General features: G+C 43.2%; 2 protein-coding genes across 3 annotated transcripts; one reads left to right on the top strand and one right to left on the bottom strand.

The window, feature by feature from the left end:
* Positions 1 to 347: 347 nt before the first annotated feature.
* ctif (CBP80/20-dependent translation initiation factor) lies at positions 348 to 133,614 on the bottom strand. Its single transcript, XM_029124925.2, is given in 14 exon segments — positions 348 to 2,854; positions 8,933 to 8,986; positions 26,592 to 26,747; positions 30,579 to 30,878; positions 35,822 to 36,494; positions 46,941 to 46,981; positions 46,984 to 47,022; positions 77,981 to 78,056; positions 84,690 to 84,794; positions 86,555 to 86,628; positions 87,514 to 87,642; positions 95,556 to 95,627; positions 97,455 to 97,692; positions 133,598 to 133,614. Coding segments are annotated over 14 exon segments (2,181 nt in total). The 5' UTR covers positions 133,603 to 133,614; the 3' UTR covers positions 348 to 2,635.
* A 55,271-nt stretch (positions 133,615 to 188,885) lies between these two features.
* On the top strand, positions 188,886 to 209,516 carry LOC105023525 (zinc finger and BTB domain-containing protein 7C). Of its 2 annotated transcripts, none has more exons than XM_010892790.5 (3): positions 188,886 to 189,190; positions 205,788 to 207,166; positions 207,915 to 209,516. In XM_010892790.5, the coding sequence occupies exons 2-3, from the start codon at positions 205,812 to 205,814 to the stop codon at positions 208,558 to 208,560; spliced, it is 2,001 nt and encodes a 666-aa protein (XP_010891092.2). In that variant the 5' UTR covers positions 188,886 to 189,190; positions 205,788 to 205,811; the 3' UTR covers positions 208,561 to 209,516. The 2 variants fall into 2 exon arrangements, with proteins under 2 accessions (XP_010891092.2, XP_010891094.2); XM_010892792.5 differs by lacking the exon at positions 188,886 to 189,190 and adding an exon at positions 199,724 to 200,513.
* The last annotated feature ends 34,277 nt before the right edge of the window (positions 209,517 to 243,793 follow it).

Raw genomic sequence — 243,793 nt, 5'->3', positions numbered from 1 at the left:
CTCCTATGTCAACAAGATGCAAATGGAGGCATGTTGCATTCAGTGGTCGTGTGAGTCATGTGAAAGGTCACAGGTCAGAGAGCGCTAGGAGGCCCAGAGTCACAGATGAGGACTGTCTGCCATTGGGTTTCAGAGAGTCGCTTTTTGGTGATGGAAATGGAATCGGCCAATAGCATAGCATCGTTTACAATCTAATATATAATAGCTGTACCCCGCTTACACCAGGCAAGTGATCAGCGGTGTCATAATAGTTTCAGTCAATGGACATTGAAACCCATTGATAAAATAAGAACTAAAATTAACATTTTAAATAAGCTATAAAAAAAAAACACGGATAAAAAAATGTAATCACCTCATAGGTAGGTGCACACTAAGATGGATGGGTTTGTATATGTTTTCCTTTATTTTTTAACACCCTTTTGTCAGGAGTGTGCCGATCGTAAAGATTTAGATTCTTGATGCAAGAAAAAAAAATGACAACACTTCCCAGAGACATTCAATTCAATGGGAAACCAGGAGCTAGCAAGCTAGTACTATAACTGCCCAGTACAGAGCTGTTCATTCAACATGAGCTCAAGCCATAATAGTAGTAAGAACACATGGAAAGGCCACCTCCTATCCATACAACCATAACTATATAATCCTATAAATCAATATGGGTACATCTCAATAATATCTTCTTTCTCTATAAGTGTGCCTTAGTTCCCACAGATCTAAAAGCATTGTATTAGTGTTGGCAAGGGAAAGATTTCTTGTCTTTTCAAATCACAGAAATGAAGTGCACACTTTATGAGAAAGGAAAGATAACTGATGTAACCCTCGTCTGTTTGCACCGTGCCCTCCTAGACATCGCTCTGTAAATACTTCTATATAATGTGTATTGGATTACATACATCCCATCAAATGATATAACTATGACAGAGTTGGTATACGTCAATATTGTGGTACACACAATTGCAGAAGCCAGAGAATAATGCAAATCACTAGCTAGTTACATTATACCATAAAAAGATTTGTTTTCATTATCTGGAAAATCAAACAGGTAATTGTTTCCTTGTCAAAAGCATCGTCATACATAGGTAAAGACTTGCAAAATTTCCAACACTGCAAAATAGCTGCTTGAACATGAGAATATCAGAAGTGGTTTTTAATCATGCTTGTTTTTTTTCTTTAGTGTTTTCTTTTCTTCTTCTACCATCTCTGAAAAAAGCTGCTTTTGGCAGGGGAAAAAATCTACTCAAATTCGGTCACTCAGTCTCAGCAAGAACTCTCTCTTGGCCTTCTTTTTCAAACAACATGGACGCAACTGTATAAATGTGATACTATAGTTTACAAGGCCACTAGTCCAACTGACTTATTCAAACTCTTCTAGTATTCCTCTGTCCCTTGCTAGTCAAACAACTGCTCAAACTACAGAGGATATTTTTTTATGCTAGTAGTTATCCATACCAACTTTTAAATCCTTTTGACTTTTAAAGCGAATAATCGCTTTAAAACAGTGCAAAACCAAACCTGTGCAATAGGTCTACCCTAACTGAGTCCATCTTCATACATACATTTTAAAATCAATTTATAGGAAATAATACAACAATAGTAACACTAATATAATAATATTAATAACAGGATAGCGTATGCGTGGATGGAGGAAATTAAACCCCTCCAAGAATGACAATGATGACAAAGAAGCTTTGACAAAGCAGCGACTTGACGCTTCCCTGTCTGCTGCTCCCCTCGAAAATGTCCCCCGATACCCCAAAACAGTCCAACTGGTCAATCAACTGTGTACCCACTGCCCCCCTCTGTTGGGGGGGCTGGCTCGGTTGGCCTGGATTAGAGGATGGCTTCGGGCTGGAGTGGGGATGGATGGAACTGGGTAAAGCATCTTCCAGCCAGACCTGCAGAAGTTCCAGAAACCATCTGCCACCCACCCACCGAGCAAGCGAACAAGCCAGAGCGCTTCAGCCAGCGGGGGGCCTCGTGTCCCTTTCGCACAAAGGGCCTCTGGCGGGGGAACAAAAGGCAGGCCCGGCCAGAGTCTAGCCCTGCAGTCTGTCCATTTGACCTGGCCCTGGGTAGGGGGACACCCCCAGACAACAGGCCTGCCTGCCTTCCTCCCCTCTCAACTCCCACAGTCAGACGCACAGACCCTGGGGGTGAAGGGGGTCTGATAGAGGAGAGCTGGATGGAGGAGAAAGAAACAGAGAGGGCGGGTGGTTGGCACACAAACATGAAAGAGTGAGAGCGAACCCCCCTCCGCAGCCCTGTTTCTGCTCTTTTAACCTCCCCGGAGACCCCCTGTTCCCAAAGGACAGGCTGCCGCTGTTCCGACCCTCGCCACTCACCTCCTTTGCCCCTTCTCTCTCAAAGACCAGGCACCCCACGCCTTGGTCGACAGGGTTCAGGCCGCATGGCCAACCCCGTCCTTGTGAGTGCACGTGTATGTGTTTAGTGTCTGTCTTGCTTTCACATGGTTTTCAGGTCTGCCTGTTTGTCCTTTGTCAGTCCCAGTCCCATGCCCCATAAACCCAAATCCATTCACCGGCCACTATGGGTGCCGACCGAGTCAGCTCCTCCCACGACTGGACCCGGCCCGGCCAGTGCCACCATCACCCCAGCTCACGGGGCTCCGGGGCGGCTAGGCAGTGGTGAGCTTCTGGATGGTTCTGTTGTAGTACTGCGTGGTCAGGTCCTCCAGTGGAGTCCACTGGTGGGCGTGGAGCTCGATGACCTCCATGAGCAGGGAGCGTGTCAACCGGGACTCGGCTGGGCACAGCATCTTGTCCCGGGCGGCGGCGAGGAGCTCCGTCATCATCTCCGGAAGCTGCTCCTCCAGGAGGCGACCGGTGGACTGAAGCTGGAGAAGTAGTGGAAACAAAAACAGACGTTACTTAGGGTTGGAGTCAGGGGTTATGTCTAGTCATCGGAACACTGAAAGCTGAAAGATGAGTTGTGGCTGACTGACTGAAAAGTGGGGGTGTCGGCCTGCCATAAGGCAGTGATGGGGGCTGCCTCGCAAACAGATGTCTGTCTCGCAATCCAATTATAGACCAATTATGGGAATCGCGATCTGTCTGATTTTCCCCATTTTCCATAAAAATTCAAGGTGAAATTACTGGTGGAATTCAAGCAATAATTGACCTGCTTTGCTATAACCCCCCCCCCCCCCCCTGTCTCCAGTGAAAGCTCCAGGCTGGGACTCTGGGAGCTTCAGAGTCGGTTCTCGGCCTCTGAACTACCTCGCAGTCACTCTATAATTCATGATGAGACCGAAGATTCCTTCAGACTGAGACATCCAGACAGAGAGAACGGCCTCATTACAGGAACACTACTACAATGGCTCGGCCTATGTGCACTGGAAACAGCTCTACCTCATGTACCACAAGTCATGATTCATAAATGGCTTAGAGAATGTAGAGAATGTTATAGTGTAGACAATGTTATAGTGGAGTACACAACAGTGCATTGTGGAAAAGAGAATAGTAGAGTATTAGTATTAGTGTAGAGAATTGTAGACGATAATAGTATAAAGAATAGTCGCATGTAAAATAGTATAGAAGAGTAGTGTATATCATTGGACTGTAGTGTTTAGTGTAGTAGTGATAGTAGTGTATAGGATAGAATAATAGCTTATAGGATAGTAGTATTTAGTGAAGGATAATAGTGTATAGGATAGTAGAGTTTAGGATAGAATAGTAGCATATAGTAAAGCATAGTAGTGTATAGGATTGAATAGTAGCGTATAGGATAGTAGTGTATAGGATTGAATAGTAGCGTATAGGATAGTAGTGTATAGGATTGAATAGTAGCGTATAGGATAGTAGTGTATAGGATAGTAGCGTATAGGATTGAATAGTAGCGTATAGGATAGTAGCGTATAGGATAGTAGTGTATAGGATAGAATAGTAGCGTATAGGATAGTTGTGTATAGGATTGAATAGTAGCGTATAGGATAGTTGTGTATAGGATTGAATAGTAGCGTAGGATAGTAGCGTATAGTAGAGGATTGTAGCGTTTAGTGTAGAATAGTAGCATAGAGTATAGTAGTGTATAGAATAGTAGAGTGTAGTACAGGATGGTAGTGTATATGATAGTAGCATATATACTCACCTAAAGGATTATTAGGAACACCATACTAATACTGTGTTTGACTCCCTTTCGCCTTCAGAACTGCCTTAATTCTATGTGGCATTTATTCAACAAGGTGCTGAAAGCATTCTTTAGAAATGTTGACCCATATTGATAGGATAGCATCTTGCAGTTGATGGAGATTTGTGGGATGCACATCCAGGGCACGAAGCTCCTGTTACATCCCAAAGATGCTCTATTGGTTTGAGATCTTGTGACTGTGGGGGCCATTTCAGTATAGTGAACTCATTGTCATGTTCAAGAAACCAATTTGAAATGATTCGAGCTTTGTGACATGGTGCATTATCCTGCTGGAAGTAGCCATCAGAGGATGGGTACATGATGGTCATAAAGGGATGGACATGGTCAGAAACAATGCTCAGGTAGGCCGTGGCATTTAACTGATGCCCACAGTGGTAACAAGGCATGATGGATCCATGTTCTCATTCTGTTTATGCCAAATTCTGACTCTACCATCTGAATGTCTCAACAGAAATCGAGACTCATCAGACCAGGCAACATTCTTCCAGTCTTCAATTGTCCAATTTTGGTGAGCTTGTGCAAATTGTAGCCTCTTTTTCCTATTTGTAGTGGAGATGAGTGGTACCCGGTGGGGTCTTCTGCTGTTGTAGCCCATCCACCTCAAGGTTGTGCGTGTTGTGGCTTCACAAATGCTTTGCTGCATACCTCGGTTGTAACGAGTGGTTATTTCAGTCAAAGTTGCTCTTCTATCAGCTTGAATCAGTCGGCCCATTCTCCTCTGACCTCTAGCATCAACAAGGCATTTTCGCCCACAGGACTGCCGCATACTGGATGTTTTTCCCTTTTCACACCATTCTTTGTAAACCCTAGAAATGGTTGTGCGTGAAAATCCCAGTAACTGAGCAGATTGTGAAATACTCAGACCGGCCCGTCTGGCACCAACAACCATGCCACACTCAAAATTGCTTAAATCACCTTTCTTTCCCATTCTGACATTCAGTTTGGAGTTCAGGAGATTGTCTTGACCAGGACCACACCCCTAAATGCATTGAAGCAACTGCCATGTGATTGGTTGATTAGATAATTGCATTAATGAGAAATTGAACAGGTGTTCCTAATAATCCTTTAGGTGAGTGTAGTGTAGGATAGTAGTGTATAGGATAGAATAGTACCAAATACAGCTCCGGAAGAAATTAAGCATTTTTCATTCCTTTCCAAAAAAGTCAAAAAGTAACAGAAGGGTTAAAATTAAGAGACCTGTTATGTTACCAACAAAAATATTGTAATCAGATTACAGATACTTTTGAAAAAATATGATAACTTTTGGATTATTTGAATTTAAAACGAATAGGTGTGCGAAATATGACACGTTGCATTTGAGTTTATTATTTAATGTTTTAAAAACATTGTTATTTGAACCAAAATAAGAATCTGCACCTCAGTTGTGTGTGATCATCATGCGCGCAAAGGTGGTTCACTTGCATAATCAAATTATTAACGGATTAAGGGCTAGTTTAATTTTCTTCGGTTTTGGTTGGTTGCATGGCTGGTAAAAGCAGAGTATATCTATGATAATATTAGCCAAGCCATATCAAATTCTATTTAGTTATCTACTCAACACATCTTTGTGTTAATTGGTTATCATTGGCAGCTGACATCATTTATTTTAAGCTAAGAGTGCAGGTTTATAATTACAGTTTATTTATTTATTTGCGTTTTGAAAATCCATCCTAATAATCGCAGGTTACGTTCACGCGGGTAAATCTTATTTCTATGCGGGTGGTCACGATCGCAAACGTGCATTCGAGTGCCTGGGCTTTCTGCAACATTTTGACAATGTTGTTGGTTGAGGAGCAAAAGTTTATGCGCGAAAAGCTATGGATATCTTAATTTTTATGTACAACAATGTCAATACTCTTTTAGAGTAATTTTTTTGAAGCAATTTAAAACACTAATAAAACACAAATGACAAAATAGGCTTACGCGTCATTCGATTTTGGGTTATGTTCAGATAAAAAGTCAGATTCTGGAAGATCAAGGGTTATTGGATTAATTGGAATGACTAAATATCTGACAGACCTTTAGCGTGTAATGTAGAGATGTAGCCCAATCATATTGAAGTAGAAGAATTATTATAATAATTCAATTTTTTCCCCCCAATGCCTCTTAATATGAAAGTGTGCGGGATTAACAGATCAAAAATCAGAGTTTTCCCCCCGGGGACGGATCGTGGAGCCGTAACTTAGCAACTGAAGTAGCCTAGAACATGTAACGCAGCCTTGTGAATAAATATGGCGAACACAAAGGAGAACGCAGAGCTTGAGGAACATCCCGAATTCTTCAGGTCTCCCGTTAGGGAGCTGCGCTAGGTAGCATTAGGTAGCATTTGTTCAGTAAAAAAAGTTTTGTCCCCTATAAACATGTTGTGGAAGCTAATGAGGTCCAAAAGGGGCTTGCACACCGGAACCGGCAACTGCTACCTCCTCCATCACCTCCATTAAGTTCAGTGAATCCTCTATGGCAACTTTGCCTCCTACCCTGGCGGCCGCGGCAGCAGCAAGCTGAAGCAGCAAGCTGAAGCAAGGTGGCTGCCACCCACGGGAACGCACACAATATTTGGTCCTGACGCCAAAGCTCAACCATGTTCAACTTTTGCCTCTTGTCGCTGGACGGTAGCCAATCAGAGATCATGCTTTTGTCACTATCGCAAAAATTGAGGATTTGCTGGTGTCAGAGTACACAGAGTTAAATTAAACAACGTCCAAGAATTATATAGTAACAAAACGAATTTGGCATAATTCCCTAAACGAAGGAAGGCACATAAAATGTTGGCTTGTCATTTGCCATATTTACTATGTCATATCAAGTGTGCTAGGCTACTTCGGTTGCTATCGTTACGGCTCCAAAGTCCGTTCCGGGGGAAACTCAGAAAGAGTTTAATATTTTAGTTCCACACATAAAAAAGTTATGTGCACGGTTAAACTAGACTATTGATTGGATCACAACACGTACCAAACCGATATTTCACATTCAGTTTAGTTTCATTTGTACATTTTACTAACTGAAATTATAATATTATCATACTTGGCGACAAGTCAGAGTAGATGTTGACCAAAACGTGAATGACATCACAGTGACTCGATCAACATTTCTGCCTCTTTGCATGCCGGCCTAATTGCCGCCAATGATTAATAAAAACGAGGTGTTTCGGCCGGCGGTTGCCGGTTCCGGTGTGTAAGCCCCTTAAGAGTTGTTTAGCAACACAGACAGTTCAGTGCCCATGAAATGTCAATATATATTTTTTGGGGCCTGATGCTACTTTCCAGACAATTCTGTTCCAGCAATCCCGTTCTACCCACTCGGCTTCTGCCAGACAGGTTTTTCTTCCTTGGTTTATTTTGTGAACACGCATTTTACCTAGATAATATACATCTCCGGAAAAAATTAAGAGACCACTTTCCAAAAAAGTTGAAAAGGAAGGTTTTGAGTGAGGAACAGAAGGGTTAAAATTAAGAGACCACTGCAAATTGAACACTTTTGTTCCTCACTCAAAACTTTCCTTTTCAACTTTTTTGGAAAGGAAAGAAAAAGGTGCAGTGGTCCATACATTTTTTCCGGAGCTGTATATTACATAAGTACGCCATAGGGAGCTAGTTCGCATACTGTAATAAACTATAATGGCAGCTAGATACCAGGATGACAAACTGCCAATTCCTCCCTTGTTTACTACAGCATACACTATGAAAACTGCAAAAAAACGAAAGAAGACTTAGACTAGCTCTCTATAGCTACCAACCAGGAACCCTAAGCTAACGTTATCAAGGCTAACAATAACATTGAACTCTGAGTTAGTGCTTTTTTTGGAATAGGTAATTCTATTTTTCATATTATTATGCAGAACTTCATTCTCTATCGGGCATTGGCGTGGAATCGCTTCCTGACTGGTGAGTAATTGCAAAATGCTGTAATAGTTTTTTTACTGAAAAAAATATTACTTAGTGCAGCTTTAACTACAGTGGCAATGGACAAAGTTTATAACTTTGTAATGAATAGAAATACATTTTATGTTTGGCATGTTTCCAATGTACTGAAATCATACCGAACCGTTATTTAAAATCTTCGGTATGTACCCCTTGATAGTAGCGTATAGAATAGTAACACAGAGATATAGGATAGTAGCACATAGTATAGGATAGTAGTGTATAGTTTAGAAAAGTAGTGTATAGTAGCATAGAGTATAGAATAGCACTGTATATGATAATAGTGTTTAGTGTAGGCTAGTAATGTATACGATAGAATAGTAGCATAGAGTATAGGATAGTAGTTAGGGCTGGGCGATATAGCAAAATTGTTTATCACGATAGTTTTTCTCATATTATTCGATATTGATAATTATCACGATATACACAGCAAATGTGAATTTTCAGTAGTGATCTAGAATAGCAGCGTATGGTATAGGATAGTAGTGTATAGAATAGCAGTGTATAGTAAAGGATAGTAGTGTATAGAATAGTAGTGTATAGGATAGTAGAATATAGTATAGCATAGTAGCAACTAGTATAGAATAGTTGCGTATAGTATGTGATTGTAGTGTATACTATAGGATAGTAAAGTAGAGAAGTGTAAAAAGTAGTGTATCATATAAAATAGTAGTGTAGAGAATAGGATAGAAAAGAAGAGTAGAGAATAGCAGGTAATAGAATAAACTATGTGGAAAATAGCTCATTAGATAATAGAGAATTGTAAAAGATAGTGGAGCAGAGAATAGCAGAGAAGAGTAAATAAAAGAATAGTATAGAAAAGTAGGCAGCCTAGTAGTACCTACCTCCATAGAACAACAAAGGACCGCATCCTCCTTCACGTCGGGAGACTCCAGCAGCTGCCACGGTGACAGACAGACAGGAAGACAAGAGAAATGAGAAGTTGAAAACGCGGTTCAGGATCTTCAACACATTTGTAAGACATTGTACACACTAGATTTGTAACATATATTAAAGAAAAATAAAACGTCCCATTTTCACCAGATGTGATACACCGACGATGCGGTATGAAAATTTGACGACATAGTACATGAAATTCATTGAAAAATGAATATCTGACACGATGATAACGAAAGCTTTCTAGTGCCACTTTAATTATTTTCTATAAAAGTATTTCTCAAAGTAATGCTGCCCCGCGCAGACACTCTTCCAGAGCAGGGATACCATGTGTTCCTTATGTGTTGCAGGCATCGAAGATTGTCTGTCTGTCTCTCTGAGGTTTACAGAGACGTGAGGGAAAAACAAACAGAGACATTGCAACTCTTGTTTTCTCAAAGAGAAAGAATGAGAAAGAAAAGAGAGAATGAGAACCCATCTTTGTTCAGCTCTGTGCATCCGCCCTGCTTGATCCAAACAGAACACAGCAGAACAGAACATGTCAGAGCGGAACGGCATTGTAAATCTGCTCCAAACACAGAGGGTCTATGGCTGAGCGAGTGAGGCTGTGTGATTGGGTTTAGGCGGGACTATCGGGCGCATAGCTACAAACAATTATATCCTATGGAGCAGAGACGGATCTTGGTTGGCCTTTTGTTCTGATATACACGCACTCTGATGCACTCACACACAAACACACAAGATTCCCCTAATCCAGGGAAATGATGATGCATAGTTGTGCTTCTAGTGAGTAAGAAGTGAGCTGAGTAAAGTAAGCAAATCCCAATTCTTAAAAACAGAGCCATTTCTCCCACAAACTGTCTGCATGCCCAATGGCACACTGTCCCCTTCTCTGAGCACTACTTCTGACTGGACCTAGACTGTTTAGAGGAATATAGGTGCCATTTTGGATGAGGACACTGAAGAGGCTAAGAGTGGAGCGGTTGGTACATTAAGCCGCTGAACCAATCCACGGCCAGCCCTCACAGAGACAATGACCTTTGACCTCCGGGGGATTTGTGTGGGCGGTAGCTGGGGAAATGGGGCTGTTGGGTCCCCGGATAATTGCTTTCCTAACTTAAACAGTGCCAGTTCAGACAAACAAAGACTCTCCAGGAAGGGAACATCTTTCATGTGCCGTCGTAGAGAAGATGAGGAAGAAGATGAGGAGTGTGGTGTGGCTGGTGGGGAAACCACAAAAGGAGCTGGACAAGGGGCTTTTTAAACAGTGATGAGAAAAAACTTAGCCGAGAAGCTATTTTGTGTACCAAAGAAACGTCCTTTTTGTAAACGCATCAAAATGTATACATGCTCCTGGACCAGGCATGTGCTGTTTAACTTTTTTTAATTATTATTTTGAGTTTTACACAATGCCTAGTGCTAAAAAGCTGGGCCGTGTGAAAGTAAAATTGTCTTGAGAGGCTAGCTTATTGCAAGTCATGAAAACTCAAGACATATTTATGATTTAAGCAAATAAAGAATTGCCCACAATGAAATACTTCAATATTCAGTAGAGCTTGTTTTTATTTTTATGATGCTGAAGATCCAGTCAGCTCATATTTGTAGACACTCAACCCAAATGTATAACATTTGAGAGGTCAGCTAGCTTGGTGTGAACTATGTTTATCAACAATCCCACTTTAAACCCTATTTGTGTAGGTAGGTAGCTTGCCGCTATCCTCGCAATGTCCCTAACGGTCAAGGCCGGGTCTAGGGATGTGAAAGCTGTGTCTCCTAGCTTGGCCCTGAGGGAGTTACCTGGCTGACTGCTAACAGATGGTCTGGGCCTCGGAGCCGCCACAGTATTGCACAGTACAGTGCAGCGACCGCTAACGCTAACCTTTCCTGAGCACGCCTCCTTCCCGAATCACCTGGTATGTCTCAAACAGCACCCTGTTCTCTATGTTGGCCCTGGTCAAAAGTAGTGCACTAGAAAGGAACAGGATGTGTTTAAGGACAGGGACACCGAGCAGCCGGTCTAACAGAAGCGACTGTTACGTCTCCTGACGGTGCAGTTGGGTCACAAAGAGGTGAAGGGATGCAGAAAAGAGACGAAGGGAAAATCACCAAGATGCGCTACTTTTCTCAAGTTGGCGGCGGGGGGGGGGGGGGGGGGGGGGGGGGGGGGGGGGGGGGGGGGGGGGGGGGGGGGGGGGGGGGGGGTTGTCGTTATGGGGCTAGTTATCTTGGATGCTTTCTGTCTTTGTCAGAACAGATGGAAAGTTACGTATCTGGGACAAATGGCTGGATGGAGAAACCGCCACAGGGGTAGACCGCCAGGGCAAGTTAGCCCTCTGGTGTAGGCAGTCTGTGCCGGTCTCAAAGTGCAGTGTTGCTGATCTGACACGAACAAAATAGGGTTTAGTCAGAACGAACACCGCCTGTCTGATAAACACTACAACACATTACAATGCAGTTCCTTAGGTTACTGTTGGCATTTGTTTAAACAGCTAAGATGTTTGTTGGTGTGTGTGTGTGTGGTCCTGACTGTAAATACAAATTTGGTCTTGATTGAAAAATCCACATTAAATAAACTGTGTGTGTGTCTGTGTAAGTCATTGCTTGTGTGTCTCTGTATTTGCTTGTATGTTGAGGGACTAAAAGCAGAGAGGGTGGGGGTATTCCCCTTTAAGACGAAGAACTGGCAAAATGACAGAAGGTGGTGGGCTAGGGTGAGGCACATCAAACGCTAGCCCCCGCTGTTCAGGCAACACACTGCGGCATCTTACCCGGCTCACGGGGGAGAGAGGCTGTTCTCATCTTTTATCTGTTGGCCGCACACATACCGATGGCACCAGGAACACAGAATGTCTGAATCCCACTGACAATCACCAATGCAAAACCGTTACTTTCTCTGGCCTCGTGGAACATAAACCCAAACTGGTCACAGTGTCTGATTAGCACAAGGGGGCCTGGACAATGCTGAACCAATCTGCACTGCGCTCCGCTGGATCCCTGGGCGCTATTGTTATGTCGTGACCCTGATGTGAGCTTCTGGCTGCGGCGACTTAAAACACTGCAAAACTTGGAGGCACCAAAATCTAAAATTTTATTGGGAAAACTTCAGGTCTGTACTCTGTCTGTCATCTTTCATTTGGTACCATCCTGCTCTGTCTGGGGGAAACTGGCAGACTAAAGCCAGTATTTGTGTTTAAGCGTATGTTTAAAACTGTGTGTATGTCCTGCATATGTGGGTCTGCTTGTGAGCCAACGGGGAGACAGGCAGCTCTTTGTGAGGAGGAGGGCCTTCCTGAGAGAAGGATGATCAAAGAGACCAAGGCAGGCCTGGACACTGTCTGGGTTCGGCAGAGAGTTAAAATGGCCGACAAGACATAATTACCCCACCCCTCTCTGTGAAACTAAATTTAGTTTGCATTCCAAATGGTAACCTGCACCCTTTGAAGTGTCTATGTTGAACCCTACGTAACACTGCCGCCAAGTTGCCTGATCCAAAGTATAGAACCTTGATTTTCAGCTCCTTTATAACCTGACGGAGTAGGAAAAAAGTTTTGTACTGTTAGAGACATGTTGCATATAGCCTATATGCTTTAGAATATATTTTATTCTGTGTATTTTTTGTAATTTAGGTAGTATTGTTGAAATTCAATATACCCTTGTCAATGCAACAAACCATAACAACGAATCTCACCCTGCAAGATGTCTGTGATTTTGTTGTAGGCACAGGAAACGTGCAACAATATAAATGTATCAGTCTTGAACCCTACACAGACCTGTGTGCCGTAGCCAATCAGTGCTACAGTAGAACACAAACTTCCCCTGAATGTTTTTTTTTTACTGCAAATATGTAAGTACTGCAGGAGTCATACTAGTCCTGATCACACATTTATTCAGGTAGGCTTTCTCCCTCAGTAGGGCACAGCAACCTAGTATGCAGGAACTAAAATTGGTATATAAATATTTTTACATTTGATGCATTTTATTAATATTACTGTTATTGCTTCCTATCTGGAAAGTACTTAAATGTTCCAATTTAGAAGCAGTGTTGTATTTAAAAGACTTGATTCCATACTGTAAATAAGTCAGTATTCAGAGGGTAGCCTACATTGTTTAATTGTCTCTATGGTAATTATAGTGCATCTTAGTGTTTCTTTTTTAGATTGTTGGGCCACTGTGTTGCAAAGTACAAAATGTTGAAAGATTAGGCTCTAATAAAAAACGTTAAACTTGCGTCAACAACTGTGATTAACCTGCCTGGACCCAAGTGTATTTGGCCCTAAGCACAGTGAGGAAGATGCAGTTGGAGAATTTCAGTAGTTAGTTGAATCTTGGGGTCAACAAATCTCTGTAACAACAATGAAATAACACCTCCATGTCGATAATCGTTTTGGATGTCTTGCAAGAAGAAAGCATCTACTCTCATCAAGACCTAAATTTCAGTTTGTCTTTGCCATTGGAACTACAGTATGATTAGAACCAGGTTCTACAGTCAGACGATAAAGAAATGTAACTTTTTTGGCCACAAGAGGTGGGTTTGGCAAAAAACAATGTTCCGTTCACACAAAAATGTCTATCTGGCCACAGAATCAAGCTTTTGCAATGGCCATCTCAGTCCCCAAACTAAAACCCCACAGGGGTGAGCTAAACAATCCTGTGGGGTGAACTCAACAACCTTTTCCATTTCATCCATAGCCTTTTTTTTGCCCATCTTTACTAACGGTACAAATATGACAAAGTACTGTCAAATCACTGACGGTTTATTCCACCGTCTGAGTTCCAGTCTAGAGTTAACAGTTGGACAGGAACATTTCTATCGTGCATTGAGTACCCCCCCCCCCCCCCCGGACCAATTAAAGTGACATGGAACAGGCAGGCTACGGCAGTCAGGACATCATAGCCTGGGGGCAAGCAGCTACAGTACTCAGCCCACTGATGAGGCTAGCTTTTCAGCTTCAAACGTAAAGTGAACATGAAACATAAATAGTAACAGCTGCTGTATTCTTTGGACATGTTCACTTTAGAAAGTATGTAAATTAAGTGTTTTTTTCAGACAGTTGTTTTCAGTTGTCGTTTATGGGATAAGAGTCGGCTAAAAATCTAAAAAGATGGATTTCTTTTAGATTCCAAATGAATCGAGTAACTGCATCACTGGTTTGGTTCTCCCAGTTGGGTCTATCTGTCAGCGGACATCAGCTGTGGGAACTGTACGTGTTCAACTCATTTGTATGCATGATGGCTGCCGGTAAGGTTTCCTTACAAGTCTTCCCATTCCTAGAATCTGCAGCCCTGGGACTGGGATAGTATTCCTAGGCTGTGCAGAAAGCAAGCGAGACTGGGGATATACGCGGAGACATTTCATAATCACATCCCCGGAGACCCTGGTAGACTGATGGTTGCCAAGATCTAACGTTACTTACGCCGCGGCTAACCTGCATATGTAGCATTACCCCCACCCCCAACCAACCCTTGCTCCCCGAAACCCTCAACCAACCGCCTTTCTTCGGAGAACTGCAAACTCCAAGACGTCCGCAAACATTCCTCTCCGGGAATCCCGTGTGAATTCCAACATCATCCATTAAGGTATTGTCACTCAGTGACCTGTGGCCTCTATTCCCATTGGAGGCTTTTCCTAGTTATACATAGCCATACCATAGATATATCTATTGAGTCATATACACACAGTAACCAAAGGGGCTTATCCTCGACAAAACTTGGAATTGTGGATGTTGAGGCACCTTCAGCCTTAAAAGTGAAAAAGTAGTTAAAGGAGTAGTTAAATATAGTCTGTATTCAATTTAGATTTATTCAAATTTTAGAATCCCATCAGATCAGGGTGTCGTCACCCTTACATTTAGGCCTTCAAATTACCACAATAACTATCAGCAGATCCCACAGTTCTACCATCTACCATCTCCTAACATTGTACTCTTATAAAAGGCACTAAGTACAATAACTGCTATGTTTACTCTATAAAACAGATTTCAGGCCCTCTTATTTGGTTAGCTGCTGTGTGTGCAGGTATTTGATCCAAGACAGAATCAAACCTAAGTTTTGAAAGGGACTGTCCTGTAGCTGATGTTTAGACTATGGTGTGGTTAGTCTACTGGAATGCATTTTTAATTAACAGGTGTGCCTGAGAGAATGCCTAGAGTGTGCAAAGCGGTCATCAAGGCAAAGGGTGGCTACTTTGAAGAAAATGTATGTTGATTTGTTTAACACTCTTTTGGTCACAAAATGATTCCATATTTTGTATTTCATAGTGTTTGCTGTCTTCAGTAGTATTATACAATGGAAAATAGTAAAAATAAAGAAATAAACTTGAATTAGGTCCAGCGTTCAAATCTTGTCACAGTCAAAGCAAATTATGCATTAGGATTTCTTCCGGATTGATAAAAACTTAGCTGGCTACAATTTTCAGTAGCAGCATTATAGTAAGGCTAAAATAAAACTGTTCACGGTTATGACTATTTCTGGTGGATTTTTGAAGTACGCATCCATGCATGATTTTGGGGTAATACAGGCTAGATAAAAAACCCTTGGGCTGTAAAAGAGTAGGGGTTTCCATGATTTTCTCGCCTTTTCACTTGACGAAATAGTCAGTTATCGTCACCTATATTGATAGTTATTGTATCAATGTCATTCAGGAATGAAAGAAAAACAAACCTTTTTGTCCCATGAAATAGCTTTGGCTGTATTAAGTTCATCTTCAGTCTCGCTAGCAATTGATCAAATCATATGACTATTCCAAGTAGTAAATTAGATAGTAGTAAGCCTATTACTGGCTAATAAGCTGTTAAAACAGCCAGTGGCAAAAGCCATACAGTTCATAGATGCTATTTGTGGTGGAGGTAAACTTGATAAGAAATGTTAGTCAGTTAAACACAATGCTTAATGGTGTCTAGCGAAATATTCAAACTTAGCGTGATGTTAATGCGTGACAAAATTATCAAATGTCGAGATGCTATACTGACACTGGGCAAACATATAGCACCGTGGTGTAGTAATTAAAGACACAGCCACGCATGTGGAAGAACCGGGTTTGAAACAATTATCACTTTTAATGGCGGGCTGGCTGAACTAGGTTTGCCTGGTTTGTCTCTTATGCTTTTAGTTTTTTGAGACAACAATAATATTCTGGATTCATTTGACTTCAAGTGCACTTCTGTTTGCTGTAAGAATGTCCAACTGACATATGAGTTCTTTTATCAAACAAGAAACCAGGCAAGCCTAGTTCAGCCGGCCTGCAACAAAAAGTTATATAACTCGTGGGCGACTCCAGATTCAAACTCGGGTCGCCCACGTGAAAGGCTGTGTCGTTAACCACTACAGCACGGAGCTGTACATTTGCCGTGTGTCAGTATAGCTTCTAATCTCTGAACAAATTATCTTTTGCCACTAGCCGTTTTAATAGTTGGCCATTCGTGAATTACATTGATACAGTTAAACTGACTAACGTTTCTTACTAAGTTTACCTCCACCACAAATAGCGTCTATGTATTGCGTTTGCCACTGGCCGTTTTAACAGTGTATTAGCCAGTAATAAGCTTTACCGGTATCTACTAACATACTGGAATAGTCATAAGAATTGAGCAATTGCTAGCGAGTCTGCCAAAGCTATTTCATTTCATGGTATAAGAACGTATTTCTTTATTTCATGGCGAAACAACATACTTTTTTCTTTCATTCGTGAATGATATTTATAAAATAACTATCAATAAAGGCGACGATAACACATTTTTCATCAAGTGAAAAGAGGAGAGAATCGTGGAATCCACCAGAAATAAAGAATAAATATTGTTGCTCTCAACAGATGCGAACTTAGGTCTTCCACGAGAGGCACGTCTTTAACCACTACGCCACAGCATAACACTTTTCAGCAGTTGCTAGACTCTATTGAGGATTGTGTGAAACTGACTAACGTTTCTTATTAAGTTTACCTCCACCATAGTGTCTATGAACTGTATTGCTTTGCCACTGGCCATTTTAACAGCTTATTAGCCAGTAATAAGCTTACTAGTATAGTGAGGGAAAGAAGTATTTGATCCCCTGCTGATTTTGTACATTTGCCCACTGACAAAGAAATGATCAGTCTATAATTTTTATGGTAAGTTTAAAGAGAGAATAACAACAACAAAAATCCAGAAAAACATGTTATAAATTGATTTGCATTTTAATGAGTCAATCTCCCTCGGTCTGGGGTTCCATGCAAGATCTCACCTTGTGGAGTTGCAATGATCATGAGAACGGTGAGGAATCAACCCAGAACTACACGGAAGGATCTTGTCAATGATCTCAAGGCAGCTGGGACCATAGTCACACATAGTGGTAACACACTACGTTCATGAAGGACTGAAATCTTGCAGCACCTGCAAGGTCCCCCTGCTCAAGAAAGCACATGTACAGGCCCGTCTGAAGTTTGCCAATGAACATCTGAATGATTCAGAGGAGAACTGGGTGAAAGTCTTGTGGTCAGATGAGACCAAAATCGAGCTCTTTGGCATCAACTCAACTCGCCGTGTTTGGAGGAGAAATGCTGCCTATGACCCCAAGAACACCATCCCCACCGTCAAACATGGAGGTGGAAATATGCTTTGGGAGTGTTTTTCTCTCAGGACAACTTCACCGCATCAAAGGGAAGATGGGCGGGGCCATGTACCGTCAAATCTTCGGTGAGAACCTCCTTCCCTCACCCAGGGCATTGAAAATGGGTCGTGGATGGGCATTCCAGCATGACAATGACCCAAAACACACGGAAACAAAGGAGTCGCTCAAGAAGAACCACATTAAGGTCCTAGAGTGGCCTAGCCAGTCTCCAAACCTTAATCTCATAGAAAATCTGTGGAGGGAGCTGAAGGTTCGAGTTGCCAAAAGTCAGCCTCGAAACCTTAATGACTTGGAGAGGATCTGCAAAGGGGAGTGGGACAAAATCCATCCTGAGATGTGTGCAAACCTGGTAACCAACTACAAGAAGCATCTGACCTCTGAAAAACAAGGGTTTTGCCACCAAGTACTAAGTAATGTTTTGCAGAGGGGTCAAATACTTAATTCACTCATTAAAATGCAAATCAATTTATATAATTTCTGACATGCATTTTTCTGGATTTTTTAGTTGTTATTCGGTCTCTCTCTGTTCAAATAAACTTACCATTAAAATTATAGACTGATCATTTCTTTGTCAGTGGGCAAACTAAATGTAAATTAGTACTCATTAGGTAAATGTTCCCTCACCTGAAAAATCTGCACTGCCACGGTGGTGTAGGTGTCCTGTCCTTTCTTCTGAGAAGGGCAACGCTTTAAAAGAGTAGTGCTGAGGCCATGCACAGGCGTTTTTAATGTCCCTCGTAACTGCTAAGTCTGTTGCATGGACATGAACGCTGTGGCACAACTGGGCATGCAGCGGTGCTATAACAGACAGCGTTGGGGTCTTTTCTCATGACATTACATGTGTTGCAACTTTTAGCGGCTTCAGGACTTTAGCCACATCTTTAACACAGGCTATGTCCGCTTCAGTTAAGGTCCATAACTCCTTGGCATTCTTCCGCACCTCATTGGAGTGTAATGGCTCCAACATATCACAGGCACTGTTCCATCTCGTAGCTACATCTGTCCTGAGCTTGTGCTCTGGGAGATGAAGTAGCTTCAGCTTTTCATTCAGGGCAAGGCTTGCAATTGTGCTTTTCCTAAAAAAGAGCCACAATGCTGCAAATTCTTCCCAGAAGACGGGAAACAGTGGGCGCCTTGAGTGCATGTTGAGTGGCCAAATTCAAACTGCGCAAAGCATTTCACATGCATTAACGTTGTCAGCTGTGCCGTGATTGTGATATTAGAGGCATTATCTGTCACCAATGCAAGATCCTTGTCAGCATGCCCCCATTCATCCACCATGTGCCGTAGCAAATTTGCAATATTTGACCTGGTTGGGCAGTAAAACATAGCTCTGGTCTACAGGACATGCGAGACCATTTCCCATTCTGGAGAAATATGGTGGCATGTGACTGTTACATATGACTGGGTTGCTCTTAACGTCCAGGCACATGTAATGGCAACTCTGTTTGCAGAATAGATCTTTTGCTTCGCATCTGCATACAACTTGCAGTTTCTGCAATGAACTGACAAGTAGGGATTGTATAGAGTGGCTCACACTCATTAAGCAATTTCCTGAAGCCTTCATTACCAACAACACTGTACAGGCACAAGTCTTTACATATAAAGCATAAAAGTGCTTTTGTGATCATCTGAGCCCGTTGGGATGTTGAGGGAATCTGAGTTGAAAGTCTGATTTGAAGGCCTCATTCAGGATTGGTTGAGAGGACACACGTTGGCCCTGTGTAGTACCTGTTGCTAGCGGCTCATCAGCATAGTGTCTTGTCATGTGAAGACGGAGGTTGGTTGCGTTGCTGCAGTAATTTACTTTGTTTTTTTTTGGACATGAGTCATATTGCATGACTCATGACCAACTCCATAATTCCTAGTATTTGCAAAAATCCAAAATGCTCCCATATCTTTGCCTTCAGTTTTGCCGGCAGTTAACAGAGTTTTCATCTATGCTTGAATGTTTGTTTTGAATTGACACGTGTTGTGTGTGTCACTGCCGTCACAGCATTTGGTGTCATATCGATACAGAAGCATCTGCACCAATGCGCGCATCAGCAAGGAGTACGTCATGATATATTGCCATATCGATTTTATTTTGCACAGCCCTAATTCATGACATGAATGCATACTTTACTTTGAAGTTCTCTATACAGCTCCAGCACAAAGCCACCCAAAGTTATTTATTGGAAAATAGCTCTGAACAGCATCACCCAAGTCAAGTACTGACTATGGATGCTTCTGAGGCTCAAAAAAGAAGAATTGGAGAAAAAAACATTAACGGCATTAAGCATTTTAAATTAACCAGATGGGTTAATGTGTCGGTCCTATTTAATATAACTCCACTGCCAATCAAAGTTGGGATTGTGAGTATATAATTACATTGTTTAAAAGTATTTAAAACAATACTCCATATACAGTAAACATGCTCCAGTTCAATGCAACTTAATAAAGAATAAGGCAGGCTGCAGCCATCCCCGCTTATTTTCCTCCCTCCTTCACAAGCACACGTGTACAAGCATACCACAGGCATACACAAACAGGGCTGTGCTTTCATCTCTGTGGTATGCGTGTTTATGTCCATTGATTGCCTTTAGCTAGCGGTGGCTAAAGCTATCAGCAGTTTGTAATGGCGGTTTAAGGAAAACTAAACAGTGGATTACAGTTTCTCTTCTCCCACAGACTATTTTCAGGGTAAATTAGTAAACATTTGTTTGGTTAAAAAAAAACAGTTAAATTCAAGAACTTTGCACCCAAAAATAAAATTAGAATCTTGTGTTTGGGTGTTGATGTAATTAAGGCATGGATTTATTGGTTTTCAAAAATATTTCTAATTGGGACTTTGTGGCATATTTGTGGCATGTATATTATTTATTCAATAAATTAATACATTTAATAAGGTACCGGCCCTCCGACCATCCACTATGACAAAGAAACAGCCTGAGGCTAAATCTGGTTGTCTTCTCCCTCGCTGTACAATCTGGCACCTAACAATACACCTGCCAAGCAGCTCCTGACAGAAATAGGTTGAACAAACCTGCTAAGCCCCAAACCGGTTTTACCAGTCTGCATGCAGGCCGTCAAACAGTGCGGAGAACAAGTATTTGATACACTGCCGATTTTGCAGGTTTTTCCTACTTACAAAGCATGTAGAAATCTGTAATCATAGGTACACTTCAACTGTGAGAGCTGGAATCTAAAACCAAAATCCAGAAAATCACATGGTATAATTTTTTAATAATTAATTTGCATTTTATTGCATGACATAAGTATCTGATCATCTACCAACCAGTAAGAATTCTCTCACAGACCTGTTAGCTTTTCTTTAAGAAGCCCTCCTGTTCTCCACTCATTACCTGTATTAACTGCACCTGTTTGAACTCGTTACCTGTATAAAAGACACCTGTCCAAGCACTAAATCAAACAGACTCCAACCTCTCCACAATGTCCAAGACCAGAGAGCTGTGTAAAGACATCAGGGATAAAATTGTAGACCTGCACAAGGCTGGACAATAGACAAGCAGCTTGGTGAGAAGGCAACAACTGTTGGGGCAATTATTAGAAAATGGAAGAAGGTCAAGATGATGGTCAATCTCCCTCGGTCTGGGGCTCCATGCAAGATCTCACATCGTGGGGCATCAGTGATCATGAGGAAGGTGAGGGATCAGCCCAGAACTACACGGCAGAACCTGGTCAATGACCTGAAGAGAGCTGGGACCACAGTCTCAAAGAAAACCATTAGTAACACAGTACGCCGTCATGGATTAAAATCCTGTCGCACACGCAAGGTCCCCTGCTCAAGCCAGCACATGTCCAGGCCCGTCTTAAGTTTGCTAATTACCATCTGGATGATCCAGAGGAGGAATGGGAGAAGGTCATGTGGTCTGATGAGACAAAAATAGAGCTTTTTGGTCTCAACTCCACTTGCCGTGTTTGGAGGAAGAAGAAGGATGAGTACAACCCCAAGAACACCATCCCAACCGTGAAGCATGGAGGTGGAAACATCATTCTTTGGGGATGCTTTTCCGCAAAGGGGACAGGACGACTGTACTGTATTGAGGGGAGGATGGATGGGGCCATGTATTGTATATCTTGGCCAACAACCTCCTTCCCTCAGTAAGAGCATTGAAGATGGGTCGTGGCTGGGTCTTCCAGCATGACAACGACCCGAAACACACAGCCCGGGCAACTAAGGAGTGGCTCTGTAAGAAGCATTTCAAGGTCCTGGAGTGGCCTAGCCAGTCTCCAGACCTGAACCCAATAGAACATCTTTGGAGCGGAAAGTCCGTATTGCCCAGCAACAGCCCCGAAACCTGAAGGATCTGGGGAAGGTCTGATTTTCTGAATTTTTGTTTTAGATTCTGTCACTCACAGTTGAAGAGTACCTATGAAAAAAATGATTACTTCTACATGCTTTGTAAGTGGGAAGACCTGCAGTGTATCAAATACTTGTTCTCCCCACTGTAGGCAGCACCATACCTGGCTGGGCCTTGGAAGGCGGGATCCAAGCGTGTTGAAAGCTGTGTCAATACTGCGTAGTATCGGACTGATGCGCGCTACCTGTGTCTAGGGCTGTGGTTCCTAAGCCGGAGACGAGGTGGGACTGGAGACGATATATATTCATAGATGGCTATACACAACACACATCACATGTACATCCTGCTCACTTCCCTGCAGTATTTGCTTAGGAATAATATCTGCAGTGATGCATGGGAATAGAAACTACAATAAATGTGAGCCTGCTGGCAGGTGGGGATCTGCAACACGTCTTTCAGTAACAGATAGTTTGCTGGTTCAAATCCAGAGCACACCAAGGTGAAATATCTGCCTCTGTTACCTTAGGCGTGAGACTTATAAGTAATTGCTCCAGTAACTCGCTTCAGTAGAGAGCGCAGGTAAATGACTAGTGTAAACAACTTAACATTTCATTTCCACTTTCCACTGAGCTAAAATCAGTCCCTCCAGGATGTTTTTGGTTGGGTGTTTAGATTAAACATGTTAAGTCAGTGGCATAGGGTGATCCAGCAGTCTAAGCTGCAAAACCGGGTACACTGTCTTAAAAGTCCCACCATGCAAACAAATCAATGGTTTAGAAAACAAACCCAAAAAAACATGGAAGCTTCTTGAAACTGACCGAGCAGTGCCTCCCTCTCCCCAAAGGATCTTATCCAGAAGGACTTAACATATGTATATATGCACTCACTGCTTTTATATTCTGGCCCGTACTGCACCTCATTTGGATGGGAATTGTGAATGATGTCTGAGACAGGGTTAAATAAACTTTAGACTGGGTGATATCACTTATGGAGCCAAGTGAGGCAATTTGGATAGGGTGATCCTGTGACTCAGGTTCCCCTTTAAAACAGGGCAGGGCTGGCAGGGTCTCCATCGTGTGACTGGGATACTGGGTATGCACTATACTCTGCATATCTCTGTTTGTCTCTCTTTCTGTCTGTGTGTCTGTCTGTGTCTGTATGTCTGTCTCTGTGTCTGAATATCTGTGTCTGAATATCTGTGTCTGACTGACTGTCTGTCTGTTTGTGTGTGTGTGTCTGTCTGTGTCTGTCTGACTGACACTGTGCGTCTGTCTGTATGTCTGTCTGCCTGTGTTTTTTCTGCCTGCCTGCCTGCCTGCCTGTGTGTGTGTGTGTCTGTCTGTCTGTCTGTCTGCCTTTTTTGTGTGTGTGTGTCTGTCTGTGTGTGTGTCTCTCTGCCTGTCTGTGTCTGTCTGCCTGCTTACCTGTGTGTGTAGGTCTGTCTGCCTGTGTGTGTCTGTGTCTGTCTGCCTGCCTGCGTGTATTTCTGTCTGTCTCTGTGTCTGCCTGCCTGCCTGCCTGTCTGCATGTCTGTCTGTCTGTCTGCCTGTGTGTGTGTGTATGTCTGCCTGCCTGCCTGCCTGCCTGTGTATGAGTGCCTGCCTGCCTGTGTATGAGTGCCTGCCTGCGTCGGTCTGTCTGTCTGCCTGTGTCTGTCTGTCTGTCTGTCTGCCTGTCTGTGTCTGCCTGCCTGCATGTGTCTGTGTCTGTCTGCCTGCATGTGTGTGTCTGTCTGCCTGCATGTGTGTGTGTGTGTCTGTTTGCCTGCCTGTTTTTTCTGCCTGTCTGTGTCTGTCTGCCTGCTTGCCTGTGTGTGTGTGTGCGCCTGCCTGCCTGTGTGTGTGTCTGTCTATCTCCCTGCCTGCCTGTGTGTTTGTCTGCCTGCTTACCTGTGTGTGGGTCTGTCTGTCTGTGTGTGTGTGTCTGCCTGTGTGTCCCCGTCTGTCTGCCTGTGTGTCCCCGTCTGTCTGCCTGTGTTTGTGTCTGTCTGTCTGCCTGTGTTTGTGTCTGTCTGCCTGTGTTTGTGTCTGTCTGCCTGTGTTTGTGTCTGCCCGTGTCTGTCTGCCTGCGTGTGTGTATGTCTGTCTGTCTGCCTGTGTGTGTGTCTGCCTGCCTGTGTGTATGTCTGTCTGTCTGCCTGTGTGTGTGTCTGCCTGCCTGTGTGTGTGTCTGTCTGTCTGCCTGTGTGTGTCATTGTGTATGTCTGCCTCTGTGTCTGTCTGCCTGCCTGCCTGTGTCTGTCTGCCTGCCTGCCTGCCTGCCTGTGTCTGTCTGTCTGCCTGCCTGCCTGCCTGTGTCTGTCTGTCTGCCTGCCTGCCTGCCTGTGTCTGTCTGTCTGCCTGTGTGTGTCATTGTGTATGTCTGCCTCTGTGTCTGTCTGCCTGCCTGCCTGTGTCTGTCTGCCTGCCTGCCTGTGTCTGTCTGTCTGTCTGCCTGCCTGTGTCTGTCTGTCTGCCTGCCTGCCTGCCTGTGTCTGTCTGCCTGCCTGCCTGCCTGTGTCTGTCTGTCTGCCTGCCTGCCTGCCTGCCTGCCTGCCTGTGTCTGTCTGTCTGCCTGCCTGCCTCTGTGTCTGTCTGCCTGCCTCTGTGTCTGTCTGCCTGCCTCTGTGTCTGTCTGCCTGCCTCTGTGTCTGTCTGCCTGCCTCTGTGTCTGTCTGCCTGCCTCTGTGTCTGTCTGCCTGCATGTCTGCTTCTGTGTGTGTCTGTAAAACACGTACACCGCTATATCTGTCTGTTTATCTAACTGTCTTTCCTCATCTGTATGTCTGTCACAAACACACACACACCACTGTCTCTGTCTGCTTCCTTCTCCCTCTCTCTCTTGCAGGCAGTGAGTGTCACTGATTTGAAGAGCCTGACAGGGTCTAGGAGGATGGCTGTGGCTAGCACTGCCTTTACCACAGAGCTTCCTGACTAACTGCAACCAGAGATGTTTAGCGTGCGTGTGTTGGTTTGTGTGCGTGCATGAGAAGGAGATGCAGGCACGGACTGCAAAGAAACACGCTATTTTTACCGCATCAACAGTTAAGGTGTACCGTAGGTAGAACAAGAGAATGACGATTCTACATCCAGTGGCGTCGGAGAGGGCGGGTGACTCCTTGGCCCTGACAAACAGACACGCTCACACACAATCCCTGTCCGGCTCTCAGGGCATCTCAACAGCTAAGACAAACAATGCTAGCACGCCACACACAAGAGAGCCCAGCCTTCGCTACAACAATGCACACTGATTGAATGTTTGTGCGTGTGCGCACGCGTGTGGCGGGGGGGGGGGGGATCAGTACGTGCCAGTTTCTTTGTGTGGCGGGCCACTTCAAAGCGGCCGTGTTAAAAGTGCCAGTGACATTCCTGGATATCATTCAGAATTCCAACTACCCCAGGCATGGATCACACACTGGAACACACAGGTCTCAGTGTAGGGTGTTGTGTGTGCGTGCGCGCACGTTTGTGTACACGGGTGGCTGGATATAGGATGTCAACATGAAAACCAGACATATAAACACATCTTGCATCGCCGGGATTCTGGGATGGGGGGGACGGAGAACAGACAACTGGACCGGCGGTTCCCTCTCTTCTCACGCTAGCTGCCCCCTCCACGCCCCCACAGTGGCATGTCACTTAACTCTCCTTGGCCATGAATATACCCAAATAGGAAGCCCTCATTGCTAGCCTTTGTGCCTGTATTTCACCAGTCCCCTGGTCATTTGGCATGACAACCACTATCAGCTGGCTGAAGAGCACCGACTGATGAGGAGCTCAGTGGACGACAAATAATGTTTTTTTTCTTGTATATGGACCTCATCCTGACCTCAACTAGCACACTCTCTGTCTGTATCCAGACCACTTCTGCTTTCGCTTTAGTGGTAAAACCCCTGATTTGGATCGCGCCTGTCTGCGGTCTCTAGTTACCATGGAGACAGCGCCGAGGTATTGTGACAGGCCACCTCTACTGATGGGAACTGGAACTCAGGGGCAGGTGTTACCAGAATCGTCTTCCCGTTTTGTTTTCTAATTACCAAGAGTGCTGTGGCACGAGATGGATGGCCGGAGATGGAAAACAGGCCGGATCTTACATTTCATTAATTGGTTGCAGCAGGAATGATCTTGCACATGGGAAGACGCAAGCCGGCAGTGTTAAAAGGCATTTTGAAATATCATTGTTAAACATTTTGGACCTCAAATGACCCTAACAAAAAAATGCATCAAACCCTACATACATTGTCATGAATTATAACGGACATACTAACACACATTGCCCAGTGCTGGAGGATGGGTTTGTAGTTGTGAGATACTGGGACAAATTAAGATATGGCATCTTTGGCACCAAGCCAAAGACACACATGATTAAGTCTGTTATTCCAGAGCACTGCAACGTGATATGATGGTGTTTGATATTAGAGCATTAGGTACAAACTGCAGAAGATATTTTCATCACACCCCACTTTGTCTAATACAAACCTGATCAACGGGGAACTTCCATATACGTGTATTCATTTGGTGAAATGGTCTCAACTGACTGGGATGAATAACATTCAAAAATGTTACATTTCTTTACAGTTGGGGTGTAAGTTAGACTAAGAAATATTTATTTAGTGTGTAATTCTGTAATGAGACATTTTTACATATAACTTTTTTTATGGAACCAGAATTTGGACCACCCGAATTGCATTTGAATATGAACTGATGTGAGCCTGTAGACTGACCTCCCTGAGGCAGGTGTATATCGGGCAGACGAGGACTCTGAACGGCTCCCCGGCACTGCTCCTCATGGTTCCAAACACCTCACACAGGAAGGTTATGAACCCCAACCAGCGCTCTACGTCTGACGCCTGAAGCTCCTCTCGGCGGGAGAAGTCCTTCTGCGGAGTGAGCGGAGAGAGAGGAGGTGACAGGTTAGCAGGTCACCAGTCCTTCCGAGGTGACGGGGTGAGTCGCTGTGCTCAGTGTGAGGTCGGGTTCACCTCAGAAAAACCATTACAGCGGGGAAGGAGAGAGGTTATTAAAGTGTTAACGTCACTGGTTTGAAATGGGACAGGTCAGTACTAATTCCGTGATACCCGTTCATGGCAAGAACAAACACACAAAGCGGATTGAACGCCTCAAGGAAAACAACCCAAATGCTGGAAACAAACAATCGTCATGTCACATGGATTTACTTTCCAGGCTCCAGACCACTGTATTTGACGTACAGAGAGGTTTTCAACAACAAAATGGCATTTTCATTTCTGCCACTGTGGAAAAAAAAAGTCTGGGACACTGGTACTGTCACAGCCCTAATATAAAACTGCAATACATTGATGGAAAGTCCCGTTCACCTAAAAGTCTATGTATAATGGACAGAAAACCAAGAAATACTGTAAAACAAATGAACTATATTTCAACCCATGCTGCAGCAGTACATGTGCACTGGGGGCAGCGGCTTGGACCACCCTTAGCCACTAGCATCAAGGGTTCTTACAGTAGCGTCTAAAGCAAAATAGAGATATACCCTGACTCTTGCTAACTGTATATGGTACAGAGAAGACAAAAATCTGTATTAAGATACATTTCCTTACAGCAGAGCTAACATTTTTAGCATTAATACGCAGCCCTACTATCATTTAAACCACAGTCCTGTTAAGTCAGATTTGCTAATGTTTTTTCATCCTAAACCTCTCAAGTATAAGCTCCGTATGGGCCACGTTTTTGTTTATGTTAAAAGTATTATCCCGACCATTATACAGAACAGACCATATATATAACGCTGTCCACACAAAGAGACGCACAAGTGTTAAAACGTGATGATCCAGAGTGCTGTTCAAACACCCCAGCCTGGCACTGCATCACCGTTACTAATACAGCTTAGGCTGACGGACAGAATCGTCTGGGTGGGAATTATTTAGCCATAGAAAGGACCGGAGGCTTCCAACCAATAGTTTTTTTGTGTTAAGGAGAGTGGACAAATACTCTCTTTTTTCAAGGCCTTTATTGACTGTTGGAATCATAGGGAGAACGGCAGAACATAAAACATCCATTCAGCTCTCCCTAGCAACACTGTAAGAGGATTTGGGCCAAAATAATAAATCAAACCGTATTTGTTGAGCACTCCTTAAACAACAGGCGTCCACTAACAGTGTCACACGCTTACTGACATACAGTGCTTATTTAAAAAAAAATGCTAATGTAAATAAACACAAAATAAGTATTTATTACTAAATATAAAATGTGTTAACGCAAGGAATATTTACGCTATGACACAACAAAGTAAAAGATCCCAACAGGTAGGGGTGTATCAGCGGACAGGTCATAAACATTAGCATCAGCAACACCTGATGATGACGTGTGTATGTATACCGGTATGAGCGTGCACGTGCCTAAGCCTACATTCAGGACAGTAAGGACTGTGCATAAAGAGAAAAGTGATAAAATGACAGAAGAACTTGAGTAAATGAATGAAAGCAGGGGATTCAAAACGGGGCGAGGGGCTAAGAGGTCGCCATCTTAGGGTTGTGTATATAAACGCTGAGCAGACCCAGTTGATCATTATTTAGGCTGCCGTGGCTAGAAGAAGGGATCTCAGTGACTTTCAAAGAGGCGCTATTGTTGGGGCACGTTTGGCAGTAGTTTCAGTGACTGAGACTGCTCAATGTGCCGGTGTCTCATGACACGCCAAGGCCGTCTCAGTCACCAGATCTCAACTCAAACAAACACTTACGGGAGATTCTGGAGCGGCGCCTGAGACAACTTTTTACGCCGCCATCAACAAAACACCAAATTATGGAATTCCCCGCGGTAGAACGGTGTCGCATTCCTCCGTCAGAGTTCCAGACACTTGTAAAATCTACGCCAAGGCGCCTTGAAGCTGTTCTGGCAGCACCTAGTGGCTCAATGCCCGTTCACAAAACTATGTTGGTGTTTCCTTTATTCTGACTGTTACCTGTATTGTTACATGTAGATTTGAGTAGATAAAGGTTCATCACTGGGCTCCTACACACAGTTTTATAGCACAGCAGAAGTACTTCAAATGTAGAAGGGCATCAGATGGCCCACAAAAGCATTTTCCAAACCACTTAAGTGGGAAATAGTTTATGAAAAGTCCATTTAATGTTCAAGTCTCAGTGGGCAAAACATTCACAGAACAATAGATATTGCTGTGGGTGTTGCATGTTAACTTCGGTTGACTTGGCTAATGGATAATGCTGCCTGAACATCATCAACTTGTTAATGAGAAAGGTAAGCGTGAAAACATGAGGAAAGTTGCTGGAAAAAACACATTTAATTGCATCTAATGTAAGAGAATTAAACAATCGGCACGAGCGCCATAAAAAGAACTGAGGTTAATAAAGGTTAATGCTTATTAACCGCCCACAGAGATGACAGGTATTCAGAAAAATAAAGTTTATTGAACATTAGATGAATTGCTCCTGCAGATCTGGAGAAAAGAACTGAACGCTGCTAGCTTTCACTGTGTTTGGTGAGCAGTGCCAGACAGAACAGGAAGTTCTCTGTACCGCAGGGGAGGAAAGGCGACAGGCCACAATGTGACACCGGGGTGAGGAAGGTGGGGACGGGGAACAACATCACACCAGGGAGAGAAACAAGCCTAGCGCTCACTTCCTAAAAGACAACCTGGGAGCTTAGCGGGTAGCCGTCAAAGCAAACTGAAACAAGGCTGCACACATATTGACGGTGGTCAGGAGGCTTTTGGGAGGGAGGACGAGAAGGGAACATTCAGATTAGTGCTGAACGGGGATGTCAAGTCACTGCCAAAGAAATGACTTACTCCCGCAAAAAAAGTGGATTAAGAGTTGGTTCTACACTGTTACAAAATAATCTGTAATACAGTAGTGCAATTTTGTTTTATGCCAATAAATGGTAGTCTAAACAAGAAAGTTGCATGTACCATTATGGATTATACCCTAACATACCGGTTTTGGCCAACAGTCAGACAATTTTCATTGAGGAGAAACCGTAATAAACGTTTACCCAAACAAAAAAGTTCCAACAAAAAGTTTTGTGTGTGGCTAAACTGAACCAGGACGGTGCATTGCTAACAAGGCAGTTCAATTAAAGAAGCGTCTAGCCAGCCAGCTACCTCATAATAACACAGCGCCGGCTATAATCGACTAATTATCCCCAGGTTGATGGGAGTCACATCTGTCGGTGACGAGCTCTTAAACGGGCCACCAGGCTGTTTCAAATGGTCCCAAACGGTACCCTGTTTCCCTATTTAGCTTGATGATTAGGCCCAGGGCCCATGGAGGGGGATACTGAACTGTCACCGAAATAAGTGCATGAAATAGGTTGCCGTTCTGGCCGCAAACAGAGCTTAATGCCGGATGCAGCAGGTGGGCTAGCATTCAGTCTGGCGCGTCAACTACCGAGAGCCTGCACAGCATAGTGTAACCATGGTAGACATGGGTGGGAAGACACGCTATCTGGCAGATGCATTCTGCCTCCCAGACTGTTCATTAGCACTGTGCACTGTGACATTTTCCCTCCATCGCGCTCGCAGCCCCCCGAGCCACTGACACCAATTAGGACCAACCGCGAGTAGACACCTCACTCCGCCTGTCTGACAGACATCACACATGCAGACAAAAAACACAGACACGTCGCTACACACAACCCCTTTCAGTTTCCGCTAACCTCAGCTTATATCTCCCCGGCTATCCGCAACCCACCCTTCTTCAAGCTCCCCTCAATCTTACCTGTAACATATTGAGTAGCAGTGAACGGAACTTGGTCCCTTCAACCATGAACAGGGCCATCTTGTCACAGAGTTTGGCGGCTGTGGCGGCAAAGCTCCGGTCGCTCAGGGCTTTACTGTAGATGGTGCCGACTAGCTCGGACAAGGTCTCCTCGGACTGCGCTGAGGTTTGGGCCTCTTCCATGAAGGAGCTGAGCTGGTCGTCCACACCAGCGCTGTTGTTCCGCATGCTATTCAGAATCTCCAGTAGGCGATCCATGCGGTTCCGCTGCGGGCCCGCCGGAGCCACGATTGCCTCCTCCTGGGAGACACCCAATGAGATATGAAGCGTGGTTAGAAGGAATGTCTTGCTTATGGTTGATGTCAGATGAAAAAAATGAAAAAAAAAGAGTTCATAAAAGTATTACTTTTGTATTATTCTGAATTTACTAAATATTTGTAGTGCCTAGAATCATGAAATGCGGGGAGTTGCTGCTATGAAAACATTTTAAGGAAAGTATTTTGTGGAAAAAATTTCAAGGTCTTCAACTGGACAACAATTTTGCTGGTAACACTTAGGTAGATAATCCACCTACAATTAGATAAATTATTTACAGACTATCAACAATGTCCAAGGACTTGAAACAAAGTACAGTGTGATTGATTTCTGGCTTGACTAAAAACTTGGGTCCTTCTGTCGATTTCAGCACCCTTTTTTCACCAAATGTGTTCTACTTAGACATCTTCGTTATTTTGCAGACGGTCCTATCCAAAGCGACTTGAAGCAGCAAGCTGCATATACTTTCTTACTGGTATCTTGTGGAAATCAAACTGACAACCTTGGCATTGCACGTGCTGTGCACTCACACCCAAGCCACAAGGGACCTTTTGATAAACAGATAAGATATAAAATAATCGATATTGATACTCATTTTAAGTCCACATGTCAAGTCCACCCCATAAAACAACACACCACAGCTGATCCCAGTGAGTAACACTGGGTTTAATTAAAGACCAAATTACGTAGATTGATCAAATTAAAAGCGCTGTTTTCAGTGTCCATTTCAAACCGTCCCCAGGTTGTACTGCTAATTTTGATTCCAATTCAAAAGTGACATTTTTCAGGCTACCTGTACAGCACTTTGTAAAAACTGCTGATGTAAAAATGGATTTAAAGAATGAAGTGATGGAACGATTGACACATCGTTGTAAACAACGATAAATCATTTTGTGAATTGGGTGTCTTTTGAGCAGTGCTGCCTACAGATCAGAATGCTTATAGCTATCAGTTACACTAGCTTTGTTTTTGGAGGCAGTGAGCTGTTTAAAGAACCTTCATGTCTAAGATACCTATTTTGAAACTAAACAAATGCACAATGTAAAAATGAATACTGCATCCAAAAGTACCCTCTACGCCCTATATAGTGAACTAATTTGTATTTTTTATTAACAATAATATACAGCACCATTTATCATTATACATTGTGCAATTAGTGTTCTATTTGCCCCTCCCACACCTGTTAAAATGTTTTCTGTGCATATTCTACACAAAAACCTATCGCTGATCCTCCTCTACTCATTACAACAAATGTCATTTAACTTCACAACATTAACTGTATAAAAGGGCATGTGGCTTTGACTGGGACAACAAAGAACCAGCAATTACAGCTTCCAACCATCGTAGACCTCCAGCGCAACCGGTGCTTGCGCAGGACGTGGGATCATCAGGGACCCTTCACACCCATCCCACCAACTGTTTGCCCTCCTGCCATCAGGCAGGTGGTACAGGTCTCTTAGTTCCCACACCAGCAGGCTCAGGAACAGTTTCTTTCCATCTACTGTAACCCTGCTGAACTCTGTGACCCAGAGAACTCTGTGAGAACTCTGTGATCCCTAACCATACCCGCCCGCCTCTCAGACACAAACACACACACACACACACAATTCCATCTTCACGCACTCACTACCATCCTCTCCCATCCACTCCCACACACACCCCAACACACGCACCCCCTCATACACACATGCACACCCCCCCCCCACACACTCCCTTTCCTGCACACACACCCTCTCCCACACACACGCGCACCCTCTTCAACACACACACATACACACGCTCTCCCTCTCCCACACACACACACACACTCACATACACTCTTACGCACTCATCCACCCATCCTTTCACCACGCACACACACACCCACACATACATACATACACACCATTTTAACTAACCTCAAACCTAACTCCTAATCCTTAATTATTTGTGATTCAAATCCATCTTAGAATCTAGAACATAGATTAGACAGCACTATCCTATATATTTGACTAAACACTTTTGTTAGCTACCTAGCTAGGAAAAATGTACCTCTCATTAACTAATTTAAAACCAGGGACATGGTTTATCTAGCCTTTTCAGACATAGTTGTATAAGCGGTGTGGAACCGTCAGGGCCCTCCACGCCTTAAGAGAAGGCATAAAGATCGATAAAAAAATATTGATTTCTTGTTAAATTATCATATTGTATTATTAAGTCAGTTTAATTGATTTAATCTTTTCAATAATTTTAATGGTCTTGTGATTCAATATCTTTAAGGGGCTGATCTGTCACCCAAAAATAAATTCACGCACTTCAGCCCCCGGACCTCACTACCAGAAACCAAGAGCTCCTCTGACAGGTCTACCTGCCTAGCAGTGATGCACTGGTTGGCTTATCATAATCCCTCAGTCCCCACGGTTACATCCACCGTGCAGGCAGGTTCAGGGTCACAGAATATTGCTTGGATGAAGTGTGGGTGGGTTGCTCAGATTTTTCTTACCATAATCTATGAGAACTAGTATGAACTAGATTGTGGTATGCTTTTCAAATACAGCTGCCAGCCCATGTCTCTCTGTCACTCAAACAGTATGAAGAGCTTGATTTAAACAACACTACGCTAACTGCTTCAAATTTTGACTTCATCCATTTGGTGGTTGCGGGTGGCTTTTTGGGAATCCCGGCCACTGCCTAGGGTGTTATTATGGTGTGATATTAACAACAGAACCACTAATAAATAAACCGGATATCACAGAATTTGAATGTCGTCACATAAATGGAGAAAGGCTGTGATTCTGTGATTTTTCTTTATTATTCAGTTCAATATAACGTTTTAGAGGATATTTTCCCGCAATAGCCATGTTTCGCCACTGTTTGTATAGGTAAGTACACACTACCGATATTTAATTGCCTACAAAACCCAGCTGCAGCCCAGGAGACCCGCCTCTCCCTAAAACCTCCCTAAAATGTCCGTTTCGAGGTAAAATTGCTAATTAACCCTTTTGCCCTGAGCTAGTTTGAAGTTTCAAAGTGTATTTGTGTGCAGCAAACTAATCTACACTCACCTAAAGGATTATTAGGAACACCTGTTCAATTTCTCATTAATGCAATTATCTAATCAACCAATCACATGGCAGTTGCTTCAATGCATTTAGGGGTGTGGTCCTGGTCAAGACAATCTCCTGAACTCCAAACTGAATGTCAGAATGGGAAAGAAAGGTGATTTAAGCAATTTTGAGCGTGGCATGGTTGTTGGTGCCAGACGGGCCTGTCGGAGTATTTCACAATCTGCTCAGTTACTGGGATTTTCACGCACAACCATTTCTAGAGTTTACAAAGAATGGTGTGAAAAGGGAAAAACATCCAGTATGCGGCAGACCTGTGGGCGAAAATGCCTTGTGTATGCTAGAGGTCAGAGGAGAATGGGCCGACTGATTCAAGCTGATAGAATAGCAACTTTGACTGAAATAACCACTCGTTACAACCGAGGTATGCAGCAAAGCATTTGTGAAGCCACAACACGCACAACCTTGAGGCGGATGGGCTACAACAGCAGAAGTCCCCACCGGGTTCCACTCATCTCCACTACAAATAGGAAAAAGAGGCTACAATTTGCACGAGCTCACCAAAATTGGACAGTCAGAATGTGGCGTAAACAGAATGAGAACATGGATCCATCATGCCTTGTTACCACTGTGCAGGCTGGTGTTGGTGGTGTAATGGTGTGGGGGATGTTTTCTTGGCACACTTTAGGCCCCTTAGTGCCAATTGGGCATTGTTTAAATGCCACGGCCTACCTGAGCATTGTTTCTAACCATGTCCATCCCTTTATGACCACCTTGTACCCATCCTCTGATGGCTACTTACAGCAGGATAATGCACCATGTCACAAAGCTCGAAACATTTCAAATTGGTTTCTTGAACATGACAATGAGTTCACTGTACTGAAATGGCCCCCACAGTCACCAGATCTCAACCCAATAGAATATCTTTGGGATGTGGTGGAACGGGAGCTTCGTGCCCTGGATGTGCATCCCACAAATCTCCATCAACTGCAAGATGCTATCCTATCAATATGGGCCAACATTTCTAAAGAATGCTTTCAGCACCTTGTTGAATCAATGCCACGTAGAATTAAGGCAGTTCTGAAGGCGAAAGGGAGTCAAACACAGTATTAGTATGGTGTTCCTAATAATCCTTTAGGTAAGTGTATGTGTGAGTTGCTTGAACACACTGGTCCACAACTTTATGGCGAGATAGCATGTGTTTTTGAAATAGTTCTGGCTAGCTTGAAGAAATACAGGGGAGTATCCCTTCAGCCACGTGAGTCCTACTCGCTATGTGTTAACGGTTGTGCAGCAGCGGCAGGTGAACGACACAGAGGAATATATCGGCATAATGCACTGATGTGTGGAGGGCCTCTGGGGTCATCGCGCGTTGCTGAATAACATTTGACGTGTTAAATAAGAAAAATCTGTAGCATTTAGTGGTTTGGAATTTCAGATAACTCATGAGATTTCAGTAGAACAGTGAGTGACTAAGGGTTAACCCTAACCCTATAAACAATATTCCAAAATGTCTGTTTCTTGCTTGGTCACGAGTAAACTAGCTGAAGTAGATTATGCACTCTGATATGAAACTGGCTATATTTGTAATTATTCCTGCTTAAATGTATGGACTCATAAGTGCGTACAGGTCAACTACAGAGGGAATGGGGGTCAAGTGGGGTGCGGGAGGAGGAGGATGAGCTGGCTTTGGCGTCGCTGAGGACAGTAAATATGAAAGGAGTGCACACCGCAATAAATATCAAAGGCTGCTGCTCCAGCGACCTGACAAAACTATTCTGTGTGTATAGGTCAGGGAGACTAAGCGTCATTAAGTTCCATGCATATGTTTGTGAAAACAATGCTAATTTGCGTAATGCGTTTGTGCGTGCGTGTGTAGTTTACCTTGTCTTTTAGCCTTCTCCTGAGCCTCTCTTTGGACGACTGCAGCAGGCTGACTTTAGGGCACCCCTCGTCCAGCTGGCCGTCTCTGTTCCTGTCACTCTCCGTCAGGCTCTGTCCCTGGCTTTGTCTCTGGACCTCAGCCTGGCCGGGAGGCCCCTCACTGGGGCCCCCGGGTCGCTCTCGCTCTGGCCTGTTGCTGGCCTCCTCCTTCACACTGTCAGTCTCTTTGGCTTGTCTGGCTGGTGGTGGGCCAACCCTTTCTCCTGTTGGGGGCACCCCCCTATCGCAGTCTCCTGTCGGCACCCCCCCCCTTTCCGTGTCCCGTGCCGTTCCGCCCTGCAGCCCCAGCCCTCCTACTATTTCTCCCGGCCCCCTCTGGCTGTGGTGCCAGCGGCGGTTCTGACTGTAGCCGTGGTGGGGAGGCCCCTGGCGTTGGCCCCCATGTCCCTGGTACTGCTGGACGTGGCTACCACCGCGGTGCTGGTGGCGGGGGTGTCTGGCGTTAGCTGCCGGCCCACCCTGTTGCTGCTCATTCTGTTGTTGTTGATTGGCAGGCTTTTGCTGTTGAGGTGGGGCTTGCTGTTGTTGCTGTTGCTGGTGCTGTGGCACCTGCGGCTGCTGAGGATTCGGAATCTTCCTCTCTCCTCCTGGCGGTCTCTGGTGCTGCTGCCTCCTGAAACGAGAATCGGGCGGTTCAGTTACCAAGAAAGCACGACTGGGCGATGCCACCGGGGCCACTCTGCCAGACCGTTGCGAACCGGACCAGTCGCCCAGGTTCACTGTTCCATGGCCGAATCCATGTCCAACTTTCTGGCATTTTCCACATTATAATCCGGCTACTTTAATGCAGTCCCACTCTCTGACTGGCTGCCTGTCGTGGACAGATCACAATCGGTACGACGAGCTAGATCAGCTAGCAGGCTTGGCCACGGTTTCCCACAAGGTCTGTGAGCTGTTATATTTAGTAAGAGCTACTCTGAGTGGTGTGGGCCTCCGGTTCTCAGGGAGCTCGCAGACTGACACAACAGGATTAAGCACATTTGCGCGGAGGAAAAAATAGCCTGTTATCTCCTTTAGCCCTGAACCAAAAGGAGCTCACAGGGACCGATCTGTGCATGATGAGGCACAACGTAACCAACACATTTAGTTATTAAGGCAACAACTACATTGAATGAAATGTATCCAATTACGAATTGAAAAGGGGATTTTGAACAGGCCCACATTCAACTCTGACCGAAACCATCCCAAACGCAGGAGCCTAAAGCTCGCAATTAATCAAACTGCCCTGAAACAACACTCTAAACCTTGAACAACAGCCCCATCACATCCTAAACAAGACTAACCAAGATATTTCAAGTGGAATTTTCCATTGCTTGTGTTCAAACTCAACACCGCACCCACTCTACCGTGAACTATGAAAAACATGACGTCGGCCAAAACCAATAAAATCCAATCCTGCCGCCCTTCATCAATTCTCTCTCTTTAAAGATTGGCCAGCCAGAGAAGCACAGGACCAGCAAAGACTTGACCACAGCCAGCCAAACAGACAAATCAGTAAGTCGACAGTCTGCATTTTGTTTCCAGTGGTGCCAAGATATTTAGCCAGCCAGCCAGTCAGCCAAACAAGCCTAGTGGCAGCCATGCTATACACACAGTAGCCTGTTTCCAGTAAGCTGGCAAGAGGCTATGGAGCACACAGCTTTCACTCTCAGGTACGTTATCTTAGCACAGTGCTTAGGAGAGGAGGGTCTCCTGTCTGGTTGTATTGGGCATATGTGTGTTGTTCTACATATCAATGAGACGGCCGATACGAAAGGGGATCACAGAGGCTTGCAGTCAGGTTGACCCATGTAACAGCATAGCTACCATAGCTACCTTCCGAAACCCATGTATTAAGGGGGCGGTCATGCTCGTGTAATGGGTGTTGCATAACCTTGATCATGAAATATATTTAAATTCCATTAAATGAATGAAACAATCAATCAATCAAATGTATTTATAAAGCCCTTTTTACATCAGCAGATGTCAGAAAGTGCTTTTACAAAACAACGTGTTGTTTGTTCACTTTAGGTAATGATCGGACAACTTTTAGTGTCTAGACATAATATTATCTAATTTAATAATGACTGGTAATGATAACAACTGAATTTCTACAAGTCCTTAGGATTGTGATATAGGGCAGAACATTTGGAGACGTGTATAGGACAGAACATTTTGTGGACGTGTTGGATATGAATCCCTAAGGCCATGACTCGCTGTCACAATGATCTGCGTTCGGACGGTGTGTGACGAGGTCCCTGGGAGGAGAAATGGAAGCAATCACGCAATGCCGTCAAAAAAGCGGAAATTGCAGCAGACATGCACACACAAACAGACCTCAGTTTACCCCTTGCTTTCACAATAATAATTACCATCATAACTGACTGCATTTCAAAACCTTCCGTAGAAGTGTACATAGGGAGTGGGGGGAAACTCACCTACCCCCTCCCTTAAACATGCTCCAAGACTCCCCCTTTCCGCTCAGAGCAAGAAAGACTTAACCTCTGCTCATAAAAAGTATGCCCCCACAGCAACAATCTCCACCTTTTCCCTGAAGTGGAAAATGTATACACTGCTCCCGGCTAGGCCAGCGAAGGACAGGGCTGGGAATCGGAATGACGGGCTCAAAATAAAGACGTTCTCGAGCTGAACCCCCCCCCAACTGTGGCATTCTATGACTTTATGAGTGTTAACCTGGGCCCTGACCCTAGGCCCTTCCCGGGACAGGAACATCTTTGGGGCAGATGCTTGGAGGCCCAGCTGAGCTCCTGCTAGGCCGCCTGCGTAGTGCTGGGACGAATCCAAATTGTGATAAATCGGCCGAATGTGATGACAGTATGACGATACGTTCATAACATTAATGTGCATGGCTGTACACCGTTACCCTTCAAACGGCTACTACTGGTTTCAATGTCCTTCCTCAAACTGGCAAACGTATTTCTATTCCTCAAGAACATAGCATGAAACTGGTCGTAAGGAACAACATCCACAAAGTACACAAATAAGTTGTCGTTGCCAGCTATTTTCCTGTTGGCGCATGAGTGTGCGTCTGGTCACTGACAAGGAGACAAAGTGCTTCAATGTGGAATACTCTAAGAACAGCAAAACGGCATCACAGATTTTATTTTAGCTGAACAATCACCCAACTTACAAGGCCACACATAAGCGTCTTTCCAAGAGGTGTTGAGTGTTTAAAAGCAATCTAGTCTCAGTACTTCTAACTCCAAAGTGAAGTGTTAAGTGTCAATACTTAGGAGTGGATATTTTTTTTTCAGATTTAAGTAATAATACTGAAAATAGCAGTCAAGGAGGCCTATGCAGGAAGTCACTCTATCCACAAACATTTGCCTAATTACAAAAGAAAATAAATACAATATAAGTATCAAATATTGAACTATCTAAGGATGAACAGAGACACAAAGAAGAACTGATGTGAGAGAGCAGTGTTGGATCAATTGACCATAGTGTGCATGAGCCAAAAGTTTGTTTGGGGTAAAAACAATAATTCAAAATGTGGAGAAAAGGATTAAATGTTATGTTGTCTTGAGAATTACAATGTAAAAAGTCAAGACAGAGACATTCCAACCCAGAGGGATGTTTATGTGATGTGCTGGCACCGTGTGAGTTTCATCTTCCCCACATTAGCCCCAGTCTGAACCCAGAACTATTCAAGTTTAATAATGCTTTTAAAATTCAGTACAGATCATCCAAGTCAGCAGTTCACAGACTGTCAGCGTAAAAAAAAAGTTTCTGAACTTTAAAAAACAACACAAATCGAAAAGTACATGGTGCCAAAGCAGGCAACATTTTCGATTTCCTAAAGCCACTCGAGTGTTCACACAGATTTATCACGAGACACCTTGAATATTTTATCTCAAGTGAAATAAAACAGCATCTCTATTTTAATGACTGCTTGAAAAGTCTAGCGGGACATCAAATAAAGTGTCCAAAAACGCTGTGTATAACAGTTTCTTGGATGGAAACGTGACAGAATTTACAAAGCACTGTAAATAAAAGTGAAGTTTAAACAAGTCGTAACAGGCCAGCAGAACACAGACACGGTGCTGTTGCCTGTGCTAGACGTATTTACACTTTGCTAGCAGGAAACGGTGGTTTTGTGTGTACATAGTTCTCTGTGGTCTGCCTGAGCCATAAGCATGCTGAGAGAAGTGTGAAGGTTGAAGGTGCAAGATAACAGTTGAGAAGAGAGTGCCTCTAAGTACTGTATCGAGTTTGAACTCTGTTGGGGGGGGGGGGGGCTAGAAAACACAGGAAATGGAAGTGTTAGAAGTGCAGTGTGAAACGGCGGGCACGGTGAGGTGTTGTTACCAGACGCATGTGGCCCCCACCTAACCCCCCAAGCTCCAGCTGGCGCTGTGTGTCTCTCTACCCATCCAGTCTATCGTTCCCTCCGGGTCCATCTCCCTTGGGGAGGTAGAAGGTCGGTTCAGTGTCTGCCACCCCTCCAACCACCCCCGCCCCCACAGCCGCAGTGTCCTCTCCGCGACTCCACACGGAGTGATTCTCGGTAGACTGGTTTAGCACCGCTTTTTCTTAACACGAGCTGACGGCATGTGTCTGGAGCATCGCTTTCCCTTCCTATTTCAACACACTTTACAATGGTAGGTTCCAGCCATTTAGCAGGCACTCATATCCAGGGTGAGTAATCTCAAGGCCTTTTCCTCAGTCCTTCCTCGACTGGGAGAGGACAGAAGGCTTCTCCTGCCCGCTACTTCACAATGCACCTGTACTTCCGAACGCTTCGTCACGCTCCCATTTCTGGGCTTCACTCGTCTCATTCTCTTCACGCCGTTCATTCTCCACCTTCTTTGTTGAAAGCCGGGCTGAAGGCACAAACTCGACGGGAGACCAGGGCTGTTCTGTGCTCGGCTACTGAATGAGGTAAAACCGTAGAGCCATGAATAATACGGTCAGGCAGCAATGATGTGGCCGGGCCAGTGATCGATGCACTCCCGGGATTCTGTCTTACTCACTGATGTGCACAGTCTAATTCATTATCTAATGCAGTTTCTTTTCTCTTAATGCCCGTGAGCCTACAGCAAATCATCACCACCTGCTGGATTGTGTTCCTTTCTAAACAACCAAAAAAAAGGAGTTAGTTGACCTCCAACAACCAAAAAAAAAGGAGTTAGTTGACCTCCACCATCCACCCCATCTCCTCCTCCCTTACTCCACCGCCTTCCCTCAGGTCCCTCCTCCGCACGTTAGGCGCTACTTTACCTGGCAATGACTTCTCGTTTCCCGTCGGACGGCAGCAGCACAGTTAGGCCTAGATGGTCCTGGACGATGTGGTGAATGCCTCTAAAAGCAGTATGAGAGTGTTGAAATGGTGGATGAGGGAGGATGAGGGAAAACAAGTGCTGACACAAAGCAAGAGGAGAGGGGGAAACTTTTAAGGGAGAGGGGAAAAAGAAAATAAACAGGCCAAAAACCACAAGTAGGACTGCAACAGACTACATGCAGCTACAAGAATTCTAGAACCATTTAAACTACTTGCAGCTCCAAGAATTCTAGAACCATTTCAACAACTTGCAGCCCCACGAATTCTAGAACCATTTCAACTACTTGCAGCTACAATAATTCTAGAACCATTTCAACTACTTGCAGCCCCAATAATTCTAGAACCATTTCAACTACTTGCAGCCCCAAGAATTCTAGAACCATTTCAACTACTTGCAGCCCCAAGAATTCTAGAACCATTTCAACTACTTGCAGCTACAAGAATTCTAGAACCATTTCAACTACTTGCAGCTACAAGAATTCTGAAACACAACATGGCAACTAAAGGTGTTATGAGCGATGACAGTCAGACAGACGCACACGAGGGACTGTGGCTCGTTGCCGGTAGCTGCTGTTGCCGTGGCAACCAACAATTGAATGGGGGTGTGTTAGACCTGTCACTTTTAAAAACACCTTCTGCTTCCCAACACGCCACTTTTGACCTAGATTTGGGTGTCACTCAGCATGCAGCATGTTCTGCTGACCCAGACCAGCCCATTGATCCAGCCAGGTGAGCAGCATAAAGGGAACCACTCGATATAACCACCTGCAGGTTCAGATATTTCATTATGTTCCAGACAGTTTCTTTATTGAGTGCTGGCGAAGATTCACTCGATTTCATTAGCAGCTGGGCCACATGAGTCTTACCCGTTACTGGTTCAACACAACCACCCAGGGTCTGTTAGGCTCCTGACCATATCAGAAGCATGTCAGACTGTCTGAGCATTTGTCTGCATGTGTGTGTGTTCGTTCTGTGTCTATGAAGAAAACATGCGATGGCATTCCTGCTGGTTGGTAGTTGTAAAAGGAGAGACAGATGACCCAAACGACATACAGACAGACCGACAAACAGTCGGAAAAGTGGCGGTTATCTCCACACGCCAACTGCTCAATAAACACATTCTGTCCCCACTCAACACCCTGAGAACCAAGGGAAAGCGGGGACGCCAAACAACCAATGCCCCCCCCCCCCCCCAACAGCTCAATCCATATAGAAAGGCTATCCCAGAAGCCAGCAGATGCTTATGCAGAAATGGAACACTGAAACGTTGAGGCCTTCAGGTGTGCAGACTGAAGCGCTCAGAAACAGTGGGAGTGAGAAAAAGAAAGAACATTCCTTTAAGCACATTCTGAGGTGAATTTCAACCCAGTTAACATGTCGAATACGTCCAAATCGTGAGTGTTTTTCCCTCCCTCCCAAATAGTGAAATCCTCTGTCCTCCCACTGCAATCAGCTGCAGCTTCCTTCCACAGGCATCAAGCCAACAAATAAAGCTTTTCACCAGCGTGTCTGTATGTCCCATTACCTGTGTTCGGTATTGTACCGTAATGTGTTCCAGTTACGTGCAAGTTGTTCCATTACGCTGGCAACCAGCAGAAAACTGCATGTAGGCCAGGTCTGTGTGTTTACGCCGCCCGGTGTTAGTTAGCAGTCAATGGTATTTCGGTGCTGTCTAGAAATCCCACCAGGTTGTGGTGTAAATAGGGAATGAGGTGCTGCTCTGTCTGCATGCGAGGGACTGGATGGATTGTGTGGGTGTTCCCTTCCTGTGTCACTAGCTAGCTTGTCCGTCTAGGTCTGTCTACTTGCCTGCCTGCCTGCCTGCCTGTCATTGGACGACAAACAATATGCCTGCGAGATGCCAGAGGCAGTCGAAGAGATTAACAGGCAGAAAGCGTAACAGGGAGAGGACCTTCGGAGGCTCTTCTCCACCTTACACAACTGTACGCAGCGAGACCTCCAGCTGTCAGACTACACCTGCAGGGAAACATACCTTGGTATCAACAACGTACACACCACCAATCACCTTCGACAATACCGGAACAAATCCAGGAAAATGTTATAATATAAAACTACTGAAAAAGAATCCCACCACTTTCAACTTAACACAAAATATATTTGAGGAACTGTAGGTAACCAAATATGAAATACAGGTGAATATTCATTATAACACGGGGGTTAGACAGTTCGGTATAATGCACATGACAATATTTCACCATGAAAATGATAATGTCCACTGCGTGCTTGTCAGTGTGTAGATATGAGAATGACAACGTGCACAGTGTTAATGATTAGCTACTACATTGAAAATCACACTGTGGGAATGAGTGATAATGTACATTATATATTTAGTGCGTGGTAATGCATAGCAATGATAATGTACACCACATGCATATTAATGTGTAGCAATGGGACTGATAATGTACACTTTACAGGGTAATGGGAAGCTACGAGAATGATAACATACCCTACATCCCATACATGGCAATGCAAGGGTATGACAATGATAATGTCCACCACAAACATGGTAATGTGTAGCTATGAGAATGATAATGCACATTCAGTGTGAGTAAGTAAGCGCGGTATACTGTGTGTGTGTATAGGGGTGTGTGTGTGTGTATGCGCACAACACTAGCTGTACAAAGGCCTCACGGGATTCTGCAGCAAGGTGTTCCTGCCAGGGGGGAAGGATTTGTCCTTTAGCCAGAAAACCTGGACAAACAAGACCGCAGTGTCCTCCCTGCCAGCAGCCTCCGCAGCGCACAGATAGACAGGTGCACACACAGACAGGCAGGCATACAGACAGGCACACAGGAAGACAGGCAATGGTGCAGAGAAAACATAGCAGAGCTTTCTGTCAGACCGTGAGCAGAATGCTGAGTACATGTCTATCAGAAACCTGGGGGGGGGAGAAGGGCGGTTGGCGAAAAGAAGCGAGAAAGCCAGAGACCAAAAGCGATAGAGTGAGATGCCTAGAGGATGATTAAAAGTCAGAGGGTCAGAGTGAGGGTGAAAGAAGGAAGAGCACCAGGGAAAATAAATAATAAGAGAAAAGAGAGACAAAGAAGTTCTCTCTATACAAAATATGTACAGAGAAAATATAGAGAGAAAAGGGAGAGAGAGCTTGGAGTAAAAACTGTCAGCCATTAAGTATAGAAGACATCTTGACCGGTTTTGTTGTGGAGGTCCAATACTCTGCCAGAAGCTGCTTCTGGGTTCCTGAGACGCAGTGACAAAATGGGCTACACCCACTTTTCTCTGACTCTGTCTTTTCCTGTCTTTCTCTCAACTCTCTGCGTGAAGGACTGGTCTAATTAAATGATTATCGTGGAGACAAGACAAGGCAAGGGGCTGGTTCACCTCAAAAGACAGCCCTCTGTGCTAAATCACTAGTACTTATAGCCCAGATTCCCACCGCCTTCTTTCTCTTCCTCACTATTTTACCGGTCTACCACCTCACTCTCATTCTCTCCCACTGTGGCTCTCAGTCTCCCCCTCTCCCTCTCCTCCTCTCTCCCTCAGTGCTAGGTGCTTTGATCCCAATCGCAGGGGTTCAGGAGGATTTGTCACAGTTGTGTTCCCTCCGTGATGTGCGGTGTGCCCCAACCACCTCCACCTATCCAGAGGTGAAAAGCAATACATGTAATTGGCATCTCCTGGCTATGTTAAGTTATGGAATGAACGTCAGAGCGTAGAATTTGACAGCAGAACAGGGTCTGATACACGTTTCATGTTCTGATCAGAGCAGGCCCGGTCTGGATCCATCAAACACGCCGTCACCGCATGCCACCGTTTAATGCTCACGCACAGCACACTGGGAACTCTAACCATGAGATGTGCATTGTGGGTGTGTTTGAGAGACTGTACCCCAGGACAATTTTCTTTATTTTTTAAAGGACATGAGCGAAACACGCCGTCTTTCAAATGATTTTGCTCTCTTGAGAGGATATGAGGTAAGAGAGGATTCCAGAAAAGAAGTGTTGGGGCAGTGTAGGACTGAGAGAATAAGGGAGGGAGAGAAAATGTGTAAGTGAGCACGAGAACGAGTGTGAAACATTGCAAGAGTGTGTGTAAAATTAATCCGCCAGCAAGAGTTCGCACGAGAGAGACAAAGCGAGTTTGTGAGAGGCAGAGTGAGACAGAGTGAGGCAGAGTGAGAGGCAGATTGAGGCAGAGCGAGCCTCTTCCCCTCGGCTATCGCCCCGACATTGGCGCATTCAAGCGCGTCTTCACCATCTGCACCATAGTCCCAAAGCGGAGGAGGAAAATGATGGCTGGTGTAAAGGCTGATTAAACCCTCCGATGGCAACGATGCATGAGCACAGGGGAAACCCATAAGGAACAATGTTATTATTTTTGTTTCACACGAAACATCTGATTGACAGGCGTAATTAAGACACACACACTTATGTCGGATATTAAAACGCAGTGAAAAAATGCAATCCTTACGAAAGTAAACGTTTCACCATTGCTGGGGTTTAAAACGTATAAAACCACAGCAGGGACGTGTTCATTGGAATTCCATGCTCGTTTTATTACTTTAAAGTGGAACATGAATTGCGTCATTCAAGCCACAAGCGCCTCCCGAATCTATGGGTTTATTGATCCCTGTCGCCGCTCTCTGGAAGTCACCATTAGAGGTTTGTCAGTAACGCTCGGCAACGGAGGACCGTTCATGCTAGCTGGTAGTGGCTGCTTTGGGATTCACAGTGAGAGTGTGTGTGTGTTCATGAGCGAGTGTTGAGTGAGCGTGCGAGTGTGTGGTCATGCTTGGTAGAGGCGACACCCGTTGGCTAAACCTCCAGTCCCGCCTGGCTCCGCGCAGCTCTGCGGTCACAGTCTCACAGTAATTGCAGACCTCTGCAGCAAGTCTCCAACTACGCACCAGTATTCACAGGATTGAGCAATCCAACTGCTGTACGTTTCATTAGTTACCCTCTAAAATTAAAAACTCTTTAGTGTGTGATCTTGGTTTATCACACTGCCTTGTTTCAAACATCTCAAGCTGCAGCACCTTGGTAACACCAAAGGCAGAGCACACTAGAAACAGATTCCCTTGCAGCCAGAGGCAATATCCGATTCTCTCGGAAAATATGAACAGCCCGATGCAAAGACAGACCTTCAGCGAGGCAGTCAAAGCATTTACCTGTGACATCTTCCAGCCCTGAATTCCAGTAATATTCTAAAATGGCCTCCGCCACTTCATTATCTAACCAAAGGTAATAATTTATCTGAAAGAATGTGAAGAAATGAAAGGATAAGAATTGAAGGAAAAAAGTGAACTTTTCACTTTCTTTCCTTCTTTCACCGTTGGACCCAAATATTTGTAGTTCCTTAGCAACCAGGGAGAGCTTTCCAGTGACGTCATGCGCGGGGAGACATTTTCACAGGATTAAACTGCCAATTAAACTCATTTAATTGAGCGAAGGAGCGCTGCAATGCCACGGCAAGAGAGAGAACTCAGACGGCCTCGTGTGCGATTGGAGATGACAGGGAATTAATCCAAACTGCTACCCTACTCCCTATACAGTGTGCCAATAGGGCTCTAGACCATACAGTGCACTAGAAATGATGTAAGGAGTCATTTAGGACGCCACCAGAATCCGACCCAAAGAAACACGACAGTTTTTTCCTTCTCTTTTCTGTCTGCGTCGAGTCTGGGGCTAGGAGCTTTAGCGCTTTGACTTGGCTGCAGAGAAGAGTTAAGGCTCCGGCCTGGCCTGGCATTCTGTTGGTGTTGTTGCAGCAACGTTCCAGTAGGAATGCGTGAGTGCTTACCGCCGGTCGTTCCTCTTGCGACGGAAGAGCTTTTTCGCCCATAGTGGGCGATCTCAGCTTCGTTAGGCAGGGGTGGGAAACCCTGCAGAGATGAGAGAGAGAGAGGGAGGGAGAAAGCCTTAGCAAATGCTTCCATCTAAAACTAGTTACAGAGCTCACACACATTTGATGGTCGTCGAATGCACAGAGATCTGTTTTTACCTGTATCTATGAATGAACCTTCACATAACAATGAGAAGGCCTCGCTAGGCACAGAGGAACACAATTTTCATCAAGGATTTTCCCAAAGCAGAAATATATTTATTTAACACATTACTTATAGCAAGGCCATCTTGCTCAGGGACAGAATGACAGGGTTCTTTACATAGTCGGCTCAGGGATAATAACCAACAACCTTCCGTTCACTGGCCCAACTTTACCCTGCCACCCCAAGTTCTCACCAGTATATGTTAAACTACAAGTGTGAGAATAAGAATGGCACAGGGATGCGTGTGGAAATGTGTAAAAGAATTGGGTGCGAGGCGTTAGGTAAACGGGTTGATCGGAACATTTGTGCACAGCTTGCCTTTGTAATATCTGAAGAAGAAAACGCAGAAAATATCTGTTTGGTGGGGATGGCATGTTTTGTTTAAGGTGTGTGTTTGGGACAAGTGTGTGTTTGGGAAAAGTGTGTGTGTGTTTTGTGCAACACACTCAGTGCCTGTGTTGTTGTGCTAGTGAGGCTCCAGACCCGCTATCTCACCCATTGGACAGGAAGTGGTGGAAATCCCCCCCGGTGCACACCCTCACTTCAGATGCCTGATCTTAAACACCCGATTGCCCTACGCCAATTGGCGTTTGAGTTTGTAATTAGAATAAAACTGGCATTTTGAAGCTACACCATCCTCCTTCAATGACTTCCCTAAGCAAGCATATATTACCATTATTCCTGTTGTCAGAATTCTAAACAGACGAACAGAAAAAACTATTTAGAAACTGTTTGTGTATTTTTTTTTGCCTGTTCTCAACTTATCTGCCAACAGCCCATACCACTTAGCCTTGGTACCCAAATGGTACCCAGGCACCCCTCACTGAATGCATGACGTCAATGGATGAATGCGCGATTCTCCCAGATGAAAGCGTAATTACACTGAACAAAATTATAAACACAACACTTTTGTTTTTGCCCCCATTTATCATGAGGTGAATTCAAAGATTTAAGACTTTCTCTATGTACACAAAAGGCCTATTTCTCTCAAATATTGTTCACAAATCTGTCTAAATCTGTGTTAGTGAGCACTTCTCCTTTGCCGAGATAATTCATCCACCTCACAGGTGTGGCATATCAAGATGCTGATTAGACAACATGATTATTGCACAGGTGTGCCTTAGACTGGCCACAACAAAAGGCCACTACAAATGTGCAGTTCCATCACACAGCACAATGCAACAGATGTCGCAAGTTTTGAGGGAGCGTGCAATTGGCATGCTGACTGCAGGAATGTCCACCAGAGCTGTTGCCCGTGAATTGAATCCAACTGGCCTCACAAGCGCAGACCATTTGTAACCACACCAGTCCAGGACCTCCACATCCAGCATCTTCACCTTCAAGATCATCTGAGACCAGACACCCGGACAGCTGCTGCTATAATCGGTTTTGCATATCCACAGAATTTCTGCACAAACTGTCAGAAACCGTCTCAGGGAAGCTCATCAGCATGCTCGTCATCCTCATCGGGGTCTCGATCTGACTGCAGTTAGTTTGTGTAACCGACTTGAGTGGGCAAAATGCTCACATTCAATGGCATCTGGCACTTTGGAGAGATGTTCACTTCACGGATGAATCCCGGTTTTCACTGTGCAGGGCAGACGGCAGACAGCGTGTATGGCATCGTTTGCTGATGTCAACGTTGTGGATGGAGTGGCCCATGGTGGCAGTGGGGTTATGGTATGGGCAGGTGTGTGTTATGGACAACGAACACAGGTGCATTTTATTGATGGCATTTTGAATGCATAGATATACCGTGACGAGATCCTGAGGCCCATTGTTGTGCCATTCATCCACGACCATCCCCTCATGTTGCAGCATGATAATGCATGGCCAGCATACTCACCGGACATGTCACCCATTGAGCATGTTTGAGATGCTCTGGATCAGCGTATACGACAGCGTGTTCCAGGTCCTGCCAATATCCAGCAACTTCGCACAGCCATTGAAGAGGAGTGGACCAACATTCCACAGGCCACAATCAACAACCTGATCAACTCTATTCAACTACCATTTGCACTGCGTGAGGCAAATGGTGGTCACACCAGATACTGACTGGTTTTCGGCCCCCCCCCGGCCCCCCCAATACAGCGAAACTGCATGTTTTAGTGTGGCCTTTTATTGTGGCCAGCCTAAGCCTAATAGGCCTTTTGTGTACATAGAGGAAGTCTTAGATCTTTGAGTTCAGCTCATGATAAATGGGGGCAAAAACAAAAGTGTTGCATTAATCATTTTATATTATTGTTATTATTATTATTATTGAAACATAATACAAATACAGATATGGGCTACTTATCACACAGGCAACCATTTTTCAATACGAGATTCAGCTTACTTTGTAGGCTAATTCATCAAATGTAAATCGAAAATGGTAAATGTACATTATTTTAGGAGGAAAAGAGAAACTAAATCGCGCACACATCCTATAGTCTCCCTTTGAATTTTCTATGCTTATTTTACTGAAGATTAATATTCTACAAATGTATTAGGCTAAATAATTATTCACAAAACGAAATTCCAACTATCTTTTTCTAATAACTCCTCTTGTTTTTTGATAATTTATTCATGTCACCTATAGAAAGATCTTATATGCCAGTAATCTAGGAGACTAGAGCCATGCATTGGCGTTGAAATCAACTGGATTGCCCCACTACAACCCCCGGGAGAGATGTGCAAATACGCGCTGTTCACAGCCTATTCATTTCGGACCTCTTCTTTTTTTGAAGTTGTTTTTTTTCATATGATGAGACCTTCAATACAAACACATTCTTGTACTTTTCCAATTCATTAACCATTCAAAACAAACAGTAACTCCATTTTTTTGACAATTCTATATAGTTTGATGATGACCTAGTAGATTAACTGGTGCTCTGGCTGGATGGTGATGCTGCGGAGGAGAACACAGACAGAGAGACTTGGCAATAAGACAATGTTAATGTTGATGTTTGTCAGCGCTAAGGACGTTAAAAGCTCTTGCTGAAAAAGCTGGGGTGTAATGGCACACATATTTGTGTCGGGACGGGAGACCTCGATTCAGCGGGCGCTGTGACAAAGACTGAATAAATCCAAACACATTTTCATAATAAAAATCAAAAAGGCATACAGTCTGTGACTTTTTACAAAGGAAAAAAGGATATTCCTTCAAAAAAACTAGAATCTACTTTGGCCCTTGCCAACAGAGTGAAGTTGTCAGCACAGGTTCTAAAAGCACATCATGCCACAAACTAAGTAAATCTCTCAAGACCTCAGGGCGAAAAGGTTGTTGATGTCTGGAAAGGGTTACAAAGCTATTTCAAAGGCTCTAGGGCCAAATGGAGACAGTTTGGGACAGAAGTGAGTCTTCCCACGAGAGCCTGTCCTGCCAAGCGGTCTTCAAGAGCAAAGGCGTAAAATCGCCAAAGACATCACAAAAAACCATAGAACAACAGCCAGGAACCTGCAGGCCTGACTAGCCACAGCTAAGGTCATGAAGCATCAGGGCCTGGAGGCCATGCCCTTATTGAAGGAACCAAGATTTCTGCTCTTTATTAGACAGTTCTACAGGAGAAGCACAGCTGGGTAATTCTGCAAGACTAGTAATAGTACACTTATTCGTAATACAATACAATACAAGGGGACTCTTTACTGTTCACAAGCGGACCCAAATTAATACAATAATAAAAAATACCAATAAATAACGAGACGATTTTGAATGCCTCTTAAATAAGTCTGATTGATCTAGGCAGAGTGGTTCTCAACTTTTTTGGGCCAGCGCCCCCCCTATCCATTATCCAGGTCCCTTACCGCCCACATCAAATAAGATGTAGGCTAATTGCCCTGATTATTCATGACTATTATTATTATGATTGTTATGATTATTATTGTTACTATTGTTATCATCAAAAAAGCACAACATTTAATGACAAACAACAGATGTATTAGTGTCCCAGGAAAACAAACAGCAGCCAATCAGAAACAGATTGCAATTTAACATTCAAATCTTAATTAAACAACAGCCAATCAGAAATGCCGAAGAATAATAATTCTTATGAATTGTTCCAATGGAAATCAAGTTGGCACTTATCAAGGGGTAAAAGAGAAAGGAACTTTCAAAGGAAATAAGTTAAAAACTTTTGAAAGGTAGTGAGAGCCCTGCGCCTGGTTGTATTGCAGTCGTCAACAAAGCCACTTGTGTTGAATAGTGTTTTAATGTGTGTCTGGATGCAGGACTCTAAGTTGCTTTCAGGGTAAGTTCAACAGTGGAATATCCCTCTAGTAAATGTGTAACCACTGCGATAACAAGGTGTTCACAGTGTATCCCTCAGAAAAACGCTTTTAAGAGAAATAAACCCTTCTACGGGTAATACCAAAAATGAGAGCATCCATTTTCCAGAGTATACACAGTAAATGCCATATGGGCACAATTTGGTAGATGATACTCTGACGTCCCGTTCCCATGAAGGCAGCACAGAGCTGCACCACAAGAAGCTGACAGAAACACTGAAGAGAAGAAGACCTACGATACACCTTCTCGTCCAGTTGCAGTGTTGTAAACCGGCAGGTTTTAATGTTGCAGACCACAGTATTTTTGCAAGTAGTTGAAACTTTAAACTCGTACTGTTGTGAATCTCGCCTTAAACCAAATTCCCCCTAAGGGCACCTCAACGCCCCCCTTTCCAAAATACTGCTTCCAGCGCCCTCCGTCGTCCTCTGAACGCCCCCTGGGGGGCGGTACCGCCCCATTGATAAACACTGATCTAGGGGAAAAAAGGCTATTATTGAGCATTATAAAAAAGCCTATTTTGTTAAAGAAGATTATTTGCAAATAACGCAATGATGCTTTCTGATTTGTTGTTGTTCTTGAGCGGAACTTGAGGAGGAACGGTTAGTTAGACAATTGTGAATGGTGGAAATGATAACCAATATTGTAGAATCCTCCAGCTATGTTAAAATCTTCAGTTTGGCAGCATACTGGCATTCCAGTATTCAAGTAGGTTGTACAGCAACGGACAGAGAGAATATCCCCACTGCTCTGGTGAAAGCATATGCAGCTCCTAACACCTCAAGCATGTTGATACATCTATACTAACATCACGCCAGTGTCAAAATCCACAGGGCAACACGGAAACAGAGCAAAACAACACAACACTGTGTTCCTAAAGCACTTCAAGCTGCGGTCTCATCCTGCTAAAGAAATTGCAAGGTTTCGGCACCTTCTGCAGTGTTTGAGCCACGTTACAAGTCCCCCTCTAAACCAATTTCAGCAAACAGGTATTAACCACACTGAGATTTTAAAACACTGTTCATGCCATGTTGACATATTGAACTTTATTTTAGATTGTGCTCTCATCAGGCATTATGTATTCTTCCTGCATTAGTGTTGCATCTTTTGCTAAAAAAACAACTGTTGCAAATGCATTTTTACCTTGACTCTCAAAGCGCAATATGTACAGTTGGATATCATTAAGGAAGAATTTTATTTGAAACACAAAAGCAAGTATACACCAGAACCGTTGAAGAACAGGAAATGTAAAGTTTTGGAATGGCATTTGTCAATGTCCAGAGATAAACCCTCCGGAGATGTTGTGGCAGGAACTGAAATGGGCATTTCATTAACATAACCCCACATGTCGTCGTTTTATCAATAACTATGGTAAGCATTTGGTTGCAAAAAGTGGATTGACCAGTTAGAGTATAAGCATGTGACCTTTTCCACAGTGGGTCACTGGGTGTGGCATAACTCAAATAACTGACATTTGTATCTGATTGTCTTACTGGTTCACTCAGAGTACCTTTTAAGGGGTATGAGCACCTTGTGGACAGTTGTTCAAACCACATTGTCCTGTGTAGCTCAGTAGATGGGGACTCTGAACCCACAGCACTTGGCCTATGGCTTCAGCTGGAAAATGAAGGCCCTGCATTTCTGCATGTTGCTCTGAATGTGTCTGACTTCAATGTAAATGAAACTGCTGAACTTAACAGTTGCCTCCATTACAACTAACAAACAGCAGCATCTCTATATAGGAAAGCCGAAGCAAATGCAGTGTTGCGTTTACTTGACAGCGATAGCCCATCATGTTACACTTGCGGTGGACACGAGAAGTAGCCTAGCGTGCTGGAGACACAAACCCTTCTAGTCACAAGTGTGCATCTTGCACTGAGGTAGACAGGGTCAGGGTGCATTTTGGGGAATTGTAAATTTACCATGAATAGACCCTCCAATTGCTAGTAATGACTAGTGGGAAACGTTTCTATCATCATGAGCTCCCACTTCACACGAATGACTACAGTTACTAAGGAAAGGACATCTATAGCAGTACTGCTGGCAGTTCAACGCAACAAAACATTTATAGAAAGCAATCTATTGTTGTTGTTATTTCCTTAAGCTCTTTAATTTGATTTACAAACACAACCGCCGTGGACCTACATTCAGTTTGTGGTTGAAAGAGCTTGTTGGCCATTAGCCAATCTGCAATTCACAATATGTTCAAAACACATGAATGCCACTAGGATTGACGACATCCCAACTGGTTACTTTCCACCTCTCACATGGTTATGAACACAGCTTTGGGGTAGAAACCTGAGGCCCAGTAAATGGTCTGTCACAACAAACAATGGCAGGAGCATTGTGAATGCTTGATTGTGAAAGACATGTAATTTTAAAGATGTACCTAAAAAGAACCCTAACTGCGACCCAAAATCTGCTGAACCGTAGGGTTCTATAAACTTTTTCACTCCCTAATGTATACACAACAGAACTATGCAGAAAATGTATTGTGCGAGGGGGCGTGGGATATGACTGAAACCATGCACGGCAGACCCAGTTGCTCTGTCATATTAACCATAAACCACAAACGCAAGAGGGACATTATTGCAATAGGAAACCGATTTTCCAATTGCACATTAGGAAGTGTTAATTCTTTCAGAAACGTGGCGTGCGGGCAGCATTCAGGGTTTGAACTGCTCGTTGTTTAAGTTAAAACAAAACTTAATTTGTTTTGATGCAAGAGTCTAACATTGCTATGACATTGTTTTGCAAAGACTGATAAGGATTTTTTCAGTAGTTACGTCTAACTCGGGAACCTTACTGCTGCTATCCCTGCATTTAAGTTGCAGGTGCCACCTTGCACCTTCAATTTGCCTTCATTGCCTTCATTTCTGGAAACTCTACCATGCAGCTCATTTTTGTTCAAATATCGTCGTATTGTGCTCCTTGAAACAACCACACCGTCTTTTTCCAGAGCAGCCTGTATTTCTCCTGAAGTTAACTGTGTTTTTTTGTATCCCGAACAATTCTGGCAGTTTTGGCTGAAATCTTTCTTGGTCTACCTGACCTTGGCTTGGTATCAAGAGATCCCTGAATCTTCCACTTCTTAATAAGTGATTGAACAGTGCTGACTGGCATTTGCCAGGCTTTGGATATTTTTTTATATCCTTTCCCATCTTTATAAAGTTCCATTACCTTGTTACGCATGTCTTTTGACAGTCATTTTCTGCTCCCCATGGCTCAGTACATAGCCTGCTCAGTGCATCGACGTGAGAGCTAACTCATTGACTATTTATAAACACACTAATTGCAGTTTAAAAAGCCACTGGTGTGGGAAAACCACGTTTAAGTGCCATTTTCACCGGTGTGTGTCACCTTGTGTGTCTGTAACAATGTCAAACATTAAGGGTATGTAAACTTTGGACAGGACCAGTTGGGTGATTTCTGTAGTCATGATTTAAAAAGGAGCCAAATAACTATGTGATAAAAAATGGCTTATCATGATCACTATCCTTAAATATGATCAGTCATATTTTCAGAATCAAAGCCAAAATGTCACAATTTCTGCCAGGGTATGAGCACAACTGTATAACATACACCGATCAGCCATAACATTACAACAACTGACAGGTGAATTTAATAACACTGATAATCTCTTTATCATGGCATCTGTCAGTGGGTGGGATATATTAGGCAGCAAGTGAACATTCTGTCCTCAAAGTTTTTCTGAGAAGTAGGAAAATGGGCAAGCGTAAGGATCAGAGCGACTTTAACAAGGGCCAAATTGTGATGGCTAGACGATTGGGTCAGAGCATCTTCAAAACTGAAGCCCTGTTGTGGTGTTCACAGTCTGCAGTGGTCAGTACCTATCAAAAGAGATCCAAGGAAGGAAAAGCGGTGAACCAGTGACAGGATCATGGGCGGTCAAGGCTCACTGATGCACGTGGGGAGTGAAGGCTAGCCCGTGTGGTCCAATCCAACAGACGAGCTACTGTAAAGTTAATGCTGGTACTGATAGAAATGTGTCAGAACACAGTGAATCACACTTTGCAGCGAACGGGCTGCGTAGCCGCAGACCAGTCAGGCTGGCCATGCTGACCCCTGTCCACTGCCAAAAGCGCCTACAATGGGCATGTGATAAATCACGTTTCCTTTACATCATATGGATGGCAGGGTGCGTGTGCATCCCTTATCTGGAGAACACATGGCACCAAGATGCACTCTGGGAAGGAGGCAACCCGGCAGAGGCAGTGTGATGCTTTGGGCCATGTTCTGCTGGGAAATCTTGGGTCCTCCCATTCATGTGGATGTTACTTTGACACGTACCACCTACCTAAGCATGGCTGCAGACCATGTGCACCCTTTCATGGCAATGGTATTCCCTGATGGTATTGGCCTTTTTCAACAGGATAATACACCCTGCCACAAAGCAAAAATGGTTCAGGAATGGTTTGAGGAACACAACAACGAACCAATCGAGCACCTGGGGATGTGCTGGACACAACAGGTCCGATCCATGGAGGCCCCACCTCACAACATACAAGACTTAGAGGATCTGCTGCTAACGTCTTGGTGCCATAAACCACAGCACACCTTCAGAGGTCTAGTGGAGTATAAGTTTTGTTCAACTTGTTCAATGACAATAAAGTTGATTCTAATCTAAAAGCAAAAGAAAGGGTGAGGGACATTCTGGGGTGAGGAAGACATGCATAGCTAAGTTATTACCCCCACGTCAGATTCACAGCCCTCGTTCTCCCATCACTCACCAGTAGTGTGACAACGCAGGCACGTAAAGAACACACAGAACTCCCAGAGCCTCAGCACTCCAGATCCGGGCCTTTTGTTCAGTCACAAACCTGGGTTCAAACACGATTTAAAAAAACAAAATATACACTCAACTAAAGGATTATTAGGAACACCTGTTCAATTTCTCATTAATGCAATTATCAAATCAACCAATCACATGGCAGTTGCTTCAATGCATTTAGGGGTGTGGTCCTTGTCAAGACAATCTCCTGAACTCCAAACTGAATGTCAAAATGGGAAAGAAAGGTGATTTAAGCAATTTTGAGCGTGGCATGGTTGTTGGTGCCAGACGGGCCTGTCTGAGTATTTCACAATCTGCTCAGTTACTGGGATTTTCACGCACAACCATTTCTAGGGTTTACAAAGAATGGTGTGAAAAGGGAAAAACATCCAGTATGCGGCAGTCCTGTGGGCGAAAATGCCTTGTTGATGCTAGAGGTCAAAGGAGAATGGGCCGACTGATTCAAGCTGATAGAAGAGCAACTTTGACTGAAATAACCACTTGTTACAACCGAGGTATGCAGCAAAGCATTTGTGAAGCCACAACACGCACAACCTTGAGGCGGATAGGCTACAACAGCAGAAGACCCCACCGGGTTCCACTCATCTCCACTACAAATAGGAAAAAGAGGCTACAATTTGCACAAGCTCATCAAAATTGGACAGTCAGAATGTGGCGTAAACAGAATGAGAACATGGATCCATCATGCCTTGTTACCACTGTGCAGGCTGCTGGTGGTGGTGTAATGGTGTGGGGGATGTTTTCTTGGCACACTTTAGGCCCCTTAGTGCCAATTGGGCATGGTTTAAATGCCACGGCCTACCTGAGCATTGTTTCTGACCATGTCCATCCCTTTATGACCACCACGTACCCATCCTCTGATGGCTACTTCCAGCAGGATAATGCACCATGTCACAAAGCTCGAATCATTTCAAATTGGTTTCTTAAACATGACAATGAGTTCACTGTACTGAAATGGCCCCCACAGTCACCAGATCTCAACCCAATAGAGCATCTTTGGGATGTGGTGGAACGGGAGCTTTGTGCCCTGGATGTGCATCCCACAAATCTCCATCAACTGCAAGATGCTATCCTATCAATATGGGCCAACATTTCTAAAGAATGCTTTCAGTACCTTGTTGAATCAATGCCACGTAGAATTAAGGCAGTTCTGAAGGCGAAAGGGAGTCAATCACAGTATTAGTATGGTGTTCCTAATAATCCTTTAGGTGAGTGTATATTTCTAGCATCTTCCATAGCTTCAACACAAGTGCCAGTGCACTTCTGAGACAATTCTGCTTGCTCTGTGACGTCAGGCTAGCTCAATCGTGTGTGTCAAACGTCTGTAGTGATCGCGATTTGTGCTTGAACCCCAGGTTTATTCAGCTCTGACCGCAGCTCATTCAGAAAGAAGTGAAATTTTCCAGAGCTCAGACCATGGGAGGGTGGGGTTCCCTTTTCCCAAGAAATCTCCTGCGAGGATGGCAATATGAAGCTGTCGGCACCACAGGGTTTGTACCTGGCCTAGCCAGGACACACCCACTGGGCCAAGCCATTTGCTTACACTGCAGCACCATGACAGCAACCCTTCAGGTGGGTCCAAACAGCCTGGGAGAGATTTTAACCATAAAAGTTTTTGTCGCGGTTCTAACTCCCACGCCCCCCGCTCTCAGTTTCTATTCTGGCGGGTGGTGGTCCTGGGTTCCAATTGGTGGAGGCTGACTGGATCCAGATGTGTGCCGAGGTGGGACTGTGCAGTATGGCATGACTAGTAATACGAACCTAACAGAGGAATAGGGGGCCCGGCCCGAAGAGCCCAGCTCTAGCCAAAGAGCTCTGCCCTGGGAAGTGACCAAGGAGGACGGAATGTAGGAGAAGGAGAAGTGAGAGCCACCGTTTCGGGACATGCAAAGTAAAGAGGCTGAGAGTCTTGCTAGCTCAAATGAAGGGGTCCAAAAACATAACATACCTCCTCCAGCCAGCCAACACAACACACCCATCCAGTTTATAACAATTAAAGAAAAACTGCAGATCCCTGATCCTGTGTCAGTTATTAAAGAGGTGTACATAAAAAGACATTCAGGTAGGAAAGCAGAGACGTCAGTGACAAACCTTTTATGGAAAATAAACAGTATTTACTTCCAATAATGTTAAAAAAACTATAAGCCTCCTTCATTTTAACTAGTAAAACAGAGAGATGAAGACAGAGAAACAGACCAATAAATAGGGAGATACAGAGAGAGAGGAAAAAAGGAGGGAAAGAAAGGGTGAGAGGGGAAGGGCAAGGAGAAGGTAAGAGAAAGTAGGAGGGACAACTAGACAGAGCAGCATGTCTAGCTACTGTAGTTTCCCCGGTAGGACATCATTAGCTGTAATCCTACTGTAGTTTCCTGTAGGATATCATTAGCTGTAATCCTGCTTCCAAATGGTTACCAGATGACTATCTCAACTCCAGTATACTTATGTAGTCATCAAAGCTGGGGGGAAAATGTAAATATTTAGAGAAACATTGGAGATTCGGTGCATGCATGGGAATCTGCTGTGACTCTTTCCATCATAACATCATTTTTTTAAAGTGCGGTAAACAAATAATGCCTTATTTAAATATGCTGAGACATGGACATCAGATGGTTTGTTTAGACGCCAAGTCCTGTCTTTATTCTAACAGACATGGGTGGGTTTTTGTTGGAATCATTACAGAGTGCCACCGGTAATTATTGGGACAGCAAGCATTTTTTCTTCTTTTGGCTCTGTACTCCAAAACTTTGTATTCCAAATCAAATATTATGAGATGTAATGGTTTTATTTCAGGGTATTTGTGAATTTAATAATGTCCAAATTAAGTACATGTATGTAACTGCTTGCTTATCATTTGCATGCATTTAATTACATGTAACACATTTCTCTGGAGGCCCAAGAGTTTTGCAATGTACTGTAATACAGAAACAAACAAAATATCATTATAAAAGATGGAAAGCACTGATGAGTTCAGGAATCACAAACAGCTTCTACAGTGGATGACCAAGGAACGCTCATCATAATGAAAAAAAAATGTATGTTTCTGCAAGATCGGGTATAAGTTTAGAGAAGGTAGATGTGGATATGTCAACCACTACCATGTGTAGAAAATTTTAACTAGTAAGCCTCAAGAACAAGATGGCCAGGTTGGCCACCCAAAAGTCTAAAAAGAACCTGCACAATTCTGGACAGATTAGTGATGGCCTGAGGAAAGTCTGGACAGAAATAGAATCTGTCCAAAATCAACAGCATACCACCACATCTATGAAAGACGGCTGAGGGGGTATTTAGGCATGTACGGCTGCCAACGGAGCCCAGAAAGGGTCTATGTTCACATTAAAACACATCATTATAATACAGTAACAAAAAATAATTTTGTCTAACAGGTAACCGTTAATCTTGAAGAAATGTAATTTGACATTTGAGAAATTTGAAGTGCTGGGCAAGTTAGACATAAAACACTTTGGAACACCCAAAAAGCTGTCTGCATCAGATAACCCGTACTTAAAGGTTACTTCCTAGAGGGACCGAAGGAAATTCAATGCTTTCTCAGCTTGAGTTTTTTAGCAAAAAAGTTAACTCTTCGATTTTTTTACAAGAAAAGTCCACCTTTAAATCATAGGCAAAAACTTAACCATGGGGCAGAAGCCTGTGGATGGAACACAGAAGTGAATACAAAAAATAAACATTTCTCAGTGGGCCTCTAGGGGAATAAAAAAGGTACATTTGGCACTTTATAAAAAACGAGTTGTCTCCCACCATTGTATAAGTTCACGTATAAGTTCACGGCCTGTTATGTTCAATGCTAACTGCTAGGTGAGTGCATATACTTTGAAGTATACCTTCTGTGTTAGCAGGGCAGGAGCACAATATTAAATAAAACTAGCTACCCACAAATACTTTTTTCCCCTTCTTGCTCCCCTTGCAACGCTTTACTCTGTTAATGTTATCAGCTGAACATTAGAGCAGTGCATTCACATCAGGCTACATTTGTACTAAAAAGATCTCAGCAAACCTGGCTGCTGTATGTGCATGTGTGAGTTCGTTCATTGCCATCTCCTGAAGCACAATAAGGTGACATGACATAAATGAAACAAGTATATACAGTTGTGCTCATAGGTTTGCATACCCTGGAAGAAATTGTGAAATTTTGGCATTGATTTTGAAAATATGACTGATCATGCAAAAAAATCTATTATTTAAGGATAGGCACAGGGAATCTTGTGAAAATTGACGGCCAGATGAATGCAGCATGTTAACAGAAAATACTTGCAATTAGCATTTTTCTGCACGAAAGCTGGAGATCTCAAACGTGCAGTTCATGCAAGACAACCAAAGACTTTGCATGACCTGGAGGCATTTTGCCAAGACGAATGGGCCGTTATACCACCTGCAAGAATTCGGGGCCTCATAGCCAACTATTACAAAAGACTGCACTCTGTCATTGACTAAAGGGGGTAATACACAGTATTAAGAACTAAGGGTATGCAGACTTTTGAACAGGGGTCAGTTCATTTTATTCTTTGTGGCCATGTTTTGTTTTACGATGGTGCCATTCTGTTGACCTACAGTTGAATGTGAATCCCATAAGAAAGAAAAGGCGTGTTTTGCCTGCTCACTCATGTTTTCTTTACAAATGGTACATATATTACCAATTCTCCAAGAGTACCCAAACACCAAGAGCACAACTGTAGCCTAAATAGCTTCATGTAAAGATTGAGGATCACATTGTGAAAAGGAACAGACAATGGCATAATTAGTAAAGTCATGGTATTTAGAATGCATGTTAGTGGACTTTCAGAAACATCCTGGTCAGAGTTCAGCATCCTCAAATGACGGTCCATGGAGGAAGGGCTGCCTGTCTGTATCATATTCATCATGAAAAAGTCAGTGACTTTCCATTTAACTTTTCACTTATTTCACCGTCAGCCATTATGACCTTTGAAATGAAAGGTGCGAGTGTCAGTGAAACTGTGCAGACAAAAGTGCTCACTTCAGCATATCAAGCTGTGCATTTGAGCTGGTGTTCAAAGCATTCAGATTCATTTGCAGCCCAAGATGATCAAGATTGACCCAGGACAATATTGGAATGTCCTTCCTCTCAAAGAATTTACTGAACGCCAAGCATCATGTCTGCAGAAAACCAGGCACTGCTCATCACCTGGCCAATACCACCCCTAGAGTGAAGCTTAGTGGTGGCAGCATAAAACCAGCTCCAGAGCCCTCAGGAGCTCAGACTGGGGCGAAGATTCACCTTCTAACAGAACAACAACTGTAACCACAGAACCAAGACAATGCAGGAGTGGCTTCGTAACACATCTGTGAATGTCCTCGAGTAACTCAGCCAGAGCCTGGACATGAACTCGATCAAACATCTCTAGAGACACCTGAAAATGAGACACTCCACAAATACAGATACCCATACCCAAGAAGACTTTGTGGAAGCACCTTTGGCAGGCAGTAATCGCTGCCAAAGGTGCTTCCACAAAGGACTGAGTAATGGGGGCTGAATATTCATGTAAATATATACAAATATTTGTAATTAATTTGCCAGTATTCATAGAAATTTGTTTTTATTTGGTCATTATGGACTCTGAAAAAAAAAGTGAAGGAATCTGAAAACTTTCTGAATGCACTGTATTTATTGTGTGTAATATGTGAAAAAAAACATATCAAGCCAAACACCTGTCAAGCCAATTGTTCCAATTCTTTGGTGTCCTTTAAAATGATGTAATTTTGACTCACTCCCTCACTCAGCGGTCTGGCAAACAGAATTAAAACCTTTAAAAAATGTCATCTCATAGTATGGATTTGAAATCCAAATTTTTGGAGTACAGGGCCAAAAGTTTAAAAAAAGCCAACTTGACCCCATAATTACATAGGGCACTATTTATATATGTAAACATTGCCAAAGTATGGTTTCCCTCCAGCCTCATTCCAAACAAACGTAATAGGAAAACAGAAACATATCAACTCACATAAATAAAAATAAAAACATTATTTAGGCTAATTAAAGTATCAGCTTCCAAAGAACATCCCTGACTGTTATAAGAGCAGAGGACCAAAAGCAGATTCAGGTCATAATTTTACACACAAAAAGATTAATGTAAATAGTTTATGGTAGAGTATGTACAAAAGGCAGTGCTTGGCCTAGCCTAATGTGGTCTCTTGAGCTAGATCGCGAGATCATATCAGACCTTAGACTAAGCAGCACAAAGAGAGCAGGAGAGTTAGAGTGAATCCTTGGATGTAAAGACCTGGCTGTGGGCTGTGTGTGTGTGTTTATGTGAATGCAGCAAGGTACTGTCACAAGGTAGCTCACGTGCAGCGCCACATTCCAGGGTCTTGGGCTCAGAGGTCAGCCTTGGACAGTACAACCCTGACAGCCTCTCAATTATCCGTGACCAATTCTGTGGTGAAGGAGAGCAGGCATAACGAGTTGTAACCTCCCAGATAGGGTTCTTAGAACTGTTGTGAATACAGTCATAAGAGATAAAACACAAGAGAAAAAAAAATTATTGACGTACACACATACACGACAAAATCCCGAATTCCTAGGAGGATCAATTATAGCCTATCTGCCTTCAGAAACTCCAGCCAGGAAAAGCAACTCCCGACATTCCTGTTGTGAACTCAAATTCAACTCTGGACTGCAAAGCCAGCTCCACTGCTCCCTTTCCAACACATTGTTCCCTTTTAATCAGGGACAACAGGCGTGTGCGATTAATTATTGGGGAGAACATTGAGGCAGTCGGCCTCGGGACCTCACAGGGTAAGAGTTAAACAACCCCAACCACCTCACACCCCCTGAAGCTGAGGGAGGGGTTTCGCGTCTTCCGCGTGGCCAGCCCACACGTCCTCTTCCTGTCACGTCTCTGCACATGACTGCGATGCGCAGCGGCGAGGTCACAATGGTGATGCTGGTGCTGGGGGGAGGTTGTCTGTCCGAGGTCACTTCCTGTAACCCCCGACTTTGTAATGATTCCACTAGATTAAGCTCCATTCACAAAGCACACTTCATTGTCCGCTCTGCATATTTATGCTTGTCTGGCGTGCTTCCAAAAGCAATAAATTAGGTGTAGAGAAAAAAATAAAAAATTGCAATAGACGCCATTACGACATATTATTTTAACTGAAATTCCCTTATTTTCAGCTGCCATCAGTCAGATTGCAGTCCAAAACAGTTGATATCCTCTACACAGGAAGGAAAATAGTTAGAAAAATTTATATACACACACACACACACACACACACACACAGCTCAGCTGTAACTTGGCTAAAATATCACAGGTGGACGGCCTTTTCGGACGCATGGAATTGGAGTCTAGAGAATGAATGAGAATGATAAAGAGGAAAGACAGAGAGTGAGGGAAACGAGACATACAGAAAGAGATAGAAAATAAAAAATTCAAATACAGTCCCATGTGGGTCAATGGGAAGATTATGGGTTGCGGGTTCATATCCCACAGGGGAGGCTGAATGAAAATGTATGCACTCACTACTGTAAGTCTCTCTGGATAAGACTATAAGAATCACATACATAGGTGGAGAGAGACATTTTACTTCACAATGGGGGTTTATGAGTGAAGCACACTTCTAAGTCCCCCAGACAAATGGATGGACAGACGGACAATTGGGGGATTGAAGGGAGGCAGCCAGGCCCCTTATGAGAAGATGAAGCCGTTAGCAGGCCTGAGGCGATCAAAGGGGAGAAGGTAAAGCACTCCAGTCCACTGACAGAAAAGAGCAAAGTCAGTCGGTCATTGAGTCAGTCAGTCAGCATTTGTAGGAGAGGACAGGTGTAAACAGGTTTTTCTCAGTAATGCTACAGAGTCCGGGAGAGCGCATATGGCTTGTTTACGGAGATGTATCAACAAGGACTCGGGACTACATTATTTTGTTGTGTACACTTGCAGATCTGGATAGCTCATGACGCAACCTTCCGCGGTACCACACGTTTTATAAAGCCCCCCCGGAGCTTTCCAAGTGTGAAGACAATTCTTTCAGAACTGTATCAAGTTTCTGTGAAAAAACCTGTGTGGTACGTCTCGAACATGCCGGTGTAAATTCAAACACTATGGAAATGATTATGGAAACCAAGATAAGTCTCTAGCGTTTTATTTTCACCCTCGTAATGTAAACCAGCCCATGGACAGAGAGAATTTGGGGAGGGTTGATTCCCAGCCACAGCCACTGGAAAGCGAGATGCTACTGGGAGGAAGGAAAGGAAACAAAGCCAGAGCCGTCAGATAACAGTCCGCTGGAAATTATTTTCAAATTCCCTGGCTGTGTTGTACCATTGAATGTTTGTGCGTGTGGCTCAGCAGCCAGCCAAGACGGCTAGGTTTGCTCTGCCAAGCAGCAAAAGCTATATTCCATTTGCACCTGCCACTTCTACCTCAGGGTAGGCGGCGGCCATTTTGCAATCTCTCTCTGCAGACTTTACTCTTTGGGGGACCTTTAATCACTTAACAGGGGACTGAGGGGAGTATGTGAGTGGTAAAACCTTTTATTGCAATTACTGCCCTGTCCATTATGTTTGCACTGAATTACTGTTGACAAAAAATGAAGTCATATCATCAATCAATAAACAATTGACATAGGGTAATGATGTGAAAATGTGCAAAGGGCTTGTCAAATCAAAAAGTGAATGTGAAATATAAATGAGCAAGCTCCCCAACAATTTTAATGTAGGATTTTTAAGGCTCTGGGTTACGAAGGCATTCAGCCAAATCAAACTTTTGACCTAGCCTCTTGTCAAAAGTAGTGCATTATACACAGAATAAGGGCACCATATGGCAAGCAGCTTCCCAGTATGGTAATCTTACTCTCAATCATATCCAACTGCCTACAACCCCTTCCTGGTCCTGCCTCAACACATGTCATGGGTACACTAAGGTCACGTTGTTGCTTGGCAACCGAAGCGCAGACGCCAAATAATTTGCCGCACTGCTCACTGCTGCAAGTTCTTCCTCCCAGAGGGCATCACTTGTTAACAAATGCATCCTTTTACATATTGACTTTTGATCCCTTGCAAGGCCCGTCTCAAGCCTTAGTAAGACCCAAGTCTTGAGATGCCTCAACATCTATTTACAGCGGTGAAAGTTTGGGAAGCTTTAAACATTTTCTGAATTTCTACATGGATTTGAGTTCGAATATGATTGGAACCTGTGTAGCTCAGCTCAAGTGGTAGAGCATGACACTTGCAGAGCCAGGGTTTTGGGTTTGATCCTACACTCAACATTTCAGCAGCGCTTCAGTTTCACTTTACCATAAATTGTTAACGTTACACAATCCCCTACCTTTTATCACAGAACATAATTGTTTCTTGTCGAGTTTACTTCATTTTAGATAGAGGTCACTATTTCACAAATTCTGAGAGTCCCAAACTGTAAATGTGACACACACAAGCGCATCCGCGAAGGAGAGAACATCCAACATCTTGATAGCCGTCATTAGCAAACCAACAACCATCTATTCAAATTCTATGTTCATCCATTCCAACTTAAAATAAATGTGTGCAAACATGCTTTTGCTGTTGATTTTGTGCAAACTGTTATGGAAGTTGTCGTGGTGTAGCTACATAATGTAGCGTCAGCGGGGTAGGAGGAGTGTGTGTCAGTATCTTTACTGACAGCAAAGTAGGAGGAGTGTGTGTCAGTATCTTTACTGACAGCAAAGTAGGAGGAGTGTGTGTCAGTATCTTTACTGACAGCAAAGTAGGAGGAGTGTGTGTCAGTATCTTTACTGACAGCAAAGTAGGAGGAGTGTGTGTCAGTATCTTTACTGACAGCAAAGTAGGAGGAGTGTGTGTCAGTATCTTTACTGACAGCAAAGTAGGAGGAGTGTGTGTCAGTATCTTTACTGACAGCAAAGTAGGTGGTGTGTGTGTCAGTATCTTTACTGACAGCAAAGTAGGAGGTGTGTGTGTCAGTATCTTTACTGACAGCAAAGTAGGAGGTGTGTGTGTCAGTATCTTTACTGACAGCAAAGTAGGAGGAGTGTGTGTCAGTATCTTTACTGACAGCAAAGAAGGAGGAGTGTGTGTCAGTATATTTACTGACAGCAAAGTAGGAGGTGTGTGTGTCAGTATCTTTACTGACAGCAAAGTAGGAGGAGTGTGTGTCAGTATCTTTACTGACAGCAAAGTAGGAGGTGTGTGTGTCAGTATCTTTACTGACAGCAAAGTAGGAGGAGTGTGTGTCAGTATCTTTACTGACAGCAAAGTAGGAGGTGTGTGTGTCAGTATCTTTACTGACAGCAAAGTAGGAGGTGTGTGTGTCAGTATCTTTACTGACAGCAAAGTAGGAGGTGTGTGTGTGTCAGTATCTTTACTGACAGCAAAGTAGGAGGTGTGTGTGTCAGTATCTTTACTGACAGCAAAGTAGGAGGTGTGTGTGTCCGTATCTTTACTGACAGCAAAATAAAAGGTGTGTGTGAATCTGAATCTTTGATTTTGTCATGTCATTAGTTACATGACAAAATTAGAATTCAACAGGATAACGAGCATTCCTCGGCGGTGGAAGTTCTTTGCCCAGCTTGTTGGAAACGTTGGACAATAACAATCCAAAGCATTATAAAGCGCCATAAACAAAGTATGATCATCATTAGTCCTTTAGTACAATAAGAAGAATGGAAAACAAGAAAAGCAGTTTTCCATTCTTCAGCTGAATTCTAAATGTTGTGTTTGTATGTCTTGTTTTTGCCGAAACCGAAATAAATAAAATGCATCACCAAAGCCCTCTGTCTGTGTATCTCAATGAAGACCCAGAAAAGCTTGTAAGCGACTACATGGTAAGTGGATGTTTGCAGATTCACTGACTGCACATATAAATTCTACTTAATATCAACACTATTTCAACAGTCACAGTACTGTATAACACTGTTGTGATGCATGTCAGAATTTTGATGGATTGATGTTTTTACAGGACAGGGACGATGTTGGCACCAAGCTGGCAGTTGAAAAGACGGTCATTGGGATATTCTTCATCATCAAAGAATAAAGATTTGGATGCCAGTGACCATCCCAAGGATGTGTGGATCACAATCTGTCTACCGCAGCGTTTCCCAATCCTTGTCTTCGGGACCCAAAGGGTGCACGTTTTTGTTTTTGCCCAAGCACTCACACAAAACGAATGAGTAATTTTGCATCTAATATATGAGTTGGTATTTAACATGATATGGTCATCAAAATTATGTGGATTTGAAAATACATTTTTAAATAAATTAAAAACAATCTCCCTAATTCAATAGTGACTGTGGAACAAATGCATTCAATGATATGGCTAAATGAACAGCACAAGTGTTTCAACATTATGTGCTGAATCAAGCTCACTTTATCAGGCAGGGTGGGGGAGGGCTATTTTCCATAGTGTCTTACTAAACCCCTGTCAGGACAACAACAGCTACTTATGGAAGGCAAAATAATGGAATGTAAAAAATGATTTATTTTGTTAATTGACAATCAAAATAATGTCGGTCTGACGATAACCTTTTTATAGAACCCTGTAAGCAAGGAACTAGTTGACCAACAAATATTGGGGATCGTAACTAGCCTGATGTTTTTATTCTAATATTTGTATTTATTCTATTGAATTTTTACATTTTTCTTTTTCTTTGTAAAGCACACCGAATTGCTTCGATTTATGAATGGTGCTATATGAATAAACTTACTTGCTTCAGAACTGTGTAATGTTTTGAATTTTTCACAAAAACGAAGTGAGAGTGCTCCAGAATTATAGGCAAATCATTAGTTAAATAATTATAAAATTATTATGGGCAAAGCATGTTAAAATCTCCCCTTTCAAAAACATTGTTCAACAACAATGTCTATCAAGCAGTGATTGATGCACTGTTTGCTGATACAGAACTATCAGTAAGATAACTGCCACCCGTGCCCACTCAGCGATAGCAAGGGGAGTTTTTGGCACTGTCATTGTCTGAGCAAGCCAAGGGAATGAATGGACAGCAGTCTAAAACGACATAGCCTTTGTGATTGTGCACAGGTAACATCTAGATTCTGGTGAGTCATGATGCTATCAACGGTGCTTCAGAATGTTCCTGGTACTGATAAAGTTAAATATAAATAAATAAAAAGGTGAAGTGAAACGTGATCAAATGAGACCAATTACGAAAAATGATCACTTGATAACTGACAAGGTGTCAATCCGACAAGGCGTCAATCTGACAAGGTGTCAATCGTAATGGCTAGAAAAGTTCATATTTCTCTGCAAGGTCACATAATGTATAATAATTGATTCAGGCTTGTGAGGTGCAGGTATTCACACTGCAGTATCAACAGGACATTTTAGCTTGTCTTGTCCATTTCAAACCCACTCAATGAGAAATGCACGTGGAACTAACTTGACACACCCCGACTGCGAACGGCCAGTGTTAGCCAACTGGGGCTAGCCAACTGGCATTGTCCACCTAGGCAGCCACAGAGCTTCACAGGGTTCTGTAACTCGGAATACAGACGTCCTTCCAAGTTTCCGCTCTGACTTCACAGCTCACATTATTTAATTAAGAGAAGTATTCTGGAGAGGAGAAGGCGGGCAGGCGAAGGGAGGTGGATGAGGAAGAGGAGAAGAATCGTGGCTCCAACCAAAACAGGAAACGCTGTGGAATGTCTTTTCACCACGGGCCAGGCGGGGCTCCGAACCCGGCTCTCTCTCTCTGTCTCGGTCCAAACCATGGATCAGCGGGGGGCGTGGACACACGCACGTGCACACACGCAAATAAAGCCATGTGTGCACAGACCCATACACACACGGATGGAAATTCAGAAACGTGCGCAGATGCAAACCCACAAAGTCTTACTGTGTGTGTGCGTGTGTGTGGAGGGGGGGCGGGGGGTGGATTACAATGCCTCAGATATATAAAAGCCTACTGCAGCCAAAACAAAGACTCCAAACCAGTATGACAGTCTTGCAAAACCGCCATCAACTAGCAGCACCAGCCAAGTTCTAGTTTAACCTAGGATCCCAGGCATGAACACAACGGACGAACTAGATATCGGTGAGAAAATGGGACAGAACTGGTGGTAACAGACACATGACAACACACCGGTTTTAAAGTCATTCTATTCCAGAAGGGTGGATTCAAAAGCCCTGCAATGCAGCCGACCAATCAGCTTCCTTCAATCAGCCCCAGTCCACCCAATCGGGGGGTGAGCCTACAGGTCAGATGAGTCAGATTAAGAGATTATATAAACATCTCAAATTCACTGCCTGTTCTTTCCATTTCAGTACATAACATTCAGACCGGCTGACTCTTTTGCAAAAAGAACTCAGAAAATACAAACTTACTAAGTAAGACAATGTGGGACTACTAACTGAAAGAATGCTAAAAAAATCTGTTGCTAATGTAAATCGCTCTGGTTAAGAACATATGCTAAATGACTGAAACAAAATATATTTTACTATTTTTTTTTTTTGAAAGACTGTGCTTGATTAGATTCCCAATGGTTTCTTACGTCACAGAAACAAGAAAACATTTTGAAAAGTGTATCAGGCTCCAGTCTAGTTCAATGTCTTATTATTCACAGCTAAGCCAGACGGGGACTGTGTGTTCTCTTTGTGTGTTCCGGCCAGTGGTTGCTGGTTGCATAAGAAGCCACTGGGTCGTTTATTTTCTTTATAAACCCTTTTGACTGCACTGCTGTTACTTAAACAAAACCTTCCGTATAAGGAACAGGGGGTCAGAAAGTTACTTTTTTTGAACTGAAGAAAATAGGTCCCCAAATTGCATGCACAACTTGTCCTAAGATTTCCTTGACTTAACTGGAAAAGATCAACATGCTCACATACTGTTACTTTAAGATCATTTACCCAAAAGCCTATCAAATCTGATTATTTTTCCTCATCTCGTAGCTTTAACCCTATTTCACAACATAATGTGTGATCCTTTATTTAGTTATCAATAAAAGGTACTAAAATGTGAACCAAAATCAACTTCCACAAGGTACCACAAAGATGTTTGGAGGCCCATACATTTTCACTTGGGAATATGGGGATCAACTAATTTTGACCTGGCAACATCCACCATCCATTGGAACCCAACTGAAACCAAATATTTAGATAATAACATTCCAACTCAAATTGATAATCATCAGCGGGTGGACGATTGGCCATCTTACTAGTAGTAATTGGACGTTTCAATTGAATGTAAATGTTAATTATATACCAGCTAAATTGAAGGGGTCCAAAGGGTGTTAATATAATTAAACATTTTTTATTTCAATCAGCCTGTATTCAGGGGTATGCTGTGTATCAGAACACAACAGAAAAACTGTATCAGAAAACAACAGAAAATGTCAAATAGCGTCCAAGCTACAATGCTGTACTTGTAAAATATAATTTGTTGAGAAAATTCTCTCTTTTCACTGGATTCATCATTTCAGTGATGAAGACATGGTTTACAAAATGTGCCAACATCCATCTCAAATATTCTGGTCCAAAAACGTATTTTCCGAACACTTCCACCACTAGAATGGGTTGCAGTCAGAAGTTGATTGAAATCATATGGAGCGACATTATTATGTGTGGAGCTGTCTGTCCCCACAGCCAGGACTCAGACAGCGACAACAGAGAGTCAGAGAGACCCCTGGAGTTGTGAGTTCAGCGGCGCTCTCCTAGTTCACAGTTCAGTCAATCCATCAGGATCAGTCTGACATTACAATGAGAGGCTGAGTGATTACTCCCCCCACCACCCTGATTCAGGCAGAAGCACATTTTACAACAAATATACATACACTAATATTTCCAACTATTGAAACTTGAATTGCATTGAGAGATGTTTGAAGATTTTGTTGAACAGGTTTTGACCATAATCTTGCTTTTTGTGCTACTAAAAAAGGCATTGAAGATGATGTGGTATGATGGTGATATGTGATGTCATCTTCCCCACTCCCTTGGCCAAGGAACAATGGAGGATAAGGGAGAACAAGAGAGGAAAGGCCCACCCTCCTACTTGAGCCGGGTCATGACATACCTGGACCACCTATTTATTAAGATGTGCCTTCTGTTAAGTAAATCTAAATGAGCTGAAAACTGACAAGAGGGCCACTCGAACAATCGACTGCGCGGCTTTGCCGGATATCTTATCGATCCGCCTAGGAGGCCTAACTGGCGACGGTCTGGACGGCTTACACAACCTGACACGGAGTCTGGCAGTCTGGTTGGAGCGTGGTATACAACAGGCCGGGCTCATGCCCATCTGGCGTTTACCGTCCCCATCCGCCCGTCTACAAAGACATGCTCTTATTCCATTTCCCCATTTTCATTCATCCTTTTTCTTTTCTCTCTCAAACTTCCTGCATTCCATCACTTCTATTAAACCATCTCTCGTTGGTCCTTTTTCCTCCATTTTGGTTCCTCTCTTTCCGTCCTCTCCTCCGTTGTTGTATGTCTCCCTCTTCCATGGCTTCCAGCTCAGTCAGGCCATTGTGGTTTCCAGGCTCATAAATACAGCGGAAGGAGGGCAAGCCAAACCTGCCAATTGGGGAGGCTGTGGTGGGCTGTCCAGGGTGGGAAGTGAATCAAATCGCACCATATTGCCTCCATATTGCATTACAAAGAAGGCAACTGTAAAAGGGAACAGGGTACTATTTGGGGCACAACTCCAGGCCTGGCAAACCAGCCCCTTGGGGGATGTGCCCGCGACAGCCGCCACGACTGACTGTGATGATGCAATCCTCCTCCGTCTGGTCAACCAATGGGATGCTCAGACCACCAGAGGCGAATGATATTGAAGTGGAACGTGTTGACAGTCAAGATCCCGGGAACGGTCATGAAAAAAAAGCAGATTTTCGGGATGTGCTGTTTAAAGTGAAATCAATCGGATGTGCATTTGTTTTAAAGTATAGAGACGGGACATGAAAGAATGAACCCGTTCACACGCAAAAATGTCAGGGAGCACAGTGTTTGAGGGCCAAACACTGTGTGTGTGTGTGTGTGTGTGTGTGTGTGAGTGTGTGTGTGCAATGTGTCTCCGCCAGAACCAGTTCCCTGATCCCTACGAGGCCTCTCTGTTGTCGGTCATCGGGAGCCCAGCTCCCAGTGTCGGCTCTCCTCTCTCTGACCGAATGACAATGGCAGGAAAAGGGTGTAGGGGGGGGGGGGGGGGCTGCCTGCAGCGTTGACCTCCTCATTGTTTCGCTGTGGACGTGGAGGAGGTAGAAGGACAAGGATGGAGCAGGGCCAACGCCAGTCAGCGGTGTCAAGACAGGCCAGTGAGCCGGTGTCACCACTGCTGGCCGAGGTCCCATCAGAGGCTCCTGCTCTGGTGCACGTAGACCAGGCCAGTGTGAGGAGAGCTTCCCGGGTCCGGCGCTCTGGACGCTTTGTTGTTCGGGGCAGGAAGGAACCGGACTGGACTGAGCGGACGTGCCCTCGGTGACACGGTGTCCCTGGCTCGGCCGATGGAGGTCTGCCCAAGATGGTGGTCTGCCCAAGTCTTCAGATCTGCCAGAAGTCCTGTCACGGCCAGAGATGCTTAATGTGGTAAGGGCAGGGTGATCCTGGGCCTGATTTGTGCCGTCAATGTCATCTGCAGTGGTCGATGCGTGAATGAAACACAAAATCTGTGGTGTCCAATTTGTGATTATGGCCTTTTCCCCAAAGGGGATGAAGAAGGAATAAGATCGGGACATGTGTCTCCTCTAACACCCTGTCAAGTCACTTCGTATCCCACATCCACTCAGAGAGAGCAATCCCAGTTAACAACCAAAACGTGGCTTGCAGGCACCTGACCAGCCACAGGTACTTGCTAAAGCTACATGACAGTGCAAACCGGTTTGACTATCCCTCCCTCAGGATGGTCCTGAGCGATGCACAGCCCTCTGAGGGACTCCCAGGCACCAGAATACGAACCTAGGAGGTGAAGACCCAGGCTGCGCTGCGATGCAGTGACTTTAGACCAACATCACTCAGCAGCCTCAGTAACATTCTGGGACCAGACTTGATCCCTCCGAGGAAAACAACAAGCAACCGGACACACTGGCAAACAGCCTTAACGAGAAAAGGCCCGGTTAATCTATGTCAATCCCACTGATGTTGACCATTGTTAGTTTAGTCTCAGCTAATGTCCCAACATGTTTGTGTTGACGATAAAGGCCATGAGAGTTTATGAATGACAACAAACAGCATTACGGATATGAGCACAAACAGGATGTGAAAACATGACTTCCACTCCTGCAGACAAGAAGCAGACAAGACGGCTCTATGGTCAATATAAAAAAAATTAAAAAGTTTCCTTTCTCTGTCCTCGGAAATGAGGAGGACGTGATCAAAAGCAAGCAATAGCAGGGGTTATCCAAATCAAATGGTGCCTTGAGGTCTTTCAGCAAACCCACTTCAACCAATTAACAAAAACAAATGTCAGTTGTTAGGGTATCAAATAGATGCAGACCGAAAAACAAACAGAAATAACACAGACAGATCCATTCCATTAATTCATAAAAATTATAATCGAAGTTGCAATATTGACACATGCAATATTCAAACCGCTAACTTCCACGACTTTCGGTTTTGAAAAAAGGTGAACGAGACACACATCACGAGAGCCGACGGGCACGAGTCTTCCGTCCATAATAACGTTTTTGTGGGTGCAGTATTTTTAAGATACTATCGAGAATAATTTTGTTCAAATACTTTTTCAATGTTATTTTGAGTTCACACAGCAAATGCTAGAGTAGACATCTGCTTTAAGCTAGCTAGTGGCAGCAATACATTGTCCCACACACACACAACAGCACAGTTATTAAGAATTCACCTTCATCTTTGATGCATACAAACATTAATAAAGGAGAAAATATCCCTGAAGGGTTATTAAATGTCATTACATTTTATCAATGTTTTGCCCCTTCAAAATGCTTCAAAAATGCATAACTTCTCAATTCAATAGTATTTCCAAATCCCGCAACCCTAGGTCAAACACATCACATCCAGTTGTGTGGATAGGTTGTACCGTTGGCATGTAATCTCAGGAACGCCCAAGAACAGACAAACGGTATGTTACAATAACCCCCATTACCACAGAAACGCAAAAGCAGTTGTATGTCACAACAGCACGTCACTTTCGCTGTGAATCACAGGAGCACCCTGACCTGCGCCTCTCAGTTTTCTGAGGAGAAATGGGTCGAGAAAGTCAACGACGAGAGACAGGGAAGGGGTTTTGACTCATCTTTAATGAAGCGTGTCACACTTTGGGCCACAGCGCCAGACACAAGGATTCACCCTCAAGGAATCTGACCCGTCTACACTGTCATCCTGACATAGGCTGGGTGGGGAACGTGTGTGTGTGTGTGTTAGAATGGTCAGTGACATTCCAGAGAAGTTAGAAGGGGTCTTACAGCATGAGTCTTCCCTCTGTCTCACCCTCCCTTTAACTCCCTCACTTCATCCTATCTCCCCCATCCTCCCTGTCTATGTCCAGGTACTTTCCACATTGGGAATTTGAGCTGCTATTCTGGGTCTGGGAAGTGACTGAGGAAGTGGCGGAGGGGAGGGGACAGCGATAGAGGGGGTTGTGGGTTACGTAGTATCTCGCCCTGGGAGTTGAAGGGTGACTGGGGAAGTGTCGGGTCATTGCAGACAACAGTAACACATGAGGTCTGTCTGAACACGCTGTCTCTGTTCCTTATTGTGCACCACTCAAGGCCTGCATCATCAGCCATTATGTCTGAGCTTGGCTCCTATTGGCTAAGGCACACTGTAGCAAAATCTTTACGACGGATAGCAAAAAAACTGGAGAACATAAGGTCATGATTATGAAAAACAAACAATAATACTATTATAAAATATTGTCATTTTCATGCTATATGGAGAGACCATGCAGAAAGATTGATGGCAATTTTTTTGCAGAAAGAAAAAGGGTCTGAATTTGAACCCAGGGGTACATATGCACCCGAGGCAGCCAAGCTTAGACTGCGGGACAGCCCTAGGCCACCACGCAGTTGTTTCATGGCATGTCAGCCATACCTATAGGCACTAAAGCTACATTTTGTGCTTCTGACTGACAGGATGCAAACAACACCAAGCACACTTCGTAGAGTAAGGCACTATGCAGAGTGGGGGTGTGTCCTGAATGACACCCTTCGCCCTATGACAAGCACTACTTTTGACCAGGGTCTGAGGATGTACCGTCGAAATGAGGAGACTATGTATGGAATTTAGGATTAGGTTCCCCACACAGAAAGCATTTTTTTTCACTCCCATCTCCCCGTTTCCAAAACAGAACAACCTGGCGGGTGTCGAGATTAAACTTTTCTCATACAAAACCCACGAGTGCGAGCATCAAATATGGTTAGCCCAGTGACCTAGCTCAAATAGAGACAGTGTCTCTCTCTCTCTCACACACACACTCTCTCTCTCTCTCTCTCTCTCACACTCTCTCTCTCACACACCCCCCCCCGCCCCCCCTCCCATGACCCCCCCCGGTCAGAAAGGCTTGGGGGCCTGATGCAGAGTGGCTGACCTCTATATTTAGCCAGGTTATCGGTGCGGTAAACCCCGGCCGCTGAATGACCAAGCTGCCCTGGTCATGGGAGCCGGCTCCAGGACAATAGAGACCTCTGTGTGGCTGAGCCACTGGGGCCGAGACAGGGCCGACGGGCACCAGACCCACTGAATGACACTATTGACAAACACTAGGAGGGGAAACAGGTCTGGCCTTTCCCAGGTCTCATGAGAGATATCATCACAGCAGAGGAAGCACGATCCTAAACACTTGTTCTTGAGAAGGGTACTTTGGTCTATTTTCAACTTTTTTTTCCTAAATTTTTTCAGCAAAGATGAGTTTCCCTTTTGGGGTCGTCATTGCAGTTCCTTCCTTGCGTCGTAGCTGGGGGCGCCTGTCTGTTTCTATTCACTTTTAAACAATGGCCTGGAGACTGGCTTGGCCCAGCGTGGGGTCATTCCTGGCAGGCTGGCAGGGAGGTGATCTGGCTTTGGGAGCGGCCCGACGGTTGGAGGCTGGCAGTCCGACTAGGCACGATACCAAATAGGTGATGGCAATAGATTGTCCTGCCACGTCCTCCTGAACCTCCTGTACCAACTTCCGGAACATCAGCCAGCCGGAGCAGTTGAGCCTGGACTGGTACCCCGGGGCATAGTGGCATTTCCCAAAAATAGACTGAAGAATAAAAATGCAGGACCTAACATGTTAAGTTTGATATCAAAATGGGGTCATAGCTAGGCTTCTAAAGTGCAATCAATATGCAACCAAATATTTTGCTGGGCAACTTACTAGTCCAACCACAGAGGATAAACTTCAATACAGAAGACACAAATTTATGTTTGACGATTTCTTTAATCATTAGACTTCTTGTCCATATTGAGCCAACTTAATCAATATGCAAATATTTGGAAACTCAGAAACAAATGAGAAATTAGCAGAAGTGCATCATTTTTTGGTAGGAGCGTTAATTAAAATAGTTTGTGAACCTCTGTGCTATAGCCGGGTAAGGCCCACCTAACAAACTATTCTGTTTCTGACAAAAATAGTTATGGAAGAATATATTTAATTGAATTTCAGCAAATTGCAATGTTCTACAGACAAAACAATGCATCTTGGCTGCAGGGCAGATGACGAGACACAGATTTTCATAGCGCAGTTGAGAGGCATAGATGTTCTATTCAGACTTTTCAAGCTTGCTAAAAGAGATTCAGTAACAGTAAAGTCTCCTACCTTGAAATACCACAGGGAGGCACTGTTCGTATTTGAACTTGGCCAAAGGTGAAGGGACAACTATGACCACTGGATGTCAGTGTCAACCCACCTAAGGAAACTCTGTACTGCACTTTCACTGACAAACTGTTGCTACATCCTTTAGCCACCGGGTGGTGCTAACACATGGTGGCTAAGTGATGAGTTGTGACAAGTAAGCCGCCAAAATAAATACATACATTTCAAAGTGGGAAGAGTAACTTCTTGCCTGGGTGGCCCTGTCCAGGGCTATCTTCGGAGAGGGCCACAGTATCTCTGGACACCTCTCAGACCCTAGTTTTCACTAATGCACATGTTAACTGGGGACAGTTATTTCCCAGTTGTTACATTGTATTAGTTTATGTGACGGGAACAAGGGATAGTCTGCATGGTATGCTTAGGCATCCTTGTAAATCCTAGGACTGCTAAGTTTCCTGGTGTTCTGTTTAACTTTAAGAGGACATGAGCACTTGGAACACACCTCAGGACTACCTGGCCCAAATGACTTGTAGCTGTCCCTGTCCAAAGTCCGCCAGGTTGTGTTGTAGATCAAGTTGCAGCCTGACGATTCCTGCTGCCACTGCCCACAGCCCACCTGATTGACCCTGTCCTTGTCCACATGGTTATGAAGCTGACTTGGATTCTGTTTAGACTGGACACAGCCCACATGCATTTATCTGCTTGCCATCTGACCATGCACAAATATTGACGTGGTCCTAAAGGTTATGTACTCATTATCTTCACCTGGCCAGCCAGAAGAGGACTGGCCACCCATCAGACTCTGGTTCCTCTCTAGGATTCTTTAGTTTTGACCCAACAAAGGAAATTAACTCCTCCTCTCTGGGGTGTCAGGCTGGGTATCTGTAAAAGCACTTTGCGACAACTGCTGATCTAAAAAGGGCTTTGTAAAATAACTGATTGAATTTGATTGATTGCAGTCTTGCCACAAATGAGAGAGACAAACAACAAAGACTGAAAACGTATAGAAAATTAGGAAAAACAAATGGGTTACTCACAGTAAGGCCTGGCAGGAACCTCTCCATGTCGTTCAAGTCAATCCCATCGTCATCCTCAAATTTTCCTTTCATCATCCTGAGGGACAAAAACAGGCAGATGGATGAATAGGACGGAAAGACAGGGCTTTGATTAGGCCTTGGGGTTATAATTAAGCAATAAGGACAGAGGGGGTGTGGATATGACCGACACGCCACGCCTAAGGGCTGTCCTAACGATTGACGAAAGACGGACTGTCTGGCCCATAGCCGCAGTATATTGGCCAAACATTGCAAACCCACAACGTGCCTTTTTGCTATTATAAACCAGTCACCAACATCGAACAGCAGAGAGATTCAAGAAAAATGGTAAACCCATGGCATACGGTCTGATATGAAGTTTTTCAGCCAAACAGCATTCAGGATTTAAACAGTGTGTTCATAAAGTATTCGAACCCAGTACTAAGGCTGAGAGGCCTGGGCTGAGGGAGGAGGAGCCAGGCAGACACCTACAGTTCTAAGTAGTATTGGAACGGGCCAGCGTCATCATTTTCATGGTTTTCCCATGGCAGAGGATCAATGGGTGGGATGTATGGGCCTTCAGATCTGCAAAGTGGAAATATTGCATGGTTAGGGAAAAGGGGATGAGAACGGGAGGGATTTTGGGGGTGACCTCTGACCTCTGATCAAGGTGGAGCATTCGGAGACTTCAAGACCCCTGGGACTAGAAAGTTCAATCTAAGCGATGCCCAGTTCAGAGATAGCGAGCATGAAGGTTTTCACACCTTCCAACTCAAAACCATTTTGCGGCGCATTGTTCTTTCATACACCAATTAAGGACCTAGTTGTAACTTTACATGAAGTGCAAAACATCAAAAGGGGGTGCAGTTCAGGATAAAGCCTAATGGCTAGGGCTAGGCCTTCACAATCCTGACAGAAGGTATCTGCCAGTCAACATAAGTGCTGGATTTTGGGTTTACAGTAGAATCAACCAATCACATTAGACTTGCAATGGGTGGGATTGATTTGGAGGGGGCAGGTGACAATTAGGCTTCCTAGAAGGCTCACTGACACGTCACTAACAGAGCAAATAGCTACCAGCTTCCTTTTATGCACTAGTTTTTTGAGCTGACTGACATGTAAGCTAATTTAACATCTGCCTTTTAAATATATACTTTCAACAAAATGTTTGAAATGATGGTCATCTGGTAAGTGCCAAAGTTTTGTTCTTTTGTAGCTTGCTTGTTTGTTGTTAACGTTCTATGAAGATCCTTTGTGACCATGAAATTCAGACAGTGTTGAATTAAAACTTGATAAAAGATGCTTGCGATGGGATGTAATAGTTGACATTTAAATTTGAAAACACGTTTTGTGTTGTCATGATTGAGATTCACTTAATAACATCAAGTGAATAGGATGGACATTTTATTTTGCTGTTCAGCCTGGTAGATCTGCATTATGTAATTTCTCCAGCCTTGAAGTCCATGACATTGTATCCATTACTGTATGTTTTGGTTTTGTTAGCACTTTGTGGATGTTGATGCTGTTAAATTCTGAGCTGGTAAGCTCCTGTTCTTTGTCTGCCCAAAGCACTGGCCAAAGTATGTGAGTGAAGTTAAACCACTCATCACTCACCGAGGGCTCCTCTCCAGGCGCAACATTCATTGCCCAACCTGCTAAAAATCTTTTCATTGCTCAATCCATAGTCATGCCATAGATTTATTTTTAACAAAATTTCACAATTACCAAATCCACCTCTCAATTAGGATTTAGGCTACTATTTGCTTTTGAAATTGATTTTGTGAGAAGAAGCGCTCAACATTTCAACAGCAAGTTATAGGCTATGATGAAATATAGAACAACTAAAAAGCAAATAGTTTAAACTGCACGGACCTTTCACCAGGCCCCTCTCCAGCTCAGGCCTGTTCATTAATATAGGATATCATCAAAAATCATTGATTGTCTTGCATTAGAAACACTATGTCATGCACATAAAGTAAATGAGCAATTGTGATTCAATTGTTATTATTCAGTTTTATATATAGTTTTAGAGGAAATGTAACCCCACAGTTAGCCTAGGTCCACAGTTCACAAAGGATGATATGTGTTGAGCAGTATGGTTCAATCTTCAGAAAATTCAAATGGAAAGGAGGAGACCATTTATAATGAAATGCCTTTCTTTCTAACCACATTGTCATATATACTGTAAATAGCCTATATTAATGATCAATACACGTTTGTTAAAGCAATAGTCCACTAAAATGACACACTATCATATGCATAGCTAGTAACATAGACAACATAGATAAACCTATACTCTGGATGATTTAGAAATGTTTTATGCAGTCTTCCTATTTCTTAAATAAATTTAAAAATCAATACTTAAATTAAATTTAGTACTCAAGTACTTGTGTGTGTATTCATTTTTGCCCAACATATCTTTATTTTAAATAGCCTATATGTATTTTTTTAATGAAATATGTACAATTACGAATCCAATCTAAAATGTTTACATATATTGACATAACATGAAATTAAAAAAAGTATTTACTTTTTATAACACCTGTTTTTTGTTTACTATCGTCAATCAAAACAATAGTAGTGAGGCCCAGTCAGTCAGAACGACGCAATATATACAGCCTACTGTTAGCACGTGGATGAAAGTTAACTAATTCAAGGGAAGATTGAATATATTTACTGAATTCATGTTACCTAAGCAAAAAATATTTGGCCACAAAACGCTACGGAAAGTTAGGCTGTGGAGGTTGAGAGTGCAGAAAACGCAAGTAACATATTTGGTTAACTTATTTAACCAGCTTTGTTCCTCCATCCAATAGGCTCTGTGCACAAGCGTATGGACGAACTTCCGCTTTAGCCACTCATCATTACTAAAGGCGATCACCGGCGTCGCCCAAAATGTCAGTTTTTAGTAGATGTCTCCAAGACCTGCCTAAAATAAGCATTAGTGATGTCCATCGAATTGTTGATGCCTGGTCCCCTGCTCCAACAACCAATCGGAACAAGGGATTCAAACTCTACGTATCGAGTTATCTGCACAACTATGCAGTTTACTATGGTGTGCCGGCCGGCTATCGGCTAAGCTAGTTAGCGACGTGTTCCTTTTTAGTGTAGTATTAGGCAGGACAATAGAACGCATACAAATTCATCCTAGCCTCAAAAACGGCAAAAGAACGCTGGCTGAGCTGGAACGCTAGCGCGTCCCCATAGCAAGTGAATTGAAACGAAACGTCATTCAGTCTCTTCTAACCTGAATGAAGCTTAAAATTCCATAGGCTAAAAAAAGCACCAAAACAGGTCTTTCACAACGTCACTGAAAAATAACAACTGGCATAGAAAGTAAACATCTGGTCCTATATGGTATTACTTGCGCTTAAACCTGCGTTTGAAGTCATTGAATGGCGCAAGCCATATTTTATTAAAAATAGGACATTCTCCTTATTAAAATGATGCCCCACTTGTACCTTGAAACTTAAATGACGTCACGTACATTATATTTCTTTTTTTTCGTACAACAGCATCACTCATCTTGTTGTGAGTTTAGGTGTTTACTAATGCGGATGAGTATTAGTAAACTGGAAACTGCAGTACCGACTTCTAGACAAAAGCGGAAGTTCGTCACTACGCTGGTGCAGAGTCTATAAACGCAATGTAACGTGGTGATAAATATTTTCTTCTAGTTCTGTGGCCGATTTTGCATGTCTAACACACTGCTTCCACCATATGCGCGCTCGCTCTTTTGTCACACAAACGGCCATTAATCCAATGTTCATAGGAACTACACCAACTCCTTTGCGCGTTTTGCAGTAGCGCTCATGTTGTAGAGGTAGTTTTAAATAACCGGTATTTCGCTTAACCGAATACTATTCGAATAATAACACTTACTATTAGGATAGTAAAATCTTGTCCAATGCACATCCCTAATTGTAACCCCTGCATTCTGTGACTGGATTAGAGACAGAAGCACCAACTTCAAAGAGGTCTGCATGATTAGAATCATGCAGACCACAAGGGAAGGACCACCTAAACGCAAATGTATATTAACAGCTCATGTTTTAACAACACGATTGATTAACAACACATTCTAGTCCAAGGGTTTTCAAGTGTGAGGAATGTCTTCCTAGGTGGGCGCCAGACGGCCTGGGGGGAGGCATAAAACAGAAGTCCAAGTCAAGTTGTTCTCAAATAATGAATACATATGTGGTTGATACAGTGGGGAGAACAAGTATTTGATACACTGACGATTTTGCAGGTTTTCCCACTTACAAAGCATGTAGAAGTCTGTAATTTTTATCATAGGTACTCTTCAACTGTGAGTGACGGAATCTAAAACAAAAATCCAGAAAATCACATTGTATGGTTTTTAAGTAATTTATTTGCATTTTATTGCATGATATAAGTATTTGATACATCAGAAAAGCAGAACTTAATATTTGGTACAGAAACCTTTGTTTGCAATTACAGAGATCATACGTTTCCTGTAGTTCTTGACCAGGTTTGCAAACACTGCAGTAGGGATTTTGGTCCACTCCTCCATACAGACCTTCTCCAGATCCTTTAGGTTTCGGGGCTGTCGCTGGGCAATACGAACTTTCAGCTCCCTTCAAAGATTTTCTATTGGGTTCAGATCCGGAGACTGGCTAGGCCACACCAGGACCTTGAGATGCTTCTTATGGAGCCACTCCTTAGCTGTGTGTTTCGTGTCGTTGTCATGCTGGAAGACCCAGCCACAACCCATCTTCAATGCTCTTACTGAGGGAAGGAGGTTGTTGGCCAAGATCTCGCGATATATGGCCCCATCCATCCTCCCCTCAAAACGGTGCAGTCGTCCTGCCCCCTTTACAGAAAAGCATCCCCAAAGAATGATGTTTCCACCTCCATGCTTCACGATTGGGATGGTGTTCTTGGGGTCATACTCATCCTTCTTCTTCCTCCTAACACTGCGAGTGGAGTTTAAACCAAAAAGCTCTATTTTTGTCTCGTCAGACCACATGACCTTCTCCCATTCCTCCTCTGGATCATCCAGATTGTCATTGGCAAACTTCAGACGGGCCTGGACATGCAGGATTTTAATCCATGACGACATAGTGTGTTACTAATGGTTTTCTTTGAGACTGTGGTCCCACCTTCCTCATGATCATTGATGCTCCACAAGGTGAGATCTTGCATGGAGCCCCAGACCGAGGGAGATTGACCGTCATCTTGAACTTCTTCCATTTTCTAATAATTGCGCCAACAGTTGCCTTCTCACCAAGCTGCTTGCCTATTGTCCTGTAGCCCATCCCAGCCGTGTGCTGGTCTACAATTTTATCACTGATGTCCTTACACAGCTCTCTGGTCTTGGCCATTGTGGAGAGATTGGAGTCTGTTTGATTGAGTCTGTGGACAGGTGTCTTTGGTACATGTAACAGTTACATGTAACAGGTTCAAACAGGTGCAGTTAATACAGGTAATAAGTGGAGAACAGGAGGGCTTCTTAAAGAAAAACTAACAGGTCTGTGAGAGCCATACTTCTTACTGGTTGGTAGGTGATCAAATATTTATGTCATGCAATAAAATGCAAATTCATTATTTAAAAATCATATAATGTGATTTTCTGGATCTCTCGCAGTTGAAGTGCACCTGTGATACCTATGATAAAAATTACAGACCTCTACATGCTTTGTAAGTAGGAAAACCTGCAGTGTATCAATTACTTGTTCTCCCCACTGTAAATGTTACATACATTTCTTTCCTGTTTTGACACAGTCAGCAGTCTGACTTTGCAACAGGTTTGTAATGTTACTTCACAGTTTTTGATAGCTAGACAGAGTGGGGCTCTCTAGTTTATTTTTTATAAACTTTTAACTGTAACCAAGCATGTTATTATGTATAGCTTTAATATAGGCATCTGTAGCAATCATATGATAAAGAATCATTGGGGGTCAGGCGGTCAGGCATTGGTAAACAGTGAATATAATTATACAGTGCTGGTGATGACTTAGGTTATAAATACAGACTACAATACTTAAATATTTACAAAGTGAATGTACATGTCATACTCGCTATATATTAAACATTAAGTGAGGTGGGGAAAAAACTAATCTGTAAAATCTTGCCCAATAGTGGAGAGAATCATGTCTTCTTGGCTAGACCCTGTTTGCCAAAAAACAGTTAATTATATTGCTGTTCGCTGGCCTACTACACAAACTGATAATTTGGCAATCAAGGATCAATACTCTGGATTTATTTTGTAATTCTGTTAATTTTATTACATCATACATTTAGTTGGGAATCCCGAAATTGACAGCACCATGGTAATTATCAAACAGCTGATCGTCGTTATGCCTTTCAATGTGGTTGTCCACCAGCAATGTTTAAAAAGATGTTTGAATGAGTGCCACTAGAATTCTTTTTAGACAATCTGTCTCCAGTCTTTTCATTGTCCAATGTTCATTTTATTGACCTCAGTTTGTCAGCCTCAGGGCATCCAGTCATTTGTGTTTTTGAACGTAAAAGTACAAAATGTTCAGTCTTGGAAAATAACTTAATTGGAGGGGGTGTGGTTGTCTTGATGTTCTCTGAAGGGAGGCCTGCAGTCTCAGACTTTGAAAACCCATGTGCTAGTCCAACTGTTAACGATTTGTATGTCAAGTCTTCCTTCCTCAGCCATGCCTGCTGAGTTAAATACCTATGAATATAGATTTGTTTTTATAAAGATTCAACAGGCACTCACCCCTCTCTGTCGATGTGAGGGAGGTGCTTTGGTGTTCCACGGAAGGGTTTCCTATGGAACTGGCTGAAGTCCAGCTTCTCAGGCTGGAGGTCCCATGTTGCCCCCCTACAAAGGTGACATGACAGTATCAACCACCCCTCAGCTGCACACAAGGTCCCACCAAAATGCAGCTTCTGCTTTTCCATATTGGGCACCCAGGGAAGGACATGACAGGAAATGGAGTGTTATTAGCAAGAAAGACAACCAGTATGCTCCAAACAGGACCTGTCCAGATTCCATTTTCATTAATCAAAAACCCCTCACAGGCAATCTCTCATCTCTACTCTAATCCATTTAATTACTCTAAACACCCCTGATGCCTAGCTTCCCCCTGATGATCTGCATACACAGCCTGGTTACTTTAGTAACACTTCCTGATGAGATCTAGGCAGCTTAGCTACTTTAGGGACACCCCCTGATGAGGTCTATGCTGCCTAGATACTTTAGGAACAGCCACCAATGAGATCTAGGCAACCTAGCTACTTAAGAAACAGCCTCCGATGAGGATTAGGCAGCCTTGCTACTTTAGGAACAGCCCCTGATGAGGTCTACAGAGCCTAGTAGGATTATGAAGAGCTCCTGATCATAATTAAAGTGGTTATATTTTTACTATTTCACACATCTACAAATTGTATTAGCCCAGTTTAAGCAGCATTGCTACTTTAGGAACAGCACTCAATGTCTGTAGCCACCACTGATGTGAATGGGCTTTCCTGTTCACATTCTATGGCATTTTACAACTCTGGCAGACATTAGTTAACATATGTTTCCCATTGTGGCCATTCAATTATTTAATTCAGAGAAAGGAAGGAGTGTCTGTTTTAATCCAGCCATCATATTAATCCATCATTAATCTGATACTGAATATAAAGCATGTTTGTAAGCAGATCCAGGCCATGGTCGCAGAGGATTTGGGGAGGGGGTTCTGAGTAATCTGATTACAGAATTGTCATAGTAATAGTGGGGTGGGTGTAAGTAAGTGTGTGTGTGTCTGTGTGTGGGTTATTGTGAAAGCGGACGTCCTTCTTTCCATCCATGCCAACGCGGCTTAACAACTTCTCTGAGGAAAAGGTTACCGTAGAGTCGGGCAGCTGTTGTCATGGCACCCAGCCTCCGAGAACCACGGTGACACCCACACGCTATGTCATAGACACATTAATAAAATCTCTTGTTTTTTGTATTAAAACACACCTACCTAGCTATCAGGTTACACAACCGTTAAGCCTTTGTGTTTTGCAGTGCTCGTTCTTATTTTTGGGATCTCATTCCAGGATTTGGGGGCATTTGTTAATCTTAGAAGCAGGAATTTGTGTTTACAGAAGAATTCATGTCAGGTATCCAAAATGTTTCCTTATTCCCCACAAATTTTAGTGTCCTACTTGAAGAGGGGCAACCTTGGTCCGCTCAAGAGCTGTGTACTAATTTGGTAAATAATAACATTCAGTTTGGATGCACACTCAGAAAAGTCTTTGTGTGTGTAGTTCAAATAAATGTGCCGTTATAAAGGCAAAACCATTCTTAAACTTCAGGGAGGAAAACCTGACCAGTTCTGTATTTTGTTACAACCGTCTGGTCCCTGTTTGTCATCTTAAATCCAGTCTGATGACAACAAAGTAACAGTAAAGTGTAAAATACAGCAATACCAATCAACCTCTTCATGGACACATTTTACTAACCTGGCAGGGACCTTTCACCAATACAGAAAGAGACATATTTCTGGCTTTGTGGTTAGGTTTAGGATAAAAGTTACAATGGGGGTTAGGTTCAGGAGAATGTATAACGGTTTGGGGGATGAGTAATGATTAAACAGTACATACATGACATACCCACGAGAGTCCATGGTGTTGGCAGCCCAGATGTCAGTACCCAGGATGTCAAATGAACCCTCTCGATTCCCATTCTGAAACACAAAATGTTACACATCACATTTAACAGGTCATCATTGAAGATAATGGAGTTCTAGTGTTTAGGGAAATAATTATTATACATAACATTCCTTTTGGATGAAAGTCCATACATTTCCAGAGGAGACAAGGAACATAAATGAATTTCTTTTAGATACATTTTCAGACTTTAAAAAATAAAAATTAATGGAAACGTGGGGAAACAAATGAGAGCTTTTGCATTTGCAGAATTTGAACCAATGATGCAGCAGAAAAGGTGTTCCCGGAAGAACAGGTCAATTTTTCTAAATGTAATTCATCTGGATAATATCAGACACTACAAAGTACAGAGAACAAATAAATAAAAATGGATTGATCGTTGAACAAGGATAATTCAATGTAATTTAATAATTTCCGATTGCCAAGAGCCAGATAAATAACATATGAGTAACTTGGCCCAGAGAATTGTTTTCAACTTCTTCAAATTGGGTTAGGAGATATATCTCAGACCCTGTCAATGAAGGCAAAGGCCATGCCGTCTGTTCCCCAACCCCCTGTGAACCGGTGTACTTCACCCATTCAAAACAAATGCATTAACTCCACTTTACACAACAAGAAACAAAGCAAGACATCGCCACTGAATACTTCATGCTATGCATATTACAGTAAAGCTTAAAAAGGTTGGAGGAGTGTTTTTGACAACCCTATTATGACCCCTGGTTGTGCATCACGTTATGGTGGAATTCCGGAGCCAAGGCTGATGTGGCTTCCCAATTGGCTGCCGAAGCCAAGTGCAGCATCCCTATTGGTCTCTTGAGGACTCTGATAACACTTGTGGGCGTTGGGGCCTGGAGGCAGGAGGCATGGAATGATGTAAAAGCTGGGGAACGGACGGGAGTTACCTGCGCCTTGGTTGGCCCTCTGAACGGAGTGTTTCTCCCTCTGCTGGCAGACCTGGAGCCCGAACCGGGCCTTGAGCCAGAGCTGGGCCTGGACCCGGTGCTCCCGTTGCTGCTGTGGTCCCAGTCATCCTGGGATGAGAAGGGAGAGAATGACATCAATACTATGCAAAAGCGTCCAATGTGGAAAAATAAAGAGCACGTGATTTGCAGACTCTACTATCTGGGAGACATAGGAGGGAGGAGAGTGGAGGCTACAATGCCCCGGTCCCACAGTTAGAGGTGGTATGTGGTAATGAATGGAGGGTAACAGTCCGTGTCAGCTGCCATTTAATGGTCTTTTCACCATCCATGGAAGAGGTGTATGTGTTGGGTATGCATGGAGAGGTAAATTGGTGGGAATAGTGTAAATGCTGACACACATCAGTTACCAAACTTGCCAAAACAAGCTGCAAACTACATAAACATCGTTACCCCTTATGTAAAACATATTTGAAACAACTAATTCAACAGGAGTAGGCCTCATTTCGTCTAGTCTTGCAAGATAAAATGATTAAGGTAGCTTATGGCATTTTATTCTTTACTTTAAATTAAAATAAATCATTATACATTATATAAGGCATTATATAAGTCAGTTGCAGGAAACGCAAGATTTGCCAAGAGTTATAATTAATAACAATGTAATTGTTTCAACTTGTGTTAGTTTGATAGGCAAAAATTATAAATATTTCAGTTAGGACAGCATTTAAAGCGCTCTATTCATTATACAGAATCAGACATATCGTGCTGCTCTCTGTCTTTTACAATGTGAATTATTCTCTTGCATTAGGTTAATAGTCTGACTACAAAATACTCTGTTTTTGAACATGAAGGGTAAGTCAATTACCTGCCTGTGGCATACAGGAAAATAAGGATTTAGACCAGTCGTCCTGCGTTTCGCTCACTGCTCAGCAAACTTGTGTGCTGGCAGATCTGTACCCAGGCGGCACAAGTTTAAAAATGGTAAACTGTAATTTTTGACAGTGTGATAACATTGTTATCAACAATGGCTATCTAACATTGTCCATAGACAATTAAGTCATCCCGGCCCTATTTGACCGTAGGTTGTAGCCCCTTGGCAACCTTTCATCTGAATAGTCAGTTTGACTGTGTGACAGCTAGTCTGGCTGAATAAAGGATAAAGGAAGGTTCTAAAATTTTTATTGGCATGGGATAATTTTTTTTACAATGGCAAATCAAGAGAAAAATAAGACATTACAAAGAGTAAAATTGTAACGGATAAAAGTATTATTATATTATTAGCTATGTAGTGTTGCAATAATTTCTCAAAAAGTTAAGAATGTCAAAGTGGAAATAAAGAGCTAAACATTAGTAATGTTATTTGCCCTCCACTGGTTGATCTATTTTCATGGCAAAGTCTCACAAATCTACGTGCTGTAATTGCCGTGTGTGGTATTCTGCCTAACATACGAGTGTTCGTTCAATTTATGTTTTTTTTTAGCTTTGTGGGTCTGTATTATTTGAGAGAAGTATATCTTTCTAATATAGTTATGCGTTTGGCAGGTTAGAAAGGGATGTTTTGTTTCCACCTAATTTTACTTCAGTGAACAGGTTCAGGAACCTCCCAGTTGCACATTGTGTTCAAAACATTTTCTGCCTAATGAACACAACTGTGAATTCACTAAATAGACACCCCATTGTTTGGTTTTAAAATGTAATGTTAAAAAGACGTCAAAATCAGTGCACATTATAGGAAGTATTGTGCTATTTCAGGCACTAACAGGCTCAAAATCAAAGCATCCACAAAAGGACCTGACCAACATCAGAATTGCTGTGTAGCAGGGGTGAGATACACAAGCAATATTAATTTGTGGCTGTGCAGACTGAGGAGAAACTGAAAACTCACTCGACTATTTTTCAAGAGGGAGGTAAAGACATTCAGTTGCATTGCTATTCTGAAACTGTTGCCCTCAGTCCCTCCCTCAGAAACCGACATAGACCACACAACCTCGCCAAAAGCGCTAACCATTAACCTTTTGAATGAAACACTTACCTGACTAGGACAGGCCTAGTTGACCACAATACAGGCCTGAAGCCATGCATGTGCAAACAGGGCCTTGCAAACAGCTTTGGCTGAGTAGATCAAATGAAAGTGACGCAGAGAGAACAGCGCCAGGTCATGGAGGACGCGAGGGCAGACAGAGTCATCGGTTTGAGTGGTGAGATTTGGGATATCAGTTCAAAGAAAGAGCCTCTAAATCTCTGAAGGAATTCTCCACATTGATGCCTTCCATGACCTGAAGTAAACCCCATTCATTCTGAACCCAAAATAAATCACTCTCTTTCTACTTAGCCATGTAGGTGCCAATGTATCTTTAACATCACAAATAAGCTTTTGAAGGAGCTGATTCGGTTACGTTTCAAACGAACAGTGGGTTTATGCCACTGATCAGTAGTACAATGTGTGAACCCTACACCACAAAGTCAAGGGTGACATCCTGTAGTTGGAGTGACTAACATGGCAGCACTCAATCTTTGACTACCAGAAGGTTTATTTGGTTTCAACAACTACATTTTTTTTTTTACATTACATTATCTAGAGGATTAGAAGGGAAGTTGTTAGACAGAATAACATTTGACCAATTTACCCACTAGAGACTTAGAACATGAACCTAATAAAGGTTCAATGACAGAAGCCAAATGAGAACCTTACATTACAAACACATTTAAACTTTATTCCAATGTAGAGAACGATAGCATTAGTATCAAAGGTAACTCAAAAAGTTTAGTTAGCAGGCCTGAATAAAGTCAGCAGGGCTGTGTACAACACTGGAGGAGGAACTTAAAAGGCCTTTGTTATTAGAACACTGAGCTGGTGTCAAATCTCCTGCCCTAGCTTGTGAAAACACTGGGCTTAACCTGGGCAAGCAGCAGGCTTTGGCCCTATCCACACACACAAAAACAAACACTAACAAAAGCACATGATATTGGTTGAAACGAGACAAGACAGAACTACTCCCTGTGCTAGTTGACAGGGGCAAACCCAGACTGACATCATCAGGCCAACAGGTGCAGAGAGAGCCACAAAGCTGCCTGTGGCGTAAAATGCAGGGAACCCCTGTCCACTGAACTACAACAACCCTGGAGGCAAAGACATTATTTAGCAACATCACAACCGAATAAGTCCATGCACTGGTGATGGCTGGGATTGATACAGGTGTATATTGAGATTCTTTTTGATGGGATTTGATATTGCTGACACAATCACAATAGTAAAGTAGTACAGTTGCTGTTTTGTCATCGGTTTTCTTAGTTAATATCTTGTTGTGTTTCTTGGTTAACTTTCATTGGTTGATTTTTGTATTGTAATATTTCTTAATTACATTTTAATTGTTAAAACAAAACCAAAAACATAAATACTGTACATATCTGGTTAAAATTCCTGCACTGCTTATCAGTTTGTGGGTTCCATAAAATATTTTTTTTATAAAGAATTGGGAGAATCAGATTCGTAAGTATCATATTAATAAATTGAGGGACCTGGCAATTCCTAGATTGTCTCAGGGAAAAAGTGACATGAAATATTATACCAGAACAAGAAATTCTGTACCATAATAATCCAGGGCAACTGCTAGCTACAGTATTCAAAACAGTTGGCACCATAAAAGCCAAGCAAATAAAAGGAGGATTAGTGAGAGGTGTCTTCTTTATTACCAACCACTTTCAATAGGGTTATTAGCCAAAGTGCCCACACCCTGGGAATTCAGCAGCAGGACCAACTGAGAAATGCCATCCTTTTAATACAGTTTAGACAGTTGTGTCAAGAATTTGAATTGGCCACACCCCACAGGATAAAAAGTTGAATTTCTTAAAAGAAATGAAAAGTATCAAAAGCAGTCGAGGCTACAAGTGCTGTTGAGCAGTGACAATTATGGATTTATGAAATGGTGTGGGTGTATGGGGGCAGTAATTATTACAAAGAGGCCAACATCTGCAAGAAGGTTTTCTGTGCCAGATTTATCGGGGAAACATACAGGTTTTTCTTACAAGTTATGACTGAAGTAAATGAACAAATATGACCAACCATATGCAACCATTTGACTTGGATTTTAAATCACCACCCAGATCCACCAGTGGTGGTGGTGAGTGACCAGTAAGAAATAATGTTTTTGTATAGTATAATGCATTAAATTGAAATTCATTTTTGTAATTTTAAACACACTAAATAAACCTTGCCAGTAGCCAGCTAGAACATTAACATTTAAAAAAAAGTATTTACTTGCCATAAAAGTGTATATATTGTTTATCAATCTTAGTAGTTTGGACCCCTGTGGTTTATATATGTACAGAACCACAATGGATTTGAAATGAAACAGAACTTTTCTGGCATCCCTGTGGAGGTTGGGGGCATTGAACCTGAGTGGTCGATGTTCAAATCCTCCATTGCCGAAGCTGCGGCGTGGAGCTGTGGTCTAAAAGTCTTAGGTGCATCAAGTGGCAGTAACCCTCGAACACCCTGATGGACACCGGTGGTCAGGGAAGCCGTCCGACTGAAGGAGGCTTTCCGGGATGTTATCCCGAAGGACTCCGGAGACGGTTGCAGTGTACCGACAGACCCGAAGGGCTGTGACCTCTGCTGTGAAAGAGGAGTTTGGGGAAGCCATGGAGAAGGACTTTCGGTCGGCACCAAGATGCTTCTGGAAACCGTCCACCACCTCAGGAGGGGAAAACGGGGAACTATCCAAGCTGTGTACAGTAAGGATGGGACACTGTTGACCTCAACTGAGGAGGTAATTGGGCGTTGGAAGGAACACTTTGAGGAACTCCGAAATCCCGGTAACACGCGCTCTATAGTGGAGGCAGAGCTGGAGGCTGATGGGCAAGCATCGTCAATCTCCATGGCAGAAGTCACTGAGGTACTCAAACAACTCCGGGGATTGACGAGATCCGTCCAGAAATGACACGCCTCTTCAACATTGCGTGGGAGTTGGGGAAAGTGCCAAAGGAGAGGCGGACCGGGGTGGTGGTTCCCCTGTTCAAAAAGTGGGACCAGAGGGTGTGTGCCAATTACAGCCTTCCTGGGAAAGTCTACTCAAAGGTACTGGAAAGGAGGGTTCGGCAGATAGCCGAACCTCAGATTGAACAGGAACAATGCAGATTCTGCTCAACCGACCAGCTCTTTACTCTTGCAAGGATCCTGGAGGGGGCCTGGGAATATGCCCATCCAGTCTACATGTGTTTTGTGGATCTGGAGAAGGCGTATTACCGGGTCCCCCAGGAGATACTGTGGGAGGTGCTGTGGGAGTATGGGATGAGGAGGTCCCTTCTGAGGGCTATCCAATCCCTGTACATCCAAAGTCAGAGCTGTGTTCGGGTTCTCGGTAGTAAGTCGGACTCGTTCCAGGTGGGGGTTGGCCTCCGCCAGGGCTGCGCTTTGTCACCAATCCTGTTTGTAACTTTTATGGACAGGATATCAAGGCGTAGTCGGGGTGGGGAGGGGTTGCAGTTCGGTGGTCTGGGGATCTCATCGCTGCTTTTTGAGGATGATGTGGTCCTGATGGCATCATCGGTCTGTGACCTTCAGCACTCACTGGACCGGTTCGCAGCCGAGTACAAAGCGGTTGTGATGAGGATTAGCACCTCTAAATCTGAGGACATGGTTCTCAGCAGGAAACCGATGGAGTGACTCCTCCAGGTAGGGAATGAGGCGTTACCCAAGTAAAGGAGTTCAAGTATCTCAGGGTCTTGTTCAGGAGTGAGGGGAAAATGGAGCGGGAGATTGGCCGGAGAATCCGAACAGCAGGGGCGGAATTGCATTCACTTTACCTCACCTATTGTCATGAAGGCTGGGTCGGCTGAAATGGGTTTTCTCAGAAGGGTGGCTGGCTTCTCCCTTAGAGATAGGGTGAGATGCTCAGTCATCCGTGAGGAACTCAGAGTAGAGCCGCTGCTCCTTTACATTGAAAGGAGCGAGTTGAGGTGGTTCGGGCATCTGGTAAGGATGCCCACAGGACTTCTCCCTAGGGAGGTGTTCCAGGCACGTCCAACTGGGAGGAGACCTCGGGGTAGGCCCAGGACTAGGTGGAGAGATTATATTTCGACACTGGCCTGGAAATGCCCCAGTCAGAGCTGGCAAATGTGGCTCGGAAAGGGAAGTTTGGGGTCCCCTGCTGGAGCTGCTGTCCCCGCGACCCGATACCGGATAAGCGGTTGAAGATGAGATGATGAGATGAGACAACTGAGATGCAAATGAAGTACAGACTTTCAGCTTCAATTCAAGGGGTTCAACAAAAAAAATCATATGAAACGTTTAGGAATGTCCATACACAGTCCCCTTATTTCAGGGACTCAAATGTTATTGGACAAATTAACACAATCATAAATAACATAGAGGCAATGACTGCTTGAAGTCTGGAATACATGGACATCACCAAATGCTGGGTTTACTCCTTTGTGATGTTTTGCCAGGCCTTTAGGGCAGCAGTCTTAAGCTGTTTGTGGGTCTTTCTGCCCTAAGTTTCGTCTTCAGCAATAGAAATGCATGCTCGATCGGGTTAGATCAGGTGATTGACTCGGCCATTGCAGAATAGTCCACTTATTCGCCTTAAAAAACTCTTGGGTTGCATTCACAGTATGTTTTGGGTGATTGTCGATCTGTAAAGTGAAGCGCTATCCAATCAACTTCTGTATCCCTATACACTTTAGAATTCATCCGGCTGCTTCTGTCTTCAGTCACATTATCAAAAAACACTAGTGACCCAGTGCCATTGGAATCCATGCATGCCCATGCCATCACACTGCCTGCATTGTGTTTTACAGATGATGTGGTATGCTTCAGATCACAAGCCGTTCCAAGCCTTCTCCATACCTTTTTCTTCCCATCATTCTGTATCAGGTTGATCTTAGTTCCATCTGTCCAAAGAATGCTGTTCCAGAACTAGGCTGGCTATTTTAGATGTTTTTTTATGTCAAAGTCTAATCTGGCCTTTCTATCCTTGAGGCTTATGAATGGTTTGTACCTCTTTATTTGCTCTCGTATTCATGGTAGACTTGGATAATAATATGCCTACCTCTTGGAGTGTTCTTCACTTGGCTGGATGTTGTGAAGGGGTTTTTCTTTACCATGGAAAGGATCCTACAATCATTCACCACTGTTATATCCCGTGGACGTCCAGGCCTTTTTGTGTTGCAGAGTCCACCAGTGCTTTCTTTTTTTCTCAGAATGTAACAAACTGTTGATTTGGCCACACCTAATGTTCCTGCTATCTCTCTGATGGATTTTTTTTAAGGATAGCCTGTTGCACTTGCATTGAGAGCCCCTTTGACCGCAAGTTGTAGGTTCACAGCAACAGTTTCCAAATGCGAATGCCACACATGGAATCAACTCCAGAATTTTCACCGGCTAAAATGATGAAGAAATAACGAAGGAATAGCTCACACATGTCCATGAAACTGATTTGAGTCAATTGTCCAATTAATTCTGGTCCCTTAAAAAAGAGGGGGCTACATATTAAGGAGCTGTATGTAATTCATACACCCTTCCTCTATTGATGTGAAAACCATCAAATTAAAGCGGAGAGACTACACTAAGTCCAAATTCATTATTTTACTGTACACAGCCATGTCAGTGTTCAATTATTTCCAGACTTAACTGTATGTCTTACTACAGCCCTGTGACACTGACCTTGATTGTAAATGGGAGCTTGTTTCATCAATGGTCGTATTTGGGGCACAAGCTGTGTGTTTCTGTCAACCAGGCTGTCCACCAGACCAGTCACACACACGCACAGACGTTTCACAAGTGAGGACTGGCAAAATTATTTAACCTGACTTTAACCTTAACCATAACCTCAATAACCTAATCTTCATGCCTAACCGAAACCTAACCCCTAACTCCTAAACTACACCAATAATGCCTAAACTTTATATTTTATTTCGAACCCTAACCATACACCCAAGTCAGAAAAGAGAGGACCGGCCAAATGTGATATTCCTTATTTTACTATAGTAGCGAGGACAGTCAAAAAGGGGGCTCACAAACGTACCGGTTTTGTGGAGCCCCTCCCCTGCGAAGATGTCCAACTCCCGTCTTTCTTCTCACTGCAGTCCTCAGTCCACTAGGCAAAGAGCACAAGAGAGAGAAAAATTGAAAATAAAGAGAACACAAGCCTGTCCTGTTGTAATACAGCGGGGGGAACAAGTATTTCATAAACTGCTGATTTTGCAGGTTTTCCCACTTACAAAGCATGTAGAAGTCTGTAATTGTTATCAAAGGTACTCTTCAACTCTGAGTGACGGAATCTAAAACAAAAATCCAGAAAATCACATTGTATGATTTTTAAGTAATTAATTTGCATTTTAATGCATGACATAAGAATTCCGGCTCTTATAGACGTGTTTGTTTTTCTTTAAGAAGCCCTTCTGTTCTCCACTCATTACCTGTATTAACTGCGCCTGTTTGAACTCGTTACCTGTATAAAAGACACCTGTCCACAGACTCAATCAAACAGACTCCAACCTCTCCACAATAGCCAAGACCAGAGAGCTGTGTAAGGACATCAGGAATAAAATTGTAGACCTGCACACGGCTGGGATGGGCTACAGGACAATAGACAAGCAGCTTGGTGAGAAGGCAACAACTGTTGGAGGTTCAAGATGACGGTCAATCTCCCTCGGTTTGGGGCTACATGCAAGATCTCACCTCGTGGGGCATCAGTGATCAATGGCCTGAATAGAGCTGGGACCAAAGTCTCAAAGAAAACCATTAGTAACACACTACGCCGTCATGGATTAAAATCCTGAAGCGCACGCAAGGTCCCCTGCTCAAGCCAGCGCATGTCCAGGCACGTCTGAAGTTTGCCAATGACCATCTGAGAGCTTTTTGGTCTAAACTCCACTCGCCGTGTTTGGAGGAAGAAGAAGGATGAGTACAACCCCAAGAACACCATCCCAACCGTGAAGCATGGAGATGGAAACATCATTCTTTGGGGATGCTTTTCTGCAAAGGGGACCGGACGACTGCATCGTATGGGAGGATGGATGGGGCCATGTATCGCGAGATCTTGGCCAACAACATTCCCTCAGTAAGAGCATTGAAGATGGGTCGTGGCTGGGTCTTCCAGCATGACAAAGACCCGCAACACACAGCCAGGGCAACTAAGGAGTGGCTCCAAAAGAAGCATCTCAAGGTCCTGGAGTGGCCTAGCCAGTCTCCAGAACTGAACCCAATAGAAAATCTCTCACAGTTGAAGTGTACCTATGATCAAAATTACAGACCTCTACATGCTTTGTAAGTAGGAAAACCAGCAAAATCAGCAGTGTATCAAATACTTGTTCTCCCCACAGTATATTACAATACTCTGCTCCCTATGGTGTCCAGTTGTTCAATGTTATCAACTAATTTTAGCAGGGCTATTTGTTTAATGCTCACGCCCAACTGGAATTGCATCCCATGGGGTGAACTATCCCAGTTTTCTGTGTGCGTGAGAGACGATGGGTTTCGATTCCACGGGAAGTTCTAGAGAGGTTTTAAAGGCTAAATTATCAGAACCACTGGAATCTTTGGTGCTTTCACATTTGCTTGAGACATTTTGGTCCTTGTTTCTCAGCCATGACCATTGATGTTATTCTTGTAGCCATTTTGGCCCTTGTTTCTCAGCCATGACCATTGTCATTATTCCCGTAGCCATTTTGGCCCGTTTCTCAACCATGACAATTGTCATTATTGCCATAGCCATTTTGGCCCTTGTTTCTCAGCCATGACAATTGTCATTATTCCTCATGACAGTTGTTGGATAGAACTGAACAAATAAAGCACCTTACATTAGAGACCTCGGACCCTGGGTACTATCATAACCATTGTGGTACTGGCGTCTCAGCCCTGGTTTTTAACTTCACCACTATAATAGACATTTTGTCCCCATTTAGCATTAACCTCAGCTAACCTGCGTGACGTGGGACTGGGGCTTGTTGTCCCCATCCAGATCCGTCTCGTTCTTGTCTCCCAGGAGACCTTGCACCTGATACTCCAGCACGTAGCTGTCGATGAAGCGCTCCAGCTCCTCAATCTCCTGTGAGCGCGTACTGCCAGCCTCAGATGACGCGGAAGCCACAGATGAGTTCTCCATGGGAACCTGGTGCCAGCCGGCAGGCGGGGGAGGGAGGGAAGGAGGGAGGGGGGACCTGAAGAGAGGGGTGAAAGAAATGGCTGGTTAGGGAAGAGGTATATTTTTTAAAACTGCTGTTGCATCAATAATCTTTTCACAAGTTACTCATATAGTTGTATCAATTAAAAAAAAAACATCCATTAAGGACATGTCAAATAGGCAGTCGCTATCCCTTCTGACATCCAGGTAGCAACACATTTCAGCGTGGATGGTGTTGAGATAAATGTAGTTTAAATAATGCTGATTTAATAACCATGTATTCTTATGTTTGTGTTTTATTAAATTGTATGCTGCAGCCAGGTTAGGGAAATATGATTGAATACAATAACCATAAAGTTTAGAACTCCTTAAATTACACTCAGCCACACTCACTCAGACTTTACACCTGGCTCTGATAGAGAGACAGGATTAAAACCCCTCAATTAACATACAAATGAAACTGCCCCCTATACAGCACAAAGAGACCTTCTGTCTCCAGCCCCCTGATGTTATAGTCTAGGTTAGGACAATAGAATGTAAATTACTGTAACCTGGTTAAGATTTCACACCTGTATGCAAAGAACCTGTTGATCTATGACCGAGAGTTAGAGCATGTCCGTCTTCATTGGATTGGATTCGTCCAACATGTCACCATGTCAACAAAGAACCAATAAGGATGGCGGGAGTATTAAAACCAATGTTCGATCTTTGTTCGGCGCGAATATTTTGTGGAAGCTCGAGGGTTGAGCAAATATTTGACCGCTGCAGTGTATTCCATGTATTTTGACTTATCAATTCTTATTAATAAATCTTTGTGCTAAATTTCCATTTGGACCGGAGCCTCGTCCTTCTTCAGAAACTCTGATACACGTAAAATTCTCAACAATGGCCGACCTCTCTGCATCGACCAACCCCCTCAAGCTCGAACTAAAACAGAGCTGCTCTTTCTTACATTTCTGTCTCAGCTGTTTGTTCCGCTACCTCTAGTCTTGGCCATCCTCCTCATTAGGGCAGCTCCGGCTCAGCCCAGTAAAACATTTACTCTACCCTGAACCCCAATGGTAAAACCAGCTTCCACTTCAACTAAGGACAGCAGAAGCACTGTCCATTTTCATTGCCTTGCATGAACTATGCTTGTCAGTTTTATTTTTTGGGTTAATCTCCCTTCCAGCACTGACTTTATAGATAGCTACTTTATTTGGTAAGGTGTCCTTACTACTACTACTACTACTACTACTACTACTAGTATGAAGATACTAACTGTAAGCTGATCTGGATGAGAGCGTCTGTTAAATTACTAAAACAGAAAGGAACATGAAGTCAAAGCCAAATAGTAGTAAATGCATTACTCCACCAGCCAAGGAACTACACTGTTTAAATCCCAGACAGTCAGTTGTGGCCACCGGACCAACTACTAAACCCAGGCCCGGCAGGAAGAAAGTGTTGTTTTAACCTCTTAACCAGTCTTTACTGTCCATTATGAAACAGGACACCTCGGCTCTGCCTCTTCCCTAAGCCGATGCCGGCTCTGCTCCTTCACTTTCTCTTCCCCGACACCACCTCACCTTCCCTGTGTTTGATCTGACAGTGACTTACCTGATTTGGTCACATGGGACCCGTTGAACACGGGGGAGCCCTGCTGCTAAGCTCATTTACATTACTGCCTTGACGAGTGCTGGCCACGCAAAGAGGATTTGCTATGGGAGTTTGGAGAGTGGAAAGCCTTTGTTGACGCATGCCTGAGGCCTTTGTTTCCTTTGTTTTGGTTGTAGTGTAGCTAGTCAATATACACTGCCGTTATATGCTTCACTGATATGCTATTGAAGACACTGGCAGAAAGGACAGTTTTGCCCAAAGTCGTTTAATCTGTGTTGAGAAGAGAAATAGCAATATAAGATGCAACTTCTTACAGATTATTCACTGTAATAATATTTAGTATGAGATGACAATGCCGATCATCCTTGGATTGCACAAACATTTTATGCAGGCCAGACAATGTCTACTACAAATCACAAGGAAAAACATCCGGACAGGTGGTCTATTTTTTAGGTTTGGATTGTTTCTCGTGTTCTTACCATAGAGAGGTACCTTTAAGTACTAAGCCGCTAAAGCTATTAACTTTTCACCAGCAGCATAGCACCCTGCATCCCACTGCTGGCTCCCCTCTGAAGCTAAGCAGTGTCGGTGCTGGTAGACTGGATGAAGGACTGGATGCTGCTGGAGGTGTTGGAGGGAAGGGGCAATGACATTTGCTCACGGTGGGGTGCCGTGTTTCAGATAGTATGTTAAACGGGTTTTACTGACTGCGTGGTCACCAAAAGCTTTTTAATCTGGCCCTCAAAACAACACAACTATTTCATCATCCCTAGTTTAATTGGCTCATTTGTCCCCTCTCCTCCCCTATAACCATTCCCCATATCATTGTTGTAAATTGTGTTCTTGGTCAACCTACCTTGCAAAATACAAAAATACCCTATTACAACACCAGTAGCCTACAACGCCAGGAGTGGGAAATATTGATAGGCATGGGACAGCCATCTGTATACAGTTAGGGGCAGGAAACGTCTGTGTGAACCAGAGGCTATAGTCAGCCCAGAAGCCAAGGCTAATTGCTCACAGACAATGCACATTGCATTGCATCAAAGACTCCTACCGCCCCAAAAAAGAAGGTGGAAATGTTGCAGTCACATAAAATCCTGCCCTGTCTATGTTTGGTAGACAATAAGATTGCTAACAGGCCAAATCAATCATGGCCACCATCTGATATTGCATTACTTAAGACATTATTATACTGTAAATTAAAAGCTGACATTACTATTGTTTTAGGTTGGAGAAGTAGGTAGACAGAATAGCTTTCTGTTCCACCACCAGGAGTTAGCATTTATTCAGTCTTTTTAGAAAACTGTTAGGCTTTATTATGGTGTGTTTCTTGACAAAGGTACTACACATTTACATACATACATATACATCTTCTTCCGCTTCATCCGGGGCCGGGTCGCGGGGGCAGCAGTCTAAGCAGGGATGCCCAGACTTCCCTCTCCCCAGACACTTCCTCCAGCTCTTCCGGGGGGACACCGAGGCGTTCCCAGGCCAGCCGGGAGACATAGTCCCTCCAGCGTGTCCTAGGTCTTCCCCGGGGTCTCCTCCCGGTGGGACGGGACCGGAACACCTTCCCAGGAAGGCGTTCCGGAGGCATCCGAAACAGATGCCCAAGCCACCTCAGCTGACCCCTCTCGATGTGGAGGAGCAGCGGCTCTACTCTGAGCTCCTCCCGGGTGACCGAGCTTCTCACCCTATCTCTAAGGGAACGCCCAGCCACCCTGCGGAGAAAGCTCATTTCGGCCGCCTGTATCCGGGATCTTGTCCTTTCGGTCATGACCCAAAGCTCATGACCATAGGTGAGAGTAGGAACGTAGATTGACCGGTAAATCGAGAGCTTCGCCTTGCGGCTCAGCTCTTTCTTCACCACGACAGACCGATACATCGACCGCATTACTGCAGAAGCTGCACCGATCCGTCTGTCAATCTCCCGTTCCATCCTTCCCTCACTCGTGAACAAGACCCCTAGATACTTAAACTCCTCCACTTGAGGCAGGCACTCTCCACCAACCTGAAGTGAGCAGGCCACCCTTTTCCGACTGAGGACCATGGCCTCGGATTTGGAGGTACTGATTCTCATCCCCACCGCTTCACACTCGGCTGCAAACCGTCCCAGCGCATGCTGAAGGTCCTGGTTTGAAGAAGCCAACACGACAACATCATCCGCAAAGAGCAGAGACGAAATCGTGTGGTCCCCGAACCTGACACCCTCCGGCCCCTGGCTGCGCCTAAAAATTCTGTCCATAAAAATTATGAACAGAACCGGTGACAAAGGGCAGCCCTGCCGGAGTCCAACATGCACTGGGAACAAGTCTGACTTACTGCCGGCAATGCGGACCAAGCTCCTGCTTCGGTCGTACAGGGACCTGACAGCCCTTAGCAAAGGACCCAGGACCCCATATTCCCGAAGCACTCTCCACAGGATGCCGCGAGGGACACAGTCGAATGCCTTCTCCAAATCCACAAAACACATGTGGATTGGTTGGGCAAACTCCCATTAACCCTCCAACACCCCGTAGAGGGTATAGAGCTGGTCCAGTGTTCCACGGCCCGGACGAAAACCAGACTGTTCCTCCTGAATCCGAGGTTCTACTATCGGCCGTATTCTCCTCTCCAGAACCCTGGCATAGACTTTCCCGGGGAGGCTGAGAAGTGTGATCCCCCTGTAGTTGGAACACACCCTCCGGTCCCCCTTCTTAAAAAGAGGGACCGCCACCCCGGTCTGCCATCCCAAAGGCACTGTCCCCGACCGCCACGCGATGTTGCACAGGCGTGTCAACCAAGACAGCCCCACAACATCCAGAGACTTGAGGTACTCAGGGCGGATCTCATCCACCCCCGGTGCCTTGCCACCGAGGAGTTTCTTGACCACCTCAGTGACTTCAGCCCGGGTGATGGACGAGTCCACCTCTGAGCCCTCATCCTCTGCTTCCTCAATGGAAGATGTGACGGCGGGATTGAGGAGATCCTCGAAGTACTCCTTCCACCGCCCGACGACATCCCCAGTTGAGGTCAACAGCTGCCCACCTCTACTGTAAACAGCGTTGGTGGGGCACTGTTTCCCTCTCCTGAGGCGCCGTACGGTTTGCCAGAATCTCTTCGAGGCCAGCCAATAGTCCTTCTCCATGGCCTCACCGAACTCCTCCCAGGCCCGAATTTTTGCCTCCACAACCACCCGGGCTGCAGTCCGCTTGGCCAGTCGGTACCCGTCAGCTGCCTCAGGAGTCCCACAAGCCAACCAGGCCTGATAGGACTCCTTCTTCAGCTTGACGGCATCCCTTACTTCCGGTGTCCACCACCGGGTTCGGGGATTGCCGCCTCGACAGGCACCGGAGACCTTACGTCCACAGCTCCGAACGGCCGCTTCGACAATGGTGGTGGAGAACATGGTCCACTCGGACTCAATATCTCCAGCCACCCTCGGGATGCAGTCGAAGCTCTGTCGGAGGTGGGAGTTAAAGATCTCTCTGACAGGAGACTCGGCCAGACGTTCCCAGCAGACCCTTACAGTACGCTTGGGCCTGCCGAATCTGTCCAGCTTCCTCCCCCGCCATCGGATCCAACTCACCACCAGGTGGTGATCAGTTGACAGCTCCGCCCCTCTCTTCACCCGAGTGTCCAAGACATACGGCCGCAGGTCAGATGAAACGACAACAAAGTCGATCATCGACCTGCGGCCTAGGGTGTCCTGGTGCCATGTGCACTGATGGACACCCTTATGCTTGAACACTACTCCTCCATGAACTGCCACCTTAACGTGGTGGAGGGGTTTGAGTACCCGAGTGACCCTAGGAGCTATGTTGTCTGGGGCTATATGCCCCTGGTAGGGTCTCCCAAGGCAAACAGGTCCTAGGCGACGGGTCAGACTAAGAGCGGTTCAAAACACCCCTTAATGATGAAAAATTATTTGAGTTCCGTGACGTCGCCCGGTATGGCGCAGCCGGGGCCCCACCCTGGAGCCAGGCCCGGGGTTGGGGCTTGCACGCGAGCGCCTGGTGGCCGGGCCTTTCCCCATGGGGCCCGGCCGGGCATAGCCCGAAGGAGCGACGTGGGGCCGCCTTCCCGTGGGCTCACCACCCACAGGAGGGACCATAAGGGGTCGGTGCGTAGAGGATCGGGCGGCAGTCGAAGGCAGGGGCCTAGGCAACCCGATCCCTTGACACGGAAACTAGCTCTAGGGACGTGGAACGTCACCTCGCTGGCGGGGAAGGAGCCTGAGATAGTGCGTGAGGTCGAGAGTTTCCGACTGGAGGTAGTCGGAATCACCTCAACGCACGGCTTGGGCTCTGGAACCACACTCCTTGAGAGAGGATGGACTCTTCACCACTCTGGAGTTGCCCATGGTGAGAGGCGGCGGGCTGGTGTGGGTTTGCTTATAGCTCCCCAGCTCTGCCGCCATGTGTTGGAGTTTACCCCGGTGAACGAGAGGGTCGTTTCCCTGTGCCTTCGGGTCGGGGATAGGGCTCTCACTGTTGTTTGTGCCTATGGGCCGAACGGCAGTGCAGAGTACCCGACCTTCTTGGAGTCTCTGGGAGGGGTGCTGGAAAGTGCTCCAACTGGGGACTCTATCGTTCTACTGGGGGACTTCAACGCCCACGTGGGCAACGACAGTGACACCTGGAGGGGTGTGATTGGGAGGAACGGCCCCCCTGATCTGAACCCGAGTGGTGTTCAGTTATTGGACTACACATTTACAATTAAGTAATTAGGCAGGCCAGTCTAACAAATGTGAGTGCATCCATTTTTATACTCTTTCACACAGACAATTCCCAAGGGAACCGAACCGACAACCCCGCCGTTGTGACCACTGTGCTTTAACAACTGAATAACACAGGCACTCAGTTGGTTAAATCATTCACTGTCTTAGTGAAGCAGAAGAACTGTTCTGACAAATCATAAGAAAGCATTTATAACCAGCACATGTAACAAGAACATTAGACAGTTACAGCTTCCATATTGATCTCTCTGATGCATTTTCTCATTGAATCAATGTGGTTGCTGCTTTACCACAGCTAAAAACCACAATCAACCTGTTAATGATACCAATATTCACTCGGATGACTTTCAGCCGGGAACATCAAGGTTCAATTTTAATTAAAAACAAATTGAATAAACACATGGCGCTGAGTCAGATATTTTGGCAGTTAACGATGCTGTATGGGACAGACAGAAAATCTATTATCTCACTAAATCCTTCATTTTGGGTAGGATGTTGTTCATATGTGCATAATCTATGAGTAGAATCACCACTTCAATTACCCATTAACACATTGACACATATCTGACACAGTTCACAATTTTCAGGGACCCGTCTCAGCGTGTTCAAAGCCTGGGAAGATATTCACGACTTCAGAACTGGTTATTTCACCCTCTTGATTGGTTAGCAATACAGCATCAGCTATAGAGAGGAGGGGAATCGATCCAGGCAATTTCGTCACTTTTTCGGATTCAATGGCGGTCAATGAACTAAAGCAGACGTGACTCAGCTGCTATCACACTGGGGTCTGCAGGCGAGTCACCCTGTTAAGCAGACCGAAATGCATACCTACCCATGGGTTAGCGGCCTTAGTAAAGCACAGTACTTGGATATGAAATCCACCATCTTTGCAGCAGGCTCCTGACAGTGCTTTACCAATCTAGATGCCAGGCTAAGAGCTAAGAAAGCTAGCTACAGCTAGCTTTGAAAGTTCTCACTCGAAAGACCTGCAAGCAAGGATCAGTGTACTGACGGCGCCTAAGCCTGGGGATACATGTCAGGTCAATATCAACAGCAACGGCAGTGTATAATACAGCATTAACCACACATTGTGGCACGCTCCGTCTCAAACAGATGCGTGCAGCGGTTCTGTGGCCCCACCGAAAACAGCAGGCGGCATCTGTACGCCTAATAGGATGTGGATGGGTCTGCATATTAACGTGCTGTCTCAGCACAGATGAGACAGATGAGAGCAGCAGAGCAATGATTCCTGGTCTCAGCCAGGCAGCATGGGTAGAAAGAAACTGGTTGGAAGCTACGGGACGTCATAGTACAGAGAGGAAAGATAGCTACACACCAACCACGACTGACGGCGAGAAATACAGAAAACGCAGACATAAAACTGGCATGTTGCGTTTGCAAATCTGAGTTAATCATTTTTAAAGGTTAATTAATCATTACAAGTCCTTTTTGCGATTATGTAAGCACAGCTGAAAACTTGCACTGATTAAACAAGCAATAAAACCTAATCCAGGTCAGAAGAATGAGCAGATGGACAAATGGGGGGGGGGGGGACAAGACCTCATGTCCTCCTAAGTTTAAATGGGGCAAGAGACAAGGAAAATTTTGAGAGCACATTCCTTGGGTTTACAAGGATTTACAGTGAAGGAGAACTGACCCTTATCCCCCGGCGCAATAATACAGCAACGTAAAACTTTGGGGCCCCGCACAAGGCCCAACAGGCAGGAAGTCAATCCACCCACATTGCCAAGCATCAACCAAAGGGACACCAACCAACCGCAACCACCCTGAAATGAGGGCCAAGTATTGCCAGCAGAGTTCACCCTAATTGCACAATGGTCGCCATGGAGAGACACCAAGCCAGTGACTCTGCCCCCAATGGCACTGGAGGGAGGGCACCCCAGTGGCGATGAGAGCCCACCTGGCAAGACAGCAAGGGTGTATAAGAATAGAAAGAAGAGGGGGAGGCCCCGGGGCACAAGAGAGCAGGACAATAATCAATGTCTAGTTTATAAAACAGACGCCACACAGGTCCTCTATTGGTATCTTCATTAATTACCACCCGCAGAATATGAGTCTCAATGTCAACAGTGAAGAGACTCCAGGATGCTGGCCTTCTAGGCAGAGTTGCAAAGAAAAAGCAATATCTCAGACTGGCCAATAAAAAGAAAATATAAAATGGGTAAAGAACACAGACACAGGACAGAGGAAGATTTGATTTTGAGGTGCTCGGTTCACAAAGAAGAACATTTTTGAGACGCAGACAAAATTAAAAGATGCTGGAAGAGTGCTTGACACCATCTGTTAAGCATGATGGAGGAAATGTGATGGTCTGGGGGCGCTTTGGCTAGAGTAAAGTGGGAGATTTGTACAGGGTAAAAGGGATCTTGAAGAAGGAAGGCTATCACCCCACTTTGCAACGCCACGCTATACCCTGTGGACAGCGGTTGATTGAAGCCAATTTCCACTTACAACAGGACCACGACCCAAAGCACAGCTCCAAACTATACAATAACTATTTAGGGAAGAAGCAGTCAGCTGGTCTTCTGTCTAAAATGTTGTGGGCAGCACACTCACTGGATCTCAACCTTATTGAGCTGTTTTGGGATCAGCGTGACCATATGGTACATAAGAACTGCCCATCAAGCGTAATTTAGAATCATAATTTAGGCACAAAGAAATGGTGGAATCTTGCTTTAACAACACAAGTATGTCATTGTGAACCTATAGTTGTTTGAGTGCAACTACTGTTTTCAACATACACTTGCACACACTAATATACAAAAGTTAATGTGGCTCTTAAGAAGCCTGGGTCTCTTTGACCCCCTCTCCCTCCCTCACCCCCTTATTTCTTGTCTCCGCTGTGAAAATGTGCTCCTCTGCTCTATCCTCCGTGTGGTGTCTGGAGCATTGGCCACGCGGTCCCCTTCTCCCTCCCTCCTCCCTATGCACAGACCAGCTGTTTCAACAAAGGGCTGCCAGCTACGCCCCAGCCAGAGGAGCTTCGCTCGTTCCTCTACAAATCTACACGCGTGTCGTTACGACACAAGAACAACAGCAGCGGAGACAGCCATTCACCAGACAGTCAAAATTCAGCATGGTAACGATGCACCTCTGTGTCTGGAACATAGGCCCCTCAATCGCATGCAGCAGTTATAGACTACGTCTAACAGACAGATACGATCAGAGCAGGAAGATGACAACCGGGCAACAGTGAAAGTGTCTGACAGGATAGAAACAATATCTTGCGCACTCCTTTGTAGGGATCTCATTCACCTTTGTCTCTGAAGGAGAAATTGGATGGCTGGCTACGCTATGCTTTAAAGGTCACCGAATAGTATGTATTTGGGACAATCAGGTCCTTCCAGACAAACAAATAGAGGCCTTGTTCATCTGTGTTTAATTTCATTCTCTGACCCATTCTGTGGACTAGCTACCAGAGGGCCATTCAGGGGAGTAAGAAAGCCTAATGGTCAAGAGTGTTGGGCCAGTAATGAAAAGGTTGGTTCACATCCTCAAGCTAAAAAAGCAAGAAAACAAGGGCTGTACCTTTGAGCAAGGTACTTAACCCTAATTGCTTTGGTAAATGTCATTCAACTCCATTCCTGGGAGCCAAAAAATCTCTTGGTCGAAAGTTGGATAGGACTACCAATCATTTGACAGTCATTCCAATAATTTTATTATCTGAGTTAGGCTAGGTGGTTAACATCACCAAGTAGGCTAATGAACAAGATACTACAGCCACCAGATAATCATTATATCACAGGCAGTTGGGTAAACTCTAAGCATTCCTCAAATACTGCTTCCTGGAGGGAAAATTCAATTATGTGGTTCTGTGATAACATTTGGGTGGTTAGCATTGATACATAATCACCTTTAGCCACTGTGTTATGCTGAAAATTATGAACATGATCATAAACAAAAAAGATACCGGTCGCTCTGAGCTCACCTAAGAATCTGCTGTGTTTATCAGTTCCCAATTGCTTCAAGTATACCAAAGGACATCTGAATCCCCTGCGATCTGAGTCTGTTGACAGTGCGAGAAACACTTGTCTTCCAAGGCCTATTTTAAATGCTTGCTACAGATCTCTTTTCTCATGCTTTATTTTACAGTAAAGTTTTGTCAAAAGAGTAGTTGGCCGGATTCAAACCCACGCACATCAGAGACAGCGACTTAGACCAGTGGAAAAGACAGTCTAGATGTCAGCTATTGGACTCTCTCTTAACTGAGACCATAAGTAGGCCTGTAACAAAACATGATTGTCTAACCGAAATGTTTTGACGTGATTGTAGTTTCTTTGTTGAAACGTTTTCAACACTTTAGAACCCATAGCATTCGTCAATGGCCTTCCTTTAGAATGCTGTTTCTCTAACAATAACAATTGTGTAAATATCACTAAGTGTTACTGTATTCCTGTGGATGTTGTCATCAAAAGTTATGCAGTCATTTGATGTTTTTTTATCATTTTATGATTTATTTACTCAATATGCTAGCGCCCAAGTGGCCACGATATTTTACGTCAGAAGAGGCTGTTTCTGTGTAGCTTGGTGATAAGAAGTTTGAAATATTCTTGATCTTAGAAAGCAATAATGATGTCGTGGTGAGTAACAAATATCAATCAATCAAATGTTTTTATAAAGCCCTTTTTACATCAACTGTTGTCACAAAGTGCTTTTACAAAACACCCGGCCTTAAACCCCAAGGAGCAAACAATAGTAGTGTTGAATTTCAGTGGCTAGGAAAAACTCCCTAAGAATGCCAAAATTTAGGAAGAAACCTAGAGACGAACAAGGTTCAGAGGGGTGACCAGTCCTCTTCTGGCTGTGCCGGGTGAACATATTAAGAGTACAAATTGTAATAATTAATAAACGCATGTTGGCTGAGTCCAGAGTCTATTTAAACCTAGGGGTGGAGGTCAGCAAAGTGGAAGCTGAAATCATCAGGTATTGTCTTGATCTAGAACACAACCAGGAAGACTTTGGACAGGGACAGCAAGCAAGTCTTTTAAGCCAGGAACTTTGTTGGCCAAGACCTCAAGTCCTCCTAAGTTTAAAACAGGGCAGGAGACAAGGAACATTTTGAAAAAGCATTCCTTAGACCTACAAGGAGAACTGAACCTACTCCCCCAGCACAATAAGATAGCAGCGTAAGACCTTGGGGCTGAGACTGGGGTCCAGTGACACTGTGGCCCTATCCAGGAGGAGGCCCCGGACAGGCAGGAAATCAATCCACCCACATTGCCAAGCGTCAACCAAAGGGACACCCACCAACCGCAACCTCCCTGAATGAGGGCAGAGCATTGCCAGCAGAGTACAGCCCAATTGCATAAGTGCGCAACAGAGAGACAACAACAAGAAAGTGACATTGGAGGGAGGGCATCTCATTAGCGATGAGAGCCCACCTGGCAAGACAGCAAGGGTGGACCTTATCAAGCCTTTCCGGTCACTTTCTCGCCCCTGGGCCGGACTACATGTAATCATAGACCATGCTGTAGAGATGAGTCATTAGTTGACACTTGAGAGTCTGCATTTCTAACCTTAATTGGCAAATCATTCCACTGTAGTGGAGCTCTATGAGAGAAGGCCTTCGGCTGTTTGTTTAGAAATTCTAGGTAGAATTTAAAGGCCTGCCTCTTGTGATCTAAGTTTACGTGTAGGCAGGGCTTGACTTTGGCACCTGCCCCCTGCCAAATGTGGATAGAATTTGGCTGTGGCGTGTAATGCAGTCACACTTACTAGCCACTTTTGCGGGTAGCATTCTATATATCTATACACAGGGTTTTTCCTGCATTCAAAGCTCATAGGCAACAGCCTTCCCAAAATCTTGCACTGCCTCTGTGTGTTGGCATGGTAAAACATGATTTTGCGCTCATATATAAAACAAAAACGAAACACTGCAGCTAAAATGAGTGTTGCCAGGTGGAGTGTGTTTCCTAAACAATTGGGCTATTTTTAATGGGCTTGGGTGAGTCGATTTGTTATCTGGAGAAAGTGAATACAGTTTATGGTCAATGAAATCTGGCAACCTTGCATACAGGACCACACGGGTCCAGACATTGCGGAGATGAGTAGTGTCGGAAAAACAAGTGGATTCTAGTTCTTTCACACCCAAGCATGTCAAAATATTCCAATAAAACGTAATAACATCAAACTACATCAAATCCACAAATAGCGAGACAAACAAAGTTGACAGGTGAAAAAAGACCATCAGATTAGGGTATGTACTATTACCAAAAGCCTTAGGCTGTATAAGAGTAAAAAAAACAATAGAGCAAAAAAAACATAACTTATTTAAGTTACTAACAATATAAATATATGAACGTGAAGAAGCTGGATCAGCGACAGCAGCAGAGCCTAGCACAGATAAAGGAAGTCGAGGAAGATTAACGATTTGGCGTCAAGGCAAAGATGGGGGGAAAATAACATGACAAAGCTGTTTAGTTTTTTATGCAAGTCTATATTAACAAGAACATAACATAACAAAAATGGACAACAATAATATTGACTGTGATTAATTATAAAGCTGATGGGTGATTTCATATTTCTTTTTAAATGACATGTTAATAGTTCTAGTTTATGTTAAGAATATATATATTGCTTGCATATTTTGGTTGATATTAGGGAGCACATGGTAGCGTGCATTAGCTGCACAAGTGGACACGGACAACAGGGCAGATTTAACACTATAAAAGTAATGTGTAGCCACATTATGTAAAGTATTTCACAGAGGGGTATCCGGTAGAGTGGGGTACCACCTTTGCCTAATAGTGACAGAACCAGTGAACTAAGATGTAGCACACCATAATCAAATTTTATCAAATAAAACATAATTCCCCAACAACAAAACGGTGGCTAGTGAAAATGTTGAGTGGCTAGTAACTTAGGAAAACCCCTAGCCACAGTGGCTGGTGAGCAAAAAAGTTAATGTCAAGCTATGCGTGTAGGTATGTATGACTGTATCATTTCAATATAGGTTATTGTTAACCTATATTGATATATAGGTTAACAATAAAACCTTAAAATCAGCCCTAACCCTAAAAGGCAGCCAGTGTAAAGAGGCTAGTACTTGAGTAATCTGTTCACATTTTTTAGTTCTAGTTAGGATTCTAGCAGCCATGTGCAGCACTAATTGAAGTTAATTTATTGATTAATCAGGGTAGCCGGAAAGAAGAGCATTGCAGTAATCTAATCTAGAAGTAACAAAAGTATAGATTTGTTTTTATGCATCAGTGGTCAGGGTCAAAGGTAACGCAAAGGTTTCTTACAGTTTTTTGGGATATGGCCATGAAGCCGTCGAGGTTCACAGTGAGATCTGCCAACAAAGCTTTTTGTTTCTTGGGTCCTAAAACTAGCATTTCTGTTTTTCTTGATTTTAAAAGCAAGAAGTTTTCTGTCATCCACTTCCTAATATCTGAAACGCATGCTTCCAAAGTAGCTTATTTTGGGGCTTCTCCATGCTTCATTGAAATATATAACTGTGTGTCATCAGCATAACATTGAAAATTGACATATATATTGAGCATATATAGTGAGAATTATAATGGGCCCAGAACCGAGCCTTGAGGAACACCAAAAAATAAAAGTTTGATTTATCAGAGGATATGCCTTCCACACATACAAACTGATATCTTTCAGATAAATAAGATTTAAATACACTGCGGATATATGTTTGGTGTTGTCTATTTTGATGCTGTGAAACGTTAGTAATATATTTTAGATGGCAATAGAATGGTTGCTTGCTCAGTCTTATAATTGAAAACATTGTCGTATTTAGCTGTGTAGTCGGCTAACTAGTTTGTTTTATCGAGTTTCTTCCGATTTCATTCATATATGCAAACTGCAATATAATTGTCTGGTTCTGTTCGTATATCAGACTAAAGAAAAGTGACCGCAAATGAGTTTCACTTGTGAGGCGAAGAGCGGTCATTTTCACTGGCTAGCCAAGATTGGAGCCTGTAACGTTGTGCTTTGCTGACGACATCATCACTTGATAATGATTATGTCCTGCATCTGCCGGACATGACAGGAAAACTGCGGTGACGCCACCTCCAACGCGATACAGACTGGAACAACAATGGAGGATTAAAGATTAAAAGGTATAAATAATTACATTATTAATTGCCGGCTATAATACCACGCGGACGGACTCAAGAGTAGCTTACTGTACATAATTGACTGCAAAATATTTTAGAAAGCTTGGCTGCTTCTGTTTGAAAATAACACGCTTTTAATCTTGGTGCTGAGCTATAAGGCACGACTGTAGGGCAAACCACAAATATATAGACATATATTTTTTGGAACATCCAAATCACACAATTGAAATCATGGAACACTCTTTTAGGTCTCCCCTTTAGAATAAAACCAACCCCAAGGTTGTGTGATGGATGGTTGATATTTGAGAGTGGATAGTACTTTGACCAGTGCAGTGTATGCCAGTTAGCCTATAGAAAAGTTCCACCCAGAGGAGGAACTTTTTCAAAGTTATATAGATGTGGTGTCAAATTAAAGATGTGCTCTTTAAAACAAAGTTGACTTGTAATTTTGAATTGGTTCTTAGTTTCTGTGCTATATTTGTTTGAAATGTGACAACGACCCGAAACACAAAGCCAGGGCAACTAAGGAGGGGCTCCGTAAGAAGCATCTCAAGGTCCTGGAGTGGCCTAGCCAGTGTCCAGACCTGAACCCAATAGAAAATCTTTGGAGGGAGCTGAAAGTCCGTATTGCCCAGCGACAGCCCAGAAAGGATCTGGAGAAGGTCTGTATGGAGGAGTGGGCCAAAATCCCTACTGCAGTGTTTGCAAACCTGGTCAAGAACTACAGGAAACATATGATCTCTGTAATTGCAAATAAAGGTGTCTGTACCAAATATTAAGTTATGCTTTTCTGATATATCAAATACTTGCAAATGAATTACAAAAAAAATCTACATTGCTTTGTTAGTGGGAAAACCTGCAAAAAAAAACCCTGCAAAATCGGCAGTATATCAAATACTTGTTCTCCCCACTGTATATTGTTAATCGCAATGATTTGATACAATTAATTGTACAGCAACATTTGTAATTGTTACAGCTCTAACAATAAGTACAAGAGCAGACGTCATGTCTTTCACCCCTCCCCATTCGGTCACCCAGCCCCTCCCTTATTCCAATCAGAAGAACCCTAAAGGGATGGCCCAAAACAGGTGACTTTTTGGAGTGAAAATGTTAGCACTGAGACAAGAGGCACAAATAAGCATTAAATGACGTGCCCATTATTCCGTATGTCTTTGCAAGACATTCTATTGACAGCAGGCATACAGAAGCCTTCAAATACACACAGCAGCTAGGATGAAATGTGATGCAGAGCGCAAGACTGACCAGCTATACAGCAAACTGCAGTCACTCAACAGAGTCCACAAGGGAGGTGGGTGGCTGCATTGCAAAGGTTGCCTGGCTCCACGAAGACCTTAGTGTGGCCAAACGCCACTTCATGTTCAAGGTCTTTTGTTTCTCCTCCGCAATGAATCCGGATCTATTTGGTTTATTGGTGTTTCAGCATTAATATAGCTTCGTAAAAAATACTGTAATTAAAAAGACTGAATTGGTGTTGGTGTTAAAGAAAAAGATACAAATGTATTAAATTAAATACAATACAAACAAGTCTAACATACTATAGGAAAGACATAATATACTAATATATCAAATCTAAGGTTAAATTACATTTTCATTAAAAAGCCTGCTCAGGTAAGGTGGTGGAGATTGTCAAACATTCTGGGATAGTCAGTTTATGTGAGTTTCTTGAAAAACATCCTGTGAGCTCCTCCCTGGAGCTAGAGTAACCAGGCTCGGCACTCAGTAAAAAGTAGCTTTCTGGCAAAATTAAGACAGTTTGGTGCGTCTTTCAGATACAGCATCAACTTTAGGGGTCGACCAATTATCTGCCTGGCCTCTGATATGATTGCCAATAAAACACTTATAATGCACTCCACTGGCTCAGGTGCAGCTGCATCTCTGCAAGGTTTCTTCTTGTAGTCAGGTTTAATTTCCCGCCTGCAGTATTACTGGATTGGTTATACCCTGGGAAATGAACACCTGCCAAGCGCCAAATGCGGGTAGATTTAGCTTTTGGCATGTAAATCTCAGATGGCTGTCCGCCACACTGGCGGGTAAATTTTTATACCCAATATTTCCTTCGTATTGTAATCAGAACAGCGGAGAGTGCCACTGCTAAATTGTGATGCGCCGCAACAGCAATACAGAATCTTTTTATGACAAACGATTTATTTTAATCGCGCGCAGTTTACTATTGCACAACCACCAGAGCAGAGAAACAACGTCTTGCACTATCAAGCAAGCGCGTGAGGTCAGAGAAAAGTAACTGGTTTTGTCTGTGCACGTACAGTTTGTGTAAAACCGTCAGTAAGTGGCTGTCACATTGACATAAAGAAGGTAATCATCGTCTGAGCCGCAACCCAAAGTAAGCTAGCTAGCTGTCACTACTCGATAGCTACAATGGATTAGCGTCATGCATGCAACATTAGAGACTCTGCAGCAACACTAAGACTTCCGATTTTCGTATTTTGCCTTCAGAATAAAAGCATGCGATGTGTATTGTGTACATTTTCAAAAGAAAAATATAAATTAAACAAATTGCTATTTAAACAATACGTTATATAAGGTAAACAATATTATAAGGTGGGCACATTGAGAAATTGTTAGAGCTTAAGTTAATATAGAGACCCTTTCTGACATTAAAAAAAAATCAGATTTTTTTTATGTTGTTCATTTGCTTTTGCTCATTAGCTTTGGAGAGGGATTGTGTTATACATCTGGGATGCAATTCATGAACAGTTTTAGAGAATGGTTAATTTAGGGGGAATACTGTTAAGTATTGTCAAATAATGTCAAGAAAGTTGACAAGGAAGAGAGACTGGTGTAAAGGGATGACGTTACGTTTTTTATGTTAGTAATACATGTTTGAAGCATCACATAGAATAATTATGTTTTGTGATTAATGGAGGTTTGGAGATAAAGGCATTTCAAGAGGCTGGGTACAGTATGATGCTGAGGCGACTAATTGTTCTGTGTGTGGCCAGTATGCTAAGATAAAAGCAGAAACAACTAATTTGTCATTGGAAATAAAAAGTTTGTATTCAACATAATACCTTACTGTCTCAACGAAATATACTGAAATTAATGTATACGTTACACAAAAAGGCAATTTATTATTTTGGCCTGTAAAAAAATATGCTTGGCTGGGGGATTTTTTCATCTACCAGTCCCCTTGGCAGGTGAGCCAAAAAGTTTATTTCAGACACTGGTTATACCTCACAAGTAAATAGCCAATCTGCACTGTACGCTGTATCTGTGAGAGAAAAGTGGGAAAGAGGAATGCAGGGTGATCCATGAATAAGCCGAGAGGCTTTTTTCTCAAAGGTAAGAATGCTGACGTTGCTGAAGGTGCAAAAAAACATCACAAAACTCTATGCTGAAGTTGCAACAAATATTACAATCCTAATGATGTATTTCTGTGACGACAATACCCAGGTTAACTTTTTGCAGACTAACGTTACTCCAACTCTTGTTTTCATGTTGCCTACTAGCAGAAAAAATAAACATTGGAAAGCGGAACCCTGTTTAATGGGGAAAACATGATAAGGGGAGTACATGGGGGTGTCAGTTACTGAACCAGATTCATCTCATCTATGTATTTCCAATGATTTCCTGTATCCTGCGGGGCACTGCCAATCCAGCCTTGGAGCACTAGTTCTGCCTTTTATAAGTTCAGAACCCAGGACAGAAATCAAGTTCTCTTGCGCTGATACTCCAATATAAAGATGATTCAATCACTGGCTCCTTTCTGTCCAGTCCCCCCAAGTTTGACGTTGCCGCAAAAGGCTTTATGATGGCAGTACCAGACTGAAGCCATGTTACGAATGAGAGGAGCAAAACATTTCTGTTTGATTCCTCAGGCAAGTGCAGTCTCCTCTACTCCATTCTGTGTGTGTCTGGTTTTCCAACAAAGGCATCATGCAAAGTACAGAGTACACACAATAAGAAAAGGATCATTAGGAGTAAAATGTAACTACAGGCAAACCCCATAACTGTCCCTAGTATGTCACTTGAAGAAACCCTTTTAAAAATATCCTTTCAAGAAACAACACTTCATTTTCAAAGATCCTACGGGACGCTTGTGTGTTTAGAGTGTGGGACTTGAAAGTTGGTGAGTGAGCAGGATCCAACGAGATAAACCTCGGAATTATAGATTCATAAAGAAATAATCTCCAGTCACTCTCTACTACACAGTCCTTACCATTACTGGCATATAACCACAAGGACACATATTTGATCAGAGGTGCAATTTAGCAAAATATCCAAGGAATGCTTGCAAAGCATACTTGAGGTTTCAAGTCAGAATCTAAGAAGTGAAAAACTCCCTAGTCAGCAATTAACTAAAACCAAGGTCTGCACATGCACAGTTCAACGTGACACAACAGTTTTTTAAGAGTAGGAGCTATGGTAGTTATTATTACTAGGACATCATCCACCATGTGTGAAAAAGGATATCTTCAGTATTGGAGAAGCACTTTGGGATCATCATCTTTGCTTAGTCTCAACAGGAAATGACAAAACGTACACACTTCAAAGACCACTGCTAATGAACCGCATCATTACACAGTACTCTAGTCAAGATCATTATCTGTTCAATTTAGGACAAATAAAAGTCAGCAGGCGTTGGCATTAAAACACAGCCAATAACGTCTAGCCTGTGATAATGATGGGGGAGACTATGAATAAATTATGAAATTACAAGGCAATCAATGTAATTATTAATTTCATTGTTCATTATATTACAGTAAATTCAGCCTATTCTCAGCTATAACTAGATGCAAGAAAATTCAAAGCACACGCACACAGTTTGACAGACAAAAGGTCAAGCACTGAGCAAGAATATACAATGCGGGCCCCTATAATTTCAAATGTGCACTCCGCGCACATTAAATAGTCAAACTCCTCCAAGTTTAAATGACCACATGCTCTGTCAGAGTGACCTGTTACCGCTAATCCCGAATCAGTAAGAGGTTCAGATCTGTGTAGCAGATCATATGGGGTGATTGCATTGCTCGGTATGTTCCAACAGGATTGAATCAGTTGTCTCATGTCTTCAAAACTGGCATTTCTCAACTGGTGTGTAGCAAACCAAATTTAGGTCACTGTTTTACCTTCTTTTAACCAAAACCATGATTGGCAAACAGGAATTGCAGAGATTTTAATTGGTTTACTGGTATTATTACTTAGCAGCATTTTAATGGAATATTGAATGTTTATAGTAGAATACACTCATAAGAAAATGATTGAATGATACAGATAGCCGACATTCACATACCACAAACAGCACGTTTTGTCATTTTTGTACCTCTGTTGTCATGGTACGGTGAGCAGCAGCGCCACCGTGCCATACATTATCAGTTTCTCAACACACACGAACACATCCCGGACTGTCACGTTTCCAATCTTTCACACCAGGTCCCAATTGACATCGTTTGTATGTTTAAATGTTTCCCCTCTGCTCCCCACATTGTGGATCATTGTCATGTTTGCTGTCGTGTATGTTGCTGTTACTTGTGAGTATGTTATACCGGTTGCCTACCTACGTTTTGCTGCTTTAGTCAGCCCTTTTCTTTTGTTGTTTTTTTTGCTCGGTGTTTGTTTATTCCATTAAAATATCCACACCGACTACCTCTGCCTGCACCTGGTTCCTTGCTCTGCAACACTACACCGCATCGTTACATCTGTACCTGGCATAAATTAAATTAAAAAATATTGCTTCTGTCTTTGGATAAGGAGTAATTTGCTAAGGAGAAATGTGTTAAAATAATCTGTGTTTCTAAAGATTGTTAAGTGCTCTTACATAGTTTGCGGCCTTAAAGCATATATTTCCCCAGCAAATGTGCCAGGTATACTTAAAATCTACCATCCACTCGTCTTGGCAGCCAACCCCGATCCCTTTACACCATAAAACACAATGCTGTGTAATATTTATATAATTTATAAAAGTATTTCCACAAGCCCTAGTTGACACAAAATAAGAAAAACATGTTTATGCACCAAATATAATTTAGTGTAATTATATTTTTTTGTTTTATATTTATAAAAAAAAACACGTTGACTGGACCACTTGGTATAATTACACCAAAATAATTTTCTACAGCATTTTTTTCACAGATTTTGAATACGCCATATGTTGCTGAGTCTATTACAACCACCTCTTAAATGTATCATGTATAATGGAAGAGCCTCTTGAACTGATAAATGTTTTCTAACAGTATATTTCTGTCTTTCAAAACAAAATATGCATATAGCCTATTTGTAACGAGGACGCGCATGGAGGACGCGCGCCACCCCTCCCGACATGGTGTTCGGCGCGCGTCATCGCCGGCCTTCTAGCCACGCCGCTCCTCCTCCCACGGCACTGTCCTGTCTTGTTATTGCACACACCTGGTGTCCATTCCCTCATTAGATCGCTTATATAAGTTCCTGTGTTTCTGGTTGTCTTTGTGTGGTATTGTTCTATGTGCGGTGTACGTTTGTATTTGAGCTGTCTGCACGCTTGTTTTGCGCCTGTGCGCCTGAGAGTTACGCGTGCTTTTGTTAATATATCTATTGCCATTTGAAACTACCTCCCTGCGTTGGCTCCTTATTTCACGCACCTACTACACCGGTTACACTATTTATTTTACAAATGTTTTATTTGAGCATAAAAAAGCTAATTGAGTCAGTATTTTGAAAGAGAGGCCTGTCAAATCAATACAAGACAAAAACAACCTGCAATACAATCCATACATATAGGTTTGCAACTTAATTATCATTGTCAAATTTGGGTCACTAAGGGAAAACAGTTGAGAACCGCTTGTTTACAAGGTGGGACTTCAGGTGGTATGTTTCAGCTGGATGATCATGTGACCGAGTGTCTCTTTAAACACTAGGTCAACATGCCGATGTTCCCTCCCACATGCAGTGTGACCGAGGCTAATCTGGAGCACACAGCTAGCTAGCCCCAACACACGGAGCTCTTGCCAACAAGAGCAGGGCAGAGGGCATTTTGAATAAGCTAGGCAAGGTTTGGGATAAGTGAGTTAATTCTAAAACAGTCCACAGAACCGCATCCATGTGAGGGTGTGTTTCACTGGTTGTGGGGAGAAGGAATTAAAAACCAACACAGCCTGATGCTCACTTGACGTCTGACCAAGTCTCAGACATTTATGACTACTAGGAGGATAAATAAATAGGACTAATCTCTGTCATTCAAGCTGTGAGCAGCAGGAAGAACAGGGACAACCGCAGGACTAAGCTTGCTCGCTCTAGGGTTGAATGACTGGGTATTATTGAGGTATTATAGTTACAGATTCCATTAAGTATGACCATGTGTCATCCATTTTAAAGCATTCCAAAGATAATGATCACTCAGTTGTAGCTAATTAGTGCTAGCACCAGGCCTAGTCTTTTAAAGGGTCATATTCTGACCGGGTTCGCTACAGCATGAAAATATAACGAATGGACATTGTCTGCATTGATGCATTCTTTGTAAGTATGGCATAAAAACTTTACATTTCAGAAGCCTTTTTCACCAGCCACACATCACACACAAGTTTTAAATGCAAGCCAACAATGGGGCTCACAAAGTAAGGCAGTACTGCAGCTGAGTAAAGAGCAGGCTACGGCATCCAGACGCACACACACAGTAACTCACCCACTCAGAACAAACACACACCGAAATGTTTACGGTTTGCTCTGTCGGAGTGCATGTCCATCAGTGGAATGCCCCTTTCTGCCAGCACATTCCACAGCACAATACGAATGCGTCGTCCCTCAGCTGTGATTTGATCACACCCAGGCGCACTGACTGCAGATGCACTGATACACAGCAGGACCTAGACGTTCCAGTTGGTTTAACATTCGGTTTAGGAGCGTACGCTAGTTAGCCTCCTGAGAGACAGAAGCATGGAACACAGACACTGTAGGCTGACAATGTTTTCTGATCATTAGAATAATTACTGACTTCACCCACAGAAAGGGGAACTGATGATTTGATAGTTTCATAATCCTAACATGCCAGTGAATAGCCATGCTGTGACCATAAACTAGGCAGCACGATGCGTTGCTGACAAGAATAAGGAAATAAGAGCAATTAATAAGGAGAAAATGTCAATTCTAATGATTTATCATCTATAGGCCTACATTTCCCTCTGAAACCCCAGCCTATCTGCCCAAGCCATCTCTCTGTTGGAACACCACAACGTGAGTAAACTGTTTAGGATGAAAGTGACCTGGATCTCAATGAGCTAGCCTAGCAGAGATGAGGGCATATCCTAGAGACTGTCATGGCTGTGCAGGGGATGGTTGGGGGAGGGTGACAGACCAAGAAGAGCGACAAGGACCCCACCTTCACAAGCATGGGTGGGGGTTGACAAAGGGGGCATTGTTTTCCCTTGCCTTGAACCTGGAAGCATGGAGCATGGGTGTAGAGGCCAGGCTGAAGTTAGCACCATTTGGGCTGCCCTAGCAGCCTGACTCGCTGAACACGTGTTGGATTGGGACACAAGGTATTTTACATCCAAACCTGAGATGTGCAAGGCATGCAGCACGACATAAACCTACAACGGACCCATAAAATACATAGGTTCCAGGGCAGAAATGCTAGGCCAATACTTCAATTGCCACAAAGCAGTGTTGAGTTGCACCAGCATTGTGTCAATGGGGCAGTTATCTACATATTATTAAAAATGTTATTGAAACGTCACTAACTTAAATAATAGGCCCTTATTTAATATAGAACTTTTTCTGTAGTCCAGCCCACTTTATCTAGTCAAGCATTTCTCTAGTCAAGTCCACTTACAAAATGCCTAACTGGTCGGTGCACTCTTACATTTTTTACGGTTTATAATTCCAGCTTTACAAAGTGTTATAACGTAGGCAGTGACCAGAATATGAAGATGCTTACGTAGTGGTATGTTTAAAACTAAATACCCCAATCCACTGACAAAGAGCCCAAAATATATTTTCCCATAGGGCAATAAATTGCTGGATTCTCCAAAGTTGGACCTTAAGTTAACCTTTCTGTTCTGCCCCACTGGTATTTTCTCCACAGTTTATTGACGCATACTCAAATATTTCTCAGAACACTGCAGATTAATGTTCTCGCTACTTCGAGGCATTAAATACCCTACTTAGCAGTATAAAAAGAATATTCTGATACTAGCGTAACATGGCTGCCTACACCACTTCCAATAACATTGCCTCAAAAAGTGTACCCTTGATCCACGACATTTAACAGTATAGACGACCTCCAGTTTGGATTCACTAACAGAAGTGCATTTGGCGAATCGAGCCAAGGTCACATCACTTCCATCCAGGTCATCGTTGTCCTCCCAGGTTCCATCACGAAAAACCCAGAGACCCAGGGGCAATGACACAAGGACTGCATTATTACTACAATAATCAATGATCAGAGCATTTAGCTTAGACAACTGCCTTACTGCAGCCTGTGCCGAAAAACACTGCAGCCATGGATGACATCACACAACATTGCCAAAGCAGTGATGAAAGAGAAGCCCCTAAATTAGCTATTTTGGAAGCATGCGTTTCAGATATTAGGAAGTGGATGACAGAGAATTTCTTGCTCTTAAACTCAAATAAAACAGAAATGCTCCTTTTAGGACCCAAAAAACAAATAGCGTTGTTAGCAGATCTCACTGTGAACCTCGACGGCTGCATGGTCGTATCCCAAAAAACTGTAAAAAACCTTGGCGTTACCCTTGACCCTGACCTCTCCTTTGAAGAACATATAAAATATGTCTCAAGAGTTGCTTATTTTCATCTTCGAAACATCGCAAAAATTAGAAACTTCCTATCAAAAACTGATGCAGAAAAATTAATCCATGCTTTCGTTACTTCTAGATTAGATTACTGCAATGCTCTTATCTCTGGTTATCCAGACAAATGAATAAATAAACTTCAATTAGTGCTGCACACAGCTGCTAGAATCCTAACTAGAACAAAAAAATTTGAACACATTACTCCTGTCCTGGCATCCTTACATTGGCTGCCTGTTAGGGTTCGGGCTGATTTTAAGGTTTTACTCTTAACCTATAAATCAATACATGGACTTGCTCCTACTTACCTTGCTGAAATGATCCAGCCATATATACCTACACGTAACCTTAGATCGCAAGACGCAGGCCTTTTAATTGTACCTAGAATTTCTAAACAAACAATTGGCGGCAGGGCCTTTTCTCATAGAGCTCCACTCCTGTGGAATGATCTGCCAATTAAGGTTAAAAATGCAAACTCAGTGCAAACTTTCAAGTGTCTACTAAAAACTCATCTCTACAGCACGGTTTATAATTAGGTGTAGCCTGGCCCGGGGGCGTGAAGGTGACCAGTAGGCTTGATACTGTCCACCCTTGCTGTCTTGCCAGGTGGGCTCTCGTCGCCACTGGGATGCCCTCCCTCCAATGCCCTTCGGGGGAAGAGTCACTGGCTTGTTGTTGATTCTCTATTGCGCACTTGTGCAGTTGGGCTGTACGCTACTAGCAATACTCGGCCCTCATTCAGGGGGGTTGCGGTTGGTGGGTGTCCCTTGGATTGATTTCCTGCCTGTTGGGCCCTGTCCGGGGCCTCCCCCGGGTAGGGCCACAGTGTCACCGGACCCCCCCGTCTCAGTTTCCAAGGTGTTACGCTGCTATATTATTGTGCTGGGGGACATGAGGGATGTACTACTAACTTTTCTCAGTTTCCTCCAATTTTAAATTTTAGAAGGAGATGAGGTCCTGGTCCACACCTGCGGATTACCTGGTTTGGGGGGACCGTTGCTGTTCCTGTCCTTGTCCACCTGGTCATACTTCTGACCTAGTCTAAAATCAAATATACTCTGGATTTAGCCAAGAGAAATTTATTTATTATTCCAATTGGACTCTTAATATCTCACCCGGCACAGCCAGAAGAGGACTGGTCACCCCTCTGAGCCTGGGTCCTCTCTAGGTTTCTTCCTAAAATTCGACCTTCTTAGGGAGTTTTTCCTAGCCACTGAAATTCAACACTACTGTTGTTTGCTCCTTGGGGTTTAAGGCCGGGTGTCTCTGTAAAGCACTTTGTGACAACTGCTGTTGTAAAAAGCGCTTTATAAATACATTTTGATTGATTGATTGATTGATTGATGACATCACACAACATTGCCAAAGCAGTGATGAAAGACGATTGGTGTCTGTGTTTCCTCGGCTCTCCCAAGCAGATGTTTCCATCCCTTCCTCTCCACTCCCCTTTACAAATTAAAGAAGCTACCATTTGAAACTAGTAATCCGACTCATCACTGGCAGTTACTGGGTGTTCAATTGTCATGTATCTTGTGTGTACTGAAATAAATGAAGTTCCCTTTCGGGAAGAGTAATTTTCATTGAATTAAAACATTTAGGTTGGTAAGAATATCCCTGCAAGAACACCCCCCAAAACATATAATAAGAATTTGCATCCGGTAGCATTAAACTTTTCTCTGTGAACCAACCCATTGTAGAATAGTTATCTATTTAGAGTATATAGTGAGCTTCAGAGGCGTTGAAAGGCCTACATGTCTCCATTGTCATAATGCGCGATCAGAATTATAGAAAAAAATGTTTGGTCCATTTGAGAGGCCCAGGCCTAACAACGCCACTGGTGTGCTTGCTGTTGTAGATTCTACAACAGATAAGCATTCCTTATCATGAGGCAATGTTCCGAGTTGCATCTGAAGGAAGGATGCTTTCTGACAAGCTTCCAATATGCTACAATTTATATTGCAACTGCGGGTAAACAGCTTTAAAAAAAAAAGAGGGTTATCCCACATTTCTATTCCTTCATTATTTCTCAATTAGAACTGTACTGTTTTAAACCCAGAGTTTTTAGCTGTGGAATGGATGAGCCCTTACAGTAGCACTTTACAATGTGTCTGTGACTTTTACTTGGTAAATAAGAACATTTGGGATTTAGGTGATGGTTACCCCGATATAGTAATAATTGCTGTTAAACAACATGATTTATAACCACTATGTTACAACATTTGGGCTACATTTGATAATGGTTATATCTAAAAGCATCTTTGATAATAAGGACAGGCCAAAATGTTGTCAAAATAATTTGTACAAATCAATTTATAATCAATATTTTATTGATGAAAACTAAAGGGGATGGATAAAATAACAGAACCCACAAGGGAAAGCACTTACTTTGAATCAACTTAATCACAATTACAAACTCTGCCACAGAGGTCACATTAGGTTGATTGCCAATTAGCAGTGCATACTGATGGGTGACAAATCAAAGGAAATACCATTTGTTAGTAAGTCGTTAGGCAACCAGGAAACACCAGAAAAGCGTCACTGTGACTTGGCAAGTCTCTGGAACTTTACTGGAGGGATGGAACAACATTCTTACAAAAGATATTCCCTCTTTTGGTATTTTGACGATGTTGGTGGAGACTGCGGTCTAAAACTTAGATCCTTACCCCTTACCATCTAAATCCAAAATCGAGGTCAACTGTGCCTGCTCAGAGTTTTTATATATGCCAGAGAGCATGACAGGATTTTAACTGCTTAACTGTATCATGCAGTACACCTGTATGAGAGCATGTGCTTACTGTTACTGTATGTTTCTCCACTCATTTATTAATAAAAAAATTTCTGCTACACATGGTGGAGGATCGGTAATGGTTAGGGAAGCCACCTCGTGGGTCTGATGATGGCTCTTCATTGTTGGATAATGGCCAATGAATATGAGACAATTTTATAGGACCAGATGAACCCTATGGTCCAAACACTGTTCCCTCATGACAATCCCATATTCCATGACGATAATGCCCCTATACAGTGCTATTCAAATTGCTGTGGTTATGTACATATGTTCCCACAACTGTGCCAGACTCAGTTTGGAATAACTTACTTGTAGCAGCAAGCTGGTCAATATAATAGGTAGCCTAAACTGTTTCAGTAAGGAAGGATGGTAGTTTGACAGTTTGGTGGTTTCACTGTTTAGTAGATCTACTTCTCTTGTTGGCTGAGAAAAAGTATGAAAAAAATCTAAAATCTACATTTTGTCTAGAGCCTAGAGTTCCAAATGGAAAACCTTTTTGTGATTAGTGAGGTCCTTCAGATTAAAATGGTGACCAAAAATAAAACATATATACATTGAGATATTAACACCAATTAAAGTACTATATATTTCAAAGAGATGGCAACATATGGACCATGAAAGTAAAACCTCTGAGGTATCTTTCCTGTCCGAGTAGAGACAAACGTGCAGATGAGGGTCAGTTTGTGATGCAATATTCATAACGTATCATAATGTAATCTCTTGGTGTGTTACAAATGAAGACCATTGTGAGACTGGGTACCCGCGCTGGCATATGAGATAGTGAAATGTTAAAAAGGTAAAAGAACAGCATACCAAGAATATTACCGCAAACTATTTTCGGTCACTTCCACATAATCTCTTCCCTAACAGTAATATTCCTCCTCACACGCTCTTTTCTGTACATTAGTCTACATATGGGTTTTTCAGTGAAACTAATTAATCAGGCGAAAGGCTTAGATTTGTGATAATTGCACAAAGAACAATAAAGATACAAGGTATAATATATATATATATATATATATATTTTATTTTTTTATAAATATGTTTAACCATGACTGGAAATGGTTTTGCTTTGGATTGGTGGGAGCCAAAAAGCTTTACGACAGTGGATATTCACAAGTGTAACAGTGTAAAGGCCAGTTAATTTTTAAGGTAAACTTATGGTATACCATTGAAAGCTCATTGGCTATACTGTCTAGGGTACTATCATAACATGGAAAAATGAACTATTAGAATGCTCAGTAGCATTGACAGGAAAACAATAAGGCCAGTTTTTTCACGATTTCTTATATTCAAGCAAGTAGCTTGGATATAAGTTACTATTATGAAACCGACCTCCAGTCTAAACACAATGAAAAAAGTTTCATCTGAAAAAAGCATTTTTAACATTTTAACATTTTAAGAGAATCTCTTGATTCTAAAAAGGTGACAATTTGTAGCTCCAAACCATTCTCTCATGGTGATTTTGTATGTGAAAATACAAATGACACTGACGACTTCGGATAGATTTGGTTAATGACCAATTGCGAAAAATGGAAATTACTAATGTGTTCCCATGGCTCTCCCCTTTTGATTGATGTATACCACTAATGTGCCAAAAACGGTCCAATATTTACATCCGTCTTCGTGACTTCTGCACCACTTCAGTGGTTGCACTCAACCTCAGCAAAATAAATAGAGAATATTTTTTGTAAACAAAAAGAGTTGCAAGCACAACCAATGGAAATCAGCTGAAACAAATTCAATCATGCCCATCTCATTTTGGACTACTTCATAAAAACACACAAAATATGTATGAAAATGTAAACAAATATACAAATAATCTAATATTTCAGGGTATGAAGGCTTGGTTGAATATATTTTTATACAATAAAAATTATTGTTTGAGTGTCCATATTTATGCTGTAGCCACAGTTCAAATAACATCCTGCCTTGCAGATATACAGCTCCGGGAAAAAGTTAGGACACTGCATAAAATGCTAATAAAAACAGAATGCAATGATGTGCAAATCATTTATCCCTATATTGAATTGAAAATACACTGCTCCAAAAAATTAAGGGACCACTTAAATCATACATAGGGTCTCGAAAGAAATATATTAAAGATCAAAATCTTCACTGAACATTGTGTAGTTCGTGAACACAAACGACAAGAACAAAATGACGACATAAACCAAAAGCACCAACCGATTGAGGGTTGGATTCAAAGCTGACAGCCGATTAATTGGCCAATACCAGCCCCCCCAACACCTTTTGGAAATGAACAATCATTGACTTCATTAGAAACAGGAAAACTGTTACACTGAACAACTACGTCAAAGTAAATACCTAAATAAATAAATGTGGAACTGAACATCAAACTGACTGATTCTAGTATGCAAAATAACACTGTGGGTGGGAGCTACAGTGGGGCAAAAAAGTATTTAGTCAGCCACCAATTGTGCAAGTTCTCCCACTTAAAAAGATGACAGAGGCCTGTAATTTTCATCATAGGTACACTTCAACTATGAGAGACCAAATGAGAAAGAAAATACAGAAAATCACATTGTAGGATTTTTTATGAATTCATTGGTAAATTCCTATGTAAAATAAGTATTTGGTCACCTACAAAAGAGGCTCCTCTGTCCTCCACTCGTTACCTGTATTAATGGCACCTGTTTAAACTTGTCATCAGTATAAAAGACACCTGTCCATAACCTCAAACAGTCACACTCCAAACTCCACTATGGCCAAGACCAAAGAGCTGTCAAAGGACACCAGAAACAAAATTGTAGACATGCACCAGGCTGGGAAGACTGAATCTGCAATGGGGAAGCAGCTTGGTGTGAAGAAATCAACTGTGGGAGCAATTATAAGAAAATGGGAGACATACAAGACCACTGATAATCTCCCTAGATCCGGGGCTCCACGCAAAATCTCACCTCAAAATGATCACAAGAACGGTGAGCAAAAATCCCAGAACCACACGGGGGACCAATGAATAACCTGCAGAGAGCTGGGCCCAAAGTAACAAAGGCTACCATCAGTAACACACTACGCCGCCAGGGACTCAAATCCTGCAGTGCCAGACGTGTCCCCCTGCTTAAGCCAGTACATGTCCAGGCCCGTCTGAGGTTTGCTAAAGAGCATTTGGATGGTCCAGAAGAGGATTGGGAGAATGTCATATGGTCAGATGAAACCAAAATAGGTAAAAACTAAACTTGTCGTGTTTGGAGGAGAAAGAATGCTGAGTTGCATCCAAAGAACACCATACCGACTGATCCGTGTAAAGGAAAGAATGAATCGGGCCAAGTATCGTGAGATTTTGAGTGAAAACCTCCTTCCATCAGCAAGGGCGTTGTAGATGAAACGTGGCTGGGTCTTTCAGCATGACAATGATCCCAAACACACCGCGAGGAGATCTGCATGGAGGAATGGGCCAAAATACCAGCAACAGTGTGTGAAAACCTTGTGAAGACTTACAGAAAACGTTTGACCTCTGTCATTGCCAACAAAGGGTATATAACAAAGTATTGAGATTTACTTTTGTTATTGACCCAATACTTATTTTCCACCAATAAATTCATTTAAAAAAAAAAGTGATTTTCTGGGGAAAAAAATCTAATTTTGTCTCTCATAGTTGAAGTGTACCTATGATGAAAATTACAGGCCTCTCATCTTTTTGAGTGGGAGAACTTGTACAATTGGTGGCTGACTAAATACTTTTTTGCCCCACTGCATATCAGAGTTTATTATAATCTTTTTCAATGCCAATTTGGCCGTTAAATTCCAGAAATCCGGCCACATAGAACTGCTACCAGACATATGTTTTAAATAGCCATATAATAGCCTATATTTAAACAGCAATAAAAAACAAATGCTATGATCCAACAAATGTTTTTTATTTAAATTAGTCGGCAGAATGAAAACTTAGCATATAGGCGAAAATAGCATATAGACTACAACTAGGTCTGTCGTAAATATTACATTATTGCCTGATCACAATAAGTTGAGCCAGATCGCATTTTATAACCATTATCTTTTTTTCACAATATTTGGATTATAAAATCTTGTTTCCAATCTGAATAAGGGATTTCGTCTGTGGCCACCACCTGCAAAACCATTCCTTTTTTGGGGGTTGTCTTACTGTTGCCTCTCCAGTACATCTGTTGTCACTTCCATTTGCACCAAAACATTTGACATTGAGTCACAATCGCTTATGCTTCCTAACTAGACAGATTAATATCCTTAAAGTTTAAGTGACTTGGTGTAATACTGTGATGATTGTGTTGCTGGCATCAAATTCAAAGTGGACACATTTTTCAAGAAACAATGTCTCAGTTGTAACATTTGATTTTGTCTTTGTACCATTTTCTATTGAATATAGGGTTAAAATGCATTCTGTTTTTCTTTGCATTTTACACAGCATCCCATGTTTTATGGAAACAGGTTGTATAATATGATCATGAATGTTGGTGTTGTTTACATAAATGTGCAAAAACACTCCCAGACATGTCATTGATCAATAACAACCATGTTTTTTGACATACTGGGCTGGTTAATTTAACATTTTAAAGAGCTTCATCCATAGATGCCAAATATAAAATAACGTTAAGATCTGTCATTTGGTACAATAGGAGTAAAGCATTAAAGCATTTTTCACCTAAACCAAAATGGCTATGCCTCGAAACATGTTAATTGGTCAATCATGGCACCAACATGAAACTTTGCATGGCATTCTATCAGACGTTATGGCCCTTCAGACTGTATGACTATGTAAAGTTGGGACCCATTGTGCCATTTTAACTCACAGGAATTCGTAAAAAATGCATCCGGAAAAAATAAGGACTAACGATAACAATTACAGTAAGGTTGCACCAGTGAATTGCTAAAACCCTAATTAGGTAAAGAGGCCATGGCGGAAACTTGATGAAACTAAAAATGTTTCCTTTATCACAAGCCGATGATAATGACTATAATCTCTCTTGGATAATATCTCTTCAACAGCGAGGCATAACTGGTAAAACCTGACCTACCACTTACACAAAAAGTACACAGTCAAAGACATCAATGTGCTCAGCTTAATGAGGTAACTATCCAGGGCACACTAAGCAGTGCTCGTGCACAAAAAGGCTGATTAGGCAGGCATAAAAAAAATATGTTCAATTTCTTAAGAATTGACCAATCAAAGTAGACCATGCATCCCACGTGGTGATCCCGCGAGGAGTTTGAAAAGCCCTGTTGAGTCATCCGGCATGGAAGAGAAATAATTTCTTGAATAATGTTCTAACAGAATTGAAAAAATAGAAATTAATCTCTTGAAACAAGCAACACATAGTGATTTGAAGGTACAACTAGTGTCTAAAACATTGTAGTATACAGTTGAACTCATTAGTTTGCATACCCTGGCAGAAATTGTGAAATGTTGGCATGGATTTTGAAAATATGACTGATCATGCAAAACAGTAAACTGTATTTTATTTAAGGATAGTGATCATATGAAGTCATTTATTATCACATAGATGTTTGGCTCTTTTTTAAATCATAATGATAACAGAAATCCCCCAAATGGCCCTGATCTAAAGTTTAAATACCCTTGAATGTTTGGCCTTGTTACAGACAGACAAGGTGACACACACAGGTGGAAATGGCAATTAAAGGTGAATTTCCCACACCTGTGGCTTTTTAAATTGCAATTAGTGTCTGTGTATAAACAGTAAATGAGTTTGTTAGCTTTCACGTAGATACTCAGACATAGGCTAGATACTCAGACATAGGCTAGATACTCAGACATAGGCTAGATACTCAGACATAGGCTAGATACTCAGACATAGGGAGCAGAAAAGAACTGTCAAGAGACCTGCATAACAAGGTAATGGAACTTTATAAAGATGGAAAAGGATATAAAAAGATATCCAAAGCCTTGCAAATGCCAGTCAATACAGAATAATTTATTAAAAAGTGGAAAACTCTGAGATGTCTTGATACCACCTGCAAGAATTCGGGGCAACTATTACAAAAGATTGCATGCTGTCATTGATTCTAAAGTGGGCAATACACAGTATTAAGAACTAAGAGTATGCAGATTTTCTTCTTTGTTGCCATGTTTTATGATTGTGCCATTCTGTTATGACCTACAGTTGAGTGGGACTCCCATAAGAAATAAGACATGTTTAGCCTGCTCAGCCATGTTTTCTTTACAAATGGCACATATATTACCAATTCTCCAAGGGTATGCAAACTTTTGATCTCAACTGTATACAAATTGTATGTGATGCCGTTTGCTACAATTCTGCCTTTAACCGTAGTTAGGCTCTCAATTCTTGAGCAATATTTTAGAGCAGACGTCTTTGCTAGCTGCTGCAGTGTGAACTGAAACTGACATTGTTTCATTACAAAACTGCTAAGACACCACTGGCATATTTAGATGGAGCACCAGCATGAAAAACTATGAAGGAGGACGGCATGTGCCCATCGGTAAGGGTGACGCGTCTTATTCACCATTTCTTCTGAACCAAAAATTGCAGAAGTTGACAATTGGGATATTGCACATGTCAATACCGTTATTTTGATCATAATTCAATGAATCATGCAGCCACTGTCCTTACATTAATTTTAGTTGCTAGTTGAGTATCCATACACACACTGCTGATGTAAGATGGGCTTTCTAATGTAAATGTAATTGCGTTTACTATGTATTTCAGTACGAGACTTTGCGTTGCAGTTGTTTAGCTGACCTTAGAGGGGAGTTGTACAAACATGCCAACAGTGGATCATCTCTAACTTAACAAAGCAAATAATGGGTTCTTTAGAAAATGAAGAACTTGTGTACTGTCTATTAGCACCTTGTGTGCCTTTGTCATATTCTTCAGACTGTCAGCAGAGTCTGGCCGGACTGAATGCTGCCATGTTATATCACAGACTTTAAATATCTATTTGGAATACTGCATTCATTTAATTCAGAGTTCTACGTTTTAACATTGACTTGTTGCTGTCACTGTCATATTTGACTAGTAAGATAATTAAGATTTGTTTTATTGTGTGTAAATGAATATAGATGGCCTAGTGATTATGCTATAGGGCCAGTAACCAAAAGGTTTTCAGCATTTGCTTTGTGCATTTCCAATGGGAAAATAATGAATTGTTTTCTAACCCACTTAGGTTCTGGCTCCAGCCCAACAATATGGTTCTGTTGTTTTTGCTACGGAGTTAGTTCACAGCCAGAATCCTTGCAAAGAAGAAACTAACTTCTACGTGTGCAAGGGCAAGAAATCTATTTAGCTCTGTACAGGGACATCATAAGATTTTATACTCACAAACGGAACAATAACACGGACTTTTAAAACGTGTCTTCTTAAAATGTGGTTTTAAATATAACCACTCCTTAACCACAAGTAACATCATTACTAATTCTAACAAATCAGATGTAACTTCAAGAATGTAGAATCTAGTGACAACCCTGTCCGAGTGGGCGGGAGACAGGACAGGGCTAGCTGGTAAACGCTAAATAGCATCGCTGTATAACAGCTGGTTTGCAAATGCAAGCTTAACTAGAAGTACAGTTAGCGCAAAGACGCAAGTTAGCCCTTTCCGTATCTAGAAAACTCCGCCGGTTACAGTACTCCGCATAAGTAAATTATGATTGATGGCTTGAGGGTAACATATTGCGTAGTTCTGCTAATAATGAATAACAAACATACAACCACAACGTTGATTGTTACCAAACAATTTTCCCACTGTGTCTGTCAGAAGACTGACCCCACCACACACACACATCTGTCCGGCCTCGGATTCCACGCCCTGCTCCGCCTGACTACGCGCTGTCTTGGTCTGCCGCTAACAAAGGTGATGCAACCGAGGCTAATGGATTTAGCTAACTATCTAGGTGTCGTTATCGAGAGCTGAGTTCTAAACAATAAGCAATGACCAGTTATACTGTAGCGACAGTTAACTTGCTATCTAGATAGCTACTGCTGTACAGTAACTAGCTAATGTCAACAGGTTAACGTCGTTAGTCTGCCTAGCAAGTCTACCTAGTATTAGTAAAGCCAGGACGTTTGGATCTCATCAGCTAGTAGAAATTCGATATAGTTAACAGGTTATTTAAACTCGGAGCCAAACGTTGATTGTGATAATATTACATTACCGTGACTGCATATGGACAAGAACTCAGTTATAAATGTCCCGGATCATCATCAGTTAGCCACAGGGCGCAGGGACAACTGAACTTGCACAAAATCCGGCGCATTGGATCTGGTTACACACCGTAACGTTAGCCTACTGAACACTCAACCGGCACATTCTTTAAATTCATAAAGCAAAACGATCCACAAAACAGAAAACACTAGATCCTCACCCAAATCTTGGATTTGGACGGCTTGGGAATCCTGGATCACCTCCTGATATTAAACCCGCCGTGTCATGGGTGTATTTCTCGAGAGAGAAATGTGTTCGGGAAAGAAAAGATAACGCTCCCTGACACACACAAGCAGGGGAAATGCAGGAATGTGACGTAGCTGGTTTGGTGACAGGTCATGAGCACGTGGAGGTTTGAATTCTGGGATCTAGAGTTCTGTATGACAATAAAACTGGATTCAAATTAGCAAAATGCAAACGTGAACATGCTGTGTATTACTATTCCAATGAGGTACACAACTGAAGAAAGACACATTTCTATCAGAATACTTCAAAAGTATTTTGTCAAACACAAAACAAGGCTTTCTAAAGTCTCTCAAAAGCAGTTAAAATACGTTGTCCAAATATATGTAACAAAATGACTGCCCCTCTGGCCATACTGTATGAACGTGACTTAGAAAGTATAAGTATGATAGAAAGATATTAGACATTTACATTTTTTTGAGTCTATTCTCTAAACATTTGGATTTGAAATAAAACAAACTTATTAAGCTTATACTTTAGGGTGCATGTTCGCCCCCCCTCCCCCTCCCCCATTTGTCTTTTTCTTTTTTTTAACCGATTTTCCATGCAAAAGTCGGTGACCCACTTACGCCATTAGTAGTTTTAGTATTTTCCCGGTGACGCTCTGCTAGGCCCGTACTTAAGCCGTCTCCATGTGTTTATTTGTTTTAGTATATTTTTGCTTTAAAGACGCATTCCAGGATTTTTGTGCACTGATTGTAAGTGGCGCTGCTGATAAAAACGTCCCTAAATATTGTATAACGACAAATATGTTGCAGTTTGCACTGCATGACGTCAAAACCCCTTCAGAATGTTATGGCTAATTGTTATACGATTGTGATTCTACAACCCCGTTTCCAAAAAAGTTGTGACTGTGTTACCCCAGCTAACTCATTACGTAACCACGACTAACCTTGACGTTATGGATTGGTAATGTCATAACAATACCTTCTCAAAACGTTGTGGCAACGTTAACCGAATGTAATTGTATGACCACATAATTGGTCATCTTCCTTACCTCCTCAGCACGTCGCAGGGGCGTAATTACTCGACGTACTGATAAGGTAACTACTTAAGTACCGCTTTGGAAACGATCCTACGCAACTCCAACGTTATCTGAAGGAAATGAATGACCACATAATTGATAATCTTCCTTACCTTCTCAGGATGTAGCAGAAATCTAATTACAGGACGTACTGACAATGTAACAACTTTCGTACCAGTTTGGTAACTACAACCGGAAAATATTAACTCATATATTTTTTTTATTTTTTTTTATTGCAAATTAAAAGATACAAACATTAACAAGAAAACAAGGGGGGAATACGGACAACAAAATAAATTGATATAGTATACACAAATTAATATTACATATTGACAATAAAACAAATTAAAGGTTCTTTACAACAGATTCAAAAATATTTTTAGTTCTAGAAAGCTTAGAATTTAAAGGTTTGGTCATTTTCTTAAAGGAAGTAAAAAGTGACTTAATATCAGAACAGAAAATTGTTAAATCAGGATTACAATTAATAGTTCTGGCTTTGTGAAGATGAAACTTGCCCAGAAGACAAAGTAAAAAAAATAGTGTAATTACGATTTACATTATTAGAACGAAAATCAGACAAGAAAATTATGGATTCTGAAATTTGAACCAATTTGTTACAACAACAAAAAACTAAGGTAACATCTGACCAAAAAGATTTAGAGAATGGGCACTGATAAAATAAATGAAGGATAGATTCCTCTTCAATATTGCAAAAGGAACATAAAGAAGAAACATTCTCAGAAAATCTGCTCAAAACTAAATTACAAGGGTAATATCTATGAACAATTTTGAAATGGAGTTCTTTAATTTTATTAGGGATAAAAAGTTTATGAGAAAAAGCCCATAAGTTATTTAAATCAGAGTTCGGATAACAGATACTCCATTTAGATCGTGCTTTAGGTAGGATTCTTGGATTTGAAGAAAGAGCATTTCTAATAAAGAAGTTGTTGCATTTCTTATCTAAAATATTAACACCATTGATTGCAACAGAAGGTATATAGTTGTTTAAACAGTTGTATCTTAAATGCGCAGTAATCAAAGATTTTACACTGACAGGAATACTTTTAGACACCTTATTAAAATCTCTTACAGAAACCACAACACCTTTCAAGGACAAAAATTCTGAAAAAGAAAGAAGGTCTCCTTCAGCACTAAAGAAATCAGAAACAAAAATAATATTTTGATCCACCCATTCTTTAAAAAAAAGTGATTTGTTACCACACAGTACATTTTCATTATTCCAAATAATACAAGTGTGGGGGGAGAAGTTATGTTTGAAAGCAATCTTCCAGGAATCTAGAGCTTGTTTATGAAAACTTGAGAGTTTAATAGGTAATTTGCTGCACTTAAAATTACAAGATAACAAAAATTGAAGGTCACCACAGCGATTAAAGACTAAGTGAGGGATCCAAAACCAGGGTAAACTATTATTAGAAATATAATACTTAATCCAGTTAATTTTGAAAGTTTGGTTGATAGTTTGAAAATCTAAAGCGTTAAGACCACCCTCCTTGTAACTCCTTATCAAAGATTTCCTTTGAACACATTCTGTTTTATTTTTCCAAATGAAGCGGAATAGCAGAGAGTCAATAGATTTAATCGTTTTTTATCAACAAATAGGGAAAGAGCAGGGTAAACGAGGCGTGATATACCCTCAGCCTTAGACAGCAGGACTCTCCCATAGATTGTCAAGTCTCTCTGCAGCCAGCAACATAGTATTTTTTTGGAAATAAGACGTTCTGAACCTGACCTGCAAATATCGACCCCAAGGTATTTTACCTGATGTGTAACTTTAATGCCATCAACAGAAACTTTATCTGAATCATGCACATACAAAATTTCACTTTTCGTAGGATTTACCACCAATCCAGAAGCTTTGGAGAAAAGATTAAAACTGCTTAAGGCACCAGAGACTTGTGAATAATTTTTAAGAAAGAGACAAGTATCGTCAGCTAACTGACTGATTATTAAAGTATTCTCTCCGATATTTATACCCTCAATATTAGAGTGTTTTATATACAAACTTAGAAGCTCAGCAGCTAAAAGAAAAAGAAAAGGAGAGATGGGGCATCCCTGGCGAATACCTCGGCCCACTGAAAATCTGGGAGAAGTGCCGGAAGCTAAGGAGACACAGCTGTTAATACCATTATAAAGAGTATGAATCATGTTAATAAAGGAACTACCAAAACCAAACTTAGAAAGGGCATCAAAAATAAAGGAATGCTCAACTGTATCAAATGCTTTGTAGAAGTCGATAAACAAAATTAAAGCCTCTTCGTTTATAAATTCAGAATAATCAAGAATGTCTAATATTAATCTAATATTATTAGAGATATGTCTACCTTTTAGAAAACCAGATTGAGTGTCATAAATAATGTCTGCCAAACAAGGCTTGAGCCTATCAGCATATACAGAAGCCAATAAGTTATAATCAGAGTTCAAAAGGGTGATCGGGCGCCAATTATCTAAAAATGTGTTATCTTTATTAGGCTTGGGTATAAGAGAGATGATACCTTGTTTCATTGACTCTGCCAATTCACCTTTCATTGAACACTCAATAAGGGCTTCGTAAAGAAGATGTTTAATAGAGTCCCAAAAGACTTTATAAAATTCAAAAGGTAGACTATCTGGCCCTGGAGATGTATTATTTGGCACTCTTTTTACTATATTATAAAGATCATCAATATTAAAAGGATCCTCACAAATGTTCCTGTTTTGACCATTAATTTTAGGAATAACAGACTGAATCTTATGAAAAAACAAAGATGAAGCATTGGGGTCAAAAGAGGAAGAAATCAAAGAGGGGACATTAGATAAATTATTATTAATATATAGAGAAGATATTTTTTTATTACTGCCGCGTTTCTTCTCTAGGTTGAAAAAGTAAGCAGATTTTTTTTCCCCAAACTCAAGCCATTTTGATCTCGATCTAATAAATGCACCCCTTGCCTTTTCTAGAAAGAGATCATCCAGACAGGCTTGTGAGGTATAAAGAGATTCTTTGTCATCCTCACTCGGGTTAGGGTTCTTTAAAATATCATTAATGTTTTTTATTAAGTCTGTAATTTCCTTATTTTTAATAGACATTCTATTTTTCCCAAATTTAACCGAAAATGTCCTACATTCATATTTAAATAGTTCCCATTTAGAAATGGCCGAGATATTAGCCTGAGATTTAACACTCTCTGCAATTTTCTTAATCTCTTGACAATATGAATCAGATAGTAAAAAGGAGCAATTTAACTTCCAGTACCCAGGGTTCACTTTTCTTTTCCGCTTGGATTTATCATCCGATAAAGTAATGTCAATTACTGCATGATCTGTTAGAGGTGAGGGAGAAATTTCTGCAGATACCAAAAATGAAATTAAAGAGTCAGATATCAGCCACAGGTCTATATGTGATTTTTGAGAAAAATCTGATTTAAACCAAGTGTACATGTCCATATCGGGGTTTAAATATCTGTGTGCATCGATCAGGTTCAGACATTGACAGATATCAGCTATTAGGTGGTTGGAGCTATTAGACACATTTCTAGACGGAAATCTATCAGCAACTAAATCTGGTGCCTCATTGAAATCGCCACCAAATAAAATAAAAGCAGAGGGATATTTACTTTTTAAATTACTTATTTGATTGACTAAACTATCAAGTAGAGTTTTGTTGTTTGTAGAACTATTAAACCCATAAATTTTAATCATTATAAAAAATTGTTATCCAAGTGAACCACAGAGATAATCCACCTTCCAAACCCTGAAGAAAGCGTTTCTATAACCTTTCCTTGAAATCCACTATTAAGTAAAATAGCAACCCCCCCGATGAACTGGAGTTATGACAGAAAGAAATAGTGCTCCCCCACTGATTACGCCAGAATTTCTCATCGTTTACACAAGAATTTGTCTCTTGCAAAAAATATATGTCCCTTTTCATGGATTTACAAAACAAAAATAAAGCTTTTCGCTTGTTTAAGTCATGCAGCCCCCGAACATTCAAAGAAAAACATGAGAAATGTGAACTAAACATAAAAAAAAAACTCAAACTCTTGAGTAGCTAAATACAACAGTCAGTAACAAGTAACTAACTGTAACTAAAAGTACTTCTTCGAAGATATGCAGAGCTTAAGGCTCGAATTCCCAATAATAATTAGGAAGGTCAACACATCCTGTCGTGGCCCCCAATTATTATTATTTTTTTAAATAAATAAAAAAAATAAAAATTCCCTAGCAAATTAACAATATAAGGAGCATATAAAATATCGTAAACATAAATTCTCTTCCCGTTTATGAAGGCAACTGGCCCATTAAACCCAGCTTTCTTCCCTTCCCTTGCCTTTTCAACGAGTGGCCAAAGTTTGTTTCTCGCCTCTTTGTCTTCCTGCGTCAGATCTTCCAAGATTAGAATTTTCTTCTGTTTCAAAAGTTCGGATCGTTTGGCTTCTGCCCATATTGCATCTCGACACGTGCAGGATAAAAACTGAACGATGAGCCGTCGCGGATTGGTGTTTCCAGACTTGGGACCAAGCCGATGCGCGATGTCGACCATGTCCTGCAGCTTCTCGGCGGTGTGTGGAGAGAGGTTCCTGAACAGCTCGATAACGACCATTTTGACGTTTTCCCCTTCTCACTCCAGCCACACGGAGGTTCCATCTGCGTTTGTAGCTGTCCAAACTGCTGCATTTCCCATTGAGAGCCTTATTTTCCTTTTCCAACTTCACAACTTTTGTTTGCAGAGAAAACACCTTATTCATCACGTCCTCCACCTTTTTGTTGATAGCTTCAAGTGAGCAGGTGAGGTTACAGATAGAAGCAGTGTTTTCCTTCACCGATGCCTCGACGGAATGCAGTTTAACCAATGACTCTTCTTGTAATTTGCTAACCTTTTCGATTGCCGCTAGCAGCACAGAATTAGAGACTGTGTCGGAGGCATTGGAACGAGGTTTCTTCAGAGCAGGCGACTTACTAGGAGTGATAGGAGAGCCCCCAAATGCATCTTCTACACGCCTTGTGTAGTTATGAGCCTTTAGACTTTCGTTGTATGCAGAAGCCTCAACAGAGGCCGTATCCATATCTTCGTCCATGGTTGTATCAACGGAGCTAACGTTACTTCACTCAGGCGTAGAAACTAACTAAAATAAACGAAAGAGGGTCACAATAAACGATGAAAAGTCTTAAAAGGATATGTTGAGATTCCACTACAAGTCATATAAAAAATTGAGCGTAGAAATTGAAGACTTAAGTACAGCACATAGCAATGGATTAGAGCGTCATCTTGGCCCCCCTCAAACTCATATTTTCGTTGCTAAAACGTACTTTGCTTACAATGTCTCAGCAGACATAATCAGTGGCTATAGCACGTTTATTTTACTCCAGTTTAAGATCATTCTGTGAGTTTTCACTACTCTTCTGCTACTGTGGTTAGCCTACATTAGTAGTTATTGCTATTTAGAAATGTTATAATAATTGATGTTAATCATACTTTTCTTTTCTAATCTAGCAATTTTCCAATTTAGTGTAGCCTACATTATACTACTGTAATATACCTGTCACGGCTTCGGGGTTGAGAGGAGCAAGGAGGAACCGGAGAAGGCGTGATGGAATGATAGTTTAATGTATCCCAGCGAGAGAAATCAGCATGAGCTTACACAAAGCGTTGAACAGCTCTTCAAATAGCAAGAGACAATTACACACAAAGACAGGGGGAGCAGAGGGAACATATATACCGGGGGAAACAGCGATGATGAGGAACAGGTGCACAAACGAGACACAGGTGAAATGTATGATGAGACGGTGGCGTCAGAAAGCAGGTGACGTCGACCGCTGGGGCCCGCCCGCTGCAGGGGGAGGTGAACCAGCAGAGGTCGCAGTTGTCACAGTACCCCCCCCTGACGCGCGGCCTAGCCGCGCGACGACACCGGCCTCGGGGCCGACCCGGGGGGCGCGGAGCAGGGCGGTCCGGCCGACGCTGATGGAAGTCGCGGACAAGGACGGGAGCCAGGACGTCCTTCACCGGAACCCAGCTCCGCTCCTCCGGGCCGTACCCCTCCCACTCCACGAGGTACTGGAGGCCCCCCGCCCGGCGCCTCGAGTCGATGATGGAGCGGACAGAGTACGCCGGGGCCCCCTCGATGTCCAGAGGGGGAGGGTCAGACACGATGTCCTCGGGCACCCCATAGTGCCGGAAGACGTGTGTAAACAGGGCCTCCGCGGTCTGTAGGGCAGTAGGAAGGCCGGGCAGAGGCAAGAGGCGGCAGGACTTCGAGAACCGATCCACAACGACCAGGATGGTGGTATGGCCCTGGGAAGGGGGGAGATCCGTCAAAAAATCAACAGAAATGTGGGACCATGGTCGTTGTGGAATGGGCAAGGGGTGCAACTTGCCCACAGGTAGGTGCCGGGGTGCCTTACTCTGGGCACACACCGAGCAGGAAGAGACGTATACCCTCACGTCCTTGGCTAAAGTGGGCCACCAGTACTTACCGGCCAGGGCGCGCACTGTTGGCCCGATGCCAGGATGACCGGAGGAGGGAGATGTATGCGCCCAGTAGATGAGGCGGTCGCGGACAGACGCCGGCACATACGTACGGCCCTCAGGGCATGTGGGCGGAGAGGGCTCGTCGCGCTGCGCTCCGGCGATGTCCGCGTCCAGTTCCCATACCACCGGTGCCACGATGCATGACTCCGGGAGCACGGGAGCATCATCCACTGGCCTCTCCTCCGTGTCATGCTGGCGGGACAGCGCGTCAGCCCCGACGTTCTTACTCCCCGGCCTGTAGGTGAGAGTAAACACAAACCGGGTGAAGAACATAGCCCACCTTGCCTGGCGAGGGGTCAGCCTCCTCGCTGCCCGCATGTACTCCAGGTTCCGGTGGTCAGTCCAGACGAGGAAAGGGTGTTTAGCCCCCTCTAACCAGTGCCTCCACGCCGACAGAGCTCGAACCACGGCCAGCAGCTCACGATCACCTATGTCGTAGTTCCGCTCCGCCGCACTGAGCTTCTGGGAGAAGAAGGCACAGGGACGGAGCGTGTTACGACACCCCGTCCGTTGGGAGAGGATGGCACCGAGCCCACAATCGGACGCGTCCACCTCCACGATGAACTGGAGCGACGGGTCGGGATGGGCCAGGACCGGAGCGGTGGTGAAACGGTGTTTCAGTTCCACAAACGCCCGCTCCGCGTCCACGGTCCACCGCAACCGGGTCGCCCCCCCCTTCAGAAGGGAGGTGATCGGAGCCGCGACCTGGCTAAAGCCCCGGATAAACCTCCTGTAGTAATTAGAGAAGCCTAAGAAACATTGCACGTCCTTAACCGTGGTTGGGGTCGGCCAATTACGCACGGCATCAATGTGAGGCTCCTCCATAGCCACACCTGCGCTGGAAAAGTGATATCCCAGGAAGGACACAGACGACTGGAAAAACAGACACTTCTCGGCTTTCACGTACAGGTCATGCTCCAGCAGTTGAGCCAGCACTCTGCGCACTAACGAGACATGTTTGGCGCGGGTGGCAGTGAATATCAAGATGTCATCAATATACACTACCACGCCTTCGCACAACAAGTCCCGGAATACGTCGTTGACGAAGGACTGAAAGACTGAAGGAGCATTCATCAACCCGTACGGCATCACTAAATACTCGTAATGGCCGGACGTGGTACTAAAGGCAGTTTTCCACTCGTCTCCTTCCCGGATACGCACCAGGTTATAGGCACTTCTGAGGTCTAATTTAGTGAAAAAGCGGGCCCCGTGCATCCTCTCCACCTCCGCAGAGATTAAAGGGAGAGGGTAGCGGAACGGAATGGTGATCTTGTTCAGCGCCCGGTAATCGATGCACGGGCGCAAACCACCGTCCTTCTTTTACACAAAAAAGAAACTCGAGGAGACCTGTGACTTGGAGGGCCTAATGTAGCCCTGTTCCAACGCTTCCGTAACGTAGGCGTTCATAGTCTCCGTTTCGGTGCGGGACAGTGGATACACATGACCCTTCGGGTGTGCGGCTCCGTCAACGAGGTCTATCGCACAATCCCCCAGCCGGTGTGGTGGCAACACAGCAGCCTTGGCCTTGGAGAAAACCGTAGCCAAGTCCCTGTATTCGGGGGGAATGGGCACGGCGGGCGCACTGTCTGGACTTTCCACCGAGGTCGAGCCAACGGAAACACCCAAACACCTACCCTGGCACTTCCGCGACCACCCCGACAGACGTCGACTAGACCAGGAGATGACGGGGTCATGTAGGGACAACCAGGGGAAACCTAAAACAACTGGGAATGTGGGTGAGTCGATCACGTGAAATGAAATGGTTTCACTGTGTCGGTTGTCGGTGACCAGGAGGAGGGGAACAGTGCAACTTGTGACCAGACCTGACCCTAGTGGCCGGCTGTCTAGAGCTCTCACGGGCAGGGGGGTGTCGAGGGCCTGGAGGGGTATGCGTGACCGCAGGGCAAAGGATCTATCCATGAAATTCCCGGCTGCGCCTGAGTCTACCAGCGCCTTACACCGGGAAAGCAGCGGAAAGCCGGGGAACCTAACAGGGACAGTGCACATAGAAAGGGAAGAGGTTAGTGGCGAATGTGCATGTGCTACCTGGGGTGACGCGGAAGTGCCATGCCTGTCGCCTCTCGACTCAGGGAGGGAGGTGCGGTGTGGTGCAGTATTACGGCCTCGTTGCCCCCTGGAGGCACTCCGCACCTGTCCTCCCCGACGTCTGCCCGGCAGTGCAGCCGCCCCCAATTCCATGGGGACGGCGGTGTCGGGTTGGTAGGGTTGGTAGGGTGGAACGGACGGGCCTCTTCCGGGACGTCCTCGGGCAGCCAGCAGGTTGTCAAGACGGATGGACATGTCAACCAGCTGATCGAAGGAGAGGGACACGTCTCGACATGCTAGCTCCCTCCGGACGTCCTCGCGAAGGCTGCAACGGTAGTGGTCGATTTGAGCCCGTTCGTTCCACCCTGATCCCGCTGCCAGGGTCCGGAACTCTAGCGCGAACTCCTGCGCCGACCTCGTCCCCTGCCGTAGGTGGAACAGCCGTTCACCCGCCTCTCTTCCTTCGTGTGGATGGTCGAACACGGCTCGGAAGCGGCAGGTGAAATCGGCGTAGCTGCCCTGGGTGGGCTGCTCGGTGTTCCAGACGGCGGTGGCCCACTCCAGGGCTTTTCCGGACAGGCAGGAGACGAGCGAGGTGATCTTCTGAGCCTCGGTCGGCGCAGGGTGCATCGCCTGGAGCGCGATGTCCAGCTGTAGGAGGAATCCCTGGCAGCGGTCCGCCGCCCCGTCGAAATCCCTGGGTAAGGGGAGATGCAGTGCCCCCACGCTTGGCGGCACGGCAGGGGCAGGCGGAGAAACGGCCGGTGCTGCGGGGGTCTGCTGGCTCAGCTCTAGGCGCTGCACCGCTTTTAAGACATTGTCCATTGCAGCGCCTAGGCTGGCCAGCATCGTTGAATGTACTTGGACCGCCTCCGCAACACCGACCTCGCCTGTGGCTCCCGTAGGCTCCATATCCTTGCTGTCTTGTTTGGTGTGTAATTCTGTCACGGCTTCAGGGTTGAGAGGAGCAAGGAGGAACCGGAGAAGGCGTGATGGAATGATAGTTTAATGTATCCCAGCGAGAGAAATCAGCATGAGCTTACACAAAGCGTTGAACAGCTCTTCAAATAGCAAGAGACAATTACACACAAAGACAGGGGGAGCAGAGGGAACATATATACCGGGGGAAACAGCGATGATGAGGAACAGGTGCACAAACGAGACACAGGTGAAATGTATGATGAGACGGTGGCGTCAGAAAGCAGGTGACGTCGACCGCTGGGGCCCGCCCGCTGCAGGGGGAGGTGAACCAGCAGAGGTCGCAGTTGTCACAATACCTAGCTAACTACTGCAGGTGGCGCAAGTTTTCTTCTAAGCTACTGCAGCTAGCAAACGGTACTGTACGTTAAACAAACATCAGTTTAGTTTCGTAAAGCCGACATCATTTCTGGAGCACCGTCATCATTTCTGGACAAGGAATCTCAGGTAAGCGTATTTAACTTATTTACAAAGCAGATAACTATATGTAATATAGCTAAAATCACTTTGGTAGTTCCCATCAAATTACAGTACTGTCTAGCAAGTCAACTAACGTTAGCTCGCTACAGTACAGTAAGTCAACTACTATTGGTTGGTAACTTTTTTCAAACATAGTGTCACGGCTTCGGGGTTTGAGGAGCAAGGAGGAACAGGAGAAGGCGTGGTGGAAGGATATTTAATTGTATCCCAGCGAAAATATATAGCATAAGCTTAACAAAGCGTCGTACAGCTCTTGAAACAGCAAGAGACAATCACACACAAAGACAGGGGGAGCAGAGGGAACATATATACCGGGGGAAACAGCGATGATGAGGAACAGGTGCACTAAACGAGACACAGGTGAAATGTATTATGAGACGGTGGTGTCAGAAGGCCGGTGACGTCGACCGCTGGGGCCCGCCCGCTGCAGGGGGAGGTGAACCAGCAGAGGTCGCAGTTGTCACACATAGATGAACATCGAGTCACCTCACAAGTACTCAAATGTAAAGATTTTTACTAGATTTTTACTAGTTCCAGAAGTAATGAATCAACAATATATTTGACAAAATTGTAAAAGTGATATAAATAAATTATGAACAAATTAAATCAAATGGTTGACACTGTTATATATTGTTTTTAAACTGATTTTCATTGTCCATGTCCAGGTGCCCCAACGGGTCCAACGACAGAGGAAGGTGAAGATAGAATTGAAGACCACTCAGACTCATTTCTGACAACAAGGAAGAGTCAAGTGGCCGTATTTGCTTGTGTGATTGTATTTTGTCAGTTGGATAATATGAAATGTTTGTTTCAATTTATTGTTAATTTTTTCTTATCTTCATGATTTCACAATTGTTCACCATTTGAAATGAACCCAATGAAGAATAAAGGACATATTGGCTTGTGTTCTTATATTTAAATTATTTGTAAAATAGCCAGTTTGATAATATTTCTAAATTTGATCAGTTGCAGCTGGAACAAAAATGTCAATGATTGGAGAAGGATAGAACTCTACTAGTGAAAAAAAATACTGTTTATCATGGCTATAGGCTCTGTGCACAAGCGTTGGATGAACTTCCGCGTTAGCCAGATGTCAGCATATCAGTTTCCGGTTTACTTAAGCCAATCACTCGCGTCGCCCCAAATTTCAGTTTTTAGTACATGTCTCCAAGACCTGCCTAGAATAAGCATTAGTGATGTCCATCGAATTGTTGATGCCTGGTCCCCTGCTCCAACAAGCAAGCGGAACAAGGGATTCAAACTCTACGTATCGTGTTATCTGCACAACTATGAGGGTAAGCAGTGTACTGTGGTGTGCCGGCCGGCTATCGGCTAAGCTAGTTAGTGACGTGTTCCTTTTTAGTGTAGTATTAGCAGGACAATAGAACGCATAAAAATTCACCCTAGCCTCAAAAACGGTAAAAGAACGCTGGCTGAGCTGGAACGCTAGCGTGTCCCCATAGCAAGTGAATTGAAACAAACCTTGGTTCAGCCTCTTCTAACCTGAATGAAGCTTAAAATTCCATAGCCTCAAAAAAGCACCAAAACAGGTCTCCTCTTTTATTTTACTACTGTAACCTCATTTCACAACGAAACTGAAAAATAACAACTGGCATAGGAAGTAAACATCTGGTCCTAATTGGAATTAATTGCGCTTAAACCTGCGTTACGTGGAAGTATATAAAAAAACGCCTTTTCTGACTATTTCTAGTCTAGCGTTTGAAGTCATTGAATGGCGCAAGCCATATTTTATTAAAAAGAGGACATTCTCCTGATTAAAATGATGCCCCACTTGTACCTTGAAACTTAAATGAGTCACGTACATTATATTTCTTTTTTGTTTCGTACAACAGCATCACTCATCTTGTTGTGAGTTTAGGTGTTTACTAATGCGGATGAGTATTAGTAAGAAACTGGAAACTGCAATGCTGACTTCTAGGCAAAAGCAGAAGTTCCTCACTACGCTGGTGCACAGAGCCTTTTGTCATTGAAGACCTACGGTTTCATTGGACTTTGCTACTTTTGCCTTCCTGATGGTTATGAAGTCCCACACAGTTCTGATTTAAATTTCTGTGCTTTTGACCAACTCGGGTGTGTGAGATGGGTGATAAATAACATTTATTAAATTATATAAATGTTCTGGTTTGTTTGTAAATGTATGTAAACTGAATGTCTTTATAGGGCAGCAAGCCGCTCAGGATTGGCTGGTGGAGATTGATGATGGAATTGATGGCTACGCCCATGTCATCGGCAGCAACTCACCACACCTGGTGAAGGAACAGAGGAGAGACAGCACACACACAACAGAAACAGTTCACAGAGGACGTAACACTCCCCACACTCAACATATCAAATGCTGAAACTGAGACATTTTGAAAAGAGACAGCACATGCACAACAGAAACAGTTCACAGAGGACTAAACACTCTCCATACTCAACATATCAAATGCTGAAACAGAGACATTTTGAAAAGATTATTCCAGAGAGGATGGGTCTGTCAGAAGTGAGGATGTGGAGGGGTTCACCACTCTGTAAAAGAATGTACAGGCAAATAGTGCAATATTTTTTTAAGAATAGCGTTTCTCAATGTAAAATTGGAAAGAGTTTGGAGATCTCCTCATCTACGGTACATAACAGAGATGGGGACAAGTCACACATGGTCAAGTCCAAGCAAGTCTCAAGTCTTAACCATCAAGTCTCGAGTCAAGTCTCAAGTCACAGTTCAGATAAATCAAGCAAGTCAAGTCAAGTCAAGGGTTCACCCTAAGCAAGTCAAGTCGAGTCCTTATAAGTTTCAAGTCAAGTCAAGTCACAGTACTAAAGAGATGAACACACACACACACTGTCCTCGGTTTCTGACGTGCGCTCGGTGAGAAGCTCGATTTCAAAATCAAATACCGTTCCGTCTCTGGTTAGAATCCTGTTATCAAGAAATAACACGCATTCTGCACTGGAATTCAGCCAATCCATGTAATAAGGGCTAATAATAACAACCTTATAAACTAATTATTGTGACTGAAAAACTGCCTAATATGTAATTACGCTGTAATTATTCTTGTCTGTATGAGTAAAAAAATTAAACTCTTCGAAATGTTTAGGTGCTAGTAATCACATCGGCGCCTCCATGTTAGCCTTTCATGCAGTAAAGTTAACTGTTATGGTGTAAGCACAATGCTTTTTAGTTTCCACGCGCATTCCACAATTACTTGAAAATGCCCACATTTAATACAGACATTATAACCTACGTGTAATAATATACATGCCCGCTCATTTTAAGATGCCCATCAACATTAAAATTCAGGCTATGCCACTGTTATAGTCAAATTCCCTTACATCTATTTACCAGACGTATTCAGTAATGATAATGGTCACATTTCTAACAAGAAAAAAACAAACATAATATGCAACCAAGGCCAAATTATGACAAACAAAAGATTAATTCATTACATTGGTAACTTAATCGTAATAGATCTTAGTGAAACTGCATTAAAGGCACATACGCTGATTAGTGGTGCTGATGTCACAACATATAAAATAATTGTATTGCTGTTTGTTTGTTATAAGTTCAAGTCATTGTCGAGTCTTCCACTTCAAGTCAAGTCTCAAGTAACATGTTCTCAAGTCAAAGTCAAGTCAAGTCATTTTCATACTTTAATCAAGCAAGTCACAAGTCCTGAAAATTGTGACTTGAGTCAGACTCGAGTCAAGTCATGTGACTCGAGTCCCCCACCTCTGGTACATAATATAATTAAACGATTCATAGAATTTGGAAATCTCAAGGGACAAGGCCGAAAACCAATATTGGATGGCCGTGATCTTTGGGACCTTAGGCAGCACTTAATTAAAAATAGACTTGATTCTGTAGTGGAAATCATTGCATGGGCTCAGGAACACTTCTGAAACCATTGTCTGTGAACACAGTGCATCGCTGCATCCACAAATGCAAGTTAAAACTACCATGCAAAGAAGAAACCCTATATAAACAAGATCCGGAAACACAGCTGCCTTCTCTGGGCTCAAGCTTATTGATGGAGGTGAAGTGCAAAACTGTTCTATGGTCTGACAAATCAAGATGTGAAATTATTTTGGGGAATTATGGACTAAAGAGAGGGACCATCCGGCTTGTTATTAGCACACAGTTCAATAGCCAGAAACCATGATGGTATGGGGGTGCATTAGTGCACATGGCTGTGCTGACTTTCACATCTGTGAAGGCACCATTAATGCTGAACAATATATACTGGTTTTGGAATAACATATGCTGCCATCCAGACAGCCTCTTTTTCAGGGAATGCTTTGCTTATTTCAGCAAGACAATGCCAAACCACATTCTGCTCTTACTACAACAGCATGGCTCCGTAATAAAAGAGTCCGGGTTCTAAACTGGCCTGCTTGCATTTCAGATCTTTAACCCAATGAAAACTTTTGGTGCATTATGAAAAAACGAAAAAGGAGCTCCCAAAGAGTTGAGTAACTGAAATCGTATATCAAGCAAGAATTGGAATACATTTCACTTTCAAAACTGCAGCAATCGGTCTCCTCAGTTCCCAAACGCTTACAGAGTGTTGTTAAAAGAAGTGGTGATGCGACACAGTGGAAACATGCCCATGTCCCAACTTTTCTGAAACGTGTTGCTGGTATCAAATTCAAAATAGTCATGTGTTTTTCTAAAAACAATAACTTTTGATATGTTGTCTTGGTACTATTTTCAATTAAATATAGGGATACATTTGCACATCATTGCATTCAGGTTTTATTTGCATTCATGAGGCGTCATAACTTTTTGGAAATGTGGTTGTACCAGTGTACTTATATTATGCACATATAAACAACATATTACACATTCAGCCAAAACTTAGAGTTTAAAAAAGGATTGTTTTTGCAAAAGGCCTGGACAACGTATTTTAATACCATACCATACCACCATACCATCTTCTTCCGCTTATCCGGGGCTGGGTCGCGGGGGCAGCAGTCTAAGCAGGGATGCCCAGACTTCCCTCTCCCCAGACACTTCCTCCAGCTCTTCCGGGGGGACACCGAGGCGTTCCCAGGCCAGCCGGGAGACATAGTCCCTCCAGCGTGTCCTAGGTCTTCCCCGGGGTCTCCTCCCGGTGGGACGGGACCAGAACACCTTCCCAGGAAGGCGTTCCGGAGGCATCCGAAACAGATGCCCAAGCCACCTCAGCTGACCCCTCTCGATGTGGAGGAGCAGCGGCTCTAATCTGAGCTCCTCCCGGGTGACCGAGCTTCTCACCCTATCTCTAAGGGATCGCCCAGCCACCCTGCGGAGAAAGCTCATTTTGGCCGCCTGTATCCGGGATCTTGTCCTTTCGGTCATGACCCAAAGCTCATGACCATAGGTGAGAGTAGGAACGTAGATTGACCGGTAAATCGAGAGCTTCGCCTTGCGGCTCAGCTCTTTCTTCACCGTTCCTTCCTTCCCTCACTCGTGAACAAGACCCCTAGATACTTAAACTCCTCCACTTGAGGCAGGCACTCTCCACCAACCTGAAGTGGGCAAGCCACCCTTTTCCGACTGAGGACCATGGCCTCGGATTTGGAGGTACTGATTTTCATCCCCACCGCTTCACACTCGGCTGCAAACCGTCCAAGTGCATGCTGAAGTTCCTGGCTTGAAGGGGCCAACACGACAACATCATCCGCAAAGAGCAGAGACGAAATCGTGTGGTCCCCAAACCTGACACCCTCCGGCCCCTGGCTGCGCCTAGAAATTCTGTCCATAAAAATTACAACAGAACCGGTGACAAAGGGCAGCCCTGCCGGAGTCCAACATGCACAGGGAACAAGTCTGACTTACTGCCGGCAATGCGGACCAAGCTCCTGCTTCGGTCGTACAGGGACCTGACAGCCCTTAGCAAGGGACCCAGGACCCCATATTCCCGAAGCACCCTCCACAGGATGGGACACAGTCGAATGCCTTCTCCAAATCCACAAAACACATTTGGATTGGTTGGGCAAACTCCACTGATCTCATATTCAATAAATGGACGTCTTGTTCAATTGGATGTAAATCTCAAGATTTACTTGGCCAGTCACACCTTTTTGCAGCTCAAAACTCCTTTGTTGCTATAGCTGTATGTTTGAGGTCATTATCTAACTATCTGATGAAGCACCATCCAATTAATTTCTAGGCATTTGATTGTACTTTAACTGGCTAGATATTGCTGTGCACTTCAGAATTCATTATACTGCTGCTGTCAGTAGTTACTTCTTCAACAAGTGAACCAGTTCCAGTGGCAGGCATTCTTGACATCACTGGTACATGGTCATTTTTGTCTCACCTGTCCACAATACCTTATTTTCACAAATCTGCAGGCTCCTATATACTTTTTAGCAAACTGGAACATGGTAATCCTGTTTTTAAAACTAACCCGGCTTGCACCTTGCTGTGTTACCTCAGTAGTTCATCTTCTGCAGGTTTCCTCAGTAGTAAGTCTTCTGCAGGTGGTGATGGCTGACATATCCATGCCTGGAGAGTGTTCCAGATCTGTTGGGCAGTTTTAGATGCTTTTTCTTTATTATGGTGAGCATTCTGTCAGTCATCTACTGTAGATATTTTCCTTGTAACTATGAGGTCAGTTGCGATAACAGAGGTCATGCATGCTTTCTTTCTTTTTAAGGATATTCTGTACTGTTTATCTTGGTAAGCTAAGGTTTTGGCTGCCTTATTTTTTACATTTATTAGCATTTTTGTATATTCTTTAACATTTAGTATTTTGTTACTTTTAGCCTGTTTTCTCACACATTTGGTAATATCCATTTCATGGTGAAGGCCTTTCTTTATTGAAACAATCCCCAGCTGACTCAGGTCAGTTGTTGTCTAAATATGTGTCTGATGTTGTTCTAGTTCTTATCACGCTTCTGCAGACATTTTCTTATTCTTTGATTCATTTTGTTTTCAGCATCATAATGTGTGTCACAAAGCTTAGATTCAAGTCTGGAAACTGAAAGGTCACTTAAGCCTGCACAAATAATGTGAAGCAACACAGCAATGTATTGCTGATTAACCAGAAATAATAGTTAAGAAAATTGTCCCATTACTAATGGTACCCTGAAAAAGTGTGGCTATGTATAAAAAGTAATGTCATTTCTAAATTGTAAAAACCAAAAAATATGAACAACAAATATCCTAAATCAAAACTTTGACACAAATATTTTAATAACTGGAACTGCATTAACATGGTGTGTGATTTCAAATCCAAACTTTGGAGTATAGCGCCCAAACAAGAAATATTGCTTCAGAGTTCAATTAATTATGAGTTTTTTGTTTGCTTAAGAATATAATAATATAAATGTAGTTTTTGTGGGGCAGAATTTATTAGAATATTAATTCCCATCATGTTTTGCAAGTATTTCTATTAAAAAAATTATAATGTGGTATCAAGAGAAAAATATAGTTGCATAGCAACTCTAATATGATGAGTATAGGAAAATGGTCTGGTAGGGTACACTCACACTGTATATCATTGTATAGTCAAATAGACCTCTGACTCTACAGTCCACTGTCTAAGATGTGTGTACGCCTGTGTATTTGTCAAAAAGAAAGACAGCATAGAACCATATTTAGTATATACAAAGTACTGCCATAGAGTCTCAATATAGTAAGTATAAGAACATATTCAGGTAAGGGACATTTGTGTCCATGTGTGTGTGGTCATATAGACCTCTGAGCCAACAGATTACTGCCTAAGACAATAGACAGACAAGCACTGAGAGTGAAAGAGGCAGTGGTAAGGCAGTGCTATGTCTATGGTTTATTGTTGCAAGTGTGTGTATGTGAGGGAATGGTATTTTGAGCAAAAGGTAACAGAATGAGACTGTCAGATATACAGTATCTCACAAAAGTGAGTACACCCCTCACATTTATGTAAATATTTGGTTATATCTTTTCATGTGACAACACTGAAGAAATGACACTTTGCTACAATGTAAAGTAGTGAGTATACAGCTTGTATAACAGTGTACATTTGTTGTCCCCTCAAAATAACACAACACACAGCCATTAGGGTCTAAACCGCTGGCAACAAAAGTGAATACACCCCTAAGTGAAAATGTCCAAATTGGGCCCCCGCTCAACAAGAACGTAATTTATTTATTTTTAGTTCAGGAGAAAAAGTTTTTAAAGCATTTATTAGCATTTACTTGTGTTGAAAATGGACAGTATCCATTTTGCCGTATTTTTAGATATCAACAAATTAATGCACATGGTCTTATATGGGGGTGGTATCTGGATGCACAGTGAATATGATGTGCATAGGTTATTGTTCCAATAAAGAATTGCACGCATACACATTGTGCATACATACACCGATCAGCCATAACATTAGGACCACCGACAGGTGAAGTGAATAACACTGATAATCTTGTTATCATGGAACCTGTCAGTGGATGGGATACATTAGGCAGCATTATATTAGCCAGTGAACATTCTTGTCATAATGTTATGGCTGTTCGGTGTAAATGCATTTTGTTCCGTAAAACTTTTTTTTTGGTTGCTACATTATTCCATGTGTTATTTCACAGTTTTGATGTCTTCACTATTATTCTACAATTTGGAAAATAGTAAAAATTAAGAAATACCTTTGAATGAGTATGTGTGTCCAAACCGGTACCTTATGTATTGCTATTTTATATCTCCTTGAGTAGGCCTTACGATATATTTTTTCAAAAAAGTCCACAAGGGACCTCTTGTGGGTGCTTTATGAAATACAACTTCTATAATTCTGCAACGGCAGTCAGGCTGTGTACTACTTTGTATTTTGAGCTGTAATGTGTCATAAATAAAAATAAAATAAATAATTAGTTGTAATTTTACTAAAGAGGTTTGTTGCTGCCATTTGTAGAATGTTCTGTATTCAAATAGCCATCATATAGCTATGTTCCCCTGGATTTCTCACATTACCCCTATAATATCTGAGTCATGTGACTTTGATTGAAAGATTAAGTCTTTCAGTTAACAGCTTTACATTCTAATTGTTCCTCCAAATATGAGATGGTTATGGTTGGATGTTTTATAAACCATTTAGCTATAATTTAAAACTACTAAAATGTAGTGTATTAAATTACTGCTGGAAAACACTGAAAACCAACCTCATACTCTCTATAAAATTACCTGATGCTGTCTCAACCAACCCCATGATTTGTGACAGCCAACTCCATGTGTCAACAGACCCCTTGTTAGGCCTGTTGGATACAAAGGAACAGAGTGTTCTTGCTGGCTTATAAGTACCTGTTGGAATAAGATGAAAATGACTGAAATGGGTCCTATTTAACTCAAGACCATGGTCTTTCTCCTAATATTAAAAAATAGTCTTGTAAGTGCTGGGGGGCCAGTGGATCAAACCACTGTGAGGCAAAGGGCGGGGTGTTGCAATTTTTTGAAAGATAAACCCACTATTAAGTGTCTATATTCAGCACAAGTGCTTTCATTGCATCTTATTACTATTATTGAAATTGCACAGTTATGTTTTAATTTATATAATGGGGGGACAAATCATGTCCCCCCCGTCCTCCCGGATTTCTGCCTTTGGTGGGAGACTAAGGGCTTCCTCAACTTGCAATGTAGAAATGACTCTGTAAATGATTGCTGCATGACCTTTGGTATTGGAAAGTCTTGCTCCACTGCCCTCCGGTCGGCTCGTCTTCTATGGCGGCTTGGGAGACCGCGTTTCATCACAAAAACGCAGGAGCGTTCTAGAATCTCCTAAAGATCCTGCAACACTCTCCAGATGGCTGTGCCATGTTAGCTCCCACTGTCAGACACCGTCGGAGGCTAATTAATCTTCCCCGGTGTGATCCATGATCCATGCTCGCCCACCAGTAACCTTCCCCTCCTCCCACCCCCATTCGGCAGGCTGCTTGCAGCAACGACTGGTAGCCACCCACCATCCTGCAACCCCACTCCCGGCACTCTCTCGGCCTGCCGCCCTCCCTCCTTCCCTGCCTTCCAGGCAGCTCTCACCAGTAGCAAATCTCCAAACCAGGCAACACGCAGTACCCTCCAAAGTAGAACCACCCACCTTGAATTAGTGGAGGGGAACCATGCTGAAAACCAGAAATGTTGCAATTTGAACACAGATTTATTTTCTGTATTGATCAAGTGTATTGATCTACAAAGTACCATTGTAGGATTTGAATTGTGAATCATTTGAAAGGTAAAGTGTTGTTACCGAGGTGGGTGCGTGCTGTTGTTTAAATTTAGGTAAGTGGTTGGATGTCACTGCTACGCAAGCCCTTATGTTTTCCTGCTTTGATGTCCAGCTGTGGAGTGTTGCATTTGGATAGCCTGTGTATTGATGCTTAGAAAGTTTTATTTTGTTTTCACAGCTGAGTAGAATAGGGAAACCTTCTATCCTCAAAGGGGCAGTTTGCTATAGAGTCAATAAACTTGTGTTAACATTGGAAGAGTTTCTACCAGTGTATAGTTACTTTACACTTAGATTCAGGGGCAGAATGGTCTAGTAATGTCAGATGGGCTGGCAAATATTTTTGCAATCGTATCATTATCTGGCTAATAATGGGGTATCATTGGGGAAAATGGAGCCGATCAGGAATAAAATCAGAAATACAACAAGGAATACAAATGGCTTGGTGTTTTAGAAATGCCTAGACCTCCGAGTCTATTCCTCACACGTCATTACCTCACACGTCACTTCCTCACACGTCATTACCTCACACGTCGCTTCCTCAAATGTCATTACCCCACACGTCACTTCCTCACACATCATTACTTCACACGTCACTTCCTCACACATCATTACCTCACACGTCACTTCCTCACGTCATTACCTCACACGTCACTTCCTCGCATGTCACTTCCTCACGTCATTACCTCACACGTCACTTCCTCGCATGTCACTTCCTTACACGTCACTACCTCGCACGACAACCGCATTATTCAAATGTTTCAAAGTTGTTCAGATACTGACCACAGCCTACCAACAAGACAAGGACATAATCGTTAATTGGACATTTGTGAGGGGAGAACCATGGGGTTAAAAAAAAGGCCAGGGCTGACCCTGCATAGAGAAAAGGACAGATTCTTAGTTCCATTGAACTAAGGAGTTGTCCAGTGAGATGATGGTTAACAAGGCATCAATTAGCAGAGCGAGGAGGGCGTGCATGGCACGTAAATATATTTTCATGTGCTTGTGGCCAGGGAAGCAAAACAGCCCAGCCCAGTCTGCTCTCTCTCACTCTCTCACTCCCTCTATTCCTCTCCCGGAGAAGAGAGGGCATATCGTGAACATGATGTTGGGCAGTACACTCCAGAAATTCCACTCTGCAATCCTGAAGTATAGTGTGATGTAAACAATGTCAACTATGCTAACCTGGCATCATGTTTTTTGAAAGATTATTATTTTATTTTTTTAAGATATACAGCTCTGGAATAAATGAAGAGACCATTCCTAATTTTTCTTAAATCAGCATCTCTACATGTATGGCAGCCATTCCATTCGAGTGTTGAATTCCAACACAGGCACACCTAATTTTACTTAATGAGGTACTGATTAGGTGATTACCTGAATCAAATCTAATTTAACGAGAAAAGGTATAAAAACCACTGCTGTTGTCATCACTATCCTCTTGCAATAGGACCAGTTGAATGGCAAAAACAGTGCAAGTAGTACCTCAAAGGTAATTTGAATAAAAAAGCAACTATTCACAATGACAAAAGAGTTGAAAAGAAAAGCTTTGTGTGAGGAAAAGAAGGGTTAAATTCTGGCTTTACTGGCAGAGAGATACAGTGAGTATCAGGTTGCTTCCATCCTGAAAATGTCAAAGACAGCGGTTCATAAGAACAAGGTCAAGTAACAGATATTGGGGACAACAAAGCTACAGACCGGCAGAGGGCGAAAATGACTGTCCACTGACCAAGATGACCGTCAACTCATTCGAATGTCACTAAACAACAATAGGATGACATCAAGTGACCTACAAAAAGAATGGCAAACATCAGCTGGGGTGAAGTGCACAGCGAGGACTGTTCGAAACAGGCTCCTAGGGGCAGGGCTGAAGTCGTTCAAAGTTAGAACAAAGCCCTTCATCAATGAGCAGCAAAGAAGAGCCAGGCTAAAGTTTGCAAAAGACCATAAGGATTGGACCGTAGAGGAATGGAGTAAGGTTATCTTCTCTGACAAGCTTTGCCCAACACCTTGTCATCCAATGGTTGTGAAATTTGGTGGAGGATCTGTGATGATCTGGGGATGCTTCAGCAAGGCTGGAATCAGGCAGATTTGTCTTTGTGAAGGACGCATGAATCAAGCCAAGTACAAGGTTATCCTGGAAGAACACCTGCTTCCTTCTGCTCTGACAATGTTCCCCAACTCTGAGAATAGTTTTTTCCAGTAGGACAGCGCTCCATGCCACACAGCCAGGTCAATCAATGTGTGGATAGAGGACCACCAGATCAAGACCCTGTCATGGCCAGCCCAATCTCCAGACCTGAACCCCATTGAAAACCTCTGGAATTTGATCAAGAGGAGGATGCCATCAAACAAAGCCATCAAACAAAGCTGAGCTACTTGAATTTTTGTGCCAGGAGTGGCGTAAACCCAATACCAATGTGACACCCTGGTGGAGAGCATGCCAAGACGCATGAAAGCTGTGATAAAAAATCTGGGTTATTCCACCAAATATTGATTTCTTAACTCTTCATAAGTTAAAATATTAGTATTTTGTTGTTGAAAAATGTAAATGAATTTGTTTTCTTTGCATTGTTTGAGGTCTAAAAACAATGCATATTTTTTGGTTATTTTGACAAGTTGTTATTTTGTACAAATAAATACTCTAAATGACAATATTTTTATTTTGAATTTGGGAGTAATTTTGTCAGTAATTTATAGAATAAAACTGTTAATTTTACTCAAGCACATACCTATGAATAGTACAACCAGAGAAACTGATACTTTTGCAGAGGTCTCTTAATTTTTTCCAGAGCTGTATGTTAAAACTATCATTAGTGACCCCTATGTCTGTGCCTTGTCACAAAAAGTGACACAAAAACCTACACGCACACCACATCTACTAAGCAAAGCTCACTGCTAGATGGAAGGGAAATATTGCTAAATCTATTTCATACCAGCAGGTGGGGGCAATAGACAAGTAATTTCACTGTTCTGTCCAGCAAAGTCGTAGTTCATTAGGACATGTCCCTGTAGTGAGGTCATGCAGATTAACCTATAACTAGCAGTGTTTGTCTACCGTGTTTGGGAACTGTGCTCATAAGTACCACTATGAGAACAACAATGGCTGTTGACAATGTAATAAAATGGAAAGTTGTTCTTTAAAGATAATCAAAATCAAAAAAGTTTGTGAATGTCTGCACTGATTTGGAAAAAACGTAAATCCGACTGCTCAAAAATGGCTAAATAACTTCAGTCGTAAATCAGTAGCAGATTATTGTACCTTTTTTAATGTAGCCATGAGGAGAATGAATCCTTACCTTCAGACTAAGGTAGGATTAATTCCAACGTCAATGTTTTTTAAAGTATCTTTTAAAGGGTTTATAATAACGTACACTATTCATCCCATGCCCAAATGTCTTATGAAGTAAAAGGTGTGAGAGTAGAGGTATGTGTGGCATGATTTCCCCTGGTAGTAGGTTTTTAATCAATAGACCAGATCCTTCTGTGTAACAGTAATTTAACCACAGGAAGTCATCATCTCTAACATTGTTACATTCCATTATTGCGTTGTGGTACCGGTTGAGGCAGTCATATTAGTTGTCTACCACTTAGTTAACCTTTCCTTTTCTATTAGTAAGCCTTTCCTTTTTTCAGCAAAGCGGACCAGCCCGAGTCAGGAATATATGTAATGTGATAATACAAATGAATGAAGCCTGCCCAAATGAATGTGCGTCCCCCAACCTTTACATTTTTTTGAAATGATGTTTCATTTGTACATCATGACAATATTTTGTGAAATGTGCATTAAAGCTAAGTAACTTTAGATTTTCCTTTTGATATTTTTTTCAAAGAGCTGCCCAACTTTCTTCATGTTCAGCTTAGCCCAGAGAAATGTTTGTTTGTGTTCTTTTTTGTCTTTGTGATCTTGTTCTTTCATTGAAGATTTTGGCAATTTTGACAGTATAATCTGTTTTGATTCATATATTTTTGTTTGGAGAATGCAACAAACATTTTTCAGAGCGTATTAACTATCTGTCTGGGGAACACTACTTTTCAAACAGCGTTCAAACACACTATTTAAAAAAAAATAATGTGTAACATAAAACCTGAACCCCCTTGCAGATTTCTTATTATCCATTTTCTGTGTTCAGGTGCAGACTGAGATTACACCCCCTGGTGTTGATCGGTGGTACTACACCAGGACCCCCTGTAGAGCGCGTTGACAGTGCTGGGCTGTATAAAGTGTGTGTGCGCGCGCCTTGGTGTGTGTGAGCACCCGTTGAGTAGGTGGGTGAGCTGGACGGGAGTGGGAGAGGTGGGAAGGGGGGCAGATGGCCTGCAAAAGGAAGTTCAGGAGGGACAGTGAGGGACACCGTGTCCTAATTCTCCAAGCTTCTCCCTAAGCATGCACTTGTACATTCTCCGCCATGCATCGAAAAGCATAGGTTCTGTGTAAGAAATGGCAGGAGGAAGCATCGCTAAACCAGGGTAAGGAAGTGCGTACGGAAGAAGGGTGGAAAATCGGGATGCAGCCACTGGTGTCAGAAAAAGTGGAGAGAGGGGTGGAGAAAGGGTGTGAGGTACAAGGAAAGGAGGGGGCAGGAATGGTGTCAGGTGCTGGGGGTGGAGTGGGGAAAGGGTGTCAGGTACTGGGGAGCGAGGGCGGGAGAGGGAGAGAGGCGGGAAGCCAGAGAGAGAGGAAGGGTTGTTTGACCTTGAAGTGTTCTACATTCTGAACTTCTTCCTGTCTTACTATCTGAAGAAGGATTAGCTCCTTAGCGCCCCACTCTTAAAATGGGGTTCCATTTGAGGGTTCTCACTTCCTTTCCAAACAAGTTAATGTCACAGTCACCCAAGACTCATGCTGCATTTCTTTGTTAACCCCCGTAAATGTCAGAAAATAGAACTGCATGAAGAGTGTTAATTAAAAATAAGGTCAAATATTGGGGACTAGAATGGGGGGTTCAGGTTTTACGTTTGTATGTCATATGTAATACATTTATGCTACTCAATGAAGAAATCTTGTGATTTCATAAGGACAGCAAAGAGTGATAACAAATTCATTTTGACAGTTCAAGAACATTATGTATGACAAATGTTGATGACACATTTCCTAAAAAGTGATTCATTATGTCAGAGTGTTTTTTTGTTTTCATTAAAAGGCTAATACTCTGCTCAAAACCTAAAAAAGAATCACCTCGCCCCAGTTTATTAAACAGCTGAGGGGTGGGCTTAGAGAAATGTAACCAATCTAAAATTCATAGTTATAACTGCAAGAGCAATCCGTCTGTGACATCCTGTTTAAAAGTCCAAAAATGTATGTAGCAATCACACATTTCTTCTTTAAAACATATGTTACTCGTTTGAGCGTCTAGCAGGATATGCAGAGTTTCCGGGTTAATTGTCACATACGCCATCTGGATACTTCATCATGAACAAGTCTAATACTACTCTAAATAAAACAAATGCTGAGCGCTCAATCAATCAAACCCACTGGGGAGTTCCTCGGTCGTGCTGAGCCTAAGACCCAGCAGAAGCCCAGCCAGGTTGGTGAGTACCGGGCAGCCAGACACATTTCTGCGCACCTGTGGGGATTACTGTTTGTCTGCCTGTCCCCTATAAACAGGTGTCCCTTCTCAGTTCGTGGAGGAACCATTGGACTGATGGTTTGAAGCACGAGGCTACGACGGAGGGTACTCCATACTCCCAAGGGCCAAACGAGAGGATCCTGCCTGGGATGTCATTGTTTCCTTAGACATAAAAACAAAAACAAAACGCCTTCAGTCCAATCCATAGGACACTGATGTGACAAAATGGACATGTTATGTTGCTCTTTTTTCCCTAATTTTTCCTATCTCTCGAGAGAAAGAACACACTCCGAGGAGACCTGCTTTAAACAAAAGATCCATTACAGTTCCTTTTCTGGCTCGGTTTTACTTTTTGTATTTTTGCCGTTCAACCTTTCACACCACATTGCAATATTAAGGCAATAGTCTTTATTTGCAATGGTCATATTAACTTAGAGATTTGTCTTGATTATTTGATATAAACCTGCAAGTATTTTCAAAATGTGATCCAACTCACAGGTATGCATTCACTTTTTTGAATTAGAACTGTGTGGGCACAGGATATTGTTTTAAATAAAGTCACTGTGTATGAATTCCGATGGTGTGTTTAATGAATTCCAGCCTTGTAATGTATGTAATGGTCACATTTGTGCTAGGCATTAAGATAGAGGACAAGAGGAAATTCAGGCCTGTGCCCAAAAATACAGACATACACATTTTGTTTTCAGATACAGTACAGTAGACCAGTGGTTATCAACCTGTTTTGGTTATAGAGGCACTGTGTAGAATCCTGTCTCTAGTGCTTACAAGACTCAAATAAAACAATAACAAAAATTGTCCACTCCTCCTCTTCCCTTAGGGAATGAGATCGGAATAATATTAGCTAATGCAGGGTGCTTTAGGGTGGGTGGGGGTTTGTAGAACTGCAAGTGTCTACAGCGAGTATGCAGAGACTATACGCCAGTGCAAACTGACAGACGGACTGGCTGAAAAGTTAATATGGCACTCAGAATTCTTAGGCACTCAGTTTTATAGAAATATATCTTTGAAACATTAACTTAAAACATTAACTGGTTTAGTCTTCTGGTAATGCTTGTGTTTATGCTAGTAGTAGAGTAAAAATCTTATATATGGCCCCTTTGACGTACCACCAACGGAATGTTGCTCTGGACTTACAGTACCCTCCTTCATGTTCATTTTACTGGTACCCCTATGTTCTCATGGGTCTTTTCAAGTGCCCCCTGCGCATGGGCCAAGTACCCCCAGGGGTCCGTGTTCCATTGGCTGGAAACCACTGTAGCCCAGCCTTGATAATGACACTCCTACATTTTATTTTTTATAACATTCCTTTTATTTTGTTAAGATATAAAAATTTGGTCGGAAGTAGTGGTAACAAGCTATATAGAAAACGGTTGATAACATTTACAATACTATTCAGCTGTCTGACCAAGTCACCACTAAGGATTAACTTTGGGGGTTATCTTTGATGGGCTTGCAAGTGACCCAGTTGGTGATCTCTATGAGTCCGTGAGCTGACCAATCAGCTATCAGCTAGGCTCCAGGTTTACAGTCACACCTTTGGCGCCCGCACCAGAGTGTAGGAGGTTGCGTTTATTCAGTCGGTAAGAGGAAAAACGATATTTAGTGAATTAAATGATTTCTATGCCTTGTTGTAATATAGTGTAGGAGTGCTGTGCCTGAATCCACGGTCATCACGGATTTAAAGGCAGTGCATTCCGCTAAAATGGGGACTTATTTACGTGGCACTAGGCCTTTGCGTTCACTAACATCCATGCTAACAGGCCTCAGGCCTTTACAGACCGTTTGTTTTAACCTAGCCTGCTGAGTTAACTGTGAAGTTCGCTAGCATCCATGCTAATTGGCGCAAATAGGTAAGGCCATGTAAAGGTGCTAATTGTGCAAAGCCAATGTGAGACTGATGTATTCATATGCTAATATGGTAATTAGCCATAACAGGCTAGCGGGATACTGTTTATTGCAAGTGGAAGAAAAAAATGAATGATTTTGTCTGTTGGTTATAATATGTCCTACCTTTCCATACTGTTGCTAACTATGGATACTTTGTTAAATGAATGATACAACAAACTGTGAATGTACAACGACAACCAATCTAACCAGCTAATGTATAATCATCATATAGGGCTTAAACTGGGGATCCTTTCAATACGTAATTGACATGGAAATGGACCAATAGTATTTGAGAAAAATCGGAAAAACTGGACCCTCCGACGCTGTACGGTATACCGTGAGTGTACGGAACATTGTGAGTGCACTGTAAATGTACTTTTGATACCTGAGAGAAGAAATTTAAGAACTGTTGTACAACTGAATAGAGATTTTGATATTTCATTATGGGTTTACTGAAATATTTCCTAATTTTATTCACATAGTAGCCTGTAGCATTTAATTACTAAATGGTAATTGAGAGAAATTATCTGGCCTTATTTATTGGTCAGGTTTTGGTAAAGGGTTGGAGCATCGCTCAGCCGAGGTCCATTTGATGGAGGGATACGTGTCCATATGTTCCAGACACCATCTGATCCCAGAGATTCCTAGTAGATTCCCAATCCAGTTGGCTGGGTGGCGAGCTAATCCTGATCGTGACTCTGAATTTAGACGGATTTCCCAGGATCTCCTTCATTCATCGTGGTGGTAGGACAAACACTAAAACAAATTCTCAAGGTCCCCAACGTTGGAGAAATGGAACTCTTGTCAATAAAGGCAAGTGGAAACAAGGAGGAACCGAGCTGAAGAGGTTTTATTTTATGTGTGCACTTTATTGTTTTAGTTTGTAAGTTGTCATACCTGTTTTTATGTGTATGTACAAACCATATTTCTGTGTATTTTACACACTTTGTTAAAACTTTCATTCTGGTATGGTATTCTCTTTATTGATATTCAATCATCTGGCTCCTAACAATCTAGTTTCTTCAGATAACTGGTCCAAATTCACATTGATGACAACCTGTAAGACTACTACAAGCTATCACCCTAATGTACATTATTGCTACATCGTAATAAGGGTTACACCACTGTCATAGAATGTTGAAGTGGTTCATCTTTACATTCGGTACTGTTTGTGGGTCTTAAGTCTGTAGTCCAGGCAGGTCATATATAAGCCTGAAGTTGAGAGCTCTAAGGTTGAGGGCTCTGAGGTCAGGGGTGGGATCTCAGAGGGTGTTGAAACAACCCACCCGACCATGTCTGAATGACTTAATTTCCATAGACAGGAGTGTCCTGTCTGAATGCCGACCTAATGGTTTTAAAACGTGTGCCCACCGCTTGTCTGAGTGGCAAAAACAACAAGACTCCTGATGTCTCGGGTTCATCTCCAGCCAAACAACTTCCTACACAGTACGAGTCGCTGGTGGTTTTCAGAGTAATGTTTAATTAAAAATTTGAACTTTGTCTAGCATAATCCCCTTCACATGGCCTCTCTGTATTTTTTTTTTGGAGCAAACGCCTCTTAGTGTAATTACAGATGTAAAGATGTTTGTTCTCCACTAGCTATAAGGGTGTGAATGTATTTCTGTACTTGGAAATGGACGAATCACTAAGTTGTCACCATATAGTGTAATCATTTCTAGCTGTCACAACTCAAACTCTTTCTGGCTTTAGGAAATACTTCAAAGTTGCCATGGCATTAAGAATATTCACAGCTATATGGTACAGTCAGTGCTCAAAAAGTGAGAAATTATTTATAGATGTCAATTAATTTCTCAGAAAACAGCACGAAAAGGGGGCTCTAGAACTTGTGTCATTTGATTCTAAGAATTTTTTTCACGTTGACTCACCAACTGACTACCATTATAATTGTGGTGGCTACCCCATAAAACTGCAGTTTTTTTTAAATAACCCCCCCCCCCATTTCCTGAGCCTTTACATTTTTACTTTTGTTTTGTATACTAAGGCAGATTGCCTCAGGGTGCAGCTGGGGATGGGTTGTGAAACCCACTCTAACCTTAACCTTAGCCCCAGACTCATAATAAGAGCTGTGGGAGTGCTGGCTGTCTGGCTGGCTGGTTCTGGGAGGATCAGGGAGGGAAAGCTGGCTTGATAACTAGCTTGCTGGGTGGGTCAGTCAAAAAAAGTAAGAGCCGTGTCCGGATTTCACTCTCTTTTTCTCTAACTTCTCACTCTCATTTTCTCTCTTTCCATTAAGTAAAAACATTTCCTATTGCTTTCACAAATAAAAATAAATGTTTACTTGTCAAAGCAGGTAGGAAATAAAAAAGAATAAACATAAGATAACAAAAGTAGAAGCAATAAAATGTGAAACAGAAATGTTAAGTAAAGATTACATACGCAACCTTGCTACGTCCAACGTATCAATGTGTAAATAGTTATGTGGTATGAATGACAAGGAAAAATAAATAAATGTATTCATACTGGTGAATGTACAATACCATTCTCCGCAGGTTGTCAAGAGGTCACAAATCTAAATGATGAGACTGCATATTGCAATATTTCCCCAAACCGACGCAGGAGTTTTTCAGCATTTGATTTTATTCCAAATTCTTTGTGGGGCTGTATGATCTGAGGGAAATATGTTTCTCTAATGTGGTCATACATTTCACTGTAGGTTAAGAGGTGCAGGTCTGTTTCCACCTCATTTTGTGGGCACTTTGCGGAAAGCTTAATCTTTCTTCTCTCAATAGCCAGGTCTCTCTTTCTCTCAGTCTGAGCTCCATGTTATTCTCTGTGGAGTTTTGGTGAAGGAAGAGTTGGGGTGTATTTCTAAGAATGATTCTTTGTTTGGAGTAACAGGAGCAACAGGGCAAACTCAGAGTTTCCAAGGTTGTGCTGGGGTGGGTGCTTAGTGGGCAAGGGTAAGGGCATGTTTACATTATAGGAAAGAGAATGAAAAGCTAGATAGGCTGATCATAATTTGCATAATATTTTCTATAGTGTTTGAATTTAGACTGGCATGTTCAAGATGTACCATACAGCATTGTGGCCATCAATTGTGGGATAATCGAGCGATATACATGCGCACTACACAGAAACCTTATACAGTTTCTACACAAATTTCTTCACACTTGCAAAACTCCAGGGGGGCTTTATTGAAAATGTGGTGATCCTTACCTCAGAATGTGGCCTCAAGTTATCGCTATCTGCAAGTAGTCACAACAATAACAATTAAGGGTCTTGAGGCTTCTTGAATATGTCTTGGAATTTGTAGTATAATGTAAATAAGCCCTAAGAATGGGGCCCCTCTCCTGATGACTGTAATAACATGTTAACTGGACAATGCACCAATTGATGTTCTATTTATAATTATAAATTAAACAGAACAATACCCAATAATGAGAAAGCAAAACATTTTTTTTTTTAATTTGTACCCATTTCTTTAAAATGGATGAACTGAAATATCTCATGTACATAAGAATTTAGATCCCTTGCCATGACACTACAAATTGAGCTCAGATGGGTCCGGGTTTTTTTGTCCGTTCTTTATGTCTCAAGAATGAAATTAGAGTCCACTTGTGGCCAAATTCTATTGATTGGACATCATTTCTAAAGGTGTTCTGTTTACAGAATATAAGATCACACATTTTACACTGCCTGTCAGAGCAAAAACCAAGCAACGAATTCCAAGGAACTTCATAGACCTCATAGATAGAAGTGAGTTAAAGCAAAGATTGTGGGATGGTTCCAGAACATTTGCTAAAGCATATAGTTTCCCATGAGGTCAGTGGGCTCTACCATTGTGAAATGGAGGAAGTTTGAACCACCAAGATTCCTAGAGCTGTCTGTGTGGCCCAACTTACAGTTGTGCTCAAAAGTTTGCACACCCTTGGAGAATTGGTAATATATGTACCATTTGTAAAGAAAACATAAGTGAGTAGGCAAAACACATATCTTTTTTTATTATGGGATTCACATTCTACTGTAGATCATGACAGAATGGCACAATCATAAAACAAAATATGGCAACAAAGAAAAAAATGAACTGACCCCTGTTCAAAAGTCTGCATAACCTTAGTTCTTAATACTGTGTATTGTCTCCTTTAGCATCAATGAGTGCGTGCAGTCTTTTGTAATAGTGTTCTATGAGGCCCCACATTTTTGCAGGTGGTATAGCTGCCCATTCGTCTTGGCAAAATGCCTCCATGTCATGCAAGGTTTTTGGTCGTCTTGCATGAACTGCACGTTAGAGATCTTCACAGAGTGGCTCGATGATATTAAGGCCAGGAGATTGTGATGGCCACTCCAGAACCTTCACTTTTTTTTGCTGTAACCCCTGGAGGGTCAATTTGGCCTCATTGTCGTGCTGGAAAGTCTAAAGGGGCTTACACAACAGAACCGGCAACCGCTGCCTCCTCCATTAAGTTCAATGAATCCTCTACGGCAGCTTTGCCTCTTACCCTGGCAGCCGCGGCAGCAGCAACCATGTTCAACCTTTGCCTCTTGCCGTTGGACGGTATCCTGTCACTATCGCAACAATGGAGGATTTGCTGGTGTCAGCGTTAAATTAAACAATGTCCAAGAATTATATAGTAACAAAACGAATTTGCCATAATTCCCTAAATGAAGGAAGGCACATACAAGTTTGGCTTGTCATTTGCCATGTTTACTATGTTGCATCAAGTGTGCTAGGCTACTTTGGTTGCTATCGTAACGGCTCCAAGGTCCGTTCCTGGGGAAACTCAGAGTTTACAATGTTTGTTCCACATAAAAAAGTTACGTGCGCGGTTAAACTAGTCTATTTATTGGATCACAACAAGTACCAAACTGATATTTCACATTCAGTTTAGTTTTACTTGTACATATGTCCTACCTTTCCATACTGTTGCTAACTATGGATACTTTGTTAAATGAATGATACAACAAACTGTGAATGTACAACGACAACCAAAATTATAATATTATCATACTTGGCAAACTGATATGACAAGTCAGAGTAGATGTTAACCAAAACGTGAATGACATCACAGTGACTTGATCCCCAGAAAAACGCAAAAAATTTCTGCCTCTTTGCATGCCGCCCTAATTGCTGCCAATGATTAATAAAAACAAGGCGTTTCGGCTGGCGGTTGCCGGTTCCGGTGTGTCCCTTAAGAGCATCCCATGCGCAGCTTTCATGCAGAAGAATGCAAATTGTCTTCCAAGATTTTTCTGATAACATGCTGCTTTCATCTTGCCATCAATTTAACAAGATTCCCCATGCCTTTAGAGCTCACACACCCCTAAAACATCAGTGAGCCACCACCATGCTTCCCAGTGGGGAAGGTATTCTGTTCACTATAGGCCTTGTTGACCCCTCTCCAAACATAGCGCTTATGGTTGTGACCATGAAGCTCTGTTTTGGTCTTGTCACTCTAAATTACAGTGTGCCAGAAGCTGTGAGGCGTGTCAAGGTGTTGTCAGGCATATTTTAACCGGGCATTTTAATTGGCATTGGCGCAGTATCCCGAACAATTCTTCTGGCAGTTTTGGCTGAAATCTTTCTTGGTTACCTGACCTTGGCTTGGTATCAAGAGATCACCGAATTTTCCACTTCTTAATAAGTGAAAGAACAGTACTGACTGGCATTTGCATGGCTTTGGATATCTTTTTTTATATCCTTTTCCATCTTTATATAGGTCCGTTACCTTGTTACGCAGGTCTTTTGACAGTTATTTTCTGCTCCCCATGGCTCAGTATCTAGCCTGCTCAGTGCATCCACGTGAGAGCTAACAAATTAATTGTCTATTCATACACAGACACTTACTGCAATTTAAGAAGCCAAAGGTGTGGGAAATTCACCTTTAATTGCCATTTTAACCTGTTTGTGTAACCTTGTGTGTCTGTAATAAGGCCAAACATTCAAGGGTATGTACATTTTTGATCAGGGCCATTTGATTTCTGTAATGATTATTACTTAAAAAGGAGCCAAACAACTATGTGATAATAAATAGCTTTATATGATCACTATCCTTAAATAAATGACTCTCTTTTTTAAGAGAGTCATATTTTCAAAATCAATGCCAAAATTTCACAATTTCTGCCAGGTTATGCAAACTTATGAGCACAACTGTAAGTCACCAGGTAAGAAAATCCTTGGATGGGGAGGTGACCACGAATGCGACAGCCACTCTTAGAGGACTTCAGAGTTACTCTGCAGAGATGGGATAACCTACCAGAAGGACAACATTTCTGCGGCACTCCATCAACTAGGCCTTTATGGTACAAAACACTCCTGCATTAAAGACATGAATCGGTGCTTGAAGGACTGAAAGAACATTATTGCCTAAGTGCTACATCTGGTGAAAACAACATATTGCTCATCACTTGGCTAATACTATCCCTATATCACAAAATAAACTCTTTTTTTACATTAAGAAGATGAAACAACACTGGTGAGCATTGCAATGGCAAACAAGCTGGTAGACCAAGAAGGACCTCTACAGTAGAAAAAACAAGGAACTGACGGATAGATCAGGAACCTATCCATGAAGTAGGTATGGACATATTAGCCAACTACCTTTTGCAGAAGAAGTACAGAAGCTAGACCGCAAGGGCCAGAAACAATAGCTAGCCTCAAAAACAGGCTCTATAAAACGTCTTGTCTGACGAACCCATTGGTAATTTACACATTACTATTACCTGTAAACAAGCAAGCAAGTTTATTTATATAGCACAATTAATACATTATATAGCACAATTCACTTATAGCACAATACATATTTTTCTTTGTAAAGCAATTCAATGTGCTTTACAAAGAAAATAATATATAAAAATACAATAGCAAAAAAACAAATACTCAGATGAAAACATCAAAACAACATCATAATAAGAAAACAGAATAAGAAAATAGAAATAGAGTAAAAACGGGATAAAACAGGAAGCTATAGAAGCTGTAAGACTAAACAGAGCGGTTAAGTTTAAGTGCTCAGTCATAGGCGCTGTAGCAGAACCATACATGCTAGGAACTTACTTTCTACCCCAGATGAAAGCTGAGACTGTTGAAAAGAATGACATATGGCACGTCTTCGTACTTGAATGACAGACGGAGATATTCAACCTCTCCCCCCACTGCTCCACCTCCTCAACAGAGGACATCTGATGATGGTCAGAGAGGTTACATTTCTGGTTTGGTAATTAGTAACTGCTTCAAAATCTCTGGAATGAGGTAAGATATCTCGCTGGAAGGAAACAGGTCACTTTTGGGCGATTGTGTTTTTTGGTTTTTTTAAATGCATGTGGTAAATAGTCAAACATTTCAGGTGTTTTTTATTGACTAATTTCTATGTCCCAGTTACACTGTTACACTGGTTCTAAAGACCTAGGGGAATTCCAATGTTATTTCTACACTAGAATTTTATAGTTTCTATTTTCTATTTTTTATGAATAAAAAGAAAAAAGGAAGCTTATGTATTATTTTACTGTTATGTTACATTATAACTCACATAAGATTCTGAAAACTTATAGCTTATAGTCTGCAGAATAAAACACTATTATAAAGGAAGACCATTTTATAAACCAAACTATCGAAATGTTGCCAGACAGAATGAAAAACCTTAACCTTTAACCTTAAGTACCTAAAAAGCCTGCAGAGTTCTGGAAAAATGTATTTCTGAAAAACATGATATAGATTAATGTGTACTATAGTGATGGCAAGAGGAAAGTGGGGCCATAGAAAGGAAGCAAAGTTTTTTTAAGCGCCAGAAGGTGGACTGATATTGACTGGCCAAATCAATCACTGATCTGAATCCAATTAAGCATCTCACATGCTGAAGACAAGAGGGTGGGCAAAAGGCCTGAAACTACCAGCAACTGAAGATCACTCCAGTGCAGTGCATTTCCAGTGAAGATACCCAGCATCAGCTGGTCAATGGGTTGCAGACTTCCAGGCAGTTATTGTATTCAAAGAATTTGCGACCAATAGCTAAACTCTACTTTTTACTACATTGACTGCTTTATGCTACATAATGTTAATCTGTCCAAATACTTTTGGCACCCTTAAATGGGGGGACTATGTATAAAACGTGCATTTATTTTTAAATGGAAAATTCAAAATGGGTGAAAAATTACCTAAAATGAAAGTTGACAGTCTGCACTCAAACAAAATAGTCACTATTATTGGATTATTTCAAGTACATAGTGCTGGAATCTATTCATCTATCTGTCCCTTTCTAGCTTTTATTTGTCTATCTATCCCTCTATCTAGCTTTTTACCTATCTTTTGGCGCTGTGTAAACGGAGCTGGCCAAGAAGAGCGAATGTCTCTTACTGAGTGAGTGACTGACTTGCCCCAGTTAAATAGCGTAGTGGTTAGAGATGCAGACTTCCACACAGGGGACTGATGTTCAAGCCTTGAGGCAGACAAAGCAAATTATGCATTAGGATTTGTTCAGGATAGACAAAAACCTCGCTGGACACAGCTTTCAGAGGTGAGATTATAGAAAGTCTAAAATTAAGTTGTCTATGGTTATATTTAGACTATTTCTGGTGGATTTTCGAAGTATGCATCAGTGCATGTTTTTTTGGGGTAATATACAGTACATTAACAAGAAAGTCGATTATTGTTACCTATATGGATAGTTATTGTAGCAATGTCATTCAACAAATGTTGTGCCATGAAACGAAATGGCACAAAACCAATTATGCATTAGGATTTGTTCAGGATAGACAAAAACCTTCAGTAGCTACGTTATAGTAAGCCTAAGATAAAACTGTTTACAGTTATATTGCGACTATTTCTGGTGGAATAGTACACATCCGTGCACGCTTTTTGGGGTGATATAGACTAGATCACAACCAGTTTAGCAGTAAAAGAGGAGGGGTTTCCACGATTCTCTTTTCTTTTCACTTGAAAAAGTCAGTTATCGTCACCTATATATACAGGTATAGTATCAGTGTCATTCACAAATGAAAGAAAAATGTGCGTTGTTGTGCCATGAAATGAAATATCTTTGGCAGTGTGAAGTTCATCTTCAGTCTCGCTAGAAATGTCACAGTTCTTATGATTATTCCAGGTAGTAAGTTAGTAGATACTAGTAAGCTTATTACTGGCTAATAAGCTGTTAAAACGGCCAGTGGCAAAAGCCATATACACATAGATGCTATTTGTGGTGGAAGTACACTTAATAAGAAACGTTATTCAGTTGAACACAATGCTTAATGGTGTCTAGTGAAATATTCGAACTTGGCATGATGTTAATGCGTGACAAAATGATCTAACGTCGAGACACTTTCACTCAGCTAATGTCTAGCTTTGTGGCGTAATGGTTAAAGATGCAACCTCTCACATGGGCGACCCATGTTCAAACCCCATGAGGGCAACAACAATCATTCCTTCTAATCGTGGGTCTGCTGAACTAGGCTGGCCTTGTTCCTTTCCTTGTTTATCTATCTATCTATATACAGACACAGAGAAAGTATGTACGTGCTTGTTTGGTGTCATTCTGACTCATGTTGGCACATGCTTGGTCTCGGATTGCCTTGTAGTCACGTTCTGTGTGTTGGCAGAGTTGGCCTTGCTATTATGTCTCCCCTCCCTGTGCTGTTCGCCTTTAGTAGGGCCACGCCTAGTCAGCTCACCTGAGCTGCGCACGTGTGTGTGTGTCTGTGTGTTTGGTGCTTGTGCGTATGAGTGTGCACGCAGTACGTGTACAAATCCTTCACGTGTACAACTGAAGCTGAGCTGGTTCATGTGTCCTATCTGAGAAAGCTAGATGATGTTTCAGCTTCGCAAGATGGTGGCATCAAAATAAGAAATATGAGAAATGCTTTTGGACTGAAAATGACGTACTAAAGAGAGACCCAAGATTTCCTGGGTTTGTGGGATGGTCTTTTTAATAACAGTGAGTAAAGGCAGGGAGAGCCAGCGGCCAGTGTGGCCAGAAGGCAGCAGTTGACTCGGGGCAGTGTCCCTGTCTCCCCTTCCCTCCCCGTCCCTCCCTCCCAGACGTTCCGTTTGGGTGAGGAACGTCTTTGGGTGTTTTGTCCCAAAACAGCTCCCTATTCCCAATGTAATAAGTTTACTGTTTACCAAGGACCCTGGGGCTCTGGTCAATAAGAGCATGCTAGGTAGGCAATAGGGTGCCATTTTGGATGCAGAGACCATTTTGTTGTTGATTTACTGCCCTGCCACGGGTCCTCCTGTGTAATTACCCAACACACACGTATTTTTTCTATTTTGTATTGGCACACATCCCAACAGAGGTACAAGCGGACATATACAATATTTATCAGCTCACTGTGCCAGCGGAGGAATTTCTGAAAGTTATTTATCTATTATCTACCCAGATCAGATTTAAAAATATACAGTAGAAATAGAAAAAAAATATTATACAGTAGAAATAGAAAAAGATTGGGCTGGAACTGGAACTTCTGTACTGTAGGTTTTAATTTGTAAGCATTTCTATTGCCTATCAATAAGAATATACTGGACTCACACGCACTTGTTTTTCTGTCCACATAAACATTTGTATACGTTTCAATCGTAATCATACTGTGGAGTAGCAATAGTATCTTCCATCCCGCAGTAAAGTTTATGAAGCTGCAACACACTGTACAACATTCCCTCTCTCCGTCTTTGTCCTTAGCTGAGTCTGACCGTCAGATTTGTCACTCTCAAACCTGCAATTGTATCCAGGCCCAAATATAGGATGTGGAATTGCTAGGGTGGGCTGCGTATGTGTCACACAACAAAGCTTCATACAAGGGTGTTGCCTGCTTTTTAACATCCTCCCCCAGAACCTAACCGCCAGGGCCCGGGCCAGGCCTATGTTGTTTGCATGGAAACGGAACGATTGTGCGCAGTTGGTCCAGCCAGCCAGATCCCCACCCTCTACTTGGGACAAGATTGCACCTCCCTCCCCAGCCTGATTTAGAGGCTCCCTTCACTCACTCTGTCTCTCTCTCTCTCTGTCTCTCTCTCCTTCCTTCACTCTGTCTCTTCATACTCCCACTCTCTTTTCTCTTCCTCCTCACCTCACAGTCCTGTGGTCCAGAATGGGCCAGACCAGCTGCCTGCGCCGCCTAACAATCAGTGCTTGCCACAATTCTCCCTGAGGCGGTGGTGCCCTTCCCTCCACTCGTGGCCCCAAGTCAGCCTCCATGTCTGATATAGTCTGGCCTCCCTTATTCTTCCCCATCTCTGTACGTCTGCATCCCCGGACCCTCCCTGGATCCAGACCATCACCGAGTTTGGATTGAAGGAATTGTCCATTGTTTTCTTTCATTCACAATGTAAGTGATTTTGTTGTGGTTCAGGTATGTTAAAAGGTAACTTTTCTCTGCTGGGATTGCGTTTGCATTCGATAAAATGCGTGTGAAGACACCACTGCCTTGTCAGCTCAGACAGTTATCCAACATGATGTTGTTTTGTTTCAACTAGCAAAGGTTGAACTTAAAGGCGGCAATAGAAATGAGAAAAATACGGGGGTCACCCAGCAACCTTTTAATAGCATTTGATTTGTAGCCTAGATTTGATTTAGAAGCTGATGTTCCACAAACCCTGGGTTTCCTATGATTACACAGAACAAAACATGAATGGCCTTTAATGTAGCGGATTCAAAATGGAGATGATTACGGTTCCATTGCCGGGGCATCCCCATGGTTCAACCACAGAGACCAGACTGACTCGTAGAGGTCAGAGCCTTGATAGACTGAATTCACACACACGCATGCGAGCAGACACAGGCACTCACAGGCACCAACGTACGCGCAGAAAGGCATGGATTTATGAAACCAACATCACAGAGATCTCTCTCTGAAAAACTCACACTGGCATGGATGGATGCAGCCGCACACACACACACACACACACCCACACACCCAATGTGTCCTTTAATTATTATCATTGACCCATGTCTAACTAGCATGTTGCTCTCTACGCTATGTGGAGCAATAATGCCTGTCTGCAAAAAAACAAATCCCATGCTCTCTTTATTAAGCTAAACCTGTGGATTCATTTACCACCTCCTTTGACATTGGTCAGAGCCGACCAGACAACACCCATCAGCAAACGCATCCAACTGTTTTCAGAGCCAACAAGAAGCCGTTAGTGTCGCGCCCAGACCTCAGCCCTGCCACCCTGCCATGACGATACAGGATTAGGCAGGTGTGCTTCTGGTGTGTGTGGAGACAGACAGTTGTCTCTCTTCCACCTGTGAGTCACCAATGTGTGTGTGTGTCCGCGCCCTTAGTTCCGCGACCGCGCATCCTCGTTCCCGAACTTGTGTCCGCGCCCCTGGGACGAATGTCATCTTTTTGACGCCACCGCCACCCCCGCTGCCCCTCACCTTCCCCCGGGGAGGGGGGCGGGGTGGGATGTGAGAGACATCACCCGCGTGGTTTTAATTTGCACCTCCTCCACCTTGTCTCCAGCCGCTGCTGACGGGTTGATCTCGGAGCAGTCTTCCTGGATCCTCTCCGTCTCAACCGAAGATTCGGCTCCTTGTCACAGTCCAGCTGCGACATCCGAGGCCCGACAGCGGGGAAACAGGAGAGTCACATAGCGACGGGGAATTCGATCTGTACATTTCCAAAAAGTTTCGTCCCCCGACTGTTTCGGACACAGCCTTCCTGCTGTCTTCCATTCCTGTCGACCTGTCATGGTATATTGTTCTTCTGATCTTTGAAATGCTCCTACAGACACTCCGAAAAACATTGTAGAAGTTAAAAATATTATGAATATTACTATTTCCATTGGATTTCATTTGTGTGCATGCTTCTGTCTGTGTGTGTGTGTGTGTGTGTTAGTTTGTTGGTTGTGCTCTGAGATGCAGGTAGGAGCAGCAGTAAGTCAGTCTCATCAGTTTAGGAGCTGTTTACGCGGTCTGCCGGCTAGCCTGGAGGGAGCCCAATCATGTTGTTCTGCCACCTGCCAGGGTTGAATAGTAATTGGACTTCCCAATGCAACAAGATTCATTACATGCACAATGATTTGCAATGCAGAATACAATTTGGAATTTGAACTTTCCTCATAGATAGGCACTGAATTCATAAGCAATTTGATTACAAATTCCAGACTTTTGAGTCGAGGGGATGTACTTTTATTTCAGATGCTGTAGGCCCATGCTTAATAGGAACACCTTTTTAAGGGAAAACCTTTTTAAGTTTTGTCCATAACATCTGTTTACCAGGAATCTCTGTTAAATCCACCAACCCGCTGTGACTTTGCGCGAGTTTGGGGCATTGTGTGACAGAGGTTTATTTTGTGAGAAATTGGATGAGTTGAGTTTGGCTTGTCATTCTGCTACTGCCCTGGCAGGATTGGCATTCAATAGACAGCTAACAGGTACAACAAGATTTTTTAGAATGACCGACTAGTTCTATTTTTAAAAGAATCAGCGAGGCGGTTGGCGTGAGAGCCGGAAGTGACTGAAGAGGTCAACTGTCTCCTGGGGGTCCATGCTGAGGTCAAAGCTGGCTGGTCCGTTCCCAGGGCTGATGGGAAAAAATGAGGTTAATGAGAGGATGGAAAGAGAAAACTGCTGGGTTCTTTCTGACACTAGGTGAGTGTGTGTCCTGGCCCAAAGTGTGTGTGTGTATGTGTGTGTACGTGCATGTCAGTCACAAACTCTCTCACACACACCTTATCAGCAAAGTCCTATGATGTCTGTTCCAGGAGGAAGAGAAGAGGAAGTGGTTCTGACTCACCATTAAGATAAACCTTCTGAATTGAGCATTCTCGCTCAGTCCGACGTCCTTTCACATATCTGGTCAACACCCTAATGACATACTTCTGCCAAGCTTCCACAGGCCATGAAATGTTTTAAAATAGCACAAATGGTTAGAATGCTAAAATGTGCAAATCAACTCCCTACTTGACTTTTGGAATATGCTATAGGACCATTTTGAGTGCTGGTCTAAACAGTTTGCTAGCTTGTTTGTACCGGGTGTTTTCATTTTGATAACTGAATAACTGGAGTTATTAAGAGCAATCAATACAGATTTAGATGGAACATGTGAATGTAACACGAGTATTCTATTCGAACCTGTTGGGACATTTTGCTTGTAATCTAATAAATATGGTTACAAAAGGTTATTAAATGCCTCAAACCTTCCCCTCACAGGCAAATCATTGGCAAACCAAAAATAAAATACTAAAGCTACTGCAACAGGCTTTTCCAAATATCTAAAGTACCACTGAGGGACCACTAAGGTACCACTGAGGGACAGGAACTTGAATTTCCTCTTTTCAACATATCTAATAACATTTTTAAAGTCACCATTACCACTTAGGGTTTATCTCAATTGTTTTGATTGTTAGAATGCCAATTAAAATGTAATGTTGGCTTTGTAGGAAGATGTGAGTCTTTGTGTACATTGACATTACATTGTCAACTTCACTTTGGTTTCCCAGGGCACTACTAACCTATCTGAAAAGGTAATCTCACAGACACAGGCTCCTGACCTTTATCATCTCCATCTCAGCGTCTTGTACTAAGAAATGGAGCGCTACGGCCACACTGAGTGTGGACAAACAGAAATGCAGATGACCACAACCTTAACAAGAACCCAGTGTCACTTTGGTTTTTCACTGAATTATCAACAAATGCGGCACCCATTCTGAAACTCTGCCGTTGCTTGGCCTTATTTAGACATAATACGTCCAAAACTGCTTGATAAAGTTGAAATTGATAAATGCTGCCAAAAACACACACTGTGGCGCAACACACAAATCAGTGTTTCCTACGTTCTTTTCTTAGTTGTAAACAGGGAGAAATGTTCAGCTTTTTTAACTTGACATTTTTTAACATAATCTCAGGGATCTTTTGTGGAGGTAGCTAGTAGCTAACCTCAGTCTGCTGTCAGAGGCTTCAGAAATGGAACATCCTATATCCCCAGCCTATATCTTGCTTGGTATCACACCATGTTTGTCTTGAAGAGACACCGAGAGGCCCTAGCTCTGTCATATGTCACAGATAACACCAACGCTTTCCCGCTCTCCCCTGTCTGACTAAACCAGAGGTGTGCGTGTCTGGCAAATATTTTGTGTCCATGTCTGCCATGACCACGTTTACACAGGCAGCCCAAACAGGCAGCCCGCCGAATAACCACATGACTTTGTAATTTTCTTTGCAGGCATTGCTATGCTATATTGGACAGGAAGTGCTAAAAGTCAGAAAAGAGAGTTTCTTGCTGATAGAACAGTGGGCCAGACTCGAACCCATGCCGCAGCGATACACATGCACCGGACACAGCAATCCAGACGTCGGGACCACCCTTATAGGCTACAACAGTGGGTATTTTGACCAGTCAGATCAGCAAAAGAAGATTGACGGGATCAGATGTCAAAAGATCTGATGTGCCCAGAAGACTTGATTAGTGGGGGGATAAAGCTTGAACTAGGACCGCCTGTGTAAACGTAGCCTTTGTCTGTGTGCTTATCTGAGCCTCTCCCTCTGTCTGGGTTCTGACTGGGATCTGGTTGCAGTGTCAGCTCTGTTTTGTGTCCCCGTTCCCTGTAATGAGAGGTAATGTGTACAGTGTGAGAAGTCAAACCCGACATCCTTACTCGTATTTATCTTAGAGTGAACATAATGACACGGCGTGCCTTGGTGGAGGTTGAGGTCATTCTGACACTTATAGTTCTTGAACGAAGTATACCGTATCCCCTTTTAGGTTGAATTAAACAGGTAGTGGAATGGTGACACGTTCTTATATATTATATATGATAAAAACTGACCAAATAATTTAACATTTTGAGACTGAGACACAGAAATGAATTTAGAACATTTCTTGAAGATTTAAGTTGCTTTGCATGTTATGTAGTTGTGATTTGAGCCAAAATGGTATCTTGTGACTCTTCTGTAAGACTTTAAATTAAGCAGCACTCGTTAGCTGGTAAGTCCGCTGCTAAAATGAGGGGCTATGCTAGGTGGTCCCCTGGTGGTCCCAGAATGCCCTGTTATTCTCCATATTATGCCTTTGGGCAGAAGTAGATGCCCTAGGACCTAGGAGATGGACTGATTAGTGTCGATCCCTGTAGATGTCTGTTACAGTGCTACGTGTCATTTGTGGCTTTTATTATTTATAATAATATATACATTTATACAGTATTTTCTATCCAGTAACTCGCTTTACCTACTGCAGATAGTCAGATAACTTGCTTATTGTAAATCTCACAATTGAAAACCATTGAAGATACTTTATCTTAAAATCACCATGTTAACAACAGGAATGGATAATAGCTAATGAAAAGAAGTTTAGGATACAGTTTTCTTTTTAGTTTAAATTATGAAATTAATTAATTAAATTAATAATGAAATGTTGAAGTTTAAACAAACCTTGAAGCCCTTTATGCAAAAAGTTTGTATATAAAACAGTGCAGAAAATGAATGTAAATACAAGAATACAGTTAGGTCTGGAAATATTTGGACACTGACACAATTTTCATAATTTTGGCTCTGTACACCACCACAATGGATATGAAATGAATCAACCAATATGCAGTTGAAGTGCAGACTTTCAGCTTTAATTCATGGGGCTGAACAAAAATATCATATAGGAATTGCAACCTTTTTCTTACAGAGTCCCCTTATTTCAGGGGCTCAAATGTAATTGGACAAATTAACACAATCATAAATAAAATGTTCATTTTTAATACTTTGTCGAGAATCCTTTGCAAGCAATGACTGCGTGAAGTCTGGAACACATGGACATCACCAAACGTTGTGTTTCCTCCTTTGTGATGCTTTGCCAGGCCTTTACTGTAACTGTCTTCAGTTGTTGTTTGTTTCGTGGGACTTTCTGACTTAAGTTTTGTCTTCAGCAAGTGAAATGTATGCTGGGTTGCTTTTTGCAGTATGTTTTGGTTCAATGTCCATCTGTAAAGTGAAGTGCCGTCCAATCAACTTCGCTGAATTTGGCTGAACCTGAGCAGACAATATATCACTATAAATTTCAGAATTCATACATATTAATTCTGAAATTCTACATATTAAAGAGATGTAATTCCTAAACCCTTCCTCCAATTTGGATGTGAATACCCTCAAATTAAAGCTGAGAGAATGCACATTAGTTACCTGTAACTTGAATATAGACTGACAAAATAACAAAACTTGTGTCAGTGTCCCAATTATTTCTGGACCTAACTGTCATGATCTAATTATAATAAGACAACTGTACATAATACAGTATCCAGTTAAAGAAATATGGTATCTTAAGTATACACTTACTTTTTACATTTAATATTGAAGAAAGTTGAATTAATGAAGGGAATGAATCAAACTAATTTTAACAATATAAAGGAAATAGCGTATCATATGAGATCAATTTTCTCTGACCCATTTTGGCTCAACTTTCAAAATTACTGACTGAGTTCATGCAGAAGCTCTGAAGCTAATATTTTGACTACACACAGCTATTTCCTGTCATGCCTGTCGACAACGGTAACTGTTTATGGTGAGTTGTTCCACACGAAATAACACCACAGTCAACAATAACTTTATAAGACTCAACAGGTTCACTCAGGTCCATCTGGCAGGGAGAGTTCTACATACAATTTAAAGAGCTTGAGATGGAGCCGTAGGTCGGGCGATGTAGGGAGACACTGGCACACTCATATAGCACACACAGCACAATCGGGGCCCTGAGCAAGCGTTGTCAGGTCAGGAACCCTCCCACTCCTTATTTCCCATCCTGCCTAGCACGCTGACATCAGCCTGTAGCTGTGCGGCTCAGCTACAGGCTGGTGGGCGGCACTGCTAAGATGAGGTGGGGGGGGGGGGGGTTACGTTCCTCTTCATCATCTCCAAGCGATTAGTTTTTGTCGGAATGACAGGTTCGGCACATTTCTCTGTAACCGATCCACCTGTGTCTGTCTATCCAAACATGGTGATGGGGTTAAAATGTAACAACACCAGTACTACTGAATCCTCATCTGATGGCCAGTTGTCTTGGACCCCATAGGAGTTGGTTTGTTTACTGAGATTGACATGTTCTGTTTGAGTAATAAAATAATTGAAAGATTGGGTCAGCATAATCGAAGCTGGTGACGAACGTCAGCATGACCTGGATTATGTGAGTCACCTCTGTCTACTTGATCGTCTTTCATCAAGTGTGATTCAATCGTCCTTCCTGTACAAATGCTGTTGTTTTGAGGTATTTACACAATTATTTCGGGGTGAAATGAATTGTGAGAGGATGGATAAACCACACAGAAGGCGCAAAGAGGAGAGAGAAAAGTGCTTCTATTTGGTTGGCAGAATGCCTGTCCAGCTTATCTTGGTCCATCTATTTTACACTGCCGTAGCCTATAGCAACTTATTGGGATTTAAAAAGATGCTTCTACATTTGACAGTCAGAGGCCATGAGGGCCACAGAATTATAGATATAACGTATGGAGTGGGAGAGATGGAGATAGAGGGATGGAGAGAGAAAGAGAACGAAAGGGTTGAAGAACGGAACAAAGGGAGGTAGAGAGAGACAGAACGATAGAGATAGCGAAGTATAGAGGAGGGATCGGAGAAAAGAGAGGGATAGAGAGAAAGCGTGAAGGATACAGAGAACGGGATGGAGAGGGATGAGAGTAACGTGTGAGGTTGCTTCACAGAGAGCAGCTGTATGGAGGACACAGTGGGTGGAAGTGGTGCAGTCTGTGGGTGAAGTTCTCCTTCATTACAAACTCACAAATTTCCTCCCAAGTCACCGGACAGTAACGATTCTACACATCAGGCGCTAAACTAGGGGCTATCCAGACCTCAACAAACTCTCACCATCAACCATGATTTGAACTGTATTCCCTGACAGTTATTCAGAACTCTGACAAACTAGGGTCATCAACGACAATACTGTTGTTCTCAAAGCAATACTTCTCAGCTGTGGGCTCAGGTTGTGAAAGGCTATTTAGGTAGAGATGGGGCAATTACTTAACAGTCCGGAAATTTGATGTAGCTCTGGGTTATGAAGTGAGGTGAGGATGATGAAGCTCAGAGAGGTCCAGTCGTGTGGGGTTGAGAGGGGCGAGTGACAAGGTTCTGGCCCAGCCTCCGTTGGGTCGGGGAGGAGGGAAGGAGCGAGGCCGCCCCGGGTACCCGTCTGCACCCAGTCAATTGCAGGTTGTAGGTTGGTGCGCCGCGCGGAGAGACTCAAAACTATGATAAATAATGAGAGCGGCGGATCCTGAAATAGCCGCCCCCCTCTTCTCTGTGGTCCGCGCTTGTGAAGCTTTCGTCCAGCCGTGACTTTTCCAACTGAACCCTCCCTGCTGCCTCCTCCGTTCTGGTTAGCATCCTGGCTAAATCTGTTGCCGTGTGCCTGTAATTAGGTCCTGTGTTGGAGAGCGCTCCCTACACCAGCTAGGCCATACACGCTGGCAGCTGGCTGAGGGGAGACAGAATAACGCAAGCCTCTGGGGAGCGACGGGGGAGGTGGCATTGTCTGACCGCTCAACAAGATGATGGTCGTAGGTTAGAGTTTAAAGACGACCACAATACATTTGTATCAACTTTTTTCTCTCTTTCTCTCCCTCTCTCTCAATCACTCACTCCAGTTCATACCCTTTGAGTGCAGAACAGGCAGTGGGTTGCGTGTAAGTGTGTGTTAAAGACTTTGGGAGCTCTAAGAGCTTTTTGCTTTGCTATTTAAAAACATCGAAGTGATATTACCTCAGTTCTTCAACCTCCATCCGCCCAGGGAAGGAAGGGGCTAGCAAGCTGGTGCTGTGTAAAACACAGGCAGGGGCGAATGTTTTTTTTTTTCATTCCCTTCACTAGTGAATCATAAATTGCATATGAGAACAGCACACACCCTGCAGTGTGTGAGGCTGAACTGTACAGACTACAGGCCCTCTTAGTGTTATACCGTAATTAACCCTGGAATTGAAACAGCTGCTGCACTTGCCTCTTGACAGGTTGTGATTGCTAAGGACTTCATTAGTAGTTGTCTTAGCTTTCATTAACTAAAGGCTGAATACATAAATAGAATCCCATTTACAGACAAAACCTTTTTCATGTTGGATTACGTGAAAGGGTTTTACTTGGATGTCAGTTCTGTATAGGTTGCAGCAATGCACATAGGGAAGAAATCACATTTCTGCACCTGCACAGCAAACTTTAAATGACGGATGGATGGATGGATGGATGGGAGGGATACGGTGTAGCCAAGGTTGCCGACAGACAGGAAAACGCCAGCGTCGTTCTGAGATGTAACAGGGCAGGGCCAATACAAGGTTTCAGCGCGTCTTGTCTGCACAGACGGATGGAGCACTTGTCCTCTCAGTGAACCACCACAATAAACACTCAATAGAATGGAATAACATTTACTTCTATAGACCACACGACCTGGCCAACACCGGGGTAGTATAATCACACGGTAAGCCTTGTCCTCGTGGGCCACAGAGTTCTGTTTTTCTGGCAGGTTCTTTGATTCGGAAGGCAGATGAAAGGCAGGGGGGAGTCATTTCTGTCAGCGCTTCAGCTCGGTCTGGGTGGTTTGATAGACTCTGCCAGTTCCCCACAGACACACTTGTTGCCTTGTCGTTGCCGGTTTCCTATGTCTGTGTCTTTTTCTCTTTCTCTTCTTCCTTCAGTCTCCATCCCCGTTTCTCTCTGATGGTCTCCCCATTCACTTGCTGTCTTTTGGTTTCAATAAAAAAAATTTGGGGGTGGGAAATATTAGTTTGCATTGCCCAAGCAAGGTTTAATTCTAAGGAGTTTTGAATGCTTTGTTATTCGCTATGCGCAATGTTGTCACAATGTGTAAATAGTATGAATGTCAGGGGAACAATGAAGAGATGAATATTCAGTAAACTTTACATTTAGTTTGTGGTCCATTTGTTGTCCTATTCTCTTAGTCTAGGTCTGTGTCTTTCTTTATCTGTCTGTCTGCCTGTCGCTTTCTCTGTCTTCGTCTCTCTGTTCTTTCTGTTTCTCTCCCTGCACTCTACTCTAGCCTGGCTATTTTAACAGCTCTCCACAGCTAACCCACAGCTAACCCACAATCATAGTCACTGACCAGCCCAGCCCTCACCTCCCCATAATCATTATCCAGGATATTGATAGTTGTAACTGATTATTATGTATGGAATATACAGTGCCTATAGAAAGTATACATTCCCTTGAACTTTTTCTCATTTAGTTGTTTTCCTTGATCGTCATGCTATGGATTTTGCTCCAACGTGCACTTTAAAGTATGTGACATTATATAGACAGGTATGTGCCTTTCTAAATAATGTCCAATTTCTCCTTCCATTGGTCAGTTATGGGCTATTGTGTGTATATTGATGGCCAATTTTTTTTATTAAGTCCATAGACTCTATACTCTGTGAAAAGTTAATAAAATAATTATATTTTCAATGTACCATAATTAAAGTGTGGATTACTCTCTATCCATCAATGGATGCTCACTTTTTTGGATGTAATCTATATGGAACTGTTGAGTAACACTTGAACCAGTGGCATCTCACTTTACATTTAGTTATTTTACTATAAGTCCTCAGGTGAGGTGGGACATGATCGGAGAAAGCTGTGTAGTAACCCTAGTATGTATACAGGGAATTCAGAAAGTATATCAGATCCCTTCACTTTTTCCACATTTTGTTACATTACAGCCGTATTACAAAATCGATTAAATAGATTTATTTTCACATCAGTCTACATGCATAATGTCAATGCAAGTTTTTTTTTTTATGTTTGCAAAATTATTATGTAATTGATTTAATGTCCAATCAAATAAATGTAATTGATTGGACATGAAAGGCACACACCTGTTTTTATAAGGTCCAACAGTTGACAGGTCATATCAGGGGGAAAAAAAGCCATGCGGTTGAAGTGTACGTAGATTGATGAGGAAAAAAAGCTATTGAATCCATTTTAAAATAGGTCCGTAACTGAATAAAATGTTGAAAATGTGAACCGGCCTAAGTACTTTTCCGAACACACTGAACATGTTTGGTTCAGACAGATGAAGTAATGAAATTACAAAAGGTTCAAGCAGGGTGTAGACATTTTCCAGGAACTGTATGTGATATCCTACATGTGGATACTTAAATACAGAAAATTCTATTCATGGATAACTAATTCTCAAGTCTGTTTCAATTATGGCTGAGGTAGGGTTGAAGACCCAACTGACATACCTTAAACTGCTCCTAGTTTAGATAACTGGGTCATTCTGAAATTTTTGCTTAATTTAACAGCAGTCCACAACACTCACAATATTCCCTTCATTCTCAAAACCAAATCATATTCTTGAAGGGTGTACGTTAGGGGTCTGTTTTTGTTGCTGTTCTGTTTGTTGTCGCTGTTTTTGTGTTGTCTTTGTGAATTTATATTTAAATGTAACAAACATTTATATTTCACTTTTGTTACACCAGCATCTTTAAATCTGATTTATTGAATCAAAAGAAGTTTGGTCTCCTGTGGGGAAGAACTGTTGCGAGTTAAATGGCTATCTTTTCTGAAAAGTCTAGTCGATTTTGTGCAGCTCTGACAAGATTTGTTTGAGATAGAGATGCTGTGTTAAGGCTCACCTATCCTCATGGGCCCGTTTCTAAACCACAACAACGAGTTGTTGGTACACTGAGGCCTGAAAAAAAAAGCAATAACCTTTAGTTTGTGTCTGTAATAACCCAGGCTTACATCCTGTCTCCCCCCACATCATATCAACATACTCTCAAAAAGAGAACTGAGAAAATACCTCATGAGAGTTGAAAGAGTGAATTGGTACAGGTGGAAATATTGTGATGATGTGGGGGGAAAATAAAAATAAATAAACCAAAGGCTGGAATAATAAAACCTTTTTGAAAAAAAAGTTGGAAAAAAGTTTTGAAAGTAGCCATTTTATAGTCGTCTAAGTGTCACATTTCAAAATAAGTGGTTGACCTTATTCGTGAGATACAAACAGTCTGGATAGGAGTATGCCACAAGATTATGGTAGAGACTGCCTCTTGCTTCCTGGTTCCCAACACTTGTGGTTCTGTTGAAGGGCACACTTATCAGACATGGGGTGATTTGAATAGAAGGCAGTCAATTCAGGAAGTAAGTTGTTACAATTAAACAATTAAAAGTTCATTTTAAATCCACTCAAAAGTAAAAACTTTCCACTAGGAAAAAACTTTTTATTTTTCAAATTAGTTGAATGGACACACTTTCATTTCGAACTGACCTTGACGATTCTCAAAACACCATGTCAGTTACTTTGTATTTCGAAATTCAGTTTATTCTACAATCAGTTAATTTGTTTATTCTACAATCATGAATTGAAATAACCCTGGTGCCTGATTTAAATCTACAGAAATCTCTCAGCCACGTGCAATGACAGGGTTAAGTTGACACGAGTGTTCCCTCTCCTCCCTCCCTCCCTCCCTCCCTCCCATCCATCCATCTCGCCCTCCCCTCAGCAGCTGCCCACCCACCCTGGTGTTCAGCTGCAGGATGGGTAGGATGTGCGTTACGGAGAAGAGCTGTGTGAAACTGTGTAGGAGAGGCTAAGAAAAACATTCCGGCCTGGCAGCAATATCTTTGGAGAGGAGGAGTGGAGGGGGGGGGCAAGGGAAGAGGAGAGGAGAGAGAGAGTGGGCCGGTGGGCGTTGAATGGAGGGCGAGGCGGGCGAGGGCGCAGGGGGGTGAGGTAATAACTCGGGGAGAGGAGAGAGCGCGCGGTTGGGTCACATTCCTCTCTCCCTGTCTTCTCATGCCGTGGGTTGTGGGACTGGCTCGGGGGCGGGGGGGTCGTGGGGGGAAGAAGGGAGCTGCTGGTGTGAACCAGTCCGACTGCTCCCGGGGCGTTGCCCTGGCATTGGCTCACTGGGAACCGCGGGGCACTGCACTCTGTTTCGGCTCTGCCCTACCCCTCCCTCTCTTCTGTCTTTCTCTACCGCTCCCTCCCTCCACCTCTGTCTCTCTCTCTCCCATCAGCCCTTGTCTTTTGTTAGAGGGGCTTTGGTTTCATAGCTAGGTTTTGCCTATGATTACGGGTAAGGGCAGAGGTGCTGCATGTGGGACCATGTCTATTGCACATTCCGATATATATTCCATCGCTTGGAAGACAAATGATACTGGTTTCACCCCTCCTCCAATAGCTACACACCCTGGATAACATTAAAGCACCTTGTTACTAAACTCTCAGGAGAGCGAGAGACATGGGTGTGTTCCACTAAACATATATCAGTTAAGGAAGAGGTTGTGGGCTTGGTGATCTTGAATATAAACAAGCACCACCAACAGGAATGAACTCTGTAAAACTCTTCAGTATATACCTAAGCAGATAATAATGAGAACATTGTTTTTACATCGCCTTCCCACCACCTGATTTAATTTGCATGGTGAAGTAACTTTAGAATGACAACTCCATAAATGTCAGAAAAACATAGCTTGCATTCTCAGACTTCTAAAGTCAGGCATTTTATAGGACGTGTCGCCAGACCTATAAAGAAGCAATATCTCACTAATAGGCAATACTCAACCGGACACAGTCTGTATGTACACTGCCATAATACAATCCCCTCTTCCTTGCCATAACGCAGGTCACATTAAATATTAACCATGGTTAGGTGAATGAAAGTATCCCCAGTGATGGTCCATGATAAGGCACATGTAATGCCATTCTAATGTTCAGGTGATCTAAATACACTCTGCTTTTAGTCACTCCCAGGTGAGCGTAGCAATCAGGTGAGACCAGAGGAGGGAAGGGGCAAGGTGGGACAGGACAGCTGGCAGGTACGGGAACAAGGCACACAGGGAGCAGGGTGTTTGCCTTGGGTGTGTCTCTCGGCTCGACAACATCCTGAGGCTCAAGGGACTTGCCTCACCTTACCCGCATACTTTACACTCTACCCCTGACCCACCCTCACCAGGTCAACAAGATATCATGGTTTGGCTTTGTATCTAACGTTTGTCCGTTAATGTGAAGTTTTGACAGGTACACTCAGGCATTCATTTTGACTCAAGAATACGGCTAAGGGTTAGGGTAAAAATAGAACCATCTTGATGGTTAGTATGCACATTTTTGCCATGAGCTTTATTTAATTTGTATTTTTATTGGGTTGTATATTCTAATTTATTAACAAATGTTTCTCCCCTCCTAATTTCATGATGTGCAATGTGTGATTATGGACTTGTTTTGTTGTCATAATTCTACAGCAAGCATGGGAGAGTTGAAGATCAAAACACATATCTCCAAAACTTTCTGCTTCTCATCACAACACTTCCTTAATCAGAGAAACTAATTATTCTGAATTTGAATGCAGAGACATTATCAAAAATGTTATCCTAATGTGATATAAGGCAGTTTGGAGTATTTCCTATAATGCTTAGGCAGAATACTAGATATATAATTACAACATTTTCAGGGATCACATAAAAGCACAGTGAAGATAAGGCTGCTTGTAAAAATGGGTGAACTTCCCCTTTAAGTTAAGCTTTTAATAAGGTTAAGGCTAAGGTTTGGGTAGGGTTAAAACAAAACAAAATGACTGGCTAGCAGTGGAATGTAACCCACAATGCTTGGAGCAGGATCTCACTGTTTATGCCCATTTACCATCCCCTGTTCCCAGCATGCCAAGAGTTGACTTGATAAAAGGAAGGACGGTTTCATATAAATAGATTAGGTCTAGTCCTGGACAAAAGAAATTCAAACTCAATGGAGAATCTTTTTGAATTTAGAATTTTTTAGTCCAGGATTTTTTAGACCAGTTCAGAAGGTATATCCAGACCTCCTCAGGACCTGGACGAACGTCATATTTCACCTTGGATCTGTTGCGATCTCCCTGACCTAATACCTTACCTGTACGCTTTCCCTACTCACTTTGCCAGTCACCCAAGGCTTACTGAATGAATGACTTCGCTATTATTATTTTTCATTTTTACATCTTCAATTTAATTGTCCATTCACCATCACTGTCCATTGTTTGTTATTAATATTTGACAAGCCAACTGAAATTAGGCAGTTTAAGACCTTGCTGTGGGGTGTTATGTTAATCTGTGTAGTCGAATAGGACCATTGCTTATAGCGTTTTAAATGAATGTCATCAAAGAACACATTACTTTCCAACAATATTTCAAATAGAAATCATGAAACTTTAGAAATGTATGTGTCGATGTGACAACAAGAAGGCAATTTTTTAACATTTGTTCAGTATTCGTTTTAGTGCCATTTAAATGCTGTGCCTAGACTGACAGGGCCCATCCTTTGAATTTCTTTGACAGGGCGATATTCTGAAACACAGTCGATAGCTTGATGAAAATGTATCAGAGGACACGTTCCTGGGCAAATGTGCAAAATGAAAAAAGATTTGGAAAATATGTCATTTTAATATTTAGGACAATTTTATCAATATAGAAATGAAATACTATGAAAGGATTGGCACTGCCTCACTTCTTTTGAAATGTAGCTTTTTATTGAAGAGTTTGAACAGCATTGAGACGAAGTTGGCGAAAAGGCAATGAGTCAGATTTTAATTAATGTTCATTCTGGCATATTTACATCACGGCTACACAGCTATACCATTATAGGCAACATATTTAATAAGTTTAATACAGTGTACATTAATGGGATCTCAAAAAACATCATTATTTCACTTCATTCCATGAGGTCTAATGTCCTTGTTCTTAATTGGCCCAAGGCAGTTATGCAATGTATGTAGTAGGTATATAGTTGGTCAGAGCATTGACATCAATGATTACACTTCATTATGTTCTCATTATGTTTCTATAGAGCTTTCACAATGATGTAGGTGTTCTTACCTGCTACCAGGCACCGATTGACACACTTCAGCACACACCCAACACGCACACACTCACCACAACCCACCACACCACAGCATACACCCTGACCTAACACAATGAAGTAGATAGCCCACTTATCTCATTCTCTTTTTCTACTGTTCTTTACTTTTGCAATCATATTGCTTGTGGCAAATGGTTTCGTTTTGACGGCCTGACATTTTTGTTAATGCTCCAGCACCAGCCATAAAAACATTTTAATAATAAATCTCAGTTCTAACCGAAGTTCCACAACCCAAATCTCACAACCTCAAAACCAGTTCTAGTCCCGGCCCAAGCATCATGCAGGTACTGCTTGAGCCCAAGCCAAGAAGCCGGTTAGTTTGCAGGCTTGGCCTGTTGGTGCGTCATTCCCCTCCCCTCAGCAAAGCACAGGTGGACGTTTGGGGAATGCTGCCAAAATACTTTTGGTTTAAGAGGGAGGGAGGGGTGTTGGTTGTTGGGTGGGTGTGCACTTTTGTTATGTTTTTTTTATGCAACAGTTTGGTGGTACGGTTGATTTTCCTCTACCTCTTGAATCAGCGACACACCTTCTGTGCAAACTTGAAGCTCTCTTCGGTCTTCTCTTTTCTACCCCCCCCCATTCTCTGTCTTTCTCACTTTCACATGCCTGCCACAGAGGACAGGACTCTGCTTCCTGACAGTCAGGGACCGAGAGCAGGGTGAGAAGAAGAAACTGAAATTAAAAACGTGTGTCTGTGTTAAAAGGTTAGTAACATCTTTTTCTCTTTCAGTTGTCTTTTTTTTGCTCCCACTTGGGTCTCAGGTTGTTTTTTTTCCTCCCTTCATGATCATTTTTACAGACTCTTTAGTAAAAATGTTGGAGTGTCCTGCATCTTAATACTGTCTGTCATGTTTGGTATACCTTCCAGGGTTTGTAATATACGCTTTAGATTATAGGGTTGGCAGTGCATGCTTCACACGCCTACTGGGCTGATTTACAGTACTATGTGACTATCAAGTCACCGCTCCATTCCTACACATTGAGGGGAACAAGCTTTCAACTGTTTCCTCAGCGGCATTCTTTAGTGAAAGCGTGGCTTGGATAGACTTGGATAACAGTGTCCCTTTCCTCCACTAGAAATCCAACTTTATTGAGGATGATGAATGTAGTCAAATGACGATGAGTTGTTGAATGGATTGGAACCCACCAACTCTGGCAGTATGTACTCTGTTTATTTACAGTATGCAACGTTGTAGTAATTAGACCATGAAATCATGCACAGGCATTTGCTTGTGGTAATTTGATGATTTGGCATGACAATGACGTTTCCTTTTTGTCTTTTCACTTCCTCCAGTGCATCAGCAATGTAATACTTAAAAAAAAAACATCCAACAACGCATCAATATAGAGAAACCAATTTGAAATGATCTATTCAAAATGTTATTGCAGGAAAAATATATGACTGGAAATACATACATAAAATAAATGCAGAGATTCTACATAAAAGTTAACCATTTTATATCAACAACCTTTACATTATTCAAGAATGTCATTTCCCAGAAACAGCAACTATCAAACTGGCTCTGAATGGCACAGCCCAGAGATATCAATATATGATTTTATCATGAATGGATCAAAAGAGAGCTTTCACATTCCATGCAGATTAGCAAAAAATGGAAAAGGTCCACACTCGGAGACATGTCAAATAACGACTCAATGACTGATATATGATTAGCAGGAACAGGTTTAAGAGCTAGAGGTTACACTAGCAGACCCTGCCAATAGTGAAAGTGTGTGTGTGTGTGTGTGTGCGCATGCCTGTGTATGAGAGGGGTTATATAGGGATAGCCAACCTGTACTACCACACCTCTGTATATTGAATATAACTACCAGGGCTGTCTTTCTAGTCACTTTGACTACACCGTTTATCTTAGTTGAACTTGATCCCAGAGGTTCTTTTGTCATGACATGCTGGATACTTTTACATTGGTGTGTTCACAAACATCTCTGGAGTGGCCACCCCCTGTATTTACACAGCTTGTGTGGTGTGTGGGAATGCATGAAGCAGGCAGCACAGTACAAAGCCGGTGCACATCTACACTTTAGTGATAATGCAGACATCACACATTGTAACTGTCAAACCTCTTACTCTTTCCTGGCAGCCTGTCAATCAAAATCATATTTGTTTTACTGTTGGATAGTCTCTTCATGTTCAGACAGTAATATGGATGCTGTATTTGGCGCATACTAGTTGTATGGTACATTGTTCAAAATAACCCAGACGGAGTTCTGTCGCTTGGAATGTATTCAATTGTGAATTATTACACAGGAAGTGTTTAGAAAACAGAAGTGCGCTGAAATACGCAAATTGGTTCATCAATCTGAGTATTTGTGTTTTTAAGAGAGCTGTGAATGTTTTCTTTTGGAGGTTTCAGTGCACATTACAGCATCAAAATACTAAAAAGTGTTTGGGTTAATGTCTCTCATACAATCAAATTGTAAATAATGTATATTCTTAATATAAAATAAAGATGAATGCCTATGCATACTTATTTTTGATGGATTTAGACAACAGATCTTAAATTCTTATTGGAATGTTTTATTGGAATATATATCAGCCATAAGATTATGACCACTGACAGGTGAAGTGAATAACACTGATAGTCTTGTTATCATAGCACCTGTCAGTGGGTGGGCTATATTAGGCAGCAAGTGAACATTCTGTCCTCAAAGTTGATGTGTTAGAAGTTTGTTGTGTATGGGGCTGCGTAGCCGCAGACCAGTCAGGGTGCCCAGGCTGATACCTGTCCTCTGCCGAAAGCGCCTACAATGGGCATGTGAGCATCAGAACTGGACAGCGGAGAAATGGAAGAAGGTGGCCTGGTCTGATGAATCATGTTTTATTTAAAATCACGTGGGTGGTCAGGTGTGTGTGCGTCACTTACCTAGAGAACACATGGCACCAGGATGCACTAGGGGAAGGATGCAAGCCGGCAGAGGCAGTGTGATGCTTTGGCAATGTTCTGCTGGGAAACCTTGGGTCCTGCCATTCATGTGGATGTTACTTTGACACGTACTACCTACCTGAGCATTGTTGCAGACCATGTGCCACCTTTCATGGCAACAGTATTCCATGATGGCCTTGGCCTCTTTCAGCAGGATGATGCGCCCTGCCACAAAGCAAAACATTTTCAGGAATGGTTTGAGGAATACAACAATGAGTTCAAGTTGTTGATTTGGCCTCCAAATTCCCCAGATCTCAGTCTAATTAAGCATCTGTGGGATGTGCTGGACAAACAAGTCCAATCCATGGAGGTCCCACATCACAACTTACAGGACTTAAAGGATCTGCTGCTAACGTCTTGGTACCAGATACCACAGCACACCTTCAGAGGTCTAGTGGAGTCCATGGTTTGACGGGTCAGGGCTGTTTTGGTGGCAAAAGGGGGACCGGCACAATATTAGGCATGTGGACATAATGTTATGTCTGATTGGTGTATTTAAAAAATGGCTATATTATTTTTATTATTTAAAGAAGAAAAATCAAATCAAATAGAGTTAACACATTCCTCAAAACAAATATCAGTAAAAAAAAAGTGATTGACTGAAATCAATGGAAGGCTGTGGTTCTTGACTTGAGAGGATTGTGGGTAATTTTCCCTTAGAATTTTTGAATCTGTAACACACTGTTGTATGTACACTGATCAGCCAAAACATTATGATCATGTGCCTAATATGCTAATGGTCATATGAGAGGTGAAAGGGTGAACGTGTGTTGCCAAAACAGCTCCAACCCACCAAGGCATGGACTCCACAAGACCCCTGAAGGTGCTCTGTGCTGTCTGGCACCAAGACATTAGCAGCAAATCCTTTAAGTGCTGTAAGTTGCAACGTGGAGCCGCCATGGATCAGACTAGTTGGTCCTGCACATTCAAATTGAATCTGGGGAATTTGGAGGCCAGGGCAGCGCCATGTTCCTCAAAACCTTCCTGAACAACGTGTGCAGTGTGGCAGGGCGCATTATCCCACTGAAAGAGGCCACTGCCATAAGGGAATACCGTTGCCACTAGGGTGTACCTAGTCTGCAACAGTGTTTAAGTAGGTGGCACATTTCAAATTCACATCCACATGAATGCCCAAGGTTTCCCAGCAGAACATTAGACCAGAGCATCACACTCCCACCACCAGCTTGTCGTGTTCCCACAGTGCATTCTGTTGCCATCACTTCCCTAGGTAAATGGCGCACACATTCATGGCCGCCTAGAAGAAAAATGAACTTATTTGGACCAGGCAACCTTCGTCCAGTTCTGACCTTCGTGTGCCCATTGTAGGTGCTTTCGTCGGTGGACAGGCCCCATACGCAGCAGGGTGTGATGCACTGTGTGTTGTGACACCTACTTCCTGTAACCATCATTAATGTGTTCTGTGACTGCCAAGTAGAAGTTTTGTCTGTTCGGACCAGATGGGCTAGCCTTGCCCTCGTGCATCAATGAGCCTTGAGCACCCAATACTCTTTTGCTGGTTTGTGGTTTGTCCCTCTTCGTATAACTGTCGGTAGGTACTCACCACTGCTGATCGGGAGCCTCCCACAAGCCTTACCATTTATGGCCAAAACAATTTGGCCTTTGTCAAAGACACACAGGTCATTACTCCTGCCCATTTCTCCTGTATCCAACACGACATGTGGCCTTGTTAGGAGATGATCAATGTTATTCACTTCAACTGGGAGTGGTCATAATGTTTTGGCTCATCGGTGTATGTTTGAAGAACAGTTCAGAACAATTAGTATTATGGAAGCTTGTTGTTCCACAAAGTTAATGGATCATGGTATATGCAATTAGTTAGGCAACATGATGTTAAATGATGAGAAAACAAATGTCCATATTAAATGGTAGACGTCTACACAAGTAGAACGCCTAGATAATGCTGGTGGAATAAGCACTGACCAAATGATGAGTGGCTCCGGCAAATGGGTTTCAAAACACAAGTTAAGGTTTCTTTTCATTGAAATTGGTGGCAACTCAGTTGACACAGTTTTTTGGGGTTAGGAATCAATTAATGTAACAGTACAGGATAAAAGCAGTGCAGCATGGGAAGGCAGGCAGGCCACTGTCCCATATCTGCAGTTGGTGAGTGTGTGATCGTGAGCGTGTGTGAGTGCTATCCTCCTACTCCTCCGCAGCGTGGACACAGGTTGTGTTGTGTGTGAGTAAGCAGCCATCGCAGAGCAGAGCAGCTGACTAGAGGGTGGGAGGAGGCTTGAAGAGGGTTTCGTGGGTGAGAGGCCCAATCCCTGCCAAAAAAGCAAGTTTGGGGGATTTGTGTACTTAGTGTTGCTCACGAATAAATGCCTTCCTCTAACCGCCATTGCACACCCCAAGGTCTCACTCTCCCTTTATTTCACCCTCGTTCCTTCTTTTTCTTTCCCTTTTGAGGTCTTTCAATATCTCATACACACACCAAAAAACACACACGCAAACACGTTTAGTGATAAGGGGCATCACAGCAGATAAACGTCTATATCACACGTTTTTCACAGGCACCACATTGGTGATGGATGAGGTGAGGGTTGCACTAAGAATTGAAAGCAGTTTGAGTACCTCAGCGGGTAAATACAAGAAAACATATTTCTTATAATCGTTATTGGACACAAACACACACACACACACAAACCCACACACATACACTGTCCTTTCTCTTTCTATCTCTTACTTATGGACAACTCTGAACCAAGATTGTCTTTGCAGTATGATAACAATAATCCTAATGACTTTGAATTTTATTAGTTTTTAAAAGGATTTCCATTTGACCTAACTAGAATTTCAAAGTGTACTACCTCAAACACTAACATTCTTCAACATTTTCTTTATTGTCTCAAACATCAAGCATTCTGTATCTGACATTGTAGTGATAGTCCTTGAGAAAAAGAAGGTAATGTAGGTGTTTCCTGTGTGGCCAAGCGAGCTCATCAAAAAATAGTCCTGGTAACCACTGGCAACCCCTTGAGCAGAGCTTACTTTCCACCTTGCCTCTCCAAACCTCCCTCCCTCCACTAAATGACACAAATACCTTCACAGGCACGACATTCAGACATGAATTAACAGGAACCAAAGTAAAGGATGAAAACAGCAGCCAGTGTAAAGGTGAAGATTAGAAACATTGGTTTCTTTTTTTGTCTTCTCTGGGGACAGAACAGAAAAGAGAAGACAAGCTACATTAAAATGCATCATTTCGTAATGTCTTTCAAAGATTTGGGTTGAAGAAGTGGGTCCGCCCACCTGTGCGATGCTGGGAGGGGATAGTAGTTTAAAGAAGACATGCGTGTGTGGGCTGTAGCGTGCTGTACTTCAGAAGGCATTGATCCGCCCACCCAAACCCAGACTCAGAGCAGCTCGTGTGGTTCATAAAAGCAATTTACTGTACATTCCCATGCTCAGACAGGACATCTTTGCATATCTAAAGGAAGACATGGCGGTGTACATCAAAACGTTCCACACGATGGCTGACCATTATACTGTAAAGTGATTGACCTAAATCACCCCAAGGCTTATTATGTCCATGCTTGTTTTGGAGAGGTGTTGGGTTGGTGGGGGATGTCTGTGCATGTCTATTCATACTGTACTTTTGTGTCTGTCAATCTTTCAGTGGATGTTTGTGTGTGTGTGTGTGTGTCTCATCTGTCTGTGTGTACCTGTTTCTGTGTGTGTGTGTGTACCTTGGTGTGACAGGCATCTGTCTCCCCTGCCCTGCAGCCTAGCTGCTTTTAATTAGGAGGTGCAAGAGAGCCCGAGGGCAGGCAGAGACTCCCCACTCCCTCTGCTCCTCTCCTCCACCTCCCCTCCTTTCCCTCCCTCAGCCAGGCCTCCCTGTCGTTATCACCAGCAGCGCCAGGAGATGTCCTCACTCAGACCCACACACACACAGACACACACACACACACACGTAGAGTTCCATACTACTGCGAGCACCTGTGAAATATTTAACCAAAGTAGTGCTATCTCTTTCTGGCTGACTAAACTTGACTGTATCCTTTGAATAAATGCTGTCTTACAGCATGTCTCTCCGCAGAATTTTCTCAAACTGGACGTACGAGCCAGCGCCTCCCCTCTGGCCTGAAGCCTCCTGTCCAGATTAGGATGTATAGAAACAGACAAAACATGAGGAAGACAAAGCGGGAATAGATAGAGTCTATCGGCAAAACTAAAACGAGACAAAAACGTCAACGAGACTGAATAGGGGGCTGCTTAGAGGTGAGCTTTCATTATGACCTTGCCGTGTGTGTGGGTGTGTGGATGTGTGTGAGCGTGGGTGTGTGTGAGCGTGGGTGTGTCTGTATGCGTGTCTGTCTCTGCCTCGGTGTCCTTGAAAGAGGTTTTTGAAGGAGGTCTGGCTGGCTGCTGCGAGATGAGAGCGGGTCTATCTACATAATAGCTGGCAGAGCTTAGCTGTGGAAGTGCCTCCCCTACCATGGCCCTGTCTGTTTTCCCACAGCTACCTTGTCCTCCAGACAACAAGAAGCATAGCACAGTAGGCTGGGGAGTGAGGTTTGTTACCAGGTGGGTGGATGGGGCGGGGGATGGTCAAATGGTCAGCATCACAGTTGGGCTGCTATTCCCCACTGAAAGAAATAGCAAAGAGCAATGGAACTGCATGAATCTGCAGGCCCTGGTGGTTTACCTCTAGCAGTTATCAAACAATTTCCCCTTTGACCCATACGGGGCAAACGGAAAACATGGGGCCTCTGAGCGATGTCGGCAGTTTAAAGGGCTTGTCTTCTTTAAGATGCCGTCGATTGCCGTTGTGTTCGCACTGTATTCAACTTTCAGACAGATCGGCGCCAGTCACCGTGCCAGTTTGCCAGCCCCTCCTGATGGGTAAAAAGACAGGGAGCCGATCTGTCGCTGAGGGCTGAGTTCTCTTGCTGGGCTGCCATGCTGTGAACTCAGCGGGTAGCTGCAAACAGGTACTCCAGTGCCTAACACTTAGTCAGACCCAGTCTCTAGCCTCCTGCTCCTGTGCTGGGTGAGAACAGACTGCACGAAGAACCCTCAAAGATGAGTCCAAACGAGAGGAACCAGTAATTATTAACCCGTTACAGCAGAAGAAGTTGTTTGGTGCGAGAACTGTAGAGCAAGTTGACATTTTGATAGCGTCAGGATTCTATCTGTCGCTGAAAGATTGTCATTGAAATGATTCATCACAACTAAAGGGAATCGTAGAATTAAGCAGCAGTCGTATAGTGTTTGGGTTTTTTCGGAACTGATCATTTTGTTCCTAATTTTGCAAGTGTTCGCTTTTTTCAAACTTTCGAAGGCAGTGGAGCTCCTTGTTCTATAATTTTTTTTCTCTCTTATTCGAGCAGTTGACCTATTAGCTGGTATTATATTATGGTACATGCACATTTATTCGTAATATTGAAATCCGACACTTCTGAAAATATAGTATAGTCTCTAAAATGTATTTAAACAAACCTCAGATTGTTACAATAATAACTTGAGTTGTTATAAGCATTTAAGTAGCAGTCTAGAATATAGAACATTTGATCTATGTGTGATCATGATGATTAAATATATCTATGAAAGACAGTGAAACTGACAGTCTTTTTTTTACAATACCAGACAAAGTGTTTAGATAAACAGACATAGGCTGAGATTGCTCCTTGGTCTGGCTGGTCTGCTTGCATTTAGTGGCCTGTTGATGCATACCAAGCTCCATCGCTGTATGCCTAAAAAAACAGGAAGGCTGTGGTCTCGCTAAATACTCTGGAGAGCAAGTCAATCTTATTACAAGAATGTGAGGAAATTGATGAGCAGCCAATTATTAAACATAACCTATGTTAACCCTTAAAATAATACAATCATTTATGTTAAACATGTTAGAACTGTCAAGTTTAGATTTGGCAAGAATATTTTGGGGAAGTTGATTTGATCTTACCAATATAGGCCTGTTTATCAAGAAATGTGTTTTTATGCCAAATGTCAGAAATTAAACAATTGTGTTTTCTAAGAAATGACAAAATGTTATTATATGCTGTGCATTACATAAAAAGCAGCAGTATTGATGTCAAGCAAAAAATATCCAGTATCCCAATGGGCTGGTCTATTGGTAACAGAAGCTATACTGTCACAGTAGTTCCCTGCATAGCACACTACACAGAACTGCTGGCTCGCCTCTGAAGCTAAGCTGGGTTAGTCCTGTTTGGTCCCCCGTTGGGAGACCAGATGCTCCAGGAAGTGATGTGGACTAAGAGGCACTTTTCATCCCTGGTCAAAAAGTGAAATATTAATGCATGAGGGCAATGATGGGGATATTGCCCTGTCTAAGTGGCGTTTGTTTAGATGGGACATTAAATGGCTGGTTACTGTAACCCCTTTGTTTTAACCTTGATGTCCTGTTTCCATTTCCATCTTTCCTCTTGAATAATTTTCGTGATAGCTACCAAATCCTCTCCAGCTTCCAGTTGGCTCATTAATCCTCTCACTTCCCCCTGCAACCAAAAAGTTGTACTATACTTACTAAATGTATGCCATAAAGTCTGTAAATCAATCTTGTGAGTAGCGTCAGCTAAATGACCTAAAACCAAAGGTAACGTGTAATTGTAAAACAGGGGATTTGAAAGAAGCAGGAATGAAATATTTATATAGTTCTGTTAGACATGGCTGTGATTAAAATATTAAAAAGATTAAGTTCAATTAGTAGATACCATAGACATTAAGCAATAAGCAATAATTCACAGCATAACAATAAATCATTCTAATAACACCTAGAAAACCTGCTTCCTTTGCTGTCTCACATTGTCATTGTCTAAACGTTAATACGTGTGGCCCACCCCTTTGAGTAAAAGGTTTTTAGTTTGGTTTTCTCAGTGCTTCCATCTCTCTTTCTAACTCTCTCACCCACCTATCAAAGTCCTCCTTCCAGACAGATCATTTCCCTTTCTAAATTGAAGAGGAGGGCAACCACATCTTTTCTCTCTGTTTCTTTTTCCTGTTCTATGTAAACACCCGGGTCTAAGGAGGTTGTCCTCGACCTCTACATAAAGAGGGAGCAGTAGAATACACTCCCACTGCTCTGCCCTCTGACTCAGAAGAAATTGTCAGCTCTCCTCACTGATCCTTTTAACCTCCTAAGTTGTGAGTTTTAATCCAATATAGGAAGTCATATACTTGATTAGATACTTATAACAATAGATATCTACTGTCAATAGGCTTGTTTCTATTTTGGATTTAGTCATGTAATAATAAATACAATAAAAAAACAAAAGAAAGCAGATCATACACAAAAAAGAAAAAGCAACAAAAGTAGCAGGGACAATTGGCACACACCTGTCCTAAAAACCATACAGTGTAAAGAGGAATGTTTTTTGGAAGACAGGATCTTTTAGGGGTTTTATCATTTCAAGCTCAGGGGGAATTTCTGAACGTTCCCTAAAGAACCCTTTGAAAGAATTATTTGAAAAAAGTTTTAATTGTTGCTGAAAAGACCTTTAGAAGATTCTGTTGTTCAGTATTTTTGAGATGGGAGGCTCTTCAAATGGATCTTCAAGGAACCATTAAAAGTAGATATTTTAAATAATTTCCTTGGAAAACATATACTGTGGTGGTTCTGCCATCTTCAACGGAACAGCCCTTAAGGATTCAAAAATATATGTTTTCTTTTTAGGCTGTAAACTGTTGATATCATACAATGGCAAATATGTGCAGCATGGATATCAGTATTCATTTATTAAATTGGAATATTATTCAAGTGATTCAGCAAAACATGTATTGGGACAGTATTGAAAAAGAAATCCATTCATGGGAAAGATGCAGCAGAATTCGACTAGACTTGAAACAACAGGAAACAGACAGGTTGTTAAAGAACCGAGTGGAGAGCTGCTCCAGATTATGAACTCAGATTTGAAAGTCTCTCTCAAAACCCACGCTGAATAGACTTCCTGGTAAAACAGCTACAGTAAATGAACACAATTTCCTATATTGGGACAGTTCAGGATTTTGTCAGTGAGGCCCTTAATCTACTGTACTTCCCGAGAGTGAGATTAACTTGTGGATACCTCTTTTATGTCTCTTTAAGCATCAACATCATGTTAAAAATTTAAATCTAGGCCATTCAAGATCTGAAACATCACAATGAAAACTGAAATATGTTTTATTTTACACTGCTGAAAACAACAGTTTAGACCTACTTTTAGTTTCAAGATGGTCTAATATGGATTTAGACGGGCAATTCAGGTGTGCTGCTGGTCCAAATCGAGTAATGCTGGTTTGAAGCTGGTTAAGTTAGTAGATCAGCTGAAACCATCATGAAAGTGGTCAAAACCTAACGTAAGCTGGACAGCAGAAAAACATGCTCCAAACAAATTCTTTCAGGAGGCCACATTGCAGTAAACGATTAAAACAACTGAAGTTCAGCACCTCAAACTAACCACTTAGGAAATTTGAGTAGTGGATATCAAAGATGAACAACACTTTCATTTTCTTCTTCTTCTATTCCCGTAAACAACCCCTGGCAGTTTCACTCCATCCCTCCTTGCTGAAATTCTAAAATTTTATTTTGTCGGGCTCTAAATCAGAGGGTGTCTGAGCCATGAGCTTATTACATAGCGTGCTTACTTGTGTTGTGGAGGAGGGCCGGGGGTATTATTATCTTCCAGCTACCCACCCTGCTATAAAACCTAGCGGTGCGACATCCCCATATTGCAGAAGTGCTGCTCTGCTCTCCTTCCCTACAGCAAATCTGACAAGCCTGCCTTCTCCCTGTCTGCCTGCTTCTCCCTCTCTCTTTCTCTCTCACTCCACTCTGCTATTGCGTTGCTCACCAGCCTGTTTAAGCTTGACAGAGGGACACACATGCTCATCTCTTCAGTCCGGAGTTCCACGGTTCCACTCCACCAGCAATTCCTCGTCTTTGTATTGGTGCGGGGAGCGTTGGATATTCCCTGGATTTTTTTTGTGAATGGGCAGCCGATGTGAGTTGATCATGAATGGACTGAGTGACAGGCAACTGGGGATTCACTACTATGAAGCGGCAATGTGACAGGTCACCGGACACCACTGTAGACTCGGAATAATAAACTCAAAAGGCAAGGTAGGATTGTTCAGAATTCTCCTGAGTTGGGGCATGTTGCTGCTAAACACCATTGTTTTTTTTTGTTGTTGACAAGTTGTATGTAAGTTTGTGTCATGGTGTGTCAGCTTAGTGGCCACAGTATAAAGTTGTGTACCTGTTCAGTGTGTGTTTGTGGTAGTTTGCGAATGCGTTGCTCTGTATTTTAGCTTCTAGTAGTCATTGGTGCTGTATCGCTTCCAGGTGCAACACTGACAGACTCTGCTCAGTTTGTGGATACAGTAATTTGATGACTCATGTAATTATTTGGGTAGCACCATGAGACGCCGTCTCGGGAAAATTAAGGTGCCAAGACCATGTTCACCATAAAAATGTGGAGATAACATGATCCTCGGCATCGCTGTAATGTATTTTACTGTAGTATTTTTTTTTTAAATAGTGTTTTTTGCTCAAGCTTTTTGAATGATTGTGTTGAAGCTTAAAGTATTTAGTTGGTAGTTATAACAGAGAATATGTATTTAATCTGCTAAATATGAGTTAAAAGAAATAAGAAAATCAGAAGTAACAGAATATTTGAGGTATAAGCATTTAAATATAAAACAATATAATTTAACATATCAAATAATGAACTTGGTGAACTGGTTCTGATGCAATTTAGAAAAGTTCATAATTTTGAACTAAATTCAGGTTGGAAAGTTCAGGGACTGAAAACCTTTTTGAGGGTGAGGGGTGTAGACGAATATGGTTTATGACTCTCTTATTGTTGGCTTATGAAACTATTGCTTCATGTGCTTACAGAATATAAGGATTAGACCGATTTCCCAACAGTGGCTTGTTATCTAGCACAAATACATTGGAGGCGCTGTGTATCTTTATATATTATATCATATATGTTGACTGTGCCCACATCTGCCCTGTGGTTGAATCCCTCATGAGATAAATGTTGTTAATTTGTCATGAATAACTAAATTGCACATCATGAGGAGAGATTGTAAGTTTGGTAAAAGTTGTTATCAAAAAGAAGCACTTTGTCCTTAAAACGACCAACTATAATCAATCAAAAGCATAGGTGGTCTAAATTGATTTAATTGAAAATGAAAAACAGCACATTCATAAGAAAAAAAAATCTAAATAATATATACATATATATATTATTATATATGTGTGTGTGTATATATATATATATATGTGTGTGTATATATATATATATATATATACACATACATATTTGCATATTTATTGATACATATATACATATATATATACACATACCTATATAAATATATAAATATAATAACAGTCAAAAGTTTGGACGCACATAATCTTCATAATGTGTAAAAATTATGAACCTTTTATAAAGATGACATTAAGTGTTACCAGAAGGGAATCAATAATGGAATGTTCCAGTAAAAGACTGACCTCTGAGACCTAATAAACAACCAAAACAAAAGCTACTGTCTGAGCCAGATAATGATGAGAACCTTCAGGCTCACCTGGAGGCTCAGTGGATAGCCCACTAATAAACAAAATCTAGGATTGGCCTTTATTCAAATAAACAATGATTCCCTTATACAGGTCCAATGCGCTTTTAATTGACCATAAAATCACACCATTGGAAATAGCAACTTTAACAGACACTAATAATTATAAAAAATATTGAGAAAGTGCATCTGCATACAATAAGTAAGCTGCGTCAAGCTGTATGTCCTAATATACAGTATGCAACTGATATATATATATATTTGTCTCACACAACAATTCACTGTCACATGAATAATCCTCCCCTATTTTAATTAGTATTTCGATATCTTTATAATGTAGCACACTGTAGCACACCCAATTAAGCTTGCATTAACATTCAATGCCATTTTCTTTCAAATGTGAGACTTCAGAAAGAAAGGGGGTAGGATTTCCCTCAGTTGATGAGATGGGCTGCACATATCAATTTATAGAGTCAAGCTGTGGGTGTTTTGACATCTATCTAATTCTTAACAACAGACAGTTAATTAATTGCCAATTGCTTAGTCAGTGTAGATTAGTCAAAACAAGCGTTTCCCCAGAGACAGTGGGGTGGTGTTTCCCCCCCATAACCAACTTATTTTAAAGAGAAGAGTTAAGTTTCACTCTGAATGCCAATTTCACTGAACAGTTAATGTACATATCAATATTTCCCCAGACAGTGGAGCTCGGGGGCCCTTGGCGGCCCTTAGTGGTCCCAGAGTTACTAATCAGATGTGGTGTTTGGGAGCTTGGGGATGGAGTCAGAGAGCTTACTGTTTGCCCTCTAGTTAGCCTTTGTCTGGCCCTTGGGAGGCCGTAATGATGACACCGCCTGCCACAGGACTGGAGGCGAGTGAGGACACCGTGTCACCGGTGGTGACACAAACTTCAGGTGGGCGAGTGGTGGAGAGCAGATAGATAGCAAACGCCATAAGGTCGGGGCAAAAGAGCCGTGAAGAAAGCGGCCATCTTTGTAATTTCTGGCTAACATTCTTCCAGTTCGCAGTTTCTCTAAAAGCGCCCAGATTAAGGTTTGCCCTTCTCACTCATTATCAATGATGGGCAGTACTGTGTAAGTTGTAATTTGTCAAACCGCGACAGTGTTTCAAAAAACATAGTTGTTTTTAATTGTTGTCTTGTCATTATCTGGGCCTGTTTTACAAAAGCAGAGTGGAACAGCTTTGATATGGTCTATGTAGTAAAAGCACAGGATCAAAGCCGTCTTGCCATTGGCTGAGAGGCTGAACAGGGAGAGACCGCCCTAGAAAAACGCACAAAATGAAGGGGTTATCAGGCCCTTTGACAAAGGTTTACAAGTGAAGTCCCCACCCTTTAGAGGGAGGAAGGGGTGGGGGTTAAGGGAGGCATTGTGTGATGAAACAGTTATCCATCTAGGACCTTGCGGTGGGAAAGCTTTGCCCCCCTCCCTTTTCTTCACCCGTCTTCCTCCTCACCTCACCCCTCCGCCCCTCTCTGTCCATGTGGCACATCCTCTTCAGATCCTCAACGGTACATGGTAATTAGCCCTGGTGTGTTGCTGTTAGCTAGCACAGGAGAAAGAGACTGACAGAGAGATGGAAAAAGAGTGAAGAATAGAGAGAGAGGGAAAGAGACAGAAAAGGGAAGAGAGACAGTGTGGGAGAAAGAAAGGGAGAGTTTGCTACGTTTCTCTCTCTGGTCAAAAACAGGTGCACTATATAGTGAGTAGGCTGTCATTTAGGACACTTGAAGCCAAACCGCTGCCTCCCTGCCGGTCCTCTCTGACCCCCCTCTCATCCCATTTGTTGTTCTAAGGTTTGCACCAATTGTTTAACTTGGCTGCATTTTCCAGGGAGGGGCTCCTGGTTCTTCACAGCGCTGGTGTTTGTGCAACCTGTTGGGGAACTTTTAGGGACATCTGATCCCTTTTTTTCTCCCTTACTTGCTCCCTTTCACTCTCCTTGTCTCTCCTTGTCTCTCTCTTACCTCTCTCTCTCTCTCGCTATCTCACACTAAAGATCCGTCTTCAGACTGTTCGCTCTGCGGAATGAACTCTGGGGGTTACTGCAAAAACGTCTGGTGAAGTCAAAGCCCTGAGGCCCTAACCCCAGTTGACAGAGACCATCCTTCTGTCTCCTGTCTTTCTATTGTCCCAGAGCTGTCCTTTGACATTGCACCCAATGCCTTATAGACACCTTGTAGAGCACCTACAGAACGTCCCTTGTGCCAATGTCAGCTGCTTTAAAGAATAACAGTAATACAGTTATGGAGATGAAAGATATGTTAGTCCCCAATAATAATTTGTCTCTGTTAGGTCAAATCAGTGACAGTTCTGGTTAATATATAGGATATTCTTAGTGTAGCCTAGGAGTATCTCCTCTTAGTGTAAATATGAAAACTACAAGACATGTTTGACATAGCAATTTTGACTGGGGTGCAACACCTCTACCAAAGCAACACTTGTATAATAATCTAAATGGGTTTTGTAGGGCTTTTGTTCCAAGATGCCTGCCAACGTTATATTTCTCATCTGTAACCTAGGTCTTCTCGTCTATCTATAGGTACCTTCCACTGCATCAAGATACACTATCTGTACGATAATCATAGCAACTGTTCCCTAGCAACAAGATTGAGAAGATTACACGTTTGATTGGTAACTGAGCACAATGTAACCTGGAAATTAGTTAAAGAGAAATTTTAGTTCTGGAGTGGGGATAAGTGTCCATACGAGAAATACATAGCTTATTTACCCTGTCTTCATCCTATAATAGAATCTATGGACCATTGGAACTCAGTTAACAATGTAGCTGTGGTAAGAAGCCATCTGAAAGTATCTGTCCACATGCCTGCTGTAACCACAGAGGAGCGGACAGCTAAGTTTAAGCTCTATTCATAGAAAGGGACATGAATGGGCAAAAAAACATTTTATCACTCACTGGAACCGTCTTAGAGAAAGGATATGTCTTCATTCATACCAATACAGGGAAAAAAACGAAAAGTTGTCCAAATAATATTTTTTCTCACTAATGTAATCTTTGCATTCTAAATGTATTTAAAAGTATAACCAATGTTCTTTATTTCGCTGTAGGGGAAAGTCAAACTCTCACTCTTAATTTATTCAAAAGACAGTTAATCTATCATCAACTGTGGTCTGTGCAGCTCTGCAGCTCTGCTATGTACTGTAAAGTGATTAGCTTTTTGTACTATTTTCTGAATCGACTTCCCTTGTGACAGACACTGGCAGAGTTTTATATTTTCAAAATACCTTTTGAAAGACTCTTTTTTACAAACTTACAATACTCTATATGTATTACTTAAGTTTTTCCAGTTAAAATGCTTTAAAAGATTAAATTTTTTACACTTCACCTTTATTATTCAGACTGACATACAGTGATTGGAATCAACTAAAGTAGAATTCCACATACCCTGTCGCAGTCAAACCATCTTTTATAGATGAATGAAAATGTTGATGTTAAATTGGGTTTGAATAAAAAAAAAAAATCAGTTTTTATGTATTTATTAGTTTATCCTGATACAGTAAAAAAAAAGCCTTACACCCAATGTAAGTTGTTTATCGGATGTGCACATACAGGTATCTGCCTGGTGCAAAAAAAAAGCGACAACAATTAGGGCCGGTTTCACAGACACAGAATAAGCCTTGTCTAGGACTAACACAACAAGCTCAATGGAGGTTTCTACTGAACTAGAATTGTTTGTCCTACACTAGGCTTAATCCATGACTGCAAAACCGACCCTTAATGTTAAAAAGGAAACACGTACTATTTAAAATAATTTGTTTCTTTCCATGTGTTTTAGACAGGTAGGAGTGAGAAGGAGAGGATGGCCCACAGCGAGGATGACCTGATCGGGATCCCATTCCCCAACCACAGTAGTGATGTCCTGTGCTGCCTCAACGAGCAGCGTCGCGCTGGTTTGCTATGCGATGTGGTCCTGATTGTTCGAGACCAGGAGTACCGCACACATCGCTCAGTTCTCGCCGCCTGTAGCCAGTACTTCAAGAAACTCTTCACTGTCGCTTCAGACAGAAGCGACCAGCACGGCGTGTATGAGATTGACTTTGTTGCGCCCGAATCGTTGACGGCCATCTTGGAGTTCGCCTACACATCCACACTGACTGTCACAGCATCCAATGTGAAGGAGATCCTGGAAGCCGCTCAGTTGCTGGAGATCCCCTGCATCATCAACGTTTGCCTGGAGATCATGGGCGCCGGCGAGGGGACCAGAGTCGAAGAAGAGGAGGAAGACGAGGAGGAGGAGGACGTAGATGAAGAGGACGAGGAGGACGAAATAGACGAGGAGGAGGAGGAGACCGAGGAGTCGAGGAAGGACGAGCAGGAGGACAACGAAGAGAACGCCAACGAGAAGTTGACAAGATCGTCGGAGAGTCAAGACCAGGTCGGTTCAGAGAGAGGAGCTGCCCCAAGTCCGCCCGGTACTTCGCGGTACCAGCAGCAGGATAGGAAGGGACGGGACAACGAGTCTCAGTGTGAAAAAACGCAGAGGGAGCATGAGAGCGTGGAGAGCCGAGCCCTCAAAGACTTTTCCATTGAGTCACTGCTACAGGAAGGGCTGTACCCTAAGATGCCGTCAGTTCTGGACAGGAGGAACAACTTCTCCCCGCTGTTCCCGGGCTTCTACCATCCCATGTGGGCTGCAGAGTTCCCAGGTTTCCCCCAACAAGTCCTGGACCCCAACAACATTCCCAGCCACCACACCCCGACATTCCGCCCCTCCTCCTATCCTGGTCAGCTGGACAACCGACCCCTCGACCTGGCTGTGAAGAGAGAGGTCATCAAGGAGGAGCTGAAGGAGGAAGTCCCACCCAGCATGCTCCACGGCGATTTCCTAAAAGACTTTGTGACCTCTGGCCTATCGGGCATGGGAGTCGGCATGGGAGTGGTCGGGCCTGAGGGGTCCCACCTCCACCTGGGCCAGATTAAAGACGAGGCAGATATTCGGTCCTACCTGAACTTCCTGAGTGCGTCGAGCCACTTGGGTGCGCTGTTCCCTCCCTGGCAGCTGGAGGAGGAGAGGAAAATGAAGCCCAAGGCCTCCCAGCAGTGCCCAATCTGCAACAAGGTGATCCAGGGAGCGGGGAAACTACCCAGGCACATGAGGACCCACACGGGAGAAAAGCCTTACATGTGCACTATCTGTGAGGTGCGCTTTACTAGGTACGTCAAATTCCAGGTTTCTCATGCCGTGATACTGTTGGTCTTATCTGACAGTGTCAGTGCTTTCCAAATTTCTCCTCTGGCCTCCACTGGTGTTTCATGTTTCGGTTTCAACCCTAATCTGGCACACGTGATTCAATTAGTCAAGGCTTTGATGATTAGTTGAAAATCAGATGTGCCAGTTTAGGAGATGAACCAAATAAATCTAAAACGAAAATGTTAACCACGTGGGAAATCCTGTAATCTTGCAAAAGCAAAGTGCTTTCCATTTCCGACTTTTTTTTAAAGGAAAAGTAAACTCTCAGTATATTTTACAGAGTGAAAACAGTGGGAGGTGAATGGAGACATTGGAAGGAGCCCACTGGGTATTGAACCCCGGTCCCCAGAGGGGAGCCGCATATGTGCATGAAACCACAGACCCACACCCAAAACAATTTTCATAGACAATACTTGTAGGCAGCAAACATGTAGAGCTCTTCAAAGGGCGACGTTATTAGACTAAGGAAACAGCCTGTTTTTGTGGTTCATGCAACTGATTGTTATCCTCTCATCTGAATGCCACTCGAGAGTTGATACCTAAAAGGTAGAACCTGGAAACCCCCTTAAAAGGTTTCTCATTTCCTGCCTACGTTTTAACACGCTATTTTAACCTTCTATTTAGTATCCCAAAGTATGCCTACCTACAATGCCGTAATCAATACATTACATCTTTCAAAGAACCATAACACCTTTTTTTTGCTGTTTCTAGGCAAGACAAACTAAAGATCCACATGCGGAAGCACACAGGCGAGCGGCCCTACATCTGTCTTCACTGTAACTCCAAGTTCGTCCACAACTACGACCTTAAGAATCACCTGCGTATCCACACTGGGGTGAGGCCATACCAATGCGAGCACTGCTACAAGAGCTTCACGCGTTCCGACCACCTGCACCGCCACATCAAGAGGCAGAGCTGCCGCGTCTCTCGCCCTCGACGAGGCCGCAAGCCGGCCGCATGGCGCTCTGCCAACAACTTCCTGCAGGGACACCCCGGCTCAGCTGGCCGCCGCGAGGACAGCAAGCCACTGGCCGAGAGGTCGGGGGGCTGCCGGCTACTGCCTCCATCCCATGATGGGGTTAAGGGTCGTGGCCTGGGCCTCGGGGGGAGAGAGAGGCTGGCCCTGGACTTGGACAGCGACAGCAGAGAGAGCAGGGAGGGTCGGGAGCCTGGGCCACGGTTAGACAGGAAGCACGTGGTAGATGAGACGGAAAGACAGAGGGGTGTGTTCACCTTTGCCCTGGCAAGGCCTGGAGAGGAAGTCCTCACCCACCCTCCATTTTACACTCCGACCCCTGACCCCTGGACCATGAGACTGGAAAACCACGCCCCACCCGTCCCTGAACCGGCCAACTGACCCTTCTAACAGATACCTAACTGACACTTCATTTAAGTTCATAGAACCATACGGAGAAAGTTCTCCAGTAGATTTTCCACCTGCTGTTTTGAGATAAAAAGGAAACAGCTGAGAAGAGTTCAAGCAATGGTTGTTTCCTAAAATCCCACTCTGCAAATAAAGAAACTGATAACATTTCTATATCAAAGCTCTTCATAAGCTACAAACAGATGCACCAATATTTGCAGACTAATTGCAGTGGTAATAAATAAGTACAAACCACAGAAGAACATTAAAACCTTGACAACAACAAAAAACTATTTTACTTGACTTAAAAATTTTTTTTGATCAATAACGTTTTTCACCCTTGTAAGGCCTTGTTCTCAGATTTTGTCTGCACTATTGTAAATATAAACAAATGTTTCAAAGAATTTTGCCGTACTTATATTGATCATTGCTGTATTATTTGTTTTTATAATTGATAACCCATCCAAAGATATGGAGTTTGACATTTCATAAACTTGAATAAGCCTTGTGTTTCATAAGGATGTTCCTTATGTTCTTTGTTTCTTCTAAAGACCAAGTTCTGTAAATACTTTCTGAGATTAATAGATTATTGCTTTAGCTTTGTCCTGCTGGTGATTTGATTGCTGCAGTAAGAAATTTAAAGGGATTGTACCCTATTTTCATATATGTTTATGATCTGATCTTTGTATAAATATTGTTATTCAGAATTGTTTGAATTGAAATGAAATGGGAATTATTTTCTTGCTATTTATGCATATTTAAATGAGCCTTGGCTTTATTTTGCAAATATGTTGTTTTATAAAGACACTAAATGTTGTACTCTGCTGGGTCTGGTTGTCTTTTTTTGTTTTGTTTTTGTCAGATAAAATTCTTGCTTAGAAATATATGGTTTGAATGCCATTTTAGAGAATATGCAATACGTATATTTGAATTGATATTAAAACCACTTTATCCATTAAAGCATACATTTGCTATCAAAAGTTTGTATATTTACCATGAAATAACTATAATTGGATGCCTTGACTGTAAAGATTTTACATACTTTTCCTACTGACATTGGATACAATTTTATTATGTCTTTGCAAAAAATTTTTATAATGGTGTCAAACCTGTTCTTCAAATGACCAAATTTATTTTAAACCAAATTGGCTAAATATGTAAACATACGAACATTACGAACTTTAGTAAATGTGTTTTACAACAGATCTTTATTTAATTTCTCTCTTTTTGAAGGTGTAAAAAATGTTTACCCCTCATCTTGCCTGTAGTTCTCTGTAATTGAGCAGTGAGGATGTTTGACTGTATTTCTTTTCAATTCCTCACATTTTCTCCCCTCGCTTCCTCCTCAAAACGCATTGGAGAAGAAGCATCGGTGCAAGCAATGGCCATTTCCATGTCAAAGTGAATTTCTCTATAATTAATTGGCTGATTCCTTCCCGGTGATCTGCTAGGAAGTGGGATCACATGACTTCAAGAGGGATCTGCAAGTGAAATTGCAAGTTCCAACTCACTGATTAAATTAGAATGGTAGATGCCTTCTATGGTGATGTCAATGCTAGGGTTTTTCTCCCAGTTAAGTCCTCTAACAATCTTTATTGGTAAGCAACTTCTGCCAATAAAATAGGAAAGAGGAATCACAAAAAAGGCTAGTGAAGTCAAGCAAAAAGTGACCAATAAAATTTGGTAGAGGTTTGGTTGAAATAAGTGTTCATAAACCATACCAGACACAACAATATGATTTACTCTCAAACTTTTCTAAATATCCAAATATATCTCCCGACTGCCCTCTACTGGCTAGTTGTCTATACTACAATTTCAACAAGCTGGTTCATGCTAGACCTATGTGATGCAATTTGGACCCCGTAGAGGGTACTAAAGTATCACTTCTGAATGAAAATACTAAGTACTAACACTGCAGAAAGTTACTTCTGGGGTTTGTGGTATATTGCCAATACACCACAGTTAACTCATATCTTCTGCGCCTAAGAACAACTATTAGCCATAGTGTAATGGCCATATACCACATCTTTTTGCTTACCTATAGCAACATAAATACACTTAGTTTAAGCCCTTACAAAATGATGTTAAATCAATAAATATGTAATAAACCATCAGAATATTGAACATTGGCTCGTGTTTTTTCACTTTTGAAGACATTTATAAGTATTAATCTATAATGTAACAATAACTCTTTTAATACTAGTTTGTGCTTTTTGGCCAATGAGAGTATCTCATCTTTGAAACAAAGTTTTAACTGAGAAATCACATGCATGTTATTGTTTTATATTGCACTTTTAGGAACTTGCATTCCCAGAGAAGACTGTTGAAGCTAAACCAATACCATGAGGCAACCAAAGGTGTGACTGCCTGACCCCAAGCACACAGAAACCACATCCTTTAATTTACTGTCGCTGATGTTGATTTGGGCAGGGAAGGTTGGGTCTGCGTTAGCCTTAAGTCTGCCCACACATGACTCTGACAACATAGTTTCTCAGGAAAGTGGCGATAGGTGTGAAGATGTATACCAAAAATAGACTTGTATTCATGAACAAAAGCACATAAAAAAGTAGTGGAATACAAAAGCTGCGTTTCAACACTACACTGACAGTAGGTTAAAAGGTCCTGCATATAGAATACATAGACACTTGTAATTGTCATGGTGCGGTGAGCAGCAGCGCCACCGTGCCATATTTCCACAAGTTCCCATATTCTCACGGACACATCCCGGACTGTCACATGTTTCCCATCTTCCACACCAGGTCCCAATCTAGCTCGTTTGTATGTGTATATATGTTTCCCCTCTGCTCCCCACATTGTGGATCATTGTTGCTGTTGCTTGTCATTGTTGCTGTCTGTTAGTATACCGGTGAGTGTTGTTAAATTACTGTTGAATGTTGATTGTTAAGACGCGTTGTCGCGCACTTTATTTTCATCAGTAGTTAGTTTCGTTTTCCGTTCGTGTTTGGTTTGTTTGTTGTTTTAATAAAAACCCACGAACGAGAGTACTGCCTGCGCCTGGTTCCTCCAACACTACACCGCGACGAGTTGTTACAGTAATGTAAGAAAATAACACAGCTGGTCACTCTTATGAGACAAGATTCTCCGCAGCCCAAGGTCTTTCCTTTAAAACGATGGAAATTAAGTAAACTCACAATCCTTACGCCAACACGACAACCTAGGCCTCATCCACATTCAGAGCATTCATAACTAATCCATATCAGCATTGTCCAAGGTTAACCAGCCAAGGCAGTAAGCTTTACACAAGTATGCCATTTACGCATGGCTTCTCCTTTGATAAAGGCCTTGTCCCAAAAAGCATTCCCTGTGTTGCACGTGAATTGAGTGCACACCATTGGGAAAAGGCTGCCATTTGGGAACATAACACGATTGTCTGGTAAGATATACATATATATATATATAACGTCAGATAGTCTGAAAACGCATGTGGGTGTGCCTCATAGTCAAATACAGAAAGTCTCGTAGTCTAAGACTGTGTTGTTGGTTTTCTGAAGAAAGTAGCGTGCGCTTTAAACCCCCACCACTTTAAAGGTTAATGTCACATTTTGTCTGAAGCCGGAATGGCACCCAATTCCCTATATTCATTCATTTTGAACAGAGTGTGCACCAAATAGGGAATAAGGCTTCTATAAGAATAAGTGAATAATGTGAAATATATGAATAATGTGCAAAAGCTGGCAAATACAGTACTATCCCATAACAAATGCAGTAAAAATTTTACAATAGAATGCTGAAGGCCATGCCCCACCATGAGGGAAAATATTTTATTTGAAGAATTAAGCTGTAATTGGCAAACTGATCTAACAAAGTGAATATCTGTCAGATCCTTTAGTGTTTATTTATTGTAACAGGCCAGCACCGTAATTACTTACATTTAACATATTTTAGGACATTGAGAAACCTATGTATAAAACATATTAGAAAAGCAATAGCAGACTACTATGTTGGTATGTCTTTAAAAAATAGTCTGTATACATGCCAGTGATCAAGAAAGAAAAATTCACATCATTACAAAAGCACCCACACTCTCTCCCATCACAATACTTCTATACCGGTTCTGGACTGGTAGGGAACTTAAGAATACAAAAATAAGAAGTGGCAGTGATAGAATAAATAAAGATAGAATAAATAAAGATAGAATGAACAGAATAAATGAAGATAGAATAATCTTGCATCCATCCTGTTTGGTCAGAAATCTGAGTCATATCCTATCCATATTATGATCCAGAATGGTTCATTGGCCTTGTTTTTGTTGACTACCCTGTGCCAAATGTCAGGGAAATTTCTTACACTGATGTATTCTTACTGATTAAAGGACTGAGTTCCCATGTTTAGATAAGTAAAGGAATGTAGGTAGAGTTGGGTCTGGTGTTTGTCTGGGGAGGCATCCTTGACCAGCACCAGTGGATTAGTTACTCGTAAATGAGTAAATCTGTATAACACTTTTAGGGTCTATCCTTGGGTGTCCAGACATTGTGGCTCCTAAAAGGTTGAAAAGGTTTACCATGTGAATGTGTTTTATTGACACACATCTTACCACACCCCCTTTTCCTTCTTTAAATGATGATGCTTGTCCTGTGTTACTTTAGAGATTATCCATTGTTACTTTATAACCTGTGTATTCTCTCCTTGCAAGAATAAACTGTTTATTGTGCATTTGAGTTTTCCTTTGTCTTACCTACCATTTTCGTAAATCGTTGGACTTTAGAAATTGCCATCACATTTGGGGGCTCGTCCGGGATCCTAATCCTGCTCGGTTTGAGTCTTTTTCCAAACAGGTTAACCGTGCACGGCCAGAGAGAGATTTTCTGGATATTCCAATATCCCCCTAAAAAAGCTATCCTTTGAGGGGTTGAGAAGGAGTGCCTGGCTGGAGCTGAGACTTGTGCATGATTAGTACAGGTTGCCCGTGTCTATTAACAGGTGTTAGGAACACATTAATTGAGATAAGAGTGTTAGGGCACTTTAGCGTTAGGGCGCGAGTATACTAAGAGTTAGGACTCCTTTTTGTGTTAGGACGCAAGTATATGTGTTAGAGCACATTATTTAGACTAAAATAGATCTTGCTTTTCGCCGCGTTAATTTGCCGGCAGTAAACCATTAAACATCCCTCGTAGTTACGTTGGGCCAGTGGAGATAATGAAAGATAAATATGGTGTTTGGACTTGTGAACAATTGTATCTCTGGGAAGTTTTGGGTTTTCTGAAAAATGGCAGCTTTAGCCAAAGACAGTTGCATGGGTTGAAAGAGAAGTTGGAGGAATACGAGCAGGGGAAAATTAAAAGAATACAGAAAGGGAAACGAAAAGTAGATTGGAAAGCTTATGGAATATGGAAAGAAGAGACTGATAAAATATTTAGGCAGAGTAGTGTAGGGACTACTGATCAATGTGTTCTGGCTTCTCCTACTAGAGTGGACGTGGACCTGGACTGGGAGAAAATTTCTGACTGCAAACAGAAACAGGGAGAAAAAGTTACAGACTATCGTAATAGATTTGAGAAAGAATTTGAAATTCACAGTGGAATGGGCCGCAAGCCAGGTGGAGGTAATGATTCTCCCTGGGAACAACAGTGTAAAATGAGACTGTTGTAAAATGAGACCCAACATTACAGAAACATGTAAAGGAGCACTGTGTGGCCTTGGACGAGGGCCGCATGGAAATCGTTTGGCCGTATATCAAGCACGCTGAAAAAGTCTGCGGAGACCAAGAGGACAAACGTGAAACGTGAAACAAAATTACAGATGGCCCAACTAGGTTTTTACAGTGGCTATGACCAAAGAGGCCGAGGACGGGGTAGAGCGAGAGGACGAACACAGACTAGAGGCAGAGGATGAGGGTCTGCTAACCGATACAACTATGACAAAGGTTGCCATCAGTGTGGCTCGATTGAACATTGGGTACGCGATTGTCCTGAAAAAGACACAAGGGAAGATGGACAAAATAATAGAAATAATTTTAATTCCAGTGGATTTACAGTGAACAATCCAAGGGGAACTTGGAGAAACGAAGGCTACCAGGAGGAGGGGTTTTGACGCTCGGACGGGGCAGGACAGGACACGTCTACCGGTGAGATTAATCCATTACATGACCCAGCATATATTGATGTTATGCAAACACTTAATGTACAAGCATTTAGAGAAAACGTAGAGTACCAAGTTAAACCCACAATGTTTCTTACAATAAATGGTAAACAGGGCCTAGAGCTGTTTCACATAAGTTGGCAAATAAGGCGATGAATAGAGTAGAGAAGGGTTCAGCTCTGTTTATGGATATGGGCGACTTGCGTTGCTCAGCGAAAGTTTCAGAAAGTCAGGATGTTGGTTTTGAGAAGGTGTGGTTTGGTGATGGTAAAAGTGATTTTTTGACGGGTGAATATGTATACTGGCCTTCGGAGGGTTTTTGTGCATGGTCTGTGCGAAATGTGAGAGAGGTGTCTCGCTTTTTTGATGTGGAGGGTTCAGACCCCCACGTTCCGCTTGCTATACCTGTGTTTGGCACATTGGCAAGCTTGGGTCCTTGGGTGAAGGGGTGCAAGGAAGTATTGGACTGGGTCCCTTGTCACATGGTGGGAGTGGAATTTTCCGTGTAAGCCCAGGCCTATAGAGAGAGGTTTGGGTGCACCATTTTGGGTAAACGGGAAGTACATCTTGTGCGGCATGATGACTGGGTCCGTCAGATCTGTGCAGTCCAGGTGGCTGACACAGATCCTAGGTTAGCGAAAGTTCCACCCTCCTTGTGGTCACAGCATAAATATGATGTTGGGTTGATTAACAATGAACAGCCTCTTGTAGTTACACCTAGAGGACCCCATAGACCATGCCAGGCTCAATATCCACTGAAAGCGGAGGCTATTGAAGGGATAGCTCCCGTATTTAAAGCATTGTTGGAGAAAAGCATAATTGTTTCATGTCCAAACAGCCCCTGCCGCACTCCTATTTTCCCAGTAAAGAAAGCCAAAGTGGTTGGACAACCTGTGGCTTGGCGATTTGTACAAGATCTTAAAAAAGTTAACGAGGCTGTATATGCGCGCGCACCGATTGTACATGATCCATATACAATCATGACTCAAGTTCCGAGTAATAGTAAATTTTTCTTAGTGGTCGACTTAGACAACGCGTTTTTTAGCATTCCTGGGCACAAGGATTCGCAATTTTGGTTTGCATTTGAATTTTCCGGCCAATTGTACACGTGGACGAGATTGCCTCAAGGCTATTGTGAATCTCTTGCTGTGTTTGCGTCTGCACTAAAAGATAACTTGGAAGGGTTCTAATTTAAACATGGCAGCACCCTTATTCAATACGTTGATTATCTTCTTGTCTGTTCCCCAGATAAGGATACCTGTGAAAAGGACACTGTGCTGTTGTTACAGTACTTGGCCTCGCAAGGTCATAAAGCCAGTTTGAATACGCTACAGCTAGTCCAGCAGGAAGTTATTTTTCTGGGCCATAAACTGACACCAGAGGGTAAAAGTCTCAGTGCAGACAGAATAGAAGCCATTGTTGGCATCCCAAAATCTCTTACTAAAACTCAACTTCTGTCTTTTCTGGGCATGATTCTATAGACAATGGGTTCCTGAATATGCTCGTTTGGTACGGCCCTTACAGGACATGGCCCACGGCCAGAAGCTCGCGTCACATGATAGGGTAGTGTGGACCCCTGAGGGAGATGCTTCTTTTAGGTCCTTAAAACAGGCCTTGGCTACCTCTCCCACTTTAGGGCTCCCTGATCCTAAGAAGAAGTTTGTTCAAGCAATTTGTGAAAAGAATGGTTACATGTCCTCAGTCTTAATGCAGAAACATGGTGATAAGTTGAGGCCAATTGCATACTTTTCTTCTAGACTGGATGCTGTAGCACAAGGCCTTCCCTACTGTCTGAAGGCTGTGGCAGCGGCAGCAGATGCTGTTTTGCGGTCTCTGCCTCTGGTGTGTTATCACCCACTTGAGCTACAAGTTCCTTACTCTGTTGCCTCTATTTTGTTGGAACACAAGACTAGTCATCTGTCAGGTGCTAGGTTTCTGCATTATCATAACGTTTTACTGTCTTTACCCCATGTCACTGTTGTAAGGAGTCTTGTTTTGAACCCGGCCACTTTCCTCCCCACAGAGGTTGATGGTGAGCCGCATGACTGCCTCTCTTTTATTAACCAACAGTGTACCCCTCGTGATGATTTGTCTGATGAACCTCTACCAAATTATGATCTTGTTTTTTATGTTGATGGGTCTGCTGGTAAATCTCCTATTTCTGCTGTCAATAATGTGGGTTATGCCATTGTCACTGATCATGATTGAGGGTCACAGACTGCCACACCACCTTTCCACTCAGGCTGTGGAGCTGTTTGCTCTCACTCGAGCTTGCATCCTTGCTGAGGGTCAAAGTGTTACCATTTACACTGACAGTAGATATGCTTTTGGTGTTGTACATGACTTTGGTACATTGTGGAAAATGAGGGGGTTTATTACTTCTTCTGGTGCACGGATTCAACATGGCCACCTTATTCGTAACCTTTTGGAAGCTGTTTTGTTACCTAAGGAAGTGGCCATTTGTAAATGTGAGGCCCATACTACAGGCAGAGATGTTGTTTCTCTTGGAAATCGCAGGGCAGATGCAGCTGCTAAAGCCGCTGCTCAGGCCCCCCCTCATTCTGCTTTGCAGATAACTCATCTGACCCCCACAGTTTCCCTCTCTGATCTTGTTGAAGCGCAATCTCAGGCTTCGCCTAAAGAGAGGACCGCTTGGAAGAAAGCAGGGGCATCCTATGTGAATGCTGTTTGGATCGGTCCTAATGGTAACCCCTGCTTGCCAAAATGTCTGTTTCATTTCTATGCGGTGCTCTCTCATGGAAAAGATCACGCTTCAAAAGGGGGGATGGTGAATATTGTAAATAAGTATTGGTACACACAGGGCTTTACGAATTATGCTCAACATTTTTGTTCAAAATGCCTAGTGTGTTTGAGGTTTAATATAGGGCGGGGACAAGCAGTTCCCCAGTCCAGCCATCCTACCCCTGATGGCCCTTTTGACCATGTAATGATGGATTTTATTGAGTTGAACCCCTGCGAGGGAAAGAAATACTGTGTTGTGTTTGTTGATATGTTTTCTAAATGGGTTGAGGCTTTCCCGGCTGGGAAGGCTGATGCAACAGCGGTTGCTAAGGCATTATTGACTGAAATCATACCCATATGGGGTATTCCTAAGAAACTGTCAAGTGACAATGGATCACATTTTGTGAACAGAGCTATTCAGAAGATGTCTGAGTACCTAGGAGTTGATCTAAAGACTCAGAGTGGAGGGGCAGTGGAAAGAGAAAATGGGACAATTAAAATGAAACTCTCAAAGTTGGGTGAAGAGACAGGGTTGACCTGGGTTAAAGCACTCCCCCTTGTGCTTACATACATGATAGGAAGGCCCAGGGTGAAAACAGGCCTCTCCCCTCATGAGGTCATCACCGGAAGACCAATGAACACAGGCTTAGGTGCCCCTACTCACACAGACCTCACCACAGAACATGTGAATGATACAATGTTAACTTACTGCACTAATCTGTCAAAGATTCTGAACAACATCCACAGGAGTGTAAAAGCTGCTCTACCAACTCCCATTGACGGCCCGCTGCATGACATCGAGCCTGGGGATTGGGTAGTCATCAAGTACTGCAAGAGAAAGCACTGGAGCAAGCCACGCTGGTTGGGCCCATACCAAGTTCAACTGGTCACTCAGTCTGCTGTCAAGGTTGCTGAACGAGGAACCTGGGTCCACACCATGCACTGTAAGAGGGCTCCAGCGTTAGAAGATACGGCGAAAGAATAGGTAAATTGAAGTTACCTAAGGGCGGCGTGGGTTGTGGTGCTAGTAACTAACAACTCCAACACATCCTGCAACCATGGAGCCAGAGAGACAAGAACCATGGAACCCCTTCAGGAGGTCTGGGGGAATGAGATGCACCATCGGGTGCCTGCTGATTTTGAGTATTATCATCATCATACCGATAGTGTGGATTTCCAAACCGCACTGTGATGATAATGGACAGATTGTAAATATGACACCTAATGAAGCAAGGAAAGAGACATTTGTACACTATAAGAAAAGGTCAGAAAGACAGATAGGGCCTGATTTTGAACGGACTAGGTTAATCTCTTGTGACATGATGAACTGCCCCCCGGATGGAGATTGCTATGTACTGACAAGCCCAGTATTGAAGGATAATAAGTGGTATTGGACTCACCTGAATACAGGAGGGAACACTATGTTCCCTTCATACTATTTGCCCAACCATGTTGTCATGGTCGTGGGGTGAGAAGGACACAGGCGCAGAGTAGAGTTGGTGAAGATAATCCATGTTTAATGCAAAAATAAAGAAGGACTCCAACAAAACAAAAGGCAGCAACCAGTGACGTGGGTATTCCTTACACAGGATAAACAAAACCAAAATGAACCACGCCTTGGGGCCTACAAACTAAACTTAAATAGGGTCCCCAATTGGAGGCAATAACTAACACCTGCCTCCAATTGGGGAAACCAAAAAGGCCGGGGAGGCAGAGGGCCAGGAGACGGGAGAGCCGGCGGAGGGACAGGAGCCGGCAGGAGAGCCGGCGGCGGGTCGACAGCCGGCGGAGGAGCAGGAGCCGGGGGAGCCGGCAGAGGGTCGACAACCGGCGGAGGAGCAGGAGCCGGGGGAGCCGGCAGAGGGTCGACAGCCGGCGGAGGAGCAGGAGCCGGGGGAGCCGGCGGAGGGTCGACAGCCGGCGGAGGAGCAGGAGCCGGGGGAGCCGGCGGAGGAGTAGGAGACGGGGAAACCAGCGGAGGGTCAGGAGCCGGCGGAAGAGCTGGCGGAGGAGTAGGAGCCGGCGGAGGAGCAGGAGACGGGGGAGCCGGCGGGGGAATAGGAGCCGGCGGAGGAGCAGGAGCCGGGGGAGGCGGCGGAGGGTCTGGAGCCGGCGGAAGAGCCGGCGGAGGAGTAGGAGACGGGGAAACCGGCGGAGGGACAGGAGCCGGCGGAAGAGCCGGCGGAGGAGTAGGAGCCGGCGGAGGAGTAGGAGCCGGCGGAGGAGCAGGAGACGGGGGAGCCGGTGGGGGAATAGGAGCCGGTGGAGGAACAGGAGCCGGGGGAGCCGGCGGAGGAATAGGAGCCGGCAGAGGAATAGGAGCCGGCGGCGGGGGCCGGCGGGGGAGCCGGCGGAGGGTCCGGAGCGGGAGCCGGCGGAAGAGCCGGCGGAGGAGTAGGAGCCGGGGGAGCCGGCGGAGGAGTAGGAGCCGGGGGAGCTGGCGGAGGAGTAGGAGCCGGCGGAGAAATAGGAGCCGGCGGCGGGTCGGCAGCCGGCGGAGGAGCAGGAGTCGGGGGAGCCGGGGGAGCCGGCGGAGGGTCAGGAGCCGGCGGAGGAGTGGGAGCCGGCGGAGGAGCGGGAGCCGGCGGAGGAGCAGGAGCCGGCGGAGGAGCAGGAGCCGGGGGAGCCGGCGGAGGGTCAGAACCCTGTGGGAGAGCCGGCGAAGGAGCCGGAGACGGGGAAGCTGGCGGAGGGTCAGGGAGAGCCGGCGGAGGGTCAGGGAGAGCCGGCGGAGGGTCAGGGAGAGCCGGCGGAGGGCCAGGGAGAGCCGGGACAGGCGAGGGCGCCGCTGAGGCCGGGACTGGCGAGGGCGCCGCTGAGGCCGGGACAGGCGAGGGCGCCGCTGAGGCCGGGACAGGCGAGGGCGCCGCTGAGGCCGGGACAGGCGAGGGCGCCGTGGGACGAGGCGGCGGCTGCCGGGCAGGAGAGGGCGCCTTGGGACTTGACGGTGGCTCCTGGGCAGGTGAGGGCGTCGCGGGACGATGTGGGGGCTCCTGGGCAGGTGAGGGCGCTGCGGGTGGCGGCGGCCAGTCATCCGCGGGCTCGGGCGGCGGCGGCCAGTCATCCGCGGGCTCGGGCGGCGGCGGCCAGTCATCCGCGGGCTCGGGCGGCGGCGGTCAGTCATCCGCGGGCTCGGGCGGCGGCGGCCAGTCATCCGCGGCCTCGGGCGTCGGCGGCCAGTCATCCGCGGCCTCGGGCGTCGGCGGCCAGTCATCCGTGGCCTCGAGGATGACACCCCTTGCAGATCACCCGACTTCCCTAAAGGTAGACCCCCTATGATATGTCCCTTAACAGTTGCACATACTACTGTAGTTCCTACTCCTGCACCACATCGTCCTGAACCAAGTAGAGTAAGGAGAGCACTGTTAGAGCCAGACAACATAGCCCTTAGGATAATGCTTGACTATGCAAAGCACAAGAACATGACTGATTGCTGGATCTGTCAACACATACCTACATCTTCACGTTCACCTATGTTAACCCCTATCCCATTTTCAGTAGCAGACTGGCAGGCACATGGTTGGACCAAGGTGGCAGCACAAATGACGCCGCCAGATAAGGACGGTTATATCCCGTCTGCCATTCCTGACCACCCGGGTGGGGCTAACTTAGATTTGGTCTATATGGTGATAGTAGAATTTAACAATCACTGTCGTCCTGTGGGGGTGAATATAACCAAATTATTTAGGCTAACCTACACCGAGCGAGTAGGAGCACATGGCTTCATTGTAAGGATGCAAATGATCCTGGTGCAGACAGACTGTCGCACTGAGGAGGATGAAGTCAGATCAGGTATGACCTGTAATCCCTTACCCTCGGGTTTCTCTATTCGTATTGATGCGGTGGTTAACTATATCCCATGGGAGAGATACATGAATTTAGATTCAATGACCATCAATTTACATAATTGTTCTACTCCAGCTATACCTGAGAAACTCAGGTTGCGTGATTGTGCCCAGATTTGGTCACCAATACCTGTTTATGAATTGCATAATGTCTCGCTCTGTATTACAGGTGCTTCAGGAGCCACACAGAGTTTAGGACAAAGTGATTGCTCCACCACAACTCAAACCAACTTCACGACTCTAGGGGCTTTGCCGGAGCAGGTCTATATAGTCTGTGGAGGGAAAGCATACAGTTGCATTCCTAGAGACATAGGTGGAGTATGCAATATGGCGTACTTGGTCCCTTTGATTAGGCGAGCAGATCACAGGGAAATGGCAGCCTTATATCAGTCCCAATTTTGCCATAAGCGAACACTTACTAGAACTCAACGTATATTCAGTGTTCTGATCCCAGGATATGGCACATACACCTCACCGGAAGAGATAATGGCCCTGTCCACAGTGTTGGAGAAACACATGAATTTAACAACTGACACAATTGCGGCAATAGGCACGGAGCTGAGTGAAACCCGTTCAGTTGCTCTGCAGAATAGAAAGGCCCTAGATATGATTTTGGCTTCTCAGGGCGGTGTCTGTAAGGTGGTGGGATCCGAGTGTTGTACATACATTTCAGATGCATCAGAAAAGGTAAATAATTTAGTCCAAGAAACTAATAAAGGAATAGAAGAGCTTCATACAGTTCATGGGTGGGACCCATTCTAAGGACTTTCCTCTATGGTTGGTCCCTGGGGGATGACAATATACAAGTTATTGACTACTGCCTTAGCCGCTATTACCTTTTTGTTTGTTTGTGGTATATTTTTGTCTTGTTTAATAAACATGTGTGTTTCTAAGTTTGCAACACAGGTAATGGTCCAGAAGCATGTAAATGAGGAGTCCGATGTTTCAGAGATGTTCCAGTTCCCAAATTACTGGGATGATGATATCATAAAAGATCATGTTGTTCAAGAGCATTGTTTGTAGTAGTCTGAAGCTTAATGAATTGATGTAAATGGTCTGATTGGTTAAACGTTGCATGTTAGTATTACATGACATTTTATGATATAGGGCGGATTGTCAGGGAAATTTCTTACACTGATGTATTCTTACTGATTAAAGGAGTTCCCATGTTTAGATGAGTAAAGGAATGTAGGTAGAGTGGGGTCTGGTGTTTGTCTGGGGAGGCATCCTTGACCAGCATCCTTGACCGGCACCAGTGGATTAGTTACTCGTAAATTAGTAAATCTGTATAACCCTTTTAGGGTCTATCCTTGGGTGTCCAGACATTGTGGCTCCTAAATGGTTGAAAAGGTTTACCATGTGAATGTGTTTTATTGACAAACAACTTACCACACCCCTTTTTCCTTCTTTAAATGATGATGCTTGTCCTGTGTTACTTCAGAGATTATTCATTGTTACTTTGTAATCTGTGTATTCTCTCCTTGCAAGAATAAACTGTTTATTGTGCATTTGAGTTTTCCTCTGTCTTACCTACCATTTTCGTAAATCGTTTGGACTTTAGAATTTGCACAAATCTTAATTGACATTTTTATCAATGGATTTATGTCTTTTAGACAGGCAACCAACCCACTGTCCCCGATGATTGCCTGTAATAGAATATCACTAGATATGATTTGATTTAGGAAAATAGGGTGTCATAGTTCTCTGATACAATTGTATTCAGGTGTTTAGGAATATGCACACCTAGGTACTTAATTGACTTTGACTCCCAACTCACTTTAAGTTCCTCTCTGATGGATTGACTAGGAGAGTAATTAAATATCAAAATTTGAGATTTGTTGGTGTTTAGTTTATAACCTGATAATAAACCGTATTCTCTCAGGGTTATGAGCAATTCTGGAAAGGAAGCAGATGGATGGCCCAAGTATATCAAAAATATCATCTGCCAAAAGGGCAATTTTGTGTCCTTCTTGGGACACCATAATCCCCATTATCTTCTAGTTCCGTCTTATCCACTGACTCAAGGGCTCTATAAAGATGGCGAATAAGAGCGGGGACATGGGACAACCTTGTCGACATCCCCTCTTTAATTCAAAAATATTTGATAATCCTCCGAATTTTAGCCGTTGATTTATAGATTAAAGCTTGTTTTGTCCTAACAAAGTAATTGTGGATCTGGAATCTCTCTAGAATCTTATATAGGAAGGACCAATCAACAGAGTGTTGTGGAAATTCTTAAACCTGATGCATTCTTACTGTTTAAAGGACTGAGTCCCATTGTTTGGATGTGAGAATGAATGAGTTACTAGTTAGAGATGCTGAGAGGGATTTGGTATTTGTCCTAGGGGGGCATCCTTGACCAGCACCAGCATATTATAGGGTAAATCGTAAATCTGCCCATCTGTATAACCCTTTAGTGTCTCTGTTGTTTGTCCAGGTGCTGTAAGTCTGCTCCTAGAGTTGATTAGGTTACCCATGTGGGGGGGGGGGGGGGGGGGGGGGGGGGGCAGCCCGCCCTTTGGGTAAACTCTCTTATGTGATAAGACAGATGGCAGCATCTTACCACACCTCTTTTTCTATGTAATAAATACGGGTTGTGCATTTTTGAGTCAGAGACTCCTCGGACAATTATGTTTGTAAGCGTTTGACGCGTCTCTCATATTTGCAAATATTAATAAAACTGTTAGAATGTGCCAAGAGTATTTCGTCTCTGTACTTCCTTCTTAAAGAGTTCTGATCGATAAAATTACCATCACAAGAGTCAAATGCCTTCTCTGCTTCCAACCCTAGCAGGACAGCCTCTAAATTATCTTTGTTTATATGGTTAATTATATATAATGTCCTCCTAACGTTATCCTGTGTCTAATGAAACCTGTTTGATCCAACTGTATAATATCTGGAAGTATTAATTCTAAGCGTTTTGCTAGAATTGATGTGAAGAGCTTATAATTCTGGTTCAACAAACTAATTGGGCAGTAATTAGAGCACTCTGTCCCATCTTTCCCTTCTTTTGTTATCACAGTTATAATTTCTTCCCTCCAAGATGGAGGAATTTCTCCTTTCTTAAGGACCCAATTGAATGTTCTGAGCAACAATGGTGATAAAGTGTCACTAAAAGTCTTATACCACTCCGCTGTAAACCCATCAGAGCCTGGAGACTTATTAGGTTTGAGTCTAGATATTGCCGTTTGGAGTTCTCCTATAGTCACATTTGTGGAACTTTTGGACTTTCCATTTTAAAACAAGTGCTATCTTCAAACTTACTACCCCCCCCCACTCAAACTCTGTAAGAACATATATACAAAAAGAACATGAATAGAACAGGTCCAGAAAAACGTGAACTTGATACATTTCACCAGTGTCTTAAGTTGAACTTGCTGTTTTGAGGACTTGTTTGTGACCCTGAAAGAGCCAAGATGTTTTGCCGGCTTAGAGGGAAAGCCTCCATGCGTCTCTTTAAGTCTTCAAAATAATCCATGCTTTTAGCTTAGTCAGATCTTCCCTGATCTTACATATTATATTATTAATGACATTAAACTAACCCAAACGCCTCTCATGGCAGTTATTTAAAAAAATCTTTGTTGTTTGTTCCAAAGTCACTACTATTATGCCTCCTTACCATGGGGAATCTGCGCAGAGACAACACAAGTTTATCAATCAGTCTGTCTGAAAGTGTCCAGTTTCTTTTTAAAACTGTCCTGCGGGGCCTCTGGCTGCTGCTTTCCTCCTCCTGGGGACCGGCTTTTGTGCCACATAAGGTTTTGGAGTCTATCAGCCCAGCTCGCCGGTGGTTTATATATCGTAACAGACAGACCTCTCTTCACCATGTCCCTCGTAGCCTCCTCTGCCGAGTTGTACAGACATGTCTCTCCCTCATAAAACATTCTGTCTAGAAAAGGAGTTTGGAACTATATATCATTCTCCCTCAACACCTTCTTCGCCTCCGCGTATTCCCGGTGCTTCCTGAGGGTCTCTGGGGCATAGTAGTGGTCCACGAAAACGTCTCTCTTCAAAGAGAAACTGCTTTCTTCGCCATACCTGTTTCAGGATTTCTTCTTTAGTTTTGCTGCTGGAGAACCTAACAACTATGGATCTCAGGGGAGAATCTGCCAGTAGTTTTGGTCCCAATGCGTGATGCACGCTCGCTCTTTAGGTCGTCGGTGTGGGGCAACTCCAGTTTTTCCCTCAGTAGCTTTTCCATGAAAGTGATCATCAATGTGGAGTTGCTCTCCGATTCTTCTTCTATGCCGTGAATTCTTATATCCTCCCGTGAATTCTCTTTATATCCTCCCGTGAATTAGACTAGGTCAGAAGTATGACCAGATGGACAAGGACAGGGACAGCAACGGGCCCCCCAAACCAGGTACTACGCAGGTGTGGACCAGGACCTCATGTCCTCCTAAAGTTTAAAACGGGAGAAGACTGGGAAAATTCAGAAAATGCTTCCTCATATCAACAACGATTTATAGTGGAGAAGGAGAACTTTGTGGGGAAGGAGAACTGACCCAATCCCCCAGCACAATCAGCCCTAACCCTAACAGGCAGCCAGTGTAAGGACGCTAGAACAGGAGTAATGTGTTAGATTTTTTTTGTTCTAGTTAGGATTCTAGCAGCCGTGTGCAGCACTAATTGAAGTTTATTTATTGATTTGTCAGGGTAGCCGGAAAATAGAGCATTGCAGTATTCAAGTCTAGAAGTAACGAAAGCATGGATAAATTTTTCTGAATCAGTTTTTGATAGAAAGTTTCTGATTTTTGCAATGTTTCGAAGACGGAAATAAGGAACTCTTGAGACATATTTTATATGTTCTTCAAAGGAGAGGTCAGGGTCAAGGGTAACGGCAAGCTTTTTTACAGTTTTTTGGGATACGACCATGCAGCCGTCGAGGTTCACAGTGAGATCTGCTAACAAAGCTCTTTGTTTCTTGGGTCCTAAAACAAGCATTTCTGTTTTTCTTGAGTTTAAGAGCAAGAAGTTCATCCACTTCCTAATATTTGAAAAGCACGCATCCAAAGTAGCTAATGTTGGGGTTTCTCCATGCTTCATTGAAATATATAACTGTGTGTCATCAGCATAACAGTGAAAATTGACATTGTGATTTCGGATTACATCGCCCAGAGGGAGCATATACTGTATAGTGAGAACAATAATGGGCCCAGAACCGAGCCTTGAGGAACATCAAAGCATACATTTGACTTGTCAGAGGATATGCCATCTACAATAACAAACTGATATCTTTCAGATAAGTAAGATTTAAACCAGGCTAGAACATGTCCACGTAGCCCAATATGGGTTTCCATTCTCTCTAAGAAAAGGGAGTGATCAATAGTGTCAAAAGATGCACTAAGATCAAGAAGCAACAGGACGGATGCAGAACCTTTGTCTGAGGCCATTAGAAGGTCATTTGTTACCTTCACGAGTGCAGTCTCAGTACTATGATGGGATCTGTAACCGGACTGGAGCTTTTCATAAATGTTATTTGTCTTTAGGAAGGCATTCAGTTGTTGGGAAACACATTTTTCTAAGATTTTAGAGAAGAACGGGAGGTTCGATATTGGCCTATAATTGTTTAATATGTCGGGATCCAGATTCGTTTTTTTTAGAAGAGGCTTAATATCCGCAATTATTAATGAGTTTGGTACATATCTGGAGGAAAGGGAGCAATTTATTATGTTCAGCATTGGCTAACCTAGCACAGGAAATAGCTCCTTAAGGAATTTTGTTGGAATCGGGTCTAGCTGACAGTTTGTGGGTTTAGAACTCATTACAAATTTAGTGAATGTGTCGAGCGATATGGTATCAAAAAATTCAAGTGTACCCATTGACACCTGGTCAGGGAGGTTCAGGACATTTTTAGGACAACTAAGATTTTGAGGACCATCACTATTTAAGGAGGAGTCAGTTATTTGTTTTCTAATAGTGATGATTTTTTCATCAAAGTAGTTCAAATATTCATTACAACTGAAGTGAAGACCCACTTCACTTGTTGGGCTTTGCTTTTTTGTTAACTTTGCAACTGTATCAAAGAGACATTTTGGATTGTTTTTGTTCACCTCAATCAGGTTGGAGAAATAAGCTGATCGAGCAGATGTGAGTGATTTTCGGTATTGTAGTGTACTGTCTATCCAGGCTAGTCTGAATACTTCCAACTTGATGGAGCGCCACTTTCGCTCCAATTTTCTGGAGGCTTGCTTAAGTGCTCTAGTATTGTCTGTGTACCAGGGAGCAAGTTTCTTGTTGCATATTTCTTTTGATTTTAGTGGTGCAACTGTGTCTAATGTATTTCGCAGTGTTGAGTTGATTTGATCGTTTGCAGATTTATTTACTCTGTCGTTAATGAGCGAACTTGTAAGAATATCAAGGAAATAAATAAATAAATAGTAGCTATATAAAACGATTTATCAGCCTGGTTAACTTTCATGAGTAAAACTTCAAAAGAATGAATATCAGTGATATGTACATTTATATTTACTGTCATAAATATTAGCAACACCCCCTCCTGTTTAACTTTTCTCAGCCTGGAACGAGTCACTGTGGCAATAGGTAAAGCTGTACTAACTACTCTGGCTATGCTATCGACAGACTCCACTATGCTAGCCGGCTGGCTAACAGCCTGCGGCCTGACCTGCACCCTATCTCATGTTGAGGCTGTAGGAGTGAGACTCCGGTAAATGTTCCTAGATAAAAGAAGAGCACCACTCCAGCTAGATTCTGTCGCTCCTCAGCAGTGTAGATGTAGTGATTGTATGAGTTAGTGAACTGTTGTAAGCTGTTGTAACCAATGTAGATGTATTGATTGTATAAGTTAGTGAACTGTTATAAGCTGTTGTAACCAATGAAACAAAATATTAAATGTTTGTAGTATGAGCTGAAACTGAAGGAGCAAGTAGGAGAATAGGAAACCCTGTTCAAGCGGTTGCCGGGGAGAGACATTTTTAGTATGTCTGTCTTTTGAGAAACAGGACACAGGTTAGAGACACACACATATAGTCTGACAGGCGAGACAGAAACCAGAAGGGGACAAGAAGATGTTTGCGTTTATCCTTATAAGGAATAGAACTGGAACTGGACCAATAGCACACTTGCTTTGTGAATTTAATGACTTTAATGAATCTTTTGGGCGTAGTAGAAGTATAAAATGATCTGTTGAATGTTGATCCTTAGACATTGTGCGGCGACCCTTGTCTCCAAAAGCTTTTGTAATAAACGGAATATGCGGTACGGTAATTGACCTGACTCCTGGTGTTTTATTCTCCTTTCCAACAAACCAACTCGGGGAAGTGTTAGACTTCAACAATTTTGGGGGCTCGGTCCGGGATTGGAAAAAGGAGAATGAATTCGACATGGTCCAGACAACCTACGCGAGATTCACAGGTTCCCGAGCCGGCTCATGATAAAGGTAAGCAGAGCCTGTTATATCTAAATCTGCATATTGGCTATGAACTAAATTTTGAACCTGTGGAAAACGTATTGGTATACTGGTTTAAATTCAGGAGGGCGAGGCAATTGGTATTGGTTCTGGGGTTGACTACCCTACGCCACTTCCCGACGGGGACGGTGGAGAGTTGCGAGTTAGAGTCTTGGCAACCAGTCGGGATAGAGGCCCGAGGACTTAGGGGCACCTCGAAATACTTATTGTGTGTAAAGGTTCAGCTGGGTTAGAGGCCCAGGGAGTTTGGAACTCCCCGAATTTTTATAAGAGAACTGGGTTTAAGTCCCAAAAAGTGTTGGGTCAGGGACCTGTTAATCATTTGTTAATCATTCTGAGTCTGGGACTCACAGTAACGTAAGTCAGGTTGAAATGGACGGGGAGTTTGAGAGAGAAGTTGATGAAGATGGGTGGGGTCCAGGCACGGGAAAGTGGAAACAATTGGGGATACAGGTGGCAAATGTAATGACGGTTGTAGGCAGGATGGACCCAATTCAGAAAGAAAAAGAAGGGATAGAAGAGAAATTGCGACAAGTGGTGAGTGAGGCAGGATTAAGGATGGAGGAGAGGAGACCATTACATGTTATTTTGTGGAATAAGGAGAAGGATTGTTCCAAAAATCGAGAAAGAGTTAGAGACAAGAAGGAAACAGCAAATTTGGTCAAGAGAGGGAGATATAAAGAAAAGGAGAAGGAATGGGAAAAGCACAGAAAAGAATTATGTAAATTAGCAGTGTGGTGTCAGGGCGTAGACCATTTGAACAAAGAGAAAAAGGGACAGAAAATTTAGGAGAAAAAGGGAGGAGAGATAGAACCCCCAGCATATGAAGATGACTTGGTACTTGGTATAGAGCGGGCACCATTATATCCAGTGTTACGTTTAGAGAGTGGTATATTGTCTTTAGACACACAAAACAGCAAGCCCATAACTCAAGTCACAGGAAAGCAAGGGGCAGAGGATACCCAAACGAAGGGGCAGCTCCAGTTCCCAACCCACACACCTGGACAATACCCACTCTCTTATGAGGGAGGGTGGGACCAGGCATGACGGTCTACAGGGAGGGGAGGGGACAGCGGGGGAAGGGCAGACCCTATGCTGTCCCTGAATGTCGACGGGAAGGACTTCCCCTTTCTGGTTGACACAGGTGCCACTTTTTCCACCATCACCGCCCCTCCCGTCACAGGACTACTATCCTCCAAGACAGTGGAAGTTGTGGGGTTTGAAGGAGTGGGACAGACTTTGCCAGTGACATTTCCTCTTAAAACGATACTAGGTAAACAGGCCCTCAGCCATCCGTATGTGGTGTCAACAAACACACCAGTGAACTTATTGGGGAGAGACTTGTTGATAAAACTGGGGGCTAATATCTTATGTTCTCCAGATGAACTAACTGTCACGTTACCAGACGGGACATCGGCGGTGTGCGGACCTGAAACCACACGCAAAGGTCAGTACCTGGTACAACCGGTGAAGAGTGAAATAGCGGAGATATACTGGGGACTATTGACACCGGAAAAGCCGGACAAACAGGGTATTTTGTCCCAGTACTTCAAGTGGAGGCCGTGGATTTCCCTCCTCGAGCCGTACTTTCCTCCGCCAGACCCCCCACATGTAACCCTATTTTATGATCGACAGGGCGATGAGGTGTATAGAGAGGGGTTTGGGGATGTAGTGTGTGGGGACACGTTACAGGTCGGGTCTAAATTCATATATGTAGGCCCTGAAGGGGTAGCGGCAGATGTACAGTTGACAGAGGAGCAGGATCAGTGGTACATGATGGCGGAGGAGTCCGTCCCGCATGTGTCACTGGCCCTGCATCCTAAACACCAAGCAAAAGACCTTGGGCCCATGGTTAAAAGGGCGGTCAAATGCACTGATTGGACACTCACTCAGGCGCCAAACGTATGGTACTCACCCAGCTGTAAGATGTATCGGTTAGAAGCACCAGGGAAGGGAAAAGATGGAGCACCCTGTAGCCACAGCCAGACTTAATGAGTTACCTGACTCACTGTGGTCCAAGGGCCCCACGGACGTGGGGCTCACCGATTGCCCACCGGTCACCTTCAAAATCGGACCGGGAGAGCCCATATGGCTGCCCCAATACCCACACAAACCAGAGGCAGAGGAAGGGTTGGATGTGACATTGAATGGTTTGTGGCCCACAGGGGTGTTGGAGGAGTCAGGTTCCGCATGGAACACGCCTATCCTCCCGGTAGAAAAGAAAGGGACAGGGAAATACCGTATGGCCCATGATCTCAGAGCTATTAACAACATCTTACTCACACCCACTATACCGGTACCTAACCCGTATGTAGCACTCACTAATTTCACCCCGGATCAAAAATGGTTCACCTGCATTGACCTGGCTAACGCTTTTTTCTGTCTCCCACTAGCAGAGGAACTTCGGGATATTTTTTCTTTCACACATAGGGGTCGGCAATGGCGGTACACGAGACTACCACAGGGGTTCGCGCTTTCCCCTGGTATATTCAACCAGGTACTGAGAGAAGCGCTGCAGGGATGCTGCCTGCCGACAGGGGTAACTTTGGTCCAGTACGTAGACGACCTGCTGCTGGCGGCCCAGACGGTGGCCCCCTGCATCCAAGCTACGATGACAGTCCTCACTAGACTGGCTGAGAAAGGGTTCAAGGTGTCAAAAGAAAAGCTACAGCTGGTAAGGACGCAGGTCTCCTTTCTGGGCAGAGTAATCTCGCAGAAGGGAGCGGGGCTTTCCCCAGCTCACCGCACAACCATCCTCCACCATCCTAAAACCACTACTGTACAGGAAATGTTATCATTCCTGGGGCTCACGGGGTACAGTCGCAATTACATCCCAAACTATTCAGGGCTCACAGAGCCACTTAGAGCGCTAGTTAAGGAGCAGGGAATGCGTAAACTTAAAGCCACTCTCAATTGGACTTGCCCAGCCGACCAGGCCTTCATTTTGCTGAAACAACAACTAGCCACCGCAGCTGATCTGGCCATACCTGACTACACAAACCCCTTTTTTCTAGATGTTTCTGAAACAGGACAAGTCATGAACGGGGTCCTGTTTCAGAAAAAAGGGGGAGATAGGAACATCCTTATGTACATAAGCGTAGGATTTGACAAAACCGAAAAAAGGCACCCCACCTGCACACAGCATGCAGCGAGGGTAGCGAGACTCATTCATAAATGTGCACACATAGTGATGGGGCATCAACTTCAGATACTCACAACACACAGTGTAGTGACGTATGTAAATTCACAGATGTTCACTATGACTTCCCTCAGGCAACAACACCTAAGCAAAATTCTCGGGGCTCCAAATTTGATTTTCACACATGAAGGGATAAATATTGCAGACCGAATGGGGACGGGGCTACCACATGAGTGCGCGCAAGAGGTAGTGAGGGAGAGTAAGACCCGAACCGATCTGGAGGCAGAACCCCTCCGAGGGGCAGAGGACCTCTTCACTGATGGGTGCTGTTTCAGACACGAACAAGACGGGCTGAGGGCGGACTTTGCGGTAGTGAAACTAACACCAAAGGGTTTAGTCACGCTGAAAGCAGAGAGGCTCCAGGGGATGCAATCAGCCCAGAGAGCAGAAGTGAGAGCAGTGATAGAGGCCCTCAGACTGGCCCAAGGAAGGAGAGTAAATATTTACACAGATTCGGCATACGCAGTAGGCGCAGCGCACGTGGAGCTAGGACAGTGGTTAAAAGCGGGGTTTAGAACAGCAGGAGACAAACCGATTAAACACGAGGCAGAGATGAGAGAACTAGCTGAGGCCCTAGACCTGCCCGAAAAGGTAGCCATCATAAAATGCAAAGGACACGATAATTCAAATAGTGTAGTAGCTCAGGGAAATCAAGCGGCAGACACAGCAGCAAAACAGGCAGCAGGGTACACTCCGCGAGTGATGGTGGTAAGAGCAGAAGAGGAAGTGGGGTGGGGAGAAGGCCCTGAGAGAGACGGGCTAGTGAGACATCAAAAGGGGGCTTCCCCACAAGAGAAAACTATTTGGCAACAGAGAGGAGCAACAGAGACGAGCGGGCTCTGGAGAGGGCCAGACGGTAGAGTAATACTTCCACCAGCCATGCGGGGAGATAAATTTGCAGAAGCCCACGGGGTGGGCCATGTAGGGCCAGCACAGATGTTGAGGAACTTGTGCCATTGACAGACATGGTACGTAACTACACTAGGACATGCACCATCTGCACTCACCACAATCCAAAACCGACGATCAAACCTGAGATGGGGGCGTTCCCCATGACGACGAGACCTGGACAAGAGATAGTGATAGACTATACGGACATGGGGGAAACTGTACGGGGGTGCCGCTACATGTTAGTGTGTGTGGACATGTTCACAGGGTGGCCAGAAGCCTGGCCGGCAAGAAGGGAGGACAGTCAGACAGTGATCAAGTGTTTAGTGAACCAGTACATTCCCAGACACGGCTTCCCAGAGAAAATTAGGTCAGACAATGGGACTCACTTTAAGAACAGTGATTTACAGAAGGTAGAGAGCTTATTGGGCCTAACACATGCTTTTGGCACGGTGTACCATCCACAGTCCCAGGGAAAGGTAGAAAGGATGAACCAAAACTTAAAAAACAAGTTGGCTATGTGCACAGACTAAATTGAACTGGGTGGATGCACTGCCACTGGCACTCATGAGGATTCGATGCTCGTTAAATCAGACCACTGGGTTCACCCCATACGAGCTGCTGACGGGGAGACAGTTTCCAGGACCAGCCGCGGGGCCTGCGGTCCCGGAAGGGGAAAAGTGGCCCAAAGACCATAAAGTGTATTTTGATGAATTGCGAGCTCTCGTTTCAGAATTCACCAATAGAGTCGGAGAACGGAGGGACCTGCACCCGCTGGACCAGAACCTGCCCCAGGCGGAGTGGATGTTGCTGAAGGTCATCAAGCGAAAGTGGTCGGAGCCAAGGTGGACGGGTCCTCATCAGGTGGTGGAAAGAACGAGTCAAGCGGTCCGCCTGAGGGACAAAGGAGAGACGTGGTACCATTGGAGTCAGTGTACACCAGCGCAGGAGCCAGGAAGGTCGTTAACGGACCTCATCCAAACCGGGAAGGAGGAGCTTTCCCCAGCGTGGACGGAGGAAGGACCAACACCAGCCGGACCGGTGCCAGGAGCGGATCCCAGGACACGGCGGGACCACGAGCGAGTGAAGGAGACAGAGGACGGCGTCAGGGGAATAGACTCTTAGGGGAAAGAACTGAAGAATACTGTAACAAAAGGGGGTATAGGACACAGAGTGGCTACCACTCGTACCAAGATGACAGGATCACAGAGAAAGGTCCGGGGAGATGGTAGTAGAATGAAATGGTATATGGGAATTGGTGGAATAATGATATGTGTGTTGTATGTTGCTACAGGTTTCCCTGGCTGGCGTCAAGTCTCCATTTCCACAGCGAGAAGGCAGGTGACACAAAAAGAGGACGCCTGCCTGAAGCAGGGAGGGGGTATTGAATTGGATTATATCAAAGGGTCACATACTGCTTTCACGTTTGACCTATGCTCGGTCATAGCTTGCGGGAGATATAATGGCTCGTGGAGGGATTACAACCTGTATGTGTGTCACACTCCATATGTAGATGGGATGTGTGGCCTGATGGGACGTCTGCCGGGTGAGAGGTGGTGCCCGGGATGGGACGAGGTCCGAGCGTATACGGGACAGTGGCAGCCCGGACTCCCGTGGGGACCGAATGCCACTATGTGGAGCTCATTTAACTTCCAACGAGATTTCAGCTCCTCCCAGAATCCACTTACCTTGTCTGTCGGAGGTTGGGATACCTCTTCCATATAGAGGCGCGGACAAAACATATTTGGTTCTCGGAGTGGAGCATGCAGGGACTGACACCAAAGCGTTTATTAAGATTAACATTAGGGTGCCGACCACTAGCTCTCCAGCTGTGGCAGTCACGGGGACTGTGGACACCTCAGCAGGTAAGGTGCAACCGGGGGAAGTGGTAGGGGTGGACTATACCAAATTGAAACTGTTAGAGGTGATCGAGAAAGCCACGGGGTATCACAAGAGTAATATTTGGCTTGATTGGATGTTGCAAAATGCCAAAGAACAAGATTTAGGGGACTGTGTGGCCTGTGCCGCCGCCCGACCTCAGCTATACACTGAGCCGGCTCCTTTGTATTCAGAGGACCCTTGGGGATATCAGTGTTTGTTAGCTCTTACACATAGCGCTTCCCCTGTGAATTGCATCACCCTGGCAAGGGTGTTTCCTCCGATAGCTAACGACACCAGGGCGGGGCCATTCACTCCCCATAAAGGGGGAGGGGGATATACCTGTTTCCGCTTCACCAGTCAGAAACCCGTGGGGAACGTTGGAGAAATCCCCTCGCAGTGGTGTAATGTTACGATCCAGAGCGGATCTACTATCGGACCCTGGACCCGGTCTGGCCTGTATTACTATTGTGGGGGCACCCGACTCCTGGTAAGAATCCCAACAGGCACCCAGGGGGTATGTGCGATGGTACGGTTAGCAGCACCCTTAGTGCTGATAGGTGACCGAGTTAAAGCACTCCAGGCAAAAAGGAGCGATGCCCTTACCCAGCGCCGGCATAGACATGTAATAGGCCGTCGTTCACGTGATACATTCGACCTCACTGTGGACTCCCCAACTTATATAGATGTGATAGGGGTCCCTAGAGGGGTCCCCAAAGAATTTAAACTCGCAGACCAAGTCGCGGCAGGATTTGAAAATATTCCTATTCTGTCCACTTTGTTCCCCGTCACTCCAAACAATAATGTAGACCGCATTAACTATGTACATTATAATGTCTTACGTCTCTCTAATTTGACCCGTGATGCGGTTGAGGGCCTGTCAAAACAGTTGGGCCCCACCTCGTTGATGGCAGTGCAAAATCGCATTGCCCTCGATATGTTATTGGCAGAGAAGGGCGGGGTTTGTGCGATGTTTGGGGACATGTGTTGTACTTTCATTCCTAACAATACAGCTCCGCACGGGTCGGTTGCTAAGGCGCTGCAGGGCCTTAGGACTCTCTCGCGAACTATGCACGAGCATTCTGGGATAGATAATCCGCTGGAGGAATGGATGACCTCGATGTTCGGCCAGTGGAGAGGTTTGATAATGTCTGTTCTTTTATCGCTTGCTACATTTGGTGCTATAATGGTTACTTGTGGGTGTTGTTGTATCCCATGCATAAGAGGGCTTGCCATGAGAGTGATGTCTACAGCCATTGAGAAGGCTCCAGGATCGCCATCAGGGATGCTGATGCCTCTACTGGAGCAGCATGACCCGGGAGAACTGGAGCTTGGCGAATAGGGGTGATCTCTCTGGGGAGAGATCAAAAGGGGGAATTGTAGATGTATTGATTGTATGAGTTAGTGAACTGTTGTAAGCTGTTGTAACCAATGTAGATGTATTGATTGTATAAGTTAGTGAACTGTTATAAGCTGTTGTAACCAATGAAACAAAATATTAAATGTTTGTAGTATGAGCTGAAACTGAAGGAACAAGTAGGAGAATAGGAAACCCTGTTCAAGCGGTTGCCGGGGAGAGAAAGATTTAGTATGTCTGTCTTTTGAGAAACAGGACACAGGTTAGAGACACACACACATAGTCTGACAGGCGAGACAGAAACCAGAAGGGGACAAGAAGATGTTTGCGTTTATCCTTATAAGGAATAGAACTGGAACTGGACCAATAGCACACTTGCTTTGTGAATTTAACGACTCTATCTTTTGGGGCGTAGTAGAAGTATAAAATGATCTGTTGAATGTTGATCCTTAGACATTGTGCGGCGACCCTTGTCTCCAAAAGCTTTTGTAATAAACGGAATATGCGGTACGGTAATTGACCTGACTGCTGGTGTTTTATTCTCCTTTCCAACAAACCAACTCGGGGAAGTGTTAGACTTCAACAGCAGATCAGGCCTGACCCTATTTCTGGGAGAGTCCCAAACAGAAAGCCAGTTATCTACAAACTCTACCTCCTGCGAGGGGCAGAACTCCTTTTTCAGCCAGCGATTGAGTCTGCTGTAGAGCTCGTCACTACCCCTAGCTGGGAGGGGGCCAGAGACAATTATTCGATGCTGACACATCTTTCTAGCTAGTTTACACGCTGATGCAATGTTCTGCTTCGTAACCTCTGACTGTTTCATCCTAACGTTGTTGGTGCCAACGTGAATAACAATATCTCTGCACTCTCTATACTTGCCAGTTTTAGACTTCGCTAGCACCAGCCCCAGACTTGCGGCTATATCGGTGGCTCTGTCCCCCGGTAAACAGTGTACGATCGCCGGCTGATTCTTTAGTCTAATACTGCGTGTAATGCAATCGCCAATGACTAAAGTTTTCAGTTTTTCAAGACGGCTCAGGTGGTTAGCTGTGTCCTCCTCGGCGAACTCTTCCTCAAATGTTTGAGCCTTTTCCTTCATCTGTGAAGCTTTTCATTGGTTTTGTGAGCAAGCTGTTTGTGTTGTTTATTAGTTTCTGGATGTATCAACTAGGGGTGTCGCGATATACCAGTATTGACGATAACTGTGATATTTAAAAAATGAAATATTGATAATGTTAATAATACAAATATGATAATATTGTATTCACTAGGCGAAACTGTATTTTTCCAAAAACTCCTCTTGGTTTATTGATACCTTATTCATGTCACTTATAGACAACCGATGTGATTAATCAAGGGGACTGGATCACTGCACTGGCGTTGAAATCAACTCGTTAGCCCCAATAGAACCTCCAGGAGAGATCTGCAAAGACGCGTCTGTCAGCACTGGTAGGAACCCAAACGCAGACCGGACGAGTGAAGTGCAACAAAACTAATTTATTGTGAGTGGGAAAGATTGGGGATGGAGAGGAGTTGATTCGAGGGCTGGAGCAGGTGCAGAGTAGTCGTGGGCAAGCAGTGGGGTCGGTACACAAGCTGGCGGCATAGGTAAAGGCAGGTAGCAGGCAGAGTAGTTGTAGACAGGCAGGAGGTCGATACACGAGCTGGCGGCAGAGGTACTGGCAGGGAGTAGGCGGATTAGTCGTAGACAGGCAAGAGGTTGATACACGAGCTGGCGATGGTCGTCTGGTGGAATGCTATAGTCACATGAAAACAAGATAAGGACAGACAAAACAACAGAGCGTATAACTGGATATCGTTTGGCTGGGGCAACGTAGCACGTACGAATGTTGATCAACGATCCGGCAGGGACGGGACATCAGGGCTCCTCCGAAATACAGCCGCTGATGAGTCAAGCGGGAAGTGCGTAATAGGTGATTGGGAACAGCTGGTGCCAACTCTACTCCAAGGAGTGACGCCATGCCCCCTAAATCGTTGCCCTGACAACCGGGAGAAACCAAAACAAGGCACCTCAAGGGAGGGAGGACGTGACAGTGCCGTTTATATGGAACGTGCCGTTTATATGGAAGTAGCCCATTCATATGGAAAAAGGAACGTTGTATTTTTCCAAAAACTCCTCTAATTGCGACGCGGAAGTGCCATGCCTGTCGCCTCTTGACTCGGGGAGGGAGGTGTGATGTGGTGCGGTGGTACGGCCTCGTCTCTTTTTGGAGGCACTCCACACCTGCGCCGCTGCCAGGGTCCGGATCTCCAGTGCGAAATCTTGCGCCGATCTCGTCCTCTGCCGGAGATGGAACAGCCGTTCACCCGCCTCTCTCCATTCGTTACGATGGTCGAACACGGCTCGGAAGCGGCGGATGAAATCGGCGTAGCTGGCCTGGGTGGGTCCCTCTGTGTTCCAAACGGCGGTGGCCCACTTTCCCAGACAGGCAGGAGACGAGCGAGGAGATCTTCTGGACGTCTATCGGCGCAGGATGGATCGCCAGGAGCGTGATGTCCACTTGTAGCAGGAAACCCTGGCAGCGGCCCGCCGTCCCGTCGTAATCCCTAGGCAGCGGGATGTGCATCGCCCCCATGCTGGGCGACACAACCTGGGGAGGCGATATCATGGCCGGTGCTGCAGGGTTCTGCTGGCTCAGCTCTAGGCACTGTACCGTTTTTAACACGGTTTCCATTGCGGGGCCTAGGCTGGCCAGCATAGTCAAATGCACCTTAACCATTTCCGCAACACCTGCCTCGCCTTCGGCTCCTTGTTGCTCCATTTTCTTTAGGGTGTGTTGTTCTGTGATGACTTAGAAGGAAGGAGAAGTAGGAGAATGAGGCGATGTGTATTTGCTTTGTTTAATTAGAATGACAGCGGCAAAGCTTAACAGCACTCTTTTTCATAGAGAGAAAATAACACACAAAGACAGGGGAAGCAGAGGGAACATTTATACTGGGGGGAATGATGAAGATGAGAACCAGGTGTGCTAAACAAGACACAGGTGAAATGCATAATGAGATGGGCGGTGGTGTCAGAAGGCTGGTGACGTCGAACGCTGGAGCCTGTCTGCTGCAGGGGGTGGTGAAGCAGCAGAGAGCTCAGTTGTCACACCAAATGGGCTCCCAAAAGAAGGGGAACACAGTAGGATTCTGGAAAGCCTGAGGAGAAAAACTGAAAAAGCGTGTAAGGACTGGAAACAAGAAGGAGAACCGCGAAAGGGTAAACTCAGAGACATAATGGAGAAAAACAAATTAAAAGAACGGATAGGAATGACAATGTTAAAAAAACTTGTGTGGTGGAAAAGAGGCCAGCACCCCCCCCCCCTCAGCGCCCCCACCCTATGAGGGACCGGGAATCATGGCCCCAGTCCTGGATCTCACCACAACAAGAAATTATTGCAAGAGAGATGAGAGAAACAAGGAACAAGGAGAAGAAGCCCCACACGTAACAGAAATCAGCCAACTTACCGAAGAAGCTAAACTGCTGCACCAAGAGTTGGCTACTCTCCGAAGTGGGGGAGGTGGGTCAGCAGCTATGAGCATAGTAGCAGAAAGTGTAGAAGGAGGGAGGCATGGGAGAATATTGGAAGAAGGGAGTGAAGGAAGTGAATTCAGGAGAGAGGAGGTAAGACCCAGAGGAAAAGAAGAAAACAGAAGAGTCATACTCACATTGGATGAACAATTGGATGTAGAGGAAGTGAAAAGGGTGGAACGGGAGATGGAAGCATTGGAACAACATCAGAGGGATGAAAAAGGAGGCTGCAAGTTAGTCAATACACAGGGGGCCCGGTCATACATTTGGCTGTAGAAGAGGATGAAGGGGGAGGAGCCCGTGGACAAACAAGAAGATGAGGCCGGGCTCAACGTTTTGACAAGGAAAACGGCATTGCCGTGGTCGGGCATAAATGTAAAATATCTTACTGGTAGATTTGAGGGAGATAAGGACAGTGGGCAAAGATGGCCGGGCATGTCGGACACGCAGCAAGGCAGTAACAGTAGGACTCCCGCACGAGAATGGCATGTACCCCCTCAGACAGGTACAGGGAGGAGGCAACATATACAAGCCATGGATACACAGAGATCTGCAATCTTTGGTGGACAAACGGAACCCACTTTAAAAATGAGCACCTAAAAGAGGTGGAACCGGCTCTAGGAATGACTCACAAGTTCGGTTCTGTATATAACCCCCAGTCTCAGGGAATATTGGAAAGGGCAAATCAAACACTTAAGAGGAAAATGGCTAAAATAATGGCAGGAACCAAGCTAAAATGAATAGATGTACTGCCGTTGGCACTTATGTCTATGAGAAACTCATCTGGGTCTGATACCCACCTTACTCCCCATGAATTGCTGACAGGTAGGAAAATGCCAGGGCAGCCCGCAGATAATTTAAGTATGCCCAGACTAGACATTGCCAAGATCATATACACAGACTACACTACATTTTTTTGATGTGCACAAATAAGTGACAGGAATTATAAGATTTTCTTCTTTCTGTTCTTTCTTTTTGTTGATGTTTTCTTTTCTACGTTCATGCAGCGCGTGTGAATGCGCATGTTTATGAATGAATTAATGGATAAGCATAAACATTTGTATGTATGATTTTGTGCAATAAATAAACATGCAGGCGCTAACCTCTCTGGTCGAAAGACTATCCACAAAGGTAGTGTAAGTGCGGACCCCAGCAGTTGAAACCACAAGCTTTGAGGAGGGTCTGTTCGCCGGGTTGAGTGAGTGGTCTGTTCAATATACTGCTATGGTGGTTACTGGATTTCTGACCCTGTTGACTGTATTGGCTTTATTAATGTGTTGTGGTGCATGTATCAAACCGTGTCTGAAAAAGTCTATTACAGATGTGGTGCGTGCAGCCTGAATGATGCCATTACTCATGGCTCATGATGATGATGCTGACACTGCATCCAACTACCGTAGGAAAATGGGTCTTACGGACGACGATCCCTGGTTTGCTACTAATGAGGTTAATGAGTGATAACCCAGCGGGTATCAAAAGGGGGAATCTTTAAACCAAAGCTTTATTCACACCCTAATGGGTGTGAAAAGGGGGATTGTGGGAATATACTTTTTGTACTTGTTGACAATTGTGGAGATGTATTTGCTATCATGCTGGTGTGTGTGTGATATTATCCCCATAAAATGCTGTTGCTGCGTAAGTATACGCTCGTGCCTAAAATACGAAAACAGGAACTGTGAATACGGCTGCAGAACATAAGGCTGTGAGAACAGATAAGCTTAAAGAAGACAGATGCGCCTGACTGATGGAACGCGCCTAGAGGCTGGGACCAGCCTGTGCGCCAGCGATAGGCTGAACAAGTCTAAACCGCGTTCAGCCCCATTCTGATAGGCCTGCAAGGAGCAGGAACTACCACTGTCAGAATGTATATAAGAAGATCTTTGTCAACGAAAGTTAGTTCTCTCTGCTTACCTGTGCGGTGTTGCAATGAACCCATGTACATGAAGATTGCATTTGTCACATCTGAATATACTTTACTATTAAGGCAACTTGGAGTCACAAGATTTGTCCTCACACCAGATTTGAAGCAAGCATCTAACAGTTGTTAATGATCCTTTTCGTTCTTGATTGTGTCCTATTCGCACCATTCTATTTATATATGAACACGTAATGCCAGAGGCTGCACTCCTCTTCCCGTCTGGACGGCATTATATTTTGCTTGTACAAGTCACTGTATAATCGCCTTTTATTCGTGGCCCAGTCAGGGAGTAACTAGGTCTTCTCTCCAATTTATCCACCCCTAGAGATATTGTACACGTTGCAATTCGTGGCCTAGTCAGGGAGTAACTAGGTCTCACTACCTGTGCTTTTGTATTACTTGATTTGTTCGTTAAATGGTGTGGATTTCAGACTCACCAACTTTTCAGAATTTTTGGTAGAATCTCAGTTCTTTATATGGCATAGTTTTACGACTCACTGTTCAGTTGTTCTCAGCAACAAGTAACCGGGAAAAACTACTTCTTCCTCGCGACTGCAAATCGAGCCCCTAAGCCAGAGGTGTCAAACCGGTTCCACGGAGGGCCGAGTGTCTGCAGGTTTTTGCTCTCTCCTTGTACTTGATTGGTTAATTAGGTCACTGATTGGTTAGTTTCTACCCTCACCTGGTTGTGTAGGTATGAACTAGGAACCAATTTATAGGAAAAACCAAAAACCTGCAGACACTCGGCCCTTTGTGGAACCGGTTTGACACCTGTGCCCTAAGCTCTCCAGCCGAAGTTCAGTAGAATCGTTAAAACTTGTCCATCTGGTCGCGGCACCAAACTGTTTGAAATCGGCGGTTTCGTATAGTGGTGAAATATTGTAGAACCCGTATCAAATTGAGGGAGAAGTTTGCTCAAGTTTATTGGAAAATTGCAGCACAGATGTCATTCAGTGAACGTTCCATTATCTTCTCACTGTAATGTTAGTTGCCAGCTAGCCTATACATTAAGGGTGTCACAAATCATGTTTCTAGAAGTTAACCCCCCATGCCAGATGGTCACTGTAAACATTCCTTGGGTTATCAGAGAACAACCTACAGAGAGATAATCTAAACAGAGATGTTTCTGTTGTTCTCATTATTTAAGCACATTCACTTCCAATGAAACATACATATTGTAATTGTTAATGCTCAGATTCCACACAATATGGGAAAGAGGCAAGCGTGATGCATTGGGTAATGTTCTGCTGGGAAACCTTGGGTCCTGCCATTCATGTGGATGTTAATCCAATCAAGGATCTGTGGGATGTGCTGGACAAACAGGCCCAATCGATAGAGGCCCCACCTCACAACTGACAGGACTTAAAGGATCTGCTGCTAATGTCTTGGTGCCAGATACCACAGCACACATTCAGAGGTCTAGTGGATTCCATGCTTTGATGGGTCAGGGCAGTTTTGATGGCAAAAGGGGGACTTACACAATGGTAGACAGGTGGTCATAATTTTATGGCTGATTGGTGGGTGTGTGTGTGTATATATATATATATATATATATACACAGCTCTGGACAAAATTAAGATACCACTCCAATATTTTCTTAAATCAGCATCTCTACATGTATGGCAGCCATTCCAGTCCAGTGTCTATTAAATTTCAACACAGGCATACCTCATTTTACATATTGAGGTACTGATTAGGTGATTACCTGAACCAAATCTAATTTAACAAGGAAAAGTATTAAAAACACTGCTGTGGTCATTACTATCCTCTTGCAATAGGCCCAACTGGATGGCAAAAACAGTGCAAGTAGTACCTCAGAGGTAATTTGAATATAGAATAACTATTCAGCATAACAAAAGAGTTGAAAAGAAAAGCTTTGAGTGAGGAAAAGAAGGGTTCAATTCTGGCTTTACTGGCAGAGGGATACATTGAGCGTCAGGTTGCTTCCATCCTGAAAAGGTCAAAGACAGTGGTTCATGACATGAATGGATAAGAAACTTATGTTGTCTTCATAGGATGAATATGCAGATTCTTACCCCCACCCCTTAGTTGTATAAGTATTGATGATTCCCTGGGTTACCTTAGAGATCTGACTGATGTTGTATTTGTGTGTAACTCTCTATGTGCAAATTAATGTGAGAATTCTGTCTCTGTACCTACTTCCTAAAGTGTTCTAATTGATGGAATTTCCAATACAAAGTACAGGAGGAGCACTGCCAGAGCCCTACAAAATGATCTCCAGCAGGCTACTGGTCTGCTACTGGGTGGCATGAGGGCCTGATGTCCTCTAGTGGGACCTGTGCTCACAGCCCAGCACCGTGCAACTCGATTGGCATT

This window comes from Esox lucius, chromosome 14, assembly GCF_011004845.1.
Source record: "Esox lucius isolate fEsoLuc1 chromosome 14, fEsoLuc1.pri, whole genome shotgun sequence".
Taxonomy (NCBI): Eukaryota; Metazoa; Chordata; class Actinopteri; order Esociformes; family Esocidae; genus Esox; species Esox lucius.
The sequence above is the reverse complement of the archived record's forward strand: the minus strand, read 5'-3'. Positions and strand labels throughout refer to the sequence as shown.

Excerpts from the sequence above, each read along its gene's own strand:
- LOC105023525 (XM_010892790.5), top strand. The coding sequence starts at position 205,812 with ATGGCCCACAGCGAGGATGACCTGATCGGGATCCCATTCCCCAACCAC. Across the intron at positions 207,167-207,914 it reads TGTGAGGTGCGCTTTACTAG|GCAAGACAAACTAAAGATCC; the intron begins GTACGTCAAATT and ends TGCTGTTTCTAG.